This window comes from Microtus oregoni, unplaced genomic scaffold (genome assembly GCF_018167655.1).
Source record: "Microtus oregoni isolate MIOR12 unplaced genomic scaffold, Mior012 000098F_ref0000018, whole genome shotgun sequence".
Classification (NCBI taxonomy): domain Eukaryota; kingdom Metazoa; phylum Chordata; class Mammalia; order Rodentia; family Cricetidae; genus Microtus; species Microtus oregoni.
This window is the reverse complement of record NW_024544711.1, coordinates 2,851,132-3,108,209: the sequence shown is the minus strand read 5'-3', so window position 1 is coordinate 3,108,209 and position 257,078 is coordinate 2,851,132. Positions and strand designations below refer to the sequence as shown.

Here is a 257,078-nt window from a genome sequence, read left to right as displayed (position 1 = left end):
AGGCAGAGGTAGGTGAATCTCTGTGAGTTCGAGGCCAGTCTGGTCTACAAGAGCTAGTTCCAGGACAGCCTCTAAAGCTACAGAGAAACCCTGTCTCAAAAAAACAAAAAAAAATAATAATAATATTTAATTCAATTTATTTACTTATTTTTATTTTATTTGTATGAGTGTTTTGCCTGAATGTATATCTGTGCACTACTAATGTTCCAGGTGCCTATGGAGGACAAAAGACTGTATCAGAGTAGCTGGAACCAGAGTTAAAGATAGTTGCAAGCTGCCCTGTGGTTGTTGGGAATCGAACCCAGGTCCTCTGAAGAGCAACCAATGCTCTCAACTGCCAAGCCATCTCTCCATCCCCAAGAAAAATAAATAAATCTTCAAACCATCCCCCAAAGAAAATTCTCAATGGCCAGGCAGTAGTGACACGTGCCTTTAATCCCAGCACTCGGGAGGCAGAGACAGACAGATCTCTCAAGTTCAAGGCCAGCCTGGACCACAGAGTGAACTTCTGTACAGCCTGTGCAAAGAAACCCCAAAACCAAACAACAACAGTGCTCCACTGGATGATTCACAAGGACCATTATCCCTTTTTTATGGATGAGGTTATAACCACCCCATGTCTCTTCTGTAACTGGAGGTTTCTCGTCCCACTTGGTCCTGCAGCTGCTTTTAAACCACTTAGAGACTTAATATTAATTACAAACTATTTGGCCTTTTAGCTCGGGCTTATTATTAACTAGTCCTTACAATTTAAATTAACCCATATCTATTAGTCTACATTTTACTATAAGGCTTGTGAGTTGTTACCTCACATCTTGCTTCCCTGGTGGCTGTTGGCATCTCTTCGACTCTGCCTTCTTTTTCCCTTTATCTTTGCTTGGATTTCCTGCCTGGCTCTATTCTGTATGGTTATTGGCCAAATCACCTTTTTTATTAACCAATGGTAATAAAACATATACACAGTATATATAGAGAGACAACCCACATCACCCTTTTGTTTTGTTTTGTTTTTGTTTGTTTTCTGAGACAGGGTTTCTCTGTGTGTAACTCCAGCTGTCCCGGAACTCACTCTGTAGACCAGGTTGGCCTCGAACACACAGAGATCTGCTTGCCTCTGCCTCCTAAGCGCTGGGATTAAAGGTTTTCACCACCACTGGCCAGCTATTTTTTTAAGATAAAGTAATTTAACAAATTTTTAATGTCACCACTCTAAGTACTGGGTGAGGTGAAAATTTCTCAAAACTCAAAATTCAAATTGTGACCAACTAGGTGATGTATGCTATGATTCTAATTCTCTTCTCTAGGCTGGACTATAAGGGCACTTCACCTTACCCATCCCATGGACCTTCAGTTTGTCTCTTGAATGAGTGATATTTCCTCCACTTCCTGAGCTAAGGCACTGGTTGTTCCCTCTGCCTAGAGCTCCGCCCATTGCCTGCACTTTCCTAAACATCAACCTAAGGCCCCAACTCCAGACCAGATGTGGTTTCTAACACTCAGGAGGCGATGAAGAAGGTGTGCCATAAGTTTGAGGCCAGCCTGGACTACGTAGCGAGATCCTCAATAAACCCTCAACTCCAGCTCCATTGTCACATATTCCAGGCCATTAGGTCATTGCCCCCCTTACATATGGCATCATAACTGTTAACCATGGTATGGTGATTTAAAAGAGATGTCCCCATAGTCCTGTACCTTTAAATACTTAGTCCCCATTTGTGCTGTTAGGAGGCATGGCCTTGCTAGAGGAGATATGTCACTGGAAGCAGGCTTTGCACCATTTCTACTTTGCTCTCTCTGCTTGGTATCTGCAGCTTGAGATATCAGCTCTTGGGTTCCCTGCCACAAGCTTGCCCACTTCTCCATCATGCAAGTTTCTCCGCCATGATGATGATGGACTCTTACCGCTCTGAAACTGTAAGTCCCAAATAAACTATTTCTCCTATTGGAAGTTGATATGCTGGATAGTTTTATGTCACCTTGACACAACATACAGTCATCTAAGAGGAAGGAACCTCAACCAAGAAAAAGGCTCTGTAAGATCAGGCTGTAGACAAGCATGTAGAGCATCTTCTTAACTGGTGATTGATGGGGGACGGGGCCAACCCTGGGCTGGTAGTCCTGGAGTCTAGAAGAAAGCAGTCGTGAGCAAGTCGTGAGGAGCAAGCCAGTCAGCTTTTTAAAGATTTTATTAAGATTTTTAAGATTTTATTTATTATGTATACAGTGTTCTGCCTGCAGGCCAGAAGAGGGCACCAGATCTCATTACAGATGGTTGTGAGTCACCATGTGGGAATTAAACTCAGGACCTTTGGAAGAGCAGCCGGTAGTCTTAACTGCTGAGCTATCTCTCCAGCCTGGAACATTTGTTTTATGATACAAAGATATGTTTCAAGCCGGGCGGTGGTGGCACATGCCTGTAATCCCAGCACTCGGGAGGCAGAGGCAGGTGAATCTCTGGGAGTTCGAGGCCAGCCTGGTCTACAAGAGCTAGTTCCGGGACAGGCACCAAAGCTACAGAGAAACCCTGTCTTGAAAAACCAAAAAAAAAAAAAAAAAAAAAAAAAAAAGATATGTTTCATTCTTTTATGTTGCATTTGTTTAACTCTCAAAAAATGTGTCCCTGACACTTATCACAAAAAGAAACAATTGATAATATCTAGAAGACAGGGTAAACACTTTAGAAGAAGCAGTCTTATTTATAGGTAATCAAATTCAAAAATTAAATTAAAGTTAGATTGATTGTTTCCTGTCATTCACAATTTAAATGAATTTGTAACACTCAGCTTCCATACACTGCTTCTAAGGTAACCCGGACATAGGTTAGGCCCCACCTCCATGGCCTGTGGAACAATTCTGAACTAGCTATACACACGCAGTCTTTGCATCAACAAATTACAGCCATTAGTTCAGCCCAATTGGAGTCCACCTCCGCTTCTGAGATTACAAATAGATTTTTTTAATGTTGTTTTGGTTTTTTTTGTTTTTGTTTTTCGAGACACAGTTTCTCTGTGTAGCTTCAGAGCCTGTCCTGGAACTTGCACTGTAGACCAGGCTGGCCTCGAACTCACAGAGACCCACCTGCCTCTGCCTCCTGAGTGCTGGGATTAAAGGTGTGCGCCACCACCGCCCTGTAGATTCTTATAATTGCTCACTTATTTTGTCTCAGGACAGACCTTTTGGTCTTGTATCGTTAATTTGGGAGTCATCTTCTGAGAACTGAAAAATGTCCTACATGCCACACAAGATCTACACACTCTTGAGTTAACAAACAAAAAAGAGGGAGCTAGCCGGGCGGTGGTGGCGCACGCCTTTAATCCCAGCACTCGGGAGGCAGAGGCAGGCGGATCTCTGTGAGTTCGAGGCCAGCCTGGTCTACAAGAGCTAGTTCCAGGACAGGAACCAAAAGCTACGGAGAAACCCTGTCTCAAAAAATCAAAAAAAAAAAAAGGGGGGGGGGAGCTAGCACAGCCATATCTGATGGGAATGGCAAAAGTCATAAAGCCAGCACGGCTGCTTGACAAAATCCAGCAAAGCTGAGCCGCATGACGGCCGCCGTGCCACTTTTGATCTCTGCCTGATTCATACTTGGAAGACTTTTAATATTTGTACAATTTGGGGATATTGTATTGATGGAAATTTGCTTATGTATCATTTCTGACTTCTCCCAGGAGTATTGCTTCTAAATTACCCCAGGAAAGTCCTGAACACACTACTCCTTCAGCTTTTAGGGAGATAGCCTTATCTACTTGAAGGTCTTCCTTAGGTCTTGGAGGTTGTGACACACATGAAGACAGAGGTCTCTTTATGAGGCTATGAGACATTCTTGAAACATCTGTCCCTGTACTTACTCAGGAACAAGATAATCAAAACAAAGTAAACTTAAAGAGGTCAACAGGATTTGGTGGGCTAGAGAAGTTAGCCACAAAACAGATTAAAGACACTCAGGCAGTTATATGGCGTATACAACAACAAAGTCAGGTTAGCTGGAGTTACCTCTGCCCTACACAGAGACTTATATTGCTGAGCAAAGAAAGACACAGAAAGAAAGAGATATCAGGCTCTCCCTTTCTGGGAAAAGTTAGCACACGCAGAGCCACTGTGATGTCTTATGACCAAAGATCAAAAGATGCCAGGAATAGACATAGACATAAATTCTATGAAGATACATTATGTCAGTGGGGGGTGTCAATGGCAGTTTCAAAGAAAAAAAAAAAGCACTAAATGCTAGGATGATCTGGTGTTAGTATTTAGGCATCTGTACTGGCCTGCTCTCAGAGTCCTGACAGGATACATCCTCAACCGCAGCCACTAAGAGCACCTCCTGTGCACATTTGCTAATTCCCTTTTAAAAGGTGGGCCTTGCCCACCTCTCTCCCTCTCTCTCTCTATCTTTCTTTCTCTCTCTCCCCCCTCTCTGCCTCTCCTCTTCTGCCACTCCTGTCCACAGAAGCCAATCTCTCCCCTCCCCCCTTTCCCATTCCCTATCCCCCAATTTAAAAAAAACAAACCTACACATGCCTGGCAGTGGTGGCACACGCCTTTAGTCCTAGCACTCAGGAGGCAGAGACAGGCAGATCTCTGTGAGTTTGAGGCCAACCTGGTCTACAAGAGCTAGTTCCAGGACAGGCTCCAAAGCTACAGAGAAACCCTGTCTCGAAAAAACCACAAACAACAAAGAAACACCCTCCACCACATGAGTTCTGTCGCATGGCATTTCTTAAAATTACAACACTTCATCTAAATCATTTATTAAAGAACTTACCTACCAAGAAGGGCTGCAGCATCCCCAAACTGGACAGTGAGGGATGTTCCGCCTATGTAAGTCTATGTCACAGAGTTTGTATGAGAGCTGGAAGCTTACAGGCTGCGGCTAGTCTCCTTCAGTGTTTTAACAACTAAATACCTTTGTTAATGCCCAGAATCATTCAAGGCCCTGGCTTGGGTTCAGGGGAGGAAAAAAAAACATGACAAATCTGGTAAAGACAGACTATCAAGGCACTCTGAATTTCTTGGTCAAGACAAGAAAAAAGTGAGGACAGCTGGGGTGTCCTACAAGAAAGCCGCTTTAGAAGACACCTTGCTGCAGCTGACTGTGGTGACACATGGCTGTAATCCCAGGAGGCAGAGGCAAATGGATCTGTGTGAACTCCAGTTGGGTCTACACAGTGAGTTCTGGACCAGCAGAGTATAGTGAAACCATCTCAAAAATAGTAATAGTAATAAAATAGTAATAGTAAACCTTGCTTCCCAATTTGGGGTCTGTTGTACATGACAATGTGATTTGGCCAATGTGTCCACCAAATACTACATTTTGCTTTGTTCTGTTTTTAAACCAAGGTCTCTCTTCGTAGTCCTAGCTTTCCTGAAACTCTCTTAGTAGACCACGCCGGACTTGAACTCACAGAGATCTACTTGTCTTTGCCTCCTGAGTGCTGGGATTAAAGGTGTGCGCCATTAGCCTAGCTAGCTCTTTTTTTTAAAATTATTACCTGAACAACGGTGGCACATACCTTTAATCCCAGTAATTGGGAGACAGAGGCAGGCAGATCTCTGTAAGTTCAAGGACAGCCTGGTCTACAGAGTGAGTTTCAGAACAATCAAGGCTACACAGAGAACCCCTGTCTCAAAAAAAAAAAAAAAAAGCAAGAAAAGAAAAGAAAACTATTAAACAAGCCGGGCATGGCTCACACCTGCAACCCCAGCACTTGGGAAGCAGAGGCAGGAAGAAAATCATGAGTTCAAGGCTAGCCTGAGCTACGTACACAGTAAGTTCTGGGCCAGAATGGGCTACAAGAATGAGAGAATATGGGGAGAAAGAGAGAGAGGGAGAGTGGGAGGAGAATGAATTATTGAACAAGGGAATAAGATGGAGAGAAGGGAGGGTTGTTCTTCATGCTCTCAACCTTGAACTTTATTCTCCCTCTGGAATCCATAAATAAATTCACAATCTTCCACAAACGTCCCATCAGTCACACTCTTGAAGAAAGTCAAGGACTTGGATTTGAATGGTGGAAAATTGTTAGAAACTGAGACTAGGGGGAAATGGAGCTGAATCCCTGGGATTGGGCAGCAGAACACTGAGTAAGGCCCTGGTGTGGTTCATCCTTTTCCTGCATGTACCAGACTAGCCTGAGGCGCTTAGGTCATCCTCTTGGCACAGAGTGCCCTAATGCCACAAAGAATTCTTCCTGTTTTGGTTCCTCCCTGTAAAATACTTCATTGCAATATTTACTAGGAGTAGGAGGACTGTTAGGAGGAAGAAAAGAGGGGGAAGTGATTAGAGGTCACAGAGGAGGGGACTGGGTGACATCCCGAGATTACATAAATTCACAGGGGCTGTCAAAGAGAGCAAACAAGCGCGTGAAACTTGGAAACCAGAGAACACCGCTGTACAGGAAAGAGCCTGAAGCCGTTTTCAGAGCCGGCCTGGGCCATCGAAACTCTCAGAATCTATCGACCATGGTGAGTCAGATAGTCTTGGGGTGGAACCGGGCCCACCTGAGGAACCCCAAGAGTCTCCCTGACCACTGCTGTCTCCTCAGGAGCGTCAGCTTGGCTTGTTTCTGTTATTACTGACGCTGGCACACGCCTTCCCTGCCGCGCCAGAGCCCTGCGAGCTGGATGACGACGGCGTCCGCTGCGCCTGCAACTTCTCAGATCCGCAGCCGAACTGGTCCAGCGCTGTTCTGTGTATCGGGGCAATAGACGTGGAGTTCTACGGCGGCGGCCGCAGCCTGGAACATTTTCTAAAGCGTGTGGACACCGAAGCAAACCCGTCGAAGGACATCACAGATGTGCTCGAGTCCCTGCTGTGGGAACGGCTTACCTTGGGGAACGCGCGGGTTCCTGCTCCGATGCTATTCGGAGTCCTGCGTTTGCTCGGGTTTACCAACCTCAAGGAATTAACCCTCGAAAACCTCGAGGTAACCGGCACCGCGCTGCCGCCGCTCCTGGAAGCCTCTGGACCAGATCTCAACACTTTGCGCCTCAGCAACGTGTCGTGGGCGACAAGGGATGCCTGGCTCGCAGAACTGCAGCAGTGGCTAAAGCCAGGACTCAAGGTATTGCATATTGCCCAAGCAAACTCACTCAACTTTTCCTGCGAACAGGTCCGAGTCTTCCCCGCCCTTGCCACCTTAGACCTGTCCAATAACCCCGAATTGGGCGAGAGAGGACTGATCTCGGCTCTGTGTCGGAGCAAGTTTCCGGCCCTCAAAGTTTTAGCGCTGCGCAACGCCGGGATGGAGACGCCCAGCGGCGTGTGCTCTGCGCTGGCCGAGGCAAGTTTGCAGCTGGAAGAACTGGACCTTAGTCACAATTCACTGCGGGATACTGAAGGCGCCCCCGGGTGTGACTGGCCTAGCAAGCTAAACTCGCTCAATCTGTCTTACACTGAACTGGAGCAGGTACCTAAGGGACTGCCAGCCAAACTCAGCGTACTTGATCTCAGTTACAACAGGCTGTATAGGCAACCTAGGCCAGATGAGCTGCCCAAAGTAGTTCACCTGTCACTTACAGGAAATCCTTTTTTAAACTCTGAGCCCCACTCGGAGGGGTACAACTCTGGCATAGTCGTAGCCCCAGTGCGTTCATCCCTGGCAGTGGGTTTGTCGGCAACGTTGGCTGTTCTCCAAGGAGCCGGCCTTTTTGCCTAGTGCCAAAGGGAGAAAAAGAAATGAACATTTACATTGTCCTGGCTTCTGAGGGTCCTGGTCAGGTTGATCAGAACTTCTTGACCAACGAATCCTCTGTCTTACAGTTATTAAAATCTTAAACCACGATGTAAGGGAAGAAAGACAGTCTAGATGGCTCAATGGGTAAAGGCCACCAAGCTTGACACTTGATTTTGATCCTCAGGATCCACATGGAAGGAAAGACCTCTGTCCTGAAAGTTGTCCATCTGACCATTACACACGTGCTGTGACACAGTTGTGTGTGTGTGTGTGTATACACACGTGTGTATGTGTATGCATACATACATACATGCATGCTCACAAAATAAATATTTTTAAAATAACAATCTGCTGGTTTTGTGTGATTGGAATTTTGTTGTTGTTTGCTTGTCTGTTGAGACAGTTTGGCTATGTAGCCCTGTCTGGTCTCATGAGTCCACGTCATTCATTCCACGGGTCTTCACTGAGTATCCTCTTTTTTTTTTCTTTTCTTTTCTTTCTTTCTTTCTTTTTCTTTTTTTGTTTCTGGTTTTTTTTTTTTTTTTTTTTTTTTGGTTTTTCGAGACAGGTTGGTTTTTTGAGCCAGGGTTTCTCTGTGTAACAGTCCTGGCTGTCCTGGAACTCGCTCTGTAGACCAGGCTGACCTCAAACTCACAGAGATCTGCCTGCCTCTGCCTCCCGAGTGCTGGGGATTAAAGGCATGCGCCATCACCCCAGCGAGTATCTTCTACACATCAGGCTCAATGCAAGAGCAAAAAATCATTCTTAGACTTTCTCCACCTCCCTAGAAGTCCTACCTCCCCCCAAGAAAAGAACTGCAGGGTCGGAAGGAACAGAAAAGTGTTTGTTGGGGAATATTGTTTTCAGGTGTGTAACTGTTGTTTATGCTGCATGTGTTTAACTCTATGAAACTGTGGGGGGGTTGTTTGTTTTGGGGGGGTTTTTGGTTTGTTTTTGTTTGTTTGTTGGTTGTTGTTGTTTTGCCCATCTAAAACACCTGATGGTCCTAATAAAGAGCTGAACTGCCAATAGCTAAGCAGGAGCAAAGATAAGCGGGGCTGGCAGGCAGAGAGTATAAATAGAAGGAGAAAATAAGGAAGAGGAGGAACAAGAAGACAAGGAGGGGAGGACTTCAAGGGCCAGCCGCCCAGCCGCCCGGCCACCCAGCCAGCTGCCCGGCCGCCCGGCCGCCCGGCCAGCTAAGGAGTCAGAGTGAAAGTAAGATGTACAGAAGTAAGAAAAGGAAAAAGTCCAGAGGCAAAAGTTAGTCTGGGATAATTTAAGTTAAGAAAAAGCTGGCAAGAAACAAGCCAAGACCAGGCATTCATAACTAAGAATAAGCCTCCATGTGTGATTTATTTGGGAGATGGGTGGCAGGCCCCTCAAAAAGTCAAAAGAATAAAACATCACACAAGTGTTCTCAAGCTAGACCTGTGGGAAACAGTGAAGGCATAGCGAGGGCTTTCAGATCACAGGCACTAGGGTTAAAGGATAGTTGGATTAATTGTGATTTGACTGAGATTGACCCCCACAGCCTCATATATTTGAATACTTGATCCCCAGTCGTGAAACTGTGCTAAGGATTGGAGGTGTGCCCTTGTTGGAGGGGTAGGTTTTGAGGTTTCAAAAGCCTAAGCCATTCCCAGTTCTCTGCCTTGTGCTTTGAGATCAAGACAGGAGCCTCTGCCTGTTGGACCCTGGCAGTTGCCACACTCCGTACCATGGTAGTCATGGACTCTGAGCCTCTAAATTAGTGGGTCTCAATCTTCCTAATGCTGTGACCCTTTAATACGGTTTCTCATGCTGTGACGACCCCAACTATAAAAATAGTTTCGTTGCTACTCCATAACTGTAAATTTGCTACTGTTATGAATCACATTGTAAATATCTATGGTTCTGGTGGTCTTAGGAGACTCCTGGAAAGGGGTTGTTTGATCCTCAACTTTCAAGAGCCAATAATAAAACTCCCAACCATTTTCTTGTACTCTCCCTTTCTCTCCCACACCCCAGAGGGGAGGAACAGAGATGCCTCCTGGACTCCATAAACCTTGGTTTTGCAATTCCAGAGATCTTGTCCCTCATATAAATGTCTCCGACTTTCCCCATCTCAAACCCGCACCCAACAGTGGGGAACTGGGCACTGGAAGCAGGTCAGGAAGTCTGTCCTCCAGCCAGCACTCTGCTGCTCTGGCTATAAACAGGAGGATAACCCTCCAAACTGATTTGTTGGTTTGCAGACAGGATGGGACCTCATCCCTTAGGAATATTTAGCATCAGAGAATTGATCATCTCAAGACAGTTTCTTACATTTGAACAGTTTGATAACACTCCATCAGTATATGAAAATGAAACATAAACATACTATACTTTCACATAATTCCTAATCCAGTTAGACTGTCTGACGTAAAAGATAGTTGTAACTCAGGAGAGGAAAGAATCAACTCTATTTTCGAAAGAACTACAAAAAACTGAAACATTGACTCTGATTCTCTTTTTGTTTTTTGGGTTTGTTTTTTTGTTTTTGTTTTTTCCAGACAGGGTTTCTCTGTTGCTTTGGAGCCTGTCCTAAAACTAGCTCTTGTAGACCAGGCTGGCCTTGAACTCGCAGAGATCTGCATGCCTCTGCCTCCCAAGTGTTGGGATTAAAGGCGTGTGCCACCACCACCCAGCTGACTCTGATTCTTACTCTCACTTCTCCAGAAAGCACATCCCACATAGAAATGGCCACCATGTTCCAGGCTCAGAACCTATAAGAGTAGATGAGCAAAACTGCTCCCGCTAGTTAGAAATAGCTACAGACCATTGTAATGGAAGCTGGGAATACTTTCTCATTTAAGTCCCCATTCCATCGCGCTGCACCAAACCCTGGGAACTCAACAGGAATAAAGCAGAAGTTCCTTCTCTCACGGAGTTTGGATTCTGGTTGGTTCTGCTGTGGACTAAATAGCTGTGTCCCTTCAAAATGCACATGTTGCAGAGCCAGGGTCACAGTTTGGTTGGCAGAGTGGTTGGCTCGTACTCACCAAGCCCCGAGTTCAATAACTAGTACCACATAAATCCTAGAATCTCAACATTCAGAGGTGGAGGCAAAAGGAGAAGAAATTCAAGGTTGCCAGTAGTAGTGACGTACACCTTTGATCTCAGCAGAGGCAGGTGAATTTGGGGCCAGCCTGGTCTACAGAGATAGTACCAGGACAGCCAAGGCTGTACAGAGAAACCCTGTCTCAAAAAACAAAAAGCAAAAAAGTTAAAAGGTTATCCTTCGTTACAAAGTGAGCCTGGGGCTAGGCTAGAATACTTGAGATCATGGTAGGGTTTTATAAATTTTATTTATTTATTTATCTGTTTATTTATTCTATGTGCATTGGTGTTTTCCCTGCATCTTTGTCTGTGTGAAGGTCTCTCAGACCTTGGACTTACAGACAGTTGTGAACTGCAATGTAGGTGCTGAGAATTTAACCCAGGTCCTCTGGAAAAGCGGGCAAACACCAAAGCACATAAAATCAAAATAAAAAAAATATTTTTAAAAAAGAAAGAAATACTATTTAGTGTGTCTATCTTTGTGTATATGCTATTTGTATGCCATACCAGTGGAAGCCAGAAAAGAGTATAGAACCTCATGGAGCTGGAATTACAAGAGGCTGTAAGCCATCTAACATAGGAGCTTGGAATCAAACTTGGGTCCTTTGGAAGAACAGCAAGTGTTCTTAACCACTGAGCCATCTCTCCAGTTCCATCCAGGGTTTTTATAGAGTAATGACAGAAACTGGACCTAGCTGAAGAAATCTCTGTTAAGACTGGTTAATTTCTGGCCTGGAGAGATGGCTCAGAGGTTAATAGCATTGGCTGCTCTTACAGAGGTCCTGAGTTCAATCCCAGCAACCACAAGGAAGCTCATAACCATCTATAGTGAGATCTGGTGCACTCTTCCGGTGTGGTGTGCAGGAGTACATACAGGCAGAATGAATGAATGAATAAATAATCTTTAGAAAAAGAGTCGTTAATTTCTGTGATATCATAGGTCAAGCCAATGAGAAACCCACACTATATATGTTCCCCTGGCCCAGCCAGGAAGATGGTTGTGTGACTGTGCCCACCCAGTTAGGGGTGTTTGAAGCCTCTGTGTTCCTCTCCAGCTCAAGCTTTGGCTGAGTTGCCATCTGTCAGTTATTTAGCCAACCCTGCAGTTATCTCAACTGCTGGTAGTTACACTAAGCTGTCTTTGTGCTCACATTTACAGGCTCAGCCTGTAGTTTTACCATGGCAGGGAGCTAACATCTTCCGAGGGATGTGGCTGTAGTCTTCCTTGGTTATTTCATGTGTATGTAGCGCCTTAGCTATGGAGTGGCCACCTACGTGGAAGCTTCCTTACAATTTAGTCTGTTATAATTAGCTCTGTTAGGAGCAAGAATATATAATAGGGCAATAGTGCCTTCACTACGTCTGTCAAAAGCTTCAGGAGTGAGGTTAAGGGGTGTGGGAGGAGAACAAACTGCCCCAGATCCTTGTCTTCTTTCCTGTTGTTGTTTGTTTGTTTGTTTTTTGAAACAGGGTTTCTCTGTGTACCCTTGACTATCCTGAAATTCACTTTGTAGACCAGGCTAGCCTTGAACTCACAGAAATTCTCCTGCCTCTGACACCCACATGATGAGATCAAAGGCGGTCAGCACCACTGCCCGACTGATCCTTGTCCTTTTTATCCATCTAGTTTGACTATTATACACCCAGTGACAAGCTCTCTTATTCATCTTTATTAGACTCTAAACTCTGTTTTTACCCTTAATCTTCCTTTCAATTCCAGCATCTGTTCTCACTATAAGGCATGTGAGCCATTTGCCGCTTTCCCCATGCAGGATTTCCCCGCAGCCTACAGAGAGCTAGCTGATGGGAGGCCCCTATCAGTGGGGGCATAAAGTGGTCAAGCAACTGTGATAAACAACATAGCTCAATGAAGCTAGGAGCCTCCCTTACTCAGCTCTGAATACCCAGGCCCTGAAAGTGGTACCTATGTGAATCCCTGCGTCTATGTGAATCCCAGCAAGTGCTCCACCAATCTTTCCTGGAAGATTGATTGGATGAGAGGAATGGATGTAGGACTGGGTATTGCTAGCACAAAGACATAGAAGACAATGTGGAAATAACACATACTCTAAGGCCAATCAAGAAGAGTTTCCTAGGGGACTGGAGAGATGGCTCAGCGGTTAAGGGTATTGCTTGCTCTTCCAAAGGTCCTGAGTTCAATTCCCAGCACCCACATGGCAGCTCAAAACTGTCTGAAGGGGGCTGGAGAGGTGGCTCAGTGGTTAAGAGCATTGCCTGCTCTTCCAAAGGTTCTGAGTTCAATTCCCAGCAACCACATGGTGGCTCACAACCATCTGTAATGAGGTCTCGTGCCCTCTTCTGGCCTGCAGACATACACACAGACAGAATATTGTATACATAATAAATAAATAAATAAATATTTAAAAAAAAACTGTCTGAAGATCCAGTTGCAGGGCATCTGACACCTTTACACCAATGCATATAAAATAAAGTTAAATAGACCATAAAAAATATTTTTAAAAAAAAATCTTTTTTTTAACATAGTCAGATAGCCCTCAGACTGGATATCCTTCTGTTTCTACATCCTGGGTGCTAGGTATATGTCCTCACCCCCAGCAAGACATTATCTTATTACTAATTTTCTTTTTTTTTCTTTTTCCTCTTCTTTTTTCCTCTTCTCTTTCTCTCTCTCTCTCTCTCTCTCTCTCTCTCTTTTTCTTTTTTTGGTTTTTGAAGGCAAGATTTCTCTGTGTAGCCCTGGATGTCCTGGAACTCACTCTGTAGACCAGGCTGGCCTCAAACTCACAGAGATCCACCTGCCTCTGCCTCCCGAGTGATGGGGTTAAAGGTTTGCGCCACTACTGCCCTGCTAAGTTGCTAGCTTTCTAAGATGTGGTATTGTATATAGTAAGCGTGATATTGTGGCTTAATTTAGGAAAGAAAAGAAACAAGGTGGGGGAAGAAGTGCAAAGTCTTTTAATGAATATAGACCTAGGATACCAAGACAAATACTGACAAAACCAAAGGCAGCAAAGAGAAAAAAATTATACATCTTTATTGGATATATCCCTGGAATAAAAAGTTGTTAAATCTTTCTTTTTTCATGGTTTGTTTATTTTCTTTTGAGACAGACTCTCAAGTGGCCTGGAGTGGCCTTGAAGTCACCCTGACAGCTGGGGATGACACTGAACTTCTGGTCTTGTTGCCTCTGTTTCCCAAGTGCTGGCATTACAGGCATGCACCATGACACTCAGCTTGGCTTAACTTCTTCCAGCCGCTGTAACACCCCACATCAAAGGAAGAGATTTAAAAAAAATTATTTATTTATTATGTATACAATAGTCTGTCTATGTGTATGTCTGCAGGCCAGAAGAAAGCACCAAACTTCATTACAGATGGTTGTGAGTCACCATGTGGTTGCCAGGAATTGAACTCAGGACCTTTGGAAGAGCAGGCAATGCTCTTAACCACTGAGCCATCTCTCCAGCCCAAAGAAAGAGATTTTGTTCCTGTGATTATTTAAATAGATTCAAAAGAAAATTTTGACAAAATCTAACACCTTTCATAAAAATATTCAATAAAAGAAAAATCTAAGAAGTTTCCTCTCATGGTAATGAAGTGTACAGACAAAATGTCAGCTGAGACCATATTTGATGATGAAAACCAATATGTTTTTGCCCTAAAATCAACAACAAAAAGACATAAATTATCAAAGCCTCTGGTCAACAATTTACTAAAGGTACTGGCTGGTTTTGCATCAATTTGACACAAGCTATAGTTAACTAAGACGAAGGGACCTCAATTGAAAAAAGGCTTGCATAAAATCAGGCTACAGACCGGGTGGTAGTGGCACACGCCTTTAATTCCAGCACTTGGGTAGCAGAGGCAGTCAGATCTCTGTGAGTTTGAGGCTAGCCTGGTCTACAGAGTGAGTTCCAGGTTTCAGGACAGGCAGAGTTGCTACACAGAGAAACTCTGTCATGAAAAACAAAAAACAAAACAAAAAAAAGCAGGCTACAGGCTAGACTGTAGAGAATTGTCTTTATTGGTGATTGATGTGGAAAGGTCCAGGCTACTGTGAGTGGTGCCACTCCTGGGCTGGTGGTCCTGGGTTTTCTAAGAAAGCGGCTGAACAAGCTACAAGGAGCAAGTGAGTGAGCATCACTCCTCATGGCCTCTGTATCAGCTCCTGCCTCCAGGCTCCTGCCCTGCTTGAGTTCTTGTCTTGACTTCCTTCAGTGATGAGCAGTAATATGGAAGTGTAAGCCAAATAAACGCAAGTTACTTTTGGTCATGGTGTTTCATCATAGCAATAAGAAAGCCTAAGAAAAAAGGCTTTGCCAATATGAGGAATGCCTTTGCCACTTTCCCAGGGGTCCAAGTCTTTGTTATGGCTGTGCCCACATCAACAATGCACATTCACTCAGGACTTCACTCATGCAGAGCTTCCTCCAGTTTCCATAGACAGACCCAGGTCTAGATAAATGAACAGAAATTCAAGTAGGTCACATCGACAATGGGTACTTAGTCAAGCAGAAACTCTGAGGCAGATGTGAGTTGTCTGTCAGTCCCTTGACGCACACATCAGATAAGCACACGACAGATCCGTGGCATCCATCACCATTTTAGGGCTTGGTGTCTTCTATGTATCCAGGTAACGGTATTACACTTTTATTTTTTTTAAAGTCTGTGGGTGTTTTGCCTGTGTACCATGTGTGTGTCTGATATCCTGGAGCCATAAGAGGGCATTGGATTTCCTAGAACTGGAACCACAGATGACTACGAGCCACATTGTGGGTTGTAGGAACTAAACCAGGTCAGTGCTCTTAACAGATGCGTTGTCTTCATGGCCCAGGAGTTGCACTTGTATTTCAGTACAGAGTGTTGGAGAAGCTCTTCAGTTTGGTTTTCAGAAAAACATTTTTGAGACAGGCTTTTCCTGCATAGCCTTGGCTGTCCTAGAACTTGTTTTGTAGGCCAGGCTGGCCTCAGACTCACAGAGATCCACCTGCCTCTGCTTTCCAAGTGCTGGGACCATCGAGCTACCACTCCTGGCTTTGGTTTTTCCATTGTGATTTTATACGTCCACGGGCTTAAGTTACTTTGCTCCATTACAGGGTGGCACCCTTTGACGGGTAAGTTACCTACCGGTCTCTATGCCTCATGGGTCCCACTAGACGTCGTTGTTTATGTGCCCAAGGGGTGCAGAGTCATCTGCCTCTGATGTGCCCACAAAATGGAGTCAAATGCTGTTTGTATAGACAAAAAAAAAAAAAAAAAGAAACCCTACTGTGTTACGCAACACAAACCAACTTACCAACTTGGAACAGGGTGCAGCCTGATGTCAACATGAAAGAAGATTAGCGTTTGGAAAAAGAAGAACTAAGTTAGGAAACTCATACTTCCTAGTTTCAAATCCTGTTCTTTAAACAACGGTAATCAAGACAGTGTGATGATAGTGTAAGGTAGTGATAGACATCAATACAAAATAAACGAGAACTCAGGTAAGTCAATGTTCCTGTATACAATGATTGTGAAAATGCTGCTGATAGAATTAAACGGGAAACCACTATGGTCTCAACTAATGGTCCAGTGACGCTAGATTATCCCCTTGAGGATGGATGAGCTTGAGTCCTTACCTCAGACTTTACTGTAAGATCAATTCGGCTGGCATAGAGTCTACTCAGCAGAAACGGGGGCGGGGGAGGGCAGACAATTGTGAGAAGCCACGTGGAGGGGTACTGGGAAGTGAGCCGGGGCCCTCCGCAAGAGTGCAAGTGCTCATAACTGCTGAACTGTCTTTCAGGCTCCAAGTTTCCCCATTTGTTTTTGAGACGCGTTCTCTCCACGAACCTGGAGTTTACTGTGTCAGCGGGATTTAGTGGCCAGTAAGCCCTCAGCCCCCCTTGCCTCTGCTCCCCACCACCAGCGCCAAGGTTGTAGCTAGCTGCTGCTAAGCAGAGCTTTTACGTGGGTGGTGGGGATCTGAATCTGGGTCCTCACGCTTGTTCAGCCAACACTTTACTCATTAGTTATCTTCCCAGCCTGCTGTGTTTTTGGTTTTTTGAGGCAAAGCCGTGCTTTCCATGATGAATTATCGTGACCGGAACCTTTACCACATTGCTGACTAGAAGTTCTGAGAATATGCATCCTTGTGTTGTTGATAATCTTAGGGCAAAAACATCTAGTCTTTCATCATCAAATATGGTCTCAGCTGACATTTTTTCATACAGTTCATTACGATGAGAGGAAACTCTTAGATTTTTCTTTTGTTGAATGTTTTTTATGAAAGGTGTTGGATTTTGTCAACATTTTCTTTTGAATCTATTCAAATAATCATAGAAAAAGTCTCTTCCTTTGGTGTGGGGTATTACAGCAGCTGGAAGAAGTTAAACCAAGCTGAGTGTCGTGGCTCATGCCCGTAATCCCAGCACTTGGGAGGCAAAGGCAACAAGACCAGAAGTTCAGTGTCATCCCCAGCTGCCATAGTGACTTCAAGGCCACTCCAGGCCACTTGACAACCTGTCTCAAAACAGAATAAAGCATAAAAAAAAAAGAAGGATGGATCATGAGTCCTAGGCTGTCCTGAACTACATAGTAAGACTAGGTCTTAAAGACTAAAGAGAGTCAGCCGGGCGATGGTGGCACACGCCTTTAATCCCAGCACTCGGGAGGCAGAGGCAGGCGGATCTCTGTGAGTTCGAGACCAGCCTGGTCTACAGAGCTAGTTCCAGGACAGGCTCCAAAGCCACAAAGAAACCCTGTCTCGAAAAACCAAAAAAAAAAAAAAAAAAAAAAAAGACTAAAGAGAGTCTAGGAATATAATCCAGTTGGTGGAAACCTCGTCTGACATACAAAAAGCCCTAGATGTGATTCCCACCACCAAACAAACTGAGCACACACAAGTCTGTAATCTTTGTTTTGGAGGAATAGAGGAAGAAGGATTAGAATCCACGGTCATCCTCAGCTGCATAAAGAGGTTGAGGCTAGCTCAGGCAGCAGGAGAATTTCAAAATAAATAAACAAATAAAGAAAATGAGGAAGGTTATCGAGCACAAATCTGTATCCAAATGGTTCATATTTGTGGTGGCGCTTCATGAAGCAGGAAAGTAACTTCCGGCATCGTTTACCCAAGAGGGGGCCTGATTTATTCGGAGGTTTTGATCTCCCCTCTTCTCATCTAATAGTAGTCCAATCTAAAAGAAGTCTAGTCTGGAAGAGAACGGTCTAATCTAAGAGTTGTCTAATCTAAAGAAGTCCTAAACAAAGGCATCCTCTCTGTACACCGAGCACAGCGAACATAGTAAAGAGACAGAACGAGGAGCTTTTGTCCTAATCAACCTTTTTCAGGCATCTCATGCGGGAGAAGCCATTCTTCTGGACCTCCTGACTCAGAACAGCACACGAAGGAACACACAAAGTGGGTATCACTTTATGCCCACATCTTGCTTCCACCGCTCCTTTCAATGCCTGGCTGCTCCCAGAGAATGGTCTCAAAGCTGGTCATCAGGGCATCTCACATACTCACTTTGTTCTGAGTCAGAGACATGAGTGTGTTTCTTCACAAAAGAAAAACACAGAATATGGGACAAGGAGAGCTGTGTGTTCAGCTGAGCTTGGAGGTGTTAATTATTTTTTGTTTGTTTTTTTGAGACAGGGTTTCTCTGAGTGGCTTTGGAGTCTGTCTTGGAACTTGCTCTGTAGACCAGGCTGGCCTCAAACTCCAGACATCACTCACCTCTGCCTCCCAAATGCTGGGATTAAAGGCATTTAACTCCGGTTTGGAGGAGTTATTTATATCAGAAATCCAAAATACTGTAATATTGGTTGGACCTTTTTTTTAGAAGTCAGATAATCTTGAACAGGTTGAATACACAGTGTGTGAACAGAACGAGGTCTTGGTTAAAAAGGTTCAGTGGTTTGAAGCACTTGTTGCTCTTGAAGGGGACCTGGGTTCAATTCCCAGCACCCATATGGTGTCTCACAACCACCTGTAACTCCAGTTCCGGGGGATCTGTTCTGACCTGTGGTGAGCACCCGCTAAGCACCCGGGGACGGGTGTGTGTGTATGTGTGTGCACGTGCCTTCGCGTGCATATGTACATGGAGGCAAAACACACATAAAATAAAATGAGTAAGTCTGACTTTAAAATCAGGCAGAGGAAGACACTATTGATGATAACGTGCTATAGAGCAGTTGTAACAAGCGCAATCACTGTGCTTCACAACTTGGCTCTGACGAATAAGTGACCAAGATGTAGCGGTGTGTGGTGCCAATATCCTGGGTGAAGGGATGAGTCACATCCAGTCAGGACTGGATGGGACAGCACCGAGTTTCATCACGCAGTGGGGTGGGGTGGGGAGGGGGGATTGAGAACCTACGAATGATTTCTGGAATTTTCCATTTACTGTTTCCTGGCCACAGCTGACCTTAGGTGACTGAAGCTGTGGGCAAACAGAGACTGCTCTGTCTGATCTGTGAAGAGAAAGACCAAAGGGAGGAAAATAAGGAACTGTGATTTCCTGGGTAGGCTGCCGCCGTCCTCACCCTAGCGCGAGGAGCAGCAAAGGCTGTGTGATCAGTTATTAGAAAGATTTAGAAATTCCCAATCCAACTCGTGAGGAGTTGGGAAAATTTAAACTCGGGGTGGGAGGAGATCTCAGATGACAGAGTGCTCATCTTGCAACACAAGGTTCTAAGTCCTCGATTCCTGACACCCGCGTAAAAGCCAGGCATGATGCCACACAATTAAAACCCCAGTGCTGTGGGGGCAGAGACAGGCAGACCCGTAGGGTTCCCTGACCAACAAGAAAAAGCTAACTGGTGAGTTCCAAGCCAGTGAAAGACCCTGTCTCAAAGGTGGCAAACACATTCCTGACCCAGCGTTTCTACCCTCTGCCTCCATAGCTGTTGGCACAACCTGTACCTATGAGCACACATATACATACAATGTAAGAAGTGAAATTAGCCGGGCGGTGGTGGCACACACCTTTAATCCTAGCATTAGCACTAGGAGTGCAGAGGCAGGTGGATCTCTGTGAGTTCAAGGCCAACCTGGTCTACAAGAGCTAGTTCCAGGACAGCTAAGGCTGTTACACAGAGAAACCCTGCCTCAAAAAAAACCCAGCAACAACAAAACAAACAAACAAATGCAAAAAAGAAAAGAAAAAAGTGAAAGTATAAACAAATTAAAGAAATTAAAGCTAAATCTACAATCTCATGGCGGCCATCTGTTAATGACTAAAATGAGGGGGAAATGGGACCTGCTGTCATCTGGTGGTTTGAGCTTCAGTCTTCCGTCTCAGAGTCTCGCTGAAGGAACACACTGGTGAAGCTTCTGAAGGTGAGTTACTTAGATGCTGGCTGACCTAACAGCTGAGATCATTAGCCTGAGTCTGAAGAGAATAAAAAAAAAAAAGAATGGAAAACAAGGAGGGCCAAAGAAACCATTTTTTTAAAAATATTTATTTATTTATTATGTATACAATGTTCTGTCTGTGTGTATGTCTGCAGGCCAGAAGAGGGCACCAGACCTCATTACAGATGGTTGTGAGCCACCATGTGGTTGCTGGGAATTGAACTCAGGACCTTTGGAAGAGCAGGCAATGCTCTTAACCACTGAGCCACCTCTCCAGCCCCCCAAAGAAACCATTTTTAAACCGTTACTAATAAAATTAAATTGCCAGCTAATTGATGGGGACACACTCCTTAAATCCTTTATCCCAGCACTTCGGAGCCAGAGGAGGGTAGATCTCTGAGCTTGAGGCCAGCCTGGTCTACAGAGCGAGTTTCAGGACAGCCAGGGCTACACAGAGAAACCCTGTCTCAAAAAAAAAAAAAACCTAGGAAAAATAAAATAAAATAAAATGGAATTATCAGAAGCCCAGAAAGCCATAGAACAGGAGGGGGTCATTCTTCGTGACCTTAAGTCTGATGAGGTTAGATCCTTGCCTTTAGAGCAAATCAGTGTAGAATACAGTTAGTGAATTGATTAGGCAGAGAGAAGGGATAAGGTCGCTTCAGGATTAAGTGCAGGCGGCTGTCAGAGGAAGGAAAGGGGCGGAATCAAGACACCTGAAGCAGGGGCTTCTCAAAAAGGAGCGTCTTCCTCAGGCATCAGGACATTGGCTACGTAGATGACTTTGTGGCCTTTTAAGTTACATGGTTTAAATGATGTAATTTATAACAAGGTTTAAATAATAAGCAAAGTTTAAAGTTGGGGTGGAAAGGTGAAAAATATACAGGGTGGTCTGCCTCTCTCTCTCTCTCTCTCTCCCTCTCCCTCTCCCTCTCCCTCTCCCTCGCTTTTGGGACAGTTCTCATACAGCCTAGAAGTGTGTTCGATCTCAATCTACCAAAATGACAGTTTGGGTTCAGCTCAGACTGAACTCTGACCGGGGAAACTCTTGACAGTCCTCAGAAACCTTGTAAAGTGGGTTTCTGCTTGCCAGTAAAAGCTTTACTTTCTTACCTGGTCCCACCCTCTTCCCCGAACCTCTGGAGACATTGTCTAGTTTTTTATTAACTCAAATTCTGTTTTATTAACTCAAATCTAGTTCTTTATTAACTCACACAAGCCTCCAACAGATCGGAGCCCCACTTAAGATCCTAGGCTGTTCCAGCTAAACTGCCCTCCTCCCACCTCAGTAGAATCCCATAGAACCGACAGGACTTTGCCAACATTTCTGCTCCCCTCTCTCTGCCCTGGAGAAAGCCCTGGCAATCAGCAAGCTGTTCCTTTTTCCGCCTTTCCTCTCTGCTCCTCCCCGTTCCCTGACTCCCCAGATGCCTTGCTGTTCTCTCTTTTACCTATGATAGAAAAGAAAAAGAAAAAAGAAAAAACCTTCCCTAACTGTTGCATAGCCATTTTTGTGGTTTCTATACTGCCCCCTCAATTACACTGTGTCCCTGAGCCTGGCTTTGATCCCCTGGCTTCCACTTTCCAAGAGTTGGCTTAACAAACACAAACTACCAACACACCTGGCAAAGACAATTCAGGGATGTAAAGTGTTTATGGTGCTGGGGATCAAATCCAGGACCTTGAGCACACTAGGAAAACACTCTAGTACTGAGTGATAGCAACAGCCCTTGTTTGTCTTACGTTGAAGGATTTTTGCTTTTTTTAAAAACATTCATTTATTTTTGTTTTATGAGCATTGGTGTTTTGTCCGAATGTATGTCTGTGAGAAGGTGTTGGACTCTCGGAAACTAGAGTTACACACGGTTGTGAGCTGCCTTGTGGGTGCTGGGGATTGAACCCCAGGGCCTCTGAACCACTGAGCTGTCTCAAAGGTGTTCCTTTTATAAATTAGATTGTAGGATGTTTTATGAGACTCATTGTTAAGACTTAGAGAGAAGAACAATAACAAGTAAACCACAGACATTCTGGCTCTAAGTAAGTTTGTTATTTTTAACTTTCTTATTTGAGATGTTGCAATTATCCTGCCAATCAAAATATTCTAAAGAGACATTTATGCCCCTCCCTTTGGCTTTCAGGAACTGAACAAACTGGAATTCCCACCCCTCCCACCACCCCTCACCCAGGAATCTCCTGTTGGGAAAAGAGAAAGGCTGGAGCCTGATGCCAGCCAGAGGAGAAAAGAGAAAGTTCTCTTAGGGAGGGGGTTCACAAAGTTTTGGGTTTTGGTGATGGAGGAAGGTCATTGGCTAATAAAGGAACTGCCTTGGCCCATTTTATTGGTTAGAGGATAGGTGGGAGGAGTAAACAGAACAGAACGCTGGGAGGAACAGGAAGTGAGGTCAGACTCCACAGCTCTGCTCTCCGGAGCAGATGCCTCAGCGGAGATGCCATGCCCTGCTCCCTGGCAGACACACGGGATGAAGCTCCGACCCAGGATGGACATAGGCTAGAATCTTCCTGGTAAGCGCACCTTGGGGTGCCATACACAGATGATTGGAAATGGGCTAAATTAATATGTGAGAATTAGCCTAGAAGAGAATGGGCCAAGCAGTGTTTAAAAGAATACAGTGTCCGTGTAATTATTTCGGGGCATAAGCTAGCCGAGCAGGCAGCCAGGGTGCTGGGGACGCAGCCCCGCCTCCCTTATTACTACATTTCGGGGTTTTTTTGTTGGTTTGTTTTGTTTTGTTGTATTTTGGGACAGAGTTTCTCTGTGTCGCTTTGGCTGTCCTAGAACTTGCTCTGTAGAACAGACTGGCCTCAAACTCACAGAGATCTGCCTGCTTCTCCCAAGTGCTGGGATTAAAGGTGTGCACCACCATGCCTTTGACAGCTTGCTAGACCCCGTTTCAGGATGTACTGGAGCCCAGACAAAGGTGCATCAGTGCTAGGACCATCTGTACCTCGGGCACGACTGCTTAGGCAGCCTTTCCTTTTACCTTCTGTTTAAACCAAACCCCAGGTCAGAATGTCAAGATGGACTTGGTCGGTGATCAAGGACTTTTATTGGTTCCTCTCTCTAATGTGGCATCGTTGAATAAATATTCTGCCCTCTGCTTTTCACTATTATATGTCTGTCTGTCTGGCCTGCTGAGAATGGATGGCCATGCCCAGCCTGTTGGCACTGTCAAGGTCCTTGCTCTGTCCCTAAAGACTCTAGTAACAGTGGCTTTAGGAAAACATGCCCCATCTTGGTAGGGAACTTTAGCTTTGTCAGTTATGTTACATAATAAATATTGATTCTCAGCCAGCAGAAAATAAAAACTAAAATTCCAGGATAAGGAGCTTCTTTTCTTTCCCAAACCCAGCCCCTTATTGTTCCCCATCTTCCTTCCTGCCCCAAAAAGATCAGAACAGATGGAACAGGAGCTGCTTGTGCTGCTCTCTCAATGGGCTCTCTTCGCCTTTGTTTGGAAGAATTCAAGAAGCCTGACCTGAATCACCTGGGCTGGAAACAAAGCCCCAGAGTCCTCCAGTCCAACTCTCTCTGCTCACAGAGACACACACACACAGAGGATGACTATGGATGAGGACGGCAGCTAGGGAGTGGAAAAGAGACATTTGAGGGACTTTCTGATATTGGAGCCATATTCGTGATAGCACCCCCTTAGTGAAGCCCTGGTGGAGACCACAATTAAATCAAGACCATATACAAAGGTGGAATTAAAGGATGGAAGTAGACTGTTTAACAGATTGTATAAGAAACTTTTGTTTTCTCCTTTATCTGGGCAGCTTATGGGAATACATATTACATTAGAATGGGGAACACTTTCCTTGCCTCGCATATATAAACTAAAATGTGTTGCCATCATAACACAGGCTCAGGTTAGAGCTGCAAGAGTTGATGAAAGAAAGACCGAGGTGTGAGTGAAAACGTTGTCATCTGATGTGGTGGCTCACACCTTTGATCCTAGCACTTAGGGAGCAGAGGCAGGTCAGGCAGATCTTCATGAGTTTGAAGCCAGCCAGGTCTACACTGTGAGATGCTGCAGGACTGTCTCTGTCCTGTCAGCCAGTTCCCAAATAAGCACACAGAGACTTATTATTAATTATAAATGATCGAAAAAAAAAGCCGGGCGGTGGTGGCGCACGCCTTTAATCCCAGCACTCGGGAGGCAGAGGCAGGCGGATCTCTGTGAGTTCGAGACCAGCCTGGTCTACAAGAGCTAGTTCCAGGACAGGCTCCAAAACCACAGAGAAACCCTGTCTCGAAAAAACCAAAAAAAAAAAAATTATAAATGATCGACCAATAACTTAGGCTTGTTACTAGCTAGCTCTTACAACTTAAATTAACCCACACTTCTCCCCCCTACCACCTTTTTTCAGCATGGCATGTTCATCTCCTGCTTCCTCTGCATCTCGCTGGTGGCTCCAGCCTTCTTCATGCCCACCTTTGCTCAGTTTGGCTCTTCTGCCTAAACTCTTCTTGACAAGCTATGGATCAATCAATTCTTAATTAACAATGACAGCAACCCATCTTCACATGTACAAAAGGATTATTCCACAGCTGTGAGACTCAGGACAGTTAAGGCTACATAGAGACAGAGAAACCCTGTCTCAAACTCGAAAACAACAACAACAAAAAAAAACCTACAAACAAAACAAAACAGAACCAAAAACCTAAACCTCAAACAAACAAAAAGCCCTATGTTTTCCTGGATGTGATAATACACTCTTTTTTTAAAGATTAATTTTGTATGTATGTGTGTATATATGTTTGCCTGCATGTATGTCTGTGCACCATGTACATGCCTGGTGCCCTGCAGGATTCCCTGAAGCCATGTACATGCCTGGTGCCCTGCAGGATTCCCTGAAGCTGGGGTTGTGGCTGATTGTGATGGGGGCTAGGAACCAGAACTAGAGTCCTCTGCAAGAGCAGCAACAGCTTTTAACCCCTGAATCATCTTTCCAGTCCCCATGGCCCACGTCTTCAATTTCAACATTCAGGAGGCAGAGGCAGGCTAGTCTGGTCTACACAGTGAAACCTTGGCAAAGAGCAACAAAACCCACCAACATTTATGTTTCGGTTTGTATTTGTGATCTCAGCACTGAGGAGATTGAGTCACAAAGATTACAAGTTCAAGACCAGACCAGCCTGGCTCTGTAGTGAGTCAGTCTCTCTCTCTCTCTCTCTCTCTCTCTCTCTCTCTCTCTCTCTCTCTCTCTCTCTCTCTCTCTCTCAACAGGGTTTCCCTGTAGCTTTGGAGTCTGTCTTGGAACTAGCTCTTTAGACCAGGCGGGCCTCAAACTCACAAAGATCTGTCTGCCTCTGCCTCGCGAGTGCTGGGATTAAAGGCGTGTGCCACCAGGGCCTGGCTAGAGACCCTGTTTTAAGTGAAAGAAACAAATAAGTGAAATAGTTACATCTGAGCAGACTTTACCTGTGAGTAACATCTCTGTTAGCTAATGGCATTTGAGGAGTAATATACCCAGCTGGAGATGCTTCCCCTCCCTGCTACTGCAAAACAGAAGGAATATAACCCCTGCCCCCAGGCCGTATTAAATGGGTATGCTAAACAGGGACCAATAAGATTGCAGAAATCTACACAGTCTTTTAGTTTTGATGAGTATAAAACAGAAGCTGAAGTTGGGGTTGGAGAGTTGGTAAAGTGGTTAAGAACACTGGCTGCTCTTACAGGAGACTCAGGTTTACTTCCCAGCTCCCACATGGCAGCTCACAACTCTCTGCAATTCCAGTTCCAGGGGATTGAAACCCTCACACAGGCATACGTGCAGGCGAGACACCAATCACTGCTCATAAAATAAAAATAAATTATTAGAAAAAAAAAGAAATAGAAAGAAGCCTAGTAGGACAAGGCTCTAAAATTGGAAGTAAACTTCCCAACATGTTCACTTGAGGTGACAATTTAGGGACAAGGGATGAGTGGATGCAGAAAGACTGACAAGTGTAGAAACAGCCCCATGCCCTGGAGCAACCTCTTCCGGGCTGGGCAACACCTAGCACCTCCCTACCAGTGGGTAATTTAGTTCCAGTCACTTCCTGGTTGGAGAGAATGAACAAGGCTGAGAGAACCCTGGGCACAAACATCTGTTCTAAAAGCGATATTCAGGGGGAAACCCCTCTTTGTCATCTCTTGTTTTTGTCAGGTCTAAAGGAAATTCCAGTTCCCCAAACTCCAAAGGCAGTCCAAATAGCCAGAAATGAGCTCCAGCCGGGTTACAGGAGGATTTCTGGTGGATAAAAGCCAGCATTCCTCAGGAGCCATTTCCCTTACCTCCTGACAATGGAACACACGGCCCTCCAATGACCGTAACATGTAGCACCGATCAGCATAGTCATGGTCCATGCTGGCCTCCAGGCTCCCTCGGTCCCTACTCCGAGTGCTTGTTACACATTTCAAGGCCCCCGCAGTCTCACTGTTTGCTCTATTCTCTACACTCTGCTCTTCTCCCCTCTCGCAGACAGAGCACTGACCACGTTCAGTGTAAGCCCTTCTCTCGCTGCTCTGGGCTCCTCCCGATGTCCCTGGCTGTTTTCTCTCTTGTCTCTATAAAAACCCTTCCCTAGAGTGGCTCCCAGGAGCCCAAGGCGATGTCCCCAGTTAGTTCCTTGGGCAGTTGAGAATAGGGAACCTGAAATGACCCTATCCTATAGCAATACTGACAAATATCTTGCATATCACCATAGAACCTTCATCTGGTGTGGATGGAGATAGAGACAGAGACCCACACTGGAGCACTGGACTGAGCTCCCAAGGTCCCAATGAGGAGCAGAAGGAGGGAGAACATGAGCAAAGAAGTCGAGACCACGAGGGGTGCACCCACCCAATGAGACAGTGGAGCTGATCTATTGGGAGCTCACCAAGGCCAGCTGGACTGTGACTGAAAAAGCATGGGATAAAACCAGACTCTCTGAACATGGCGAACAATGAGGGCTGATGAGAAGCCAAGGACAATGGCACGGGGTTTTGGTCCTACTTAAGGTGCTGGCTTTGTGGGAGCCTAGCCAGTTTGGATGTTCACCTTCCTAGATATGGACGGAGGGGGGAGGACCTTGGACTTACCACAGGGCAGGGAACCCTGACTGCTCCTTGGACTGGAGAGGGAGGGGGAGAGGAGTGGGGGGAGGGGAAGAAGGGTGGGAGGAGGGGGAGGGAAATGGGAGGCTGGGAGGAGGCGGAAACTTGTTTTTTTTCCCTTTTCTCAATTAAAAAAAAATAAAAAAATAAAAAAAAATAAAAAACAACAACAAAAAAAAACCCTTCCCTAACCACACCGTAGAGCAGTCACACCATCAGTTTACACAGCATAACTGCATGTAAATATGTGTAAAATATATGGGATAGGCTGGGCGGTGGTGGCGCACGCCTTTAATCCCAGCACTCGGGAGGCAGAGGCAGGTGGACCTCTGTGAGTTTGAGGCCAGCCTAGTCTACAGAGCTAGTGCCAGGACAGGCTCCAAAACTACAGAGAAACCCTGTCTCGAAAAACCAAAAAAGAACAAACAACAAAAAGAAGCCCAGAAGGAACCCTTGCTAGTGCCTGCTCCTATCCTGCAGGGTGGTTCCTGGGATTTTACCTTCACTTTCAGTGAACCTGTACTTTCACTACTGCTCAGTATCTTGTCCAGTTTGATGTTGGAGACACAACGACACTGGACATTGCACCTTGGGACATCTTGAGAGCTCCTTTAGGTCACATTCTTCCACCGTTTTCGGAATAAAAAGTCATCAATAACTATTGTCCTTGTGACAGGGAGCCTACCGGAGGTGACCGCACAGACACCATTTACAGCCAATGGGAAGTCTGTATTTCAGCTGCCAGAACTGCACTCAGGTATTCAGGGACCTAAGAGCAGCCCCGAGCATTTTGAGCAAGAAGCTTTAAAAGGCAAAACCCATACCCTGTTATCTTGTTCTGCAGCTGCAGGGGAGGTTTTTGTTAAGCAGGTGGCTTAACAGAAACTAAGAGAAGTTAGTTGGGTTATCTTGACCTCAGATTCATAAATAGAGTTGGGTAATTTTCCACAGAATTCTCTACCAAGGAGATCAAACTCTAGTTAAATATGAAATGGCTTCAACAAAAATGGAAGACAGAGGAGTCTTCTGCACTGTCTTGCCCTGCCATGTCCTGACAGGAATAGACATTTATTTCAGCTGGGTTTTATACATTCAGTGCAAAAAAAGAAGAAAAAAAAACCCCACTAATTCTTTCGCTCAAAATACCAGCAAATGATTGAAACAAACAGTACTGTTTTTTTTTTGTTTGTTTGTTTTGTTTTATTTTTGATCAAGAAACAATTTTACAGCTCACAGTATCCAATAGCGGGCAAAGAGATAACTCTGATGTCTAAGGGACATTCCCTCTCAGGAAGAGGCAGCTTCTGCCTCTCTCCCCACTCCTCCACTTCCACCCCCCTTCTCTCCTTTTTCCTTCCCCTCCATACTCCCCTAATAAATGTCCAACTTTACTCTACATGATGTGCCTATCCGTCCCTCTCACCCACAGCCTATCCATTTGTCGCCGCCGGGGACCAGCCACCTTCCCTGCCGCGTGGTCTCTGGGACTGGATGCTGGAAAAAACAAAAACACCAAAAAACACCATTTGCTTAAGTAAAGAGAGAAAATACTGTTAACCGAAGAGCCATCTCTCTCTAGCCTCTATTATTAGTATTAATATTATTACTATTATTATTACTGGTGCTATGTGTTGGTACTGAGAATACACTTTACCACTGAGATATACTTCCAGTCCCTCTAACGAATTACTGACCCTGAAGTCAGTCGGAAGGATAGAAATCCTGGGAACTTACTTGTGGCTGGCATCTAAGTTAAAAGCAATCTGCTGGAAACTTTGCATTTAAACTTGTGAGCACTGTCACTAACTCCAGGTAGTCAGTGTCCGGATTACATTCAATTATAGGTCAGGCTGGCTTGCAAACATCTGTGATCCCAAACTTAGAAGGACAGAGTCAGGAAGTGAGTTCCAGGCGAACCAAAGCTTCAAATCAATAATATGTCTCAAAAAGCAACCGAAACAAAATAAAAAATTCAATTGTAGAACATTCATTTGGTGTCATAAAATTGGTGACTGGGGGAGGGAGAGATGGCCCGGTGGCTAAGATCATAAAATTGGTGACTGGGGGAGGGAGAGATGGCTCGGTGGCTAAGAGCATTTGCTGCTCTTGTGGAAGATCCGGGTTCTGCTCCCAGCACCCATGTGGTCACCCATATCTCTACTCCAGTCCCAGGAAATCTAATGCCCTCTGATGGCCCCTCAAAGGCACCAGAAACACACATGACATATATACATACATAAGGACTAAACACTCATGCACATAAAGATAAACAAATCTTTTTTAAAAAAGTTTCTGTTGGCTGTAGTAAGCACAGGGCTTTTACAAGTTCTGTGAGGGAGAACCATAGAAACACTGAGGTGTAACCAGGTGGGACAAGGGCAGCTCAGAGACCTTGTGCCTGAGTCTGCTGTCTGGAGTGAGTGCAGCCTTGTGGGAGAGGATGCACCCCCACTGTGAAATTCTGCTCCATTCCAAGCAGTTGGAGATAGAGGCCTGCATAGGACATTTTCAGCCATGGGAAGGAAAAAGGCATGGATCCATGCTACCACATGGGTAAACATGGACATTGGTATGGTACTTGAAAGAAACCAGACTCAAAAGATGATGGGGTGTATGATGTTGTCTATACCATGTCTAATCTAATCTGTAGAAATAAAAAGCAGATAAGGGGTCTAAGGTTTGAGGGTTGAGGTTGAGCTGGGTGCAATGGGATTAGGGAGCTGGTAGATTCCTTCATGTAATGGAGATGTTCAAGTTAACTGTGGTGAGATAGTTAACATATCTGAGAATATACTGATAGCCAGTGAACTAAACTTGATATGATAAATTGTAAGCTAGGCATAGTAGTGCATGCTTAAACTCAATCTCAGTGTTAGGGTGGAATATTGCAAATTCAAGGCCAGCCTGGGCTACATTCTGAGACTCTATTTACGAAGGATATGAAGAGGAATGGCTTCAGTGACTTGCTATGCAGGCATGAGTTTGGAGCCCTCGTACCCACATAAACAGCTGACCACAACAGCATATGCCTTTAAAAACCAAAGCTAGGGAGTCAGAGACACGACAGTCTCTGGGGCTTGCTGAACTCGTTAAATTCATGAGCTCGAGGTTCAGTAAGAGACCGGTTCAAAAGTAAATAAAGCCAGGTGTGGTGTCACATGCCTTTAATCTCAGTACTCAGAGGACATAGGCAGACTGATCAGTGAATCTGAGGCCAGCCTGGTCTATGTAGTGAGTTCTGAGCTAGCCAGTTCTGGGCTATACAGAGAGACTGTGGTAGTTTGAATGTGATTGACCCCCCCAAAGGCTCATATATTTGAATGCTGGTTTCCCAGTTGGTGGACTTGGAAGTGTGGCCTTGTTGAAGGAGGTGTGCCACTGGGAGGAGGCACCTTGCCTGCTCTCACCATGATAATGGACTAACCCTCAGAAACCATGTTTTGTTTTGTTTTATGAGTTGCCACGGTGGTATCTCTTCACAGCTGTAGAACACTAAGAGATCCTATCTCAAAATAAATGAAATAAATAAATAAATAGATGAGCCAGGCATGGTGGTTTATGTCTTTAATCCCAGTCCTCAGAAGGTAGAGTCAGGCAGATCTTTGTAAATTTAAGGCCAACCTGATCTACATAGTGAGTTCTGGGCCAGTCAAGGCTCAATTCAATGCTGTCTCTAAACAAACAGACAAACAAACATTTAAATAACTCTCTCTGGGGCAGCTTAAAAGAATGCACTATATATATAGTTTTTCAAAGCAGGGTTTCTCTGTAGCTTTGGAGCCTGTCCTGGAACTAGCTCTTGTAGACCAGGCTGGCCTCGAACTCACAGAGGTCCACCTGCCTCTGCCTCCCAAGTGTTGGGATTAAAGGTGTGCGCCACCACCACATGGCTAGGCTCATACATTTGAAGCACTTGCTCCCTGACCAGTGATGTTGTTTAGGGAGGTTATGAAATCTTTAGGAAGCAGAGCCTTGCTTGAGGAAGGATGCTGCTGGGGGTAAGATCTGAAGGATTAAAGCCTTGCGCCACTTCCAGTTCTCTATTTTTGTTTCCTGTATACGGAAGAAATGTGATCAGCCGGCTTCCCACTCATTTTTTTTTTCCGGGACAGGGTTTCTCTGTGTAGCCCTGGCTGTCCTAGAGCTCGCTTTGTAGAGCAGGCTGGCCTCGAACTTGCAGAGATCTGTCTGGATTAAAGGTGTATGCCACCACTGCGGGGCCTTCCCACTCTTGTAGCCATCCCATCCTCACCCGTCCCCCCCCCCCCCCGCCCCCGCCCCACCCCCAACATTATGGACCCTAGCCCTCTGCAATCATAAGCCAAATATCTTCTTTCAATTGTTTCTGGTCATGGTGTTTTATTACAGTAAGAGAGAAGAGAAAAGCTAATACAGTAACTAATACAAAAATAAATAAAAAGGGGGTGTGCCTGGGCCAGGCTGGGGGCCGCAGGCTGGCATTGATGCGGGCCCGCCATCCTTGGGACGCTTTTCTCATGATCCAGCGCCACAAGACCACCATCTTCACGGACGCCAAGGAGTCGAGTACCGTGTCCAAGCTGAAGCGCATCGTTGAGGGTATCCTCAAGCGGCCGCCGGATGAGCAGCGGCTGTACAGGGATGACCAGCTCCTTGACGAAGGAACAACTCTGGGCGAGTGTGGCTTCACTAGCCAGACAGCAGGGCCACAGGCCCCCACAGTGGGCCTGGCTTTCGAGAGGATGCTGCCTTTGAAGCACTGCGCATGGAGCCGTTCTCCAGCTCTCCAGGGCGTCCAGATGTGATGAAGCCGCAGGACTCTGGAGGCAGTGCCGATGAACAAGCTGTGCAGCGAGGCTGTGCAGCGAGGGCCCCAGGCCCACCCCCGCCCCAAGACCCATTCCCTCAGTAAAGAAGATTTGACTGTCAAATAAATAAATAAAAAAATGAAGAAGCAATCAAGGAAGACACCTGCCACCAGCTTCTGGCCTCCACACACTACCCCATACACATACACAGAGGAGGATAAGTTATATGTCATAATAATTTTATCGTCTCAAAAGGCTGATATTAACATAGATAATGACTATCTCTCAGATATACGCACAGTAACCTGGCACCGTAGCCGGGCCTGTAACCCGAGCGAGCGCTTGGGAGTGGCGGCAGCCGTAGGATCAGGTGTAGCAGGCGTTCCTGGAGGGCTCAGCAGCATCCGCCTCTCCTGACTGCTACCTTCGGTTTCCAGTATGCACATCTTATCTGAGAGTTTCCTGAAGGTTCAAAGCGTGCGCAAACCGTGGTAGTGGGAGGACTCAGAAAACAGAGATGTACTGTGGTTGGGGGATCCGTAGGCATTTGTCTCTTTGGGGAGCTTCCGAGAAGAGGTTTTGGTGTGCAGAAACTGACTTGCGAAGGTGTAAACCGTATAACCATAAAGAAGCCCTTTGCGAAGCTACAGTCACTCAGTTCACCAGAAACTGAATCCCCTGTTGGGGGGCTGTGAACCCAGACCCCGAATTTCCTGTAAACAAAACAGTTTGTTAGGCTTGCAGCTGCTCTGAACAACTTGTCTTTCCTGTGTTTGTAGCTGCTCTGAGCATGAGAACCCCAGGAGTTCCTGATGGCTGGCGGAGTGGTTTCTTGTGGGTTTGGCTGGGGTGTGGCTATCAGTTAAGGAAGCGTCTCTGGTACACAATAAAGGGGGCATTCTTGTTTCAAGGATGACCCGCGTCTCTGTCTGTGTGTCTTTGTGTGTTTAAATCTCCAGGCCCTTGCCTGGAATGGTCCTGTAGTGCAGGCTCCGCCGCACTGCAGGCGCAGTACTGTAGTACACTTAGTACTACAGTCGGTGCAATCCCCTGCATCCGCAAAGCCTAAAAATTATCCTAGGGTAACGCCTGTTCTTCCATGGACCCGCGTAAAACGAACACCCAACACAACAATCAGGAGTTCAGGGCCAGCCTCAGCTATATAGTGAGGCCAACCTGGGCTACATAAAACACCGTCCCCAAAAAAGAAAAAAATGAAAAATATATAGTGAAATAGTTATGAATCAGGGCATTAAAGAATCTTTTTTTAAAAGTGGGGAGAGGAACCAAAGGAATAAGAATGGCCAAAAGGGGCTGGAGAGATGGCTCAGAGGTTAAGAGCATTGCCTGCTCTTCCAAAGGTCCTGAGTTCAATTCCCAGCAACCACATGGTGGCTCACAACCATCTATAATGGGGTCTGGTGCCCTCTGCTGGCCTGCAGGCATGCACACAGACAGAATATTGTATACATAATAAATAAATAAATAAATATTTAAAAAAAAAAAGAATGGCCAAAAGTTGGTAAATGACGAAGCTGGCCACTTGAGGGTTCATTATACTTTTTTTCCCACCACTATGCTATGTCCTAACGTTTTCAGAAAGGGGGAGGGATAACCACCGAAGAGAAGCGAGTGTCACTTCCTCCGAGAGGTAACCTGTCCAGAGCCACTGGCCACCCCACCCACAGATGAGGGGCATGAATTATTAAGGGGAATTTGAGAGGCTCCATAGCCATGGAGTCTGGAAAGGTGGTGAGCACAGGGGCTGCTACGGGCCAGGCAGCTCTGTGCCCTCGAGGGGCTCACACTGTCTCTCTCATCCCACCCGCCACACTGATTGTGGTGGTAGAAGTGGAGCCGGGTCAAGGATCAGGTAAGAAGCTTTGGGGGTTTGAAGGTGTAGCTCAGTTGGTGCTTGCTTAGTGTACCTGCGTGTGTGAATCTGGGTTGGATTTACAGCGTAAACTAAGCGCTGTGGCTCTTCCCTGTAATCTCATTACTGGGAAGATGAGGCAGGAGGGTCAGAAGTTCAAGGTCATCCTTGGCTAAATAACAGTTCCAGGCCAGCCTGAACTACGTCAGGAAAACCTGTGTAAAAAAAGAAGAAGAAAGCACTGGGAACAGAGTTCAGTGGTAGAATACTTGCCTAGTATGAGAGGTCCCAAGTTTGATTCCCTAAACTATATTGAAAAGAAAAAAAGAAGGCCTGACGGAGGGCAGGGCGAGAGTCAGGGCTAAGCCAGCTCAGGCTGGAGGTTGGGGGCAAGGGCAAGACTAGGGAGCCCCAGAGCTCATCTTCTCTCAAGAAAACCTACATGAAGCCTACCCCTCCCAGGCCTCAAGGAGAACCAAGGCCCTACACTTGTATTGGAGGGATCCAAGAACCTTCGCCTTCTCCAGCCAGGCACTCTGGAGCCTCAGGTAGACGGTGTGGAATGAGGGGAGCAGAGGAAGCTGAAAATGCCGCTACTGACCCCGCTTGTGTCCGTAGGAACACCGCTTCGTCTTTGACAGAGTTCTGGGTCCTGGTGCTGCTCAGGTACAGGGTTCTGAGAAAGGGGCAGGAGGAGAAGGAAAGCTCGCAGGCCCCTGCATCCTGGGATTCTGACTGGTCCAGTCCTTTTGCTCAGAGCAGGCTGTAAGGGGTCCCCTGACACAGAGGGGCGTGCCTGTGTGTTCCTACAGGAAGCAGAGCAGGAGCTGTTGACACAAATTCAGCCTATGCTGTCCTCTGTGGGACAAGGATACGATACAGCCCTGCTGCTCCGGGGCCGGGAAACAGAGGCACCCCGGTTTGTGCCTCAGGTGAGGAGCCACCCTAACACAGGTATCCTGATGTTCAAATATGACTTGGGAAATCTGCCTGCTCACTCCAGCCGGACTAGGGACAGCTCAGGTCGCCTGTGCACCCTATGCACGTTTTACCAAGGCCACTTTATGCAGATGAGAAGTCAAGAAAGATGGAAAGCTGTGGCTCACACGAATGAGAGAATCGGGGAGAAGTGACACACAGATCAAATACCAGGACATCTAACTTCCCCGCTTATTGGTAATATCGCCAATATGACTTTAAAATCTTTACTCTGAAGGTTTCATCAGAAGACCTTCACATCAAAACAGCTGCCTCAGAACACCACAACCCTACCCAGCACCAGGAAGGCCTGCTGAAGAAGCCTGCTTCTTCGGTCTGTCGGCCTTCAGGGAAGGAGGGGGCTGTTCTGTTCTGTCCATCAAGTATCCAGGACCAGGGCCTGTGGCAGACTTCAGTTTCCGGAAGTGCTGAAGGACAGAAAGATGCCCTCTTTTTGTTTTTTGGTTTTTTTGTTTGTTTGCTTGTTTTTTGAGGCAGGGTTTCTCTGTAGCTTTGGAGCCTGGCCTGGAACTAGCTCTTGTAGACCAGGCTGGCCTTGAACTCACAGAGATCCGCCTGCCTCTGCCTCCCCAGTGCTGGGATTAAAGGCATGCGTCATCACTGATGCTGACTTGTTCTACTGAGCTCCTCTCTCTACTTTAGGTGCTGCAGATGCTCTTTGAGGAGGCTCTGCCTCTCTGCAGCTCTGGTCCTGTGCTTTGTGCTCTCAGCCTGGTGCAGGTGAGGTCACTGGGAGGGCGGAGCTGAGTGACACCACAGAAACTCCCTGAGGAGTGGAGAATGGGGAAATGGGGAGGGAGATGGGTCCAGCCCTACCTTGCTGCTCCAGCTGGGGTCTCCTTTTTTCTTTCTCTCTTTCCCTCTGTCTCTCTTTCTTTCTTTTCTTCTTATGTATAGTGTTCTCCCTGCATGTATCCTTGCAGGCCAGAAGAGGGCACCAAATCTCATTACGGATGGTTGCTGGGAATTGAACTTAGGTCCTCTGTAAGAGCAGCAAGTGCTCTTAACTTCTGAGCCATCTTTCCAGCCCCTCTGGAGTCATCTTTATATGCCAACTGTCAGTGGATGAATTTTTTGTTTGTTTTTCAAGACAGCGTTTGTCTGTGTAGCAGCTCTGGCTGTCCTGGAACTTACTCTGTAGATCAGGCTGGCCTCAAACTCACAGAGATCCACCTGCATCTGCCTCCCAAGTGCTGGGATTAAAGTGTGTGCCACCATTGCCTGGCTAATTTTTATCCTCACTTAGCCCTCAGGACCTACAGGAGAGAAAAGGCTTGTGACAATTGTCTTTGTGTGATCCCAGATTAGCCTCAGCGGGCAGACTCGGGACCTGCTCTCCCCATGTATGGAGGACCTGCCAGTACTGAATGTGGCTCCTCTGGGCTTGTAAGTGTTCAGGCCCTATGTGACAGGGGTGCTTCCCTTAAAGCCACAGTGAAACCTTCCAGATAAACTTTTGCTCAAGATAAGCTCAGAGATAGGGAGGTTTCTACTCTGCCATCCCAGGAGAATGAAGCCCTCAGCTTGGAGTCATGCATATTGGGCCTAGATGGACTCTCGGGATCTCTTCCCCACCCTCTTTCCTTTCTCACATCTAGACATCTTATTCCCTTCATATCAAATAGCTTCCAACTCTCGTGCCCACCCTCATGGCCTGAGTCAGCCCAGTATCACACCGAGTGGTTCCAAACACCTCACAGAGCAGATTTCCCATCTTTGAAATGGTCCCAACTAACTTGTTTCCCTTCCTGAGAAGACAATAGGAGAAAAAAACAAGGTTAGGGCCAGGCGGTGGTGGTGCACATCTTTAATCCCAGCACTTGAGAAACAGAAGCAGGCAGATCTCCGTGAGTTCAAGACCAGCCTGATCTACAGAGCAAGTTCCAGGAAATCCATGATTGTTGTTACACAGAGAAACCCTGTCACAAAAAACCAACCAACCAAACAAACAAATAAAAACCAACCAAGGTCGAGCAGTGGTGGCGCACGCCTTTATCCCAGCACTTGGGAGGCAGAGGCAGGTGGATCTCTGTGAGTTCGAGGCCAGCCTGGTCTACAAGAGCTAGTTCCAGGACAGGTTCCAAAGCTACAGAGAAACACTGTCTTAAAAAAAACAAAACAAAACAAAACAAAAACAACCAACCAAACAAAAACCTAAAAACCAAGGTTAGGAAGACGAGAGACACTTTGGAAAGTATAATGAGTTCCGAGCCTCTGGGATGATTCTTGAGTCCTTTAGACACTGTCATGGGCTTTGATAGAGAGATGCTAGAGGTTTTTTTTTTTTTTTTTTTTTTTTTTAAATATTTATTTATTTATTATGTATACAATGTTCTGTCTGTGTGTATGCCTGCAGGCCAGGAGAGGGCACCAGACCTCACCACAGACGGCTGTGAACCACCATGTGGTTTTGCATAGTATAGGGACTAATGGGCTGTGGTCAACTTCCCCTTCCTTCAGGGTGGTGAAAGATGCCAGAGAGGTGGAGGTGTCTGATGCCCGAGCTGCCTCTGAACTGTACCTGAAGGCTGCTAGGAGTGAAGGCAGGTGAGGATAAGACCCCTCCCCCGTCACCCCACCACACCCCATCCCTATACAGCCCTAGGTCTCATTCCCAAGCTGGCCATGTGCTCTGCAGGGCCTGCTCTCTACTCATTCTTACCATGTCCTGCCCGGGACCTGAGACCCAGCAAGTGTGTCGAGGTACTTTGAGGATCATGCAGCTTCCGGGAGATCCGTAAGTCTGAGGAGCTCTTGTGCTTGCGTTGGGAGATGAGATGAAGGCCTAAATAGGGATGTGAATCGAAATGTTCAAAACCAAGATTGGAAAATTCCCAAGTAGCCAGCACACCGTCAGGCCCCATGCACACCCTTCCCCTCAATGTTCAAAAATAATGAAAACTGGGGGCTGGAGAGATGGCTCAGTGGTGAAGAGAACTGGCTGCTCTTCCAGAGGTCCTGAGTTCAACTCCCACATGGTGGCTCATAACCATCTCTAGTGGGATCTGATGCCCTCTTCTGGCATAAAGGCGTGCCTGCACACACGTAAAATAAGTAAAAATAATGAAAACCTCAGGTTATCACAGCAAATAATCATTTCAGGCCAATTTGCAAACTGTGTAGGAATATTTCAAAACTCCTAAGTGTCTGAAAACAAACTAGAAATAAAAAGGGGGGATAACCTAAACTTCAGAGTATTCTAAGATTTCCTCTTTCTTGTATTGTGTAAGATTTTTTTCTAAAAAATTCATTTATTTTTATTCATGTGTCTGTGTGTGTTGCCTATATGTGCAGCGCATATGCCCAGTGCCTATGGAGCCCCTAGAACTGCAGTTATAGGCAGCTTGAACCACTTGATGTGGATACTGGGAGTTGAACCCATGTCCTCTGCAAGAGCAAGTCCTCTTAATCCCTGTCTGATGCTACTAAAAAGAGAGAATCGACTTAGTTAAGTGACTCTGGCCAGTGTTGGTTCTCCTCATCCACCACAGGGCATCGCCTTTCTTCCCTCCCTCTGGCAGAGACTGCCCCCTGCTGCGCGTGCTGGCTGGTGAGGCTGCTGGGGAGGAGGAGGGCTCTCTGCCCTGGATTGTGTCCTGGCTCCTGGAGGGAAACAGCTACAGTAGCCTCCTTCTTCGTCTGGAACCGCAAGGTGGTGAGGGTGGGGTGGGCTTCTTTGGAAAGCTCTGGGATTTGGTGGGCTTGCTTCATGTTATTGCTCAACCAGCCACAGCCCTATTGTAGCCCAGAGAGAGTGCTGGATTCTCTGGGAGGGCTAGCATTCAGAAAGACCCGGCTGCTCTTGATGTGTATATGTAGCCCAGGCTAGCTAAAACTCACCATTTTTCAGTCTTAACTTCCTGAGTACAGGGTTATAGCTGTTTGACACCATATCAGGATCTTTTTTGTTTTTCAAGACAGGATTTCTCTGTGTAGCTCTGGGTGTCCTGGAACTCGCTCTGTAGACCAGGCTGGCCTCGAACTCACAGAGATCCACATTCGTCTCTGTCTCCCCAGTGCTTGGATTAAAGGCCTGCTCCACACCATATTGAGGAACTTTTCTTTTTTTTAAAGATTTATTTACTTGGGCTGGAGAAATGGCTCAGTAGTTAAGAGCATTGCCTGCTCTTCCAAAGGTCCTGAGTTCAACTCCCAGCAACCACATGGTGGCTCACAACCATCTGTAATGAGGTCTGGTGCCCTCTTCTGGCCTACAGACATATACACAGGCAGAATATTGTACACATAATAAATAAATAAATATTAAAAAAAGATTTATTTACATATATACAATATTTTCCCTATATATATCCCTATAGGCCAGTAGAGGGCACCAGATCTCATTAAAGATGGCTGTGAGCCACCAAGTGGTTGTTGGGAATTGAACTCAGGACCTCTGGAAGAACAGTCAGTGCTCTTAACCTCTGAGCCATCTCTCCAACCCCCAGATTGAGGATCTTTATCAAGCATTTTAACACTTTTTCTCTTGACAGGGTTTCACTGTAGGCCAAGCTGGCCTTGAACTCGTGGCCTAATTACATTATATTAGGAAAGGACCCCTGAGGAGAAAACACTTTCCTACTGTAACAGACCCCGAAGGTTGAAGAATGAGGCCCTTGAAGCTGTAATACTAGAGATTTGCAGGAGGTTACAGTGGGGGGCACAGAGCAGACAGCAATGGGAAGGAAGCTGAGTATGGTGGCAGATACCTGCGATCCTAACACTCAGAGGACTGGGTCGGAGCGCTGCAAATTCAAGGCTAGAGTGAGTTCCACAAGCAGATGTTCTCACACAAAAGGCTGGGAAACACCACCACCATGGGATGGTTGGGGAACAGCTTAGTGGAAAACACTCACCTAGCGTGCTTACGGCCTGGAGCTGACTCCCAGCCTCTGAGGAAAAACAAAGAGTAAAAAATGTACAACCCTCTTCTCACAACCAACAAACATTCCTTTGGCCTGAAGTTCCCAGACCTCCTCTTGTCCCAAGATGGACGGAAGAAGATAAGTTGGAGCATTTCACACTCTTGAGATATCAATCAGAATATACAACTAACCTGTAGATAAACACCTGTCTGCAGGGAGGGCAGACATACAAGGAGGGGCTGGTGTGTGTTTATCTGCAGGTTGGTTTTATTTTCTGGTGAACAACACGGGCTTTACGTAGTAGATGGATTAGAGTTGCCATGGATACAAAGATAAATCCAAGAGCAGCCTGAGTACAGGGCCATCAAACAGAGTAAAAGTTAAACAGGAGTTACTAGATGATGATGGTGGTGGTGGTGATGGTGATGATGATGGTGGTGGTGATGGTGATGATGATGGTGGTGGTGATGGTGATGATGATAATGGTGGTGATGATGGTGGTGGTGATGGTGGTGGTGATGGTGGTGATGATGATGGTGGTGATGGTGGTGATGATGGTGGTGGTGATGGTGGTGATGGTGGTGGTGGTGGTGGTGATGATGATGGTGGTGATGGTGATGATGATAATGGTGGTGATGATGGTGACAATAGTGGTGGTAGTGATGATAATGGTGGTGGTGGTGATGGTGGTGGTGATGGTGGTGATGATGATGGTGGTGATGGTGATGATGATGGTGGTGATGATGGTGGTGGTGATGGTGGTGGTGATGATGATGGTGGTGATGATGATGGTGGGGTGATGGTGGTGATGGTGATGATGATAATGGTGGTGATGATGGTGGTGGTGATGGTGGTGGTGATGGTGGTGATGGTGGTGGTGATGATGATGGTGGTGATGATGATGGTGATGATGATAATGGTGGTGATGATGGTGGTGGTGATGGTGGTGGTAATGGTGGTGATGATGATGGTGGTGATGATGATGGTGGTGATGGTGATGATGATGATGGTGGTGATGGTGATGATGATAATGGTGGTGATGATGGTGGTGGTGATGGTGGTGGTGATGGTGGTGGTGATGGTGGTGATGATGATGGTGGTGATGATGGTGGTGGTGATGGTGGTGATGATGATGGTGGTGATGGTGGTGATGATGGTGGTGGTGATGATGATGGTGGTGATGGTGATGATGATAATGGTGGTGATGATGGTGGTGGTGATGCTGCTGCTACTGCTGAAGATGAAAATGATGGTGGTGGCAATGATGATGACTATGAAGATGATAATGATGATTTTGGACTTGAGATTGAACCTAGAACCCTAACACATGCCAGGCAAGTCTACCACTTGAGCTACGTCCCTAGTCTCTTGTGTTTTTTATTTTGAGATGGGCTCACTAAGTTGTGAAACCAAGCCTTGAACTTGCTATCCTGCCTCAGCCAATTGTAGTAGCTAAGGTGACAGTACTACACCACCAGACATGGCAAGGGTTGGGCATTTTGATAAACTGCCCTTGATAGAAATTTAGAGCGTTGCAGGCCGTGTGTTCTGTGGCACAGGAAGAGAGTAGTTTACTGTGTTGTCTCTTCCTAGATAGCTCCCTGAGTTTGCTCCAGGCTGCTCTGTTGGGGGCCTCAGGAAAGAGGGTACAGGCAAAAGAGGTGAGACCCACCCTGTGGAATCCAGTAGAGGAGATGAGGGCCCGTAGGGCCACCCTGAAGACTCTGCGTTTAGGGCTTCTCGGAGACACCTTGACAGATGCTGGGTTGAACCAAGTAGCACGGACACTCTGGGAGCTACAGGTAAGCAAGATGAGACCTGGGCACCTAGGTCAGAAGTGGCCAGTCCCCACTTGAGTGCTTGTCTCCTAGGTGGTAAAAGCCTGGGACCCAAGAAAGCATGCACCCAAAGGGGCTGGAGCTGAGGCTGCGGGGCTCCTAGAGCCACAGGTACATTTTCTCATCCAAACTCTTGAGGGCTCCATATATGTCTGCCTTCCTCTTTTTTGTTACAGAATATTCTACTTAGTTATTGATTCCCATATATTTATTGACTGTGCATCATATGTTGGGTACAGAGCCATGTTAGCCCTTGGATTTCCCTGCCCTGGTAGAGTTTAGTCTTAGGAGAAATGATTACACTGCTGTGCCCAATGCTCTGAAAGGCTTGGCCACACCTGACTCTATGAGGCATCAATAGAGCCTTGCAAAGAGAGGAAAGCAAGATTTCATAGGAAGTGACTCCCGATGGAGGTTTATAAAGATAGCCAAGAACATTCCAGACAGAGAGAACCATGCAGAAACAGAATCCAGCAGATCTTTGGGAAACTGCAAGCAATTTAATTTGCTGGAGATTGGAGACAGAGAGAGAGAGAGAGTCAGGAATGTATTGGGAATGGAGGCAGAGGCTGGGCCGCACAGGCTTGGGACATCTACTGAGATATTTGGATTGTCTCTTGAAGGTTAAAGGCGAGCCACTGAGCTACAGTGAGCAGGGAAGACATTTCGTTCCTTTCTCAGGTGAGCAAACTGAGGCTCAGAGAAGAAATGTGAGTAGCCCAGTGTTGCAGACAGTCTCACTCTAGGCCCTGGGATGGGATGCTGGAAGCCCTGTAGGGTCTAGCGGTTCTCAACCTCCTCATATCTTCCGATCATAAAATTATTTCCATTGCTCTTTTGTAACTGTAATTTTGCTACTGTTATGGATTGTAATGTAAACATCTGTGTTTCCCGATGTCTTAGACCCCTTTCACAGGGGTCGTTTGACTCTCTAAAGGGTGGAGACCCACAAGTTGAGAACCACTGCTTTAGACAAAGCTGTTCTTGTTCAAAAGGGGGCACTGTTTTCCAGAATTTGCTGTAGAATGGTTGAAACCAGTTTTTTCCTTCCTTCCTCTCCCATCCCTCCCCCGCCCCGCAAGTGTGTTACTGCCCTGAGCTTTGGTTACATGATATTATTCATCCCCTCTATAATTTGTGTTTGTGTGTTTGCGCGCGCGCACGCACACACACACACACACACACACACACACACACACACTTTGATGTGACTAATGACATTTTCCTCCAGAGGCAAGAAGAGAATTTCTAGGGTCTGGTTTCCACCAAAAACATCCTCTCAAGCACTCTGAGGAACAGGTAATAATAGCACTTCATGTACCCCAAAACTACGGGGAACCTGGGGGAATAAAGGGAGATGAACTGTGAGCTGATACTGGGAAGGAATACGGAGCTTGACAAGGGCTTAAAGGCTTCCTGGATCTCTTGGGGGGGATCATGGGAGGAGCTACTGTTCTGGGATGGACCATAGTGCTGGGACCCTTCTATGAGGACAGCACCAGCCGCAGGGGAAGGTCTCTCCCTCTACCCACAGCCTGCTGAGTCTCTGCCTAGTCTATGGACTCTCCCAGACCAGTTAGATCCAAGGGACAGCCCTGGCAATGGAGTTCTGTTGGAAAGGTTGGGGTCTGTGTTCCAAATGTATGCATATCTTGCTTTCTGACTAAGCCTCAAACGATGCCATTTAGGCCCATCAGGCCCCAGATGTGCCCCTACAGTTCTTTCTGGCCCAGGCTCGGAGACAGAGACTTCGAGAGGAACATCAGATTTGGATACAGGAAGAGCTGAAACATCTGGAACATCAGGAGGAAGTAGCCTGTAAACAGATCAAAGGCATAGTAGCAGAAGAGGTGAGGAGGGAGGGGAGGGCTATGGGGCATGTGGCTCTTGTACCTAGGCTAGGCACAGTAGCAAGGATCTAGACTAAACCGTAACAGACTGGTCCATATGCCTTATGGGACATAGGAGAAGCCACATTCAGAGCTGTTTGCTTTGATGGGCACAATGAGGTTCACTTTACCCAGGCTGGAGAGGAACAGAAGAGACTGGGCCTAAGTAGAACTCAGGAGAACTAGAGTCAGTGCAGGAATTCACTGTGTTCAGCTCCTTGAGGACAGTTCATGCTCATCACGAACGTGCTCAGTAAGCAACTGTTTAAGAAATAAAACATGGCTGGGTAGCGATGGTGTATGTCTTTAATCCCAGCACTCGGGAACAGAGGCGGGTGGATCTCTGTGAGTGTGAGGCCAGCCTGGTCTACAGAGTGAGTTCCAGGACAGTGTGTTATAAGAGAAACACTGTCTCAAAAAACAAACAAAGGAACAAACAAAAAAGAAATAAAATATGTACCCATGGAAACAGCTAACTTGGCTCACAGGAACTCACAGTCTGAATTAACAACCAGGGAGACTGCATGGGACCAACCTAGGCTGTCTACACATATGTGAGAGCTGTATAGCTTGGTCGACTTAAAGACTCCAGCAGTGGGAGCAGGAACTGTTCCTAATGCTTTGGCTGGCTCTTGGTAACCTATTGCTCATACTGATTGCCTTGCCCAGCCTGAATACAGGGGGAGTCTTACTGAAATGGATATGCCATGTTTTGTTGATACCCATGAGAGGCCTGCTCCTTTCTGAATAGAAACAGAGGAGTGGATTGAGGGGAGAGGGGCAGAGGAGAGGTAGAAGAGGGGAGGAAGGGGAAACTGTGGTTGGGATGTAAAATAAATAAAATTTTAAAATTGCTTTAAAAAATGTAGCCAAGTACAGTGATACAGGCCTCTCAGTATTCAGCAGGCACAGGCAGGAGGATTGTGAGTTCAAGGTCAGCCTGGACTATAAAAAAAGACCCTGCCTCATTTCCATCCTCCCCCTATAAAAAAATAAATAAAATAAATTTAAAAAACTGTGTATGTAGTGGGTGGAGACATATTCTCAGATAAGGCAAAAGTCTAAGTGAAGCGGAGGGAAAGAGCAGCCAAATTGGCTCTGGGTCCACAGATCTGTTCTGTCTGGCTAGAATCTAGCAAGTGTGTAGTCGGAGGCAAGGTTATAGACACAGCGTGTCCCATCTCTGGGTTTGGATCACCTGGTGAGGATGGGGACTGTTGAAGCATGTGCCGTTTCGGGGATGCCCCTCATTAGCCATGGGCATTCGGCCAATCCGATCCCTTCCCTGGTGCACTATTTGCAAAGCTGTAAAAGGGGAACTTCCTTATAAGACTGACCGGGACAAAATGAGATCATGTACCTGAACTTTTTTGGATAAAGCCTGACACAGGTTGCGCTTGCCAAAAGGTACAACTTTCTCCGCAGGCTTGTGACACGAGAGAGAGGCAGTGGAAGGAGCAGGCAGGGCTGAAACTTCAGGTGGAAGCCCTGCAGGCAGAGCGGGACGTGGCGGAGCAGGATCTGGTGGCCCTCTATGATTTGTATGTGCAGGCCACCCGAGCTCGGACATGCCACTTGCTGCAGGTCAGTGGAGACGGGGTGCAGGCCTTAAGTTGGTGGAAAGGCTGATGGACCAACAGGCATCTCTGACTCTGAACACAGGTATTTCGAGCCTGGCAGGGGCTGTGGGAAGAGAAGGCCATGGCCACAGAACACCGTCACCGCAGCCTGCTGGCTGGAGTCCTCCAAGACAACATTGACCTGGCCTTGAAGACCCAGGAACTCCAGGCAAGGAACCAGCAGCTTGAGCAGAGTGCAGCCAGGGCCGGTTGTGCTGGAGTCCTGTATGGAGAGGAGCCTGATCAGGAACACTATGGGGCGGCCTCCCTTTGTCCTCATTTATGAGGGCCCCAGAAGGGAGAGGAAGGTGGGGCATAGCCATCAAGATGGCCCTCATTACAGATAATCACCATCATCACTAATCCTGTCCCCTTGTACCAGTCTCTGCTAAGCACCCAATACCTATTCAGCTCCCCTGGCTTTGTAGCATTTGACCTTCATCTCAGAGCTAACCTGTCCTAGTAACTGCCAAGGACAGTCAGCTAAGTAGCAAGGGAAGAGTCCTCTTCCCCCTCTTCCTCCTGTCAAGGGATGGAACCCAGAGTCTCTGCATGCCAAGTATCTTCTCTACTTCTAAACTACAGATTTAACTCTGCAACTTTTTCTTTTCTTTTCTTTCATGAGACTGGGTCTCATGCAGTCCAGGCTGACCTGGAACTTGCTATATAACTAAGGATGACCTTGAATTATGGGCTCTCCTACCTCCAACTTCAGAGTGCTGGGATTACAGTATGGCACCAGGACAACAGAAGCAGTCTTGTTTTGAAAAGTTCACCCATTGTTCTAGGGAGCAGGGCCTGACAGTCCTCTGGCCAGGACTTCAAAGGACAGACAGCTACAGGTACTAGACGTGAAAGAATGAGAGGGTAAAAGTCAAAACAGTGGGCTGGAGAGATGGCTCAGAGGTTAAGAGCACTGACTGTTCTTCCAGAGGTCCTGAGTTCAATTCCCAGCAACCACATGGTGGCTCACAACCATCTGTAATGAGGTCTGGTGCCCTCTTCATGTCCAGCAAGCATACAGACAGAACACTGTATACATAATAAATAAATAAATTTAAATAAAAGAGTCAAAACAGTGGCTGGGTAGGGAGTCTAATGACCATAAACTCTGCACGATGGAGTCTGAGGTAGGACTGCTTTCCATCTGAGGACAGACACCTGGGCTGTAATTCACTCCAGGTCAGTCTCTACTATGACGTGAAACATGTGTGGCCTTAAGTGTTTTCTAGACTCATTTGTTCTTCTGAGCAGAGTATTTTTCAGTCCTAAGAATCTCTAAATGCCTCAGGGCTTGTGATTAAAAAAAAAGTGATTTTTGTTCTTTCAGTGCTGGGGATTGAACACAGGGCTTACACATGTAGGCAAGTGCTTGTCTTTTTGAACTACAATCTCAGCCCTTTGTTTTTTTTTTTTTTGAGACCAACTCTACTGTAGCCTAAGCTGGCCTTTCATAAATATATATATATATATATATATATATATATATATACATATATATATATATACATACATACATACATACATACATACACATATATATTTAGCCAGGCAGTGACAGCACATGCCAACACTCAGGAGGTACAGGCTGGCAGATCTCTGTGAGTTTGAGGCCAGCCTGTTCTACAGAGTGAGTTCCAGAACAGCCAGAGTTGCTACACAGAGAAACCCTGTCTCAAAAAACCAACAAAATATTTAATTATGTGTTCGTGGGTGGGTATATGAATGCCATGGAGGCCAGAGGTGTCAGATCCCCCTGAGATGGAGTTATGGGTGGCTGTGGCTGCCTGGAAATTGAACTTGGGTCCTCTACAAGAGCAGCGTGCAATCTTAACCGCTAAGCCAGGTCCACTTGCACTCCTGCTTCTGCCTCTGTCTCCAGAGGAGAGACACACGTTTGCATCACCACACCCTCAATGCTTCCTTTTCTGAGACTGAGTCTCCTCAAGCAGATCAGCCTGACCTTGAACCCAAGCTCTTCCTGCTCTACCTCCACCATAACTGGTCAAGACAGTCCAAGAACCACAGAGCTCCCAAAACAAACAATGCCACTGGCAACAGCTGGGAGATTTCTCTCCTACTCTAGACGTTAAGAAACTCAGGGAGCCCACCAAAATCCTAGCAAAATTCTTCAAAGACCTTGAAAGAACGGTACTCAACCTCATTTGGAAAAGCAAAAAAACCCAGGATAGCCAAAACAATCCTATGCAATAAAGAACTTGTGGAGGTATCACAATCCCTGACTTCAAACTCTACTATAGAACTACAGTACTGAAAACAGCCTAGTATTGGCAGAAGAACAGACAGGAGGACCAATGGAACCGAATAGAAGACCTGGATATCAATCCACACATCTTCAAACACCTGATCTTTGATAAAGAAGCAAAAAATATCAAACGGAAAAAATAAAGCATATTTAACAAGTGGTACTGGCATAACTGGATATCAACATGTAGAAGAATGAAAATAGACCCATATCTACCACCATGCACAAAACTCGTCCAAATGGATCAAAGACCTCAATATAAAGCCAGCCACATTGAACCTTAGAGAAGAGAAAGTGGGAAGTACACTTGAACGCATTGGCACAGGGAACCACTCCCTAAATAGAACCCCAGCAGCACAGACACTGAGAGAAACAATTAATAAATGGGACCTCCTGAAACGGAAGTTTCTGTAAAGCAAAGGACACGGTCAACAAGACAAAACGACAGCAGACAGAATGGGAAAAGATCTTCACTAACCCCACATCAGACAGAGGTCTGATCTCCAAAATATACAAAGAACTCAAGAAATTGGGACACCAAAAGATCACATAATCCAATAAAAAAATGGAGTACAGACCTAAACAGAGAACTCTCTACAGAGGAATCTAAAATGGCTGAAAGACACTTAAGGAAATGCTCAACATCCTTAGTCATCAGAGAAATGCAAATCAAAACAACTCTAAGATTCCATCTTACACCTGTAAGAATGGCCAAGATCAAAAACATTGATGACAACTTATGCTGGAGAGGTTGTGGGGTAAAGGGAACACTTCTGCACTGCTGATGGGAATGCAAGCTGGTACAATCCCTTTGAATGTCACTGTGGCGATTTCTCAGAAAATTAGGAAACAACCTTCCTCAAGACCCAGTAATACCACTTTTGGGTATATATTCAAAGGATGCTCAATTGTGCCACAAGGACACGTGCTCAACTATGTTCACAGCAGCTTTGTTTGTCATAGCCAGAACCTGGAAACAACCTAAATGCCCCTCGATCGAAGAATGGATAAGGAAAATGTGGTACATTTACACAATTGAGTACTACACAGCAGAAAAAATAACGACAGCTTGAATTTTGCAGGAAAATGGATGGAACTAGAAAACATTATTTTGAGGTAACCCAGACACAGAAAAACAATTATCACATGTACTCACTCATAGGTGGTTTTTAAGCATAAAGCAAAGAAAGCCAGCCTACAAACCACAATCCCAGAACAGCAATATGGACACTAAGAAAGACTTACATAGATATAAACTACATGGGAAGTAGAAAGAATAAAAAGACAAGATCTCCTGAGTAAATTGGGAGTACGGGGACTTTGGGGGAAGATTCAGGGAGGGAGGGGAGAGCCAGGGAGGGGAGCAGAGAAAAATGTAGAGCTCAATAAATATTAATAAAATTAAAACAAAAAACAAAAATCCCTCATGCAGGCACTCTACCACTGAGTTGCCTCAGTTAGATGGAAGTACTATCTGTGATGGCAACAAAACGAAGAGCAAGCTTTAAAAGAGTGTACACGTGCCGGGCGATGGTGGTGCACGCCTTTAATCCCAGCACTCAGGAGGCAGAGGCAGGCGGATCTCTGTGAGTTCGAGACCAGCCTGGTCTACAGAGCTAGTTCCAGGACAGGCTCCAAAGCCACAGAGATACCCTGTCTCGGAAAACCAAAAAAAAAAAAAAAAAAAAAAAAAAAAAAAAAAAAAAGTGTACATGTGTTGATATACCTCTAATTTCTGGCCAAAACTTTTGGATCCACATAAACAGTATGGTAAGCTTTGGGACAGGAAAGAGTTAAGTCTGAGAATAGAGAGCAAAGGCTGGGAGTGTAAATCAGCAAATAGTGTTTGCCTAGGGTGTTTTGAGGCTCCAGCTTCAACCTCTAGCATCATAAAGAAAAAGACCAAGCACAAACAAAAGAGAGAACATAAAGGGAGTGGCAGGTGTGTAGGACAAAGAAGAGAGGGAAGGGCCAAGAGAGCAATAGTGAAAGATTTTCTCCTCCATTCTCATAGTCATGCCTACAACCCAGCAAGCATCAATACAGCAGAGATGAGATTTGTCTTTACTGTGTATGAGAAGGTAGGAAAGGCATGTCACCAGAGATCTGAAGGCTCTAAGAGCTAGTTCCAGGACAGACTTCACATATGAATAGTGATATTTTTCTTCCCAGATAGAGCCTGGACTAAAATCGCAACAATTCTTGCTTCTTCCTGCCAAAGATCCCAGTGTTCACTACCTCATTAACTACCCCTCTTCCACAGGTGAACCGCTTATCGTCACTTGAGGCAATTTCCTGTTAGCGTTTCTTGAAACTCTTGGGAACACTGGACTGCTTGGATTACGAATTGGCACATTTTAGCCCATTTCATTTACTGCAGGTTTTCAAGTGAGAACTTTTCCCTACAGAGAAGGTAACTGAGACATAGGCTACCCTCAGGGAACTCACACCATAAAACGCAGAAAACAGAGAACAAGCACAACTGTGAGAGGCTGTAGGAAGAACCCTACACCCTCAACACTTTATTAAGACCTTATTGCTTAAGTAGTTAGACACTGATCAGCTATGAACGTTTTCTGTACCTGGTCCCTGGTTACTCTGCAGAGCCTTCCGTGGCTGTTGGGAGGTGGAATACCTCTAGGAGGGGGAACGAGTGGGAAAAACAGTACCTCCTAGGTGTCTTAGAGGTCAAGTGGGCTTCAGCGGGGCCCTTGAGTTAGCACAGGGGTCAGGAGTGTAGGTTTAAGCCAGGGCCCAGGGGCAACGTTTCCTGAGATGAACAAACCCCAGCCCCCTCTGACCTTTCCAGAATAATGGCTGGGAAAGAGGAGCAGCACTGTGGAGAGGGCAAACTAAGAATCCCTTATGTGGATACCATGCTGGGCCAGAGCAGCCAGCACCAAGCTTCAGGGCAGGGGTCTTCAGGAGTGACCACAGCAGGCAAGAAGAGCAAACTTAAGTAGCCATGTGCATGCAGGACGAGGCAGGGTTCCTCAAGGACAGGATGCCCGGGCTTGGGTTTGGAGCTCCCAGTTCTTTAGTATGAAGGAATATAGGGGTGTGGTTAGGCGCTTCCTTAACCAAGCCCACTCTTTATACCTCCTAGGGGTAACGCTCACCTCCCTGAACATCCAAAGGTCACAGCTACCTTAGTGTTTCTTACAAGGCACTTGTTACAGGGCTGCTGGGCAGGGTGTGGTGGTAAGATAGGAGGTGGTCTGGTGGTTGCATCTAATCTACACAGCCACAAGTGGGCGTGGGGGCGGCCAAGGCCTTAGGGGCTACTGTAGTACAAGCACACAGCCAGGCCAATGAGCAGCGTGGCCAGGAAGAAGATGGCTGTAAGCTGGAGCTGCAGCAGCACTGCTGAAAGCACAGCATTGACCACCAGGGAGCAGGACACGACGAAGAGGCGCGTGATGCTGCTGCCGTGCTTCATGACAGCAGACATGAGCAGTCCATTTACCGCCTGGTTCAGCACCACCAGCACTGCCCACCCAGAGAAACCCTCTAGGAAGCCCGGGCCGGGGCCACTGCCAGCATATAGCCCAAGGTTCAGGATCACCCCGAAAGTGTAGAGGAAGAGGTTCTGAAGAGCCAAGGGCAGCCGCTGTCGCTTCATGATCAGCTCTGTGTACACCGAGGACAAGCCGGAGATGAGGCAGTATAAGAGGAGGAGCAGAAGTCCCAGGGGAGTGATATGCAAGGGCATGGCATGGGATCCGGCTGCTGACGAAGGTCCAGGAAGGGTGCTCACGGGTTCCTGAAAGCCACCCGACGCATAGCAGGCTCCTGCAGCCATCAGCAGCAGCAGTGCCAACCCCTGCCGTGCAGAGAGGCGACGCCCAAGGCAGAGGCAGTACAACAGAGCTGTGCTTCCAATCTTGAGATTGCTCAGCACCTGGTAGGTGCTGGGGTCCATGTAACGCTGCAGATAGATCACCAGGTTGTTGTTGGCGCCATAGAGCAGGGCTGACAGGGCAAAAGGGGCAGCCTGGCGCCAGGGTGCTGTGCCCTGGGGCCATGTCTGCCAGCCCATCAGGAGGGAGAAGGCGCACAGCAGTAGTTTGGTCAGCTCAGTGAGCAACACAGCTGAGGAGGGCCGGAAGGGCACTCGGCCATCCACATGGCACAGGGCTAGGAATGGTGCATGGGCACCATACATGGCAGTGGACAGGAATAGCATCAGGGTCCAGCGAGCCCGTCTTGGACGGGCTAGGCCTGGCACACCCCCATCTTCTACACTCATGGCCTACACCAGACCCTGGGTGGCCTGTGTAGCTAGCAAGCGACAGAGGGACAGGGAGGCATCTGAAGGAAATCGAGTGCAGAATGGTGGTGCATCACCAGAGAGAATACTGAACGTCAGGGTCAGGTGCACGCTCCACAGTTAGGGCTTGAACCCATAGTTTTGGGGTTAGTCCCATGGAACTAGGGGGGGAAGGAGTGCAGGGTGCAGGCTGACCAAGCACTGTCCACTCTCCGCAGGAGGACAAACAAGGATGAAAGAGACAGGTCAGCTGGAGACAGCAAATGAACAATGGCAGGGGAAGCCAGACAGAGTGCCTGTGATAGAAAGGCCTCTACCTGCAGGCCCAACACGCCCATCCTGCCTTCCCCAAAGGGTCTAGTCGGGCCCCTTTCGTAGTGACCTAAAGTAGTTCTTCAGGGTCTTCTCCACGTTGGGTACAGCATATGACTGAGCTACATAGATGCCAGTGCAAGTCCCCACTGCGAAGCCCAATACTGCGGATGCCCTCAGTTTGGCTACCACATAGCCTGCCAGGAATCCCTTGAGGAACGGGGAGGACAAGAGCGAGCCATCCTGCAGGGAAAAACACAGAAGGAAATCAGGTGTGCTCTCCTCTTTAAGCTGGGCTTAGTTAGAGCATTCGACTGTTGCCCGTCTTCACTGCCGACAGCTACGCTCTTTTCTCCAAGGATATCTCAAAATTCTGGAGCCAGAAAAAGAATATCAGAGACCCAAGCACACAATACCAGACTCCGAGAGGGGTCTACCCAGAATGCCATTCACCTAGAATGCAAGAGAGGCTTCTGAGGAACCCGAGTCCTGCCTGTTCCTCCAGTTCCATTTCCCAGCATGGTCGCTGATGACACAAACTACCCTTCTCCTGCTTCATGTTCACCATGCTGCTCATCACCAAGGTTTGTCTGTGCTGTACCTGGAATGCCCCCACCCCAACCTCACCTATTGAACACCTATTTAAGATCTCAGCTTAAGTGCTATTTTTTCCCTCCCCTGCTGGTTTTGAGATAGGCTCTCTTGTGTGTAGCACTGGCTGGCCTACAATCCTCTATGTAGTCCAGGTTGGCCTTGAACTTGCCTGCACCACAATGCCCAGTTCCAGTTTTTTTTTCTCAGGGAGACTTTCATTGAGCCCTCAATGTCCATTCGCTAAACTAAAATTCTACGTGCTATTCAACATTCCCAAGAGCAACTGGGCCCTTACCTGGCTCACGCCACTGTGGACTTCATCCTCCACACGCTGCTGGAGGCGCTCCAGCTGGTTTTTGAGAAATGTCAGGTCCTTAAGCTTTGGCAGAGAATCCTAGGACAAGGGAGAGGCTGGCTCCAGCAGACTTGACCCAGTCCCATGCCCTGCTCAATTTTATCAGAAGCTAGGAACTAGGTGAGCTGTGGGAGGGATGATGGGAAGAACCAAATAAATCTCTTCCTACAACACCTTCCTGAGGCAGCAGTGATGAAGGAAGGCAGACACTGAAAAGCAAAACACTCCCGTGGGGGCCGGGTGGTGACAGATGGAACGTGCATGAGGAACTTATAATGACTTCCACAGAATCTCAGGGCAGAGGCACTTCTATTTAGCTTTAGGAAGGAAACACTATTGGCTGAAGTTCAAGCTTGCTGAAAATGGCCATTAGCCTGCTTTCGTTGCTGTGTCCCAGTACCTGACAGAGAAACTGGCAGGCTAGGAATAAATCTGTGGGTGATGCTGGGCTTCTGGACCAGCTGGGAATAAAATAACAGGTTGAAGCAGTTTCCCGTACAATTCGAGGCTAACCTGCTATCTGCTCAGGTCATTTCATACTGAATGAGAATACACGAATATGTGGCGAACATGTGTCAGCAGGAGGGTGGCTACAAGACTCGGTCTGGTGGCAAGTCCGTAGGAAGCAGGAAGCGTTTGAGTGAGGGCGGTGGTAAGGGTGGAATGGAAATGCTGTCTCTGTAAGGGAGACTTCAGGGGCGAGGAAACGGCCCGAATGAGCACTGCTACATAGTGAATATATTTGAATGTGTGCTCCGAATTAGGCACCGTGTCAGTCCCGGGAAGAGCAGCTTTTCGCCTAAAGCCCCCTACTGTTTAGGCAGTTGACAGGAACCCAGGGGAAAAACAAGAATTATCTCCGTCGTTTCTGCTCAAATCTATAAAGGTTAAGGAATTTGAAAACCACGCCGACCGAAGCACCCGTGGATTTCAACTCACCTTGTCATCCGCCATCTTCCCCGCCGAACTTGTTGCGCATGCGCAGCCCCGCCTCCGTGTGTCAGAGGTTACCTCCAACTCTACTGAGGGTAGAGGCACTTCCGGGGCATTTCGGTAAAAGGCGTGGCGTTTTTTCCCTATTACTCTAGGCTGTGCTCAGGCACGGCCACTGGATCCCTCCCGTCTGGTCCTGGGCCGTGTACGCGGGCGGGCAAAGGTCGGGACGTGATGATCTCATGCTCCACGCGATGATGTCATCCGCGCCCTGGTGCACACAGGACACGTTCTCGCCGGTCCTCCGCCGTCCGAGGAACTCCTAGTTGCCTACGGGTGCGGGGTTCATAGTGTCGGTGCACTTCGTAGGGCACACGCACCGAGACGCGCGAGGACTCGGCGACCCGGACGCCGCGGCGCCTGCAGCTCAGGCCCGCCTCTGCCCTTCCCCAAGGCCGGCCCAATCTCGCCCCGTTGGCCCGGCGGTCTCCGGCGCAGAGGCTGGGCTAGGGGGCCCTGCAGCTCCGGAGGTCGCCGTGGGCTAAGAGCGCAGGCTGTCATAGGCTATGTTGGGCAAGGATTATATGCTGGCCATCATTCTGGTCAACTGCGATGGTGCGCACCGAGGGTCCGGTTGGGAGGACCAAAAGCTGAGGGGATTATTAGGGGTAAAGGAAGGCTACCCGAAGCTTAAACATGGGGTGGAGGTGGGTGGCATCTCGGGAACGAGAACCAGGGGATAAGGAAACACTGATCCTTGCATGTGCTGTCTTTACGACTGGGGAGTTGACGTCTAAGTTTAGGGCTGTCTCCTCTGGGATGGAGCGAGGGTTATGACAGAATCGTTGGGAACTCACGAGTAATGTGGCCCCTTGATTTAACCCCTTGTTCCTATAGATGACTTGTGGGGGGACCAAAATCTGGAGGGGGAGACAGGATTACCCCCTGGCTGGAGAAAGATCCGTGATGCTGCAGGCACTTATTATTGGCATGTACCCAGCGGCAGCACTCAGTGGCAGCGCCCAACCTGGGAACTAGGAGGTGCAGAGGACCCAGGAACGGTAGGTGGAACGTGGGGGGGGGGGGGTGTCTGAGCTCATGTGTGCACCTAGGCCTGCTGCTACACTGACTAATCTCTATTCCATAGAGGACGGAGGGGATTTGGGAACTGCGACCCCCCAAGGGGAGATCCTTCTCCAGCCTGGACAGTTCATTGAACCGGAGGTAACAGGGGTGGCCCAGGCCAAATGAAAGCCTTGTGGTTATCGTGGCACTCAAAAGAATGAAGCTGGACCCACAGTTTCCTGTTTTGTTTTTTTTTTTGTTTTGTTTTATTTATTTTTTTTTTTTTTGAGACGGTCTCAGATTTCACTGTGTATGTAGCCATAACTGACCTGGAACTCACACAGTAGATACCGTGCCTGTCTTCACAATTTGCTTTTAAACTGTAGTTCTGGACTCTGGGGCTCTATTTGTGCTTGGCTTTTCCATGTTCTTGACGGTTGTGTATTTTGATTTTTGTCTGTTGCAAGTCCTTATCATTAGGTCTATGTTTTGTGTCCTCTGTCCTGACCCATCATGTTCTAGTGGACTCCATCCGTTCGCTTCAGTTTTTTGGGGGTGGGTGGGAGGATTCCTATTTTGTGTTCTACAGTCTCTTGTTCTAGTTTGAGGCTTTTGTCCACACTTTTAATTCATATCCGTATTTATTTTAGTTTATGCCTGTGTCTTGTGTACTGGGTTTCTTCAAATTTTGAACTGTACTTGGTTAACCATATTCTGGGGCCTGCTTTTTCTGGGTTTGCATTTGTGGTGCTATATTTTGGGTCTTGTCCCAGATTCTGTGCTGGATCAAGTAGGCTAGGTTTCACTATTGGCCCTAACGTAGGAATCCTAATCCTTTTACTGGCTGTCATTTGTTCCAGTAACTCTCTGACATGGTATGGTGAAGATTCCTATGTCCGGAGCCTGGAGCCAGGAGCTAAGGTAGTGATTGAAGCTGATGGCCAGTTTCAAGGGAAAGATCAGGGGTTGAATTATTCAATGAGTGGGTTGATTAAGTATAAAGAATAGGACGACCGGAGTTGATGTGGATGGGTCCTGTGTCACCCGTCATGCCACTCCACAGCTTGTCACTTCTTTTTCCCCATCTTGTCAGTGCTTTGCAGTCCGCTCTCTGGGCTGGGTAGAGGTGCCTGAGGAGGACCTGGCACCAGGGAAGAGTAGTATTGCTGTCAATAACTGTATCCAGCAGCTGGCCCAGACTCGCAACCGGAGCCAGCCCCATGATGGTGCCTGGGGTGAGGTGAGTTGTCTGATTTCTTCAGGGGTTCACCTTATGGCTCAGCGGAGGTAGGTTTTCCGTAAATTGCTTGTTTGCCATGTTAGCCACCTTCATCTGCCAACACTCTGTCCTTGGCAGGGCCAGAACATGTTGATGATCCTGAAGAAAGATGCCATGAGCCTGGTGAATCCCCTGGACCACAGTTTGATCCATTGTCAGCCTCTGGTTCACATCCGTGTCTGGGGTGTGGGCAGCTCCAAGGGCCGGTGAGGACTTCTGTGTTCCCCCGAGCAAGAATTGCATCACCCTTCCCCCTTGCAGGCTGCCATCCCCACTGATGCTGAACCCTTGGACACAGATCTCTGATGTGGACCCAGCATGACCTTCCCTGCCTGGTTCAGTCCTGGTTGGGGTGGGTGGGCCCATGGGCCCAGCACAGCAGGGACAGATGGGGGAGAGGCTGAGAGGCTGGGCTGATTTTATCCTGTGCTCCCACATGCTTCTGGAACAGTGACAGGTATGTGACAACTAGATACTCTGAGCCCTGTCCCTGGCTTCCCCATTCCAACTGTGCCATATCTTTAGCTTAACTTTAGAAGTTTCTTATAGGCACTTAGAAGCCCCTGGCCTAAATAGTCTTATCCCTGCCCTTGCTAGGGACTTTGCCTTTGTTGCGGGTGACAAAGACAGCTGTATGCTCAAGTGTCATGTGTTTCGCTGTGATGTGCCTGCAAAGGCCATTGCAAGTGCTCTACAGGGGCTCTGTGCACAGGTGAGGGCCAGTGGTGGCCAGGGAATATGGAGTTGGGTTAGGGTGGGCTTGGCTTTCTGTGTACCTCATGCTGGCTGTGCTGTATTTTAGATCTTGTCGGAGAGGGTAGGAGTCAGTGGAGAAGCTGCTTGCTGTTCCCCAGATCCTATTTCCCCTGAAGACTTACCAAGGCAAGGTATGGGGAAGGGCTCGCTGCATTGCAACATCAGGCTGCTTTAGTGAGAGATGGAGGTGGTACGGGGGTGGGGTTCCTGGTGAGTTGGCTTCTTCCTGGAGAGTCTAGATCCAAGAATCCAAAGCAGTGAATTGAAGGTGCATCTACAGGCTCTCCTTTACTAGCCTCAGCTCTAGCTTGAGTCCTGGCATATTCATTAGGGTGCGGAAGTGAGGCATGGGGAGGCATGGTGTAATCCTAGCACTTGGAAGGCAGAGATAGGAAGACTGTCACAAGTTCCAGGCCAGCCAGAGCTGGTTACATAGTAAAACTTACACATAGTGGTGTAGTCCACAGCAAGGGAAGGGGCAACTGAGTTTCTGTGCTAGATTGGTGCTTGATATGATATGTGTTTCAGTGGAGTTGCTGGATGCAGTGAGCCAGGCTGCTCAGAAATACGAGGCACTGTACATGGGGACCCTACCAGTCAACAAAGCCATGGGTAAGGACTAAGGGGACTGATGGCTCCGGTGTGTTAGGAAAGAGAGTATGGGTGAGGTGAGAGCTACATTGTATTGAGTCTTAGAGTTTTTGCATTACCTTATATAATTTGGGATATACCCATTCTTCCAACTCAGAATTCCAAGCTCAGCCCCAGCTCTTCTTTTCCCATCTTTCTGAATCCCAAGTTAATGAAAGGGTCCTAGAAACTCTCTGTACACCCTTTCTATCCAAGCCAGACAGCACAGTAGGCATGTCTCCTCAGGTATGGATGTGCTGAATGAGGCCATTGGTACCCTCACTGCCCGCGGGGACCAGAAAACCTGGGTTCCTGCTATGCTCAGTGTGTCTGACTCTCTGATGACTGCGCATTCCATTCAGGTACCGCGGGAGGGTGAAGTTTGGGGCTTTGGAGGGTAAGCAGGCATGTTGAGGTGGGGGTGTGTGTCTTTACTGGAAGTATTGGGTCTGGCAATTGCTTAACTATGTAGTGATTAGGCTTTGTGTGGGCAGGCAGAGGCTAGTGCAGAGGAAGAACCATTGTGGCAGTGCCCTGTGCGTCTTGTGACCTTTATTGGTGTTGGCCGTGATCCACACACCTTTGGCCTCATCGCTGACCTTGGTTGTCAGAGATTCCAGTGTGCAGCCTTCTGGTGCCAGCCTCATGCTGGGGGACTTTCTGAAGCTGTGCAAGCTGCCTGTATGGTGAGTTAGGGATGGAGTGGGAATAGGAGAGGTTTTCCTTGTAGCCACTCTGTATTATGGAATGGGTTCAAGATGGGCAGCTCCACTTAAATCACAACCCAGTGATCCCAGGGCCAAATTTGGTTCACAAGCATATCTGGCTCTTAATGCTGTTTTTGCTAAGTTTTGTGTTGGTTACCAACATTTAATAATCTAGGGCATTTTGTATAATAATTGCTATTTCTGATTTTTTTTTTTTTGGTTTTTCAAGACAGGGTTTCTGTGTGTCGCTTTGTTGCCTGCCCTGGAACTAGCTCTTGTAGTCCAGGCTGGCCTTGAACTCACAGAGATCCTCCTGCCTCTGCCTCTTGAGTGCTGGGATTAAAGGCGTGTGCCACCACCATCTGGCTTATTTCTGATTTCTTAAAGTATGGGGAATACTAATACCATGTACACACATATACAAACACTCATGGACACACTTTCCTTAAAAGTTTCAGCATGCAAGTGAAGGTGTGCTATACAAAGTGGGCACCATTACTGATTTTTTTTTGTTTGTTTTTCGAGACAGGGTTTCTCTGTGGTTTTGGAGCCTGTCCTGGAACTAGCTCTTGTAGACCAGGCTGGTCTCGAACTCACAGAGATCCGCCTGCCTCTGCCTCCCGAGTGCTGGGATTAAAGGCGTGTGCCACCACCGCCCGGCACCATTACTGATTTAATATACTTCTTGGTGTATGTGGGTGTTTGAATGAAGGATGCTTAAGCTACATTAATTCAGTTCACTTGTTCATTCAACAAATGAGTATCTACAGGGTCCAACCAATGTAATTAATCCTAAAAAGTCATTGCTATAGAAGGCATATATAGCCTTTGCCATCACAGAATGAAGCAGAAACACATCAGAAGCAAGTTACATTACCGCATGATGGAGATGCTTCCTCACCTGTAGGGGGAAAAGAAAAGACACCCAAAGAAGTGTGCCAGGTGAAGAGACAGGGCAGATATACCAGAGAAACTCAGGAATGGACGTGAGAGACGTGTTTAGTGGGTTAGAGTCCCTGAGAAATGTGGTGTGCGTGGCCTGCAAGAGGATGCAGTGATAGCACAACAAGAATGACAGAGCAGATCGTGAAAACCTTAGATTAGTCTGGGCCACTGAAGACAGTAAAGTGAGATCTGCAGATTTTACCCACTTACGCTGCAGTGCAGGTACACAAGAGGAGGTAGGAAGGCTGAGTAATTAGTATCTGCTTGGAGTAATTTAAATAACTAAGAGTTTGATTGGGACAGTTATTTTGGGGATGGGTTGGGTTTGTAGACTTTCTCTTCACTAGAGGGTCTGTTTTGCCAGATACTGTTACAGAACACTGAGAGATGGAGGATAGTCTCTTGTGGTAGGTGTAGTTAAGAGTGCAAGCTTTGACCAGGTGGTGGTGGCACACAACTTTAATCCCAGCACTTGGGAGGCAGAGACAGGAGGATGTTTGTGAGTTCGAGGCCAGCCTGGTCTACAAGAGCTAGTTCCAGGACATCAACCAAAGCTACACAGAGAAACCTTATCTCGGGGGGAAAAAAAGGAGTGTAAACTTTGGCTAGATAGTTGGTATTGCATGCCTTTTTAATCCCAGCACTCAAGAGGCAAGAGGCAGGTGAATCTCTGAGTTTTGAGGCCAGCCTGGTCTACAGAGTGAGTTCCAGGATAGCCAAGGCTGCAGAGAAACCATGTCTCATAAAAAACAAGATCAACCAACCAAAAAAACACAAAAAAATGCAAGCTTTGCAGCTTGACAGACTTACATTTGAATGCCAGATATAACATTTTCTGTTTGTGCGACCCTAGACCAGTGGTTCTCAATCTTCCTCATGCGACAGTCTTTTAATATAGTTCCTCATGTTGTGGTGACCCCCCCAACCATAAAGTGATTTTGTTGCTACTTCATAACTAATTTTGCTACTGCTATGAATCGTTATGTAAATATTATTTTAAATGTAAATAAAATCTGTTATGCAGGACATCTGGTATGTGATCCCCCACAGGTTGAGAACCACTGCCTTAGACAAGTCATTTATCTCTGAACCTTGGTATCTTCATTTGCAAGATGAGTAAAGCAACACCTCATGAATAACTTAGGTTAAATTAAATTATCACACAAAGCACGTAACATAGTGTCTAGCTTTCCTTAAGTACTCAGTAAATGTTGAGCTTTATGTTTTTGTTTTTGAGCTACATGGGAATGCTGGACAGAATTCTTGGCCAGTTACCTGCCTTACAGAAGCTTTCAGGTGTCCAAGGGCAGAAAACTGGATGTTCACATACTCCCCTTCTTCCTAGGTTCAATACCAGAAGTGTCTGGTGGCCTCAGCAGCTCGGGGTAAGGCCTGGAGTGTCCAGGCCCGTGCCCGCCTTCGGCTCAAGCGGACCAGTTCCATGGACTCCCCTGGTGGCCCCTTGCCTCCCCCACTACTCAAAGGAGGGGTTGGTGGTGCTGGGGCAGCTCCTCGAAAGCGGGGCGTCTTCTCATTTCTTGATGCCTTCAGGCTAAAACCTTCTCTTCTCCATATGTCCTAAACTGATCTTAGAGGGTTGGGGAAGGAGGCTTTACACTCCTCCAGTTCCCAGGGTTCTGTAGCCTCTCACCTTCCTGCCTATCCCCGATCCTTGCCTACCCTCTATTTATTACCAAGTTTCTTGTTAATATGGATGACTGAGAGGCCCTGCACTATAACTTAGGCCCCTGGCACCCTTTTCCTTGGGTCCTTTTGTTCCTTGCCCCTGTCCAACCCTGGACAATTGGCTCTACCTCAGCAACTTTATAGCAGAATCAGCGCAAATAAAAATCCCTCAGTGACCTCACTAGTTGTGAGTATATTAGACGTGGGATAAGGTTGGGGACCATCAGCTTGTGTGAGGTGGGTATGTATGCTTGGTGTTGTTGACTGCCTTTAGTCACACGGGGCATGGTGCATATTGGAAATGTGACTGCATTCATTCAGCAAACAATTTACGAGATTTTCTGTGCCAGATATTAAAGTAGGCCTATTAGGATTCCTTCTGAGACTTTCTGAGGTGAAACAACCAAATAGGTAAGCAGAAGATACCAGGAACTACCAGAGGGTTGTGGGAGCTCAGCTGAGACTTGTCCAAGGCATTTCAGAAGACTTCTGAAGAGTCGACATATTTGTGTATTGAAGAAGTTCTTCTTAGTGAGCCTAGAGAAAATAAAAATTGTGCAGGCAGTCTATTGATAAGCGAGCTTCCAGAGGTTGATGTGATTAGATCCAGCAGGTACTTCTGGTGAATTTGCGCCTGAGAGCAAACTAGGAGATGTTAGAAAAACCTACCTGTTTGGTGCTCCTTGACAAAGTCTCCATCCAGATCATCTTTTTTTGTTTGGTTTTTCGAGACAGCGTTTCTCTGTAGCTTTGGAGCCTGTCCTGGAACTAGCTCTTGTAGTAAACTAGCTCTTGTAGACCAGGCCAGCCTGCCTCTGCCACCGCCTGGCTCAGCCAGTTGTCTTTTAAGGAATTGGTGCCTGCTCTCTAGGCAGCCCCTCAAGTACCACCAGGCAACTAGCTGGACTGAGTGAGTAAGCTACCGCCCCGGAAATGACGCGCTGCCCCGCTGGCACTGGCGGCGCGGAAGTAGCGATGGCGGAGCTTTACGTGAAGCCGGGTGAGCAAGCTGGGTGGGCTGGCTGTGGGTACTCGGCCCGAACTCTGACTCCCCCTGACCCCAAAGTAACCTCCGTTGGGTGCCCGGTCACCTTTCACACACTTCCTTGCCTTCGCAGGCAACAAGGAACGCGGCTGGAACGACCCTCCGCAGTTCTCTTATGGGCTGCAGACTCAGACTGGTGGACCCAAACGCACGCCCCTTACTAAGAGGGTCGCGGCCCCGCAGGATGGATCCCCTAGAGGTGTGTAAGGGCCGTGGGCGGAATCCTGTACGGAAAGATGGTGTCCGTGATAAACCTGTCCCATCGACCTGTTTCCTCTCCCAAGGGAGAGGAGTGGGCTTGGGAGCCAGTAAGAGGCTCAGCGCAGGCGCTTTTCGAGCCTGTTTTTTCTGCTGCCCTGGTCAGTAAATGGTATGTTGGACAAAAGGACTACGCTCACTCAGACTGTTTTCAGATATTCCTTGCCCAGATCTCTTCCCACGATCCTACTATGATCTTTGTGTTATAAACTTCTCAGACTTTGTATTACTTACTCATTTGCTTAATTAGTATTTACTGAGTACTTGTCAAGCTAGAGCCAGGAACAGTTTGAGTGCAAACTAAAACATAGTGAACAAGCTAAAAGGTCTTGGTGGGGACTCTGCAGAGAAGCACGTTTCCAGGTAACCTGTCCTGGGGGCTATTTAAGTAAACACGGAAATGTGACTAAAAGGTGCAAAAGTATTTCAAGCACAATAAACAGGTAAGTGCAAACTCTCTGAGAGGAGAACAACTTTGCCAGGTTCAGAAACTGAAGTAGAGTGCTTCAAAAAAGATTTTTTTTTTTTTAAATGGAGTGTTGCAAGATAGGTTTGCAGGTGGTGGTATGCTATATTTGATAAGAAAAAGAAATTTAAGGGGTTTTGAAAGCAAACAGTAAAGTCCATCTGTACGTTCATCATGGGATGACAGAGTAAAGGCCAAGAAGTGATCATAATGGAGAAAAGAAATAGGCATAGGAGGGAAGCCTAAAGAAGGGCTGGACTACAAAGTACGAGTGGAGAGATGCCCTCCACTTACTCCAACAGGAGCAAGGACTTTTTGCGGAAGGAAGGTGGCCCCAACGGGTAGATTAAAAGGACCAGTGGAGAGTTCCTGAGCTGGGCATGGTGGTGTATGTCTATGGTCTCAGTATTCAGAAAGCCTAGGCAAGAGGAGTGCCACAAGTTTGATGCCCGCCTGTGCTAGAGTGTAACCCTGTCTCAAACAGCAAAAAAAAAAAAAATCCCACTTGATGGCTTTATCAGTGAAATAAGGCATGGCCAGAAATAGGAAAAGGAAGTATTTACAGAAAGTGAAGTTTACAGATGTGAAAATGCTTATTTTTTTTGGTTTCTTGAGACAGGGTTTCCCAGTAGCTATGGAGCCAGTCCTGGAGCTGTCTCTGTAAACCAAACTAGCCTCAAACTCAGAGATCTGCCTTCCTCTGCATTCTGAATGCTGGAATTAAAAGTTTGTGCCACCACTACCCTGCGAAAATGTTTTACTTTTTTTTTTATTGAGCTATACATTTTTCTCTACTCCCCTCCCGTCCTTCCCTTTCCCCTTCAAAAATGTTTATTTTTGAAGAGTAGAGAAATGCAGTTTTCTTTACCCTTTAAAAATCTGTCAGTGAAAAGTGTTCGATTATATGGGGGACTGGAGAAATGTCTCAGTGGTTAAGAGTACTTGCTGTCTAGAGGATTTGAGCTTGGTTCCCAACATGCTTTGGTTTAATCAATAAAATTGGGCAGTAAGAGGTAAGAGATGAAGAACTGTGTTCAGATTTCATAGTTGATTAAACATTGTGAACAAAGAGAAATGGGAATAAAATGATCATTGGAGGGTACTAAGCCTTGTTGCTTGATCCAGTTTGAACATTTCAGCCCCAACTTCAGAAACATCTGGACCACCTCCAGTGGGTCATCCACCTCCTTCAAGTAAGGCTTCAAGGCCTCCACCTATGGGGACTTGTCCTGCTACTGGTGTGGAACCCCCAACTTCCCCAGTCACTGAGTCTGAGGTTCCACTGGAAGATGTACTGCGACCTCTGGAACAGGCGTTGGAGGACTGCCGTGGCTACACAAAGGTAGGCCCTGGTACTTCCAGGAGTGGAAAGGACTTCTATCCAATGAAGTATGGTTCTTAAAAACAGCACTTCTGATGGGACCTTAAGGAATCTCTCAAAATTTTCCAGGGAAATGGACATCGATGTCAGAGGGATTCTCAGGACTTTTGAAGGACCATCTAGCAACAGAGGCTTTATGGGAATGAGTTGTATTTAACTCCTATTAGTGTTAATAAACCTATTTATTTTTGTAACTTGAGGCCATTCATAATGTACTCGGTTGTTTTTGTGCTGTCTGGGAGAGAAAGAGAAGCTTTGTATGAAGGTTTCTTCAGCCCTCTAGAGATAAAGGATTGAAGAAAGGGGATGCAGCGTGGTAGTACCACCTTTGGCCATGTTTTCCTTATTTGAACAGTAACCTTAAGATGAGTCTCTAAGGGGCTGAGGAGGCACTGAAAAGTTAAAATTCTTGTCATGTTTGTCTTTTGTCTTTGGAGGAGATCCATAGGTTTCATTTTATTTTTAGTGGGGGACTTCTATCCTTTGGGTAAAGGAATATGAACTCTAAAATGACCAAGAGTCAAACTCCTGAGCCAGAGAATTCACATAATGGCAGCACTGAGTTGGATCGGTTTCTGTCTCAGAAACAGGTGCATGACGATATCAGCCGACGCTTGGCACTGCTTCAGGAACAGTGGGCTGGAGGGAAGTTGTCAATACCTGTAAAGAAGAGGATGGTACTACTAGTGCAAGGTATGGGTGGGGTCATTTATCCTCCCATTGATGGCTGAACTGACAGGTGAAAAGGTTTTTACTTATTGGGAGGGAAGGAATGGAAAACATGAATATTACTTCCAAGTGCCAATATTACTTGCTCAAGCCCTGTCTCTCCTCAGAACTTTTACACCACCAGTGGGATGCAGCAGATGACATTCACCGCTCACTCATGGTTGACCATGTGACTGAGGTCAGTCAGTGGATGGTGGGAGTTAAAAGGTTAATTGCAGAAAAGAGGAGTCTGTCTTCAGAGGAGGCCAAAGAAGAGACATCTACAATGGCACCTGAGAACCAGACAGTACCAGGCTTCCAACAGTCTTCATAATCCTGGGGCCTCCCCAGACTCACTCAAATGATCTATGCCTCGGTGTGGAAGGCCTCTTCTCGCTTGGGTCCCATTACCACCAGGGAGACAATTGTGTTGGGCCTGACCAAAGATCCTACCTGGGCCACTTGCAAGATAACTTGTTACTCATAATATGTATATTTCAATAAAAATCTCAATGGTGGGAAGTGGGTAGGAAAGGTGAGCCATTCTGATGCCAGACTGGTTCTTTCTGGTGTCAGTTTCCCTGCTCCATGAATACTATTCCTTGTTCCATTCATCAAGAAGGGCCTTGCCGGGCATAGCCATATTGCTACCTGCTTTTCTCAAAATTAGACTGAAAAGCACATTTTTTTGTAACATAGCACAGTGTTGTTGGCTATTTTCATTTCAGCCTAAGAATAGACTCAAATAGCTAGAAACTTTCTGGTCAGTAGAGACCATGCCCTTTGCTGTATTCTTGGTGTATTGTTTTTACAATCAGTGATTGGGGTTGTTTCTGCTGTTTAAACTGAAGGAGAAAAAGACCAGATGCCTGCATTTCTTTTGGGTGTAGTAGCACACACTTATGGTCCTAATATTTGAGACTAGAGGCAGGAAGAGGAGTTCAAGGTTACCCTGCACTTATGTATTGAGTTTGAATCCACTTTAAGCTGTGTTGAGATTCTGTTTCAACAACAAAGATTAGATTACTGATATCTGAGGTCAAGATTATCTGGTTTACTAAACAGAGGCAAACAAAGGTTTACTAAATGAGGCAAACAAGGTGTTGCCTCATTTTTGTTTCAGTGTAAGCCCTAGTCCTTTTTGTTTTTGTTGAGACAGGGTTTCTCTGTGTAGCCACCAATAACCTGGAACTTGTTCTGTAAACCAGGCTGGCCTTGAACTCAGAGTTCTGTCTGCCTCTAAAATGCTGGGATTAAAGGTGTGTGCCACCATCACCAGGCTAGTCTTTTAGATTTATTTATGTATATGAGTGCTCTGTCCACATATATGCCTTCACACACAGAAGAGGGCATCAAATCCCATTATAGAAAGTTGTGAGATATTTTTGGTTGTTGGGACTTGAACTCAGGAGCAACCAGTGCTCTTAACTGCTGAGCTATTTCTCCAGCACCCTTCTCCCAATCTTTTCTAACACTTTTTTTTTTTAAAAAAAGAAATAGCTGGGACCAGAAATGTACTGGTGATTATGCTGAGAAGAAAGATGCAAGGTTTCCAGAATTGAACTGATTGGTACTTAAGAGATAGGAAGCAGAAGAAAAGGCAGGGGAGAAACTGAGGTGGGTGTTAGCTGAAACAGCATCTCTTCTAGGAGTGCACATTACAAATGGATGGGGGTTGGGGGCCCTCACTTCCTGGAAAGGCTCAGCTGTTGTGCTTTATGACCTAGCAACTCTAGCAGTTTTCTCTCACAGCCTGCCTCAAGCCCTAAATGCTGCAAGAAGGGGGCCATTGAGAGCTGGGAACAGACTTGGGCCTGCTGGGTCTCTCAGCTGTATAGCTGAGAGTTCAGCACTGAGAACACTGGAGTCATGGCATTTCGTTGAATGTTTACTAAGCAGCCAGAAGGTGACATATTCTGTTCCCCAGTGCCAGCTCTGAGGGCCAGGGTTTGGGAGGAATATGTATAAACCAGAGAAAGTTGAGGCCTTGGCAAGTGTCCACTACTATCCCTGGTCCAGCTGCCTCAGAACTAAAGGAAACCCAGAATCAACAAGTCTCTCTTCCAGACTAGATGAGGCCAGCTGCCCTTGAATACCCTAGCAGAGGTGGCGGCAACAGTGGCATGAGAGATCCGTAACTCCACACAGGTCATCTTGCACTGGATTACATGTCCATTTCAAATTGTTCGTCATCTAGGGAGAGAAGTCAAGAGAACAGTTACTCACTTAAGTGTTTGTAAGCCCAGTTAGCACAGGAACCCCTCTTGGAATTGAGCCCCAACTCTACTTTACAAAGGCATTTAATTGCTAGTCCTACTTACCGGTTGTCTCTTCCTCTGTCTGCTTCTGTTCCTTCAGCAGCTCCAGCCTGGAGGGTGGGACTGGGGGAATTGTGACCCCGGGAATCTGAGGGAGGCAGTAGGGAGGTGTCCGGGCAATGGGAGAATTCTTGCACTCCAGCAGGAACTTTCGGTCGTAGATGATCCTGGTGCCTGTGAAGGAATAAGAGCTGAAGTTAAGAACCAGGATCTTGAACACGTTACTGCCCAACTAGGATTCAGCTGGCAGGTCACACCACAAAAGACATGCCCAACCAAGTTCAGTCTAAGCAACATCAAGGCAAGTTGGGACATCTAGCTAGTCTGTAGGTACTCTGGGCTACGACAGTGGCGGTAGTCTTGAGAGGGAACACCACACTTGAAAACTCAGGTACTTTAGCCTGTTAGTCTACAGTTCATAGATCTTGTTGCTTTGGTATATATAGTGGGGCCAAACTGCCCAACCTTTCACCAAAAAGGTCTGAAACATTAAGAATTTCATCCAGCATAGCCTCCTGGGTTCTCACTTCTTGCAAAGGAGAGTTGCATTCCTTGGAAAACATGCCCCCTCACCCCCTAAGTCCCTTAGGGCTAGCCTCACCCATGAGAAAATGGCCAACAGTGTCCTGGAAGAGCCCTGCCCTATTCTTGCGGCTCCCTTCTGTTTCCACATGGCAGAAACCCGTTTGCCAGTGCAGCAGCTCATGACCCAGGGCTGCATTCACTACATAATACTCGCTTTCTGTTGTGGTCACCTTCTATTGCAGTGGTTCTCAACCTATTACTGGTCACAACCCCCTCACAGGGGTTGCCTAAGACCACCAGAAACTGCAGATGTTTACATTATGATTCATAACCGTACCAAAATTATAGTTATTAAGTAGCAATAAAAACAATTGTATGGCTGGGGAATCACCACAACATGAACTGTTATAAGCAGTTTAAAAAGCACTGCCTTTATTTATTTTTTTGGTAAACTATTTTTTCCTTCTACGTTATACCTTGGAGAACCCTGCAGAAGCAATTCCAAGGTCCACCCCACTCCACCCCCGACACTGCCCCACAGAGCACAAACCCCTGCCCTGCCCACTGACCTCCCGGGGTGGTGGCACATAGTGTACCTCCCGGCGTGGTGCTGTAGCTATCTGAGAGCCGGTCTCGACACCCTGGAATAGGGCAACTTCTAGAGGCAGACATAACGAGCAGCAGGAAGGCAACAGCGGGTGCCTTGAAAGCACGGGAAAACAGGTCTGAAGTGTAGGCAGTCTCAGCTGACCACGTGTGGCAGCAGGCAACACCACTAGGATACGTCACACCTGGGGTGGGCCATTGGCCAGTCACTCAGCCTGAGGGTTCCGCCCACTTGCCTAGGAGCTCTCAGGATCTGCTCTGACTTGAGAGTTTATTTGCTAATTATTCCTGGATGTCGGGAGGTACGGTTGTACCCATTTCTTCCAACAGTTTCAGACAGTAATGTACTTATTAATCAAGCTTTTTGATGGAAACATGCCCACAGATCTTGAGTGACTAGAGTTTGGATCCTTCAGCCCAGCTTTGTAGTGCCTTGTAGCATAACAGGAAATCATAGGCTTTTTGAATGTGACACCAGGTCTACTCAAAGTTCAGCAAACTAGGGGATGGGAACAGGGAAAGCTGTAGCCAACACATCATGAGTGCAGAGGTCAGCCCTTTGGACATAGCTAACTATGGACTTGGTGAGGAAGGCTTAGCCTGTTAGCTCTCTGGAAAGGAACAAAGATAGGTTTGACAGAGTGGACAGTATTGTTTTTATTATTATTATTATTTAAGACAGGATCTCACTGGCCTGACAGGATCTAGCTGGCCTGCAGTTGGTACATAGATCAGGCTGGCTTTTGATTTAAAGATCTACCTGCCGTTACCTCTGACCGTTGCTTAAAGGCATGCACCACCAAGCCTGGCTGAGCTTGATATGACAGACAATTCCTGCTAATGCAGAAGCTGCAGGTTTTCAAAATCACATTCCAGGTAGCAGGTGTATATATATTTTATTGTTCCCCAAAAGGTATTGGAGTCTCTTACAAAGTGGTACATGCCTCAGCAGACTGGGTAACTGTCTCGACAATTTCAACTTTTAAACAAAGTGAGAAAATAGCCTAATGGTTAAGAGTAGGGGCATGGAGTAGAGAGGATGGTGATTCTGAAAATGAGTCCATTGGGCAGTGGCAATGGAGACAGAAATGGAGGAAATTCAGATATACAGAACAACAAAGTATGGGCCAGTGAAATGGCTCATCAGATTACGGCACTAACAGCCAAGCCTGATGATCTAAGCTCCAACCTCATGAAATGGAAGAAAAGAACCAATTCCTGCAAGCAGTCCTCTAACCTCTTCATAGGCACAATGACATGTGTATGCCCCTCTCCCCAATAATTGTAATAAAAATTTAAAGGTGGAAGGTGAAGTGATCTGATCAAGGGCAGGCTGAGGAAAATGGAGGTAAGCTAGGGTAACTCCCAATCTCCTGCTTTGAGAATCTTGGGTAGCTGGAACTACAAAAGGGGAAACAAACAGGGGCATAGCTTATATTAAGTAATGAATACTGTGTGCAGAGTAACAAGACAGAGAGCACTATAAGGAGCTGTAACAACTGGTCTGGGGGCGGGGGACTGCCTACTTATTCAGAAATGAAACACAAGAGTATGGGAAGCTATAATCTGAGAAGGTGTAGTGCAAGAAGAGGTCTACATAGTAATATTTAATTTAAGTGATTCACCAAAACAAACTGAGAAAAAACAAGTAGAACTAAAGGGGCAGGCTATATGTGGTAGCACATTCTTTTAGTCCCAGTACTGGGAAGGCAGAAGCAGGCAGATCTTCAAGTTTGAGGCCACCCTGGTCTACATAGTGAGGCAACATAAAAATTATAGAGGCTAAAGATATAGCCCAGCTGGTAGAGTGCTTATGTAGCATGCCTGAGGTCCTGGGTTTGGTCCCTAGCATCGTCAAAATGAAAATGAAACCCAAACAAATTCTAGAGTTTTTTGAGAAAGGTGCATGTGAAGTGATGTCTTCCTTCTTTGAATCTCTACTATAAAACAGCAGCCAGTGTTATTCCTATAACATACAATGGGCTGGCAGGGCTAGAAAACTATAAAAAAAAGCCAGACTCCACACCCATACAACTGCATAACCTGGATAAAGCATCAGAAGTTTACATCACAGGTTTAACATTAATTACTATTTGATTCAGAAACAAAAACAACCAATCAAAATATCAAACCAAAAACTATGCCTAGGATTAACTACCAGAGATACAATTAAACCTATAAGGCAAATGCCAGGTCTCTGCCACTTAAGTAAACAGCTTTGAATTCCCAGCAGTACCACCAAAATAAAGTGAAACAAGTTGGATTTGGTGGCACACACCATTACTCCCAGGATTGGGGAGGCAGAGGCAGGTGGATCACGTATGTAAGTGAAAAGTTCTCACAGACAGGTTCGAAATCAGCTAACATGTTCATGATCTTGCCCTCTTATATCTTGAAGCCCAGGCTCATGTCTGCTATTATTATTTTGATATGAAGGATTTCTTATTTTGTTCAGATTGGTATTGAGCTCCTCGGCTCAAGTGATCCTTCTACCTTAGGAGGAACTTTCAGGCACAGGCCACTATGCTGGGCTTTATGACCTTTATGGGATGTGGTATTAACACACTTGAATTTGCACATTCATTTCCTAAAGTAGAGAGTGAACGTGAAAGATCTAGCCTGTGGTCAGTTGCCAGATCACTGTGGGTAAATGGAAAATGCAACATCATCACAGTCCTCACCCCAGGACAGGCTCCTCTAGGAAGATATGACCAGCTGTATTGTTTGGTACAAGTACTTCTTGCTAGTCACAGAACAAGATGTTCTGAAGCTGTTTTTCTACAGGTTTGTTTGTCTCTTCTCAGTTTACAATGTGGTCCAAAGGTCTTCAACACTAGGAAAGAATCAGGTATGAAGTTCAACCTTTGGGCCTTTTGTCGGGGAGGTATAAGTGGTGTTGAGATAAGCGTTTCATGGAGCTGAGGCTTGCATTAAAATCCTGATCCCCTACCTCTACTTTGTAAGTGCTGGGTGTCCAGGGGTGCACACCATGCTGGACTCTGATTAGCTTGAACTCATGCTTGTTCTCCTGCTTCTACAAGCCAACTCAAACCAAGGACAGACCTCTTGTGTAGTAGTGTTCCAGTTGGGAGGAGGAACAGAAACCATAAGGCTTGAGATTTCTTACCTCTGGTTAGAAGAGGTCACCATTGGCTGTCCAACTCTCTTCTTTGGTCTGGTTAGCTGAGGTGATGGAATTTCCCCCTTGAGAGCAGAGACTGAAGAAAGCACACTGGCCTATAAAAGGGCAAGTCAGCACACTGTAGCCACAACAGTTTTAAAGGATTCTAAAACATCAATAATTTTATTACACTGAACACTACTTGAAAGAAGTGAATCCAGAAACCTTGAAGATACAGTTTTATTCTTTGAAGAGCTTTTATTCTCATGGGATTTGACATGTGCCTTACTTCGCAGGATATTTCTTTAAAACTTAAGGGCTCACTATGAATGTGTAACATTTTCTTCTGTTTCCACTAATTTCCAAATCAATACTGGTCTCCAGAATAGAAGGCTTTTGATTCCAGTGATCAGAACCAAACCTCAGAACTGTAAACATTTTTTCCAGTATTCCCAAATCCATACATTTTCATTGACAAGAAAAAGAAGAAAATCTGTGTTATAACCACAAGACTCCTTTGGGTTAATTTAAGATTGATTTCATGTTCAGATGGGGATTGTGAGGCCCAGAAAAATGAGATAACTTGCCTAAAGTCACAGAGTTGTAAATGACAGAAATGAAAAAAGGACTTAGACCTTTGACTCTCACTCCACTGTACCCATACTGCCTCCCTCCATCCCTTGTATGTTTTGAAAATAATCAAGTTCTTACCTGAGCTAGGTTTTATCCAATGTTCAAGTTGGTAAAATAGCAGTAAAGTAATGTCAGGAAGAGGCAGGAAGAGGAAGAAGAGATTATAGCAAGTAAAATAGGGCTGGGATTAGGTTACCAAGATTCAAATAGAAAGGAGGGTGATGTTGACAAAAGGGAAGGGAGGAGGTCTCCCAGGGCTCCTCCTGCACACTTCTTCTTTCTTCCTAATTCTCTAGGGGGATTTTCTCCTTCCTTTCTCTTTATGGGTTCTAGTTTCTGACCTGAGACAGAATTTCTTCTGTTGTATTCAAGGTTTAGAAATAGATTTAAGGATCCCTAGATCATTCAAATACTTTACAAAAAATTAATGTAGAATAAAACTCACTTTTTTGTTCTACTGAGTAATTTACTTAAGGTTACCTTTCTCTATTTCATCAAGAGCAGCTTCATTCATTTCACTAATTTTAAGTGATTGTTTCTGTTATCGGTAAGAGGAAAGAACAAGATATGTAGGCAATCTAAAGGACTGTTCTGCCCTAGAGCGAGATGGCCTCGAGAAGATTTTATATGACCACTATAAAGTCAGTAAACTTCCCACCAGTAATACTTTCCAAATTCATCAAAAATAGAAAATAAGAAATGCGCTTAAGGAAGCTTTCTCATGTGTAAAATGATGTGGAAGACCAAAGAACTAAGTTATATCTTACATAGAACTAATAGCATATTTCTGACCGGGTGATGGCTTAGAACCCAGGCAAAGATTATTAAGAATTCTTAATTGCTTTTAGAGTAAGAATCATGCTTGCATGATTCTCTGCTCTTGGTTGTTGCTTGTGTGTGTTTGTGTGTGCATTCTCTTTTTGTTTTTTCTCAGTCACCAAAATGTTTTCTTTTAAATACTGTTTATAATGCTGGGATATTGAACTACATTAAAATACAACTGAGCCAGGTGGTGGCGGCGCACACCTTTAATCCCAGCACTTGGGAGGCAGAGGCAGGTAGATCTCTGTGAGTTCGAGGCCAGCACAGTCTACAGAGCAAGTTCCAGGACAGGCTCCAAAGCTACAAGAGAAACCCAGTCTCAAAAAACCAAAACCAACCAAACAAGCAAACAAAAAACCCACAACTGATGATACGTTTTAGTAGGAGAATTTCCTTCTCCATTGTACACAGTGTATGGTTTAGCCAACTTAGTTTAGTGTTTTTGTGATTGATTTGTTTAGCATATTGGCTTTTCATTTTTGAGTCCATGGGACTAAACACAGCATTAGTCACTGATTTATAAATATTACTCAGTTATTCATCAGTATAACTGATTAACTCTTCCACTTCTTATGTTCCAATTCAAAAATCAAGAAGCACAAAGGAACCCAAAGTGGATGATTTGGGTATCCCTAAATCTGTTCAATGGAAAGCCTTAGTAGTCATGATCCATAAAGAGCAAAACCTATCAAGTGGCCTATTTGCTAATGTCAGCTAACACAAACTGTAAAGGCTTAAAAACCCTCATCTTTAATAAGGTGGGAGACAGAAGAACAAGAAGTAGCTAATAAGTTTTAACAGTGCTTTTCATGGCTGTTTAAGAATGGACTCTACAGTGTTAAATGTGAAAAGCATGATACAAATAAATACAACATTAGCAATCTAATTTAATATGACTGTAGATTGGCTGGAATCTTCATGACCACTGAAAGGATCACACCCCACTTCTAAACACTGTTCATTTTTTTTTATTGAATATTCTGGTAAATATTTCACATTAATACAGGCTACATTAAGTAGAGCCACTATATGACAAGAAATTTACTCATATTTTTTAAAGTATGTAAACAATTATACATGTATTTACCACCCTAAAAAGTTGAAACATGTAATCATCTAATTCTCTTCTGCATACAAGTAGCATTCAGTATGTTTAGCCAAAAGCACTAGGTTCATCTTATCTCAAGTCAAAAATGGCTAAACTAACCAGAGAACATACTCAGGTGGGATAGGAAATCAATTTGTTCTTACACAATGGGCAATCAAATTTCCATTGCTAAAGCCTCAGAATATTTTAGTTAGGCACATTAAAAAAAAAAAAAACCCAAAAAACAAAATTAAAAACCCCAGAGTCCTTCCAAAGTCATAGGTTTCCCAAACAAGGCTAAAGAGTAAAGACCTTCTAACTTAGTTGACATATTTGAGATGCATGTTTCCAATATGAGGTGCCCACGTGCCAGGCCAAATCTGAAAAGGGGGAGGAAAAATTGGAATTTCCAATTAGGAATCTTTACATATTTGTGAAATGAATATATAAATTCAATGGCAATGCACTGTTTCTGCCTAGGAAGAACACACATATAAGAAATAGAATGTTTAGAATCATCATTTTGATAATGAAAAACTTAATCCAGATTAATAGTCATTACTCAGACCTTACATTTCCCATCAAATTCAGAGTCACATGACAAATCTGAAAAGTAGAAGAGATTTTAAGCCTGTTTTACCTGCTGAGCATCAGTGCATTCAGTTGAATTCTGGATAACTTTTATCATAGGGTTCCAAGCAGGATCTGAGTTGTGAAGTCCGTTGAACAGTGGGCCCCCTGGAACATCAGCAAGCTGAGGATGAGAGGATATAATGGTGCCTCCATACATGGAAATCGGCAGACCCTAAAATAGCAGAGAAAGAAGCCTTAATTATGAAATGACAGATAATGATTCCATTAATACCAGCTGAGACCTCTTTATAATTCTTTATTAAAATAACTTCAGAGGATTCTATTAGTATATCGTGGCACAGTATTGAGAAATCAAGTGTTTCATCTGCATTTGCAATATTTTTCAGTAAGAGAGGAGAAAAATAAAACAAAACAAAACCAAAACTAATCCAATTTGAAATTATTAGGAACTTCCCCACACTGGATGAAAATATAATATACTCAATTTGCTTAGTACAGTTTTACGTATAAGAAAAGAGTAGTTGGGTATGGAGGTGCATGCCTTTAAAGTTTTTTTGGATTTTCAAGACAGGGTTTCTCTGTAGCTTTTGGTTCCTGTCCTGGAACTAGCTCTTGTAGACCAGGCTGGCCTCGAACTCACAGAGATCCGCCTGCCTCTGCCTCCCAAGTGCTGGGATTAAAGGCGTGCGCCACCACCGCCCGGCACATGCCTTTAAATTAATCCTAAGCAAAGACAGGTGGATCTCTGTGAGTTGAGGAGAGCCTGGTCTACAAAATGAGTTCCAGGCCAGTCAGGATCACATGGTGTGACCCTATCTCAAAAAAAAAAAAAAAAAAAAAAAAAAAAAAAAAAAAAAAAGATAAGTATAATTCTGTATGAGCATTTACAGCTATAATCTGGCTATATGGAACCCAAGAAACTGTAAATGCACAAAAGAACAATGAATCCAATAGCCAGTTCTTTTTTTTAAAATTTATTATGTATATACAGTGTTTTGTCTGCATGTTTGCCTGCACACCAAAAGAGGGCAGCAGATCTCATTACAGATGGTTCTGAGCCACCATGTGGTCGCTGGGAATTGAACTCCGGACCTCTGGAAGAGTAATCAGTGCTCTTAACCTCTGAGCCACCTCTCCAGCCCCAATAGCCAGTTCTTTAGGGGATAAACACCTCTCTCAAATGTGTGGCCCAGAAAACAAAGCAGAACTCATATCTCTCAGTGTTTTAGAAGGACTGTAAGACAAGAGTACCCACTCTTAAAACTGAACAATAGATCTGACAGTCACAGAAGCAAAAGGGTAATTTCCTCATAAACTATTCCTTAACCAGTGACTGATGTGGGAGTGATTTCTTATTAATAAAGAAACTGCCTAGACCCATTTGATAGGCCAGCCCTTAGGTAGGCGGAGTAAACAGAACGGAATGCTGGGAGAAAGAAGCTGAGTCAGGGAGTCGCCATGATTCTCCCACTCCAGACAGACGCAGGTTAAGATCTTTCCTGGTAAGCCAGCTCGTGGGCTACACAGATTAATAGAAATGGGTTAGATCAATATGTAAGAGCTAGCCAATAAGAAACTGAAACTAATGGGTCAGGCAGTGTTTAAAAGAATACAGTTTCCGTGTAATTATTTCAGGTAAAGCTAGCCATGCGGGCGGCCGCGTGCCAGGGACGCAGCCCTGCTGCTCGTAACACAACAGAATGGCGCCCAACGTGGGGGTATGACTTCAGAATTTGGGTCTAAGGATATGATGCTTTGGAAAGGGTCTTCTTTTGTTTTCACAGAGGACCAGACCCTGTGGATTGCATCTATCCCGATATGGTATGATAGACCACGACCTCCCGAAAAGTTCCTGTGAACACCCTCAAAAAATTACTTCACTCAACTGGCAACTGAGATAAACCTGGCACACAGGTTACACCCTAAATGATCTGATTAACAGCGCCCCCATTCAGCAGGAAGCAGTTTGGAGAGAAAAAACTGCGCCCATGTTCCCAAAATATTGTTTATAAATGTTCTTTTACATTTAAAGGGGGAAATGATATAGGTATGAATAATTTGCATTAGTATGGATTTTAAGGTCAATTTTGTTATATGTATATGTATTTCTGATCTTGATTAAGGTATTGTGATTGTGTAGTTCATTTAAAAATGTAATGTATAATTAAGAAATATAGGTTAATGGTTAATCATCAATAATAGTCAAGCTTGTAGTCATGTTAGTTAGATTTTCTAGATATATAGAGATACATTTCAGTTAGATAGACATTCTTCATATCTTTCAAAGACTGCAGAATATGGCATTTAATGTTTTAATAACTTAGGACTTTTCATGACAATGAGACATATCTGCTCCTGGTGGCACCAATCTACTTTGAGAGGAAGATGGGCATCGAAGAGGATCCATATGGAGTTGGATAGCCATTTGGGCAAGAAACTGCTCTTGCCTGGACTGTTGCATAAACTGGACAAAGAGAACCCACAGAGAGAGGACTACTAAACTTGCCTAAAGGTGAGACGGTCTTTTGGGGTTCATGACTCATGAAAGAGTCTGCGAGACATTCTACAGGACACAGCAGATAGTGACTGGACTGTCTTTGAAATTTCCTGCTTCATGGAAATGTCTGCTGGATATTATGGGCCTGAAGGCTGAAGATGGATGCCCCAACCGTACAAAGGAACTTTGGGCGACTGTCCAGGCAGTGAGATGTCTCTGTCATTTCTAGAGTTTTCTTATTTCTTGTTTACTTAGGTAGTATTATATCCTTCTGGAGTCTTTGATGGAGTTGAAGAATGAATAGATAGTTATTGTTTTCCTTAGTTATGATAAAAGATAAAATAGATATAAATATTGTAACTGTAATTCTTGCTTGATAACTGTTTTGCTATATGTAATTTTACTATGTTAAAGTTAAAGCCTTTCTTTTTTGTTTAAACAGAAAAAGGGGAAATGATGTGGGAGTGATTTCTTATTAATAAAGAAACTGCCTAGACCCATTTGATAGGCCAGCCCTTAGGTAGGCGGAGTAAACAGAACGGAATGCTGGGAGAAAGAAGCTGAGTCAGGGAGTCGCCATGATTCTCCCACTCCAGACAGACGCAGGTTAAGATCTTTCCTGGTAAGCCAGCTCGTGGGCTACACAGATTAATAGAAATGGGTTAGATCAATATGTAAGAGCTAGCCAATAAGAAACTGAAACTAATGGGTCAGGCAGTGTTTAAAAGAATACAGTTTCCGTGTAATTATTTCAGGTAAAGCTAGCCATGCGGGCGGCCGCGTGCCAGGGACGCAGCCCTGCTGCTCGTAACACAACAAGTGACTACAATGGCTGGCAACATATCAAAATTACAATGATGCATGTTAACTCACTGTAGAAAAGCCCTCAAAGCCACTTACCATAGGCTGGTGAAAAATGTTAGAGGGAGCTACCATTCCAGAATCATCTCTCTCCATTGGCTGATGCTGGGAGAATGTGCTTGGGTCTGACAATTGTTGATGCATTGGATGGTTCCCTATCATAGACTGTGACCAACCTGATAAGCCTTCTGGAAAAAAAGAATTAAAAATAATGTTTAGTATTGGCTTAGATAAAACAATAAAATATTACCACTTTGTTACTTCTTATTTTATGAGACAGGGTTTCTCTGAGTAACAGTCCTGGCTGTCCTGGAACTCACTCTGTAGACTCTACTCAAAGAGAGATCCACCTATATATCAAAATAATTCTTCTCAAGAGTTCTTGCAACATTTACCACACCCTGGCAAGCCATAACTAATCAATCAAATAAAAAAAAAAATCAAGTTCCTAGAAAACCAGGTAAATGCCTCTGCATACTCCCCAACTCCTGATGTGAAAGAACTCAAACTATTCTGCACTGGAAGCCTTAAGACAGAAAGCAATTATGCTTTGGGTCATATTTCTTTTGAGAAAGGAACCTAGTCTAGTAGTTTAGGCTAGGCTGGAACTCACGTCAATATTCTTGCCTCAGCCTCTTGAACCACCAGGTCCAGCTGAAACTTTTACTTCTGATCAATTCTATGTATCATCTCAAATAACATTCTAGATTAGGATAGAAATGAATCCCTCATAGCTATAAATCCCTTTCTTTCACTGAATGTTAAGTATAGAAACTAAGGATTTTTTTTCTTTTACACTTCGGTCTGCTGTGTCTGTGTGTGCATGAAAAACAAAACCTTTTTGCTCTGTGCATTATCAGAGAGCCAACCCACGGCTTTCTGTGCAAGGTTAGCGCTCTACTTTAGGGCTGTATCAACACTCACTGGTCTGTGAGAGAAGGCCCCACTGTGCAAGAGCTCAGACTAGACCCTGAACTCCCTGTGTAACTCATGGTGATCTGAGATTGGTGATCCTCCTAAGGCTCTGAAGTGTTAGTATGTGTGTACCAATATAGAAATCTTTGAGGAATTCAATTTTGGGGGAAAATTATTTAATTTTATGTGTCTATGTGCATGCATGTATGTGTGTGTACTACCTACATGCAGGAGCCCACAAAGGTCTGAAGAGGTATCAGATGCCTTGGAATTACGTTACAGGCAGCTATGAGCTGCCATTTGGATGCTTAGAACTGAACCTAGGTCCTCTGCTAGAGCAACAAGTGCTCTTTATCAGAGTCCTCTCTCTAGCCCCTCTTCCCCTATCACTAGGAATTAAGTTTTAATGACAAACTCTTATAATATTCAGAATGTCTTGGCAGAAAGAGAGAAAGGTACCTGACATAGCATTGACACCAAATGACCAGATCCCACTGTGTCCAACAGGAGCAACAAAACTGGTCCCTACAGGAGCTTGTGCAACAGATCCTCCTTGCCGAATCCTGGCCAGCCTCTCTGTTCCAATAGGAGGAGGTATCTTTCGATCCTGACTGGCACTATTTCCTTTTGATTGTTGGCCCAGAGTTGGTGGTGCAGAAGTGGCTGAAAGAGGTGAAGATGATCCCGAAGAAACAGATGGAATAGGAGAGTCACCTGGTGGCAAAATATTTCTCTATTGTTTTATTACATATAAAAACTAAAGAAATATGAGAAACCTTGTAAAGATATATTCCAACAACATACGTTCTGTAAAGAAAAGTTCATTTAAAACGATAATTCAAGTGAAAATATTTTTATAACCACTGTTTAGAATACTTCTGCCTGAAGCTTGTAAGGCTTTTTCCAACTGAACTGGACAAAGCTAGAAAAGAATTTATCATTATACTAAATAATCCTCTGAAAACATAATTATATCCTACATTTACTAAGGCTATGTATTTCATGTATTTGTTAATTCTCTCCCATTTCTTTCTTTCTTTTTTTTCTTTTGGTTTTCCGAGACAGGGTTTCTCCATAGCTTTGGAGCCTGTCCCGGAACTAGCTCTTGTACACCAGACTGGCCTCACAGAGATCTGCCTACCTCTGCCTCCTGAGTGCTGGGATTAAAGGCGTGCACCACCACTGCCCAGCTAATTTTCTCCCATTTCTATAGCCGTCTTTTTCTATAGGAAGAGAAGTTAAATGTTAAAATCATTCTAGAATTTAAGTGATAACTTTGATTCTTCAGTGAACTTGTAATATGTGTAGTTTTCTTTGTCACAAAGACTAATGCAGATCAGGTGTTGTGGTGCACACCTTAAATTCCAACACTCGGGAGACAGAGGCAGGCAGATCTTTGTGAGTTTGAGGTGAGTCTGATCTAAATACTAAATTCAAGGACAGCCAGGGTTACATAGAGAAATCTTGTCTCAAAAAAATAAAGAAAATAAAAAGGTAATATGGACTATGTTAAAAAAAAAAAAGAGCTGTTGCTTAGTGGTAAATAACTTGCCTAGTTATGTGCAAGGGCCAGAGCTCAATTTCCAGAACAAGGCAGTGGGGGAAAATATCATATATTATGTGAGACCAAATAATTCACATGCTCTAAATATTGAAATAAGTAAAAATAAAGGTACATCTATAAAAGGTAATAAATACAACCCCAAAATGCAAAAATAAGTGTGAAACTATGTCAGAAGGATCACCTATAATTAGTTTCTTTTCAGAGTAATTTCACAACCCTGCTGTCCTTCACAGGGGCCTTTTGTAAACTACTATGTGTATCATGGATTCTTGATCCAAAGACCCAGAGGAAACATTTTAGTTTGATCACATACAAACCTCAGGTAGCTGCATATTTCTTATTTTACTAAAACCAGTACATAATGTACCCATAATCAAATGGCTTAATAGCTTATTCAAGATTTTTTTGCGAAGAGTTTCGCTAGGATTCCTACATGTGTTTGAGGCGCTTGTCCAAGGATGGGGAGAAAAGTGTTGTCTGTTGAAACTCGGAGTCCCGACAGGTGCTGGCCCTTGGAGGAAAACCCTTGTCCCTGGTATGCCAGAAAAACTTGTCAGAGGAGCAGCAGCAGACGGGGAGCTGCCTGATGGGTCAATGGATGGCAACCCTGAAATAAAACAGGTTCAAGATATCCAATTAGCTGAGACTTTAGAATGGAAAGCTGAAGGTTTACTTAATTTTTTTTAAGATAAAGAAGCATATGGCATATTTTTCATAAATTAAAGAAAAATGAACTCACATATATGACACTATATTGCCAAACCCAATCTTTTATAATCAGAAGAATATCACCCAGTATCTCTAACTAAATGAAAGTGAACTCAGTGTTTCAAAGTAGAAGTTCATCTGAAGTAATGTTCTAAATATATCTTCAAGCTTTTGTTACTGAATGGGACATGAAATAACATCATTTTGTGTATATCTAAGTGGTACTTGACCAATAATGTATGCATTCTCTTTTGAGGAAACTCTTTTAAGTAAAGCTAGTTACTTATAAAGCTATAGTAATTTCCAATGAAGATGAACAACAAAATTTACTAATGTTTCTTTATTCACAAAGAAAAAAAACCCAATAAAGTATTAATTTTAGTATTCTCATAAACAAAAACTGCAAATTATATAATAGCTTCTATTAGTTTGTATAAATTTAAATTTAGTACTTTCTTTAAATTTCACTGGTTTCTCTAGTGAGTGTATTAGGGAAATGAGACAAACTTCTAGAAAAAGATTATAGGTAGGTACTAATTTCCAGTCCAGAACAAGGAATTTTTGTCTTTAAGTTATTTATTGACTTATATATTCCAGGACAGAGTTTTTGTTTAGCCCAGGCTGTCCTGGCTCTGCAGACCAGGCTGGCCTCGAACTCACAGAGATATACCTGCCTCTGCCTCCAGACTGCTGGGATCAAATTCAGGTCCTTTTGTTTATACAGCATGTGCTTTACCAACTGAGCTATTTCTCTATCGCTCTTCTTATGCTTTTTAAATGGATTTGTGTATTATATACCAAAGCCATTTTCCTTAATGATGGGGAAATCAATTCTTTATTAGTATCTTTTTAAGATAATTTTTGATAACTTTTTATGTTGATAATTGTTATATACATAATAAATAAATATAAAAAAAAGAAAGGAAAGAAGGTACGAAGAAAAGAAAGGAAAAAAGAAATATGTACATGATAGTTTGGATAATAGTTTTGCAAGGTTATAGATATATTTGAAAAATAACAGCAATGTTTCTCTGAAAAGACAAGTAAATCTAATCATATCTGAAATAAAAGTTAAGGCTACAACATATCCAGAACAACATAAGCTAGTAGTGTACAACTATCAAAAGGGCACCATGGACTAAAGAGCAGTTTCCCAATTAGAACAGAATGTTAAGTGGCAGTAGTGTTTCCTTCCAATACTTTTTTCATTATGTGTTTGTGTGTATTTGTGTATGTGCACACGAATCCAAAAGAGGGCTTCAGATCTCATGGAGCTGGAGTTACAGGCAGCTGTGACGCACATGATGTGGGTGCTGGAAACTGAATTCAGATCTGGAAGAGGAGCTATTGCTCTTAACAGCTGACTCTCTCCAACTCCCAAGAGTTTTATTTTATTTATTATTATTATTACTACTACTACTACTACTGGTTTTTCGAGACAGGGTTTCTCTGTAGCTTTGAAGCCTGTCCTGGAACTAGCTCTTGTAGACCAGACTGGCCTTGAACTCACAGTGATCCACCTGCGGGCCTCTGCCTACAAAGTGCTGGAATTAAAGGCATGCACCACTGCCTGGCTTTATTTTCTTAAAAATAATTTATTCATTTTTATTTTATGTGCATTTTTTTTTTGCCTGCCATGTATGGCTGTGTGAGGGTGTCAGAGCGTGGAATTATAGATAGTTGTGAGCTGTCGTGTGAGTACTGGGAATTGAACCTGGGTCCTCTGGAAGAGCAGTCAGTACTCTTTTTTTTTTTGTTTGGAAATATTAATTTTTTTCTCTATTGTAATTGTGTTTTCCATTTTTTTTATTGAGAAAAAAAAATTCCTGCCTCCTCCCAGCCTCCCACTCCCTCCCCCTCCCCCTACTCCTCTCCCCCTCCCTCTCCAGTCTGAAGAGCAGTCAGGGTTCCCTGCCCTGTGGAAAGTCCAAAGTCCTCCCCACTCCATCCTGGTCTAGGAAGGAGAACATCCAAACTGGCTAGGCTCCCACAAAGCCAGCACATTAAGTAGGATCAAAACCCAGTGCCATTGTCCTTGGCTTCTCATCAGCCCTCATTGTTCGCCATATTCAGAGAGTCAGGTTTTATCCCATGCTTTTTCAGTCACAGTCCAGCTGGTCTTGGTGAGCTCCAAAAAGATCAGCCCCACTGTCTCCGTGGGTGGGTGCACCCCTTGTGGTCCTGACTTCTTTGCTCATGTTCTCCCTCCTTCTGTTCCTCATTGGGACTTTGGGAGCTCAGTCCAGTGCTCTTAACCGCTGAGTCATTTCTCCAGCCCGTTTTGTTTTTATGTATCTGATGTTTTGCCTTGCTTGCATGTTCCTTATCACTACTGTGGGTCACCAGACTTTTATTTCATTTTTAAAAATTAATTTTATTTATTTATGTGTATGGGTGTTCTGTCTGCGTGTATGTCCGTGCACCATATACATGCCTGGTACCTATGGAGGCCAGAAAGGGGTGCCAGATCCTCTGGGCCTGGAGTTATAGATAATTGTGAGCTATTGTGGGTGGTAGGAACTGAATCCTGGGTTCTCTGTAAGAGCAGCTAGTAGTGCTCTTAACTGCTCTCTCTAGTACCCACATTTTCATTTGAGACAGGATCTTGATATGTAGTTCAGGTTGGCCTAGAACTTGTGATTCTACTATCTCACTTCCTAAGTGTTGCAATTACAGGTGTATGCTACTAAACCTAATTCTCAAACGATGTTATTTTTTTTTTACCTTAAGTTTTGAAATAATTTCAGACATTAAAAAAATTTCTCATTTTTCAGTATAGTACAGACTGAACTGAAATTTTGTTCTTATTCTCTGTGAAATAGATTTCCTCTTTCAAATATCTCCAAGTCAAAACTGGCTGCCAATCCATCTACATATTTTTTTTTTATTGTATCAGTAGCTAATAGTTATTTTTTCCTTTGACAATTTCATACAAGTATCAAATGCATGATTACACTCCCTTTGACAATCACTTATTTCACTCCTAACCCAACCAACCCCACATCTTCTATACAAATCTTCTATACATATTCATTGGGTTTTATTTAATGTCCTACAAAATTTTACTAGGGCCATTTGCGTGACCCTGAGTTTGGAACTATCTGAGCCCGGTGGGTTCACCAGTGGGTATACAACTGGATGCTATGCCTACCCCTCTCTTAGAATCTGTTGGCTGCCAATAGAGAGCAGCAGGAGCTCTGAGAGCCCCTTCTCCACCACAGCAGCATCTAATTTCTAAGTCAAGAAGTCAAAGCCAGACAGTGGTTCATGCCTATGATCCCAGCACTCTGGTGATATAGGAACACTGCTATGAATTTAAGGCCAGTGTGGCTAGAGAAGAAGACCTTGTCTCCAACAAAAAAAAAAAAAAAAAAAAAAAATCTATTGAGTTAGCACATGACCAGAATCTCTTCCATAGCTGCACCTAATGATGTAAAAGATACTAAGCACATTAGTGTAATATAAAGTAATATGAATGATGGAGCAATGTGCAGTTCTAATGTTTTCAATCAGAAAAACAAATAATCATTATGATTTTAAAAAAATCTATAAATTTGGAATCCTTGAGGTATGCTATGGATCCTTTTTATTAATATAATGGACATCAACTTCCAAAAGACTGAACCAATACAAGGTATAATCTCCTTACTGTTAGGTACAGAAATACAAAAGAATGAAATAGCTTATTTTATGTGATTTACATACAATAAATGGCCGCTTTAAAGCATTTCTTTAAGGTTATGCAATATTAGGTGCAAAATAAGTACGTATTAGCTTAGAAGGTGAGTTATAACAGCCCCATATATTAAGTAACTACAATACTTAATGACTTACCAACTGGACTGGTAGAAACTCTCTGGGAAGGTGGTCTGAAGCCAGGTGCCTTAGAGTTGTCAGGGTGCACATTTTCCAAGTGTCCAAGTACAGAGTTACTCAGGAAAGCTGACTGAACAGTGAAAGAGGCATCTGCAGCAACTCTTGAGGGCAGTGGGCCATCTCCCCACCCTTGGTTAGCTGACACCTGGCTGCTATCAAAAAGACTACTGAAGTGATTAAAGAGTGTGGCTGGGCCAAATGGAGGTTGCAAAGACTTATTTGCTGGGTTTATGTGCATCTGAGAACCATTCATAATATTCACAGCTGATGAAAGCTGCACTGCAGCTGGTGGGCCTTGAGGTGGTGTTAAAGGAACAGGATTGGTAACAAAAATTGATTGGGGATCTTGGTGTATAGTTGCATTTGGTAGCACTGAGTAAAAAGAACCTCTGGGCTGCATTCGATGAGAAACTCGAGGTGTTGGTACAGTTAACTGAGGTAAATTACCAGTGTCCTGATTATCAGCAGTGGTCAATCTAGGTGATGCCAAAGTCAATGGAGCCGGTTCTGAGTTAGAGGCAAAAGGCATTGACATAGGATTTAAATCAGACACACTGGGTGGCTGTCCTTCCTCTTGTGTATTATTGGAGGGAGGAGAAGGACTACCGGATGGGTGAGTTTCTGGAGCTCCTGAGGTGTTGCTGGCAGAGCTATTACAACTGTTTGCAGTTGGTGTACATAGGTTTGTCAAAGGCTGGTCCTGTGTAGACACTTTCTCTTTGGGAGGTGGTATGGCAGAGAAAGACTCTATCTTTTGTGAAGAAAGTTGTACTTGAGGAGTAGTTGCAGGTATAAATGTGGTGGTAACTTGTCCACTAGTGGTAGATGTGGAGGAGACAGAAGGCAAGGAACTACTAGTGCTTGTCACAGAGGAAATCACTGTTGCTGGAGGGCTGGTCTTAGGCACACAAGCAAACAACTGCTTTCTGACTGATGAAGGAGTCCGAGTATTAGTCATACATAGCTGCTGACTGGCAGCAACCACAGAAGAGACAGTGATAGGACAACTGGCAGTAGCTAGTCCAGGAGATTCTGATGGTAAAACAGGTCCATTCTGGTTAGGTAGACGGGCTGTATTATTATGCTTTGGAGAACTATTTGTATTGCCAGGATTCACAGGTCTCACTGGGAATGGTCCCCAAGTGTTAGGTGAGGGTGAGAAGGTTCCTCCAAACTGTGCCATGGGTAAGCGAGGATGGCGAATCTGTTGCATAGTCTGAGCAGCCAGCAGAGCAAAATGAGGATGAGGGTAAGCTAAGGGAAGAGAAACTGGGAAAGGAGATCGCACATTTGTCGGCACATTCTTGCTAAGTTTATTAGTGGGCTGGAAGGTAGATAATGTTGCTGCCTGTGATGTTACAAGAGCTGGAGCACCCAAGGGAAATGCATTCTTGCTGGAAGTTGCTGCGGTGCCTACTCCAGGTGAGAAGTTTGTATGAATGGACTTGGTGCTGGCAGGTGTCCTGATATGGTTTTTAGGAATCAAGTCTTCTAGTTCCTTTGCAGGATCTTGAATAAGTGCATTGATAAGTTGAACTGCGTATCTTGTTGATTCTGTACCACCCCTGGAGAACAAATGAAATAAGGCCAACAATATGAAAAACAACACACCTTAGGTAATCTTTTTTTATAACAGAAATTTTTTTTACAATACATTTTGTTTTTTCCCTAGATAATCTTACGATTCAACTTTTCCACCTGGTGTTGACCCCAGGGCTCAATATATGTTAAGCAAGAAATTTACCATTGAGCTATATCCCAACTCTCAAATAAAATTCCTATCTACTAAAAGTATGCTTCTTATAAAATTTTGATTCAAAACTAGTAATATATCTGTCACTTTATAACAGTTACCTTATTGTAATCATTCTCTCTCCATTCTTATCTTTTTGTTTATCCACATCAATATGGGCACCAGTAACATCTTGTATTGCTGTAATGTTACATCCTCCTCTTCCCATTATTCTGGACACCACTGAGGCTGGAACAGATAATTTCTTTGACCTATAAAATGAAGACTGCCCATGAGTTTATGAAATGTAACATCTTTAAATAATAAATATTGAAATAAAAAGTTAAGATGTTTAAGTATATTGATGGAATTTTTTTAGAATATTCGTGATCCTTAATTAAATTCTTACTTTAGAAACTATTATTGTATTGAATTTAGTTGAGGAAAATTAAAAACTAAATTGCCATTTAAAACAAAAATCCTAAGTGGGACATGGTGGTGCATGCCTTTAGCCCTAGTACTTGGGGGACAGAAGTAGGGGGATCTCTGAGTATGAGGCTAGTCTGGTCTACTGTGAGTTCCAGGATAGCCAGAGATACTTATTAAGATTTTTTTCTCAAAACAAAACAAAACAAACAAACAAACAAACAAAAAAACCAAAACACACACACACACACCCAAAAGACAATGAACAAAGGGGTCAAGACCATGATGAGGAAACCCCAGAATCAACTGACCTGAGCTAGTGGGAGATCACTGACTCACCATACTGACAACTGGGGAACCTGCATAGAATTAGGCCCCCTGAATACAGGCAACAATGGTGTGGCTTGGGCAGTATATGGGGCCACTGGCAGTGGAACCAGGATCTAACTCTAATGCATGAACTGACTTTGTGGAGCCCATTCTCTATGGAGAGATACCTTGCTCAACCTAGACAAGGGGGGAGAGGGGGCTTGGTCTTACATCAACGAGGTGATGGGACAGACTCAGCTGACTTCCCAGGAGAGGCCTTACCCTCTGAAGATGGGGTGGGGAAGAAAACTGGGGGAGTGGGAGGAGAGGAGGGAGGAGGAATTGGGATTGGTATGGGAAGGAAGGAAGGAAGGAAGGAAGGAAGGAAGGAAGGAAGGAAGGGGAAGGCAGACAGACCAAAAATCCTATTTAGTTCACTCATAATGTAAGCATTCAAATCTGCTCAAAATAACACAAGTCAACTAATCTGCAATTAACATGCTTTCTCTTTCTAAATTCAGGGCTATATAGTGAAACTCTGTTTCAAAAACAAAACAAAATATACACTGAATAATATATGCTAGCTTGTAACTTTAAACAATAAATAGTTCATATTTAGCAATTTTAAAAGGTCTGAAATATGCATGTAAATTTTATATATTGTTTCTAATTTTGTTTTGGTATGTTCTGAGTTTAGTATGGTATTAGAGTTTGCAATGATGGTTACATTCAAATTATAAAATAGGTAACCATGTCATAAAAGATGGGGAATTTGAAGCCAGGTGTGTTGGTATACACCTGTAATTCTATCACTTGGGCAGCAGAGGCAGGTGGGTTAGGAATTTAAGGTTAGCCCTGGCTGTATATCAAATTTAAGGTCAGTATGGGTTGCATCAGATTCATACAAAAAACAAAAACAAAGTAAAATAAAAAGCCACTATGTTGGCTTACTTGGAAAGCGAAGGTGGGGTGGGGTAAGGGGTAGGGAGGGGCTGGGGCAAACAAGAAAGTAAATAAACTAACAGATGAGATTAATCCTACTTACCTTCTAACAACTTCTTTCCACCCTTCTTCTCTTTTCTGACCCCTTTTAGGACTAGTGAGATTCAGTTTCATGGTTGGAGAGCTTAATGGCAATGACTTGTAGCTTGCTGACAAGGAATTAGAATTCACTTCACCTTCAAGGCTGAGAAAAGGGAATTACGGAATTCAACAAAAGATATATTTAAGATAGACATTCAAGAGACTACATAGACAAAATTGTAATGAAATAATTTTTTAAACTTCAGACTAAGAATCTTATAAAATATCTACTAATCTTTACAATGAACACATGATTAAGAGGACAGAGATGATTTTAGTTTTGAAGACTAGAGACAAGAAGATAATATTGTAGATACTTTAATACAACTTGTACATAGATGACATACTGTGAAATTTTATGCCAGGCATGAAATAAAAGCAGTGAATATTGAGTTAACAAAATAGAAAAATTTACCATGTCTGAGTCTTGGAAGTGGCAGTAATTGTCTTTTCTTCTTGAGAATTGAGAACTGTGGGGCCCCTTCTGTCACTGGTGGAATTCACATCCACAGTGAAATTTAACTCTTGGCTTTTACCACCACTACTGCTCTCACTGTTGCAGTCTGTGCTATCTAAGTTATCTGAATCACTATTCCCGCCTGTACCACCACCTCTAGGTTCTCCATTTATTTTATTTTTATCTGCTTTTTGTTGTGCTAAAGATATATGGGGTTCAGGTAAAATTAAATGTGCTGTGGGAGGGGACTCTTTTGTCTTATTTTTCTTATTTTTCCGATTGGTGCTGGGGGTTGTCACTACATTGGCTCTTTTTTTCCCAAATACATTTGTGAACGTGGCAGACGTAGCAGAGATTCCAATTGTAGTGGTCGTGGTTGCACTCGGAGGCTCTATGGGAATTTCTTGCTCCACTGAAATTATTAAAAAAAAAAATCATCACAATAAGAGTCAAAGATCTCAAAACAAACTGTGACAGAATAATGCAATAATTCATAATAAACCAATCGATTAGGTTATATTTTCCTTTTCACTAAGAAATCCTTACTGTTGTTAGAATATTCTGATGTATAAGTTGGTGTAAAATACATATACCAGTAGTATTCTATATTTTAAAATGATTAATTTTATGTGCATTGGGTTTTTTTGTCTGCATGTATGTCTGTGTGAGGGTGTTGGATTCCGAAGAACTGGAATTAGACAGTTGTGAACTGACATGTGGGTGCTGGGAATTGAACTTGGGTACTCTGGAAGCATAACCAATGAGTGCTCTTAACCACTGAGCCATCTCTCCAGCTCTACTATTAGTATTATTACAACTGATAATACAAGTTCTACAAACTATTAAAAAAAAAAACCACATATACTTTGAATTTAGGAAAAATCTCGAATAGTATTGAGGAATTAGAATTCAAATAGAATACAATTAATTGCCTACTCCAAAAATTACCAGGTTGAACCATAAACATCTCAACTGACAAGTCTATCCTCCATGGTTTTAAACCTTAACCTTAGCTAAGAATTTACTAAGGAATTATTCTAATCAAGGAAGTTAGAGGTAGAAAAGAACCTGAAGGAAAACTGACAAACCTTTTACTGTACCCTTAAATATATACAAGGTTGACATAAATTACACACCACCTCTTTAAGTAAGTCATGCTTGCTTTCACCTTGTTTTCTTTTTTTTTTTTAATATTTATTTATTATGTACACAATATTCTGTCTGTGTGTATGTCTGCAGGCCAGAAGAGGGCACCAGATCTCATTATAGATGGTTGTGAGCCACCATGTGGTTGCCGGGAATTGAACTCAGGAACTTTGGAAGAGCAGGCTATGCTCCTAACCACTGAGCCATCTCTCCAGCCCCCTCACCTTGTTTTCTTTATTAGTTTGTACTGTAAAGCATTTAGTATAATTTGCTATAAAAGCCAACTATTAATTTCAGATTAAGTAATGAAACTCTTAAGAGTGACCCCCAAAAGGTTATTTAAATTTTATTTATTATTTTTGTTTATTTAGAAACAGGGTCTTTTTATGTAGCTTTGCCTGACCTTGAATTCATGGCAATTCTCCTGTCTCAGCATCCTTTGTGACAAGATTACAGGTTTAATCTACAATGCTAACAAAGGATAATTTTACATTTAATTCAGATGAGTCATTTTTTACCATCTTCATCATTGTCCTCTTCATCTTCACCCTCTGGTTGTTCTGAATTCTCTTTTGGTTTGTTCTCCTCATCTTCTTGTTTCCTTTTCTGCTCCTCTTTTTTCTTTTTTCTCTTTTCTTTTCTTTTCTCTCTTTTAGCAGCAAGAGCTTGCTTTCTGCTCTCTTCTCTTGACTGTGAATAAATTAATTTATAATAAATTTATTATTAATAAATTAATAAATTTATTATTATTATAAATTTATTATTAATAAATTATTATTAATTTAATAATGTAAAAACATTTATTATTTTTTTTAGATTTATTTTGTATATAGGTTTCTTTCCACCACTTGGCAGGTCTGGTGCCTGAGGAGATCAAAATCAGGCATGGGATCCTCTAGATCTGGAATTATGGATGGATAAAGCCACCAATGTGGGTGCTGGAGACTGAACCTGGGTTTTCCACAAGTGTAACAACACAAGTGTTCTTAACAGCTGAGTCATCTCTCCATCTGCAATAATGTGGTAATTTAAAATACTAAATAAATAACATTTTTGTTCTTTATTTCCCATGGATGCCAGTCTCAAACACATTTATAAAAGCAAAAAAGAAAAAAAACAAACAAAAACCAAATTGGGTGTCATCAAAATTAAATAATTTTTATGATTCAAATGATCAACAATGTGAAAAAACAACATATCATACCAAAAATACATATAATTTCTATGATAAGGAACATGTATACCTAAAATATACAGACATCTCTTATTACTCAATAATAATCAAATAACCTAATTGAAAAGTGAACTAACAAACAGGTGGTGGAGTACTTGCTGAACATGTGGTAGTGGTAGACAAGACATCAAGTAAGACTGAATGTGCTGGTATACACCATAATCCCAGAGCTCAGGAGGCTGCAGAAAAACAGCTGAAGAGTTCAGGGACAGCCTGGATAACACAGTGAGATCCTGCCTCTGAACTAAACTATTAAGTGAAAAATAAATTGTTTTTTACACTGAATTTTGAAATAAATAAAATCATATATTAACATATAAAAATTCTGTCAGTTATTCCTTAATATGGCTGTTGAAAATAATTGGGAAGGGCTGAAAAGATGGTTTAGTGCTTGAGTATATACTGCTCTATAGAGGTCACAAGGTTTGGTTTCCAGCACCCACAGTAGGACAGCTTACAGGTGTCTGTAACTCTAATTTTAGGGAGATCTGTTGACTTTGGGCACTGCACACATATAATTAAACAGGGTCGGGGGAGGATGATCTAAAATAGATTGTGGTGACTTATGAATGCGTAAGTCAATGAATATACTACACTGATTTGTATAAGCTTAAATGGGTAAATTCTGATATAAGAATTTAATCTTACCAGGTGGTGGTGGGGATGCCTTTAGTCCCAGCACTTAGGAGGCAGAGGCAGGCAGACCTCTGAGTTTGAGGCAAGTCTGGTCTACAGAGCGAGTTCCAGGACTGGCTCCATGGCTACTGAGAAACCCTTGTCTCAAAAAACCAAATCTCCCAAAAAGAATTTAATCTCATTAAAAATATAGAAAAATACAATTTTATGGCACATATTTGCCCAAAACACAACTATCATAATCTTTATAAAGGACTGACAAATTTCACTGAAAAAGTGCTGAGATTAAGCAGGGCACACGACTTTTATCCCAACACTTGGGAGGCAGAGGCAGGTGGATCTCTGTGAGTTCTAGGACAGCCAAGGCTACACAGAGAAACCCTTTCTTAAAAAACCAAAAGAAAAAAAAAAGTTGAGAAGAGACTAACATAAAATTAGAAATCGTTTCCCCGCCCACCCCCCAGAGGTGGTAGAGATTGTGAATCTAGCTTTTAATGACTGAGCCATCTTTTTTTTTTTAAATATTTATTTATTTATTATGTATACAATATTCTGTCTGTGTGTATGCCTGAAGGCCAGAAGAGGGCGCCAGACCTCTTTACAGATGGTTGTGAGCCACCATGTGGTTGCTGGGAATTGAACTCAGGACCTTTGGAAGAGCAGGCAATGCTCTTAACCACTGAGCCATCTCTCCAGCCCCCCTGAGCCATCTTTCTAACCTAAGTTTTCCTTGCTTTATGAAAAATTTAAAGCCCCATTTAGAACTCTTCATCACCTTTCGGTTTTGCTAACATCTGTGATTAACAAGAAAAAATAAGCTTTTACTTTCACAAGACAGTTAACAGTAACAGATGCTTAGCATTGTCTGGAATTAGAGAAAACATGTTACTTATATTTCTAGGAAAATTATGCAAAAAAGGCTCATCAGAAGAAAAATTATTTTTCAGCTAGGCTGGGCCTGGTGATATAGGCTTATAATTCCAGCTGTTTGATTGGATGAGTAGGACTGCAAGTTCAAGGCCTTCGTAAGCATGAAGTTAAGTATATGACTACCCTAGGAAACTTGATAAGATACTGTCTTGATTTTTTTTCCCCCTCAGAGATAATGTTTCTTTATGTCAGAGAACTTTCTGGCTGTCATAGAACTTTCTGTGTAGACCAGACTGGTCTTGAACTCACAGAGATCCACCTGCCTCTGGCTCTGGAATAATGTTGGAATTAAGGTGTGTGCCACCACCTCCTGGCCTGATCCTGTATTGAAATAAAAGCAAAAAGGTTGGTGATATAGCTTAGGAGTAGAGTGCTTGCCTACCATGCCTGAAGGTAGAATACTTCCTGGCACGTGCAAGGATCCAGGTTTAATCCCTAGCACCACAAACATACAATTAAATTAAAATGGAAACAACAAAAACAAAGAGCAACAAAACAAAATGAGCTGCATAGGTACATTCTTGCAATACCAGCGCTTGAGAGCCCAAGGTAAACATATTGCTATGAATTCATTTCTATCAGAGCCATAGTGAGTTCTGGTCCAGCCTTGCTTGGCTAAGAGTACGTTCCTGTCTCAGAACATGGATAAAAATAAAAAAATGTATATGATTCTTTCCCAGTCTGGCTTCTGTAATCAAGTACATGAAAATATTAAAATTAATTTCCTAATGACAAGACTTTTAAGGTTTTTTTTTGCTTTTGCTCATTATAATACAACAATGAATGACCTTGCACACATATCTTTTTATCTTAAATTTATTATTAGTAGTACAACAATTACAAGTATATCATAAGTGTGTATGTGTATACACAGTGTATCACGGGAGACAACATTGTAGAGTTGTTCTTCCACTTTTATTTGGGTGCCGGGGATAGAACCCTGGTTGTTAGTTTTGCAGCAAGTGCTTTTACTTATTGAGCCATCTTTGTGGCCATCCATACTCACACTTTTGATTATACGCCTCTTGTTGGATTTCTAAAAATGGATAATTGAGAATACATATCCTTCTCATTAATTTGTAGAAATCATACTACATGGTAATTCTTTGTGAATCTGTTCAAATACTTTTAGTCTCCCTTCTTTTTCTAGTTCCTCCCTTCCTTCATTTATTCATTCATTCATTTTCAAGAAATAATCTAACTATGTTGCTCTGTCTGGTCTGAAACTCTCAGAGGTCTGCCTGCTTCTGCCTCCCTAGTACTGTGATTAAAGCTGTGTAACACCATGCCTGGCCTTGATTGAACTGATATTTTAGCACAGGGTGTCTTGTAGTACCCAGGCTGGTCTTAAACAAATCATCTTACTTAATCCTCAGAGTGTTGGAATTATAGATATGTACTACCATACCCAGCTTTCACTATTTTTCACCTATTTATTGGAGATTTCTATTTCTTTTTGAGTAATAGTGTCAGAAATGCAAACTGGACTTTTAATTCTTAAAATCTTTTCCATTGTCTCACACATCCTGACAGTGCTGGGAACAAACCTAGGATTTCCCTTATCACCTAGACAAGTCACCTCTAACCCTTAAATACTCTAGTAGGAAATATAATAAGCTACTCTAATCCAAATCTTATAATAAATAAAGGATTGATTTTAGTGTTTTAGAATACTTCTCAGAGTAATGTTAAAACCACTTAACTTAGATAGTGATAGCATGTGACAAACAGACTTGACTAAAAATCTAGTTCCTCAATTACATGGTCCTGATATTTATTTTGATAGTTCAGAATATAAAAACTTTACAAAAAAAGTCTATTAATAATTACTTTTTAATCATATTATGTTAAAGACTACTATTCATACAGCCAATAAATTAATAAATCAAATAATAAATTTGTGGTTTTTTTTTTTTTTTTTTGGTTTTTCGAGACAGGGTTTCTCTGTAGCTTTGGTGCCCGTCCTGGAACTAGCTCTTGTAGACCAGGCTGGCCTCGAACTCCCAGAGATCCACCTGCCTCTGCCTCCTGAGTGCTGGGATTAAAGGCGTGCGCCACCACTGCCCGGCTCAAATAATAAATTTGATTTCTAACAGAATGCTCATTCTACTCACCTTTTCCAGATCGAGTTCCTTTAGGAGAATGCTTGCATTTTTATTTGCTTCTGCAGCCTGCTGGTCTTTGGCCTTCACAATTGTCTCAACACATTGGTGACACTTTTTCAGCAGTTCCTGCAGGCCAAAATACAATTATATAAGTGTAAAAATATTTAAAATAAGTAGAGTTGACTAGAAAGGTCCACAAGTTAAACCTTAAACAACTAAAAATTGGCTAAATCAAATTAAACTTTGAATTCAGTTCTATATCAATCTTTCATAAGAATGAAAGACCTTTAAATATTTTTTTTTTTCTTTTTGAGACAGCATCTCAGTCCAAACTAGCTTCCAACCCATTAAACTGTTAAGGCTGTCCTTGAACTTACATTGCTGAACCTCCTTCCTAGGAACCAAGTGTTGGAAATAATGGCAAGCAACTACTACGTGTGGCAAGTTTTTTGGTTTTTGTTTTTTTTTTAATTTAAAGAGCTATCACTCCTTATGCAGTTCTGGCTGCCCTCAAACTTCTAGCAATCCCCCTGCTTCTTTCTCTCAAGTACTGGGATTATAAGTGTGCATTACCATGTAAGACAAATGGTGGAAAACAATCCTTTTCTACACTATGAATATGTATTACTCTCAATGGTTAATAAAAAGCTGACAGGCCTATAGCTGGGCAGGAACTTAGGCAGGAAGGCTGAGAATGATGGGAAGGAGGGTAGAGTCAGGGGAGACGCCAGCCAGCAACCTGCCCAAAAGATAAGACATGCTGGAGGACAGGTAAAACCCCAAGCTATGTGGCAAATACATACATTAATAGAAATTTAAGTGTAAGGGTTAGCTAGTAATAAGCCTGAGCTATCAGCTGAGCATTTATAATTTATATTTGGCCTCTGAGTCAGTTATTTGGGACTAGGCAGTCAGGAAAGGAAAAGTCCGTTTACAGAAAAAGGCATCTTTTTTGCGGGAGGGAGTGAAGCGGGGACTTTTTGAGACAGGGCTACTCTGTGTAACAGCCCTGACTCTTTGGGAACCAGGATGTCCTTGATCTCCCAGAGATCTTCCTGTTTCTGCCTCCTCAGTGATGGGATTAAAGGCATAAGCCGCCAACACCCAGTAAGACCCACGTTTTAAACTTTAGATGACAAAAAGACTGTTTTTTGTTTGGTGATGGGGACTGAACTCATGGCTTTCTGCCAGCTAAGCATATACTCTTATCACTGAGTACATGCCCAGTGGAAACAAGTTCTTAATTATACTTCTTGGCATATAAGGCCAAAGAATGAAAATGTGTTTCAACAGCACAGTAAACTTACCTTATCTGTAATTGTTGCTATGTATCTCATGCATTCTATATCAGATGGAAATTGATTGACTTCCTTCACCAAATACTGAACAACTTTTACATGACCCTATAAAAAACATAACAAAAAAAAAAGACAAAATGATCCTTTGAAATTTTATCCACTTTTAACTTAATGTGAAAAATTAACACTTTAAAATAGTGTACTAAATTTATAATTAAAATTTTGAAAACATGGATATTGTTTAGTTCATAAACAGGAAAAGGTACGTATAATATATTCAAGAATATATGGTGGTATATGTCTTTAATTCCAGCAACTTTGAAGCCAGTCTGGTTTACATAATAAGTTTCAGGAGAGTCAGGGCTACATAAAGATAACTTATCTCCACTCCCCCCCCCCCCCCAAAAAAAAAGCAAGCAACCAAACAAGACATTAATTATTCCATTTCCCACAGAAAGCAGGAAAGTATTATTGAAAATATTATTTTATATAATAGACCTACTAATAAGGTAAAAATGGGCAATATGAAATGATATTATATAATGGGCACTAAGTCTTTAAACACCAATTTTCCAGGTTTCAAAGTATTATTTTGGTTTTATCTTAATAATAAACATGATGGTCTACAAAATTTTTCTGAGTTTTATGACTTGCACATAGATAAAATTCTTTTTCCCCAAGACAGGGTTTCTCTGTGTAGCCCTGGTTATCATGGAACTTGCTCTGTAGACCAGGCTAGCCTCAACTCAGAGATCCACTTGCCTCTGAGTGTTAGGATTAAAGGTGTGAGCTGCTTGGCTGATAAAACACTTTCTAAATGCCCTTATGAAGGCTCGAATAGGTAATAAAATTTAAGCACATCTACTTTATAGAACAAAGCATGCTAAGTTTCCCTTCCTATTAGGTCCAAAAATATCCTCAAGAATGTGAAAGCACTTTTTTTTTTTTTTTGGTTTTTTTCGAGACAGGGTTTCTCTGTAGTTTTGGAGCCTGTCCTGGAACTAGCTCTTGTAGACCAGGCTGGTCTTGAACTCACAGAGATCCGCCTGCCTCTGCCTCCCGAGTGCTGGGATTAAAGGCGTGCGCCACCACCGCCCGGCTAAGAATGTGAAAGCACTTGCCACAGAGGCTGACAACCTGAATGTGATTCCCCAGGATCCACATTGTAGGAGAAAACTGAATCCTATAGGTTGTTTTCTGACTTCCATTCCTACACTAACAGACAGACAGACACACACACACCCCAAACAAACGACAGCAAAAGTAATTCCCATATAAACAGGCTTCTTAACTATAACAACAACAAAAAGACATTAGTCTGTTTCTAGACAAGAAAATAGAAAGTAGTTGTACCTGGAATAACAAGTTAATTGAGCCGGGTGGCGGTAACGAAAGCCTTTAATCCTAGCACTCGGGAGGCGGAGGCAGGCGGATCTCTGTGAGTTCAAGGCCAACCTGGTCTGAAAGAGCTAGTTCCAGGACAAGCACCAAAACTACAGAGAAACCTTGTCTAAAAAAAAAAAAAAAAGAAAAAGAAAGAAAGAAAGAAAGAAAACAAAAGAAAAAATGGAAATAAATGCAAACAGATACCAGATGATCTAGGGTTAGAAAAACTGCCTTTCACCTTTATAGGGTATGAAGCACATAGTATATGAATTGATACAAAGTCATTAAGCTGTGTACAAGGTTTATGTTCTTTGCTCTAAACTAGGCTTTAATTTAAAAAGTTTGTTTTGTTTTGTTTTTGTTTTTCAAGATAGGGTCTGTCTGTGTAAGCCCTGGCTGTCCTGGAACTCGCTTTGTAGACCAAGTTGGCCTCCAACTCTTAGAGGCCTGCCTGTCTGTGCCTCCTCAGTGCTAGGATTAAATGTATGGGCCACCACTAAGCAAAAGACTGTTAAGTTTAAAAATATTAGAGGTGGAGAGATGGCTTAGTGTTTAAGAGTGTATACTGTTCTTCAGAGGACCCAACTGTGGTTCCCAGTATCTAGGATCTAAAGCCTCTGGCCTCCACTTGCATGACCATGCACATACCCGCACACAGATATGCACAACACATACACACAATTTTAAATAAATTGGGGGGCTGGAGAAATGGCTCAGTGGAAAAGAGTACTTGCTACTTTGGCAGAAGATGGGGTTTGTTTTTCTGCATGCACATGATGTTTTACAACCATCTGTTATTTTAGTTTCATTGGATACAATGTTCTCTAGCCTTCGTGCATACCAAACATGCATATGATGCACATATATGCATACAAACATTCTACATATAAGATAATCTTAAGCTGGGTATGGTGGCACATGCCTCTAAGTTCAGACCTTATGAGGCAGAGGCTCTGTCAGTTCAGTGGTCTACATTTTGAGTTCTGGGCTAGTCAGGGTTATATAGTAAGACTTGTCTTCAAGAAAACATATAACTAAAATAAATAAATAAACAAAATGAAACCTTAAAACTGGGAGTAAATAGTAGCAAAATGATAGTAATGTTTTTTAGCCCTCATGGGCATGTTTGAAGATGCAATTACAAACTAAATAAAATTTCAATTATAAAACTTTTCTCAAACTAGGTATTAGAGAAAAACTCTGAAAAGTCATTTAAAATAAGAAATAAGGAGAAATAGAATATTAGTCCAGGTTAAGAGTAAGGAAGTAAATTTCCAAAAAAGGGAAATAAAAAAGCCTAGTGCATTCTAGGTCATTGATAAAAACAATACAGTACATAAAAAGAGAAGAGCAACATAGACCACATGCGGTACTTTATTATTTGTCATCAATTTAAAGATGTAGGCACTTAAAAAAAAGCAGAAAATGAACACGCATATACACACACACACGATATGAATTATCCATTTTTCATAAAAGTTTATTCCGTTTCATTCAGAAACAACCATCTGTATATATCTATTGCTTTCCTTAAATTTCATGGTGTGTGTGTGCAAGCGTGCACATGTAGAGGTCAGAGCAGGATTCTGGGTGTTTAACTCTATTAATTTTTGCCTTATTGCCTTGAGAAAGGGTTTTTCTCTGAACCAGAAGCTAGCCATTCTGGCTAGGTTGTTCCTGATCCAAACAATGGAGTCCTAGGAAGGTGCAGCTATGCCTGGCTTTTAATTTGGGTGTTAGGCATTCCGACTGAGGTCCTCTTGCATGCAGAACAAGAATTCTTAGTCACTGAGCCATCTCCCCAGCCCCAAATTTCACGCTTCAGTAGTATGACATAATAAAAGTAAGTCAAGGGGCTGGAGAGATGGCTCAGTGGTTCAGAGCACTGGCTACTCTTCCAAAGGTCCCGAATTCAATTCCCAGCAACCACATGGTGGCTCACAGCCATCTGGAATGAGATCTGGTGCCCTCCTCTGGCGTGCGGGCATACAGGGAGGCAGAATGTTGTATACATAATAAATAAATAAAAAGTAAGTCAAGACACTAAATGAATCAACAACAAAGCTGATTATAGTGAAATAGCAAATAATTCTTAGGTTTAGCCACCAATATTGAAAAGACAGCAACATTTTTGTTTGTTTGAGATAAGAACTAATCTATCCCATGCTGGCCTTTAACTTACTTTTATAGCCAAGGCTGGACTGGAACTCTGAAGATACAGAATTCATCTCCTAAATGCTGGTATTATAGAGTGTGCCACCACACCTGGCACTAGTACTATTTGTTTGTTTTTGTTTTGTTTTTAAACACAGGATCTCACTCTATAGCCCTGGCTGGCCTGGATCTCATGTAGAACAGGTTGGCCTTTCATTCAGAGATTCTCCTGTCTTTGGTTTCCTGAGGATGGGATTAAGGCAGGAAACACCATGTCTAGCAATAATTAGTGACTTTGTTTGTTTGGGTTTTCAAAACAGGATTTCACTGTGTAGCCCTGACTGTCCTGGACTCACTCTATAGACCAAGCTGTCTGGAACTCACAGAGATCCACCTGCCTCTATCACTTTAGTGCTGGGTTTAAAGGCAAGCATCACCACTGCCTGGCAGCAGTGACTTTTATGTGTACATATTCTTAATTCCCCAGCATTAGTTTATATTTTGCACAAGGTTTCAACTTATAATTGTTTTAAAATTATTAAATTTTGTCTTTTCTGTATATGTCACATTACCTTGCGAAATGCTGACATAAGAGGTGTGATTTTTCGGTTGTCTGCTGCATCCACATCAGCACCTGCTTGCACTAGCAATTGTACTACATCAAAATGACCACCATTGGATGCCAGCCAAAGAGGTGTATTTCCCTTCTTGTTACGGACATCAATATGGGCTCCCCTATAAACAAAAAATATCCACAGTCTGTTTACTATAAGAGGTTGATACTCTATGGTTCTCTTTACCATATAACAATGTTTTTAAAATGTTGTTAAGGTTACTTTTAAAAACCCACAGACAGTGAAAGGAATCACTGGAGTTCTACATATATAAATAGAAATTTACACACCTGTTAATCAGGAGCTCACAAAATTTGTAGTGGCCTTTGTCAGCTGCTATTGTCAAAGCAGTGTCTCTTGAGGAAGGCACAGGAGGGGCATTGACATCTGCTCCTTTATCAAGGAGAACTCTTCCAACCTCTGCATATCCTCCAGAAGCTGCTTCCATCAAGGGAGTAAGACCAGTCTGTTTAAACCAGTAAAGAATGCAATGGAATTTAGTAATTTCTTTAAAAGACTAAACTAATTCATATTTAAGTACATTCTGATTTTCTCTCACAAAAGAACTAAATAACTTTCTGTTTTCAATTGTATTAAATTAGCTTTCTGATAGCTCATGTAATCCCAGCTCTTGGGAGGTAGAATCAGAAGGATCAGGATGAGGAGTTCAAGGTAATCCCTAGTATTGACCACATGAAATCCTGTCTCAACCAAAATAAATAAATACTTGAATAAATAAATCTTACTAAATAGCAAATGAGAATTGTTAGAATTAATGAGGCATGCCAGAGTACACTCACTTATAATCTTATGCAAGAAGGAAAGCAAAGCCATGTACGAAGATGCCTTAACTCAGCTCTTAGGATGCTGAGGCAGGAAGACTGGGTTTGAGGGAGCTAGAATTACAGAGTCAGTTTGCTCATTCTCTCACCCCTATCCCTTTGAAAGAGTCTTACTTATATAGACCAGTGCTCAAACATGAAGTCTTCCTGCCCCAGCTTCTATAATGTTGTAATCTTAAGACTATGCCACCATGCCTGTCCTGAGTTTTTATCAGACACTTTTCTTCAGTCAGGCATAGTGCCTGTAACTCCATGCACTCAGAAGGTAGAGTCGGGAGGTTAAGTTCAAGTCTAGCCTGGGTTACTGTCTCAAAAACAAAACACAACACAACAAAACAAAAACCCAAATCAAAATGGAAGAAAACAAACAAATAATAATCTCCAAACAGTATGCACTATTCTAGGGCTTTTAATAGGTGACTAGACCACAATTAATACTTGAAATTGAAAAGGAAAAGGCCAGCTTTTGGATGTCACATGACCACTGAACCCATAAAATCAACAGCAACAGTGGCTACCTACATAAGATTGATCCATCAACATTCCATCATGGATGGCAGAAGGGCTCATAAGGCTCCACCCCTCAGAGTTTATGGTTTCTGGAACAACCACTGGCAGGTAATGAGTCCTTGCTCAAGTAAATACCACCCATGTTCATGAAAATACAAATACACACACACACACACACACACACACACACACACACACACACACAAACGTAATGTGTTTTTTGAGACTTATTATGTATACAGGGCTCTTCCTGCATATATGTCTGCAGGCCAGAAGAGGGCACCAGATCTCATTACTGATGGTTGTGAGCCACCATGTGGTTGCTGGGAATTGAACTCAGGACCTATAGAAGAGCAATCAGTGCTCTTAACCTCTGAGCCATCTCTCCAGCCTGCCTATTTTCTTTTTAAACATTTTGTATTACATTTGTTATGTCTTTGTGTGTATGTTCCTGTGTACACAAGTGCTTACCAGGTCAATATGTAGAAGTCAGGATAACCTGATGTAGTTGGTTTTCTCCTTCCACTATGTGGATCTTAGGATGAAACTAAGGTGGCCAGGCTTGATATCCCATACCTTTACATACTGAGCCATCTCACCAGCACCCCACCATCACCACCACACACACATTACATTCATACACATAAATTTTTAAAAAAATAAAAAGGCTGGGAGTGGTAGTGCATGCCTTAACACTAGCATTCAGGAGGCAAATGCAGGAAGCCAGCTTTCTTTGTAGAAAGAGATCAAGTAGGACAGCTACATAAAAAGACCTTAATCTCAAACAAACAAACAAACCCAAACAAACCAAAAACAAAAAAAATATTAACTGTTAGAAATGAGACAGATGAAATTTCTAGATTTTTCCAATCTTAAATGACATAAGGTTTCAGTTGTCATCTCATTTAAAACCTAGTTTTTTAAGTACCTAATATTTCAAGGTTAAAAAAAGTCCAAGTATTGCTATTTCTAAATTCCAAATAGTCATGAATCTCTCAGAATTTATCACATTAAAACAGATTTTAGGTTTTTTTGTTGTTGTTGTTTAGAGTTTTTACCAGTAGTAATTATATATCTCATTAAAGTGATTTTTTAAAAATGTTAATAATGTGTATTATTGGCACTGTTTAATTCCCTAAATCTGCACTGGAGATAAGCGGAAATGCCATATATGTTTCCATAAAACTGAAACTGAAAAAATGGGCAAATTATAAAATTTCTTACCTTTGCCCTATGTTCAACATTGGCTTTGCGGTCCAAAAGCAAACTCACTACTTCTGCTCGGCCCTGGAAACAGGCCAGTGTGAGAGCTGTGTTCCGGTTGGTCTCTATTTGTGCATTAATATCTGAACCCATATCAAGCAGCAATTTCACTGCAGGAACATGTCCATTCATTGCAGCCAACATCAGAGGAGAAATACCTAGTTTACTCCCAGTCCTAAGAAAGAAATGTGCTCAGAAAATTAATATGATACCTTGTGTTTTTAACAAAGCATGACAGATGAAAATGTCAGTAAAGAAAGATTTCTAACATAGACGTAGAGATCTGTCTAAATCAAGAATGGCAAAATCTCATAATTTAAAACATAACTCTTAAGGGAAACTGCGAAAGGGATGCAATTTATGAGAGAAGAATTAAAAAAGAACACAATTCCTACTTAAGATGCTTAAGACTAAGGTTAAAAACTCAGCAATCTTAAATGATAAGATGAATGAACAGGTGATACCTTGAATTAATTTCTGCCCCAGCATTAAGCAAAATCTTAATAATATTCACGTATCCTCCAGATGCAGCCAGACTCAGTGGTGTATAATCAGACACATTCCTATGTTCTTTATTGGCTCCTCGGGCCAGCAGCAAATCTACTACCTACAAAGTAAAATATGGACAGATAAAACAAGTTTATACCTAGTGCTCAAGTTAAAAATGAAGGAAATACAAACAGAACCTGCAATTTTCTTGTCTAAATATTTGACATTTTAAATATATTTTATTAAGCCTTAAGTATTAAAATATCAGCACGAGATAAATGGATTCAATATCTTTTTTGGGGTGGTCATATTTGTTTTTGAGACAGGGTCTTGCTTATGTAGCCAAGGTTGACCTGAAACTTGCAGCAATTCTCCTGCCTCGGCCTCTAAAGTGCTAGGATTATACATATGCACCACCATGACCAGTTGAATTTCTTATCAAGAAGTTAAAAAACCGTGAGCCTGTGTGGTAGCTCATGCTTATAACCCCAGCTCTGGAGGGTGACTCAGAAGGATTGCCTCAATTTCAAGGCTACCTTCAGCTACATAAGAGACTGAGACACAAATAAATTCAGAGTGTTGTGCTCTGTGCAGTTGCATATACCTGTAAATCCCATGGTGTATGGTGAAAGCAGGAAATGAAGAAATGCCAGTCTTAACTATAATGAGTTGAGTGCCAACCTGGACTACATGAGACCCTGTCCTAAAAACCCATGGCCAGGCAGGGAAAAGAAATTCAGAGTTTCAAAATCCCAGCTGTAATGGAAACAAGATCTTTTTCACTTATTAATTAATGAACAATGGATTTGCATTTTATATGTGTTAGAATTGTACTTGACTGAATGCCAATAAATGTAGAAATAAAGACAATTCATATCTGTATTTATGAGTAAAAACATATTCCTTTAAAAACGAATGTGCAATTTCCATTATACTTAAATAAATGTATTTCAGTCCTCAGAAAATCTAAGGCAATGGTTCTCAACCTATGGGTCGTGACCCTTTTCAGAGATTTAGCAACCCTTACATAGGGGTCACATATCAAATATTCTGCATATTGTATCAGATACTTACAATTCTTAACAGTAGCAAAATTAGTTATGAAATAGCAACAAAAATTATTTTATGGTTGGTAGTCACAACATAAGAAACTGTATTAAATGGTTTCAGCATTAGGAAGGTTGGGAACCACTGGTCTACTGAACTTGTAAAACACACGTGTTTTATACATCATATGTGTTTCACATGTAGTTAAAATATTAATCATGGGGCTGGAGCAACAGCTTAGCAGTTAAGAAAACCTACTTTACTTGCAGAGGACCCAAGTTCCCAGCACCCAAATCAGGTAGCTCATAACCATCTATAACTTCAGCTTTTGGATCTTAAATCTTTGGGCTTCATAGGTGTGTGCATGCGCAAACACACAAGTTTGAAAAAAAATCTTGAAAAAGTAATAAGCATATATACATTAAAAACTATAAGCAAAATATTTACAAAAGAAAGCCAATGTTAACATACTTCCTGACGACCACCAGAACATGCCAAAGAAAGTGGAGTATCCTTAGTTCGTTCAGCTTGTGCCTCTATATCGCCACCTTTATCCAAAAGGATTTCAACAACTCCAACATGCCCCGCTGTTGCCGCCAGGATCAGTGGGGTAAAACCTAAATTAGAAAATAAAAACTTCTAACATATCTGTGGTTTTATTTACTTTAATGCCACTGTTTTCAATTTCCTTTTATTTTAACTTAAAAGACTTCAATTTAGATACTGATGAACAATTTAGCATTGAACTGTTCTAAACTCTAATTTGTTAATGATAAAAACACCTGGCAAAAGGAAATGCTAAATCAACAAAAACTATTAAAATCTATACTCACCTCAGGGTCTCACCACCTCAGGATTAAAGACAAAGGCATCCACTATTTGTGGCACACAAGGCAAGAGCTCAACCCTCCTACTCCATCACCTTCACTAGTAATTTATATTTTGGTTTTTAATTTTTAGAGAATTATTTGGTTCTATAGATGAATAAGCTTGAACACTGTCTATTTATTTTATTAGTAAAAATATAAGAACTACTTATTCATAGCGAAAATTCTGTAATTTTGTGTGCTTGTGTAAATACTTAGATTTTATTTGTGAGTGATATTTCCTACCTTTTTTATCTCTGTGTTCAATTTTAGCATCTCGTGCAATGAGAACAGATACAAGTTCTTCATGACCACCTGCACAGGCCAGTGTTAAAGCTGTGTCATGATTGCTTTCAGTCTAAAAAGGGAAAAAAAAATATTTATTCATATATTTTAAAGTTCTCAATAAAATTATCCTTTCCCTCATTAATGTACAATTTTTCCTTTCAAAATAAATTAGAACATGTGAAATAAATTTATACAGAATCTACTCACATGCGCATCAATGTCAACTGAAGGATACACAGGGGGCATGGGTGGGGAAACCATATTGCTTGAAGTCTGAGAACAGGATTCGGGTGTAGGACAGTCTGTGGTCTGAGAGGGATTATTTGAACCAGCAGGCACTCTGGTATTCACAGCTGGAAAAAAAATGTTTATATTGCTAAATTTCATTTAAATAAATAATACTGTTTGTACACAGAAAAACATGTAAAACAGAAATGTTCATGTGAGTAACATACTACAGTGAAATCACAAGCTTTGGAGTCAAAAGAAAGTATATTGAATAACTTTCTGAATTCATGCAATTTATTTAACTTATCTGAGCCTCAATTTATATGTTCAATTAGGATATGAGTAGTGCTCGCCTTGAAAGTTTCTAAAGTGTAAGTAAACACAGCCAGTTGTTGGTGGATATATAATAAATGGTGGCATTTTGCACTGCCAATAGGGAGTATATCATTTCTTAATTTAAGAGTTTGTAGCCAGGTATGGTGATCCATACTAGTAATTTTAGGACTCAGATGTCTGAGATAAGAGGATCACAAGTTCAAGGCCAGAGTGGGATACCCCTCAAAAACAAACAAAACAAAACAAAACAAAACAAAGAATGCTTATCTTAGCTTGTAAAAGTTTGACAAAAATATTCTGTAAATAATGAAAAGTAGCAGGTCAGGGCAACAAGTTAGATTATTTTTCACATAAACAGCAGGGGATGTATTTTTAAAAATTCAGCATTTAATTTTTTTTTTTTTTTTTGAGTCAAGGTCTCACTATGTAGCCCTGTCTTTCCTGGAATTCTCTATGTAGACCAAGTTGGCTTTAAGCTCAAAAATGCCTGCTGGGATTAAACGCAGACTACATAGAGAAACACTGTCTGGGGTGGTTGGAAGGAGATGTGCACCAGTTAGTTAAAATCAACTTCTAAAAGTCAAGTTATTTTTAAAATGAATACTAGAAATTTATATTAAAGATCACAAAATTTGGAGTTTGAAGTTTTGAATGGTAATACACTTCAGTAATTCTAGTACTTGGAGGTGGAGGCAGGAAGGCCAGCAGTTCAAAGTCATCCCCAGCTACACAGCAAATCCGAGGCCAGCCTGGATTTCATGAGATCTTGTCTCAGAAAAACAAAAACAAACCCAGAATGTGGTGTTTGAAAACAGAAAGTTGAAAATTATATCTTATGTCTCTTATATCTTTTGTTTCATGGAGGATGGAGTTCTGACTCAAAGAGTTAAGGACATCTTTAAAAGATACTAGTAGTTTCTGAGATAATGTATTTAAAGCACTTACTCATGCCTGGCACAAGGAAAGTGCTCAATAAATGTAAAACACGGCATTTTACAATACTTTCAGTACTATTATTCACTGTATTAGAAAATAAAAATATCACTGTTTAAGAAAGAAAAACTCAGAAAAAAAACCCCGCATAACCAATAGTACAGAAAAAAAAAATGAAGCTTTCACTATGGCAATACACTTATAACGGACTCAACTTAGTAACTGACTAGATCTTTTAATTTTCAAAGAGAGAGTCTCATGTGCCCTAGGTTGGTCCTGAACTACTGACCGTCCTGCTCCACCTTCCAAGAGTTGGGATTACTGGTATGTGCCAATCCTACTTTAATTTATTAGATTTAGCAAAATTTAAGATGTCTAGATTTGCTTCTGTGAACCATTCCTTTGCTTCCCACTGATATATAAAACAATCTTGGCAATATAAATCCCAACAACTTTATTCACCACAAAAGTAACTAGGAATGATTATAATATCATAAACTTTTGTTTCACCTAAAGAATATGTACACTGGACACAAAGCTTTAAACTTTTTGTCATTCAAAAATGAAAGAAGCGGATAATATTGTTATATCTCAAAATACCTGATACGTAAAAACACCCCCCCCCGGCATACTAGATTGATATTTAACACCTTACTGACAGATTTACAGTGGTGGGTCTTATAATTATTAACATATACCCTGGAAGAATTGTATTTCTTCTATTCATTTATTCATGTCATCTCTTTTTTTTAGTGGTTTTTTGAAAGCAAGGTATTTTAAATTTTTTAAAAAAGTATTTGACTAGGGTGGAAAGCTAGAATGTGATGTTATGAAAGACTCCTTTACAGAACTTACTTTAAAAACAAACAAAAAAGACCACTTCCTGTGTATTTAACAGTTCTATTACCCAAAACATGGATTATGTTTTATACATTTTTATACTACATTATCCTAGGATAGTTTCTCTGTAATAATGACAATCAGAACCATTCCATGGAAAGTGTCTTTAATAGGATTAATTACAAATGAAAGTTATAAAGGTTGTATTATAAGAACATTATACTTTAGAACCACAACATTTTCATAAGTTTTAAAACATTTCCTATCTCTGAACAAAATGTCTCTTAAAATGACAAAACCAGACAACTACAACAAAAAAAAATCAATATACAATTCAAATTAAAGTTTTACTCTGTTCAAAAGTAGGGCACTAGAACCAAGTAAAATATTTTAACCTGACTTTTTATGAAACCAAGAAAAATTTTGCATATGGTATGGAATAATAATAAATCTTAACATAAAAATGTTATTGCTATTGGTAGACAAAATATGTTGTAAAATTTTATCTCTTAGTGGACATGGTGCTACCCACCTGTAAATCCTAGCACTTGCGAGACAGAGGCTGGACTACATGAGACCCTGTCTCAAAAACAAATAGAAGTCCCAGGACTGGTAGTATAAGTTTAACCCAGCTGCTCCAAGGGCCAAGTCATAAGGATTACAAGTTCAAAGCCTGCCTGGCTATCGGGTGAACTTAAGGACACTGAGTGAGATCCTATTTTAAAATCAAAAAACAAACTGGGCTGAGGACATAGAGGACTTCCCTTACATTGGTGATGTCCTGATGCCCAGTACCTCAAAAAAATAAAACAAGAACTTTTTATTGCTATCATTTGGTATATATCATAGTAATGATAAAACAGTTTCATTTAAAACCTAAGCAGGGTGGTGGTGGCACACACCTTTACTCCCAGCACTCAAACAGGTGGAACTCAGAGATATACATGCCTCGGCTTTTGAGGGCGAGGCTATAGAGCTAGTACTAGGACAGCCAGGAAACTCTGTATTAAAAAACAAAGCAAAACTAAAGGTTAAAAATAAAATATTAACATTAGAGGTAGTATCTTATAAATCTCCTCAAAATAACAGGATTTCCAAATTCTTTTGTAAAAAGACTTATTTCTAATTATTGTATATATGTTATGTATGTGTTGTCACATGTATGTTCGGATACTCAAAGCCAGAATTTTGATCCCCTGGAACATAAGTGGTTGATCTTTTGTGTGTGTGTGTGTGTGTGTGTGTGTGTGTGTGTGTGCGCGCACGCGCGCGCGCGCATGTATCTGCGTGTAAGAGAAAGGATCACACTATGAAGCCCTGGCTAGCCTGGAACTCTTTATGTAGACATGGGTAGCCTTAAACTCACAGAATCATCTGCCTCTCTGCCTCTGTCTCCTGAATGCTGGGATTAAAGACATGTGCCACCATGCCTAACTCTTCTGGTGACTGTGAGCCACGTGACATGGGCACTGGGAACAGAAGTTGGGTCCTCTGGAAGGGCAGTACATGCTCTTAATCTCTGAGCCAATTCTTCAGGCCTAAAGTTTTGTTTTTAAACTTAATAATGATCACTGCAAGGGCACTTAGAGCAAATTACACTAGAATTATAATTTAAACAAATGTATCCAAGTACCAACAACCATACTGTATTAGACACAAAGCTGTATTAAAACTCACATACATATCAAATCTTAATATAGAAGTAAGAGCAACTGTTATTTAATAGGATTTAGAAGTTATAAGAAATAATAGAATTTTTAAGATAAAAGCAAAACTTTTAATCAAACTACATGCATATACATGACACTAACACTAAGGCTCTTTTCTTTGTTTTGTTTTTGCTTGTAAATAAAAGACAGGGTCTCATTATGTATCTCTAGGTTGCCTGGAACTCAGGGATCTGCGTGCCTCTGCCTCAAGAGTCTCCAAATTCAAGGCCTGTACCACCATGCCCAGCTTCAACTAGTGTTCTTAAATATGGCTGAACTGAGTGGATTTTGGCACTATGCACTTACTAGCAGTTCCCCGTATTATTCCTCTTGTAGAGCAGATTGATGTAGATTTATTAAAGAAAGGTAAGAAAGAACTCCTGAGTCTGGGAAATGTACAAGGGGGAGACTCTGTACTTCCCTTCTCTAAGCTTCACTTTCCTACGGAACTGAGGTAGGAGAATCTATTTTATTTTATTTTATTTTATTTATTTTTTTTTAAATTTATTTATTTATTAAGGATTTCTGCCTCGTCCCCAAGGAGAATCTATTTTATGGGAGGATTTAAAACAGCTTGTGAAGGTGCAAATGAAGTAACTACCACAAAGCTTGGCACATGGTAAATGTTCCATAGATGTAAATAAATTAATTTTTTTAACCAATCCTCTTTATATATTAATGGAATTTTTATTAAATGCTTTCTAAAATCGCTCAACAATGAAAACTATTTTGAATTTCTTTAAATTGCTCTAAATTTCTAGACTTAACTTTTTGTTTTGGTTTGGTTTTAATCTAAGCGTATTTTCCTTCCTTTCCTTTTTGTTTATCTGAGACAGGACTTGAATAGCCTGGACTGGCCTTGAACTTGACAAGTAGTGAGGATGGCTCTGAACTCCTGACCTTCTCTTCCTGCTTCCCAGGTGCTAGGATTACAGGTGTCAACAAACCCTGCCCAAGAAGGGATTTAAAAAAAAAAAAAATCAAGAAAATAGAAAAATGGCAATTAAAGCTAATGAAAACTGACAAAATACAAACATAAAATTAGAAATAACAGATCTAATAACTGCTTCCATGAACATATCATGTACAATTTCATTATTAATTTGATATACATTTTAACTTTTGAGATCATTTGTTATTATGGTAACTGCTAAAATCCTAAGGCTTTCAGAAGAAGATCTGAGGTACCATGTTTCTAATCAAAATTAGATATTCTGTTTAGGATTGTAGAGAGTATGACATATCAGTTACAGGCTGAGTAAGTAAATAAGTTATAACATTAGTTATGTATATAAACAATTTATTAATTTTCATGAAAATATTTAGGTAGAAAAGCAATAATGCGAAAACATTCTTAAAGAAGAAAATTAACATTTCCTTTAGAGGGATAGATATATACTTTGAAGAATATATATCAGTCTCTCTTTCAATAATGAAAATAAATTTAAATAGAATTAATTCTATTTAATTATGGCTTGATCCATAATCCTACTGATATCCTTAAATGTTTTACAACTATAGAGTTAGCTATTAAGTTTGTCTAATTTTTGTCACTATTAATTAGGAAAATTAGACTTGGGAAAAATAGTTTTAAGTGAGACATCATCATCTTGAAAAGAGAATACAATTATTACCGTGTATTTCAAAACATATAAACTTCATATATGGAACTTTTTATTTATCAATTTAAAACTTATTTACAATCTGATAAGTAGTTAATGTCTAATACATATTAAGTTTTATTATGTCAACATGTAACACTAAAAAAGATGTTTTCTGAGGTAATTTTTTAAAGTCTCATGTGAACTCTATACAAGGTCATTTCTATTTAAAAACACTTTAGTGAAATAAAAACTTTTAAGAAACACCTGTAATAATTAGCATAAAGTTAACTACAAGTTTCCTTTAGAGCTGTTTTGGCTAAAGTAAATTTAACATGAGAAGCTCTACAAGCCAAAAATATAAAAATTCAAATTAAAGAATAAAGATCCTAACTCCTTAAAATACCTCCTAGTATTTGAATTTTAAGAACACTAGATATTTCTCCTCTGCACAATACTATCTATTACATGGCAGAGGAGCCTCAAAGGCAAAATGATATCTATAACCAACTGAAGTAACACATATACCCAATAAAAATTCCTGATTTACTCTTATTCCACATTTTTAAAGATTCAGTAAAGATTAGGAAGACTAAAGGCTCACAAAAGAAGAAAGGAAACTGGGATAGTATAATTGGGGTAGGAAGGGGAGGAGAATATGACAAGAGGAAACAGACAACAATAAGGAAAAAAATGTTGCAATCAAGAGACAGAGGACTGGCCTGCCTTTGAATATCACTCCAGCTACATCTTAGTTCTTGGTCTTCATCCACTGTCAGCAGCCATTCTGGCTGCAATTCTGAACTGGGCTCTCATGGAGGTGATACATTCACCAGCCATCTTTAGGAAGGTAAATGATTAATTGCACTGTTTTCCCACTGCTGCAAGGACAATGAAAGGGAAAGTAAACTTGTGCACCTCATTTCATATCTAGTTGTAATTTTCCACACAACAATAAACAGAAACATACATTTTAAGATTATTAGCCTTTTTTCTTTCTATGTGTATGTGCATGAATGTGCATGTATGCAAGCACACTATAAAGTGTTCTGTATGCTTGTTCATCAAGAGTTTACACAAAAATTCCAATCTCAAAAACAAGTACAACAGTTTAAATGTACTTTAATCTTCTGAACACAAACTCTATACCATAGAGTGTACAGCTGTTCCCATTTAATTAGAGATAATTAAATTGGTCTAATAACAAAAAGTAGTGTCTCTTAAAATTCTCATGTCCAACCATGAAATTCACAGGCAAGAAAATTAAATAGGTAGCCTTACCTGCGTGCTTCTAAATTGTACAAAAGATTCTATTGAGTGCTCCTATGTAGGAAATAACAAACTGTCTTTGAAAGCAAATTTCTAAAGAATTATGGGAACCTTATTTATCTTTGAAGTGTGTTTGTTTTAAACAGAAAAGGGGAAAAACTCCCTTAATGTGTTAGTGCTACTGGGCTTAAATTCACTTCCATAATTCCTAAGGAATCCAGTAATTTTACAAAGACAGTTTTAAATAGAGAAATACAAAGTTTGTGTTTTTGAAGGGGCATTTAAAGAAGTTGAGCACACAGATAAAAGAGAAAAGTATTTTAGATATATTTCTTAACCCACCTGCTATCAGGTCATCAAGAGTGTCGGTAAGCGTCTGGGCTGGAGTTGCAACCATGAGTCCATCTGGCTCTTGTACTAACAGCCCCTGCTCATGTTCAGCAACAGCAATTTGAGGCTGTCCTATGATCTGCTGGTTACCTGATACTTTCTGAAGCACAAGAGAATTTGTCCCATTAGAACCTAAGTCACTGGAAAAGTTACATTGTGGAGATGATAGAGGCTGGACTGGGACAAAATCAATTTGTTCTGCTGATGGTGGAGATTGTTGCTCATCACCAATACCATGATCTTTAAATAAGATTGTATCAACCTGGGGTGATTCTGAAGAGTGATCCTCTGGGGGACTGCCATCTTCATCCCCTGCCAAGGAGACTCCTCTATGAGAGCACTGCTGGTGTGGAGACCCTGTGTCTCTCTGACCTTTGGTTTCCAAGTATTCTTTGGTAAACTGCTGCTGTGTTTTCATCTGCAACTGCCTTTCCACTTTCTGCAGTTCTTTCAGTATTTTCTTCTTCTTCTGGACTTGTTCTTCTCTGTTCTTTTTAAGTTCTTCTATCTTATCCTTGTTTAGAGGCTCACCTTGAATTAACTCCAATGACTTAAGCTGTGCTTTTTCAATAGCACTAATTCTTTGTCCCAGTTCATTCAGCTTGCCTTCAGTCTCTTCTACTATGCACTCCAAAGGCTGGTATGGGTGAAAAGGTGGCAGTAGGTCCTGATCTGCTACCTGCAGGGAACTGGACTTCTGCTTGGATGCACCTAAGCACATGAAAAACGTTTGAAAAAGTGCCATGCTAAAGAAAAAAAAGAAAGAAAGAAAAAGAAAAAAGAAAAAAAGAGAAAACAAAACAAAAAAACAACCAAAAACCAGAGTCCCAAAAATAAAAACACACACAAAAAACATTCCTCCCCTCTCCCAGACTTCCTTCCCCAAACCATTATAACTAATGCTATAGAAAGATTCAAAAGTCACACTAGTGAGGCAGATTAAACCTCAACTATCTCATCTGTTTTTGCACAGCATAAACTGAGATGTTATCAACTCAAACTTGAATTTAAAAAAATATACTTTTAAATGTAGGATGATTTTAGAAATTATGATGGGACAAAGAGAAAAGGAAGGAAAAAAAACCTCAGAATTTTGCTTATCAGGTTGGACTTTTTAAATCTAGCTGAGCATGTTAGCACTCAGAGGCAGAGGCAGGCAGAGGGATTCTCATGAGTTTCAGGGCAAGCTGGTCTACGTAAATTCTAGGTCACCCAAGGCTACACAGTGAGTAGTAAAGTTTATTCCAAGAGAACCAAATGGGGCAAATGTTTTTTAAGTTGGCAAAATAATTCTATTCTTACATTAAAATACAATGTGAAATAGTTTCTCAAGACATTATCTCTTTAGACAGGCATGGTAACCCATATGCCAATAAAGTCAACACTCAAAGGACAGGGTAGAAGAATCAAGTATTAAGGGTTATACTCAATTCATAGCTGAATGTGAGGCTAGCCTGAGCTACCTAGAACCTTGTTCTCAATAAACCAAATATGAGTCATTATAAAATTCTCCAATAAAAAGGCTAACATTGCTCTACCTAAACACTGTGTTAAACTTATACCACAAAGGATCTAATTTTAAATAAACCATTTAAATAATATCCATTTAAGAGAGAAACAATGAATGTTACTAATAGGGAGAAAAATCAGACATTCCATATAGGAATACTCATATTGATAACATTTTTTTAAAAAAAATTATTTAAGGTTATTAAATATATTTGTTCCTCCTTTATAACAAGTCTGCTGTAAAGTAATTATTAATAGCCTTAAAGGGGATAAATAAAAATTTTGAGGTGCTCCTTGATTTGTCTGAGCAAACTCAGGGATGAATTCTATTCAGGAAGAACTAGGACTACTTGGGGCGAGGGGACAAATAACTGATGCATCTACCAACACAGATGAACTTCAAAACACCGAGTTAAATAAGATTCCAGACACAAAGTTACATACTGTAAAATCTCACTTAACATAAAATTTATAGAGAAAAGACATATAAGACAGAAAAGAAAGTAGTGGCCCTGGGGTATGGCAATGAGAATAAAGTTCAAATGCAAACAGGTAACAGATCTTTTAGGGGCAGTTAAAGCTAAGTGGGAACTGTGTGGAGTAGTGAATGCCTGACTCCCAAAAAATGGGAGACTGAGGCAAGAGATGAGGACTTTGAGACCGACTGTCTAGCCAGACGGTGGTGGCGCACGCCTTTAATCCTAGTACTCGGGAGGTAGAGGCAGGTGGATGTCTGTGAATTCAAGGCCAGCCTAATCTACAAGAGCTAGTTCCAGGACAGGCTCCAAAGTTACAAAGAAACCCTGTCTAAAAAAAAAAAGTGGGGGGAGGCTGACTGTCTCAATGTCAAGAGTAACAATAATGAGGACCCCTCAAAACTTGATGGTGATGATTGTCACAGAACTTGGTAAATTTACCAAAACATACTGCATTTCATATTTTAATGAGTGAACTTGATAGTTAAAAACAATAAAGCAATTTTTAATTTTTAAAAAAATGTATTTACTTAATTTATGTGTATGGATGCTTTGCCTGCAAGTATGTCTGTGCATGCCTAGAACCCACAGAGGCCAAAAGAGGAGGGTCAGATCCATCAGGACTGCAGTTATCAGAGCTTGTAAGTAGCTATATGGGTACTGGATATCAAACCCAGTCCTCTGCAAGAGCAACATTGCTTTATACCACAAAGCCATCTCCCCAGTAAAGGCATTTTCTTTCTTTCTTTTTTTTTTTTTTAAAAAAAAGAACTGGGTAAAATAGACGATTCTTCTTCTGAATTGTAGTTAATACTAAAAATCATAGGTCATTTAATATCTGTTTTGTTCTTTTTGTGTAAGATTGAGTCTCAGTTGGCTGCCCTCAAATTCACATCCCAGGGTTTGAGTATCTTGAGTGCTGGAGGTCAAGTCAAGCATGCACTATCACATTCAAGGATTTTTTTTTTCTAACATTTGTTTGTTTGTTTAGGGAGAGGAAGAGAGGGAGAATGTGTGTGTGTGTTCATGTCACAGCATACTGTGGAGGTCAGAAAACAACTTGCAGACATCAGTTTTCTTCCTTCTACCGTACAGGATCCAGGGATCAAATTTAGGCCATCAGGCAAGGAGACAAATGCCTCTTTCCTGTGAGCCATTTTGCCAGCCCATACATAAGAAATTTTAAAAGAAAAAAAAAATCTTATACCAAAATTCATTCTCAAGTTTAAAAGACTTACAGAATAAAGGAAAATAAGAGCTCTTAGAGCTACATGCCAGGCCTGATGGCACACACCTATAATACCAGTTCCTTACCAAACTGAAGGAAGAGGATATGGAATTCAACACAATTGAGACTACATCTCCAAAAAATTAAATAAAAAACTTTAAGTAGTTCAAAAATATGCATTATGTTTTAATTTACTAAAAGGATCCAAGGTTTTTCCCCTTGGTCAGAAGACCAGTTTCAGTACCATACTGCAGTCACTTTCAGAGGCTTACTTACTCCTAATGCAAATTCAGCAATGCATGTCATATTTAATTTCATGTTTCTACTTAAGCAAAGTGGTAGGAAAAGACTATTCTTTCAGAGCCAAGATATTAGATTTGAGAGATAATTTGATTATTAGTTTCATAAGACTATAGGAGCCAAATGTTTTAACAGGAAAGAAAAAGGAGGCAAAACTACAACAAATAACAAGGTCTAAATCCACTAGCACAGCAAGTAAAAATTTCAGTTTCATAAAGAGATGTAATGACATAAGCAGAGTAAATGCAAAGGCTCAGCAAGATTGGATATTCCTTCAAACTTTCCTAATATAGTTGCAAGTGCACCAGGATTAAGGCTGCCCGCATTAAACATTCACAGGTAAGATGATCCAAAACAAGAAAAGAATGTTAAGCACAGAAAGATATACTAATGATATGCTCAACTGTATTAGAAATACTGCATGGAACTAAAAGAGACATTTCTTAGAACATACGTAGCATTATTTGGGGGCTGAAGAGGTTCTTCCAGAGAACCTGGGTTGAGTTCCCATCACCCATGTTGAGCAACTCACAACTGCCTGTAACTCTGGTTCCTGGCATCCAACATGTCTTCTGGTACTCATGGGCATTGCATATACATGGTACACATAAATACACTCAATCACACACATATACACATTAAATTTAAAAAAAATTAAATGTACACAATGGGCCAGCAAGATGACACAGTTGCAAGCCTAATAACAGGAGTTTGATCCCTAGGGCCTATTTGGTGGAAATAGAGAACCAACTCCCTCAAGTTGTCCTTTGATTTCCACACATCATGACATGTGTGCATGTGCACATACATAACAAAATGAAAACATAAAAATTAAAATGCATAAAAAGCAGTTTTCTTTCATATAGTCAATAGTTGAAATATCCAAAACTAGGGAGTTAAAACTGTTTAGACAAGAACACATCAAAGCACTAACACAATCTATAAACCAAGAGTGGTAAAAACAAAATGTCACCTGAAACTGTAGAAATACCAGTTAGTGGGTAAAAATTTGAAAAGGGCTTCATTTGATGAGAAAAATTTAACATGAAGTAAGTATTAAAAAACACAAGAAAACAAGATTTCCAATCCCTTCAAACATTAACCACTGTCAGATATGTATACATGTACATACACACATACAGGAATGTGTACATGGATATCATGGAGTTGACATACCAAGTACAATTTAGAAATAGAAATAGACACCATTTCTTTTTGTTTGGCTTCTGTCCTACACTTATTGTTTCCTCTAAGCTTTTTTCCCCCTAGTAACAAACCTAGGAAAAGTATGCACTCACTAGAAACTGTGATCTATAGCAGTTTAAAATCAGCTTTATTGCTGTATTTTGGGATTTTCTGTTGCTGGGGACTGGGCTGAGGGTTTTGTGCATGATAGGCAAACATTCTATCACTGAGTTACATTCCCAGACCTTTTCTTCTGTTGCAGTATTGGCAAGGGAATCCAGAGTCTTGTGCGTGGTAGATGCTTTACCACTGAGCCATGCCCACTCCACCACTGATGTACCTTCATTAACTTGTTTATTTCTATGGGCAATAGGTGTTTGAGGTATGCACTTGTGAAACATTTAGTCCTCTACTAAAATGAGCTTAACCTTATTATTTTCAAATCTGTACCAGTGAATTAGCACATTGTGTAATTTAAAAAAATGACCAAAAGAAAACATTTGTTATCTACAGTTTTAACACAGAAATCTCTTAACCAAGATGTCCAAAGATAGACCATCTATGTTACATGATAACAGATTTACCCAACCTATCTTTTTTTAATAAAAGCAGTTATATGTAAAAGCACATTGGTAAGTTTGGGAATGCATAAACTTACATAAACATATTTAAAAATTAGTAGAGATATTAGTAAAGTTTACAGAAGAAAATTCAATTTGAATTACAACATATGCAAATTTTTCTCTATAGTTTAATAATTTCTCATAAAAGCATGAGAGTTCATGACACTGACTCCAATAAACAACTCTGGAGGTGAGGCGGCACACATTTTCCCTTACACTTCTGTTTCTGGATCTCTCTAGACATCGTCAAAGTTTTAAAAGTACAACTTTTAACACTGCTCTTTTAAAGACAGAGTTTCACTGTGCAGCCCTGCCTGGCCTGTAATTCTCCATGTGGAACAGGTTGGCCACTAATTCAGAGACCCACCTATCTCTGCCTTCTAAGTGCTGGATTAAAAGCGTTTACCACCAACCCAGTCCTTTTGTTTATATTTTGAAAAGATCTTGCTTGTAGTATAGGCTAGTCTTGAACTGACAGTGATCCTCCTGCTTCAACTTCACCTGTGCTAGGATTAAAGAATGTGCTACAAGGCCAAGTTCATTACTATGTCCTGATTTTTTTTAAGTATATATTACATATTATTTTCTTTAATTAATATGTCAGTTTCATTTTTTTGAGACAATCCCATGAGCCAAACCTGGCTCTGAACTCCTTCCTCATCTTCATGCTTGCACTCAGGGATGTGTGCACATGTCTGTGTGTGTCCATGTATGTTGTTTCCCCCACATACACACCCCACTACACAAACATGGTATGATTTCATTAGTAAAGTACTTGCTTTGCAAGCATGGAGACTTTAATCTGGATCCCTAACACCCACATAAAAAGTCAGGTATAGCAGCCCACACCAGTAATCTCACCAATGGGGAGGAAGAGACAGGGCAATCACTGGGGCTGCTGGCCAGCTAGTCTAGTCAAATAGGTGAGTTCCAGGTTTATTGTTTGATCTTATCTCAAAAAAAAAAAAAGGTGGGGGAATGATACAGGAGGAAATCACAGAGAAAACTAGTGAGCATTTTATAAGAACGTATAAGAAAAGGACTGCGGACTTTGGACACATTAGGGAAATAATGGAAGGGAAAATAATACAAGAAAATAAAACAGAAGAGTTATAATGACAAAACTACTAGGAACTGAGTGTGATTAATTCAACACTACATTTGAAGTACTGAAAAGAGAAGTGACAAGTCAGAAGGAAGTGAGAATCAAGTACTATAAGTACTATAGCACTTTTCTGTAACTAAAGTCACAGAAAAGGAATTATTTCCCAAGAAGGTTTGAGGTACACAAAGATATATTGGGCTACCAGGGGTATATATTTCAGTAGTAGAGTGAGCACTGGGTGTGAGATCCTGGCTTCAGTACTAAGTACCACAAAGAAAAAGAAGAAAGCTAACAAAATCTAAACTTGCAGTATTAGAAATTGAATCCAGGGCTTTCTACATACTAAGCAACCCAGCAAAGTGTCCTCCGACCTTCCCATTTGTGCGATCACACACATATACACAAGATAAATACAATGTAATTTTAAAAACTTAATACATCTATGTTTTAAGTGGATTTTTATATCTAACCTATCCGTGTTCATTGTGTATTTTTAAATAATCAAATAGCTCATATCTATTTATTTATTTAAGGCAGACTCTAGTTATGCAGCCCTGGGTGGGCTGGAACTTGCTATGTTGACTAGGTTAGCCTCAAACTCAGAGATCTGCCTGTCCCCCAAGGGATGGAATAAAGTCTTGCGTCACCACACCCAACTCAAAAGACTTATACATTCTGAAAGATTTTATTTTAATATTTGTGTATGTGTGCCCACTGACAAAGAAGGCATTGGATCTTCTGGAATTGTAGTTAAAAGTAGTTGTGAGTTGCCCAACATAGGTCTTGGAATCAAATTCAGATTCTCTGGAAGAGTAGAAATCTTAACTGCTAAGCCACTTTCCAGCCTCCAAGTGATTTAAGAAAACAACAACAGAATTTACAGGGACAAAGATTCTACAATGAGTCTGATTTTTTTTAACTAAATGACAATGGAACTCAATATATTATAACAATACATTCCTTTATAATTGTTAGGTAGTTAAGACAAAGTGCCCAAGTGTTTAGATACAAATATTAACTATTGTCCTTCCTTAATAATTTAACAAAACAGAGGAGGGAGAGGAAAGGAAGGAGGGGGAACTGTGGTTGGTATGTAAAATGAATAAAATAAAATACTAAAAAATTAATTTAATAAAATGTGTTTAAAAGGTTAATTTTTATACCATTCAGTAAAAACAATAAAACAGAATCGAAGAAAGAAGTGGATCCCTAGTATATGATAATTTCTAAGCAAAATCGTGCTTATGAATATCAACATAAAGATCACCACCCAAGATTTTCTGTTGCTTACACATTAGCTCTAGATTTAAAATGCTCTATTTGCTCTCTGAACAATTTGTCTAGATTATTTTTTGGTTATTTTGTGGTTTTGTGTGAACGTTGAAAAATTATTTACTGTTAAATATTGAATTTCTGAGCCAGGCAGTGGTGGTGCATGCCATTAATCTCAGCACTTGGCAGGTGGATCTTTGTGAGTTCGAGGTCAGCCTGGTCTACAGAGCTAGTTCCAGGACAGCTAGAGCCATTAAACAGAGAAACCCTGTTTCAAAAAACAAACAAACAAACAAAAAAAAACCCCTGAATTTCTGAAGCCCAAATTCTTACAGTCCTTTATGGCGTTTAGTCATTCAAACACAAAAACAAACCAGGTACAGGGGCATGAACCTGTAATCCCAGTACTTAGGAGGAAGAGAGACATGAGGATGGTGGAATTATCCTAAAGGTAAAGGTGGTTGCTGCAAGCCTGGTGACCTGAGTGATCTCTAGAACCCAAGTAGAGCTGGAAGGAGAACCCATTCCATAAAGTTGTTCTCTGACTTTCACACATGCATTCCCACACACATCATGTGAAAATATGAACACATTAATAATTTTTTTAATCTGGAAAAAAAAACCCAGAGGTACTTTAAAATATTTTAGAAATGGGTGTTAGCTGGTTATTATGGTTAGATTACTTTAAAAATGTATGTTTCATTTGCTAAGATTAAAAATAGAAGGAAGACAGATATGGTGGCTACATTAACATATAAACATGTATCTAACTGTGACTTCAATCACTTTTTATTTCTTATACACTAAATAAGATATATTCATAAAAATTTTTACATTAAGTTTTTGGGCAGTGGGTATTGATGATAAAATCCAGGGCCTCATGTATGCTACATAAATGTTTCACTACTATGCGACAGTTCCAACTCTTTTTTTTTTTTCTTTTTGGTTTTTCGAGACAGGGTTTCTCTGTGGCTTTGGAGCCTGTCCTGGAACTAGCTCTGTAGACCAGGCTGGTCTCGAACTCACAGAGATCCGCCTGCCTCTGCCTCCCGAGTGCTGGGATTAAAGGAGTGCGCCACCATCGCCCGGCTAACAGTTCCAACTCTTATGTGGTTTTTAAAATCCTAGAAATTACTTCAGCAAACTCAGATTACAAAATATAATTATCAAGAGAAGATACTGTATATCTAGAGATAAAAAGATAGGAGAACAAAACCTTAGCAGCTTGAGTCCTTCAAACAGAGTGAATAATAATAATAATAATAATAATAATAATAATAATAATTTGGGTCTCAGGCCTACAATCCCAGCACTCAAAACACTGAGGCAAGAGGATTGCCATAAGCATGAGGGGAGCCTGGGCTACAAAGAGAATTCCAGGCCAGCCTGGGTTACAACGTAAAGTCCTGTCTTAAATGTCAAAAAAAAATTATTCCGGGCTGGAGAGATGGCTCAGAGGTTAAGAGCACTGGCTGCTCTTCCAGAGGTCCTGGGTTCAATTCCCAGCAACCACATGGTGGCTCACAACCATCTGTATTGAGATCTTGCGCCCTGCTCTGGCGTGCAGGCATACATCGAGGCAGAATGTTGTATACATAAATAAATAAATAAATCTTAAAAAAATATTTCATTAATAAAGTCATCTAGATTTTATTCATATACATTTTGATCTTCACAGACTGATAATCATTTGACCAGGTTCACCCACTGTATTCCTGCATTATAAAAGCAAAACTGCAATTCTTCAACCACTTTCTCATTGATTAAATTGATGCTGTAAATATTTACCAAGGTAGCCAGCACATATTTTTATTATTACACTACAGTTTGGCTAAAATATTGTCAAATAAAAGCTAGGTGTTATAGCACATGCTCCTATTTCTACAGTTTGGCTAAAATATTGTCAAATAAAAGCTAGGTGTTATAGCACATGCTCCTATTTCTGGCACTGAGGCAGAGGCCGAATGATACCACAAAATTAGGCCAGCTTAGTCCAAGTACTGAGTTCTAGGCCAGCCACAGCTAGGTAGCAAGAGCCTGTCTTGAAAACCAAAATAAGAACTGTCAGGTAGCTAAAAAAATGGTTTGACAAAATTTTCTGCTTTATGGGCTGGAGAGATGGCTCAGTGGCTAAGAGCTTTGCTTGTTATTCCAAAGGTCCTGAGTTCAATTCCCAGCAACCACATAGTGGCTCACAACCATCTGTAATGGGATTTGGTGCCCTCTCCTGGCCTGCAGTGATACATACAGGCAGAACACCATTACATAATAAAAATAAATTTAAAAAAAATTTCTGCTTTAATATAATATAAAGCTTAAATTATTTAAGTAATTTTATCAATGGAAAACTATATCAAGCAGCATGTTAACAGAAAAACAGTAAGTCATTTTTCTAGTATTTAGGACTTTCCTAAGCATCCACTAACAGTACTGACATTTGTTGAAGTTATATTTCTCAATCAGCTCACAGGTACATTATATCTATTAACCATTAAAGTATAATTTATTTAGTTGAAAAGGGAAAATAATTTAACAACTAACCTTTCTGTACTCCTAAGAGGGCAGGAGATGTCTCCTGGGAAGTTCTGTCAGGTTCCTGGGGAGGCACAACCATGGCAAGTGTGTGTACGGGTACACGTGGAACCTAAAACATCAACTCAGAAAAAAGTCATCTCAGATCATAGAAGAAAACAAAGGTTCATAAATAAAAAACATATATTGTTTTATGTCTTCTTCATATGCCAACAAGTTTGTTCTTTTCTATTTTAGATTTATTTTACGTATATGAGTATTTTGCCTGAGTGTATGTATGTGTACCACATGTGCTCTTGGAGGTCAGAAGGAGGCATGAGTTCCCCTGGAATTGGGGTTACAGATGGTTGTGACCCCATGTGGGTGCTGGGAACCAAGGCCTGGTCTTCTGCAAGAGTAACAAGTGCTTCTGACTGCTAAACCATCTCTCCCATCCCCTAACTTTATTTATTGAAACTTAACATTTTCTTCTTAAGCCTTCACCAAGGAATAATTTCTGAGAATACTGAATTTGAAGACTCAAGACAATATTTCAATGATTTAGGTTAATTAATATTAATGTTATTATCTCTTGCTGAAGTGAAAAGCATTGCAGCACCAATTATAGTTAGGAGTACAAACCACATACTCACTATATACTGGTCAATTTACTCTTGTTCAAATTCTATACAAGTAAAAGAGAAAATAAAATTCTAACATATTTACTGAACTGGAGTATACTAGGAACTTCCAAGATAACTTAATAATTAAGATTTCTGTTTTCATTAAACAAAAACTTTCAAAGAATACCTATATCAAAAAATATTCTATTTTACTCTACCTGAGATTCATCTTGTGAAGGAGAGGTAAGCTGAGACACATCTGTGGTGGGAACCAACAGAACATTATTTGGATAATCCAATAGATAAGAAACAACATTGGTATGGCCACCTTTTGCAGCTTCAATAAGCATTGTTGATCCATCCTAAGAAATAATTGATCATAGTTAACTTTTTATAAATTTATTCTTATAATCTGATAAAATTATCTAGTAAGACAAATAAAATAAAATGTAATAATTTTATTTTCAGGTTTTGAGACAGTCTTGCTATCTAGCCCCAAAATTACTTTGGGCTTAAGGCAATCCTGATGGCTCAGGCTTCTCAAATACTGTTACCACAGGCAGTTCAAATTATATTTAAGAGTAATAAATATTAAGCACTAAATGATCAAACATACCTCTAATAATAATTTATTATTTGGTGGTTTCTGTTTTTTGTTTTGAAACATGGTCTCAATATTTACCCCATGCTGTTTTTTTTGTTTTGTTTTGTTTTTTCAAGACAAGGTTTCTCTGTGGCTTTGGTGCCTGTCCTGGAACTAAAACTAGTTCTTGTGGACCAGGCTGGCCTCAAATTCACAGAGATCTGCCTGCCTCTGCCTTCCAAGTGCTAGGATTAAAGGTATGCACCACTGTCACTGCCCAGCCTCATGCAGGTTTTGAACTGACAATAATAGTACTGCTTCAGCATACCTGACAATCCTGTTACTATATACTACCATACTCAGCTAGTATATAGTTAAGTAAATACCTTGAGCTGGGTGTGGTGCTGCATGCCTTTAATTCCAGCACTTGTGAGGCAGAGGCAGGAGGATCTCTGTGAGCTTAAGACCAGTATACACTATGGTCTACAAATGAGCTCCAGAGATAGCAAGAATTATATACAGAAACCCTGTTTCAAAACAACAAAAAACAAAAACAAGCCGAGCAGTGGTGCACACGCCTTTAATCCCAGCACTCAGGGAGGCAGAGGCAAGAGGATCTCTGTGAGTTAGAGGCTAGCCTGATCTACAGAGTGAGTTCCAAGACAGCCAAAGATATACAGAGAACCCCCCTGTCTTGAAAAAAACAAAACAAACAAACAAAACAAAACAAAACACACACAAAAAAACACCCAACAACAAGCAAATGATGTGGGATTCCCCTCTGTATGCTGTGAATATCATCGGTAATAAAAAGCTGCTTTTGGCCAATGGCTTAACAGAATATAGCCAGGCTGGAAAAGATATAGAGAGAGAGTAGACAGAGTCCAGGAGAAGCCATGTAGCCACCGCAGGAGACAGATGTCGGATGGAACCTTACAATGAACAAAACCTTACCTGTAGGCCACAACCACCTGGTGATACACAGATTAATAGAAATGGGTTAATTTAAGATATAAGAGCCAGCTAGGAATACGTTAGAGTCATTGGCCAAGCACTGTTGCAATTAATATAGTTTCAGTGTGGTTATTTTGGATCTGGGCAGATGGAAAACAAACAAGCAGCCTTTGACTACAAACAAAAACAAAAAATGTAGAATACCTTGAGTCGATGAGTAGGGTCAGCTCCATGAGCCAATAGTAGTTCAACCACGGCCAAGTGGCCTCCTGCACATGCCAGTGATACTACTGTGTGATCATTATTGGCTGTAGCCCTATTCACATTGGCACCTTTAAGAAAAACAGTAATTTTAACAAAGGTGAAAAGCAAACCAGTCTACAATATCATTTAAAGATGATTCTCAATTATGATACAGATACAAAACAATGTATAAATCATAGGTGTATAGCTTGAAAATTTTCACAAAGTAAACACACCCGTGTAACTAGAACCTAGAACAAGAAATGGGACACTACCCACTATCCCTCCTGAGTGCTGGGATTAAAACCTGCATGCCCAGCTGAATGTTCTTGCAACATTAGATGATTTTTTAAAATTGTTTAACAATAAGTTCAGATAATGGCATTATTTAGCATTCCTACAAGCTAGAAAGGCAGCATTCAATGTGTTCCTATTCCTGGCAATTCTGATTATATGAGCAGGGTTGTTGCTGGGTATGACTAAGTTATCCACCTGCTTCATAGTCACAACCATTTAAACTTGCTTTACCTTTGCTAATAAGAAACTGAACTGTGCATAAATGACCAGCTCTTGCAGCCTTCATCAAAGGTGTTCTTCCACCTTCAGATTCATGTTCCTATTAAAGAAACAGAAAAATGAATCAACATTAACTAATTAAATATTTTAAGGATTCAGTACTAATGAAATGATAAACAATGAGGATTTAATACTTGTGAGCACTTACTCTACTTCAATTCTTTTAATGTATAGGTCCATTTAGTTACACAAGATAGCACAACCTATCATGGCCAAGTTCAACCTTGTATACCTAACAATATTCATTAAAGATAATAAAACTAATGAAGTTTGGTTCCCAATAACTTTACTTTTCTAATTACAATGAGATAAAAAAAGCATTTCTGGAGGGCTGGAGAGATGGCTAAGAGGTTAAGAGCACTGATTGTTCTTTCAAAGATCCTGAGTTCAACTCCCAGCACCCACATGATGACTCACAACCATCTGTAATGAGCTCTGGTGTCCTCTTCTGGCCCACAGGGATATATGCAGGCAGAACACTACACATAATAAGTAAATAAATCTTAAAAAAAAAAAGGTATTTTTCTTAACCATTCATGTGAACTGAAACAAGTCCCATAAAGTGATTAAAGGGATCCTGACCTTCTATTCAGAACCATTAAGAAATCTATCAAAGTATGGAAGGAGAAAACAGACTCTTAACAGTTATCCTGACCTCCACAAATGCTGTGGTATATATGCATACAAGCATGAGCACATGAACACACACACACACACACACACACACACACACAATTTAAAGGATTCCACCAAAAGATAGGAAGAGGCAGGCGGATTTCTCTGAGTTTGAGTCCAGCCTGGTCTGCAGAGTAAATCCTAGGATAGCCAAGGCTACAAAGAGAAACCCTGTCTTAAAAAACAATATAAGAACAACAACAAAACAAAGGAAAAAAAAGAAAAAGAAAAAAAACATTATAGTATTTAAAGGGGAACAAAAATAAACCAACAGACAGAATTTTTTAGAATAGAAACTAAACACTTGAATAGTCAAAGGCAAGATAAAATTTTAGCAGCAAGATCATCATTCTCTAGAAAGTTTGGTAGCTACATGAATGAATGATTAAACAGCCACTAACCAGGCCTTATATCAAATGGCACTGAAAGGAACTCGCTTATGTGGTTATTAGTCTTAGTTAGTATGGTTAATGTGCAAACTCCTACTGCATTCACTTACTCCTACTACATTCACTTAAGTACTCAAATTGTTGCTGATAACTTTGTTTCTATGAAGAGTTTTCTGACCTATCCTCCATGTTCATGTTTAAATTATACCCTGTACATAAATGTGAATTCTGCTAGTTCAGTTGACTTATTACTAAGAAAAGGTTGAAAAAGTAATGATGACAAGTTTTATTTCACTATTCTTTTAAATTAACTCAGAAAGTCACTTGGTTGTCATATAATCAATTTAAAAATAAGTACTTTGTCAACACAATAGAAAACTTTAATCTACATTATGAATTAAATGTAGCAACCAGAGCAATGTCTCAGCAGTTAAGAGAACTTGCTGCTCTTCCAGAGGACCCAAGTTCGATTCCCAGAACCCATGTGGGGAGTGGGCTCACAAGTTTCTCTAATTCCAGTAAGGAGATCTGATGCCCTCTACTGGCCTCCATGGGCTCCCAGTACAAAAGTGGTGCACAGACATCCCGAGCACACACACACACATATATATATATATATATATATATATATATATATATATATTACATAAAAACTAAAAAAAAAATAAGTGTGGATTATCATTTTATTGGAAAGTTTAAACTAGATTACAGCAAAAAGGAATTCCAATCCAAAAGGACTTCTTTCTTTTAAACTTTGAGAGATGGTCTACAGGTCTCAAAATTATAATTGTTCTGTCTCAGTCCTACAAGTAAACCCTACTATACCCGATAAAGAAGTGGCTATGAAGTCTGTATGTATTGTTCCTTAACTACTGATAAAAATTAAGTTTACTTTGACTTTTTATTTGTTACACATGTTGATTAGGTAATTTTTACTAACTCTAAGTTATGAGAGAATATAGATAATGCTAAATTAACCCTGTTTTAGAATGGATTTTGAATTTACATGTAGGCAACTAACATTTTTGGCAACTTATATTAATATATATATATACACACACACACACACACACACACACCAGGTGGTGGTGGCGGCACATGCCTTTAATTCCAGCACTCGGGAGGCAGAGGCAGGAGAGTCTCTATGAGTTTGAGGCCAGCCTAGTCTACAAGAGCAAGTTCCAGGACAGGCTCCAAAGGTACACCGAAAAAAATCCCTGTCTTGAAAAACCAAAAAAACAAAACCAAACCAAACCAAACCAAACAAAACAAAACACTTTAAACAGTCTTACAATCTTGACCATATTAATTTTATTATTGTTTGGCTTTGTTTTGAGATAGTAGTCTTAAACCGGCCTTGAATTCATTCTGAAGAACACAAACTAGCCTTGAATTCATAGCAGTCTCCTGCTTCAGTCCCCTAAAATACTGGGATTACAGGCATAAGCTCCCATGCCTTGTTTGAATATACTTTTGATACCATTAGTAGTCAGCACCTACATCTCTTAAAAAAAATTAACACAATTTGTAGCATTCATTGTGCCCACAACTTTAAACAATTTAAACTACAGCTCTTTCATTAAGGAAGATGGACAAAGCATATCACTGATATTTTTCCTTTTTATTGTCAAAAACATACATTTCCACTGCCACCTGACATTTCTTGCCATGCTTTTAATTAAAACTGAGCTTTATTTTCAATATTCCAGGTTAATTTTTAAATGGCAATACCCTAACAAGAGAAAAATTGTGTTACATTTTCCCCATTACTTCTACATGCATATATGTACACAATGTGTGTATATACGTATGAATGTATCTCTCTCTACACACACACACACTTTTTTTTTTTTTTTTGGAGACAGGGTCCCACTAAGCCTTGACTGTCCTGGAACTCACTATGTAGATCAGGCTAGTCTCAAACTCACAGAGATCCACTGCCTCTGCCTCCCCAGTGCTAGGACTTCCACAATGCCTGCCTAGGAAAATGTTCTTTTGAGTTGAGTCATTTACCAGGTAGATTTCTTCTACTTCATGTATATCTGCTTGTGATATTTAATCACGACGTTAATATCAGTAGATTGATTGTTCACTTAAGTTTGAGATTCACAAAAATTAACTTCATTTGTTCTCCTGCGAGAGTTCTTTAAATACCAAATACAAATAATACAAAGGAAATAAACTACTAGCAATGAAATCTCTTCAATGAGACATCATAATATTTTTAAATTGAAGAGAATATTTTCTTTGTCAGTCAGCAAAGTCCTTTGATTTCTTAGCTGGAATTCAAATATTCCAATTTCTAATTACCTATAATATCTATTCTATGTGGTAGCAAATTATAATCATAAAAGGCCACTATAATCTAATCCTTTGCTTGGAACTGTGTCCTTCAAAATAGTCTTCAAGTCCTCCTGCTTGTCCAGAGGAAAAGAGGACTTATGGATCCTATTCTAAAAATTAAAATCACATTTGACCACGAATACCTTGTAAAGACCTTGTCACTGCTACTTCAAGGCGCTGGGCTTTATTATTTGTTAGCTAAGAATTTTCAAGTAAAACAACCCTAATTAATAAAGACTATAATCTTATGAGCACAGGGCTTTTGTCTGAGACAACGTCTCTCAATGTAGTCCCAGCTGTCCTGAAACTACAAGGGTAGACAAGGCTGCCCTTGAAAACATAGGGATCCACCTGCCTCTGCCTCCAGAGAACCAGGATTAAAGGTGAGTGACACCACACCCTGATGATGAGTGGTTTTCTTTTCTTGAGACAAGATTATCACTAACTAGCCTTGGTTGGCTTGGAACTCACATGTAGAACTGATTTATCTGCCATACCAGGCTTGCGTATAGTACTTTTTTAAAGGACATGACAATGGTCTTCCAATAAAATGTTAATATAAATCTTATAAGGAAGTAATTATATTAAATTATAGGCACTCATGCCTTGGTCTCTAAAGAAAACTAAAGCTACAAGAAGGAGTAACATTTAAAAATATCTAACCAAGAATAATAAAGATGTGAAGAGATGCAGGAAAGGTCAAATGCTATTTTAAGATAATTAGTTATGTAGCTTTCCCTTCCCTTATGGGTTTAGTGCTTTTCAGTCAGTCACTGACTAGAGTGAATGGAGTCTCCATCAAACATAAGAAATATGGTTTGAAAAGGGAGTAACTCCAACCTCCTTAGTGATGTGTAAGGGGATACATGTTTCTACAATACAGATTTAATAAGAAAGTACTGAGATAATTATATGATTTAAAGCTGACTATCAAGTACCAATACTCAGTTTGTCTCCTTGTTCCCTCTTCTAATATTAGTGGATATTAATCTCCACTAATAGTAAATCCAGATCAAACAATAAGTACAGTGTCAAACACGGAACCTATTATGATGTTCTACAAAAACAGAAATGGAATAAAAATTTTATCTTCTATTTCAGTTCTTCAAATAACTTAAAAAGAACATTTACATAAAGGTTTAGGTATGGTTTGTACATGCCTATCATCTCAGCACTCCAGAAGGCAGGAGGATTGTCTTTAAAAACAACAACAAAAAAATACTCAAAAACTCCATGCTGGTCACAAGCTCTAAAAAGAGAGCAAATACTGCTATTTTACTAACTGGACATGTTGAGAATGGTCAAATTGCTCTCTAAATATTTATGCTGAGAGACTGGAGAGATAACTCAGTGGTTAAATGGAGTACCCACTCTTTCAGAGAGGACCATAGTTCTCTTCCCAGCACTCCAGTTCCAGGAGGTGACAGCCTCTTCTGGCTTCCAGAGGCACCTACACATACAGTATGCACATTAAAAAAAAAAAAAAAAAAAAAAAAACTTGTCGACAGATTAATGTTCTGCCAGCTCTTGTCAGAGAAGCTTCATTTTGCTATGGTTGGTGGTACGTCAAAGTGCTGAGAATAAGTGACTGTTGACTGTTCAGCCCTAAATGACATCAGTACCACCCTTCACCCAAGCCCAAGGCCCAGGGAATATCACAGAAGAGGGGTAAAAAGAATGTAAGAGTTGGAGGAAGGGGCAGAGTCTTATGGAATGCTGTCTTCTGGGGCATGACAAGACCATCACACTCATGAATTTAGAGCAGCTGTGCTTACCTGCATAAGACCTACACATGATTGAGTTGTCAACATTCCCTCACGGAAGGGGGAGGGGCGGTTAACAGTTGCTTGGGGGTAGGGCCTCACAAGGCCCCATCCACTTCTGAGGATCTAAAGGCAGTTAATGGTTGCTGGGGGAGGGAGAGACATTTTCTTCTGGTGTAATTACTGGTAAGTTACCCATACTCCCATAAATAACATCGCCTAAGCTCCTGTAATAATCCTAACTAAACTCACTAGGTCACAGAAAAAAACAACAAAATTCATAGAAACTGAAGAGAGGCTACCTAGAAAGAGAAAGAAAATTAGTAAAAAGTGGGAGGGGGATAAAAGAGGGTAATGAAAGGAGGGGTAAACATGATCAGATCAGATTATATATGTGTGAAAGTATCCTATTAAACTCATTATTATGTACAATGTATGCTAATAAAAATATCAGATAAGAAAATTTCAAAAAGACACATACTTAACATTGACCTGAGTTTATTTTCTGTGTTCAGTATTAATGCGAATAACCAAAGTATATTAGGTTATATAATATACAATAATATGGATATGAAAATAAAGTTCTATTCATTTAATATCTGACAAGAAGTGAAGAGCAGCCTCCATTTATGCTATGATGCTCTGCTCAAGTAAGCAAGACCAAGCAATTAAGAACTGAACACTCTGAAACTGTGAGTCAAATTAATTATTTGTAAATAACAATAGGTAACCTAAGGAATTATATTCCAAATCGAATACTGACATCAAAAAATATTTCTTTCTTACTTCTTTGACTTATTTAAGTAGTATGAAACTGTAAGAGAAAAAAAACTTGGGATGGATGATTTACCTTTTTTCACTTTGTTTTGCTAGGAAAGAACCCATAAACAGGGCAAGTGCTCTACAATTGAGCTAGTCCCTCAGCCCATGAATTGAAATCATAACACTAGATTATTTTTTATTGAAATAGACAAAGTATTAATTGTATATTTTTGGGATTAACAACTCTTATCTATTAAAACAGATAAATTCTGTAAAACATGTTGATAAACAGTCATAAACAAATTAAAAAATAATGTGCATTATGATGCATCTAATATATATGAGGATTTTAATTTTTAATAATGTATATGGTGGGGAGGTCTGTGCATGAGTGTAGGTGTTTGAGGAGGCCAGAAGAGGGTGTTGGATTCTTAGAGCTGAAGTTACAGGTGGCTGTGAACCACCCATCAAGAATACTGGGAACCAAACTTAGGTCCTCTGCAAGATCATTCCTCTAGACCCATATATAAAAAGATTTTAGAAGAAATGACTTATACCCTGAAAATTCATTTTTTTTCCAAGTATTTCATCTTAGGACCACATAACCCATCCATGCCAGCAGATAGGTAACTGAATTAGCATGATCTTTACAAATCATAGAAACAGATTCCTTCAGCCACTTACCTAAAATTAATTTGCTCTAAACACCTCATTAGAAAAGAAAAGTGGTAATGGCTAGCAAGATGGCTCAGTAGCTAAAAGCACTTGCTGCTGCTCTTGCACAGAACAGAGTTCAGTTCCTAGTACCCACACGGTAGCTCACAACTGTATGATACTCAAGTTCTAGGGGAACCAACACCCTCTTCTAGCCTCTGTGGACACTATATACATGCATACATAAAGGCAAAACAGCCATACACATAAAAACAAAAAGATCTTAGCTGGACAGTAGTGGTGTAAGCCTTTAATCCTAGCACACTCAGAAGGCAGAGGAAGGCAGATCTCTGTGAGGAAAAAGAGGAAAAAAAAAAAAGGAAAGGGAATTCAGGTATAGTGTCACATGCCTAAAATCTCAATACTTAGAAAACTGAGGCAGGAAGAACAGGTATTTGATGCCATCCTGGGCTACATAGTGAGACACCATAGGAAAAATAAAACCAAAAAGGTTGGGCGGGGGGGGGGGGGGAGGAGACAAGAGAGATATGAAGACAGCAGACTCGGAAAAATTTTGAGTCTTTAAGTGATTTTTTTTTTTTAAATAAAAACTAAGTTTTGGGCTGGAGGTGATGGCTTGGTGATTAAGAGCACATACTATTCTTTTTTTTTTTTTCTTATTTTCTTGGGGGGAGGGGCGGTTCAAGACAGGGTTTCTTTGTAGCTTTGAAGCCTGTCCTAGAACTAGCTCTTGTAGACCAGACTGGCCTTGAACTCACAGAGAACCACTTGCTTCTACCTCCCAAGAGCTGGGATTATAGGTGTGTACCACCACCGCCTGGCTGAGCACATACTATTCTTGCAGAGGACAGAAGTTCAGTTCCAGCACCCACACTAACAGTTCACAATTGCCTCTAACTCCAGCTCCAAAATAATCTGATATCTCTGGCCTCCATGGACACTGTGTGCATAACCCGCCTTCAGAACACACACATACACAATTTAAAATAAAATAATAAAAATACATCTTTAAGGAAAAAAAGAACCCAAGTTGTGTGTTTTGTTTTGTAATATGGTATCATGTTACCAAGGCTTTCCCTGAACTTGCCGTGTCCTCGAAGCTCTGATGCTCCTGCCTTAAGTTCCTGCTTTGAGGTGTGTGCACTGACACCTGGTTTATGCTGTGCTGGGGATCAAACTTGAAGCCTTAGGTATACTAGGCAGTCATTCTACAAACTGGACTAGATAACACACATACAGAGTCAAGGCAGGAGTATAGATGGAAGTTTCTGAGGACAGAAACCGCAGCCTTTGTAGACAGAAATTTCTGTCCCACCTGATCCTGCAGCTGTTCAGTTCCAAAGAATAACACAAAGGCTTATGTTAATTATAAACTGTTTGGCTGATTAGTGCAGGGTTATTGTTAACTAGCTCTTACAACTTAAATTAACCCATATTATCAGCGAGGCATTCTCATCTTGCTTCCTCTGCGTCTGGCTGGTGACTGCATCTGTCTGCCTTTTCTGTTCGCAGCTTTCTCCTAGTCTGGTTGCCCCACCTATACTTCCTGCCTGGCTACACTACACACTACACACACACACACACACACACACACACACAGAGTAGGTTGACAAGATGGCTTAACAGGTAAGTGCTTGTCACACAAACCTGACATTCTAGCTCAATCTCCAGATCCCATGACAGAAAACTAACTCCCAAAAGGTGTCTTCTGTGGCACTTACACATTTATTATGCAATAATAATTCAATTTTAAAAACATATTTATTAAAAAAAAATGAATGCTTGAGATGTGGTGATACCAGTCTATAATGCCAACTTGTGGGCAATTAAGAAAAGAGTCTGGGTCTATAAGATAGCATCACACCAACCAGAAAAACACAGCAAAACCATCTCAACAAACCAAAATAATAATGATTATCATTACAGTATTTAGAATTAGTAGAAATGGGGCCTGGAGAGATGGCTCTGAGGTTAAGAACACTGGCTGCTCTTCCAGAGTCCTGAGTTCAATTCCCAGCAACCACATGTTGGTTTGTAACCATCTATAGGAAGATCTGGTGCCCTCTTCTGGTGTGTAGGCATATATGCACACAGAACACTGTATACACAATAAATAATAAATCTTTTAGAATTAGTAGAAATGTATAATAGTATAGTAGTATAATATAATAGTATTACCATATTATACACCTACCTTACTAATTATTTTCCAACAATGTTACGGAAATAATTAAAAGGTAATTGTATTGGTTTATCAAAATAAGTGAAACTCCTAAAATTTACAGATTTCTAGCTATGGATGTCTCTCGGACATGCCAAGTATTATAACTAGTCATTGTATTATTTATAATTTTCCATAGTTCCCTCCCCCACTGAGAGGGTTTCTGTGTGGCCCTGGCTGTCCTGGAACTCATTATGTAGACTATGTTGGCCTCAAACTCATAGAGATCTGTCTGCCTCTGCCTCTCGAGTGCTGGGATTAAAGGCATACACCACTACTGCCTGGCTTATAATTTTCCATAGCTCTAAGCATATGAACTTGCCATTTAATTTGATATTATAAAAAGTCAAATAAAAAGGACAAGAAAAACAGAACATAGTAATGTTGTTAGGATGATGAACAGTATCAGCTTCTGTCATACTGCAGCCTTACACATGTCAGGCAGGCACTCTACCAGTCAACTATATCCTCAGAAGCAGCTTTGCTTTTAAATGTTTGTCATCAGAGAAAATGACACCCAAAGTTAATTGACAAGTTACTTTATTCTGTGAATATATCACTGAATTTTATGATAAATGCAATAAATAGCAGTTTTTAAAAAATATTTATTTATTTATTATATATACAATATTCTGGCTGTGTGTATGTATGTCTGTAGGCCAGAAGAGGGCACCTCATTACAGATGGTTGTGAGCCACCATGTGGTTGCCGGGAATTGAACTCAGGACCTTTGTAAGAGCAGGAAATGCTCTTAACCACTGAGTCATCTCTCCAGTCCCATAAATAGCAGTTTTAAAAGTATAAGGTTAAATGAGGGTAGGATGAGAAACTAATATCTAAGAAAAGAAACAGTATTTTCTATTAAACATTTTCAAATGGATTTACTATATCCAACAACTTACAGGTGACCAGAGGTTTGGCTTATTCAAATGAATCTGTGTGTGTATGCGTGCACACGCGAACACACACTCACACACATGCACACACAAGGTTTGAGGACAACTTTTGAGGTTGGTTATCTCTCTTTTTTATTTTTCTACCATGTAGGGTTCTGGTCATCAAACTCAAGTTGTCAAGTCATTGAGGCAAAGCCATACTACCAATTCTAATTTTATTCAAAATGTACAAACTATTGATGATTATCAATGTTTTTCTAAATGGTAGCTATGAGTAAATATTAGCATTAATGTAGAAATATTTGAAATTTAAAATAGCTTACTAAATGGGCCCCTGCTTGAAGTAAAACATCTGCAACATCTGTATGTCCATTTTCACAAGCATAGGTTAGAGCCGTGTCTCCTGTTGCTGTGGTAGCATGCACATTAGCACCTAGAAAAATAAAATAAAATCACACATTTACCCTGGAGTTGTGGAATTATATACAGCCCAATTTTACAATATGATGAAACTGAAGAATTCAAAATGTGAAAACACCACAAAAATACAGTTATGTACTCATATTTTCCCTTTTGGTCTCTTATTTCCTTTAACTAAACTTCACAAAAATGTGTTTTGCCTTACATCAAAGCAATAAAGCAAATCATTTTATAGAAGAAAAATTTGCCTGTATATCTGACAAAAGATACCTTAAGTACTAGATACAAAAACAAAAATTTAAACAGTAAATATTCATATTGCTATCAATATTGGTTTGTTTTCTGAAACAGTTCTATGAATATTATGGTACAAATCAAGTGAATAATTATTTGGTTAAGAATGGAAATTTTTCTTGTTGCTAAGAGAAAACATATGAATTATTTAAGTGAAATAAAAACCTTGTGGTTCTAAATTAGAAGTACAAACAATGAATTTATGACACAGTTTTTAAATGTTTAAGAAAATATGTATTTCCTAACCCTACCAACTAAAAAGTACTGGAGCCCAAAGAATCCTAAAAGTAAAGGCTGGTAAGATAGCTCTGCAGGCTAACAGTGCCACGCAAGTCTGACAACATGTTTGATCAGTGGAATCTACAAAGGTAGAAGAAGAAAATTGACTTCAACAAAGCTGTACTCTGATCTTCAAATGCATACTGTGGTATATTTGTGGCCACGCATTCACGCACATACACACAGACACATGCATGTATATGCACACAAATAGTAATTTTAAGAAACACTGAAGAGGCCGAGCAGTGGTAATGCACACCTTTAATCTTAGCACTTGGGAGGGAGAGGCAGGCCTCTGTGAGTTCACAGCCAGCCTTGTCTACAGATCAAGTTCCAGGACAGCCAGAGCTACACAGAGAAACCCTGTCTAGAAAAATGAAATTAAAATAAATAAATAAGTAAACCAAAGAATGGAACACTCCTTTCCCACGACTACACTAGGTACTTCTGAAAGATACTAGGGTTTCATCTCATTATTTCTGGAAATGTATAAATAAAAAGGGAGAAAAACAAAGCCAAACTTGATCTAATCATTGCTACATGAATTCCTACCAAATTCTGATTAAGGGTAGAATTCTTTTAACAGGAAATCCCAACTAATAAGCAAGAATGGAACAATATAGTTGTAGTATATCTCTACTTTGCAACCTCTCATGATCCAAGGGACCTAAACTATGATGATGGCAAATGAATGATACCATAAAAGAAAAAATAGAGGAAAAACCAGACACTAAAAAAACTAGATATTCATGAAAGAAATTATAAAAGTGTTACCAAAAAGGTCTTTCCAGTTTTAAAAATTCTACTTGAATACAACTGAGTTTCCCTCTAGAACTAACCATTAATTCATGAAAATATAAGAAAAATGAGCTGGGTAGTGGTGGCGTATGCCTTTAATTCCAGCACTCTGTAGACGCAGGCGATCTCTGTGAGTTTGAGGCCAGCCTGGTCTAGGGTGAGTTCAAGGGCAGCCAGGGCTGTTACACAGAGAAACCCTGTTTCGAAAAACCAACAACAATGATAAACCAGGTAAAATTATTTTAAACTAAAACAATGTTCAAAAATAATGAAAACTAGAAACTGTAAGGATGGCTAAGAGGGTTAAGAGCACTGGCTGCTCTTCCAGAGGTCCTGAGTTCAATTCGCAGAAACCACATGGTGGCTCACAACCACTTGTAATGAAATTTGGGGCCCTATTCTGGTGTGCAAACATACATGTAGGCAGAATATTGTATACATAATCAATAAAATCGAAAAAATTAAATGGGGAAAGTGGTAAGTATATACATGTAAAAAAAAAACTGGCCATGAATTAAAATTGGATGGGTAACAAACTGAACATGGTGGGGCACACCTGTGACCCCAACTTGGGAAGTGAAAGCAGAAAGGTGAAGAGCAACAGCAAGGTCAAGATCAGCCTGTCCTTTACAAGAGTCTGTCATAGAAAACAAAACTCACTCAAACCAAAGTCAAAAAAAAAATTGGCTGATGTTGGAATCATCATTCTAATTGGAGAGCTCTGAGAACTAATATCCTTCAAGTAGCAACAAGTGCCAAGTATGAGACAAATGCCTCAGTCAACCGAGATACAACAAAAAGTAATGCCAGGAGCTCTAGGCTTAATTACTGAATGCTAGCTAGGTTTAGCCTGGTAAGATTATGTAGGAACTGTGCATCAGTTAGTTTCAGAATTTAAAAAAAAAAAAATGTGTTTAAGCCAAGTATGCTTCCCAGAAGGCTGAGCTAAGAGCCAACAGAGATATATACTGAGACCCAAACTCAAATAAATAAACCAAACAATAATGTTTAATATTGTTTCTTTCTTTTCACACAGGATCTCACTTTACACAGGGTCTGCAACTTGCTGTGTAGACCAGGTTGGCTTTGAAATCAGAGACCTACCTACCTCAGCCTCCTGAGTGCTCAGATTAAAAGCATGCACCACCACATCCAACTAATTTTTTTTTACAGCACAATGACTAGAGGCATTAATAGAGACAATACAAAAGCCGAGTAAAATATCTAATATTCAGTAAGTTCTTTGGTTTTGTTTTGGGTTTGTGGTTCCATGATCTCATGAATCTCAACCATGCTCTTATGTTGCCAAGGATAGTCTTGAACTCCTGATTCCACCTATATAAAATTCTCTTTGTGTTGTTTAAGACAAGGTCTCACTATGTAGCTCTGGTTGGCCTAGAACTTAATCTATAAACCAGGCTGGATCCTCCTGCTTCTACCTTTCCAATGTGGAGATTACAGGCATGTGCTGCCATATCAGACTTCAGCTTTAAAACAATGAATCATACCTGGATAAAATGAGAAAGTCAATAATACTGTTAAAAGACAAAAATTTATCTCTATTTGAACCAATTTTTTTCTGGCATATCCTACAGACAACATATATTATCAAGTAATACTTATTGTTTTATATTACTTAACAAAGAATGAAGTGCAAATATTTGAAACAAGTACTTTGCCAACAAAATTATTTCCCACTTTTTTTGGGTCTATGTATGTGACTATGGTGTGCAATAGTGTACATATGTGTATGTACACATATATGTAGAACATATTTGCAAATGTTTGTAAAGGCCAAACAATGGCACTGGGTGTCTTCTTTGATTATTCTATTTACTGAGACAGAGTCTTTCACTGAATCTGAAGCTTGCCAGAGTCCACCTTGCTCTGCAGATTCCCTGTTTCCACTTCCCCATCCTTGAGGTTACATGGTGGCCTTGGGCCCACCCAGCTTTTACATAGGTGGTATGGGTGTCACCCTCATGCTTATATGGCAAGTGCTTTATCAGCAGAGCCATCACCACACCAATCCCTTTATTTTCTTTTTAAGGCAACTCAGAAATGTCAAAAAATGAACAGGTTTAAAATATCATGCCATAGCCATGACTATGCCAAAACAACTAAGCAGGAAGAATTAACTTTTCTTCCAAAAGAAAAGAATAGAGAGTTTATAAGAGCCCTTACAATTATAAGGAAATACTAGCAACAACAGTAAGAAGTTTATTAAAGACAAGGTTTAGAATATTATTGCTCAGGCTGGCTTCACACTGCTGGGCTGAGGTGATATTCTATCTTTAGCCTCCCTAGTATCTGAGACTATAGATGCACAATAAGCTAACAAACCCAGAGCTTAATGCATACTAATCAGTCCTCTAACACCAATCTACATCCTTAACTCTAATTTTATTGCTAATAGACAGTCAATATTTGTATATATTTACGGGGAACAATGTTAAGAACAGACTAAAATAATCAAATCATGTTAATTATTATCTATCACCTGACATACATTATTTCTTGGTGATAAAAACACCCAGTCTTTTGTATTAGAAGTTTTGAATTAGGAGATGAAGAGATGGCTTAGCAAGTGAAGCACTTTAGGCACAAGCCTAACAACCTGAGTTCAATTACTAAAATCCTCACTGGAAAAACACAATCAAGGCTGTCCTCTCACTTCCACAGGTGGCACACACATGACTGCATTTACATTCTCATATTCTCTCTCTATATATAAAATTTTTTAAAAATAAGACACTCCATTACTCTTAAACACCATTACCATTCTGTGAAGAAAGTAAGTCACTGAGCCTTGGCACTCTTTCACAACACTTCCTTTTTTGCTGTAGGTTCTTAATCCTCTTACATTATCCATAGACTCTGGTAGTCACCTCTGTACTCTGTATTTCTTAGTTCAATTGTTTTTAGATTTGACACATATAAATAGATTATTATTTGTATTTTTCTTTCTATGACAAAGGCATTTTTAAAGCCACATACCAGCAGCCAGCAAATATTTAACCAACTCCAGGTGTCCCTCTTGAGAAGCCTCCATGAGAGGTGTGGAGCAGCCAAGTTCTATATCAGCCCCTGCCTTAATCAGAAAATCTGCAACTTCAGAAAAGCCTCCACAGCAAGCCAAGGTAAGAGCAGTTTCCTGGGTTTCTTCTGTCTGGGCATTTATATTTGCACCTGAAAGCACAACAAAAGAACTAGCCAAAAGAGAATTATAATACAGTATTCAAATAAGATGATAATCACCTACCACCTCTGCTTAGGCTGTTCACTCTAGAGTACGGAGAATTTTCTAAGATTCAAAGTTCAAGGCCTACCTAGGCTACAGAAAATTTATTTTCTCATCAGTGCAAAAACAGTATCGATTTCAACTGATACACAAAACACACAAGGACATTAATCTTTAAAATGTACAATGGTTTTACCTTGTGCTAACAGCAGTGCCACCATCTCTTCATGCCCTTCCCGAGCAGCTTCCATCAAGGGCGTATATCCTTCATCATTAACTTCTTCAAGATTTGCTCCTCTTTCAATAAGCAGCGCTGCCAATTCAACATGTCCACCACAAGCAGCCAGAGTCAACGGAGACTCAAAGGAATCCGCAGGCATATTCACTTGAGCGCCACTGTCCAAAAGCAAACGTGCCACTTCTACATGCCCATCCTGAAGATGTTCAGAGATAAAACAAAGAACTTTGTAGTTTTATGTTTTGCTTTTTTAAAGTGGAAGGCAAATAAGGGTCTAAAGACAGATTAGCTGACATAGGCTAGATTACACACATTATTATCATGCCACCTGAACCTCACCTAACATCCATTAATACTATTTTTTAAACGTTTAAGGGGTTGGATAGATGGCTCCGTGGTTAAGAGCACTGACTGGGTTCAATTCCTAATAACCACATGGCAGCTCAAAAATGTCTGTAATTCCAGGATCCAATACACTCACACAGACATACATGCAGGCAAAACACGAATTAACATAAAATAAAATCTTAAAATAATTTAATAAATAAATAATTTAGTAAGTTAAATGTTTATCTTCATTTTCACAAAGTGCAAAATTTTCTAGAACAAATCCGACCAGATAACAAATAGTCACTTCCAAATAACTTTGAATTTTTATAGTTTTTGAAGTTCAGAAAAACTACTGAATTCAGTGAACAGTACCTCAAAAAGAATTACTGTTCATAAAACTACCGGCTCAAATATAACCATATTCTCAAATATAGAGGGTTTCTATTTTCAAATGTAGAAACTGTATTAGATCTTCCTTAGAAAGGAAAGCTTGATCAAAATAATAAACAAACAACACCCCCCCCCAAAAAAACCCCAACATAATGAACTGTGAAATCATTACCAATTGGGATTTTGTCACTTAGCTAAATCCCTATGGATTAGTATTGCTCTATCTTTGCTTCATAGCAACCTGTTATACCAAGGCAAAGAATATTTTAAAAACAAAGCTTATATTCGCACGTAAATTATTAGGGTCTTACATATGCTAAGCCCATATTTTAACCACTGAGCTCCTCTCTAGACCTCATTTTTTTTGTTTTGTTTTAAAGATTTATTTATTTATGTGTGCATTTGTATGCCAGTGAGTTTATGGGCACCATGTGCCAGGAGGCCAGAGGGCACTGAATCCTCTAAAGTTAGAATTACAGCAAGTTATGAGTCACCACATGGGTGCTGGGATCTGAGCTTAGGTCCTCTGTGTGAGCACTAAGCACTCTGTGGTTGTTTAGACGAGACCAGCCCCCACAGATTCGTATGTTTGAATGTCTAGGCCTTAGTGGGTGGAATGTTTGCATAGGATTAGGAATTGTGGCCTTGTTGGAGGAGGTGTGTCACTGGGGTTGGGCCCTGAGATTTCAAAAGCCCACACCAGACCAAGAGTTTTTACTGTCTCTCTCTCTGCCTGATGCCTATAGATCAGGATATAGCTCTTAGTCACTGCACTAGTACCATACATGCTAGTACATTCCTGCCATGATGATAACAGACAACCTTCTGAAACTATAAGCGAGCCCCCAATTAAATGCTTTCTTTTCTAAAAGTTACCTCGGTCATGGTGTCTCTTTACAGTAATAGAACAGAGACTTTGACACTTAACCTCTGAGTCATCTCTCCAGATTCTCAGTCCTCAGTTTTAAATTCTTAACTTCAAACATTATATTGGCTTTAATATGTGTTACAAGCATGTTATATCATTTTACATTTCAAAAATGATCACAATAACCCTAATAAGAATTAAATTTGGGTGACTGAAGAGATTGTTCCTGGACTAAGAGCACTGGATGCTCTTTCCAGTGCTGGGTTCAATTTTCAGCATCCACATGGCAGCTGACAACTGGCTGGCTATACATCCAGTTCCAGAGAATCCAGCACCCTCTTCTGGCTTCCTTTGGCAAGTCTCACACACACACAAACACACACGCACACACCACGGTACTAAAACCTTGAATTCAAAACTATGGATCGACATAATAGAAGGAATGAATACTGAAATTCAACATTTTAGATTTAGTTATTTTTAGAGTATATAGAATTTCCTTAGTTTATTTTTTATTATATTTTAATTTATTTTATACTGGGGAAGAGAGGAAGAAGGGGTTGTTGGGAGAGAAAAGAACAAGAATATATGTGCAGGTCAGAGGACAGAGCGCAACTTGTGGGGCTGGTTCTCTGTTTTCATCACGTGGGTCAAACTCAAATGTGTGGCAAGCACCATTATCTGCTGAGCTAGCTCATAGACCCTTGGCCAAATCTTAATTACTTTTAGCACAAATGCCAAAACTAGGGGACTTTATATTTAAGAACTGAAAAAAAAAAATAATCCTAGCATTCAGGAGACAGAGGAAAGTGAGTTGAGGCCAGCCTGGTCTACATATCAAGATCTAGGCCAGCCAGGGAACACAGTGAAACCCTGTCTCAAAAACAAAACACAACAACAAAGTCAAACAAAAAACTACCAAAACCAACGACAAAAACAAAACACAAAAAACAAACAAGAAAATAAAAATAAACCCAAAAACATTAAAGCATCAAAATCTCACAAATCAGAGCTAGAGATATAGATAAATGGCTCAGAGGTTTAGAGAATTTGCTACTCTACAGAGGTTCAAATCCCAGCATCCACATGGTGGCTCACAATCACACACAACTGCAGTTCCAGAAATCTGATACAATCTTCTGATCCTTGTTGGCACTGGGCATACATATATTACACAGAGATACATACCTGAAAAACATTCATACATGTAAAATAAATATATCTGGAGGAAAAGAAACACCTCACAAATTATCCATTCAATAAACAAACAGGCCAATGAACTGAGTATCTAGTTCTCAATAGAACCTTCCATCATGCTTTGGGGACCCAATTTAGGTTATTTAGCTTGTATATCAAGTTTTTCCTAGTTGAACCAACTCACTGGCCCGCTTTATAGGATTTTAATATGAGTAAAAATGTAGAGAGTGGGGCATGATAGCTTACAACCTGTAATCCCAGCACTCATGAAACAGAGACAGGGAGGATCATAGTAAGGTGTAGCTTCTGCTTCAGACCTATGTGGGCTAATGTGAAACCAATAAGAAAACAAAACAAAACAAAACAAAAAAACAGATATGCATATCAGAAATCTCAATGTTTAACATCTCAAAAATTAAGAGTTTTATTAATATATTTGGGCTGCAGATCAGCAGTTAAGAGCACTGGCTGCTCTTCCAAAAAACCCAGGTTTAATTCTCAAGACTCATACTCTAGTTCCAGAGGACCTGACAACTTTTTCTGAAATCCATGGGCACTATACACACACGGTGCACTGACATACATGCAGGAAATACACCTGTACATACTATTAAAAAAAAAAAAAAAAGAGCCATGTGGTGCCTTTAACCCAGTACTTGGGAGAGGTAGGCACGTCTCTGTAAGTTCAAGGCTAATATGGTCTACAAAGAGCTCCAGGACAGCAAGGGCTACACAGAGAAACCCTGTCTTGAGAAAAACAAAACAAAACCCTAAAAATGTTTCATTAAGATGACTAGTTATGCTAGGTGCATGCCTTTAATCCCAGCACCCAGGAAGCAGAGACAGGCAGATCTCTAAATTTGAGGCCCGCCTGGTCTACATAGAGATCCATGACAGGTACCAAAGTTATAGAGAAACCGTCACAAAAACAAAACAAGAAAGAAAGAAAGAAAGAAAGAAAGAGAGAAAGAGAGAAAGAGAGAAAAGAAAAAAAAAACCAAGCAGGGGAAAAAGATTACCCGTTGCTATCACCCTTTAAAAGTCCATATATTAAAGCATTACTAGTTTTTTTTTTTTAAACTTAAAATTCAGTGAAAAATACAAGCCAATGTTTAACAATTTTTAGTGAGACTGGACTCACTTGAAGTGGTTGCCATGTAAGAATAAGAACGTAAGTTTGGTCACCAGAACCCACAGTAAAACAACAACAACAAACAAAAAACAAAAACACAAATAAAACTCTAGGTTTGTTGGTACACAATAGTGAGGTGGAGATATTCAGATCACAGAAGCTCAAAGCAAACCTGCCTATTCTACTTAGGAGGCTCCAGGTCAGTAAGAGAGACCCTGCCTCTACAATTAAGACTGATGTTTGTTTGTCCTGTGGGTTTCGAAAGGCTTATGTACCTTCGTGCATGCATGTGCACGCACACACGCATACACACACACCAGAAACAACAGTAACGATAATAATTCTCACACAAATATATGGATTTTTTCCCACAAAATTTCAAGTGATCACAATTAAATTACCATGCAAGCCTCCATTAAGGCAGTATGCATCTCATCAGTTTTATGCTCTTGATCTGCACCAGCTTCAAGCAGAAATCGAACCATATCCAAATGGCCTTAAAAATAAGGTTAAAGAATTGACTATCAATTGAATGCATAAGTATTAAATTGAAGAGTTTTATTTTCACATGTCTATATATAATCTATGAAGCTTTCATTTGAATTTAATAAATTAATGACAGTTTTACAAAGCCAACTGAAAACAATTAAGTAGGCAGACTCTCAAAAAGGTCATACTACCTAAGTTTTAAAGACTGACTTTTTTTTTTTTCAAGATAGGGTTTCTCTGTGTAACAGTCTTGGCCGCCCTGGAATTTACTTTGTAGACCGGGCTGGCCTCAAAATCACAGAGATCCACCTGCCTCTGCCTCCCAAATGCTGGGTTTAAAGGCACACACCATCATCGCTTGGCTAAGATTGACCTTCTAAATCACTTATTTCTAGTTAAAATAATCTTACTTGTTCTTTGATTTTATTTACATAAACTATCAAAACACTGGAATCAAACAGAAAGTCAGGTAAAGTTTATTAGAACGTATTATCTAGAAAACCAGCTTTAAAATCACCATACCCACACTGTGACAATGAGCAGACACACAAAATCAACTCCATTTAAAACAATTGAAGACAGGTGATGGTGCACACCTTTAATCCCAGCACTCGAGAGGCAGAGGCAGGCGGATCTCTGTGAGTTCGAGGCCAGCCGGATCTACAAGATCTAGTTCTGGGACAAGCTCCAAAGCTACAGAGAAGCCCTGCCTCGAAAACCAAAAATATAAAAAAAAAAATTCCGAATGAAAAAACCTTAATAATTAATGAGAAAAATACTAATATTTCAGTGTTAAAATAGGTGGAGAATATAAAATGGTAATTCAAAAGATACATAAATGGATAGTAAACTGACAGAAATACTAAATGAGACACCATTATTTTAGCTACCAAAATGGGAAAGAGTAAAGAGAATGATAATGCCCGGTACTGGAGAGGCTGAAAGGTGGGTAAAGGGGTTCTCGGACAACCTAGTGGGGTCTGAGACACCTAGTAAACTAGTCCAACCTTTCTAGAAGGCAATTTGGACGCATGTATCAAAAGCCTTAAAAAGCATCCATACTCTTTGACCCAACAACTCCACTTCCAGAATTTATCCTAAGGAAATAATCAGAGACTAAGCAAAAATTTCTGCACAAGGATGTTATCACAGTGTTTTAAAATAACAGTAAAAAGCTGGGAACAATTAGTGTCCAACAATAGGAAATTATGGTGTATCCATTGAAATTATGGTGTATACATTTCATTTATTTGGCAGAGATTGTGAGTTCCCTACTCAACATCCATTCTTATTATTCTTGAAAAACAGGACTTAGATTTTAGCTAGAGAGCAACATGCCTAACTTTTAAGATTATTTTCCAGCCTTCCTTGTAGCAGAGGGGAGCCTTTGGAACTCAGTGAGAGTTACAAAGTGAAGCTTCTAGAAAGCCTTGTTAAAAGGAAGCTAGTAAATTGGAAGGTTGTTGCTACTTTGTTCTTACCCTCCTTATCCTAAAGTATGTACTGCTGGGCTCGAGCTGCCTCCTGGACTACAGATTAACATTAAGGACAGAAAACATACAGTAGGATGTACAGCAGAATAACACTCTTGGATCTTGATGACAAAAATGAATTACAATACTAACACAAGACAGTTTATGCTTAGGTTTCTCTTCTTTACAAATCACACTGTGTTTTGTGGTATTTGCAGGCAAACCAATCTAGAAAGTCTAACTGAAATAGTATATGATCATTAAAAAATACGTTACAAGAACATTTACTGAGATGAGTATATATTTATGATATACTACTAAATAAAATAAACAGACTGTAAAACTGATAAAACTATTTTATTTCACAAATATGTATATTTTTAAAAACTTATATAAAAATACGCTGGACAAATACTAAAATACTGTTTACATGCATTTTCCCCTTTAGATGGTAATTACAGGCCATTTAAATTTCTGTTTGTGCTACAAACATATTTTTCAGGTTTTCTACACCAACTGTGTATCAGTAGATCTGTGTATAATACTTCAATGTAAAAATCATATAAGCCGGGCGGTGGCGGCGCACGCCTTTAATCCCAGCACTCGGGAGGCAGAGGTAGGCGGATCTCTTTGAGTTCGAGGCCAGCCTGGTCTACAAGAGCTAGTTCCAGGACAGGAACCAAAGCTACAGAGAAACCCTGTCTCGAAAACCAAAAAAAAAAAAAAAAAAAAAAAAAATCATATAGAAAAAGGGTATTAAGTAATGGAAATCCTTAAATCTAAGTTGACATCATAGTTAAATGAATTAAAATAATAATAATAATAATATATATTAATATAGTACGGAAAGCACAGTTAATAATAGGCTTTCCAATATGTTTTGTAACATAAGCTTACACCATAAGAAAAAAAAAACAATATAAATTCAAATACTCAGGTAAAGAAGAAATATAGAAGTTAACCCAAATACTCAATACTCAAATATTTGAAGTTGTTATAAAAGCAATTATAAATATTCTGACATAAAAGGTACCTTTGTAGCAGGCAAGTGTCAGAGCACTTTCTTTGAACTCATTAGAATGAGTGTTGATGCCTGCACCGTGATCTAGAAGAACTCTGGCAACTTCCACGTGACCTGCACTGGCTGCTTCCATTAGGGGTGTGTGTCCATTTTCATTATGGTCTTCTATATTTGCACCTTCATTAAGTAGCACTTTTACAATGTCAATAAACCCTCCAGCACAGGCATAAGTAAGTGCAGTGTTCCCTAACAAAGAACAAAAAAAAAATACAAAATTAACAATAGATGTGTCACACTACTGTTCTAGTTATCTCTCTCCAATTCCTTGACATAAACCACAACTACGATTGCAAGTTATATGCTTTGTTTGTTGTTTTTTTAAGTGCAAGAGATTCAACCCATGGTCTCACACATGCTAGACAAACATGTTCTCCTTTCACCCCCATCCTGTTAGTCTTTCCACATGTTACCCACACTAGTCTGGAACTCACAATTCTCTTGCCTCAACTTCAGGAGTAGCTGGAACTACAAATGTAAAAAATCATCCCCATTTCAGTTTTTTTTTTTTACTGTCATCAATTTAAAGCATATCTTTATTTTCTGACAGAATTTCTTCAAAGCATAATACAAAATGCTACATATTTTAATTGTCTAGACAATATAAAAAGCATAGAAAAGGCAAATCTAAATGTCAAAAACAGAATAGTGGTTGCTTAAAGAACAGAACACAAATGGGTAGAGATCCTTTTCTTATTTATTTTAGATTTATTTATGAGTGTTTTGCCCACAGTCATGTATATGTATATATGTGCACCACATGTATGCCTGGTGCTTGAGGAGGTAAGAAGAGGGCATCAGATTCTCTGGCACTGGAATTATGGATAGTTTTGAACCTAAATGTGGGCGCTGAGACTGGAACCCTGGTTCTCTGTAGAGATCTTTTAATAGTGACAGAAGTAATCTAAAACTAGACTGCATAACCTCTAGAACTGCACACTTAAAACATGAATTCTACAGGATGAGTCATCTTAATAAAGCTGGTATTTTATTTTATGATGGAGGAAGGTCATTGATTAAAAAATAAAGAAACTGCCTTGGTCCATTTTATTGGTTAGATCATAGGTGGTTGGAGTAAACAGAACAGAATGCTGGGAGGAAGAGGAAGTGAGCTCAGAGACGCCATGCTCCCCTCTCCCGGGCAGACACATGAAGCTCAGACCCAGGATGGATGTAGGCTAGAATCTTTCCCGGTAAGACTGATGCTACACAGATTATTAGAGATGGGTTGATCGGGATATGAGAATTAGCCTGTAAGGGCTAGAGTTAATGGGCCAAGCAGTGTTTAAAAGAATACAGTTCGAAAAACCAAAAAAAAAAAAAAGAATACAGTTTGTGTGTTGTTATTTCTGGTGTAAAACTAGCCGTGTGGGAGCCGGGCGGGACGAAAAGCAGGCCCGCAGATCCTACTACAATTTTATCTTCTCCTGAGCCTCAAGACAGGGTTTCTCTTTAGCTTTGGAGCCTATCCTGGAACTAGTTCTTGTAGAACTGGCTGGTCTCAAATTTGCAGAGATCTGCCTGCCTCTGCCTTCCAAGTGCTGGGATTAAAAGCATACACCACCACCACCTGGCTGTCTGTTTTATTTTTGAGACAAAAGAAAATTAAAAAAAAGAAAAATTATCTTTAGTTATGAGTGTTATATGTGAGAGCAGGTGGGCATACATGTCTGTTGGTATGCATGCATGTAGAAGTAAGAACTCAAATTTTAGGAAGTGGTCTTCTCCGTTCAATCTTTATGTGGGTTTCAAGGATCAATCTGGGTCATCAGGCTTGACTAGCAAATGTTTTTACCAAGCTGAGTCATTGTATCGGCCTGGGAACTATATTTTTAATAATCACTAAATAATTCTGGCATACAGTAGAGGTACAGTCTATTGAACAAAATGAATAAATTTGGGGGCTGAAGAGATGGCTCACTGGTTAAAATCATAAGATTGTCTGGGTGGTAGCAGCGCACGCCTTTAATCCCAGCACTCAGGAGGCAGAGGCAGGTGGATCTCTTAAGTTGGAGCCCAGTCTGGTCTACAGAGTGAGTTTCAGAACTATACAGAAAAATCCTGTCTCAAAAAACAAAACCAAAGCCAGGCGATGGTAGTGCACGCCTTTAATCCCAGCACTCGGGCAGAGGCAGGCAGATCTCTGTGAGTTCAAGACCAGCCTGGTCTACAGAGCTAGTTCCAGGAGAGACTCCAAAGCCACAGAGAAACCCTGTCTTGAAAAACAAACAAACAAACAAACAAATAAACAAACAAAAAAACCCAAAAAACCAAAACCAAACCAAACATGAAATTGGAGTTTAGATCACCATACCCACATAAGCCAGACATCCTGCACATGCATTGGACACCAGCTCTGAGAGAGGTAGAGATAGGTTGCTGGCTGTTGGCTTAGTCAAGAAAACAAGAGTCCTAGAAAAGTAGGCAGTGACAGAGATGGATACCTGATGGCCTCTTCTGTCTTCCATGTGTGCATACAAGAGCATGCAAAATAAGTATATCAATTAATTAATTAAAAAGTAGCTTGATTAGGAATTTACTTATAGGAAGATGAATCAACTTCTTTTTGAAATTTTACATTTTTTCAATTAAATAGAAATTTTGAGTGGAAATGGGAGGGCAGGGGTGAAGTATTTTCATTAGTCATTTATAGAGTCCATTATATTAGTCATACTAAGAGTCCATTGGCACATACCTACTTGCTGATGGCCAGGCTTCTTTCTGAATCCCAGCACTCAGGAGGCAGAGGCAGGTAGATCTGAGTCTAAATTTTGAGTTCCAGGACAGCCAAGGCTACATAGTAAGGCCTTGTCTCAAAGCCCCTAACCTCAAATAAACAAAATAAAAATAAAATTCTAGCCGGGCGATGGCGGCGCACGCCTTTAATCCCAGCACTCGGGAGGCAGAGGCAGGCGGATCTCTGTGAGTTCGAGGCCAACCTGGCCTACAGAGCTAGTTCCAGGACAGGCTCCAAAGCCACAGAGAAACCCTGTCTCGAAAAACCAAAAAAAAAAAAAAAAAAAAAGTAAAAAAATAAAATTCTAAAATACTATTCAAAATTACTTTCCTTTGAATACTGTATAGCTTAGAACATTTAACATTTTATTTCTATCCACTGATTTTTTTAAAAACTTTTTAACAGATCAAATCAAAAGATAATTCACTGTATTGGATACACTTCCTCCAGACATCTATCTTCTATTAAAAGATTAATTTTTTATTATACATATATCAATGTGGATATGTACACATGTATGCAGGTGCTGGCAGAAGCAGAGGTGTTAGATCCTCCTGGAGCTAGAATTACAGATGGTTGAGAGCCGTCTGACATGGGGCTGGAAAATAATCTTGGGGAATAAGCAGTATTGGATCTTAAATGGCATACCATCTCTCCAGATCTGAGAAAAATATCTTACACTTATATTCACAACATAACCACAAGATAGGTATACATTCCTCTCATCTTAACACCTTCAAGAAAAAATACCATTTTTTTTTTTTAATTTAATGATACAGTTTGCCACTCTGTAGTCCATGCTGGCCTAGAACCCATAGTAATCCTTCTCTGGCTTCAGGCTCGGAAGTTCTGGGATTATAGATGTGTCACTAAACCTTGTTTGAAGGAAGCCCCCATATGCTCATTGTTTAAATACGTGGTCCCCCATTGGTGGAATGATTTGGAAAGTGTGGTCTTGTGGGAGGACATCTGTCACTGAGATGGTCTTTGAAGTCTTGTGCCATTTCCAGTCTTCTTTCTGCCTCCTGCTTAGGGATCAAGATGTGACCTGTCAGCTATTTCTGTCAGCATGCCCTTGCTCTGCCATCATGGATTCTAACCCTCTGAAGTTGCAAATTCAATTAAATGATTGCTTTTATAAGTTGCATAGGTCATAGTGTTTTATCACAGCACTAGAAACCCTAACTAATATAGAAGTTGGTACCAGAGAGTGGGTTATTGATGTGACAGACATGACCATGTGGGACATGACATGGGGAAGAATATAAAAGAGTTTGGGACTTTGGAATAGAAAAGCAGTTGAATGCTGTAAGCAGACCTTAATAGACCATTTCTAGCAGGACCTTGGGAGATAGTACTGAGAGATATGACTATGGAGGCCTAACTCAAGAGGTTTCAGAGAGAAACAATATTACCAGCTGGGCTAGAGACCATTCTTGTGATATTTTGGCAAAAAAATGAGACAGCCTTCTGCTCTTTTCCCGAAAATCTGCCTGAGGCTAAAATGACAAATAACAAAAAATTCTTTGTTGCAGATTTTGAAGATTATTGACTCTGTGCAAGGTTATTAGTAATCATTCTTATGTAGGACTACAATGAAAATGAGCAAGTGGGACAAAAATAAATAAAAGTTATACAGTTTGAAGAGAAAAAGAGCATGAAGAAATTTAATGTCAGAGTTAAGGTTTATGCTGAAATAGGTAAGGAGATGAAGGTGAGGCCTGATCCCTATAGAAATAAAGGGAAGACCCCCACCCAACTAAGCTCACAACTTATAAAAAGGCTTAAGAAATTTTCTGTTTGGGCTGGAGAGATGGCTCAGAGGTTAAGAGCATTGCCTACTCTTCCAAAGGTCCTGAGTTCAATTCCCAGCAACCACATGGTGGCTCACAACCATCTGTAATGAGGTCTGGTGCCCTCTTCTGGCCTGCACCACAGACAGAATATTGTATACATAATAAATAAATAAAAATAAATATTAAAAAAAAAAAGAAATTTTCTGTTCCTAGAAAGCAACAATGAACAAAAGCTACTGTAAATATGGATTAAGGGGATCAAGCTCCAGTCCAAGCAGGCAGCTGAACTTAGCAGTTTTGTCCATGTGGTGGGCCCGTGAGGCCATTTCATAAAGCTGTCAAGGCAACAGCTGGACTGCATTGGAGAACCCAAGATATTACAGGTACCAGAACTATAGGATGTCTGCCAGGGAAAGCTGCATACAGGGGATGGAACCAGCCTAGGAAAATGAAGTGTGTTGCAGGCTGCAAAGTAGGAAGGGAAGAACCATCTAAGTCCTTTGATCTCACACATGGAGCTACAGGATTTGGAGTTTGCTCTGCTGGTTTTCCATCTTGGTCTAGTATTTCTTCACTGTACCCCATGCCTCCCTTTTGTAATAGTAATGTATATTCTGTGCCATTGTATACTGAAAGTATGTAATTTTTTTCTGATTTTAAGGGGGGTTACAATTAAGAGATTGCCTTGAGCAGTAGTTTACAACCTTCCTAATGTTGTAACCCTGTAACACAGTTACTTATGTTTTGGTGACCCCACAACCATAAAATAATTTTCATTGCTACTTCATAAATCTAATTTTGTTACTGTTATGAATCATAATGTACTTAAGTATCTGTGTTTTCCAATGGTCTTTGGTCACCCCTGTGAAAGGTGATCTGACCCCGGACATGTCGTGACTCACTGGTTGAGAAACATTAGCCTTAAATCTCAGAAAAGACTTAAACTTTAAAACAGTATAGAAACTGTGAAAGACTATAAGGACTTTTAAAGGTGGACTAAATGTATTTTGCATTATGATATGGCCACAAGCCTATTGGGAGTCATGGAGTGAAATATAGTGGTTTGAATGAGAATGGCTTCCTTAGGTTTATATGACTAGATATGTAGCCCTCAGTTTGTGGAACTGTTTGGGAAGGATAAGCAGGTGTAATCTTGGAAGAAGCGTGTCACTAGGGACTAGCTTTATGGTTTCAAAAGATTTCTGCCATTCCAAGTGTGTTCTCTCTCTCTGCTTTCTACATGAAGATCAAGATGTGAGTGTTCCCTGCCGGACAGCAGTGGCACACGCCTCCCTAGCACTAGGGAGGCCCAGGCAGGTGAATCTCTGGGTTCAAGGCCAGCATGGTCTACACAGTAAGTTTCAGGACAGCCAGGACTGTTACAGAAAAACCCTGTCTCAAAAAACTGAAAACAAAAAAAAAGTCTTCTCACATCTATTCTTATGTCATGTCTTTGCTTCACTATGACAGACTCTAATGCTTTCAAACTATAAACCCAGTTAAATGCTTTCTTTTAGAAGTTATTTTGATCATGGTGTTTTGTCACAGCAACAGGAAAGTAACTAATTTATGATAACTAGTAACTAGTATCTGGTTTATGTGATGCTAGGAATCGAACTGAGGGTTTCACGCATGCTTGGTAAGTACCATACCAACTTATTTACATTCCCAGCTCCAGATCTAAATTTAAATCATACTTTTAATATATATCAGTAGATAGCCTATTAAAATTTTCTTTATGGCATTTTAAAAAAAGAAGAGGGAGAAGTTGGGGATGGGCAGCATTTTCTTATTAATAAATGTATTCAGCAGACCATAAATAAAAATCTGATACCATAAACACAAAGTCAAAGGAGCTATATAAGGAAAGGAACTACAGGAGATATAGCTCATAACTTTTTCTTTATATATTACATATCACTGGGACAAAAGAAATAATCTGTAGCAGAAAAACTATTCATCTTGACCAAATAGAACCTACATAGTTTGTTTTTGAGATAGTTTTAGTATTTATTTATTTGGTTTTTCGAGACAGAGTTTCTCTGTGGCTTTGGAGCCTGTCCTGGAACTAGCTCTGTAGACCAGGCTGGTCTCGAACTCACAGAGATCCACCTGCCTCTGCCTCCCAAGTGCTGGGATTAAAGGCGTGCGCCATCACCACCCGGCTGAGATAGTTTTATTATGCAGACTAGAACTGTACTGGAAGACCCTATATATCCAATATGTGTTTCAAACAAACAGCAATCCTCCTGCCTTAGGTTCCTAAGAGCTAAGATTTATACACAAGTGCCTCTTTATGCTTTAAGTTTATGTTAGATTTGCTGTTTTTGGAAACAGAACCTTGCTATCAACCCCAAAATATCCCCAAATTCAAGAAGCCCCCACTTTAGCCTCCTGAGTGCTAGAATTTCAGTAAGGTTGCACACTGACTTAAAGACTTTTCACCCAGGAATGATGGTACATGCTATAATCCCTAAACTCTAAAGGCTGAAAAGAGGATTTTTGAGTGTAAAGCCCTTCTGGTCTACACATTGAGACCATAACTCAACAATTACAACAAAGACTATTAAAGATATCAAAGTCAATATTATTTTCAGAAGGTTTCCATTCATTTCTCCCAATAATCTAATCTTTAAAAATTACATTTATTTGTTTTCTGTGTGTATGAGGTGGGATATGTGTATGCCATGACTCGAAAGTGAAATAAGAGGTCAACTTTCAAGAGCTGGTTCCCTCCTTCTGCCATCTGCACCCTGGAAACTCAACTGTGTTATTAGCCCAGGCAAGGGCCTTACCTGCTGTGCTACCTCACCTCACCAATGCTCTAGTAATCAAATTTACTTCTTCTTTTTTCACTTTATGTGCTGTATTGGTTTTTGTCTGTATGTATGTGTGAGAATATCAGATCCCCTGAGAAAGAATACAGATAGTTGTGAGGTGACATGTGGGTGCTGGGGACCGAACCCAGGTCCTCTGGAACAACAGCTGGTCCTCTTAACCTCTGAACCATCTCACCAGCCACTGCAGTAATCAAATTTTTATAATAAATTACATTTTCTTTCTTTTCCTTTTTTTTAAAAAATTTTTGCGACAGAGTTTTCCTATGTACCCTTGGCTGTCCTAGAATTCACTCTGTAGACCAGGCTGGCCTTAAACTCACAGAGATCCACCCGCCTCTGCCTGAGTGTGGGGATTAAAGGTGTGCACCACTACTGCCTGGCAGTCAGTTTATAATGTTAAAAAAAATATGTCAGTTTTTCCTTTATGTCAATTTCTACATACCCGTTGCTGACTGGGAGTTGACATCTGCATCATGAAGAAGTAATAATTTCACAATATCTAAATAACCTCCACTGGAAGCTGCCATCAGAGGAGTTATATCTCCTTTATTCCCTCTATCTTCAACATTAGCATGCATAGCTAGTAGTACCTTTAAAAACACACAAAGAAGTTGTTATTGCTTACTATTAATAATACTTACAGACAAAATATTCAGTTTGAGACGATAACCTTTTGAGATATGGATAAAAAGATAGGTAAAAATAATCACCTGTTAGGAAAATTCAATTTTTACTGGTCAAGATGACAGGTCAGATCATATATTTTCCCAATACTATTTGAGAGACAAGATCTCATGCATCTGAAGCTGGTCTTAAACTAAGTGGGCAGCCAAGTACAACCTTGAATCCCAAGCCCTCTTGTCTCCACAACCCAAACACTAGGGTTATAGGCATGCACTACCACTTCTACCTATTACATGTCAATTTTTTTTTTTAAAGAATTACTTATTTACTATACATACAGTGTTCTGCCTGCACACCAGGAGAGGGCACCAGATCTCATTACACATGGTTGTGAGACACCATGTGGTTGCTGGAAATTGAACTCAAGACGTCCGAAAGATAGCCAGTGCTCTTAACCTCTAAGCCATATCTCCAGTCCCCCATGCTAATCTTTAAATAAAGATCTCATTAGCCATCCTATTATATATGTCTGCTCTTGTAAAAGAATTTGTGCTATGCTTGAGATTATATAGAAAGAGAACAATAAAAATAGTTTATTTTTCAATATTGCTCCACGTAGAAGAAAAAAATTAGAACAGGATATCCTATCTGAATGGAGTAAATAAACTTCTACTTTCCTTTATAGTTATATTTTTATGTTTTTTATTGCTTTTTTTTTTTTTTTGAGACAGGGACTTACTACCTAGCTCAGCTGGTCTCGAACTTATCTGCTTGCACCAGTGCAGGTGAGCACCACCATCACATTAATTCTCTTTGTGTGAACAGGCACACAAGGATCACAGCACACAGGTGGAAGTCAGAGGACAACTTGCAGGAACTGAATCTCTCTCTTTCTTCACTACGTGGGCCCCAGTAATCAAACATAAAATCAGGCCTCCATCCCACCTGACCAGTTATATATTTTATTTTCTTTTTAAAATTATTTTGGGTGTATGTGTGTTTTGCCTGCCTGTATGTCTGTGCATCACATCCTTGCACAGTGCCTATAGAGCTCATAAGGCTCTGGAACTGGAGTTACAAATGATTGTGAGCTGCCATGTGGGTGCTGGGTCCTCTTGAAGAACAACCAGTGCTCTTAACCACTAAGCCACCTCTCAGACCCCAGTTACATACTATTTCTTTTCCTTTCCAAGAAAGGATTTCTTTGTGTAGCCTTGTCTGTCCTAGAACTCACTCTGTAAACCAGGCTAGCCTTGAACTCAGAGATCCACCTGCCTTTACTGCCTAAATCCTGGGATTAAAAGTGTGTGCCACTACTGCCTGGCTTATCAACCTTTTTTTGTTATTGTTGTTGTTTAGAACTGAGGATATGGTGCAGTGCAGTAGATAGTGTTCACCATGAAGACCTGAGGGAGGGCTGGAGTTCCAAGAACTTGAGAGGCAGAAACAGGAGATCTCCAGGGCAAGCAGGCTAGCTAGAGAAGCAAATTGGTAACTCCAGGTTCACCAGAGTAAAAGATCCTATCTCAGTGAATAAAGTGGAGAATGGTCAAGGAAGACACACCTAATATCATCTTCTGCCCTACACAGCCCCACACATATTCAAACATACACACACAACATATGTACACAAAAATTCCAAAAACAGAAGACCTCAAAATATGATTATTCAGTGATTCTTACTCAATAGGGTAAGCTTTGAATACATGATATAAAAATAAACTAGCTACACACACACAGACACACACACACAAAATGAATTGTGTATATTTCTAAGAGAAAGGGAAGGGAGGATCTGGCCTCTAATCATATTTTCTTTTATAAGTAATAAAAATAACTAAAATACCCAAGCCTCTCTATAATTTTAAACACTAATGATTATTTCGGGGCTGGGGATGTAGCTTAGGGATAAAGCACTTACCTCATATTCACGAGACCCTGATTTGATGATCCCCGGCACTACTAAAATGAATAAAGATTATTTCTGCTTACTTGTGCCAGTTCATAATATCCTGCTGAACAAGCCAAACACAGCAGGCTTTCTCCTTCTTCTGTATGTTCATTTACACTTCTGCCTTCATCTAGCAATTTGCGAACAGCATTTACATCTCCATCTGAACAAGCTTCTGCCAGACTGCGACTACAATCAAACATTATATGAAATTAATGGATGGAAAAGGACTCGTGATCCTATGATACAAAATTAAATCGAACATACACATATAAAAAATATACTAAGATAAACTAGCATGAGTATTTTATGTGCCAAGCATCCTATCCCTAACTGTAATTATATACATGCTTCAACTAGGTAAAAATAAGAATTTGAAAATAACTGTCATTTTTATTATTATTATAGATATATTTTTGAGTTATAGACAATTGTTAGCCACCATGTGTATCCTCTATAAGAGCAGCAAGTGCTCCTAACTGCTGAGCTATCTCTTCTGCTCTATTTTTATTGTTTTTTTTTTAAGTAGTATATACAGTAAGGGTTTCATTACCAGATTTTCCATACATGCTTTATTTCTGTTGATTCTCTTCTCTTCCTATACTGCTTTCCCAACAATCTTCTCCCAATAACAGCTGTTTTTAGTTTTCAAAATCTTCTTGGTAAAATTTTTATATCTGAAGTTGACTTCACAAAATAGCAATCCTCAAAGCTTACAGAATCAAAGCAACTAATAGAATCACTGTTGGTTGTTTTAGATCTAGAAGTAACTTGTGTTTGCTTACTGATATGGGCCTAATGTAATCCAGAAGGCCCCCAAACTCTATTACGTAATGCTAGGATTACACTCACACTTGACCAAACCTGGCTCTGCTACAGATTCTGACAGGCACAGAGGGATTGAAGGCCAGTAAGATGGTTGAGTGGGGAAAGGCAAGTGCTGTCAAGCCTGATAATCTGAGTTTCAAACCTTATTGGCCCTCAGGCTCTGAAACCTCAAGTTTACTAAGACATGAATGCTGATTTTTAAAATGCAACAATACTGGAGGTCCTAGAAGGATATTTGAGCAATATTTTTAAAAAGACAGGTCTTTCTACATAGCCCTGGTTGTCCTGGAACTCACTAAGTGGACCAGACTAGCCTAGAACTCAGAGATTCACCTGCTTCAGCTTCCCAAGTGCTGAGATTAAAGGCATGGGCTACTGGTGCCATTTTAGCAATTTAAGATTTTGAAAGTTATATATAAGCTTAATTTATCCAAAATCACATTTAGACAACAGATCATATAACAGCAGCAGTGAAAGCATCAGCACTAGTTCTGCAGTGGATTCCTTAGCAGAGAAAACAGTAGGATCTCAGGGTGAATTATTAGCTTTTTTTTTTACATTTATTTAAATATGTGTATGCGTGTGTACATGTATACGTTTACCTTTGTCACAGAACGAATTTATGGAGTTTATTTTCTCCCTCTAACATGTGTGTCCCAAGAATCAAACCCATATAATTATGCTTGGCAGTTAGACCTTTCACTACTTTTGTGCCATCTTTCTGGGCCAGAGATATTAATTTCAAATCCCAAAACATCAGCAAGAAAATAATTCTTCTGGTATAAGTCTCATAGTAGAACTATTCTTATCCAAAGAATATTCTTATCCAAAAAATAATCATTGTGAGGCTCGAGAGATGACTCAGTAGTTAAGAAAATTTGTTTTTCCTGCTGAGGACCTGGGTTCAGTTCACAGCCATCTGTAACTTCAATTACAAAGGCTCTGTCAATCTGACACTCTTCTTCACAAGCATCAGGCATACATGTGATGCAAATATACACATGCAGCATGTATTCTCACACATCAAGTAAAGTATTTTTAAAAATAATACTGTCATCATAAAATTAGAGTGTTAGCCAGTTAATTTACAGTAATCATAATCTACGAATGAATCCTAAGTTCTTGTAATTAAAATTAACATCACAGTTTTGGCCCTACTACTTGTGTTTGCTTTTTTTGTTTGTTTTTCTTTATCCACACAGGGTTTCTCTGTGTAGCTTTGAAGCCTGTCCTGGAACTTGCTCTGTAGACCAGGCTGGCTTTAAAACTCACAGAGATCCACCTGCCTCTGCCCCCCAGGAGCTGGGATGGAAGGTGTGGGCCACCACCAATTGGCTTCTGCTACTTGTGTTAACAAACACCATTGTAACAGACTGCATAAAAGTCACCCATAATGAGTCCCATTAACTGGTCTGTTGTTCTTTGAGACAAGGTTTCATTATTTTGTCTCTGGCTGTCCTTGAACTCATAGATCTGCTTGCCTCTGTTTCCTTAATGAGTCAGATTAAATGATTTTTTTTTGCAAAGATACTATTTTTTCCCTTTGTAAAAAAGACATCTTTTGAGGCATTAGGTGAACAAGCTTTTTAAAGGCTACTACCATACTGATCCACAAAGATATTTGTGTACATGAACCTATGGCTTAAAGTCTTACTGTGGTTAAAAAACAGTTGCTGTAAAATAACTTACTGATCCTGGCAGTGATGGGGCACATCTTTAATCCTAGCACTCAGGAGGCAGAGGCAGGGGATCTCTGTAAGTTTGAAGTCAACCTGGTCTACCGAGTATGTTCCAGGATGGCCAGGACTACACAGTAAAACCCTATCTCAAAAAACAAACAAACCAATAAATAAAACCAAATTCTTTCCTTCCTTCCTTCTTTTTTTTCTTTTTTGGTTTTTCAAGACCCGTTTCTCTGTAGCTTTAGGGCCTATCCTGGAACTAGCTCTTGTAGACCAGGCTGGCCTTGAACTCAGAGATCTGTCTCTGCACCCTCCCCCTCAAGTGCTGGGATTAAAGACAAGCACCACCACCACCCAGCTCCTTTTCCTTTCATTAAGACAGACTCATGCTAGTCTCGGCAGTTCTCAAACTAACTCACTATGTAACCCAGGCTGGCCTTGAATCCACACCAGTCATCTCATTTCTGTCTCACAAGTGCTGAGATTACAGGTATGCCAGCACACATAATTTAAATCCAGGAAACTACCTATATTGCCTATTAAAATGCAGATTTTGATCCAGGACATCAGGATTACAGTCCAGGCTTTCTCATACAGCTCAGGCCAAGTTCAACTTCATTATATAGCCATGGCTGGCCTTGAATTGTCAATGCTCCTGCCTCTACCTACAGAGTGCTAAGTATTACAAACATATGCCACCACACATAGCCTAAGACTGTACACTTCAAACAAGCTCTGATATATACTCATTCTCCACAGACCATATTTAAACAACCAGCAACTAGACTGTTAAGTAATCCATTTAATTTATAACTAATCAAGTAGTCAGGTTAGAATTACTGTAACCTTTAGAATGTGTAACTTATTTTGAAGTAGGAACTAGGTCTTATTCAGTTTAGATTTCTCATATACTAAAATACTGAATACCCACAAAAATGCTTAATAGTGAATGCAAATCTAAGTACAATGGCTCACACTTTTAACACCAGCATTCAAGGAAGCTGAGGCGGGACTGCTGAGAATTCAAGGGCTACCTGGGCTACAGAGTGAGATCTTGTCTCAAAAATAAAACCAGTACCCAGCAGTGATGTGGGATGCCCTTCTGTATGCTGTGAATATATTTTATAACAATTGGTTAATAAAAAAGCTGCTTTAGCCTATAGCAGGGCAGAATATAGTTAGGCAGAAAATCCAAGCAGAGAAACGGAGAAAGAAGGAGGAGTTGGGAAGATGCCAACAGTCACTGGGGAAGCAAGATGTGAGGTAACAAGCCATGAGCCTCATGGCAAAATATAGAATAATAGAATTGGGTTAATTTAAGTTATAAGAGTTAACTAAGTCTGAACTAATAGGCCAAACAGTTTGTAATCAATATTTAGCCTCAGAGTGAAAATTAGGGAACTGGCAGGTGTGAAAGAAACCTCCAGTTACACAGCAGGGTGAGGCATCTTTAATCCCAGCATTTAGGAGGCAGAGAAAGGTAAATCTCTGTGAGCTGAGTCTAGCCTGATCCACTTAGCATATTCCAGGATATGTAAAGCATTCCAGACTAGCCAGGGTTACTTAGTGAGACTTTGTTTCAAAAAACAAAACGAGCATTTTCTAGTCCATGCAGTGTTTTTGAGGGGAGAGGGGGTACATGTGTAGTGACCATACATACATGTAAATAGTCATACACGTAAGAATAAAAAAAAAATCACTTAACTCTAGCATTTAAAAGAGGCAGACAGATCTCTGAGTTCGAGGCTAGCTGATCTACAGTGAGTTCTAGGACAGCCAGGGCTATATAGAGAGATTCAGCTTCAAAAAAGTTTCATATAGTATGTACATATTCATGTATCAACCTAAAATGTAACATCTCCTCAAATACCCACTTGGCTCACATTTTTCCAAAAAAAACATTTAATACTAACTAGCAAAGTATCAAATACATACGTGTCCACTTGTCCTGTACTGTGTGTGTTCTCTGCTCTCATGCGGGTCAGTGCAGCAGCAGCTTCATCCAGTGCACAACTAACTGAAGATGTCAGTCTCCGGAGTACTTCAGGATCTGCAAAAGCTTTACCATCAGCAGTTGACAATTTGCCAATTCCTTAGTCAATGAGGCAATGCAGGGAAAGAAAAAGCAAAAATTGTTGAAATTATATTTTAAGCACCATTACACATGTCAAAGAAATGACATAGACACCATATATGAACCTGACAGTAAAAAAATAAGGTTGATGATTTTAGTTCTACCACTAACGTCAAGCCATACATATTAACTTTTCCTACACCTAATTCTGAATTTGACTTAATATGATCCTTATTGTACCAAATGAGTAATTCACTTGAAGAACTGTCAAAAAAAAAATCAATAAACTCTCTAGCATACGACACTTGCCCACTCTATTTTCAGTAACAATGTAATTTATAATAAACAATCCAACATTTTTTCCCCATTTTGGTCAAATCCACTTAACATCTTCTGGAGTAATGTTTTAAATTGAGTCTGACAGATACTATAAATGAAAAACCAAAATATGCAACACCCAATGAATTTATTTAATTTATAAATAGGTTTCAAAATTTCTTTTATATCCTTTGATATGAAATGTTAAAAGGCTGTTAACAATCTTTCTGAACCTCTAACAGTATACTGAGATTTTGGTTTTCATTACTGTTATTATTTTGTTTGCACGAGCATGTATGTATAGGAGAGTATGGTGTACGTATATATAGTGTATGTACATGTGTGTAGGTACACATGCTTTTGTGTATGCCAGAGGAGGGTATCACATGTCTTGCTTTAGTACTCTCCACATTGTCCTTCTAAATTCAGTCTCTCACTGAACTAGTAGCTAGGCTGACAACCAGCAAGCCCCAGGGAATCTCCTGTCTGCTTCCCCCATAGCACTGGAGTTACAAGCCTGCCACACCTGACTTTTTATGTAGTGTGGGATCCAAACTAATGCCCTCATACTTGCACAGCAAGCACTCTTATCCATGGAGACATCTATCCAACACCTCATATACATATACACACATACATATACATACATATATTTAATTAATTATTTTTTGGTATGGACTTGCTGTATGACCTAGGCTGGTCTTGAACTTCTGATCCTCTTGCCTTGAGTTTCCTGAGTACTGAGATCATCTGTGCTTACCGCATACCTGGTTAGTAGTACAAGGAAGCTAACTTATGAGCTTTAAGACTTTTTATTTTGAATTTTCAGTTTTTTAATAGTCTTCATTCCCCTGGCTTTTATATTGTCTAGGCTGGTCTCAAATGTAACGCACAGACGAAGCTGGCTCTGAACTCCTGATCCATCTGCCTCTAACCCACAACTGCTGGGATTATAGGTATATAACACAACGCCAGCTAACAGCTAATATAAAGTAAACATATGGCACTTAATGTATAGCTATCTTTTTTTTATTATTTTATTTATTTATTTGAGACAAGGTCTCTCTTTGTAGTCCTGGTTATTTCTTTATTTGGGCCTTCTTGAGGGAACAGGGTCTCTCTATGTGGTCCTGGCTGCCCTGGAACTCAATGTGTAGACCAGGTACCTAGTCTCAAACTCAAGAGATACACCAGACACTGCCTTTTGAGTACTGGGATTAAAGGCATGTACCACCAATGCCTGGCTTAGGTACTATTTTAAAAATAGAATATATGAGGAAATAATATGGCTAATCAAGTAAAAGCACCTGCTGCCAAGCATGATGACCCGAGTTTAACCTCAGTGACCCACAAGATAATAAGAGAAAATTAACTCCTGAAAGTTATCCTTTGACCACCAAACTCATGATGAGGCACAAGTACCCACATACATACATATGCACATAATAAAAAAGAAAAACAAACATAACAAAAATTAAATAAATAATAAATTTATTAACCTATTAATTTCTCTAAAAAAAATTTTGTTTTTGAGATAGGGCCCATGTAGTCAAGGCTGGCCTTCAATCGCTAATTCTTTTACCTTAGCCTCCCAGGTGCTAGAAGCACAGGTATGAGCCACCATACCTACCTAAACATACAGTCAAGAAAAAAAAAAAGAATTTCACTTTACAGGCCAGGATGGTCACAGATTTGTACTAATCTTTCTACTTCAGCCTCCCAAGTGACAGAATTGAAAGCATGCACTCCAAAAAGTTGGCTAGACTTCCTTCTTTTGTTTTGTTTTGTGAGAAAAGGTCTCACTATGGAGGCTAAACTGTTCTTGAATTTGAGGCCCTTCTTTAGCTTTGGTGTCCCAGGAGACAGGATTATAGACTTGTGCTACCATACCACACCCTGTTCTAGATTTCTGTATTTCAGAGACGATAAAAGGCTTTAATTGCAGGGCAATGGAAACTCTGCATAATAAATAATGAGTAGACTGTACATTATAAAATAATAAGCAGGGGCTCAGCAGTTAAACTCAGTGGCTGCTCTTCCAGAAGACCTGGGTTCAATCCTCAGCACCCACATGGCAGCTCACATCTGTCTATGATTCCATTCCAGGGCTTCTGACACCCTCACACAAAAAAAAAACATGCAGGCAAAAAACCACCAATGATCATAAAATTTAAGTAACAATAAGTTAAAAAATAAGTACATATTATTTTAAGAAAATATGTGTGCTTTGTTTCTTTTTTAAGTCTGTAACTTATAACTATGATCCATGTGTCTCAGCTTCCCTTACACATATGTACAACACCCAGTGAGAAAGCAGGTTTATCATATATCATTTCTGTGCATAGATATTTTAGTTTTTTTATGTATACTGAGAGACCCATGTGGGTGCTGGGAATTGAACTCAGGTCCTCTGGAAGAACAGCCAGTGCTCTTAACTGCTCAGACACCTCTCCAGCTCCTGAATCGTTTTTTCGAGACAAAATTTCATACTGCAGCTCCAGCTGGCTTGGAAATCACTATGTAGTCCAGGCTGTCCAGCAAAATAATAGATAGCCCTATACAGGGCAAGAATTATAGGTATAAGCTACCACATTACACCTATCACACATTTTCTTTGCTGGTACTTCAAAACTAGTAGTTTGGCATAGCCTGGTATATTTTAGTCTAAGTTTGTGCCTCATTTAAAAATAAAAACAGTGGTGGCTCAGAGGTTAAGAGTACTTGCTGTTCTTCTAGAGGCCCTGAGTTCAATTCCCAGCAACCACATGGTGGCTCACACCATCTACAATGAGATCTGGTGCCCTCTTCTGGCTTGCAGGCACAAGTGCAAGCAAAACACTGTATACATAATAAATAAATCTTTTTTAAAAAAGTATAAAAAAATAAAAATAGCTAAATTATAGAAATTTAGGTAATCAGTAATTAAAATGAATAAGTAAACAATATTAGAATTTCCTGAATAGGTTCAAATACAGTAAAAATTTTATAAACTACACTTAACTCCTATTTTTTATGCACCTGTTTTCCTTGATAACTAAATATCTTTATTAACTTAAAAAATTATTCATTCGGGGGCTGGAGAGATGGCTCAGTGGTTAAGAGCATTGCCTGCTCTTCCAAAGGTCCTGAGTTCAATTCCCAGCAACCACATGGTGGCTTACAACCATCTGTAAAGAGGTCTGGTGCTCTCTTCTGGCCTGCAGGCATACACACAGACAGAATATTGTATACATACATAATAAATAAATAAATATTTTTAAAAAAATTATTCACTGTATTCAAGTAAGAATTTTTAAAATACAGAATGTGAAATTTTTTAGGAAATAAGATAAACATTAGAGATAGTAAATTTGGTATGTCAAATATTCCTAAGATAATCTTGTATCAAATGTTAGAGAGATCTACACTTTTTGTTGTCATTGTTGTGAGACAGGGTCTCTCCATGTAGACCATGGTCCTACAGAGATCCTCCTGCCTCTGCTTCCCAAGTGCTAGGACTAAAGGCATGGGCTGCCATTCCTGCTAAGATCTACTTTTAAAGAGAAAATCAGTAGAGTACCCGCTGCTTCTAGCAATGCTTCCAGTCTCGCCTGGGTCTCGGGATCCACTGTGCGTAAATCTGCTCCTTCTGCTGTACTTGATAAGAATATCTCTGACGTTTTAAGGACTGGGTTATCCAAATCTTCTTGGTCCAAAATAAATGATTCAACCTGTTTATGAATTAAAGATCGAATAATGATGAAGCTGATGCCAATATGACTATAATAACTATAATCTAAGTCAGTATTATTTAAAATTTAAATATAACCAGATAATTATATAAACACAAGCTATGAGGACAGAACTGAGGGAGCATTTTCTGTTAATCTTCAAGCATGATGACAGGTATAACTCAGACATACTAATAAGTTTCTTGAAGAGCACTGTATCTTTATGTTCCTAGCACAGAGCATAAAACTCTATATACACATGTGTCTTTTATGAAGTATATGTGCATAACCTCTTAGAAAATTGTAAACAGAACTAGGTAGCAAAATAACAATCACATACAAACATACAGCTAAGCCTCCTATTGCAGACCTGCACTCCTAGCTGCTCAAGAAGCTGAGGCAAGAAGACCAAAGTACAAGACTTACCTAGACAACTGAGTAAGACCCTTGTCCTAAGTAAACAGAAAAAGGGCTGGGGGGAGGGGGAGTGAAAGGCAGTGGACGGCTGAAAGTAAAAGTACCTGCTGCCAAGCTTGATGATCTGAGTTTGACCACGGGAACCCACATTGTAGGAGAGAACTATATTCTGCAAGTTGTCCTCAGACCTCTACACTGACACCCATATGTAGACATACAAACATAGATAAACAAATAAATGTAAGTGGGAACTGGGTATTATCTTACATTAGAACACTTGCCTAACATGCAAAACTCTAGGCTCAATCTCGAATACTGAAAATAGAAATAGCATTACTAGGCCATTATAAGACAACTGTCCTCTTTTCTAAATAATTTATTTTGACTTTAAAAAAATGAGTTAGATTTAACCTACTGCTGGGTGTGGTGATACATGCCTAAGAATACATCATACCTAGCAGGCATCTGATTTATAATAGTATGAACAAAAATCAATTAAAAAATATACATGGAACTCTCCAATTTTTTTTTTAAATTTATTTATTATGTATACAATATTCTGTTTGCGTGTATGTCTCCAGGCCAGAAGAGGGCACCAGACCTCATTACAGATGGTTGTGAGCCACCATGTGGTTGCTGGGAATTGAACTCAGGACCTTTGGAAGAGCAGGCGATGCTCTTAACCACTGAGCCATCTCTCCAGCCCCCGTCCAATTTTAAATCAAGTTATTTCTAATTGAATTTTTAAAAACTGGGGGCACAGCTTTCTTGAAATCTATTAAAATTTATTTTTAATTATTTGTATATGTATGTGCCTGTAGGTATATATGTTAACATGAACACAGGTGTGCTCAGAAAACAAAGACAAAGAAATCATCAGATCATCAGAACTAGAATCAAAGGTGGTTTTGAGCTGCCTGCCATGGATGGCTGGGCATCTAGCTCAAGTCCTCTGCAAGACCAGTGTAACAACAGCCTTAGCCAATGAGCCATCTTATGAACCCACAATTAATATTAATATTTAAGTCTATTTCATTTTTTCTATCTACTGTCCTGTTTCCCATCTCATAAAGGTTAAAAAAATTGAAACTTTTATCATACTAATATGGTTTAAAACTAATAATGGTAAAATGCTAAAAATCTTTCAACAATAAGTATCTAGTTTTTATCTTACTCTTAACCTGTATTTCTAAACCCCCCCGCCCCCGTGGTGGTGGCATATGCCTCTAATCCCAGCACTGGGAAAGCAGAGGCGGGTGGATCTCTGTGACTTCAAGGTCAGTCTGGTCTACAGCTGAGTTCCAGGACAGTCAGAGTTGTTACACAGAGAAACTGTGTCTTGAAGCCCATGCCCCACCCCCAAAAAAAGACATTTTAGGATGGAGGTATAGCTCAATGGAAGAACACTTAGCATGCTGAAGGCCCTAGCCCTAGGTTCAAACCCCAGTACTGCTAGACAAAAAACAAAACAAAAAAAAAGACTTCAACATAAAACATATGCATTATTTTGATTATATACTATCCTAATATAGTCACACCATGCAAAGACAAGGAACATCCCCTAAGCTCTCAAATACAAGTAAAAAAATTGTATTGAGGGGCTAGAGAGATGGCTCAGCAGTTAAGAGCATTGCCTGCTCTTCTAAAGGTGCTGAGTTCAATTCCCAGTAACCACATGGTGGCTCACAACCATCTGGAATGAGGTCTGATGCCCTCTTCTGGCCTGCAGGCATACATGCAGATAGAATGTTGTATATATATTAAATAAATATTTTAAAAAATTGTATTGAGTAGACAGTTGAATATTAGCAACCACAAATTTCATTTTTGGTAATCTTTACAAAGCCAACACAAATTTTATTTTTGGTAGTCTTTACAAAAAGCCTTTACAGGCAAGGTGTGGTGGCACACCTGTTATCTCAGCACCTAGAAGGTAAAAGCAGGAGTCTGAGAATAGCCTTGGCTACACTAAGTTTGAGACCAAACCTGATGTTACCCTGTCTAAAGAAAAAGAAAATGAAAGAAAAGGAGTGGGGAGATCAAGATGACTCAGTGGGTAAATATGCTTGCCATACAAACCTGGCAACCCAAGTTCAGACCCTAAAATTCATGCAGCAGGATAAAAAACCAACTCCCACACTTTGTTATCTGACCTACACACACACACACCATATAAACTTTTTTAAAAACTCCTCACTTAAAGAGATTGAGGTAGGAAGATTATGAAGGTTGAAGTTAGTCAGCTATATAACACAACCTAGTCTCAAAAAAATTGGTTACAGCATGGTGCATACCTGTAGTTTCAGCTACTTGGGATGCTGATGTAGAATAAATGATCAATGAGATAAAGAGAAGCCTGGGCAACACAGCAAGAACCCATCTCAGAGAGAGAGAGAGAGAGAGAGAGAGAGAGAGAGACAGAGACAGACAGAGAGAAACAGTAGCTATATAAAAAGAAGCTCCTCAGCCTATTGGCTAAAATCAAGTACACAGCTGAGCATGGTGACACATGCCTTTAATTCTGGCATTCTAGAGACAGAGGCAGGCAAATCTTTTGAGATCAAGGCCAGCCTGGTTTACAGCCTGGTTTTTAATGAGTTTTAGGACAAATCGGGTTATGTAGAGAGGCTTTGTCTCAACTGAACCCCCTCGGCAAAAGAAAAGTATATAAACAAATTTTAAAACCCAAAGGTCTGAATCAGGTCAAATACTTACTTTTGCTGGATATAGGAGTACACATCTATATCCTAGTCAGAAGCTAAGGAAGAATATGTCAAGTTCAAGGCTAGCCTGGGCTGTGTTATAGAAATCCTGCCTCAAGGGACTGGAGAGAAGGCTCAGAGGTTAAGAGCACTGAATGTTCTTCTGGAGGTCCTGAGTTCAATTCTCAGCAACTACAAGATCGGTCACATCCATCTGAAATGAGATCTGGTGCCCTCTTCTGGCAGAAATGCATGCATGAACACTGTACACATAATAAATACATCTTCAAAAAAGAAAAGAAAAAACATAGCACTAACATTAACTGACTATATAAGTTTGTGTATGTTATATATTGTATTTGTTTCCTCATATGCACATTAAGAACCATAATTTTTCTTATATGGTACCTACAAGGTTGGTTTTTAGAATATATAAGGAAGCATTTTAGTACAGTGGAAATGAGACCTCAACATATCATAGTTATTACTATGATTCTGGAAGTCAAAGTAGTGAAAGTAAATATTCTAGAACATACAAAATCTTGGTGTTCAGAACTATAGCAATTTGGTATGGCTCAAATATAAAAAGCAAATGGAGATCAGTGAGGATTAGTCTGTAAAGATAACAAAAGCAAAATCCAAAATAATTGTGTATGCTATGAAAAATATTTTTTCTTTGAGAGGGGAATATTCAACAGCCTATGCTAGCAGCAATCCCCATTACCTCAGTCTCCACAGCTCTTGAACTACAGGTTAAAATGAATATTTTAGTAAAAGAGAATTTACTCTGATATCAGGGTAAAGATCTAGAAACTAAGACTAAAGGCAGACAGACAATTATAGTATAGATGAAAGATAGTTTCATTTACAGCAGAAGTGAGAATACAGAAAAAGGAATAAGATGTCTACAGTGAGAAGTAGAAGCAGTGTGAGCTATGACTTGGGTTAGGGCAATGAGTTACTACTATGACGTGGGATTTCCCTCTGTATGCTGTGATTACCATTAATGAATAAGGAAAACTGGCTTAGCCTGTTGAGAGCACAGAACTTAGGAGAAAACTAAGCTGAATGCTGGGAGAAAGAAGGGCGGAATCAGAGAGAGGCCACGGAGCCGCCAGAGATAGACGGGCTGAAACTTTGCTGGTAGGCCACAACCTTGCGGTGATATACAGATTAATAAAAATGGGTTAAATCAATATGTAAGAGTTAGCCAAAGAGCCGTCAGGGTTTTCTGCACTGTGGTAAGTCCTAGGTCCTCCCCTCTCCGTCCATATCTAGGAAGGTGAACATCCAAACTGGCTATGCTCCCACAAAGCCAGCACATTAAGCAGGATCAAAACCCCGTGCCATTGTCCTTTGCTTCTCATCAGCCCTCATTGTTCGCCATGTTCAGACTGGAGAGGGAGGGGGAAAGGAGTGGGGGGAGGGGAAGAAGGGTGGGAGGAGGGGGAGGGAAATGGGAGGCTGGGAGGAGGTGGAAACTTGTTGTTTTTTTTTCTCCTTTTCTCAATAAAAAAAAAAAGAGCCAATAAGAAGCTAGAGCTAATGGGTCAAGCAGTGATTTAATTAATAGTTTCTGTGTGATTATTTCAGGTCTAAGCTAGCTGGGCAGCCAGGAACCAACAAGCAAGGGCAATGCTACTTATAAAGATGATGAGGCTGAGTATGTAGCTCATTGCTAAAGCACCTGCTTAGGATGATGCCCAAAGCCAGGGATTTAATGTCCAGTATCACATGCACACACAAAAGGAGGAAGAAGGAACAGAATAGATAGAAGAAGGAAATGACTGTTTCAGTTTTAGAACTGGAGTCTGAGATATTTACAAAAAACAAGCAATAGATAGTTGGAAGGTCTCTTAAAGGAATCTGGGAATGATAGTACACAGCTGTAATCCCAGCACAGAGGTTAAGGAATGAGAGTGTGAGACTAGCCTGGGATACAAAGAAAGCACATGCACAGAAAAAATTTAAATAACTTAAATAATGGGGGTATCAGGCTGCTGATGTTTGTAGCTCAGTGTTAAAAAGTAATCAAGTCAAAGCTACATCAAAGACACTAAACAACAGGCCAAAGATATCAAGTAGTATCACCCCCAGATAAAAATTACTTAAGATAAAGAAAAGAGGGAAGCTACATGGATATCTTAAGGAGAATGTTCTCATTAGAGGGACCTGAAAATGGCAAAGGTAGAATATGCTGGTACAGTGTATAGGACATTAAGGGAGTGGCTTGGCAAGACAAAAGTACAAACTGCATTTGGCCATGCAAGTCTGTCAATCAGGGTTAAACTCCCTGAACCCAAGTGAAAAGCCAGACATGAGGCAGAGACAGAAGAATTACTCAGAAGCTCGTGGGACAACTAGCTTGCAGGACACAGTGCAGCAGCACAAACAAGAGACAGGGTACAAAGTGAGTGCTCACTCTGAAGTTTTCCTCTGTCCTCCACATGCATGTCATGGCATGCTCCTGCCCCCACCACAGAGTAAATAAGAGTTATAAGTAGTTGGACTTTTGTTAAAATATGAGCACAAGACAATAATCCATGATAACTGAGTAGGGATGCTTTTATTTTAGATTATTATCCTTGTAAGTTCACCTCTTTTTTAAAAAAATTATTTATTTTATGTATGAGTGTTCTACCTGCGTGTATGTCTGCACACCAGAAGAGGGCAGGGCATCAGATCCCACTATAAATGGCTTTGAGCTACCATGTGATTGCTGGGAATAAAGTTCAGGACTTCTGGAAGAGCAATCCATTCTCTTCTTTAAAAAAAAAAAATTCAATGGGAAAAGATCTTCACTAACCCCACATCAGATAGAGGTCGAGGTCTGATCTCCAAAATATACAAAGAACTCAAGAAACTGGACACCAAAAGATCACATAATCCAATAAAAAAAATGGAGTACAGACCTAAACAGAGAACTCTCAACAGAGGAATCTAAAATGGCTGAAAGAAACTTAAGGAAATGTTCAACATCCTTAGTCATCAGAGGAAAGCAAATCAAAACAACTCTGAGATTTCATCTTACACCTGTAAGAATGGCCAAGATCAAAAACACTGATGATAACTTAAGCTGAAGAGATTGTGGGGAAAAGGGAACACTTCTACATTGCTGGTGGGAATGCAAACTGGTACAACCCCTTTGGATGTCAGTGTGGCAATTTCTCAGAAAATTAGGAAACAACATTCCTCAAGACCCAATAATACCACTTTTGGGTATATATTCAAAAGATGCTCAATTGTGCCACAAGGACATGTGCTCAATTATGTTCGTAGCAGCTTTGTTTGTCATAGCCAGAACCTAGAAACAACCTAAATGTGGTACATTTACACAATGGAGTACTACACAACAGAAAAAAATGACAGCTTGAATTTTTCAGGAAAATGGGTGGAACTAGAAAACATTATTTTGAGTGAGGTGACCCAGACACAGAAAAACAATTATCACATGTACTCACTCATAGGTGGTTTTTAAGCATAAAGCAAAGAAAGCCAGCCTACAAACCACAATCCCAGAGAACTTAGACAGCAATATGGACACTAAGAAAGACTTACATAGATATAAACTACATGGGAAGTAGAAAGTATAAAAAGACAAGATCTCCTGAGTAAATTGGGAGCATGGGGACCTTAGGGGAGGGTTGAAGGGGGAGCAGGAGAAGCAGGGAGGGGAGCAGAGAAAAATGTAGAGCTCAATAAATATCAAAAAAAAAAAAATAAGTAGCTTCAGCAGCATTGACACCAGAGAGACCCATTAAGCGACAGGCCCGTAGGCCTGGGCATGGTGGCGCCTTTAATTCCAGCACTTGGAGATGCAGAGGCAGGTGGAGCTCTGAGTTCGAGGCCAGCCTGGTTTACAAAGCAAGTTCCAAGACAGTCAGAGCTATGAAAGAGAAACCCTGTCTTGAAAAACCACAGAGAGAGAGAGAGACAGAGAGAGAGAGAGACAGAGAGAGACACAGAGAGAGACACAGAGAGAGAGAGACAGAGAGAGAGACAGAGAGAGAGACAGAGAGAGAGAGACAGAGAGAGAGACAGACAGAGAGAGAGACAGACAGAGAGAGAGAGAGAGACAGAGAGACAGACACAGAGACAGAGACTGAGACTATGAGAGAGGCCATCTGTCAGCTGAGGGCAAGGCTAGCTTTAGGACCCTTGAAGGGCTGTGTGGTGGCTGCCTCTTGCCTTCCCTCCCTGAGATCATTTCCTCCCTGGCATCCTTGGCCAGGCCAGGTGCTGCTCCTCCTATATCTTGCCCTGGGGACGCTTGTTTCTTTGACTTTTGTTTTCCTAAAGATATCAGCCTAGTCTGCTGTTGGCTAGCACTGAGAAGACAGAGGCTGAAGACTTGCTGCAAACTCAAGGCTACCCAGTAGTAGTAGAGTTCCAGACTACCCAGGGCTACATAGCAAAACCCTGTCTTGGGTGAACAAGAATAAATAAAAGAGCTGGAGGTGTAATTCAGTTGGTTAAGGGCTTGCCTAATACGCATAAGGACGCCGGTCCCATCCCCAGTACCTTGTAAATCAAGCATGGTGGTACATACAGGCCAGGCTAAATTAGAATAAAATAATAAAAGGAAAAGCATCCCTTCCCACTCTGCATTCTTTGTGGTGAAATCCACATAACATAAAATTAACCATCTCAAGTCAGAGGAACGAGTAGTTTCTAGTATTTACACATTCAAACTATTGTGTGACCATCACCACTGCACACTGCAGAGCTGTCCTCTCATCCCAGAAGGAAACTATCCCCGGAGAAAACCCATGGCCCATCCCCCTCCCTGAGTCCCTAGAAGCTGTGACCCCTGCCCAGTCCCTGTGGATCTGCCTATTCTGGACATTACTTAAAAATAGAGTCCTATAGCGTGTTGTGAAAAAAAAAAATTTTTTTTCGAGACAGGGTTTCTCTGTAGCTTTGGAGCCTGTCCTGGAACTAGCTCTTGTAGACCAGGCTGACCTCGAACTCACAGAGATCTGCCTGCCTCTGCCTCAAGAGTGCTGGGATTAAACGTGTGTGACACCACAGCCCGGTGCAATCCATGCTCTTAACTACCAAGCCATCACTAGCCCATAGAAAAAAACCACTTAAACAAAAAAAAGAATTTCACTTCTGGTCATATATCCAAAAAATGGAAGGCAGTATCTAAACGAGATATTTGTTCACCTATGTTCACAGCAGCATTATTCACAACCATCCAAGGCTGGGCATGATAGCACGTCCCTGTCTGTAATTCCATTCCCAAGGCTGAAGGAATTCGAAGCTAGGCTGGGCATGGTGACTTTAATCCCAACACTAAGGAGACAGGAGGACCAATTTGAGGCTGGCCAGGTTTACATATGGAATTTCAGGACAGTTAGGACTAGAGAAAGATTCTGGGCTTATTTATTTACTTTTTTTTTAAAGAGTTCAAAACCAGCATGGGCTACAAAGCAAGACCCTGTGCCTCCTCCAAGACTAGAGAGCTGGGTGATTGTCCACACCTGTAGCTCCAGGAGGAGGAGCACAGGTTCAAAGTCATCCTAAACTACAATGGAAGAAAGGAACTGAGGGAAAAAGAGAAACGGGATAGACACCTGTAATCCCAGCATTTAAGGATTAAAGGCACAACAATTCTAAGTTATAGGCTAACCTAGACTGTATATGTGACACTGTCTCAAAAAGGGAGACAGGGACAACAAAGACGGCTATGCAGATAAAAACACTGCCACACAAACCTAACACCTGCATTGGATTCAGATCTCCAAATGGAAGGAGAGAACCAACTTCCAAAAGTTGTCCTCTGACCTTCACATTCAGGAATGGGTCATGGATTTCCTTCCTCATCCTTTCTTCCCTCTGATTTCTCACACATACAATTTTCTAAAAGAACATTAAAGAAATGAAAACAGGAATTCATTACTTGTCCTTTATTATATTTATGAACTACATGTTATATGTTTAAATATGCTTTTTTAAAAAAAAAACAACAAAAACAACTCTCATACTTCGTTTCACAATACGGTCTTCTTCCACTCACATTAACCGGTTCTACATTGCTATAAATTCATAGCGCATATAATTACATCCAATGCATTAATTTATATGCTGTCTTACTGCTTTACAGAACAATATTGTCCAAGATTGATACTCTTGAAGTAAAGAACAGTTACAGTAATTCCACATAGCCTCTTCATTTAATATTTCCAATGTCTCCAAAATTTACACACTAGAATACAAAGTTCTATTTCCTATTTTATCACTGGTATTTATATAATAAAACCCTTTCTGTCTTGAACACACTAAAAGTCCTCATAACAATTTTTGTATGTTTACTTTCATGAAAACGAAGTAAACTTTTTGAAAATATTTAAAGTAAATGTTATTTTAACCAATAAACTTATATTGAACTTTTCAGTATCTTCTATTTCTCTCTTGTTCAGGTTATGTGTAAGCCTTGAGATGCTATTAAAAGCAGTGCGTCACCTTGTTTACCTAAAGTTTGAATACAGAGTATTCATGACAAAATTGCCATCCCTGACAAGTGTGATGTCTATACCAGCGGTTCTCAAGCAAGAGTGATTTTGTTCCCAGAAGGCATCATATGATTGAAGAATTTGGGTCTATCTCAATTATGTGGTTTCTACTGGCATCTAGTGGATAGATACAGATGTTGCTAATGCATAGGAGAGACCTCACAACAAAGAATCTGGCCCAAAATGTCAGTATGCTACTAAAAAACTCTGCTCTGTATTATGTAATAAATAACTAAATAACTATAAAAGAAATTAACTAGCTCTTTTGCCAGTGGAAGAAAAAAAACCTCTCTATGATCTGTGGTTTTGACTTAACTACTGACCTAACTATCTAGCCTGTGCTTTTGAATCTAAAAGTAATTTTCAGGAAGAGAAAAAAATTCCTACAAAGCTTCTGCTATAATAACTTTCAGGTCCATATTCAGTATCTTTGTCCTTTTACAAAATTGTAAATATAGCACATGCTTTAAAAACTATCAATATGATATACAGTTATTAAAAGAAAAAGACTATTATTAGCTACCTTAAAGAATGTGAATTGAAGGGCTAGTTGAGGTGGGAAACTTTTACTTTCTATATTATCTTTTCTGTCTAGACTGCTGAATTGTTCTTCATGAAACTGTTTAGTTTATAATAATTTTAACCTTTTTTCCCTTTAATGGAGTTTGAACCCAGAGATAGATGTGCATTAGTCAAGAGTTCTACTCTACCACTGAGCTATACCTTAAGCCCCATAATAATTCCCCCTCCCCATAGTTTCTTTTTTCTTTCACTGTGTAGCCCTGGTTGGTCAGAAGCTCAATATATAGTATATAGACCAGGCTGACTTTGAACTCAGAAATCTGTCTGTCTGGTATTAAAGCTTATTTGTATGTACACCATTTTTATCATTTTAAAAGCTGCCACAAATTATTCAAATATATGCATACTCTTATGAGAGATAACTTAAAATATCAATCTAAAAAGTCCTTTCTTTAGGAATTTTTTCTTCGAACCTATTAAAAGGGCAGAGGTATCACTCTAAAATTTACATTCAAAAACTGGTTTGTAATTGGGCGTAATGATGCACGCCTTTGATCCCAACACTAGGAGGCAGAGGCAGAGGCAGAGGGGTCTCTGTGAGTCTGAGGCCAGCTCACATGGTGAGTGCCAGAACAGTCAAAGCTAAATAGTGAGACCTGTCTCAAAAAAACAAACAAACAAAAAATGGTTTGTGAGCTGGAAAGATGGTTGCTCTTCCAGAGGATCTAGGTTCAATTCCCAGAATCTATATGGTGGCTCAAAGCTGTCTGTAATAACTCCAGTCCCAAGGAGTTCCAATGTCTTCATCTGGCTTCTGTTGGGCATTGCACACAGATACATACAAACAAAACACTCATGAATGTAAAATAATGTTAAAAAAAAATAGGGGGCTGGAGAGATGGCTCAGTGGTTAAGAGCTCTTCCAAAGGTCCTGAGTTCAATTCCCAGCAACCACATGGTGGCTCACAACCATCTGTAAAGAGGTCTGGTGCCCTCTTCTGGCCTGCAGACATGCACACAGAATATTTTATACATAATAAATAAATAAACAAACAAACTGGTTTGTAAGAAGAGATAGCTTATTTAGTGGTTAAGAGCATGGACTACTCTTACAGAGGACTTGAATTCAGATCCTAGAATCCACAATTAGAACTGCCTTCCAGTTCTAGGGATTCTAAAAGAACCACAAATTTAGCATACAGGCACACATATACATATAAATAAAAGTAAATCTTTAAAAGATAATTTAAATTGACTTATATGGGTTTTGTTTGAGACAGGTTCTCATGTAGCTGTAGCTCAGGCTAGCTCTGCTATGAAACTGGGGTTGGCTCCTGATTCTTCTGACTCATTCTCCTAACTCACTGAATTTACCTAGCTCTAAGAAATTTTTAACCTGATCTCTATTATCAAATGCAAGTTCTGACTCCTCTAGTCAAGGATTTATGTGGAGAAGGAAGAGATTCAATAACCCTGAAGAAATACAAAACAGATATTCTCAATATTTAAAACCATACATAATAGTTAGATCTGGTGGCATTGACCTTTTAATACTGAGGCTGAAGCAGAAGTATTAAAAGTTTTAAGTCCAGTGTGGTGGCCTAGGCACTTGGGAATCCCAGCACTTGCAAAGCAGAGGTAGGTGGATCTCCTACCTCTGTTTTAGGACATTCAGGACAGCCGGGGCTTCACAGTGAGACGATCTCAAAAAAACAAAACAAACAAAAAACCAAGAGAGAAGAAAAGAAAAAACAACAACAACAAAAAACCCCAAAAAGTTTAATCCCTACTAAAGAGCAAGTTCAAAATTAGCCTGAGCAATTTAGTAAGCCCCTATCTCAAATCTTACAAAGAGATGCTAGGGGTGTAATTAGCGAATACTGCTAGCATATGCAAGGCCCTGGGTTTAATCCCCAGCGCCACTAAACAAATAACTAAATGATGGTATTCACTAAGATAATATAATTTTTGTATTTAAAAAAAAACGTATGGAGACTGGTGAGATGGCTCAGCAGTTGCAAACAAGCACATCTAGCCCAACCACCTCAGTTCAAACCCCAGAACTCATAATAGTAGAGAGAATTGACTTCCACAAAATGCCTACAACATCCAGAGGAATATTATTGCACACACATGCATTATGTATGCACACAGAATAATCGTAATAATAATAAATAAGATTAGGAGAAAAAAAGAAAAATTTACTAATAGTAATAGTCCTATCCCCTCCTCAAACTACAGGACCTTTCAATGTAACCAGCAAAGACAATACTGGGTCTTTTATTTCTCATTTCTTACATTCTGCCCCAAATGGGGAAGAAGACAATCTCCACTTCCAACTATGTAACAACTAATTAATTGTCTCTTAAATAATTTAGGAAATATGAAAATTAGGATTTTATTATTATTCATCAAATACTTCATAGGTTAGTAATTTTCTAAGAATATTATGTTATCCCTTTCAAAGCAACAAGATAGCTCATAAAAGAGAAAATAGAAAAGGTAAATAACTTACTTAAGCAAACAGTTCATTTCATTCACAAAAACAGACTATAGAACCTGCAACTTACTGCTGGTATGAAATATTTCAGGAATTTCTTTTCTGAAAGAAAAGAAAAACCACAAAAATAGCTTTTCTTTTCCACAGGCTAAGAATCTACATGTACATTGAACCCCACCCTATCTCCCCAAAAAAAGCTCTGTAAGCTCAGAGGATTACATTCCAAAGCTAAAGTTTTTTTTTTCTTTCTGTTGTTGATGTTGTTTTTAAAAGAAAACAAAAAGAAGGAAAGCCAGCCAGCCAATCAGACATAATGGAGGAACAGACAGAAGACTGCCTAGCACACACACAAGTCCAGCCTGGGTTACAATGTATAACCCTGCCCAAACAGAGAAAAAGATCTGAATATACACTCATACCCAAATTCATTTTGGGGGTGGCACAGAATATATAAGTAAACAGGAGAATAAGAATAGGTGTTCTGGCCAGGCATAGTGGCGCACACCTTTAATCCCAGCATTTGGGAAGCAGAGGCAGGTGGATCTCAGTGAGTTTGAGGCCAGTCTGGTCTACAAAGCGAGTTCCAGGACAGCCAGGGCTGTCAACAGAGAAACCCTGTCTTGAAAAACAAACAAACAAACAAAAAAAAACAAAAACAAAGAATAGGTGTTCTGAGGCTGAAAAGATGGCTCAGTGGTTAAGAGCACTGACTGCTCAGTTCAATTCCCAGCACCCACATGGTGGCTCAACAGCTGTAAATCCAGTTTCAGGGACATGACACCCTCTTCTGTACTCCTTGGGCATCAGGCACTCACGTGGTTCACACTATATAGGCAAAACACTATTACATATAAGACCAAATTTTATTTTTAAGTATGAAGCTAGGCATGGCAGCACATACACTCAATCCCAGTACTTGGAAGGCAGAAGCAGGCTGACCTCTATGAATTCAAGGCCAACCTGTCCAGGCCGGCCAGAGCTACACAATAAGACCCTGCCTCAAAAATATGAAACAGAGACAAAGGGAGAACCGACCTTACCTCAAAAATAAACAAAGTGGTGAAAATGTATAGATTTTACCCATAGCTTTAACACATTGTATGAAATGTGTGTTTGTATGTGTGTGTGACAGAAACAAACACTGAGACAGGAATTTGACTTGGAAGTTCACTAGCACTTTTTATCTGTGAAGAAATTTAAACACTATTCATTAAAAAGCAAATCAGTAACTTCTAATCTCATTCATACCAATTATGTCAAAGTGGCCCCCAAAATCAAGGAGACTACCTTCCTGTAACATTTAGAACAAAACCAACCTTTTCAGTCTTCCTTTCAAGTTACAAAGAAAAATGAAACAAAACTTTAGAATCTAAAGTTACTCACTGCGTTATTTCCTAGCTAAACATACATGTATTCTGAGTTTAGCTCAAGTTTGACTGAATGGATAAAGTCTTCCACAAATCCAAAATCAAGGGAGCTACAGACTCTCGCAATGATCAACTACCCAAGTAAAATTCTTCTCTCATCTTGACTTAGAATTTATTTCCCTACAGAGAAATTCAAAAATATGGATAGATAACATACATAGCTTTTTTCCCAAAGTAAAATGTTGAGTCCAAATAAACTCCTGTTTAGACCTAGAAACAACAGTGTTTAATTGTACTTTGCAGTAACTTCTTATTCTTCTCAAATGCACAAGCCAGGATTATGGTACACAGAAATTCCTGTACTTTAACACCAGGACCAGAGGTTAAAGTCACAAGGGATGAACCAGGCCTCACATAGGCCCAACAAAGAAATACTTGGCTAGGCATGGTGGTGCACACCTGTAATTCAGCACTGAGGAGATACAGGCACCGGCCCAGTCTACATACCAACTCACAGGCTAAATTAAAACATCCAATAAATCATAGTCAGAATTTAAAAAAGTAATAATTCTGGGCACTTAAAACATCACAGTACAGCACTCTCTTGACCACTGCCAAAAAAAAGAGTAACATACATGTATATGCATGCGATAAAGTGTGCAGACAGCTACAACTATGTGTTTGTCACCTTTTCCTCCGAGAGACCAAAGACAGTATCTACAATCCTAAGTTGCTCTCACCCGAAATGAGCACACGGGAATATACACATGTGCTAAAAGAAATGAAAGCTCGACTTATTTTCTTCACAACAAAAGATGTCTGTAGGATACCTCACCTTCTCCCAGGCTGAAAACCTCAGCGTTCGACTATCCAGCTATCCCAAAGCTCAAAGATGCCTTGAAACTTCCTTTTCCTGCCTAACTTCACAAAACGTCCAAGAGCCAGTCACGTGACTCCTTTTCAGCGTGAAAGCTGAGAACTTAATACTCACCTGCCCCAAACTACAGAGAAAAGAAGAAGCGCTCTACTTAAATGCACAGGCAAAGCACCAGGGAGGCAGAGGACCAGCAAGGAGGGCTCCCTGAGCTGCACGCGTCCGCCCGTCAGTTTCTCCGGCTCCCTCAGTACCAAGGGCAGGGACTCGGGCTCCAAAGACCCCGCCCTCCCCCATCTCCAACCCGGGGTGGGCGGGAGGCAGCGTGCGGAGTCCGGGTTCCCGCGCGAAGCTCGCCGAGCCAAGAACTCCCCTATTGTGGGTCGACAGGCGCTGACGGGAACCCGTCCCGCTCCAGACGCGCGCCGGAGAGCAAGCAAGAGCGCTCGCTAGGCCCGCGCCCGCTGCCACCGCCGTCGTACAGGCGACCGCTGTCAGCCAGCACTGCACCCGGGAGGCGGGAGAGCGGAGCCGCCGGCTGCCGGCCCAAAGAATCGCCCGGCTCCCGCACGCGATGTTAGAGACAAGGGTCCTGGAGCTATACCTCGGACACCTCGTCCTCGTCGCTCCCAGAGGCGCCGCCGCCGCCCGTCCTCAGCACGGCAGCCGCCAACTTGAAATCCAGCGCAGCGTCCCCTCCGCCCGTGCCGCCGCCGCCGCCGCCACCGACTCCCTGCGCGGGCCCAGCCTCCCCAAAGAGCCTCACGGTGCGGATTCCCAGCCCGACCCCTCCCGGCGGAGGAGGCTCCGAGGCCCCAGCTGGGGCGGATCGCGGAGCTACGGAGTCCAAATCCTCCTCGAAGGAGGTGCCGCCACCCCCGCTGTCCGTCAGCATGGTTCGCACGCGGAGCCGGGGACACCGCCGCCGCCGAATCACTCGCGGCCACCGCCGCGGCGATCCCAGGAAGGTGAGGAGCAGCAGGAGGAAGAAGCGTCTCCGTCTCCCCCCCCCCCCCCTCCCGTCCCAGCAGCGCCACTAACTTCTCACTGCCTAACCTGCTGCCTCCCGCCCCTGCGACTCATCACTGGTCGCGACTCCCAGGCGCCCGCGAACCATTGGCCACAGCAAGCTGTCGCTCACGCTCGCCGTCACGCGCTGCTAGCTGGCTCTCGGCCCCCAAGCTGCGTTGACCCGCGCAGGCCTAGGCGGTTGTGAACGCCCGCCTCCTCCGCCTCCCGCACCGACTTCCGGTCTTCGCCTCTGCCCATTGGCCGGCCTCCATGACTAGCGACTCACGACCTTAAAGCGGATTAGTCGGCCCGGCGGTCACTCAGGGGGAACCCTAACAATGGGGAACTCAATTGGTGCCAGGGACTGTCGATCATTTTGTCACGGGACGTCGCGTGGTACAATTGGCCTGTGGGGAGCTTGTTCGTCCCGCCCCCATCTGAGGTGACGGGAAAGGGCCGGGGAATTTCCATCGCTCGTTAAAAGGAGGGCTGAAGTGAAACCCCGCAAGAATGAACAAAATACGAAGTAAACCTAACCCTTGGCTCGGAGAGTCTTGTGCGTCCGCGGTGCAGGAGGCGTCGAGGTAACAAAGTAGCTCCCACCTGTCGCTCTCCCTCGGGCGCCGCGGCCGCGGCCGGAAGTAGCTGCGCGGGGATTGGCGGAAAGAAGCAGTCAGTCTCCGCGCAGCCCCGTCTTCCTGCCATTTCCCGGTTGGAGGCCCTCGACGTCAGTCACCGCGGCAGGCTCCGCCTCTGGGACTGGTGAGGCTACTTAACCCGTTGGCCTCCGGCTGCTGGGGAAAGAGCCGGGGACCGGGAGCTGCTCTCCGCGGGCCGAGCGGATTCTGCTCGGCGCCTCCCGCCCGTCCAAGCTGGAGCCTGCGCGCGGAGGTTAAGCAACCCGGGAGCCGCTCGGGACGACCGCCCCGAGGCTTCGGGGCCCGCCCGCGCGCGCGCGCGCCATGGGGTGGACGGGCTGCACAGCCTTCGGGCGGATGGCGGCCGCGGGCTGGACAGCTCCATCCCTCAGTCCCGGGAACTGTCCGGCGGAGGAAGGTGGAACGGTGCGCTGAATCCGACCGCAAGGCTGGACGCGGAGAGGAGGGCGTGCTCGCGGGCCATTTCTGGTCCGCGGCCGCCACTTATTTGTTTGATGTTACTCTCTGTAAAATGGGAACGTAGAGCACCCGCCCCACCGGTTATGAACTAAAGCGCACTGAGGTCAGCAGAGTGGCCAACTTATAGGAAGATTTGTTTTTCTTAGTCTGTCCTCTGTTTCTTCAGGAGCCCGCTGCCCATTCAGGGTTCTGCCAGCTAAACCACTTCTAACAAAATTTCTGACCAAGGAGGTCACCGGTCTCTAATGGTTTCCCTTCCTCTCCCTCTCAAATCCCCTTCCTCCCTTTATCAATTAAAAAAAAAAAAAGTTGAAAATGTTATAGTCCCTCAGTATTTAAAGTTAAAAATCACAAAGGAATTTGGTGAAGTTTGTATGACAAATGTTTTTTTACTCTGCTAATTACACAATACAATATCTGTACAATAGAATGACTATTCCATATAACTACAGCTCTGTGCTTTATTTATTGTACAGTTATGTCTGTACACATTAGCTGAAAAGAAGACTTGTCATCTTCTCCTTAAAGCTCTTATAAAGAATTCTATCTATCTCGATTTGCAATATTTAGTATTTCAGCCGGGCGGTGGTGGCGCACGCCTTTAATCCCAGCACTCGGGAGGCAGAGGCAGGCGGATCTCTGTGAGTTCGAGACCAACCTGGTCTACAGAGCTAGTTCCAGGACAGGCTCCAAAGCCACAGAGAAACCCTGTCTCGAAAAACAAAACAAAAAAAAATTAGTATTTCACACACCCCCATTATTATTTATTATTCTATAAAGAATATCAATGGGCTGGAGAGATGGTTGTGCTGTTAAAAGCCAAGCTCACCAAAACATCAAAAATACAGTGGGATTTTTTTTTTTCTGAGCATCATTAAGCATGCATGCTTGTAATACCAGCACTTGGTTCTGCCAAGCATTTTTTTTAACTTCTTAGACTTCATAATTGCTCATTTTGACATTTCTAGATAGTGAGTGGTAGAAAATGGGAGAAAACTTATTTTATGTAACTTTGGTTGGTTTTGGTTTTTCAAGACAAGATTTCTCTGGGTAATCTTGGCTGTCCTGGAACTCACTCTGTAGACCAGGCTAACCTGGAACTCAGAGAGCTCCCCTGGCCTCTACCTCCCAAGTGCTGTGATTAAAGGCATGCCCAGCTAACATATACAATTTTACTTAGCCTGCATCTTACACTGTTTTCAAGGCATGTGTAACTAGCTCACAACCCAAACTAAGCAACTAAGCAGAAAAGAAAAAAAAACTTAGCACTGCCCAACCCACCTCAAAGCTGGCTTATCCAGAATTGGTTTGGATACGTCCTTAGGCAAAAACAGGTATTGACTGGTGCAACATTACAAAGGAACTATTTGTCATTGCTACCATAGGTACAGAAAGAATTTCTGATGCAACTCAAATAAATACATTAGAGTATTTAAACAAAGTAATGAATCTTAAAGAGAGGAAACCAAAAGCTGGGTATTTTCAATTCCTCCATCCTTGTGAGAACTTCATACTTGTTGATTTGTGCCTAGCATCTAGCCCATAGAGCATGGTCAATATGATTGAGCAATAACCATTGTTTCCCCTAAACCTTTGCCTGACACACCTGTCAGTCAGTAGTTTATCACTATGGAACTCGAAGTCTCCTAGACTTTGGTGACTGCTGTGTGGTTCAGAACGACTGACTATTCCATATAACTACAGCTATGTGCTTTTATTTATTTTTTAAAATTTTCTTATGTGTATAACTGTTTGTCTACATGTATGTCTGTGTACCACATGTGTGTCTGGGACCCACAGAGGCCAGAAGAACTGGAATTACAGATGGCTGTGAGCTGCCATGTGGGTGCTAGGACTCAGACCCCAGTTCCTCTGCAAAAACAACCAGTGCTCTTAACCACCAAGCTATCTCTCCAGGCCTTTTGTGTGTGTGTGTGTGTGTGTGTGTGTGTGTGTGTGTGTGTGTGTGTGTTTGCATGTTCCACAGTGCTATTTTGTGGAGGTCAAAGAAGAACTTGCTGGAGTGGGTTTTCTCATTTCACCCTTACAGAGTTGCCAGGGATCTAACTCGGGTTTCCAGGCTTATGAGTAAGCGTATTTTTACTCAGTGAGCCATCTCACCTGCTCCTGATTTTTATTTTATGAAGTAGGGTCTTGCATAGCCCAAGCTGGCTGCAAACTTTCAACACAGAGGAGAGTTCCCTTGAATTCTCATCTTTCCTCTTTCATGTCCTGTGCCTGGCTGGATTTTTATTTTGTTTTGGTTGGTTTGTTTGTTTTTATTATGTAGCTGTGACTGACCTGGAACTCAATTTACCAGGCTGGCATCAAACTCACAGAGATCCTTCAAAGTAGTAGGAATAAAGGTCGTGCCACCTGGCATATTTGTTGTTATTGGCTAGAATTCTGTTGCCCAGACTAGCCACACATGTGTATATGTGTGTGTGTTTGTTGAGTTGGGTATACCTGTAATTCCACCATTCAGGAAACTGAGGCAGGAGAACTGAGAATTCAAGGCCAAATGGGCTACATGGCATGACCCTGTCACAGTCAAGCAGTATTTGTAAGAAGTGAGCATTGGAATAAAAACTATCCCAGAAAAAACTAACAAGGGTGCTTACTGTACTGTGTTTGTCCTCATGTGTTGTGTTTTGTGTTTTGAGGAGCTCACACAGGACTTCATGTATACTAGGTGAGGTCTACTCCTGATCTACATCCCCAGTAATATACGGTGTATTAATAATGCTTCCAAGTGTGCATTTCTATGTTACCCTCTTTCAGACAGGCAAAGAAAAAGGGGGCAAACTCTACAGCCTCAGAGGTTTTGTTTGTGGTTTTGGGGGTTGGGAGAGTGGACCAGGGTCTGACCTTTGCCTACTGAGTGCTGGGATGGCATATGCCACTATCTGAAAAGAAAGTGAATTCTTTAAACTTAATAGAAGTTTTTTTTTTTTCATTTTTTGATAAAGGGTTTCTCTGTATAGCCCTGGCTGTCTTTGAACTCACTTTGTAGACCAAGCTGACCTCGAACTTCTTCAGAAATCCACCTGCCTCTGCCTCCTGAATGCTTCAATTAAAGGCGTGTGCCTTCACTGCCCGGCTAATAGAAGAATTCTTAAAACTTAATAGAGGCTCATTCCTCATAATATGATGGGTTTTTTAAGATTTGTTTTTGTTTACCTGTTTAGGTATGTGCATTTCAGTGCAGGTAACCTCAGAGGAGAGTTACAGACCCTGTAAACCACTCAGTCTTGTGCTGGAAACTGAACTCTGGTCCTCTTCAAAAACCATAGGTGCTCTTATCCCCCAAGCCATCTCTTCAGTCCTACTGGGTTGTTGCTGTTGTTGTTGTTGGTATTCTTATTATTACTGTTGTTATTATTATTAGGAAAAAAAACAAGATACATTGAGCAAATTCTTCCCCAATTCAAATTATGCCCCTGAGTTTCTCACATTTGAAGAAATTGCAGAGGTCAGCATGTCTGAAAGCAATGGATAAAACTTGTCCCAGGGGGCTGGAGAGATGGCTCAATGGTTAAGAGCATTTCCTGTTCTTCCAAAGGTCCTGAGTTCAATTCCCGGCAACCACATGGTGGCTCACAACCATCTGTAATGAGGTCTGGTGCCCTCTTCTGGCCTGTAGACATACACACAGACAGAATATTGTATGCATAATAAATAAATAAATAAATAAATAAATAAATAAATAAATATTTTTTAAGAATTTGCCCCAGGAAAGCCATTTTCTTGATCATAGTGTCTCCCCCACCAGCTAAGTATATGAGTTTGACCAAAAAAAAAAAAAAAATCAGGGCCAGGCAGTGGTGGCGCACGCCTGTAATCCCAGCACTCGAGAGGCAGAGGCAGGCGGATCTCTGTGAGTTCGAGACCAGCCTGGTCTACAGAGCTAGTTCCAGGACAGGCTCCAAAACCACAGAGAAACCTTGTCTCGAAAAAACAAAAAAAAAAATCATAAATATGGGGACTTTGACTACATGTAGTTTTTAAGGTTTATTTTCATTATTTTTAGTTATGTACATCTAAGTAGGAGTACTTAGAAAGGTGTCGGATCTCCCTGGAGCTACAGGCAGTTGTGAGCCTCCTGATGTGAGTGCTTAGAATTGAACTCAGGTCCTCTGGAAGAACAGCAGCTGCTTTTAGCCATTGAGCCATCTTTCCTGCCCATACATGTAGTTCTTTCTCATGGAACCTGAATTTTCTCACAACAGTGAATCTCTGCATACCAGTCTATCATAGTTCATTCCATTCTATACAGAGAAGGCCAAAGTAAACCAATAAATTTGTTTCATTTTGATGAAGTCATAAAATCTTTATAATTCTGTTCTGAAGGTGAACTGGGGGAGGCAACTCAATGGATAAAGTACTTGATTGTAGAAACACAAGGACCTGAGTTCAGATCATAAAAACCAGGTATTGGGGCTGAATAAATGCTTTAGTGGTTGAGAACTTCTGTTGTTTCTACAGGGAAGGCTCAGCAGTTTAGAGCACTTGTTGCGCTTGCACAGGACCTGGGACCCATATGATGATTTACAACCATCCATAAGCAGGGCATGATGACACATGCCTTTAGTTCCAGGGAAGCAGAGGCAGGGGGATCTCTTGAGTTCAGGGCCAGCCTGGTCTGCAGAGCAAGTTCCAGAATAGCCAGGACTATACAGAGAAGCCCTGTCTCAAAACAAAAGCAAAAACAAAAACATAAAAAGCAAACAAAGAAGAAACAACAACCCATAAGTAATAATTCCAGTTCCAGGAGATCTGACCCCTTTTTCTGACCTTGAGCAGCAGGCACACATGTGGTGCATGTACATACAAACATACAGACAAAGAACTCATGCACATCAAGGAAATAAAAGTTTTTTTAAAAAAATAAATCCTTTTTTTCTTTTTTAAAATTTTAAATTTTATTTAAAATTTTTAAATTTTATTTTTATGTGCATTGGTGTTTTGCCTGTGTATATGTCTGTGTGAGATCATCAGATCTTGGAGTTACAGACAATTGTTAGCTGCCATGTGGGTACTGGGAATTGAACCTGGGTCCTCTGGTAAAACAATTGGTGCTCTTAACCACTGAGCCATGACCCTAAATCAAAGGTTTCTAGGTCAGGCATGGTATATCTTTAATCCTAGCACTTGGGAGGCAGAGGCAGGCAGATCTCTATGAGTTTGAGGCCAGTCTGGTCTGCATAGTGAGTTTCAGACCAAACAAGAGCTATATAGTGAGACCCTGTCTTGATATTGAGAGATAGAGAGAACAAGAGAATGACAATGCTTCTGTGGCTCTTGAGAGGACCCGAGTTTGGTTCTTGGCACTCACATCATGCAGCTCACTACCATCTGTAAGTCCAGCTCCCGGGGATACAACACCTTTCTCTCTAGCCCCCTTGGACACCTGCACACAAACTGATATACATCTAAGTAAGAATAAAATTTAGAAAGGGGTGTGGTGGTTTGAATAGGAATGGTCCACATAGACTCATGTGTCTAATACCTGGCTTTTGTGATCTGAACTCAGACCCTCATGTTTCTACAATCAAGTACTTTATCCACCAACTACCTCCCCAGTTCACCTTCAGAACAGAATTATAAAGATTTTATGACATCCTCAAAGTGAACAAATTTATTGGTTTACTTCGGCTTTCTTTGAATGCCTGGCCCATAGGGAGTGGCACTATTAGGAAGTGTGGCCTTGCTGGAGTAGGTGTGATCTTGTTGAAAGAAGTGTGTCACTGTGGGGGCAGGCTTACACCGAGTGTGACACACAGTCTTCTGCTGCTGCCTGTGGATCAAGATACAGAACTCTGAGCTCCTTCTCGAGCACCATGTCTGCCTGCATGACACCTGCCATGATAATAATGGACTAAGCCTCTGAACTGTAAGCTAGCCCAGTTAAATGATTTTCTTTGTAAGAATTGCCACAGTCATGATGGCAATAGAAATCCTAAGATAGGGGAATGGAGAGATGGCTCAGTGGTCAGGAGTATGAATTCCTCTTACAGAGGACTGGGGTTCAGTTCCTAGCACCATGTTGAGTTCCTCACAGCTTCCTGTAGCTCAAGCTTCAAGGGTTTGATATCCACTTCTGACTTCTGCATGCCCTGCATTCAGATGCACATACCCATATGCAGGCTCACACATACACATAGTTAAAAATAAAATCTTTTTAAAAGTGTGTCTGTAACCTCAGTGCTGGGATAGGGGTGTGCCAGAGACTAGATGTTAGATCTGGAGCTGGGATTACAGGCATTTGTGAGTTGCCTGACATGGGCATTGAGACATCTCTCCAGCTTCCCATCACCAATTTTTTTTTTTGTTTTGTTAATGAAACTCAGCATGGTAGTGCTCACCTCTAATCAATCTCAGCACTGGAGAAGTAAGGAGAGGTGGATCAAGAGATAAGGCAAACCTGGCAGTCAAGTTCAAGGCCAACCTAGGCTACAAAAGACCTTGCCTGAAAAGAACAAAGAAACCAACTAATGAAGCAGCATTACAAATGGTGGAACACACTTGTAATCTCCAAACTGGAGAGGTACAGGCAGAAGAATCACTGGATCTTGAGGTCAGCCTGGGCTACAGAGTGACTTCCAAACCATTCCAGGCTCTCAGGTGAGCCCCTGCATGTTGCACTATAGTTCCAGTCCCAGCACCACATGTTTAAACCAACCTGATCGACATACCAAGTTCCAGACGAGTGAGATCTTTAAATAAAAAAAATAAAATGGGTGTGGCTGTACATACCTTCATCCTAATACCATGGCTACAAAATGAGTTGGAGGCCTAGGCTGCATAAAACCCTATCTCAAAATAAAACAAAGTTTACATGTACCAGATACAGGTAGATTATGACCCTATGAATGATAAGTGTTAAGTTCTGGGGGGGGGGGGGGTGCGCGCGCGCACATGTATATATATAGAGAGAGAGGCCAGAAGAATGTGTCAGATTCCCTGGAGCTGGAGTTACAGGTGATTGTGAGCCACCTGATGTGGGTGCTGGGAACTGAATTTGGGTCTTTTCTAGAGCAGCAAGTGTTCTCAACAACTGAGCCATCTTGCCAGCCCCTCTTCGGTTCTGTCTTTTTTATGTGTGTGAGTGAATGGGTATGTTCATTGCCAGGGGTGTATGTGGCTGTGGCGGGGAAAGAACAGCTTGAGGGAGTAGATTCTCTCCTTTCACCTGTGACTCCAGCTAGAGGTTGAACTCAGGTCATCATAAAGCCTCTTTATCCACTGAGCCATCTTGCTGACCCAAGATGGTAAGTGGCTTTTATGTAGTTGTATTTTCTATTTCTAAATAACTATTTTAACTTTATGTGCATTGGTATGAAGGTGTCAGATCCCAGGAAAGTGGAGTTACAGACAGTTGTGCATTGCCATGTGGGTGCTGGGAACTGAACCAGGGTCCTCTGGAAGAGCAGTCAGTGCTCTTAACCATTGAGCCATCTCTCCAGCCCCTATTTAGTTGTATTTTCAACTTATCTGTAAGTACATTACTCTGGGTAATCAGAAGATTCAGTAAAGGTATTAAAGAAAAGATCACTATAGGAGGGCTGAGAATATAGCTCAGTTGGTACAGTACCAGCCTAGCATGCACAAGGTCCTGAGTTTGAACCCCAGCATCTCATCAAACCAGGTATGGTTGCAATGGTTGTAATCCTATTACTTGGAAGGGAAGGCAGGAACCAGAAGTTCAAGATCATTCTTGACTCCATAGCTTGTTCAAGGCTGTTCAAGGCCAGCCTGGGCTATATGAGACTCTTAAAAAATCACTATACATATAAAATGAAGAGTTAGTCAAATGGGATACTTGGCAGTGGGCAGGGGTACTTGTTTGTTTGTTTGTACTTCTTTTACTTGATTTTTTTGAGATATGGTTTCACTCTAGGCTTAAACTCAAGGGAATTCTCTTGCATTGACCTCCCAAGTGCTGAGATCTTAGATATGCACCACCATGCATTGGCTAGGAACAACCATTTTTCAGGTGAAGGTATAAATGACTGATTCATCCTTTAGGGGAACTTAACCCGTGCCAAATCTAGAATTCCTGAGAAGCTGCTAAAAAGAAACGCACACAGTCAGTATCTTTACAGTAACTAGAAACATGTTTCAAAAAGATACCAAATTGCAGAATGGAGACAAAGCGCTTCTTCCCTGTGAGCCCTTGGAGAGTATACTTTGGGTATTGCCTTCCCTGGAAGATGCATCTTTGCAATGAAAGATGAAAACTTGTAGCAGTTCTATGGCATTTCTCCCACATGGGTACATAGTAAAGGAAAAACCAAACATGGAACTGAGGATTGTGCATCAGCAACTGTACCGAAACGCAGCCCAATCTACATTTGTACATGCTCATTGGGAGAAAAGTTCTGAGTGCCTACAATCAATAGGAAGTCCAGATTTCCGCTTCTGCCTCAAATAGCCACTTTGTACCTTTCACATGTACTCTTATGTGCTACACACTACAGTTTAGGCAGCCACACCAGCTTTCTTTAGAAGCTCTCCTTAGCTAGTGCCATGTCCTGCTAGTCTTTAAAGTTCCCAGGTCAGTGGAAGCTTGGGTTCTCATGTATAAAGGCTTTGTTGATGAAGGAGCCATTGGACAACAACCCCAACACAAGAACCCACTCACTTCACAGGTTACTGTGGCCTGGCAGTTAGTCAGTCAGCACTTTTGAGTCAGAGAGACTCCTGGGAATCCTCTGGGAATTATGAATGATAGGATTTATAATCCTATCACTTTTTTAATACTTATTTTTGAGACAGGGCCTCTCTATGTATCCTTGACTGATCTAGAATTCACTATGTAAACCAGGTTGGCCTCAAACTCACAGATGTCTACCTGTTTCTGCCTCCCAAGTGCCGGCATCAAGGGTGTAGACCACCATACGTGGCTTTTGTTTTTGAGACAGGGTCTCATATACCCTAGATTGTTCTCAGACTCAACATATAGCTGAGGCTGGCCTTGAACTCACTAACTTCCTGCCTCCACTTCCCACGTACCAATAATACCAGTGTTGACAATCACACACAGCTCACACCTCTATGATGTTGTTGTTGTGTGTGTCTGCTGTGAAGGGCACTTTGTGGTAAGTGCTTTTACACTCTGAGCCATCTTGCCTTCTCTCATGTTTCCCTTTCTGATACAGTAGCTGGAGCACTGGGCATTAGTGTCGGTATCTCCTGGGAAAATCTCTAAGATAACATACAGGATCTTACATGTCACATTGTTTTCTGTGAGACTTAGACGTGCTTACCAAAGTGGGGAAGGTGCAGGCCCAGGACTCCAATTTGAAGAGCAATTTTAGCTTACAGGTGAGGCCTGAGTCATTCTGCAGGCTGATCTCTGAAACTCTTCTGGAGTGTTTGAACTTAACTCAGTTTGCCACACCCCTCACTCATCAAGGCAGGCCCATAAATCAGGAGACGCAGCAAGGCGTTTACCTGCAGGGCAAGGTGACAGTGCCACCTACCAGGTGTTCTTCATTAAAGAAATGGCACGTTGTCTCCTGTGGCCCCAAGAGCATGTGTACAGAAAGCCTGTTTGAACCATGAGTCTGGTAGAAGCTCCAGAAAAGTCAGGATTCCTTCTGGGACTTTTCATGTAGAAGCCTTTCTTAAACCCTGTGTTGTCAACAGTAGTGGCACCGGGGAAGAAAACAGCAATATTGGACTTTATGAGAGATTTAGATATAAAGGTTTGCTGATTAAAGAGAATGACTTCACTATTACAAAGTTCTATAGAAAACATGTCTGAGAAGAGAGCAGGCTTGCTGGTGACCTCTCAAAACTTCTGCTCGTAAGTTGGCAGTTTTTAATCAAGATTGAGCCACACTAGAGAGTCCACAGGAAACAGCAATACTGTCCTATACACCTAGCATTTCTTGTGAACGTTGGGAATTCTGGAGAATGACAAAAGAACTCAGAAATATTTCAAACAAAACTGGTTAGACCACTACTTGGAGCCTTGTAATCTCATGTCCAATAATTGGCCTCATAAGTTCTCTGGTGTCTTCTCATGTGCCACAAGCACTAGAGCAGAGGGATAGAGTCTTTAGTAAGGTCACTGTAAAGGTGACTATTTGAGAAAGAGATAGAGTGTGCGTGTGTGTGTGTGTGCAGGTGTGCCAATGGAAAGTCAGTTCTCTTCTATGGTATCGATCCATGGTCCCTCTTGTTTCTGCCATTGGGATTATTGATATGTGCTACCACATCCAATTTTTTATTTTATTTATTTTATTTTTTATTTTTCTTTTTAATGTAAGTTCTGGGGGTTGAACTCAGGACCTCAGGATTGCAAAGTGGTCCCATTTCACTGGTCCATGCTTGGTTTTTTTTTTTTTTTTTGTCATGGTAGTGGTCTTTTTTTTATTTTGTTTTGTTTGTTTGTTTTTAGATTTACTTTTATTTTATATATATTTTGCCTGCATGTACCATGTGTATTCAGTACCCACAGAGGCAAGACAAGGGCGTCAAATCCCTTGAAACAAAAGTTACAGATGCAAACTACACTGTGGGTGCTGGAGATCAAACCTACATCCTTTGGAAGAACAGCCAGTACTCTTTCTTTTCTTTTTCAGTTTTTCAAGACAGGGTTTCTCTGTGTAGCTTTGGAGCCTGGCCTGGAACTAGCTCTGTAGACAAGGCTGGGCTTGAATTCACAGAGATGCACCTGTCTCTACCTCCTGAATGCTGGAATTAAAGGCGTGTGCCTCCATCACCTGGCCAGCCAGTGCTCTTATACCCACCACCACCCCTGAGCCATCTCTCCAGCCCCACCCCAGAATTTTTTATGCATATGCCTTTCCTTTAGCAAGCCTATTTAATTCTGGGGGAGAGATATTGAAAAAAAATATATAAGCCAAGGTGTATGTGGATGTGTGTACATGAATATTCATTAAAACCTTATTTGTTCATTATTGAGAAAATGGTAAATAACTCGTGATAGAGCTAAAATATTGCCTGATTCTATATATACTTGCCTAAAAGAAAAAAAGAAATCACTAAGAAAATCTATGCTATTGTGCTAGAAAGGTCTCATGTGACCCAGGCTAGACTTGAAGTTCTAATCTACCACCTCCTATTTCAGTTTTTAAAAGACAGCACTTTACTTGTATATGCACGTTTGAATTTGTTTGTAAAACGTGACAGTTTTGTAGTCACTCAGTCATCACCCTAAAATATGTAGCCCAGGGGCACTGCAGAGGTGGCTCAGTGATTAAGAGCAATGCATGCTCTTTCAAAAGACCCAAGTTTGGTTTCCAGCACCCACATCACAACCACAATTAATACTATTTCCAGGGTATCCAATGCTCTCTTCTGGCCTCCAAGGGCATCCACATGTACACGGTATACCTGATGTACAAACACACATAAATAAAAATCTTTTTAAATTAGATTATTATTAAATAATAATATTAATAATATTGATACTGCACACCTTTAATCCCAGTATTCGGGATGCAGAGGCAGGTGGATTTCTGAGTTCAAGGCCAGCCTGATCTACAGAGCAAGTTCCAGGATAGCCAAGGTTACACAGCAAAATCTTGTCTTGGAGTGGAGGGTACTTAACCTGCTGGTACCTTAGCACAATTATTTAAAGCATTAGTACCAAATTTACCAGTATTCTATATTCTTCCTCATTAGGCTCTTAAAGGAGAAAGAAAAATAAATGTTACTAAGAATTTCCTGAGTTTAGAAATTTAGCTCATAACGCATACTTAACATGCACAAGCCTGGATTCCATCCCTGGCACTGTGAGGAGTAGGTATGGTGGCAAATGACTGTAGTCCTAGTCCTGGGGAGATGCAGGTAAGGATCAGAAGTTAAAGCCGACCTCTGCTTGAAAGGTCGGAATACGGATTCTCTGTCTGGCTGTCTCTCTCTCTCTCTCTCTCTCTCTCTCTCTCTCTCTCTCTCTCTCTGTGTGTGTGTGTGTGTGTGTGTGTGTGTGTGTGTGTCAAAAAAAAAAACGCAAAGGAACCAGGAGTGGTGGTGCACACCTTTAATCCCAGCACTTGGGAGACAGAGACAGACAGATCTTTGTGAGGCCAGCCTGGTCTACAAAGAGAGTTCCAGGATAACCAGAGCTGTTACACAGAGAAACCACATCTAGAAAAAAAAAAAAAAGGAAAAGGAACATTTGTTCAAAGAAGATACATAAATGGCTTAGAAGCATTAAAAGAGCTTCATCATCAAGTATCATGGAAATTAAAATGAAAACCACAATAAGATATCATTTAAGCTCACTAGCAATTAACAAGAAAGACAGATAATAGCTAGTCTATCACTGAGGGAAGTCAGTGCTGTGACTGAGAGTGGGAACCTAGAGGCAAGACCTGAAACAGATCACAGAGGAGTGTACTGCTTACTGGTGTGCTCCTGGCCTACTCAGCCTGCTTTCTGATACATCACAGGACTGCCCAGGGATGACACCATGCACGGTGACATCAGTCATTAATCAAGACAATACTCTCACACACTTGCCTACAGTCCAATCTTATGGAGGCATTTGCTCAATTAAGATTCCCTCTTATGGGGGTAGTGGAAGGGAAATGGGGGGATGGAAGGAGGCAGAAATTTTTAATAATAAAAAAAAGATTCCCTCTTCTTACCCTGGTGGTATGGCGGCGCACATCTTTAATTCCAGCACTTGGGAAGCAGAATCAGGTGAACCACCGAGTTCAAGGCCAGTCTGGTCTATAGAGTCAGTTCCAGGACAGTCAGGGCCACACAAAGACACCCTGCCTCAAATATATATATTCCCTCTTCCCCGATATGTCTTAAGTTTATATCATATTGACAAAACTTAACCAGCATATACAAGTACACTCTCAGATCCTTTTGCAAAGAAAAAGATCTCAAGTATTAAGAAGTATGAGGCACTGGACAAAAGGACAGAAAAACACAAAACTTAGTACTTAAAACCTCTAAGGAAATAAGAACCATAGAAGAGGCCGGGAATTCACATGGTAACCCTGGATTTTAATGCCCAAAAAAGTTTGAGAACGATTCTTCCACAGGTTCAGACTGGAGACAAGAGGTCTTAAATGGTTGATGTGAAGGGTTTCCCTGAACCTTAGGAGGCCCTAATAACTCTATATACAGCATAGGTCTTTCATCTAAAGATTTCAAACAGTGTTATAGGCATTAATTAATTTTTTGCAGCATACAGGACTAAAAAAATCCATGCTCTTGGCCCTGTTTTATTGACAGAAAATGGTAGCTTATGTCTAAGATCATTTGGCCTGGTTTGAATGGCTAAATATGATGTGGGGAGTGGAGGAAGTCCTAAGTGTGTGAAGTACTAAGTGAATGTGTGTTGTGACATAGACAGCCTCAGATTCAGAGGGAAATATCAAAGCCTTCTACCTGCCATCCTGGGGCGAGGCTCAGAGAAATGGCAAAGCCTTCCTAGTGGGTTCACTGTAGCTTTTTCCTCCCAGATATTTTATGGCCTGAAGACTGTTCCCCTACAGAGATTGCTGCTATGGAGATTAGCTAAACCCCTTGATCCAGATGTATTCCATGAACATTTGCCTCCTTATCTTCTTGTTTATCTGTATGTAGTAACCCTGCCTCCACATTCAACTCCGTATAATAAACACACTGATCTTCTGAGATGCTGCAGTTTCTCCATCAGGAAGCCCAGTCCACACAAACCCATCTTTTCTTGTGTTCTGTGTCTGTGTCTGCCTTTTCTTGATTCCCTAGCTGCCCCTAATCAGACTGGTTTATTCCTAGAGCTATGCAGTATGAAGCCAACACTGACCTCAAATATCTCTTCTAAAAACGTGATGTGTGTACACATGTGTGTACAAACACCTTAGTACATGCATGTGTGGGTTTTTGTTTTTTTGAGAAAGAGTTTTCACTGGCCTTGAACCAGTCTTCAGAGTCCAGAGCGCTCACTGTTACACCATGGAATCTACACTGGTACCAGTCTTCAATTGAGAGTTTGGAACCAATTTAGGCTATAACAATGTGACCTTGTCTTCACTCCCCCCCCCCCCAGGGTTTCTCTGGGTAACAGCCCTGGCTGTCTTAAAGCTTGCTTTGTAGACCAAGCAAGCTGGTCTCAAACTCAGAGATCCCTCCCCTTGCATCTGCCTCCTCAATGCTAAGATTAAAGACATGTGCCACCACACCCAGCTTATATGTATGTGTGTATGTAATGTACATATGTATGTATGTGTGTATGTATGAATATAATCTGAGGCTATATCTCTGTGGTAGACTGTTTGTCTAACATTCAAGTCTCAGTTCTGGAAATCTGCCTATATCCCTGTGATAGTGCCTAGTTTTTTTTTCTCACTAAAAACAAGCAAACAAACACCTTTCAAAGGCTAGCAAGGAGGCTGGAGATGTGACTCAGCAGTTAAGTTCACCTGCTTTCAGAGCTTCCAGAGGACCCTAACTCTATAACCAGCACCCATGTTGGTGGCTCACAACTGCCTGTAACTTCAGCTCCAGGGATTCTAACACTGTTTTCTGGCCTCTGCAGACACCACACACGTGCCACATCAACATACAAACATAAAGAAAAATTTTTAAAAGATGAAAGAAAAATAATAAATTTACATTTATTTGGTGATAGGTGGGCACATGTGTTCCACAACAGGTATTTAAAAATCAGAGGACAAATTTGGGGCATTGTTGTTTTCTTTCCACCATAAGGGATCAACTGCTCAGTGGCAAGCACAATTACCTGCTTAGCTTACAGCAGGGGTTTGATTTGGTTTTGGTTTTTAATGTGTATGGGTGCTTTGCCTGCAAGTATGTCTGTGCAGCACTGTGCCTGGTAACCTCCAGGGACAGAAGAAAGTGTCATTCCCTGGATGTGAAAGAGCAACCAATGGGCTGCCTTTTTTTTTTTTTTTTGTCTTGTTACATTTATTTAGTGTGTTTGTGCGTGTGTATGCCACAACATGAATGTGGGTATCAAAGGATTTGATTCTCTCGTTTTACCATGTGGGTCCAGTGGATTAAATTTGGGTATGGCAAGCATCTTGCTGGCCATTTTGAGGTCTTTGTTTTTTTTTTTTGTTTGTTTGGTTTGGTTTGGTTTTTGTATTGTTTGTTGATTTTTTAATTTATTTATTTTGGGATTTTTTGTTTTTGTTTTGAGACAGGATCTCTCTGTATAGTCATGGCTGTCCTGGAGCTTGCTATGTAAACCAAGCTGGCCTTGGGTGTAGGGATAGGTCCCGCCCTTTGGGGGGCGTGTTCGCCTCGGGCTAATGTCTGCCTATAAATTTGGCGAACGTGCTCCCAGCCGTCGCTTCTGCTTTCCTGGTCTCCGCAGGAACGGTGGTTCTGTAAGTCTATTTCTACATTAAAGCTATAGATATATATATTTTTACAATCTGTCTGCATTTGTTTACGCCGATACACTTGGGCTCACAGAAATCCTCCTGCCTCTGCCTTCCAAGTGCTTGGATAAAAGGCTTACACCACTACACTAGCAAAGATAAACCTCTTTATCACTTGCTAGAGAACAGCACCTGCACCTTTGGGGGAGGCCACACTCATCCCTGTGACAGTTTCCCATATCTTAATTGGAAATTATCTACCCAGCCAACCATCTTTGTTTCCATGAAAGAAAGCTGAGACTCAGGCAAGGCCCTTCATCAAGGACCCAAGAAGTCTATGACATCATCAGGATGAGAACCAGGTCTCTGAACTCCTGGGGTGCCCATTTAGGTCTGCTCCCCTGGCCCTGTCTAGGAGACCAGAGGCTGACCTGGCTTCCTAGGCAGCTCCTTCACCAATATGTCCAGCTCTAGCACCCAGACTCAGAGGTTGAAATGAGATCTAGAGAGGAGGTTTGGTGGCACCAGCCCTTTGTGAGGGGAGAGCTGTGTTTGAAACAGGGTTTTATACAGCCCAAGCTAGCCTTAAATGTACTATGTAGTTGAACTCAGAATTCTCCTGCCACTGCCTTCTGAGTTCCAGAATTACAGATGTGTACTTATGACCCAGTTTAAAATATCTTATTTTTAACCTAAAGGTGTTCTCTTCATTGCTACTCTCTTTGAAAAGGGCAGGAGTGTCGGGGGATCATATGTTCTCTAAGCAAGAGCTCTACCGTTGGGCTAATCCCCATCTCCTTCATTGTTATTAGTTGCTCTTCTTTGGTTTTGGTATTTTGAGGCAGTCTTGTTATGTAGCCAAGGCTAGCCATGAACCTACCCTATGGTCTAGGCTTACTTCAAACTTGTAATCCTCCCTCTTCAGCATCTCCAGTGCTGGGATTGTAGGCATACATTACCACACCTGACTCATTATTCTTTTTGTTTAATTATTCACAAAATGTTTTTCAAGATTTATTTTATGTGTATGAGTATTTTGCCTGTATGTATTTAAGGGCATTTTGTGCATGCTGGTGCTCAAGAAGGCTAGAAGAGGGCGCTGGATTCCCAGGATCTGGAGTTAGAATGGTTATAAGCTGCCATATGGAAGCTGGTCATAATACTCAGGTCCTCTGGAAGAACTGCAAGAGCTCTTAATTGCTGAGCCATCTCTCCAGTCCCTAAAAAACATATATATTCTTTAAATATTCTTAAGTTTATATACAAATGGTAGCTTTATTATGGTGTATTCATACTCTTAACCATTCTTTAATCCCACTTCTAGATATTTATACTACAGAAATTCTTGTACTTGCAGAAAATATTTGGTATACTCTTTCTTATTTTTTCAACTTAATAAAATTATTTGTCATATGCAGATATGGTGGTTTGAATGAGAACAGCCCATGGGCTCATCTATTTGAATACTTGGTCCCCAGTTGGTGGAGCTGTTTGGGAAGGATTAGGAGATGTGGCTTTATTGGAGCTAGTGTGTCACTGGAGGTGCCCTTGAGGTTTCAAAACACTGGACCCCTTCTGAATCTCTCTCTTCCTTGTGCTTGTAAAGAAGATGTGAGCTCTCAGCAACTGTTCCAGTGCCATGCCTGTCTGCTGACATGCTCCCCACTGTGACAGTCAGCAACTCTAACTCTCTGAAACTGGAAGCCCCAAATTAACTTTTTCTTTCCTAAATTGCTCTGGTCATGGTATTTTTATCACAGCAATAGAAAAGCAGCTAAGACAATAGGTAATAAAAATAATGATATAGATAAGTATATGGAGAAACTATTCAGTGGATATTAAGTAACAGGTATGTTGTAAAATGCCGTAGGATGATTCAATAAACATAATAAACATATTGTCCATCTGGGCAGTGGTGACACATGCCTTTAATCCCAACACTCAGGAGGCAGAGGCAGGCAGTTCTCAGTTCCAGGACAACCAAGGCTACACAGAGAAACCCTGTCTTGAAAAATCAAAAACAAAACAAAAAATTAACATATTAGTCATTAAAATAAATCTTTTTGTTTCGCTGGTTTTCACTTCTGCCTGTGTTTTCAAGACAAGGTTTCTCTGTGTACCAGCTCTGGATACCTGGAATTAACTCTGGCCACCCTGGTCTACAGAGTAGGTTAGCAGGGCCACAACAGAGAAACCCTGTCTCAAAAAACCAAAAATAAATAAATAAACAAATAAATAGGACTTGTGTTCAGATGCATTACTGTGTAAAGACTGAGTGACTGGAGCCTGTTTTGGTCCTTCTGGCTTTGTCTGTCTTCCCTAAACAGCAACAAACCAGCGGCTTCTGCTGCTTCCCACCCAAAGGTAACCTAGTCTTTGCCTGCTGCCTTTCAATCCTGCGTCACTCTTTCAGATCCCCAGCCAACAACATCTGGCCTTGAAGCCAAAGGTCACCAGTGCTCTGCCTTTCTGAATAAACACCTGTGAACTGGGAGAAGACAGTGATCCCAAAGCAGGTGTGCACAGGGGCACAGCAGGACAAGGAACAAGGATATGAAAAGCCTGGGAGATGTTGTTCTGACTTAGCCAGTGAATTGTCCTTTTGCTGTTTAGCCTCTCCTACACACCCCAAACATGCAGAACCAGACATGGTGGCATACATTTGTAAACTCAACACTCAGGATACAGCAGAAGGGTCACAAGTTAGAGGGCAGCCTATGTTATATAGTAATACCCTCTCAATTAAAAAAGAAAGAAAAAGTCCATTTCAAGTGATGGAGGTTCTTGGACAGGTAGAGGTTGGGAGAGGTGTCCTGTCATCCATAAGGAAAGTTCAGCTTCTCAGCTCATGCACATGGTGTGGCTTCTGCATAGGATATTTTCCCTCCATCTTATCCTGGCTCACTTCTAGTCATTCTCCAGATTTCAAATTATGGGCTACTTTCGACTAGAAACCTTTTCTTCCTCCTACCCCACCTCCGTGCAAGGGTTCTCTGCTCTCATGGCTTGTGCTTCTTTCCTTATTCAGCACTCCCCCACTAAAAGTTGCCCATGCTGCCGGGCAGTGGTGGCACATGCCTTTAGTCCCAGCACTCTGGAGGCAGAGGCAATGAATCTCTGTGAGTTCAAGGTCAGCCTGGTCTACAGAGTGAGTTCTAGGACAGGCTCCAATGCTACACAAAGAAACCCTGTGTCAAAAAAACAAAACAACAACAACAAAAGTTGTCCATGTTTTTGTCTCTCCCACTCCAGTTTAAGCTTCCTGAGATCAGGGGCTATGATTGTTTTGTCTATTCTATATTGATATAAATCAGAAGTGCTACATGGGTAAATAAAATGAAAGGCTAGAGAGCAAGGACTAGAGAACCCTCCACTTGTCTGGAGGATACACGGTTCTTGCCAGCCCTCAGGGAAGAGGCTCCTGGGCAAAGAAAGGCATAGCCTTTATTCTTCCCTCCTCCCTCTCAGTCTTATGTCCCGGGCATCTCAGTCGTTCCTCCTCTCTGGGATGTGTTTGAAATAAGCTTGACCTCCCTCTACTGGCAAAAATTCAGTACTGCCTCTGGGAATTCTTTCCTCTGGGGAAGTTCCTTCTATTTTCTCCACAATTCCAGAGTTCCCCAGGGACCGGAATATGAGTAGAAAGCAAGGATACCCATCCAGCAAACAGGAGGGTTCCAAGGTCTGATCTCACACCTTCCTCTCTCAATACCAGGAGCACTTTGTCCCACATTCTCACCTGTGTCCGTTTCCTGGGGTCTCCACATTCCTGCTAATTCACAGAGATGTTGATTTCTGGAGTCTTTGGCTGATACATCAATTCTGACTGTGGGGGAAAATTCAAAGATAGTTTGGGAACAGACCAAAAGAAAAATAAAAAAGCCTAAATAAGGGGCTCAGGAACTAGATAGGAATTCACATTCAAAACGAAACAAAGACCAGGGTTGAGAAGCTAGCTCAGGGAGCTGCATGCCTTTCTCTCTTTACCTCCATGGGCTCATAAACCAGAACTGCCTTTGGGGAAGATTTCCCTAAGCCCTTCATTCTGCCTGTATTATTACAGAGACAGAGGGAAGGACTGTGTTGAGGTCTTCAGGCTGAATGAGATACCAGACTTTAGAGACAGCTCTGACAACAGTCTCTCGACTCCTCCCCGTTCTCTTAGAAGGACTCGGCCTGGAGCTTACATCTTCATTGCCGTCTCTACTGAACAAGTGCTCTGGCTCCAGTCCACTCTCAGGGATGTTCTTCTCCTCCTCTGGCATGAGCTCATCCAGCCAGAGGAGTTCCAGTGGTGAAAAGACCCACTCCAGAGCTTTTCTGACTCCCACGAGGCCCAGTAACTGCAGAAACAGAAACAAGCCCCAGGGCTCTCTGCAACAGCCAGCCACTGGGACTAGCAGTCACGCTTCCTATTATTTCACTGAGTGAGATAATAACACAGTTCTATGAAGTAAACCCTTTCTGTTTGTTTGATAGTGTTTTGTTTTTGAGATAAAGTTTTATGTAGCTCAGGCTAGCCTTGAGCTCCTGATCCTCAACCTCTCAAGGGTTCATGTTGGGATCACAAGTGTGCATCATCCACCATCAGCTTTTTCTTCTCTTTTCTTTTCTTTTCTTTTTTTGACACATGTTCTCACTATGCAGCTCTAGTAGCTCTGACTGGCTTGGAACTTGCTATGTAGACTAGGCTGGCCTTGAACTTGTGGTGATCCCCCTGCCTCTGCCTCCTGAGAATTACAGGTGTTCACCATACATCCACTTTCATTTTTTTTTTTTTTTAAGACAGGATCTCACTTTGATCAGCCTCAGCCACCCAAGTACCGGGTTACAAGCAAAAACCTCTATACCCAGTTTGCAGTTTACTCCCACTGTACATAAAAGGCAACTGAAGCCCCAAGAGATAGTGACGCCCCTGAGGTCACACACCTGGTACATAGTAACCAGACTGATCCTATTGTAAGACTTGTGGCTCTTAACTTCCTCTTCTGTGCCTCACTGAGTAACAAGTGTCAGCATTGCCCTTGCAGGAGCTCAGTTATTTGCGGGGCCAGGGAGTTGTGGACAAGACCAAATTAGTTAGGGAAGTTGGTGAATCAAGAGTTCTAGGATTAGTTAATCCATAAGTATCCCCCAGCCATTTTCTTGGTCTTAAGATTTCCAACAGAAAGAGCCAGGGAAAGTAAGAGGAGTATTTTTTCAGCCACCCTCCAAGCTCAGAGTCTCTCAGAACTCCAGGTTACCATAAGTGGGAAGATAATGGCTGCAGGAGTAGACTTGATAATCCAAAGCAGACCCAGGCAGGCAAGCTGGATGGCCGTGAACAGGTGGACTCTGCTCAGAGGAACATGCCGCAAGAGCAGCATGTCTGGCTGATGTTTTGTTGGCATCAACAATAGCTGCACTCTCTTCATGAACTGGGAGAATGAGAGGAAAAGAAGGCAGGATGATGGGGTTAATTTGGAGGGTGCCACTGTTAGCTACAAGCCCTGCAAGGGGAAAGGAAGAAGGCTCCCGTGGCCTCTCCATCTGGAGCATGAGAGCAGAGTGCCTATGTCCAGGAGAAGGAGGATAATGGACATGAGTGAGATTGGCAAGTGTGGGGAGGAGGAGTGAGGTTGCTAGGTGATTGTAATGAGCTCACCTGGATGCTGCTGAGTGCTGCTACCCCCATGTAGAGGAAGATGCCGTAGAGCACAGGCATTGGGATGAACTAGTAGAAGTAGAGAGATAGCAAAGGAGCTTTTACCTTCCAGCCTCCCAGGTGCCCCACCTTAGGCCTTCAGACTGGAGCCTGCCAGGCCTTTCTTTTTCTTTCACATCCCACATACCTGATTCATTGAGTCTTTTCATGCCAATCACATGAGGTAGATTGTTATTAGTGTCTGCACTTACTGATGAGAAACTAGAGAGACGAAGTGACTTGCCCATACCTCTCCTCTCCTGCCTCTCCAATCTTTTTAATCCATCCAGTATTGCTGCCCTACAACTCTACATCCTTCCGCCCTGGCCTCCTGAATGCTGGGATCACACTGTACCACCATATCCAGGTTCCTCTTGTCTTACCATCACACGCCCCCTGCTCTCCATGCTCCATTCATATGCTGCTGTTTGCTCCTTACCCTTTCAAGACCTTTTCCTTTGCTATTCTTTCCTCCTAAAATGTTACTCATGCCCGGGCATGGTGACACACCTGTGATCCAGCACTTGGGAGGCAGAGGCAGGAAAATATATATAAATTCAAAGCCACCTTGGTCTATGTAGCAAGTTCCAGGATAGGCAGGGCTACACAGTGAAACCCTGTCTCAACCAACCAACCAACCAACCAACCAACCAACCAACCAACCAATCAATCAAATTCTCCTCTCTTGGACTTTACATCCACTCATGCTTCATCTCATTTCACTCTGGAAAGGTCTTTTCTGACTACTCAACCTGAAGTAGGCCTGGAACTGTGTAAAATTTAAAAAGATTTAGTTACTGCTATTACTATATGTGTTCGACAGCTTGCGTATGGAAGTCAAAGATGGACTTGTGGGGGTGGGTTTCTCCTTCTACCATGGTTTCCAGGGACTGCACTCAGGCCAGTCATCAGTCTTGCATGGCAGATGCTTTTGCCCACTGAACCATCTTGCCAGGCCTGCCCTAGCGCCCTTAATCACCTTACCCACTTTTATTTTTTTCACAGGAGTTATCATCTGAAGTCATCCTATTGCTTTAACTTTTAAAGATCTGTCCTCTATCACCAGACTCCGAGGAGGATGGAGACATATGTCATTGCCCCGGTATACCTCACCTCCAGTTCCTGGAACAGTGGCTGGTATACCATTTACGAGAGTCAACCTACTTAGCAAGTGGTTAATCCAGTCCATCTGGCTTTCCTACTTACTGCAGTACTCTTACCCAGCCTCCATGACCTTGGCCCTGCCTAACCTCCGGCTCTTGTCTTTCTGCCAGTGACTCTTGTCTGACATTTCCACACCCTCCTTGACTACTTTGCTACTCGGTTTGTTTACCTTTTCTTCTATAGCTAGCTAGTTATATTATATAGGGTGTGTGTGTGTGTGTGTGTGAAGTTTCTGGTAAAGTTTGGTTTCATATTCCTTTTTAGTTCTTCTCCTCCCCTCTCTTAGGCACCAAGTACAGTGGGGTACCCAGCACAAGTTTCATAAGCCTTGAGAAAGAGCAAATGGTTTTTTGCTTTGAAGTTTCTCTGGGATATGAATACACACATAGTCTTAGCTTGTTGGGAGACTGGAACAAGGACAGTTCTAGAACTCTGGGGATGATGGCATCCCCCTGTCCTACTCCACAGAACAGAAACCCTACTGGCAAAGAAATTAGGTACATTTTTTAAATCTTAATTTTTTAGATAAGGTCTCATGTAGACCAAGATGGTCTCAAACCTACTATATAAGTGAGACTAGCCTTGAACTTGAACTCCTGACCCTCTACCACCTAAGTGCCTGGTCTATTTTGGTTTCTTTTGTTGTTATTGCTATTACATTCTCTCTCTCTCTCTCTCTCTCTCTCTCTCTCTCTCTCTCTCTCTCTCTCTGTGTGTGTGTGTGTGTGTGTGTGTGTGTGTGTGTGTACAAGCATGGAGAACAGAGAAGAACATGTTGGAATCAGTTCTTTGCTTCCATCTTGTAGACCTAGGCCCAATATCAGATTCAGGCCTTCAGGTTTGTTAGCTAATACCTTTATTCATTGAGCCATCTCAGACACACACACACCACCGCCTTCACCACCACCACTTTTTTGTTTCTTCTGAGACAGGGTCTCACACTATTGCCCAAGCTGTTCTACAATTTATTGTATATGCAGACTAGCCTCAAAGTTGAAGCAAGCCTCCTGCCTCAACCTCTTGGCTCTGAGATTACAGGTATAATCCACCATGCTCTGGAAGTCTGGGTTTTTTAATCTGAGAAATTGGTGGGCAGTTACAAGTTACTTTACATCTTTAACCTTCAGGTTTCTCATTTGCAGAGTATGTGTGTCTCTCAGGGCTAGTTAACATGAAGATTATCGAAACCATGTGAGAAGAAAATGCAGTTCCTAAAACACTGAAGTATTCTAGCAGAGTCAGTTCTGTTGTTATTGCTGCACTGGCCCTCATCCTGGCCAAAATCATACCTTGAGCACAGGTGCCAGGAAGATGGAGACGCCTGTAAGGATGAACACCACCAAACCCGTCAGCCTCTGCTCCCTGTGGGGAGAAGGAAGAAGTGTGCTCCTGGAGGATCCAGGCTAGACCCCTTAACCAGGCCTAGTGCAGACCGGGCATCCAGAGAGGAGAGGAGGGAGTCCCTCTGTAGGTCACCTGGCAAAGGCCCCCTGCCCGCTGTCAGAACTGAAAGGAAAGACAAAGCACTCCAGCATGGGGCGTTGGGCCTCTCATCTGTCAGGTTCATTGTTCTGTTTTGTTTGGGTTTTTAAAAAATGCTCTATTACATTTTACTTATTTATACTGTGTATGTGCATGCATTACGTAAGTAGGTGCCTGTTTGGTGTATATGTGATGGTCAGAGGACAACTCGCAGGACTCAGTTCTTTCTTTTACCACCCAGGTCCCAGGAAGTCATGGGGTGTGACCGGAAGTGCCTTTACCCACCGAACTTCAGCAGCCCCCTGTGTCTTTTGTTTGTTTGTTTTGGTGGTTCTAGGAATTGAGCTAGGGCCTCATATGTACTTGGTGAGCACCACCACTGAATTCCATCCCCAGTTCCATAGTTTGTTTTTTATCGTGGTGGGAAATTAGCAGTTTCCACTGCCATAAAGAGTTGCATTTCATAATTTATGAAGTTAGTCAGTTTCATGCATTTCAGGTGGACTCTGTTTCCAATGGCCACACAGTTGTTTTTGTCATGGACTCTTTCGCGGTGTCAGTGGCAGGCTTCTACATTGAGTAAGGACTGTCAGGTGGCACCTCACCCTCCACGTCATCCTGACTACCTTCACCCTTACGTGTATAATGCTCTTCTTTCTGGGGCTGGGATTGCTGTTTGTTTGTTTGTTTGGTTGATTTGGTTTGGTTTGGTTTGGTTTTTCAAAACCAGATTTCTCTGTGTAGCTCTGACTGTCCTGGAACTCACTCTATAGACCAGGCTTGCCTCAAACAGAGATCTGCTTGCTTCTGCCTCCCAGTGTTTGGATTAAAGCTGTGTGCCACCACCACCTGTCTAATGCTCTTCTAGAGGCCCTCACCCATCTCAGAGGCACCAACTTGCCCGGCTACAGTTCTTACGGGGCTTAAACTCAGAACTCAGGCTGCCCAAATAACTCACATATCCCGTATGTGCCACGCCCCTCTCACTCCAGCCCACTGACTCTATTCTTTACCTGATGCCCAGGAAGTGAGGGGCTTCACCAGGGACACAGGCTCTGCTCTCTCTCCGAAGACTATCCATATGGGCCAGAGAGATGACAGTGGCTGAGACGTACCAGGGCAGCCCAAGTGCTGATGTGAGCAGCATCAAAACAGCTACACAGAAGAGGTCCAGGTGGAAGCCAGCTCCCTTCTGCAGGAAAAGTGGGTTGATTGGAAGCTAGAAGTGCCGTATGTACCTGACTCTGGAGTTTCTTTCTCTTGTCTAGGACCTGACCTGGCAGCCTTACCTGCAGTCTGTATTCTGCACGGTTGAGGATAACGGCTGTGATTTGCTGGTCCATGAAGATAAGGATAGACAGCAGCAGAGCAGGCAAGGCAGCTGCCACACTCAGCCACCAGGGGTTAGCTCCAAAAGGAGACACCAGCCAACCACGCCCAGGGAGTGTAGGCTGAGGGGACATTCCATGGACAGGTTGGAAAATGTCTCCGAGAACACCTCACCTGCACACCCTACTCCCACCTTGACACTCCACCTCCTCCTGCTCCAAGATCTTAAATTCTCGGTGGGAGCTCTCTCTCTCTCTCTCTCTCTCTCTCTCTCTCTCTCTCTCTCTCACACACACACACACACACACACACACACACACCTCCTTCCATGTATCCCAGCACCTTAAAAGAGAACAGAAAGAAGGGGCTAATCTGAATGGAGCCAAGGGCTCTGGACTTTGGTTCTCTCTGGAAGAAGAGTTGGTGAATATAACCTGCACACACTGCTTTGTTCTTATTCACAGCCTTTCTCCTTAGGTTCACACCCCACCCCCAAATCCAGAATGGGACAGCTCAGGTTCAGACCTGCCTTGGTCTGGGGCAGAGGTGGGGCAGGGTTAGGTGTGTCTGCGTCTGCTCTAATTATAAGCGTCTGTAGTGGGGAGGGGGCCCAGGTGATTGGTTGGGGTTCTGAACCCTAAAACTACCCCCATGAGAACCCCCTTGCTGTCCTGTCCTGGTGGGATCTAGGGGGAAAGGTTTCTATTGTCGAGGCAAAGTTTGGTACAGTACACTATCTGGCCTTACAGAAGGAGCTCCGGCTTTACAGAATCAGAGTTGGCATGAGGTGTGTAAAGAAGAGCAGGGTGTGTGGAAGTGGGCAGGGCCATGTCCATGGCAGGGAGAAGCCGGAACAGCATTTACTGAGTATGTGATCTGTGCCAAGCATTGTAGAAACTACACTATGATATGTAAATCCAAAACAGCCTATAGGAGAACAACTATCAATTATCCCATTTTTATAGACTAAAATTCTCAGAGGAGGTATGGTGATGCATGCCTGAAATCACAGCACAGAGGGTTTAAAAAGGAGGATCAAGAGTTCAAGGCCAGCCTCAGCTGTGTAGGGAATTTGAGGTCAATCTGAACTACAGGGGACTCTGTCTCCAAACAAACAAAGCTGCCTAGAGCCAGCTAGGAAGAGGCAGAAATGGAATTCAAACTCAAGCTGGCTGCTCAGATCCCATCCTCCAACACCTACCCTATGATAATAGCAACTGTATATGGCATTCTTCATTCCTTATGTGTCTGTTGAAATACCTCATTTTATAACTCAACGACTCTGTGAGACCATCATTTTTACTGTGTCTATCATGAATGAAGGAAACAGCTCAGAGGAAGAGAAGTATGGAATTTATGCATCTTATTACTCCAAAGTTGCTGGCCCCACCATCCCCCTCCTTCTGTCCAGCTCTCACCTTGAATTCTGTGGGCACCAAGAGCTTTGGTGTGGCTAGGCCCAGAAAAGCATCAAGGCCGCAGCCTAGCAGGATGGCCAGGACTGAGGAGAAGTCGCTGAACACCTTGCGCACCTGGCCATACAGTGGACAGTTTACTCTGGGCCTGCCATCCCATTTCTTCTTTAACCTTTCCCATTTGCAGACAGGATCCAGGGCCAGAACCAGACCTTTCCCACAGAAAGAGAAAATGGCACTCACCACAGAGGGGAAGAGGCGGCTATTCTTTACATGCTTGAGGGCCATGGCACAAAGGAAGGACGTAAAGAAGAGGAGAAGAGAGAAGAAGGCAATGTCTGGCACCGTGTGACAGCTGGGACCACGAGGGTAGCCTCCTTGCCGGATGCACTCAGTTGGAGACAGCAAGGATGCATTGACCAGGCCTAGGTGCTGCAGAGAGGAGTGGGGAGGTATTGGACAGTGGGCATTAGAGGAAGGGGAACCCACAGAGACATCAGGAACCCAGAATTGAGCATAGGCAAAATTCAAGTAACCAATGAAGCTTTCTTTCCTCTGTAGGTGGGAAGAGCTGAAGAGCTCTAACTCTTTTTCTTTCTTAGACCTTTCTAGGCGCAGGCACTCACCACACTTAAGACATCTGTGTCTTTGTGCTTTGTACTTGTCCACTCTGACGCATTTCCTGGGAAGCAGAGAATTGCAGTGTAAGCCTCTTTCCTTGAGAAGCTTTTCTCCACAGGATTCTAATTTGTCCTTCCACCTGAACTAGAAAGTTCTTGATTCTGACCATTCTGCTGATTCTGTTGCACTTAAGAGTGTTCTCAAGCTGCTACTCCGTACACTCACACCCCCGGATTCCCTACCATCTGGGCCTCTGGTGCTGAGCACAAAACTGAGCCACAACACTTACTCAAACATTGACCAAATGCATGAGCTCTCAGATCTGTGTGTACCGGAGCGAGAAGTGGTCTCATTCAGGACTAGTAGAATCAGATACAGATTAGAAAAGATACATTTTTAGCTAGATAGTTAATGGCTCGCGCTTATACTCTCAGCAGTTGAAGATGGAGGCAGGAGGATTGGGGTTCAAGGTCATCATTGCTTACATAGTCAGTTGGAGACTATACTGGGCTACGTGAGACCTTGTCTCACCCTGGAGACCTTCCCCACAAAGGACATCTTCCCCCATTCCTGATGCTACCTTCCATTTGGAGGGATCTATGCAAGTGTGACACCCCAAACCCCCCCCAGTTATCTGCTTTCACTCAGAATGTGATTTATTTGACTGGTGACTTTAGGAGGTGAGACAGGCATGCCTGGTCCCACCCTTTCCTCTCTTCTCTCAAGAGTGACTACCTGGTTGGTGTATTTAGCTCTGCTCCTCTGGTGGAACCAGTCCCCATCCAGTGCTGCCATTCTTAGATGGGTATGTCTGAAGACTTCCCTCTTAGGAAGCCCAAAAGCCCATGTCGGGGCTGTCAGAAATAAAACAGTCCTGGGATTTCCCTAGATTTATTTTGTAACTGATCCTGAACCAGAATGGAAACTTCTGGTTATTGGATAAGTACTCAGCCTTTCCTGAACTTAGTCCATTTCCCACCTCTTTCCTCACCTGGCCGAGGTACCAATTTCCCTCACCTCCTGGGCCTGGGAATTGACAGAAGCAACCCTGGGCAGGAGATCCTGGCCTTTGGATTGGATAGGCACGGATCAAGTTCAGCATTTTCCCCACAGCATCATAAATGAAGATGAGGCTGATAAGAGCACAGAATCCTTCCTCTGTGAATCGGGTGAAGTAGCGCACCAGCAAGCTGGCCTCTGTAGCCACCAGCACCAGGCAAAACGTGGCCACCCAGATGCCCACCCATAGGCGGAAGGGCAGGTAGTCCAGGCTGTGATCTCTGTGGGAGTGAGGACAGTCAGGGCTGACTGTTCCCCACCTAACCCAGGGCAGAGAAAGCCCTCACCCTCTCTTCACCCACCAACGGGCTAGAAAGGTGAGAGAGGTCTCCTACCTGCTAAAAGAAAAGAGCAGGCGCTCAAACACCAGCACTGGCCCCGTGCTGCTAAGGATGGTGAGGGGCTGGCCTGCCATCAGGCAGAAGGCAGCTCCAGCCACCGCTGTGCCCAGGAAACTCTCCAGCACTCCCTGGAAGTAGACATAGCTCTTCATAGGACTCTGGCATCCCAACACAGGAGACCAAGGTCCTGTGGAGTCCCAGCACCACTCAGTCCCAAGAGGTCAGACAGGTAGGACATCGGAGTTTATGCCAAACCCATCATACAAACCCACGCACCTGGGCACCTTCAGTGGCATCTCCCAGCAGACCCCCAAAAGTGATGGCGTTCGTTACTGTGGCCAGGTAAATGTAGAGCACAGCTGAGAAACACTGGGGGTGTAGGGCGTCCAAGAAATCGCTGGGGTACCAGCATGCCTTCCGGCGCACGTCCTGGACAAGACCCCCAAACAGCCTCCCACCCGTGGGTCGTCAGTGATCCAGATTTCCACACCCTGCACCTGCATCCTGCTTTTCTCTGTATCCAGGAGAGCCCCTCCCACATTGCCTGCACATTTCGATGCCCCTGTTACTCTTCCATAGGATCCCACCCCTTGTTCCCACACAGCTTTCCTCACCTGCCCGTCCTTTGTAACTCCGGGCTGGGTGCATGCTGGCCATGGTGGTGCCTGTCCCTTGCCTGGGCCGCACTCCCACGGGAGAGGCCGGTGACTTCCTGCAGTTCTGAGAGGGGTCTGGGCAGAAAGAGAACCCCAGATGCCCTGACATCTCCGGCCAACGTGAGATTTGACTTCAGAGTACGTGACGCCCCGCCCCCTGGAGGCTACTAAGGGCGCCCTCAGATTGTCCAGGAGAAGTTAGATGCAGGTCACAGTCTCCCTGTCTGAAATCCAAACTTAGCTGGGGAGCGCGGTAGACCCATAACCAAGGGAAAGGTCTGTGTGGAATTAGGACCCCGGGTACCTTTTGTGCTGAGAGGGTAGGCATTTGGGCGGGGGAATCCGGGCTGTCCGGTCCCACCGACCTGGGGGTAGAGTTGTCACCTCCTGTAGAAAGGCATCCAGGGCTGCCAGAAGGTCATGAAGATTGTTTGCCCGACGAACTGACCACTGGAATTGCTGCATTTAAGGTCACAGGGTGGACAGTAAATGCATTATTTGGACTCTTTCATGTGTTTGCACTTGTATTTTCTCAAAATCACACACAAGCTACAAGCAGAGAAATTCATAATTCACCCACAAGTGCATACATTTGTTCATTCATTCATTCTGTGCCTATTGTAATGCGGCTACATTGGTAGCTATGGAAAGGTCAGCCCCCATGTTACAAAACACAAAGCCACACTCTGCCTCACTGTTATTTCTTTTCTTTCTTTCCTTTTTTTTGTTTTTTGTTTTTTGTTTGGTTTGGTTTTGTTTTTTGGAGGCAGGGTTTCTCTATGAAGCTTTGGAGCCTGCCCTGGCACTAACTCTGTAGATCAAGCAGGTCTCGAGCTCACAGAGATCCGCCTGCCTCTGCCTCCCGAGTGCTGGGATTCTACCACCGCCCGGTCTCACTGTTATTTCTGATTAGAGTCTATACATATGCCCCACACACAGAGATATGCACACAGAGGAACACCTGCTCCACTCACCGGGTCACTGAGGAGGACAGCTGCTGCCCGACCCATCTCATGGTAGCTCCTTCCCAGGGTAGGAGGACCCAAAAGGAGACAGAAAAACCTGAAGAAGGAAAGGGGCCTCTAAGCTGCTTTCTCATGGGGCAGCACTGCCTGCTAAGAACAGCCTCTGACACTTAGCTCTGATTTCCCTACCTGCTCTAGTGCACACCAGCCCTGCAGAATGACCCCTGGGTAGCATTTCCTAGACACTCTTGGGGAGCTGGATCCAAAGACCCCACCCTCCTTCTGTGCCCTGGAGCCCTGAGTCTATCACCTCACCTGCTAGGCAGGATCACCTCTGTAAGAGGTTCCAGCACCACTGGATTCCGCAGTCTCACGAAGGCCCCTAGTGGCTGAGCCAGGAAGCCCAGCTCTCCTGCCAGCACTGCTGCTGCCTCTGCTCCTGGAGGCAGCTTCTGTTTCAAGGGGTTCTGGAGCTGGATTGCAGAGTGTGAGAGATCATTTAGGGAGGGAAACGCTGGCAGAAACTCAACTAAGGAGCCTGGTGGAGCGTGGATCTCTTAATTCCTGATCTCCCTCCCAGCCTTGCCCAAGGAAGGGCCACAAACCTTCATGGGTGTGTCCTCATCAAAAGAAGCATTTCTGAAAGCATTGGGCCCTGCAAAGCAGGAATGCATGGTGGTTAGGAGCACAAGCCTTAGGGGCAGGCCTACTCGGGGATACCTGTAATACAAGCCTTCCTAGTAACTGTCATCAGAAGATAGTGCATTCAAAGCTCCCGGCACAGTAGCTGCCACGGATACCCCTTTGGAGAGCCCTGACTGGTATGGCCCTGGTACTCCTACTCTTCCGCCTTCACCATTACCTGGTTTCCTTTTGCCCATGAATCTTGGCCTGAGGAATGAGCCAAGCCGAGGCCACTCCTGGCTCAAGAAACATAGATGATACCTGGGCTCCTCCTATCCCAGAGTCTTGATCCTAGGCCCAAAGAGGAACCTCTCACCTCTGCAGGGCCTGATGCCTGCGGTCTGAATGTGGTGCTGGGGTCTCTGCAGCAGCAAGGCTTGGAGCTGTCCTCTCAGTTCCGGGCTCAGTGACTCCCCACTGATCACTTGTTCTGCAGAAACAGGCATTAAGTTTAAACCCCCACTCAAGAGCTCTCTATCCCATCCCTGGTTCCCTTCCCTGCTTCTCATTCCTTGAGTCTTTCCTTCTAGAGTCTCAGGAAAAGCAAAGGCTGCTGAACCGCCCCTTCCCACATTGTTTTGAGACAAAGTCTCACTACATAAACTGGGCTGCCCAATTCTCAGTGGTCCTCCTGTCTTCTGCCTGCCAAGTGCTGAGACCTCCGCTGCTTTTCCATCACTATCTCTGTGATAGAAACAGCAGTCCCTAGGGTAGGATGGGGTGGGATAGGCTCTGGAAGATTCTAAGATTTGGGGGGAAATTCCCAGGGAATGGAATGTCTCCCAAGCCTACCCACAAGCTCCAGGAGGCTCTGAGCTTGGCAGTCCAGCAGAACAATACCCTCAGCCAAGAGGCTTCGAAGGTTCTGGAGGCTGGGTAGTGCCAGGGTAGGCACATGGGGGGCACTCCACCGGCCCGCATCTACTTCTAACTTTTCTTCAAACAGCATCCACCTGTGATAAAGGGAGAGCAAGTGTTGCTGGTAGACTCCCTCCCATGTCTAGGAGGGACATGGCAGGGCAGTGTGGCTGCCTTTGACCCAGTTGTGCAGACGGTCTCTCTCCCTGAGCAGTCAGTCACCCTTCACTGGGTCTCAGAGAACTCAGAACCATGTTGTAGAGGAATCTCGTGGAAAGAATACGAGGAGAACATCCTACTTTGCAGTGGGAAGGATGCTGTAGAACTAGCCAGGTTCCACTCACCTGCCTGTCTCCCTCCACTCCAGCGCCTGGGGCCAGCCCAACAGCTCGTTTAGTTGAATGAAGAGCAGAGGATCCTTGGATACCCCCGATTCCCCATTGTCTGTGTCTGAGGGACCACCAAGGCTGGGACCAGGGCCAAGGCCACTGTCCAGTTCCTCAGCAAGAACATTTTCATGAGCACTGGAATGTTCAAATTCCTCTTGCCCTGGCAGCTTCATCTTGAGGAGGCTTGCACAAAACCTTGTACTCTGTGCTGTGCTGTGCTGGGGCCCTCTGGCTGGCCCATTTATACTGCACCCCTTACCACAGCACAGCACAAGCAAAGCCAATCCTGTTGGCTCCAGAAAATACCAGCCATCTCCTCCTCTGCTTGTTTTCTGACCCTTGCTGGCCTAAGTGTTTGTAAGACTGACCTAGCCATTCCCAGACCTTTCAGAAACACCCCACCTGTGTATGTACATCAGGTCTGACCTCACTGTATTTTTTATAAATAAATAGGAGTAACTGATCCCCAGCCCAGGTTCTGTTGCCCCTGGCCATCCTGTATCAAATATTGACACTACAAATCCAGGACTGTTTAGGTGTCAACAATATAGCGCAGGGGCCACAGACACACATTTGGTCAAAGAAGGAACTTAATGAATAACTAGGTTTGTGGAATCTAGACAGGGCAAGTCAGACAGAAGATAGAGGGCTCTTAAGTGGGCTGACTTTGGAAAGTGGAGACAGGTCATGGAGAACACATGCCTGTGTTAAAATTCTTTTATCCAATGTCTGGAAACCCAATTTAGATATGTGCCCCTTTAACTCAGACCCTCGCTGAAGGAGGTAGAGGGGTGTGTATGTGTGTATGAGTTCCTGGAACCAAAGTTACAAAAAAACAATGTGGTCCTTAACCAAATTCTATTGATTCTACCTTCCAAATGTACCTAGAGTCCAGCCACATTTCCCAGCTCCAGCACTGCCGCTATGATCCAAGCCACTACCATCTCGCACCTGAATTATTTCGGTAGCCCACTAGCCTTTTGCAATAATCTCTTTGGCTTTGGCTCTTTCTCACTTCCCAAGGTCCATATTCCGAGCAGCAGGATTTTCTTTCTTTCTTTGTTTGAGACAGAGTCTCACTGTTTATCCCTGGCTGGCCTGGAATTTGTTACAAAGACTGAATTTGTTACAGAGACTAAGTTGGTCTTCTTGGACTCTCAGAGATCTGTCTGCCTCTGCCCCCTAACTGCTGGCCTTAAAGGTATGTGCCACCACCCCAAGCTAAGGATTCTTTTAAAAATATTTTTAGGGCTAGAGAGATGACTCATTGGTTAAGAACATTTGCTGCTCTTCCAGAGGACCCGGGTTTGATTCCCAACACCCACATGACAGCTTACAACAGTCAGTAACTCCAGCTCCATGGAATATGACACACTCTCTTCTGGTCTTCTCAGGTAAAAGGCACACAGATGATGAACAGAAATACATGGCAAAATACCCCCAACCCAAGACCCCCCCCCCTACTGCCCCTCCAGTCTTTCTAACCTGGACCTGTGGCACAGGCCTGTAATCCCAGTTGCTTGGGAGGCTGGAGCACTACACGAGGACAAACACACACACACACATTAATGAGCTGAGCCTCGAGTTCAACCCCTTCCGATTTATATATAAGTAAGGTCACTCCTTTCTCCAGCTGCAGGCCTACATAATGTACCTTTTTTAAAATTTTGGTTTTGGTTATTTATGCAAGGTTTCTCTGTGTAACCCTCGTTGTTCTGGAACTCTCTCTGTAGACCAGGCTGGCCTCAAACTTACAGAAATCCGCCTGCCTCTGCCTCCCGAGTGCTGGAATTAAAGGCATGCGCCACCACTGCTGTCTACACAATGTATCTTTAAAAATGTCTTCTCCAAGATGAAGTTCTGTGAATAAGAAAAAGGAAGAGATCAGCACACACTCTCCCTGAAGTCCTGAGTGCCTGAGGGGAAGGCTTCAGGCTGCCTAGGCAGCAGTATTAGTTGCATCTCTTGCTGCTGCTGGTGACAGCACCAACCCACCCTTCTGAATACATCTCCATCCTTCTTTTGCTGCCTTCTTTCTACCCTCCTCCCCTCCAGGCTCCAGCCCCTTTTCTGGGTAATGAAAAGTCTGGTTCTGCCCAAGAGACTTTGCTGTTCTTTACAAGGAATGTTTTCTCCCTGGGTCTTCACATGCCTGGATCCTTGCACGTAGGTCTCATCTCAAATATTACTTATTCAAGGAACCTTCCCTCTGGAGTCATTCTATGATATTTCTGTTTTGTTTCTCTTACTTAGCTGTTATCACTACTAGTAACCTTGTTTATTGTTTGTGGTTTATTGCCTGCCTCTCCACACACACACATACAGCTGTACAGCCCATGAAGCGGTATCTTACTTGATTTGGCCCTGAGCCTTGGGCAGCCTGGCACATAGTGTCTCTCAATAAATATTTGTCCGATGACCGCATAGAAAGGAAAGGGTTGGGTCAAGAATCGCGCTTCTTCTGGGAGCCACACGAGGGCGCTGCTCCCCATGGCCTGAATCGCAGGAGCCGCTCCCTAAGGCCGAGCGGTTATGTTTTTGTTTTTCTGTCAAGGCTTGGAAACGGCAAGATGGCAGGGAGGAGTATATGAATCTCTGCCTAGTCCTGGCCCAATGCAGACTGGCCCCGAGGGGTGGCATGAGGAGGGTGGAGGTACCTCTCAGGATGGGGAGGGGAAGGACAATCAGGTTCGTTTGACTGAGAATCTAAGCCCTCGTGGGAAATGGGATTCAGTCTCCATCCTCCAACCTCCCCAATGCTTCAGGAGGTTGGTCCAAGGCAGAGGAAGGATTCATGAAATCACTGAGGTGGTTTCAGTCCCCAGAGGAGCCGGAACTGGCTTAGGGGCTGAAAGGGGAGGGGAACCCCTGTGACCATTCCTTCAAGAATGTGTCCCAACCTTAGGGGGCAAGTGACTCAAGAAAGCTTGAGGGGATAGAATCATGGGTTTGGCATGAATAACCCCAAACCCACATAAACACTAGCCACCATAAATTCTGCCAAAGTTCAGGAAAGTCTGTCCTTGCCTATCTCTGGCCCAACACCGAGAGTTCCTTATAAATGCTGGGACCACCACACTCCTCTCCACGCTTCATTTCAACCTCTGAACCTGGGTGCTCAGAGCTGGGCGGATTGGAGAAGGAGCTGCCTAGGAAGCCAGGTCCGCTTGGAGGCCTCTGGTCTCCTAGACAGGGCCAGGAATGCTGTGTATAGGAACAGCCCTGAATGTGCACCCCGGAGTTCAATGACCTGGTTCTCATCCCGATGACATCATAGATAGACTTCAGGGAGACCTTGATGAAGGGCCTTGTCTATGAGTCTCAGCTTTATTTCATAGACACAAAGATGGTTGGTTGGGTAGATAATTCCCAAGATTCAAATCTTCCTGCAGTAGCATATGGGATGAGTGTGCCCGCCCACTCCCCAGATGAAGGTAAGCGGTAAAGAGATCCTTGCTGAACAAAACAGAGCCTGATGTGGTGGCACAGACATTTATCCCAGCTCTCTGGAGGCAGAGGCAGGTGGATCTCTGCCTCTGAGATTTTGAGACCAGCCTGGTCTACACAGAGAGCTCCAGGACAGCCAGGACTACACAGTGAGACCTTATATCAAAAAAACCAAATAGCTGGTCAGTGGTGGTGCACAACTTTAATCCCAGCACTCATAAGGCAGAGGCAAGCAGATCTCTGAGTTTGAGGCCAGATGGTCTACAGAGTGAACTCCAGGACAGCCAGGGCTACACAGAGAAATCCTCTCTTGAAAACAAACAAGAGAAACCAACTAAACAAACAACAAACCAAATAACAACAAACAACACACAAACCAAAACAGGAATTGTCTATACCTAGTAGTCGTGACAGCTAAACCCACTCTGCAAGAATCTGTACAAGAGATCTCATCAATAATTGTACTTAGAACAACACTTTAACAAAAGGTGTGGAGAGAGAGAGAGAGAGAGAGAGAGAATGTGTGTGTGGTAGGAGAATAACTATCAGAATTCTGATCTCTGCTGCCTGTGCATCTCAGGGACTGGACTCAGCTCCTCAGGCTGAGTGGCGAGCATCCTTCCCCACCAAACCATCTCACTGACACTCATGCATGTCTTTTTTGTCAGTAGTTTTTAACTCCTTCAAAATCTGGACTGGAATGTAGATTAGTTTGTAGAATATTTTCCTAGCATGTGTGAAGCCTGGGGTTCAGTTCTTACCATTGAATAAACAGGATGCGGTGGATGCCTGTGATCCCAGCTCTTGGGAGAGGGAAGCAGGAATTAGTTCAGAATTGTTCTCAGTGGCCAGCTTATGAGCTTATGAAACATGTGACCCTGTCTCAAAAAAAAAAAAAAGAAAAGAAATAGAAAAAAAGAAAGTTACTTTTTTATCCTTCATTTTTATAACATCTGCTGTTCACACAACTCCATTACTATCCTGAAATGATGTTCAAAGGCAATAACCTACGTGCACACTTAGTCTTCAAATGAAATCAATACCGGGAGGCAGGCACAATGGAACAACTTAAGTTCCAGATACTCAGAAGTAGAGGCAGAAGGAGTGCTTGAGCCCAGAAGTTCAAGGTCAGCCTGGACATCATAGCAGGATACACCCGATCTCAAAACAAAATCATTCAATATGTAAATCCTCAGTCTAGAAATATATATATATTTCATATATATATAAATATATATATTTCATATATATATATATATATATATATATATATATGCTTACCAGGAATATGATAGCTATAAATACTGACAGATGCAGGTATCACCAAAACAAGCATTCCATTCTAACTTCCTTCTAGGAAAAGCTCAAGGAAAACCTCTATATTTTATATAAATTTGAAATAGGTTTAAGCTCAAGTAGTCAGGTTTTCAGCCAGGAGGAACCCAGCAAGGCAGCTCAAAAGAAGCATGAAATGTAAAAAAAAATTTATTTGTTTTCCATTTTATGTATTTTAAGATTTATTTTATGAGTGCCCCCTACTCGTATTTCTGCTATGTGCGTGCAGTGCCCTTAAAAGCCAGAAGATGGCGTTAGATCCCCTGGTACTGGAATTATACAATTGGGGCAGCTATGTGAGATCTGGGAATTGAAACCAGGTCCTCTGGAAGAGCAGCCATCTCTCCAGCCCCTTCTTTTTGGTGTTTCGTTTTATTTCTCTGTTTGTTTTTATGGTTTTTGGTAATTTTTTAATGAATTCTTTGAAAATTTCATGCAGTTGTTTTGATCACATTGACTCTCCTCCCCCATACCCAACTCCTCCCTATAACCCAACTTCTTGTTCTGTTTCTCTGTCTTTGAACTCATCAAGTCCATTTGTGTTGACCGATTCCTCTGGGCATGGGGTCTGTCCTGACATGCCCGGTGTCACACCATTAAAGAAAACTGACTTTCCCTTCCTCAAAACCAATCACCAATGACTCCTAAGCTAGGGGTAAGATTTGGTGTCCACCTTCTCCCTCCATGCTGGGACATTTTTTCTGGCTTGAAATTGTACAGGTTTTGTGTGTTGTGTCACAATCACTGAGTTCATATAGGTATCTGCCCTATTATGTCTGGAAAACACGGCTGCCTTGAAGTCATTACCAGCTCTGGTTCTTACAGATACTTTTGTCCCCTTTTCTGTGCAGGTCCCTGAGCCTTGAGGGAGGAATATGCTCTAAACATCCCATTTAGGGCTGAGGCCTCTCGTTTTTTTTGTTTTTTTGTTTGTTTATTTAGACAGGTTTCACTATGTACTCTTGCGTGGCCTGGAATTCACTGCGTGGAAGAGGCTTGCTTTGAACTCAGCAGAGATCTGTCTGTCTTCCCCTTCCATGTGCTGGAATTGCAGGACAGCTGTGTATCACCACCTGGCTGGGCACAATCCTTAGCTATGCATCTCTGGCCCCTTTTTTGCTCAGATGTCTTAAAAATTACCTGATAACAAAAAACTCCCCACAAATTCCTAGAGTGTCCTTTAGGGGGCGGTATCTTTTCCTTCCTAAACCATTGTCTACTGTAGATGGCTGTTAAACTGTTAAATTGCTGCCCCGTAACTGCATACCAATGAGGAGCTGAACATGCATGTTTCCGGTACGGGGTATGGTGTGACTGCATTCCAAGGTTAAGCACTGGAAAAATTAACGACAGTGCTTAACTTATTCACCCGGAGCCCTGCATTTTCCTAAGCACTTCCGAGACTATCTGCTTCAATTCTCTCAAGAGCACCCTAAGTGGATGCTTTTGTCTATTTGTTTGTTTTTGATTTTTGGTTTTTGAGACAGGATTTCTTTGCGTAACCCCTGCCTGTCCTGGAACTCACTCTGTAGACCACACTGGCCTCAAACACAGAGATCTGCTGCCTCCGCCTCCTGATTAAAGGCATGCAGCACCACTAGCCTGGCCTTAACTTACCAGCAAAGAGATTAGTCACAGACGAAAGCTATAACGCCTGTAGATCAGTCACTACATAATCTGGGGATTGTCCCGGCAAGCCTTTGAAAGCACCGTGACAAAATAACGCAAGATGGATCTCCATGGCCAATGCCTGCACATGGCATGATTGCTTGAACCCCTCTCTTTTTTTTTAATATGAGGAATCTAAGGCTTGACAAAGGAGCTGGACTGTTTGAGGAAGGGGAAATCCTTTGCACCCTTCCTGCCAGCATAAAGTCGTCTGTGTTATGGAATGGCTGAAGGATAAAGTCACAGAAATGCAGTTGGAAATAGAAATGAATGGGAGAGAATAGGGAATATTATAAATGTCCTTTCCTGGCTGAGTGTTGTGGATTTCCAGATGTTTCTACCAAAGCTTCATCCTACCACTCCATCCCTATTCTTTATATTATTCAAATCCTGACCCCCCTCAGGAATCGGAGCATGGCCATTCCCAGGATGGAGTATTCACTACCAAATGCCTCAGGCCAGCATAAAAGGATGCAGGGGACCCCAAAGAAAGGCCAGAATTCAACATTCTAAAATTGCATGATGAGCTGACTCAGATAGGCTAAGAGAAACCAGGCAGAGACAGGGAATCGTGATCGTTCATCCTGGCCGTCTGAGTTTGGGTGACTCCAGCCTCATGGCTACCTGTTGCTAAAGCATCCCTAGTAGAAGGGCTCTTTAATCACTCTCCCCAACCCAAAAGAGATCTAGGGTTGCTTAGGACACAATCAAATCCTCTGCCCACAAGCTTTTGTGTGAACTCTGAGTCAGAACTGCTGTTCTTAGGATGAGGCTTCCAAATTTGTAGTTTTCTACCTCATTGTAACACATGGCCATCTCTAGCACATCATCTCCAAAGAAGGCTGGTCCAGGGCAGATCAGTGTTTTAGATTAGCTACTCTAGATTGTCAGAGAACTGTCTCAGCAAGCCTTCTGATAGCAGCACGACAAGAAAAAAATATAAAAATAAAAAAGCATGATGGATTTCCCTGGCCCTAGACATAGCACAATTATTTAAACCTTCATTTTTTTTCTTTCTTTTCTTTTTTCTTTTTCTTCTTTTTATATTTTTGGGGTAAGGTTTCTCTGTGTAACCGTCCTGGTTGTCTTGGAACTCACTCTGTAACTCAGAGATCTGCCTGCCTCTGCCCCTTCCAAGTGCTGGGATTAAAGGCAAGCACCACCATAGCCTAACAACACCTCGTTTTTTCAAGTGAGGAATCTAAGTCTTGAAGCAGGGCACAGGAAGTGTTGCGTGCATGGATATGTATCAAATCCCCACTCGGGAAGAAAAATGGAGAAGGGGAGGGTGAATTCGTTCATAGTAACCACTGTCATTAGCCACCTACCACCTAGTTTACGTCAGACATCATATTCTGTTTTATACATGTGATCTGATCTAGCCATCACAAGAGCCCTGTGATATCCATCACTATCATCGCCCTCAGCTTTAGATGTATAAACTGTATGAGAAGACACTGAATAACTTGCTGCAGGTTAGAAAGCTTAATAAGAGGGCTGGGAGGTGGCTCAGCAGGTGAGGTCCGCTGTCAAGCCTAAGGGCCTGAGTTTAATATCTGGGACCCACATGAGGGAAGGCAAGAAATGACTCCAGCAAGGATTTCAAGACCAATGAATAAAATAGAGCAAAAAAAAAATGCAAAATGAGCTGAGGGAAAAAAAAAAAAGCAAAAATGAGCACCAAACTTCAAACTGGAACTCAGAGTTGTGTGGTTCCTAGGTGTGTATCCATTTCACTGCTCCACTGCTCTCATTCAAACCCCCTTTCAGCCCAGTTACTGCACCCCAGGACTCCCTCAGTAAAGCTGATGATGCCCTTGTCTGCAGAGGCAGAGGGGAAGCCCCTGTCTTCTACCCTCTTGCTCAGCTATGGTGAAACTGAAGCTAGAAGCTCAAATCAAAGAGGGTTACGAGTTGGTCAGCCACAGTGATCCTAGCTGGGTGACCCTGAGCTGTTACTAACATCTTCGAGCTCTAATCCTTTAAGATGGGGGTGACGTCACTAGCATATCTGATGTCGGAGGACCAAGTAAGGCAACACAAGCTAAGCACTGAGCACAAGAATGTGTATCTCTACTCAGATACACATTCTGCCCCTGCCTCAGAGGTTTCAATTCCAACAGGTTTTGAAATCTTGACATTTCTGTCTTGGTCTCAAGTGCTGAGATTATAGGCATGTACCACCATATCTGCCTTTACCTTTTGTTTGTTTAGTTGGTTGTTTTTTATAGTGCAGGGCCTTGTACGTGCTTGGCATGTGCCCATCCATGGAGCTACATCCCCAACCTTGAGTCTAGGTCTTCTTTGTTTTGCTTTGTGTTTCAAGACATGGTCTCTCTGTGTAGCCCTGGCTGTCCTGGAACTCTCTCTGTAGACCAGGACCAAGCTAGTCTTGAACTCACATCCACCTGCCTCTGCCTCCCAAGTGTTTGGACTAAAGGTCTGTACCACCACTACGGCTGGGCTTTTAATATATTCCCTGGTGATTGTGATGCACAGTCAGGTTGAGGGGAATCCATGAACAAAGTATATATCCCAGCCACAGAGGGGAAGGGATCATGAGTGGTCCCTCTCCAAGAGCACCCCTCATGCCCGCCTCTCTCCAAGAGCACCCCTCATGCCCGCCTCTCTCCAAGAGCACCCCTCTTGCCCGCCTCTCTCCAAGAGCACCCCTCATGCCCGCCTCTCTCCAAGAGCACCTCTCATGCCCGCCTCTCTCCAAGAGCACCTCTCATGCCCGCCTCTCTCCAAGAGCACCCCTCATGCCCGCCCCACTCCAGTTTCGTGTAGCTGCTTTTCTCCCAGCTCCTCTACACTGGCATGCAAGAGTTCTCAAATCAAGGACTTACTGCTTTAGCAGTGAGTCAGCAGCCCTTGGAGTCCCAAGGAGCCTGCCTTTCTAGCTGCCTGGGAACCCAGCCTGGGCTGGGAAACAGGATGCCATGGTCTGCTCTAGATTAGTTCCCCTTTGACTCACTGGTAGTAAAAGGCTAGTCAGTCTCCAAGCCTCAGTTTGCTCACACTCAGTGGATAGTTAAAGAAAGCAAACTTGCCCATCAGAACTCTGCTTAGGATTGTGTCTCTGGTCCTTGACAACCAAAGCAGGAAAAGGGCCCTGGGTAAGAGGAAAAACGAACGTGGAACATTCTTGTATAACTCTGGTTTTCCATTCCTATCTCATTGAATTCTCACAATGACAGGGAATAAGACTCACTGTCTACTCTGACATCCCCCATGCCCTCCACTCTCTGACCTGGCCTTTGTCCCACTGTGATTTCCTATCACTGCGTCTCTGGTCTTCCCGCTACTCTCTGCATGCGTCAAGCTTGTTTCTGTAGCCTACGCTTGGCACTGCTGACGCGACTTGGAGTGCTCTGTCACAGACACAGGCCTGTCTACTTATTGCTTTTTCAGATAAGATTTTGCAAATCCATCACCAGATCTAAGGTGTGAGTACGGGCACCAGAGCCCATCTTCTGGCACAGCATTTGAATGCTCATCTTAGCACTCTTTCACTCCCCAGCATCTGAAAGGTGTTCCATGAATGCTTATGGACTAAGCCATATGAGGCCATCCCGGGATGAATTATGATTGAGATGTTCCTCATATAGTCCAGACTGGACTAAAATTCAACGTATAATTGAGGATGACCTTGAACTAACTCCAGATCCTCTTCCCTCCACCTTACGGGTGCTGGGGTCACAGGTATGTATCTCTGTGCCCAGGGATTTGCTTTTGTTGTTGTTGGTGTTGTTGTTGGTGTTGGTGGTGTTAGTGGTGGTGGTTTTTCTTATTTGCCCCTTTTGAGGAGCTGAAGATCAAACCCAGGGCTTTGCACATGCTAGGTAAATTCTCTACCACTGAGTTGCATGTCCATTCTGTAGTTTGTTTTATTTTGCTCAGTCTTCTGGTCCCAGGCTGTCTGCACTTCTGGGAAGGGAAGTGACTATCCCAAGTCCATTTCAGAGGTCTTTCGTCTTCTGTTCTCCAGGCCCTTCCTTGTAAAACCTGACACACAGATCTGGATAGGGTGAGGCTCCTGGGTGTGATGAAAGCCTGGAGTTGCCCTGGTGAGGTTGAGCTGACGTGGGGGTGAGGCGGAAGGACCTAACATAGGAAGGAAGAAGCAGGCTAGGACAGGAGAGCAGGGTGTGAGGTGGGAGGGGGAAGGGGAGTGACTTGGTCATATGTCAGGAAATAGTTCCCTCCACCCTTCCCTGGGGAGAACCCTGACCCCTTGATGGCTTCAGTTTTAAGAAGGCAGTCAGACACCTGCTGGAGGAGGGGAAGGTGTGGCTGGGGTGGTGGCCATCTGCCGAGGTCCTGGACCCGATACCGAGCACCCAGAGGAAACCAAGGTGGCTTTTTGCCAAATAGGTGAGAAGTAAGCTTCCGTCTGAGACCCATTTGTCTACGCCTGGTCAGACTGGGTGTCTAGGGAAGGGAGGGAAAAGGGTGTCTAAGGAAAAGAAGTAACCAAGGTGAAGTGTCCAGTGGTGACAACAGCAGTTTACCCAGAGCTTGTCCCATTTCTGCCTTATGTGTGCTTCCTCCTCAGCCCTCAGAAAGCTCTCTACAACGCTGCCCTCGTTAGTGTGACTACCGTCATTTCCATTCAGGATATGTAGAGACCAGGGCTCAGTAGAATCAAGTATCAGGGGCTAGAGACACGGCTCAGCAGTCAAGACCACTGGATGCTCCTCCAGAGAACCCAGGTTGGATTAACTATGTCCACACAGGGTCTCACAGCCATCTGTAACTCCAGTCCCAGGGGATCTGATATCCTTTTCTGACCTCTGTGGGCACCAGGCAGGTATGTTGTACACAGACGTGTATGTGGGCAAATACCCATACGCATTAAATAAAACAAAATATCTTCCTCCCTACGATATAAACTCCATTATCTTATCCAAGGTCACACATAAGTAGCAATCTAAGTCTGTAGACACAGCAGTGCACTGTGGAAACCTAGACCCGGAATGTATGGGGAAAATTAAGAGGGGACGAGCCAGACTGACCCCTGCAAAGGCGGGGGTGGAGTGGGGATAAAGAATGGGATAGACAGTGTATAAATAGCAGGCCTGTTTTTATCCCTACACATGGCTGAATCAGGCAAGTGCTCCGTCTGGCACAATTTGAGGGCTCTGAATGCCAACCCAGCCCTGTGTCAAACTCCCTACCCAGCACGTCCCCGGGAGCTGAAATACTTACTGAGGGAATCATTATTTGAGTCAGGACATTGACTCCGGACGACCCCCTTCCCCGTAAATACATCAGTTGAAAGAGAAACATCAATCTGGCAGGGGTTGCACATACTCATCTAGGTTAGCCGCTTGGGTCCTTTGAGAGTAGAGCTTATGTTTGAGAGAGTGGTCTTAATATCTAAGAAAGAGTATGAAGCTTGTCCCATAATCTGTGTCTTTCTGATCGCAAAAACCTGGGAATTATGTTGCATAGCTCAGAAATCCTAAAGTAGACTATGTCCCCTGGGGGAAAGCAGTGGAAGCCACTCCTAACTTCCTTTGCTGTTGCTGGATTGGCATCAAATGACCACAACTTCAGATCTGGTCACTTTGCCCTCAGGAGACTAGCTGGCATTCGTATATCTATTTTTTAAACGATAAACGAAATATTATTTACTGCTGGCTGTGTCGGTAGGCTTCTGAAAGCAGATATCTAGTATGGAACAGGGATTTGTCAAAAGATGCAGGGACGCAGGCCGGGAACAGCTCTCAGCTCAGCTTTCACTAGGCTGCAGCACGCCCGGCGTTGGAGGAAAGGTAAGATCCTGGCTTCGCCACCTGCTGGTCATTCGCCCTACACCCACACTCCGGCCACGGCTGCTCTGGCCTGGTCCCAAAAATGTGAGCGCCTCCGGGTCCTCCCGCCGAGACTGCCTAGACCGGGGCAGCGCCTGCGGCCCGGCCCGGCCTGGCGCGGGAGGGGGAGAGGAGGGGGCGGGGCCGGGTGGGGCGGGGCTTCCACTGCTTTTCCAGGAGCCTTATTCCCGGCCGCGCGCTGCCAGAGAGCGCTCAGTCGGCCCCGGGAGCTGCACGCGGTACGTGACTGGTCGGCCTGACGGGCGTACAAGGGCTGGGCGGACGAGCGGACCGACTCCGAACAGACAGACTTACCGCGGCCGCAGGGCACCTCGGCAGGATCGCACCCAGAAGCGGGCAGACCTTGCCCGGTGGAATCTCGCTGCCCTCCGCCGCCTGGCCCCGGTGCAGGCGTCCAGCTGCCGCTGCATCCAAAGTGATCGCTGCCTCGCCGTCTCCGCCAGGCTCCGGACCATGAAGCTGCTGCCGTCGGTGATGCTGAAGCTCTTTCTGGCCGCAGGTAAGAGGGCAGCTGATGTCTCCGAGGTAGGGAGTGGGGTGGGGGCACCGTGCGGGGGACACGTGGGAAGGTCGATGCGTTGCCTCCCACCTCCTCCCCTAGCGGACCACTTGGTGGGGCCCGTGCGCCCTAGAGAGCGGGCGTGGACCTCGATTGCTTGGTGGTGCGGGGTCTAGGCGGTGGGACTGATGTGGCCTCCTCTCTTCCCTTGCCCAGTGTTGTCCGCATTGGTGACCGGTGAGAGTCTGGAGCGGCTTCGGAGAGGTCTGGCGGCAGCAACCAGCAACCCCGACTCTCCCACTGGATCCACAGACCAGCTGCTACCCACGGGAGACGGTCGTGCTCAGGAAGTCCAGGACTTAGTAGAGACAGATCCGGATCTTTTCAAAGGTGGGTATGGAGGTAGCCTAACCTTAGATGCTGTTTGCAGCTGAAGAATGCACAGGCCTGAGATTTATTCAGTTGCCCCCACCCACCCCTTGAGGGGATGTTCAAGGTAAAGCTCCTGGACTGATTGGAGTTGGGGTTTCTGCAATATAGTGCTATCTTTGGTCTCATATGGTGTGGGCTCTTACTTCTGTATACTTTGGAGCAAACTGAAAGAGGCAGGTTGTCAGTCGGAGGTAAGCTAGATGCTAGAAGAAAGGCATGGCTGAGATGCTTTTTCTAGAGTTTCTTATTTTTAGGGGCGGGGTGTTTCAGGACAGGGCTTCTCTGTGTAGCTTGGCTGTCCTGGAACTTGCTTGGTGTATCAGGCTGGCCACAAACTCAAAGAGATCTGCCTGCCTCTGTCTTCAGTGCGCTGAGATAAAAGACATGCACTCACCACTCCCCTGTGCTTCGCTAGACTATCTATGCAAAAAAGGGGGGAGGGTGTGCAAGTCCTGTCTAAAGTATGTTTATATATGTGGTGATTCTATATAAAAAGAGATACTAGGTGAGAGCCTGGAAAGTGTGTAGTGTTAGTCTCCTTCCACCTTTCTCCAGGTTAGGAAAGACAGGGCAGCGAGGAACTCTTGGCTTAGGTGAACGAGGCTAGTAGCCCTGCAGCTGGCAATGAAGGGTGAGTGCTGGGCCTCTAGGAGGCTGTCTTGAAATGCTGTAGATCTGAAACTTGTAGACTTCCTGCCCACTGGAATCTCTAAGGAGACTCCCAGAGGAAAGAGTTATGTGTGATTCTGTAGCCTGGATCTGTGACTGAACACAGGGACTGGGCAGAGTCCAGAACCCAGTGGCCACTTACAGTGATTCTCAGAGGTGGAGCCAGCCCTGAGCCCTGTGGCCCCGGAATGACTATATTTGGTCAGAAGGAGACACACCTGTTCAGCCCACCTGCTGCTCCGCCTCCTTGCTCCCTCCTCGCCCAAGGTTTCCTGAGGTGCTTGCTCTGCTTTGCCCAAGTCAAGATTCTGCTCCAAAACTGAGGCCGGGGTCCCACATTTCATCCTCTCTACAGTGGACCCTTGGGGTCACCCATGTCCTCAACAGTCTGGATTCTCCTGGCTCTCTCTTAGGCTGGGTAGGGCTGGGCTGGGCAGTGACTCACCCCCCACCCACATGGCTGCTCCTCATACCTCTGCCAACCTGACTCACTGCTCCCTCTCCTCGGCAGGAGCCTAACTTGTCAATCTTCTTATTCTCTCTGCTTGCTTTGGGTCCTCCTGCTCTGCTTTCCCTGGAGACCCAATAACTGGCTTTCTCTGGCCATTTACATCACTCTCTGAACTCTAAAGGAGCCTGGAACAGGACTAGAGACCCCAGTTCTGACCGCAATCCTGCACTGCCCCGGGACAAGTCCCTGCCTTCTGGGGATGCTATGGTTTTCATCTTGAAAGTGCCCTGGCATTGTTGAAGTCTCATTTGTCTTGAGGATTCTGTGTCCCTAGTCTTAACTTAATCATGTTCCCCTTTCTGCCAGACACAAGCTGTAGCTGTGAACAGCGAGCACCTTGTAACTGTGGGGTTCAGGGATGGGACAGGCTGGCACCAGAGTCCTGGGCTAATGGCAGGTTCCAGGTGGATGTGAGGTGGTTCTCCCCCAGTCCCTACAGTATGGAAAGAAGAGGGGGATATCATAGTCCAGTTCCTTCTGCATGGTTTCTTGTACATATTGTAACCTCCCTCCCTATCCCAGGTATAAATAGGACATTTGGGAATAAATCTAAATAGATATTTGAAAAAGGTCTTTTAAATCAGGGATGGCCCATTTGCTGTTTCAGAGCTAGGTCTGCACCAAACATTCCCTGATGTGAATGGGAGCTCCTGTGAAGGGCTATAAAGTTTTAGACGCTCCTATTTCAGAAGCTTTATACCCCCAAACAACCAAGTTCCTTACCCCAAAGCCATCTTTGCCTGTGACACTATCTTCCTGCAAGTGGGTCACGGAGTACGGTGTCAGGAAATGAGGCTGACTGAAGGCTAAAATAGAACCAAGTAGATGTGGGGGAGTCGCAGATGGGGTAGAAGGTGGGCAGGACGCGAGCGCGAGGCCGGTAGCTTTGCTCAGTGAACCACAGTTTCTCTGGCTTTCTTAGAATGAGGCTCTTCTTCCTTGGAACCCAACCCAACTTCTGTTTCCTCCCAAAGCTTCCTCTTTCTGGTAGTTCTTAAAGAGTTTTCCCAGGTCTCTGACTCTAGGTGGGATCAAATAGCGTGTACACCCTCATTGCTTGGGGGGGTACCCGTCTGTAATTTCCGTGTTTCAGACACTGGGATGGGAGGGATGGGGGGGTTGAGGTCAGCCTGGCTTAGATCTGAAGATACTTTTTCCAAAGGACACAGTTGAGAGGCTTAACTGGGTACCTTTCTTCCTGCAGTTGCTTTCTCCTCCAAGCCTCAAGCTCTAGTCACGCCAAGCAAAGAAAAGAACGGGAAAAAAAAGAAGAAAGGCAAGGGATTAGGAAAGAAGAGAGACCCATGTCTTAGGAAATACAAGGACTTCTGCATCCACGGGGAATGCAAATACGTAAAGGACCTCCGGGCTCCATCATGCAAGTAAGTGGTCCCAGAACCAATCTCATCAGCTCTGTCGGCCACAGGCTCTCTTTGTCACTGTTCCTTGAATTCATAATTTCACCCAGCTTCTTTTCAACCTCTGAGAGGAAGTTCAAAGGAAGGGACACATTTTTAGTCAGCGGAAGTCCCCGCTACCACCAAAGAGGATGCAATTTCCTGTGGCATGGGTTTGTGACGCTCCCCAATCCTTCAGGACATTTCCTCGTGCACACCCATAACTGAGCGCGTGTCCAGGAGAGCTGACACTGGTGAAGGAGGGCCTTCGTTCTGGCCTTGGACCCTTCTCGGGGAAGGAAAGCCAATAGGAAACATGGCTGAGTCGGTTCCTAGAAGGAGTGGAGCTGATGTAGGTGCCTGAAGTCACATGCTGTGCAGGCGTGTGTACTCAAGTGCATGCGAGCATGCAAATGAGTAGATGCGGGCTGATACTAATGCGTGGCAGGACTACAAGACAGGAACTGTCGTGTAGAATGAGTTGAAACCCCTACTCTTTACTTTTTCACCCAGACGGGACAGAAGGATGTGGGAGACACAGAGGATATTGATCTTGTCTAGAAGAATGGGCTAGAGAAGGTTTTCTTTGTGCAGGATTCACAGGAACCTAACTCGGTTTGCAGGAGTGTGGGTGGAGGGGTCGTGGGATCATTGTTCTCTCATAGGCCAAACCCAGCAAGCGGCCACCTTGGCAGCCCCTCAGGGATTATACCTGCTCTCTGGCAGGTATAATGTCACCACTCTGCCTGAGGCCAGTACCCCACATCAGACCACTTTCCATATCTTCCCTGTCAAGTGAGACACAGACTCTTGGAGCCCTGTGACCCTTCCTAGGAGACCCTGGACGGTCCAGGATGCTGTTGTGTGTACTCTGTGGCCCATTCTGTATGGCACCTCTTCCACCTGTGACTGGCATGGGTCCTTTGGCTTTGAAAGCATCCTTGTCCCATCTAACCCTACACAGCAGATCTGTCCTGTATTTAGCAGTTGGTAGACAGACCCATTGCTTCCCACCTTCCCAGTCAGTGTGTCCCTTCCTGTGACAACCCTGGGCGAGAGCTGAGTGTCTTGGAGAGGCAGGATCTCTGTCTGCTCCTTCCCAGTGTCCTGGAACAGGACAGGAAATGTTTGTCTTACACATGCGAGATGGCATCATTAGCTCAGGGAGGAGAAAGTGACTCTGAGGGCAGTCGAGATGGACTAGAGCCAGGGGTCTGTCTAGCCACACTGGCTCAGGCTGTTTGTGCTCCAGGGTGGTTTGGCAAATAGATGTGCAGGGCTTCCATTGATCAGTCGAGAAGCAGGACTCCCCTGACCTTCTAAGCTCAGAAAACCCAAAAAAGCTTGTGTAAGGCCACCTTCCCAGTGGCTCTAGGGATAGTGATGGTAATCATATTGGTATTGTTTCTTCGAGGTCTTCATTGTTTGCCTTTACATCTAGTTCAGCCCAGCAGGCATGATGAGCACTCATGTGGTGCCGTACACTGTCGGAAGGGATGAAAACAGATGGTCTCTTGGGGTTTCCAAAAGCCTCCTTTTCTGGGAGGGAAGGCAAAACTTTCTCTCTCTACTTGAAAAATGAGGAAGCCACAGAGAGTGAGTAGGAAGTTATTTGCATGAGATCAACATCTAAATAAATCCATGGGAAGAAGATAGGGTCTCACTCCTATCCCAGCATGCTTTTCATGCTCCCAGGCCTCACTGGGTGTTGGCTTTCCTCCTCTGTCCCTGTCCTTGTGGAGTTGAACAGGATTTTATGGAGGGCAGCTGTTGTCCTAGAACACCCATTAGGATTTTACTAGTCTCAGGGCGCAGCAAGTGACCAGAAGACTTTCTGTCAGCTTCCTAGGTACACTTTATAGGGTGGGTTCTCTGACAACAGAGATCCTGGTTTGGGGCAATGTGACATCTGTGCACCTACATCTGTGTCCCTTTTTGTGGCTTCTCCTCTACTTTAGACCCAGACACTGCCAGCAAGGGTGTGTCCTGGCTGCTGTGGTGAACTTGAGGCTAGCTGGCTTCCTAAACCAGCCTCTGACAGCCACCACTAACAGGAAAACCCTTCTGTGTCACCAGCCAAAAGTTTCCCTCAAAGAGCAGTTTTCTTGGATTTCTGACTGGCTGTTGACCCAGAGATTGGCTGCAAAGTTTCCTGTAGCTGGAGGAAACCTGGGGGTAGTTGGTTCGGGAAGGACTGAGCTAGAAGAGAGACAGACCTGGAGCTGCCCTGTCCCTACTGCTCGCATTCAGAGGCCCCCTTCTCTTGACGTCATCTGGCTTGAACATCCCATTCCTTGAGATGCAGCCTTTCCCCTCTGCTTTGATTCTATAATAACTACCGAAGTGGGGCCTGGGCTGGTCGTGATGCTCCAGCGAGGTAGGCTTTTATTACCTCTGGTTTCGATACGAGGAAACTAGAGTTTAGGAAAGTAGTGTGACTTACCCAAGATCACCTGGGTAGAAATAGAAGAACCGGTCTGGAACTCATTTATCATGCTCTCCTCTATCAAATGATGCTTCCTCCAACGTCAGGGGTAGCTGTGGAAATATGCTAGACTGTGTTGACGAGATCTCTGCACCCCGGAAGGATCTCCTCTTCTAAAGTGGGTCACAGACAGAGAGAGGAGAAACGGGTCCTAGTTTGAAGAATGTGTGTGTGTTGGCTTGGGGCAAGACACATGATCTTGCCCTGCATCCAGGGATATGTGGAATGTACTCAGCCTGCCTCCTCCCCTGGGGAAGCCAGGCTTTGAAGGGAGGGAGAAGTGGGGTAATATTAGCACATTTGCATTATTATCCTTTTGACTCAGGACAGAGGTGGTAGAAGGATTATATAACTGAATTGCAGGACTCTGAGGCCAAGTTTTATTTCTATCATCTGAGTAACTACCTGTGGGGGTTTGAACGATGGTTTGGAAGTGCAAAACAGAATGAGCTTCAGCTTCCTTCCCCAGGAATAGCGTAGTTGCTGAACTCATCCAGACTGCTAGGTTTAATCTAGGCTCTACTACTCACTAACTCTGTAACTTTGGCATGTTATTTAGCAGAGGGTAAGCCCTGGCTCCTTCAGCTTGAAAATGGGGATCACAGCTTCTGCTTCACAGGTGGTTTGACCTTAAATGTCCAATGAAATCAAAGGCCCTGAGTTCAGGCCCCAGCACTAAAGATGAAATAATATAATCCCTGTGGAGCAGTTAGTGCAGATGCTTGGTCACGGCCGGCCTTTATTACTTTCTATTTATTCATAAAGCTGTGGATAATCAACAATGACAGCAATATGGCCAGTGGACAGGTCCGACAGCCCAGGACCTACCAGATAGGTTTTCTTAGGCTACCTGGTCCCTCGCAGTGAGAGTGCATAGAATCATAGTGGCTTCTGATGTTGGCCTTGCTGCTTCCTAGTTATGAGACTTGACCCATTACTTAATTTCGTTGACCCCTTATCTCTGTGAACACATGATTTTCCAGGGACACTCCCAGGAGCTTCCTTTAGGTCCTGGCAGGGTAGGGATGTATTTTCCCCACTCTGACTCAAGGGTTAGACACGCTGAAAAGGCTAGGTAAAGAAGATATTCTGTCCTTTGTTGGCCTGACCTGTCTTTATGCTGCTCCATACCCAGGAGTAGGTGTAAATAGTCCTGAGTGCTACCCAGCCCCACCCCTCCCAGGGCCCTGCCATCGGGAAAGAGAGCTACATCCAGGCTCCGAGGCTCCAGGTGCACAACCTCCTCCAGGGAGATGCAGTTCATAGTAGAGGGCCACTGGGTACTTGGTGCCTCCTTCAGCAACTGCTGGCCTAAGATCCCCAGCTGGTGGGTGAGCAATTGTGGAGGGAGCTGGCCAAGTTAGAGTCCATGCCCATGCTGCTGCCCTGCTGCATGACCTTGGGAAGCGATGCCACCTTTCTGTAGCACGGGCTCCCACCGACATCAAAGGATCTCAGGGGTGCTCAAAAGGAAGGGGTGTGAACGTGTTTCTTCAGCAGTCTTCCTACGAGCTTCAAGGAAATGCTTTGTGTTCCAAGCGGCGGCTGTCACGTGATGTGTTTCTTGAGCGAGAAGAGCCAAGGGATTGTTTCTGACATTCTTTCAGGCTGCGACAGGGTGGCTGGGCAGGAAGATGTTATCTCAGTCTGCTTGTTTTGTCCTGTGATGGAGGAGGCCCGAGAGTCCAGCGTCCAGCGTTCAGAGGCCAAAGGCTGTAGCTTAGCTCCCAGGTTGGGAGCTAGGAGTTAAATGAAGGAAACGAGAAAAACGATTCCTGGCACAGGGACAGGGCCTATTAATAGACTGAGCAGCGGCGGGGAGGGACTGCATGTTGGATGCATCGATGGGCAAGGCTGGGTTTATTTCTGGGTCAGAATGTAGAAGGGCCTCTCTAGAGGGAGTGATGCCGAATCCCCTCAACTCAGTCCATCAGCCCTGATGCTCAAGTCCTCTTAAGTGGCTTAAGCAAAACACCTTAGTACAAATGTAATAGATTAGACCCATGTGGAATACATCTAAACGGAGACCGCCAGCTCCTCCCTCGCCTTTTCCCCGCCTGAAGCGGGACTTGAGGAGTAGTGGGGTGGAGCGAGAGGAAGAGAGGGTGCATACACCCTTAACTCTGTCTTCGTCTTGTTATTCTAGGTGCCACCCAGGTTACCATGGAGAGAGGTGTCATGGGCTGACCCTACCGGTGGAGAATCGCTTAATAACGTATGACCACACTACAGTCTTGGCTGTGGTGGCTGTGGTGCTGTCGTCTGTCTGTCTGCTTGTCATAGTGGGACTTCTCATGTTTAGGTGAGTGTTTGGGGACCGTGAAGGCTAGTTCTGCAAATCGCTCACTTCTCTCTCCTCCTAGGACTTAGGCCTACAGCCTCTTCTCATACCCTTCGGCTTGTTACTATATATTTTTGAGAAACTATTTTGTCTGACACAGTGTGAAGCCGGTGGGTAGAGCCCAAGGTACCTATTGCCAGGCCATACAGGTTCCGTTCCTCTGTTCCTCACGGGGTTCATTTCCTAACTCTGTGGCCTGGTGACTCACCCATGGAGACACATCTTAAATATTTCTTTCTCCTGGCATTAGGGTGTGGTTTGGTAGTAAAGGCAAGGATAATATTATTGATGATAATCTTTCAGGGATTATACTCTGTGAGGATATTTGGATAACCAAATAATATTAAAATAAAGAAAGCCAGGGAAGACAGGTGTGTAGCTGCTATGAGGCCAGCCTGGGCTATATAGGAAATGCTAGACCAGTCTGGGTTATGAGGTGCCATCTCTAAAAGCATGCATAGATATTTACATAAATATAGAAATGTTGTGTTGGTAGAGACAGGAATCCCCTGGGAAAGCTAGGTTTTGGCTAAAGACCAATGAGTTGCCATACCCTCTGCTTTTTCAAGAAATGGAGAGGCATCATGGGAGTTCCTTTTGAGGGCTGGCTGTGGGACCTGAACTTTGTCATCTGCTCACTGCCCTTTATCTTCCTCAGGTACCATAGGCGAGGAGGTTATGATGTGGAAAATGAAGAGAAAGTGAAGCTGGGCATGACTAATTCCCACTGAGAAGGACCTGTGCTCAAGGTAACGGTCCACTCTTTTCCCTGGGCAGCACAGAGAGGCCAAGGCGTGGGTGGGTCTTGGGGAGGTTTCAGTGAGTGCTGAATCCTTTTGATTGGGGGTTGCAGGAGGCAGGTTACTGCTGTGGAGGAGTCCGAGTTGTGATGCAGAATGGTCTTCAGAGACTTGGTGAGGCATCTCCAGTTAGGTTACAAGGTTGCAGTGCCCTCAGCTCCCCTTCCGAATGCTCTTTGCATCTCATAAGGTTGGACCCAGCTTTAAATACCTCCCTCCTGTGTTTCAGGAACCTTCAGAGGACGGCTACCTCTGAGACAGGGGTTCATTACAAGTTCTGCAGAGGAGAAAGACTTCACAAGCAGCCGCGAAGACTTCTTCATTCCCAGTTGCTACCCTGACTGGGCCTCCCAAAATTGCTCTGCAAAAATATCAGAGCCTCCAAGTGCCAAACAGATGGTGCCCACTGGGATCCCGATCAGAACAGTGGAAGCAGGAGAGCCCTCCAGGCCTTTCTGACTCTCCCTCACCGAACCCACTGGCTTGTTTAAATACTTAGCTTCTGGATTAAAGTGCCAGCTAGACTTCATATGCTCCAGGATTTTTGACTGAAAAAAGGAGAGGAAGGAGGAATGATTTATGGACTGGAAGAAAGCGACAGAATTGAGAAGCTGTATGTTCAAGTAGCCCCAAGGGATCTGCTGTTTGGACCCTCCAGCACGCTGGATTTGATGAGCTAACTGTGAAATACCACAAGCCCAAGAACTCTGAATTTTGGGACTTCTACCCAGAGGGGAAAAATAACAACTATTTTTTTTCGTTATTTGTTTGTAAAATGCCTCTTAAATTATATATTTATTTTATTCTATGTATGTTAATTTATTTAGTTTTTAACAATCTAACAATAATATTTCAAGTGCCTAGACTGTTACTTTGGCAATGTCCTGGCCCACCTCTTTGCAGCTCTACCATCTGGCTCAGTGTGCCACGCTCCCGTGTGCTCTGCAACCCATCTGTCGTAATTTATTGTCTGTCTACATTTCAGAAGATATCCCAGGAGCAGAGTATCCGGGGGGTTGTGTACGGTCAGAGTGCAGGAATTGATTTGGGCAGAGCCACTCTGTGAGTTGGACTTCCGTCTTGCCTTTTGTCTACTGTTCGTGTTTTGCAAGCCCACGGTGCTGACGTCAATGTGTAATAGATATTGGTGTTTACCTGTGTCCTCACAGAAGATGTTGGGCGTCCAGGCCTTCAGTTTCCTGGTCCCTTTTCCTCCATCACCCTTTCCGATCCCCAATTGTGTCAAGTCATTTCCCTTCCTTCTGCCATTCTGGTGCTAGTCCATGCAGAAGCTGGTAGGGCAGAGGACAGTTTGGAGAAGGTATTAGGAAAGAAAAAGGCTGAGGAGGAGCAGGGAATGTTGGAGTTGGCTATTCTAGGTAATTGATCACCTATCAGTTGCTACAGAGAGCGTTGGTGGTAGGGAAGGTTTTGGGTAAGAAAACTATACAGTCTCACCAAAACTGTAATACTGTTATGGTCCCCATGGAAGTTTCTGGTGCCATTTATGAACTGTTACAACTTATATTTCCAAAACCTCGTTCATATTTATACTTTGTGATCCAAATAAAGATAACCCTTACTCCATGGTCTGCTTAATTTTGTTGTTGTTGTTGTTTTGTACAGGGTATCACTGTGGAGTCCTGTCTATCTGCCTTGGATCTCTCCAAGTAGACCAGGCTCGCCTTGAACTCAGATCTGTCTGCCTTTGCCTCCCGAGTGCTTGCACCACTGCACTGGGCTTGCTTGTTTTGTTCTTATGTGTGTGAAAATCAGACGTTGACTTTGGGTATCTTTCATGTTTGTTCTCCTTTATTATTTATTCGTTTGTTTGTTTTTTTTTTCTCAGACAAAACCTTACTACATAGCCCTGGCTGGCTTAGAACTCAGAAATCTACCTGTCTCTGTCTCCTTCGTGATGAGTTTAAAGGCATGTAGGCCTTTAACGCCTAGCTTGCTCTTCGTTTTTTTGAGACAAGAGTCTCTCACTGGACCCGGAGCTCATCAATTCATTTCGGCTAGGCTAGTGGGTCAATGAGCTTCAGGAATTCTCCTGCGTCTGCCTCTCCTGCCAAGGGTCTGGGATTACAGACACACACCAGTGTATTGGTTTGTATAAGGACCCTGGGGATACAAACTAAGATCCTTGTGTTTGCATATTAAACACTTTACTGACGGAACCATTTCCCCCCTTCTCTAGTCTGCTTGTTTTAACTGGGGATTTGTTTAACATGGGAGTTGTCTAAGCTGTCTCAGTGTCGGGAATATTTATGACTTCTGTTCTCACTCTGTAACCTCCAGGATGGGGGTACTATTGTTATCTCATTTTTCTAAAAGAGGAAACTGAGTCTCGGGTTGTAGAACTTGCCCAAGACTACACTGTGAGCTGGGACTAGTTACTGTGTTCTAATGCTTACTACTTCTCACACAGAAAGGCTAGAACTTTGGTATAGGACGTTTGGCTGGCTGGACTTACATGTGTTTAATTGTCAGGTCCTAGACTCGGGATTTAATTGTGTACCATACATGCAAGCATCTGTCACTCCTGGAAAGAACAAGATGTTTTTGGTTCTGCTCTCATGCCCCACAGCCAATCCACCAGCAGCTTTTGTCTGCTATGCTTTTTGAATGTATGTATGTAACTGTCCCTATCATCACCCAGTCCAACACTGCATCCCCTCAGTCCTAAACTCTGGGAGGCCTCCTGCCTTCCTAGTTCCACCTCGTTTCTTCACCGGAATGATCTTTTATTTAAAACATAACTCAGGACTGGGAGTGGTAGCTCTGTGGTAGAACCCATGCTTTGCAGACAAGAAGTCCAAGGTTTGAATCCCCACATATGACCCACACATAAACAGATCTTGTCTACTCTGCAGGCCTTCCCTGATCAACCCATCACACACAGAACATTCTTCAACGTACCATCCTCTCCTTAGAGGGATTTATGTTCCTCCATCGTTCTCAAGCACAACTGACACATTCCCGTTTGCTTATAGTCGATCTGCCCCCACTAAACTGTTAGCCCAATGATGTGTGTTTATCGTCCTAATAAAACTGAGATGTAGGCGTTCGGGGTTTTTACATTCATACACTATTGTTAGGAAAACTAAACTCCAAGACCATCAAGGGAGCAGAGTCAATCTACCATTGGCCTGAAAGGTTTAGAGAGGTGCCTCTCTCAGGGAGGGTGGGTTGAACAACAGGGTAAAAGTGAAATTAAGGGTCCATCATGACTTTCTGGGTGCTAGGACTACAAGTGGGAACCACTGTACCTGGCCCAAACAGGGATCACGAACATACACTGAATATCTTTTTTAAACTCTTAGTCACCAACCAGTGTGATGGTTTATACTGACTGTCACTTGGCAGGTGGCTCATGGCTTGGTGGATCTGTGAGTTTGAGGCCAGCCTGGTCTACAGAGCTAGTTCCAGGACAGCCAGGGTCACACAGAGAAACCCTGTCTTGTGTGTGTGTGGAGGCATTAGCCTGGGCTACATACACTCTGTCTCAAAACAAATGAAAACAAAAAAGCAGGGCTGGGGGTGGTGGTCTGTAGCTTGGGGGTAAAGGGCTTTCCTGGCATGTACAAGGACCTGGATCTCCAGTACAAAAGACAAAACCAAAATCCCACAAAACACCCCTTTTAGTATCTGATGATGAAATGAATAAACAAACTGGCAGATTTTAACAATAAAGGGCTGAGCAGTGGAGTGGATAAGTCTTACAGCGTTGGTGACAGAAGGAGCCAGACCTAAGGGAGGACTTTCTGTGTGGATCCAATTACATAGAAAGTAAAAAAAGCCTGGACCAGCGAGATGGCTCAGCCAAGCCTGATGACCCGAGTCTGGTCCCCGAGACACACAGCTGACTCCCCAAGTTGTTCCTCTGACCACCATACATACACAGGTCCTGCTCCCTTATAACAATAATTCATGGTACTAAAAATAAAACAATTTATAGTGAAAGAAATCAGGAAAGAGATACTGGTTGGGAAATAGTCACAGGGAAGACGAAGTTGCTCTATGATCTACTGCCTGGATTCCCAGGACTGTTCTCTCTGAGAAAATCCACTGAATATGACTTGCACATTTTTCTCTGTGTTATACTTCACTAAAGAGATTCATTTTTAATGCATTATTATTTGTGTGGGAGTGAACGCACATGTATGAAGGCCAGGGGACAGCTCTAGCGAGTCAAATCTCTCTGATCTTTTTTTTTTTTTTTCAAGACAGGGTTTCTCTGTAGCTTTGGAGCCTGTCCTAGAACTAGCTCTTGTAGACCAGGTTGGCCTCAAACTCACAAAGATCTACCTGCCTCTGCCTCCTGAGTGCTGGGATTAAAGGCCTGCGCCGCCACCGCCCGGCTTCTCTCTAGTCTTTAAGTGAGTTCCGGTGATCAAACTCATCTCTAAGCTTGGTCCAAGCACTTGGGAAATAAAGTCATGAGGATCAGAAGTTTATGGCATTACTTAACTCTAAAGAAAGTTTGAGGTCATCCTGGGTTACGTGAAACCCTATCACAAAGAACAAAAAACATAAACAAGCTTGGATAAAGGCCACTTCATCTTGCCTTCTATCCAGTTCTGTGTAGGACCCTTGCCTGCCTCTGGTAATCACAGAGACTGGTAAAGACTGCATAACCGGAGAGATGGCTTCTTTGGCTCTCCGTGGTGCTCTTTTCCCTGGCTCCAAGCTTCTGGTCTCAAGCTCTTCCACTGGCCAGGGCTGGACTTTCTGAGTATGCTTTGGTTTTGAGCTTATGTTTCCTGCAGGGCAGGGACTTCCAGCCTCTCTGCTTCCTCTCCTCCTGCCCCTGTTGCTGATGGGAGTTCTACTTTACAGTCTTCTGGCCTTCTCTGTGATTGACACCATGGTCCCAGGGAGCTGAACTTGCAGTCACTTCCCAGCCATCAGCCATCAGGAAAAACTGGTGCTCTGAGCCTTAAAGAATATCTCCTTTTACTCACCAGGCTTTTCATCCAAATACCTTTGAGAGTTTTTTGTTTGTTTTTTTCAGGATAGGCTTTCTTTGTGTAGACTAGGCTGACCTCGAACTCAGAGATCTGCCCTGCCTCTGTCTCCCAAGTACTGAGATTAAACGTATGTGCCACCACGATCATTCACAGGTTAACAGTATCTGGGTCTATTGGATGCTCGTGCTCACTACCATCAGGGCACTGGCTGACCTACCACAGTCTGGAAATTAGGTGCTTCTTGTGGCATAGGTGAGAAAATCGAGGCTGAGAGAAGTTAGATGACACTCTTATAATTAAGGGATAAAGTCAGGGTACTGAGAAACTTAATTCTCAAGTCTGAGTTCTAACTCGTAAGTGATATTCCTGAACTCTTCAGGTTGGACTGTTATCTATCTATCTATCTATCTATCTATCTATCTATCTATCTATCTATCTCTATCTCTGTCTCTAACAGGGTCTTTCTATGTAGCCTGTCTGTCCTTGAACTCAAAGAGATCCTCCTGTCTCAGCCTCCCGAGTTCTGGGATCAAAGGTGTGTGCCACCACTGCCCAGTCTTGGTTTTCTATTTATCCAGAAATTATGCAGCAAAAGGAATCATTTGAAAAATATCCAGAGGCAGGCCTGATGATGCACGCCTGCAATCCCAGGCCTGATGATGCACGCCTGCAATCCCAGGCCTGATGATGCACGCCTGCAATCCCAGGCCTGATGATGCACGCCTGCAATCCCAGGCCTGATGATGCACGCCTGCAATCCCAGGCCTGATGATGCACGCCTGCAATCCCAGGCCTGATGATGCACGCCTGCAATCCCAGGCCTGATGATGCATGCCTGCAATCCCAGTCAAGAGGATTAAGAATTCAAGATCATTCTCAGCTACATAGTGAGTTTTCTTTGTTGAGACAGGGTCCTGGAGCTCACCATGTAGCCCAGGCTGGCCTCAAATTCTTTGACCTGTCCAAGGTCCTAATTTATGGCACATCTAGGAATGAAACTCAGGCCCCAGCTGGTCCTCTGCCCTTTCCTTAAAGCTAAATGATGCTTTTCCAGCTGCTGTCTTACACTCAATGTCAAAGGGACCCTCGTAAATACTGGGGACTTGAGCAGCCCTGGGACAGTAATTCTGTCCAAATATGTCACTTCAACTCGACTGGTTTGAAGTGTTTCCCTTTGTCAACACTTCCTGCAAGCCAAGCTCCTGCTGGTGCACACTGATTCCTGAGACTGGCTGGGCCTTCCGAGGGTGACATTCTTTGCTGGTGTAACTCACGTTAACCCCATTCATTCAGCAAATATTTGTGGAGGCCTCCCTGACACTTTCCAAATGAGATCTCTGCTCTGAAGGGGAAGGCATCTAGATACGGTGGTGGGAGGGTACATTTTGGAGCAAGGATATTCATTTATCCATAAAAAGTGGGGGTATTTACAATCTCACTCATGAACATCGACGCAAAAATCCTCAACAAAATACTGGCAAACCATATCCAAGAACACATCCGAAAAATTATTCATTATGATCAACTAGGCTTCATTCCAGAGATGCAGGGCTGGTTCAACATACGAAAATCTATCAATGTAATCCAGCATATAAATAAACTGAAAGAAAAAAACCATATGATCATTTCATTAGATGCTGAAAAAGCATTTGACAAAATTCAACATCCCTTTGTGATAAAAGTATTGGAGAGATTAAGGATACAAGGGTCATACCTAAATATAATAAAAGCTATATACAGCAAGCCGACAGCTAACATCAAATTAAATGGAGAGAAACTCAAAGCCATCCCGCTAAACTCAGGAACACGACAAGGCTGTCCACTCTCGCCATACCTCTTCAATATAGTGCTTGAAGTTCTAGCAATAACAATAAGACAACATAATGGGATCAAGGGGATTCGAATTGGAAAGGATGAAGTTAAACTTTCGTTATTTGCAGATGATATGATAGTGTACATAAGTGACCCCCAAAACTCCACCAAAAAACTTTTACAGCTGATAAACAGCTTTAGTAATGTGGCAGGATACAAGATCAACTCCAAAAAATCAGTCGCCCTCTTATACACAAAGGATATGGAAGCAGAGAGGGAAATCAGAGAAGCTTCACCATTCACGATAGCCACAAACAGCATAAAATATCTTGGGGTAAATCTAACCAAGGAAGTGAAAGATCTATTTGACAAGAACTTTAAGGCATTGAAAAAAGAAATTGAAGAGGATACCAGAAAATGGATGGACCTCCCTTGCTCTTGGATTGGGAGGATCAACATAGTAAAAATGGCAATTCTACCAAAGGCAATTTATAGATTCAATGCAATCCCCATCAAGATCCCATCAAAATTCTTCACAGATCTGGAGAGGACAATAATCAACTTTATATGGAAAAACAAAAAACCCAGGATAGCCAAAACAATCCTATACAATAAAGGATCTTCTGGAGGCATTACCATCCCTGACTTCAAACTCTATTACAGAGCTACAGTAATGAAAACAGTGTGGTACTGGCATAAAAACCAGTCGACCAATGGAATCATATAGAAGACCCGGATTTTAACCCACAAACCTATGAACACCTCATTTTCGATAAAGGAGCTAAAAGTATACAATGGAAGAAAGAAAGCATCTTCAACAAATGGTGCTGGCACAACTGGATGTCAACCTGTAGAAGAATGAAAATAGACCCATATCTATCACCATGCACAAAACTCAAGTCCAAATGGATTAAAGACCTCAATATCAGCCCGAACACACTGAACCTGATAGAAGAGAAAGTGGGAAGTACCCTACAACAGATGGGCACAGGAGATCGCTTCCTATGTATAACCCCAGCAGCACAGACATTAAGGACAACATTGAATAAATGGGACCTACTAAAACTGAGAAGCTTCTGTAAAGCAAAGGACACTGTCACTAAGACAAAAAGGCAACCTACTGACTGGGAGAAGATCTTCACCAACCCCGCAACAGACAAAGGTCTGATCTCCAAAATATATAGAGAACTCAAGAAACTAGACTTTAAAATGCTAATTAACCCAATTAAAAAATGGGGCACTGAACTGAACAGAGAATTCTCAACAGAAGAAGTTCAAATGGCCAAAAGACACTTAAGGTCATGCTCAACTTCCTTAGCAATCAGGGAAATGCAAATCAAAACAACTTTGAGATATCATCTTACACCTGTCAGAATGGCTAAAGTCAAAAACACCAAAGATAGCCTGTGCTGGAGAGGCTGTGGAGGAAGGGGTACCCTCATCCATTGCTGGTGGGAATGCAATCTTGTGCAACCACTGTGGAAATCAGTGTTTCGGTTTCTCAGGAAATTCGGGATCAACCTACCCCTGGACCCAGCAATACCACTCTTGGGAATATACCCAAGAGATGCCCTATCATATGACAAAAGCATTTGTTCAACTATGTTCATAGCAGTATTATTTGTAATAGCCAGAATCTGAAAACAACCTAGATGCCCTTCAATGGAAGAATGGATGAAGAAAGTATGGAATATATACACATTAGAGTACTACGCTGCGGTAAAAAACAATGACTTCTCGAATTTTGCATGCAAATGGATGGAAATAGAAAACACTATCCTGAGTGAGGTATCCTAGACCCAAAAAGATGAACATGGGATGTACTCACTCATAATTGGTTTCTAGCCATAAATAAGGGTCACGGAGTCTACAATTGGTGAACCTAAAGAAACTAAATAAGAAGGTGAACCCAAGGAAAAACATATAGTTATCCTCTTGGCTATGGGAAGTAGACAAAATTGCCGGGGAGAAAATTGGGATCTTGGGGGTGGGGTGGGATGGGGGTAAGGGGAGATGGGGAGAGAAAAGTTAGAAGGGAAGGAGGGGGGGAACTTGCGGAAACAGGAGGATTGGGATAAAGGAAGGTTGGACAGGGGAGCACGGAACCACAATTCTTAGTTAAGGGAGCCACTTTAGGGTTGGCAAGAGACTTGACCCTAGAGTGGCTCCCAGGAGCCCATGGAGATGTCCCCAGTTAGTCCCTTGGGCAGCTGAGGATAGGCAACCTGAAATGACCCTATCCTATAGCAATACTGACAAATATCTTGCATACCACCATAGAACCTTCATCTGGTGATGGATGGAAATAGAGACAGAGACCCACACTGGAGCACTGGTCTGAGCTCCCAAGGTCCCAATGAGGAGCAGAAGGAGGGAGAAGATGAGCAAGGAAGTTGGGACCACGAGGGGCGCACCCACCCACTGAGACAAGGGGGCTGATCTAGTGGGAGCTCACCAAGGCCAGCTGGACTGTGACTGAAAAAGCATGGGATAAAACCGGACTCTTTGAACATGGCAAACAATGAGGGCTGATGAGAAGCCAAGAACAATGGCACGGGGTTTTGACCCTACTTCATGTTCTGGCTTTGTGGGAGCCTAGCCAGTTTGGTTGTTCACCTTCCTAGACATGGACGGAGGGGGGCGGACCTTGGACTTTCCACAGGGCAGGGAACCCTGACTGCTCTATGGACTGGAGAGGGAGGGGGAGAGGAGTTTGGGGGAGGGGGAGAAGGGTGGGAGGAGGGGGAGGGAAATGGGAGGCTGGGAGGAGGCGGATACTTTTTTTTTCTTTTCTCAATAAAAAAAAGAGTGCTGTAAAAAAAAATAAATAAAAATAAATTTAAATTAAAAAAAGTGGGGGCATTTAAAGAATATCAGGCTCTAGTTTTGTCCCTGGAGAATCAATCACTTGTCAGTGAATAACACTGACATGGGGGCCGACAATATGTGCAGAAAGAAATAGAATCATTTCAGAAACTAGTAATTTTGGAATAAGTTATACTCCTGGCTGGGACAAGATTTAATTCATATAGGGTGGGGCTCAGGAAGGGTTCTCGGAGAAGACAGCATCTGGCCTGAGACAGGTGGGGAGCAGGTACGTGAAGGTCTTGAGTTAAAAACAGGCTTAAGGGAAAGCATGGGTTTTGTATGTGCACGAGGCAGAAATGGGCGCCTGCAGCTGCAGCAGTCACTGGAGCTGAAGAGCAGAGCAAGGCCAGGGCACACGGAGCCTCCACCCCAGACTGCGGTAAACAGCTTGGGGGCCAAGGAGTACTTTGACCCAGGGAATGATGTGATTTGATTTGTGTTTTAGAAAAGAGACCGTTCTGCAGGGAATGGGCTCTATGGACGCAAGTGTTAGAAGCAGGAGTTGGTAAGTTAGGGAGAAATAAGAAGTTAGGAGACTACTCTACCAGACTGGAGAATAAACAGTGATGGCCAGGATAGGGATGGTAGCTGAGGAGGTGGTAAGGAGTTTTCAGATGCAGGTAGAGTTTGGAGGAAGCCCTGCTAAGCTATTCTGATGGACTAGGGTGGATGCGGGGCCTGCGACTCCTGATCTTCCTCTACCACTTCCCCAGTTCAAAAATTGCAGGTGTCCATCGGTTCGTCCAGCTCACACCCTGGTCTTTGTGTGGCATGCTCTCTAGAAGATTTTATTTGATCCTCACACGAACCAGGACAGGAGTAGTTTTAGCCCCAGATTCGTGACTGACAGCCCTGGGTTCTGCAGGGGTGAAGTAATCACACTTGATTGCTATTAGCTAATGTAATTTTGCCAGATGCTGACCTTGTCCAGGGGGCACAGCCTCTTCAAGGGCCATGACTCATCCTGGCACTATTCTCCACGGAGAAGAGGACAAGGCTGTACCATCATTTCCTCTTTGCTGTGGTGAGGTGCTTGACCCAGGCCAAGACTCTAGAAGATGGGAACAAAGCAGGTTAGTTGCTTAGAGGCCAACCTCAATCAAGGGCAGAAGAAGAACTTAGAATCACCCCATCCCGTGATTGGTGTCTCTATGGTCAGGCCACCACTGAATTAATATAGTGTGGTGGTTGCTTGCCAGTTGGCTTCTCTTTTTGAACTTTTTCAAATTGCACACTTTCTTCTTGATTGCTGCTTTGACTGATGGATTAGCTCATTGACACCCACACAAAAGTGAAAGAGGCCAACTGCCCTCTCCTTTTCAAAGACTCTCCCCTCCCCTCTCCTTCCTCCCCTCCCTTTCTCTCTTTATTTTTCCCTCCCAGCATTTTGCCCATTACTAACCAGCAGGGAATCTCAGGAAAAGGTCTCCTTTCAGGGCTGGAGAGCTGTAGCTAGTGGGTCAGAGTCTGTGTGGGAGGTTGCCCAAAGACATATGTTGTGGGTGTAGGAACCAGACAGACAGGAGGAATTAAATCACCCCTTCCCTGAACCCTTATTTCTTCACCCAACCTATAACTCACTGCATTGATTTCTTTATAATGAGGGCCTAGTTTCGTTTTAACTCTCGCCCAGTGTTGACAGAGAGCAGACTTTCCTGGGTACACGACAGAAGGAAAAGCAGCCGATCCATTTTCCCTGTTTGGCTCTAGTACGGTACAATTTAAATTTAAAGCTACATACACTATGTAGCTACTCCAGGTGAGACGAACAGGCAGGGATAGTTTGGGAACCTGGGACAGGAGGCTGCTTGATTTGGGTTATGCTCACCACCTCTTATCTTTTTTTTTTTCTCCCAAGACAGGGTTTCTCTGTGTAGCCTTGGCTGTCCTGAAACTCACTCTGTAGACCAGGCTGGCCTCGAACTCACAGAGAGCTTCCTGGCTCTGTCTCTGCCTCCTGAGTGCTGGGATTAAAGGAGTGCGCCACCATCACCCGACTTACCCCCTCTTCTAATAAGGCACTTGGTAATCTAACTCCTTTACCTGCACCATAAGCAAATACATCCCTCTGTGAACAGTGCGCCCAGCAGCCCCAAGCCCCCACCTGGATTAAGCTATATATACATATACTACTATTTGAACAATGGCATAACTTTTCTCTACCCTAAATGACCGTGAAATGTTGACAGTTTCTATTCAAATGTTACACCCTGGGACAGAGGAGAGGGGGCATCTGATCTGAACTGGTGCATGCTCATGACGCGAAACTGTTACTCGAGTGAACTTTTAGGAAGGACCTCCTATTTGCCATCTCAGGCCCATGCATAATGAGGTGTGTGGATAATCAAAGTCAGCTGAGTTGTACGAAGGGATGTGCACAGTAGAAAAATAATTCTATGCGCTAACTGATAAAAACAGAGAACCACCCTCACCACAGCCTTTATAACTGTTTGAGTTAGTTTTCTATTGCTGTGATAAAGAGCATGACCGAAAGCAGCGTGTGGAAGGAAGGGTTTATTTAGCATACGTATCCCAAGCCACAATCCACTGAAGGAAGCCAAGGCAGGAACCCAAGGCAGAAGAGTCCAGGAGGAGTGCTTGCTCCTCATGCCTTGCTCATCCTACTTCCTTCTACAACCCAGGACCATGGGCCCAGATGCGGCAGCGCCCGCAATGGGCTTTCCCCTCCCACATCAATTATTAATCTAGAAAATTCTTTGCCAACTTGCCTACGGTCCAATTTGATGGAGGCATTTTCTCAATTGGAGTTTTTCTTCCCAGATCAGAGCTTGTGTCAAGTTGATAAAAACTGATCATGACAGTAACCAGCCACCCCCCTCCTCTTGAACCCTATAAAAGAAAGCCCCAGACGATAATTGGAGTCCTTGAATATCTTCTCTCATGTGGCCTGCTGTGCACTTGCGGTGTGTTCTGATCTTCTTGATAAGGCTTATTTATTTTATGTGTCTATGTGAGTGCACGTATATATGTGTACTACATGCATGCCTGTGTCCACACAGACCAGAAGAGAGCATCGGATCCCCTGGAATGGGAGTTACAGATGGTTGTGAGGTACTGTGTGGTTGCTGGGAACAGAATCTGAGTCTTTTGTAAGAGCAACCAGCTTCAGCTGTGGGGTTTTGTTGTTTTTAAGACAGGGTTTCTATGTATAACAGCTCTGGCTGTCTGGGAACTCCCTTTATAGACCAGGCTAGCCTGGAACTCACAGAGATCTGCCTGCCTCTGCCTCCTGGGTGATAAGGTTAAATGTGTGCACCGCCAGCACCACCCAGCTTGTATTTTCTATTGCTTTGCTTTACACAGAGTTTTTTTTTTTCCTGCTGTTGGCAAATCTGTATGGACTTTTATTTCAAACCCTGAGTAAGGAGTCAAGAACCTGGAAATAACCCTGACCATCCACTAGTAATAAAGACCTGACTTTTTTTTGTTGTTGTTTTCTGAGCCAGGGGAGTTGGGAGGGAAAGAACTAGGAAGCAGTACGCTCAAAAACCAGGGAGGACTAATCAAATCAACATAGGGATGTGTGCTGATGAAGTCTGACTCAAATTCAACACTGCAGACCAACTGCTCTTCCAGGTGAGCGTCTGGACACAAGGAGAAAGCATGCCACCCACAGGTGAGCCGGTCATTCTGTTTGTTCCCATGTCACAGAGGAGAAACTGGTGCTCTTCCCGCAGTAACTGTGCTGCCCCTCTTGCATGCCTCTCGTCCCACTGTGCCCCGTCATTCCCTGTTTGCTCATTCGCTTCTCCCACTGTGAGCCCTTGGAGGCTGTGCTGCTGAGTTTTATGTCACTTGACACAAGCTAGAGTCATCTGAGAGGAGGGAACCTCGATTGAGAAAATGCTCCCATAAGATCAGGCTGCAGGCAAGCCTGTAGGGCAATTTCCTTAACCACTGACTGATAGTGAGGCCACGCCTGGGAAGGTAGTCCTGGGTTCTATTTAAAAAAAAGATCAGGCTGAATAAGCCTTGGAGAGCAAGCCAGTAAGCAGCACCCTTCCACGGCCTCTGCACCAGCCCCTGCCTCCAGATTTCTGCCCTGCTTGAGTTCCTACCCTGACTTCCTTCAGTGATGAACAGTGATGTGGACACATAAGCCCAATAAATCCTTTTCCTTCACAGGCTGCTTCCGGCCGTGGTGTCTTCTCACAGTTTAGAGACCCTAAGACAGAGGCCACGGAGCCTGTCCTTTCGCAGTCTGCTCTCCAGCACATCACAGACACTGGCTAAACTTTTGATTCATACACAAGTGAGTGACTAGGTGAATGACTAAATGTATAAACGAATTAGTGAAGATGAAGTCGAACTCAGCTTCTAGCTGAGTGTGCTGTGATATCAGTACTGGAAACACTGCCAGTTCAAGCCAGTCTGGGCTGCATAGTGAGTTAGAGGTCAGCCTGAGCTACGTAGAGAGATGATATCTCAACAATTAGAAGTAAGATATCTCCGGAGGTGAGTGCAATTGCCACAAAGCCTGAGGTTGTGAGTTCAATCCTCAGGATCCACACAGTGGAAAGAGAGAACAAACTCGTGAAAGTCTTCTAACTTCTACGGCATGGCAGCACCCACACCTTACACAATGATGAATGTAATATATATATGATAGATAGGTAGATAGATGGGGGGAGAGAGAGAGTGAGAGATTGTATGTTCATGTTCTGGGTCAGATAAAATGGGGTTAAAATTGAGACCGTGCTATTTATTACTTGTACATAATCTTAGGCATGCTATGTAGCGTCCTTCCTTTCTTTCTTTCTTTCTTTCTTTCTTTCTTTCTTTCTTTCTTATTTTTCGAGACAGGTTCTCACTGTGTATGCCTTCCGGCTCTCTACATAGACCAAGTTGGCCTCAAACTCAGATCTGCCTGCCTCTGCCTTCCGCGTGCTGAGAGCAAAGGCGTGCGCCACCGTGCCCTTTCAGCTTGGTGGTTCTCAGTGTTTCTGAGATTCCGGTGCACAGAAGGGTTTGCCTCAGCACCTGGATGGACTCAGCGAGTACTCACGCGTCACAGCTATCACTCTCCTTTGTCATTCTCTCCCTCGTGCTGGGTCTTGTTTGTACTTCCTCTTCCGGATCCACAGCCCAGCTCAGTTCTTTCTGGACTCAAGCCTCGCCTAAAGGGCTGCTCCGGTAGGTGCAAGCTGGGGTCAGGCCATGTGGGCATGGATACAGCCTGGGCTTTGCTGAGAGGAAGTTGACAGTAGCTTGTTTAATGCCAGACAAGCAGGTCAGCTGGCACCCCCACTGTTTCAGGCCTTCTTTGCTGGCAGTGTCCTTAGGAAAACAGAAACAGTGCTGCATTTAAGGTGCCCGGATGACAGCCACATCAAATATGTGACCTTTTCCTAGGAAGCCTGGTTTCCATGGTGATCAAGGCCGCACTCTCTTTTCTCAAGTCATGCTCTGTGGCTCTTAGGCTGCCATGGAATGTGATGGCAGTGGCCCGGCAGCTGGGTGGGGACATCTGCCCAAGGGCTGCCCCCTCCAACATCCCCAGGGTGGAGGAGGGGCAGAGCTGCCCCAGACTGCCCGATACCCACAGTAGCTTTTCGGCTGGGAAGGGCAGGCACGCTAGCACTGACACCCCCTTCAGCCTCGTCCTGCATACACACACGCTGAATGGCTCAGGGCCAACTGGATGTCAGGCTGAGCAGAAAGAAGGGGTGTCTTTCTGTGCTCCCCATGTCAGTCAAGAGGCGTTGACCCCTTCTGTCTCATCTTGGCAGACTGGGCAGAGTGAGCGCTTGCCTCCAGGGCCTTGGCAGAGAGCGTGCTCAAGTAGCCTCTGAAGCTGCCAGAACAGGAGCTGAAAGGCCAGTGCATCTGCCAAAGCTTGCTAGCTTCTTTTTTTCTTTGAGCTATGCGATCGGAGGCGCTGAGGAATGCGAGGCAACTAGCTTTCCTGCCTCTGGCCTCCCTCCTCCCAGGGCCCGTGCTCCCCCAACTCCCAGGTTGGAGTCACATCAGAAAAATGTAGGGGAAGAAAGAAATCCCCCAATGTGTCATGAAATTACATTTCCGCCTGGTGCCCAGAAACAAGAACAGTAGGTGGAGGGCCAGGCTGTCACGCGGCCTAGCCAGCCAGAGGTGGCTGGTTTACTGTACCGCTTCCTGGGGGCAAACCGCCTGCTCCTTGGGAGCTTTCGTCATGAATATGTGGGCATGAGGCAGGCATGGTGGAACAGGCCTATACTCCCAGTACTCAGGAGGTGAACGCAGGAGATGGAGTTCAAGGTCACCCTCTGATATTTAACAGGCTTGAGACTTTAGACTTAAAAAAAAAATGGGGGCAAGTCACCTTGACTGACACAGCAGAGAAACAGAAATTACCACTCACCGTCACCAAGAACACTGATTTCCCAAGGGGCACTAGCATGACAACTTTTTTTTCTGTAGGGTTTTGTTTGCTTTCTGTTTGTTTGCCTTTAATTAAAGCCACACTGTGCATCCCTGGCTGGTCGGCCTCAAACTCACTATATAGATGAACCTGGCTTCAGTTCAGAGAAATCTGCCTGATTCTGCCTCCAAGTGCTGGAATGAAAGCAAGCACCAGCATGCCTGGCTAGCTCTCGCGATAACTTTAAACCGTTGGATGCTGTTCTAGTGCATTGCCATCTAATAGGTGGTCTCTGTTGGTGTTTTTGTATGATTATTTTGTTTGCTTGTTTGTCTTGGTGTTTTGAGACAAAGGCTCCTCTTTGTAGCCCTGGCTGTCCTGGAACTCTTATCTGTAGACCATGCTGGCCTCAAACTCACAGAGATCCACCTGCCTCTGCCTCCCAAGTGCTAGGATTAAAGCTGTGCGCCACTACCGCCCAGTAGGCAGTCTCTGATTCCTGCTAAGACACGTCCAGCACCCAGACACTGTCTTTTAACAGGAAAGACATGAGTCACAGCCACCAAGAGAGTTGGAATGAGCAGCGGTCAGAGGGCAGGGCTCTGAGAAAGTGAAACTGAAATTGAGACTGGGCTGCGATCAAGATAAGAGGAAGGTTGTGTAGTTCTGGGCAGAGGACGTGAACCAGGCACCGAAAGGAGCCTGGTGTAACACACGCGGGGTCAGAAGAACTGCAGTAGGAGACAGGAGCATGCAGGGCCTTCAAGGCTGTGCCAAAGAGCCTGGGTGGATGGACAGCGTGATGGGAGCTGGCCTAGGACATTTAAGTGACTATGGGAAGGGGTTGGTGTGAGCAGATCCACTCTGGGGAAGATGATTCAGGCTGCAGTGCTGGAGGAGAGAAGCCTATGAACTTAAGATACACGGAGGGCAAGAGACAGGGAAGGAGAGTCAAGAATGACCTTCAGTTTGAGGCTTGCATGCCTGGGTAGAAAGTGGTGCCATCTACGGAGAGGGGGCTACAGTAGGGAAGAGACTGAGGCTGGGGCCTGAGCCACACAGCAAGGGCAGCTTTGGCCACTGTAAGTCAGAAGTGATGACTGCCCTGTAGGTTGGGATGTCCAGTGCACAGCTGTCGGGTTGTGAACAGTAAACCCAGAGCCTGGGGGGAGGCTTCTGGGCTGGCGAGGGGTTATCAGCCTGCAGAATAAGGTAGGGGGTAATTCAGATAATACCAGCAATTCTCAGAGAACTTCCAGCTGCAGAGGCCCATCATGAAATTTTCTCAGTCAGGCAATCTCTAAAAAATGTGCTTCTGCCAGGTGCGGTGGTGCACACCTTTAATCCCAGCACTTGGGAGCCAGAGGCAGGTGGATCTCTGTGAGTTAGAGGTCAGCCTGGTCTCCAGAGCGAGTTCCAGGACAGTCAGAGCTACATAATAGAGAGACCTTATCTCAAAACAAAGCAAAAGAAAACCCAATAAAATAAGATTAAAAAGTTTGTTACAAGTAGGATGCTCTATTCCAAGGAGAGATTCAGGGACCCAGGTCCTTCCACCTGATATCTCTGCCATTTCTGTCTCCACAGCTTAAAGTGTTGCCAGATAAGGAAAGAGTGTGGACAATGCGCCAAAGGTCACACCTTCACACAAAGGCAATGAGAAACTGCAGTTATCTGGGTGACCCTGAGAAAGAGGACGTGGCTTTGCCAGCTCCTTCGCTCTGGCACAGGAAGGCACAGGGATCCCTGAGCTCTGGCTTGCTCTTCCTCATTTCCATACTTGGCAGGAAGAAGTAAAGACAAATCCCTCTTCTCCTTCCTCTTTCTCTGCTTGCTCGAAGTCTAAGAAGGGGAGGGAAGGTCCCAAACCATTCCAATGCCCTCTGGAAGTGCTGCAGCCCCTCAAGATGGGATGAGGCCTCTGAGCTGGCTGTGTTGACCGTGTTATGGGCCAACCTTTGCTCCTCTGTCACTGCCTTGCCATTCATGCTCACGGCGCTTCCCTGCTTCCCAGCTAGTATCTGCTATGTGTTGGGCAAAATCCGGGGTGGTGGTGGCGCACACCTTTAATTCCAACACTCAGGAGGCAGAGGCAGGAGGATCTCTGTGAGTTCGAACTACAAGAGCTAGTTCCAGGACAGGCTCCAAAGCTACAGAGAAACCCTGTATCAGAAAAAGAAGAAGAGGAGGAGGAGGAGGAGGAGGAGGAGGAGGAAAAAAGAGGAGGAGGAGGAAAGAGGAGGAGGAGGAGGAGGAAGAAGAAGAAGAAGAAGAAGAAGAAGAAGAAGAAGAAGAAGAAGCATCTATGTCTTATCTTACCTATGACTGTTTCTGTAGTATTCAGATCAGTGCCTACCATGCTGGAGGATTTTAGAAAAAAAATAGTCAGATAAATGGATGGTTGAATGAAGGCCATTATGGGAGTGCACACCTGTAAAGGGTACAATTCAGAGGTAAGAACAGTACAAGGAGTCTGACTGACGGCACGATGACTTCAGGAGGCCAACAGAGTCTTCCCGTGTGCAGACTTTAAGCATAGAGCTCCAGGTGACAGGGTGGAAGAGCATATCCAAAGGCCAAGTAGGAAAGAATACAGGGTGAGCTGGGTGTGGTGGCACACGTCTGCCTCCCAGCACTCGGGAGGCTGAGAAGAGATGGCTGTGAATTTGAGCCATCCTGGGCTACACAGAGAGCCCCTGCCTGTATGAAAAAGGACAGGAACAGAGAAAGCTCAGAGTGCTGGTGCTCAGAGGGGCTGGGGAGAGGCTGCTGTCCACATCTGCTCCTTCCCTGGCTTCTTTCACAGCAGTCAGTAGATTAGGTTACTGTTCAGGAGGAAACACTTGTCCCTGTGATTCACATCTCATGTCTCAGTAACATCTGAACCGGGCCAGAATTATAGATTCTTCTATCTGATTCTACTTTCTATGTAGAGACTTTCTTTTTTAAATCTTTTTTTTCTAAGCAGGTGGTACTAAAGTTTGCCGTGGGTTCATGCCTACAGTCCCAACATTTGAGAGGCTGAGGCAAGGGGATTGCCAAGTTTGAGAGTTTGAGGCCAGCCTGGGCTGCAGTGTGAGAGTGTGTCAAAAACAAGCAAGTAAGTAAAGTAGGGAGACTGTGGGGACAGTTCAGTCACTCGCCTTGCAACTGTGAAGGCCTGAAATCAAAACCCCACAACAAATGAGAACACTGGTTCAGTTCCCAGCACCCATATCGTGTGGCTCACAATGGCCTGCAACTCAAGCTCCAGGGACGGGATACCCTCTTGTGGTCTCCATGGTGGGCAGTCAAATGTTATACACATAAATAAAATATAAAATAAACCTGTTGTTGTTGTTTTGTTTTGTTTTTCAAGACAGTGTTTCCCTATGTAACAGCCCTGGCTGTCCTGGAACTTTATTTGTAGACCAGGCTGGCCTCGAACTCACAGAGATTCACCTGCCTCTGCCTCCCCAGTGGTGGGATTAACGGAGTGTGCCATCACTGCCCAGCAATGAAATAAATCTTTAAGGATGGGTACAGTGGAGCACACCTTTAATTCTAGTACTTGGAAAGCAAAAGCAGGTGATCTCTGAGTTTAATGCTAGCCTGGTCTACACAATGAGTTCCAGGAGAGTAAGGGCCACATAGTGAGACCATACACACACACACACACACACACACACACACACACACACACACACGTATGTGTGTACACACACAAGGGAGAGAGAGTTGGGAGAGAGAGAGAGAGAGAGAGAGAGAGAGAGAGAGAGAGAGAAGGCAGCCAGGTGTGGTGGCTCACACCTGTAAATCCCAGGCCTGGGAGCTAGAGATAGGAAGACCTCTGGGGCTCAACAGCCGGTCTACTTAGCCTAATTGATGAGCTCCAGGCCAGTAAGAGATACAGTGTCAGGTGGTCCTGAGGATGACACCTGAGGTTGTCTTCCCACGTGCACATACACACATGCATGACAAAGAAGAGAGTAGGGTGTAGTGACACACACCTGTA

At 42.8% G+C, this 257,078-nt stretch overlaps 9 protein-coding genes and 1 pseudogene across 22 annotated transcripts; 6 read left to right on the top strand and 4 right to left on the bottom strand.

Annotated features, from left to right (window-relative positions):
- The first annotated feature begins 6,269 nt into the window (after nucleotides 1–6,269).
- On the top strand, nucleotides 6,270–8,020 carry LOC121442926 (monocyte differentiation antigen CD14-like). Its single transcript, XM_041644556.1, has 2 exons — nucleotides 6,270–6,462; nucleotides 6,543–8,020. The coding sequence occupies exons 1-2, from the start codon at nucleotides 6,460–6,462 to the stop codon at nucleotides 7,653–7,655; spliced, it is 1,116 nt and encodes a 371-aa protein (XP_041500490.1). The 5' UTR covers nucleotides 6,270–6,459; the 3' UTR covers nucleotides 7,656–8,020.
- A 23,619-nt stretch (nucleotides 8,021–31,639) lies between these two features.
- On the top strand, nucleotides 31,640–34,605 carry LOC121442956 (annotated as a pseudogene).
- Nucleotides 34,606–34,684: 79 nt separating this feature from the next.
- On the top strand, nucleotides 34,685–45,476 carry LOC121443046. The gene is made up of 12 exons (XM_041644734.1): nucleotides 34,685–34,768; nucleotides 35,478–35,555; nucleotides 36,139–36,221; nucleotides 37,296–37,382; nucleotides 38,357–38,487; nucleotides 41,294–41,502; nucleotides 41,572–41,649; nucleotides 42,162–42,219; nucleotides 42,770–42,837; nucleotides 43,227–43,388; nucleotides 44,853–45,011; nucleotides 45,090–45,476. Exons 1-12 carry the CDS (start codon nucleotides 34,685–34,687, stop codon nucleotides 45,330–45,332), a joined length of 1,440 nt encoding a protein of 479 aa, XP_041500668.1. The 3' UTR covers nucleotides 45,333–45,476.
- A 4,307-nt stretch (nucleotides 45,477–49,783) lies between these two features.
- Nucleotides 49,784–51,943, bottom strand: LOC121442936 (probable UDP-sugar transporter protein SLC35A4). The gene has a single exon (XM_041644577.1). The coding sequence runs from the start codon at nucleotides 51,559–51,561 to the stop codon at nucleotides 50,587–50,589; it is 975 nt and encodes a 324-aa protein (XP_041500511.1). The 5' UTR covers nucleotides 51,562–51,943; the 3' UTR covers nucleotides 49,784–50,586.
- On the bottom strand, nucleotides 51,940–53,799 carry LOC121442938 (SLC35A4 upstream open reading frame protein). The gene is made up of 3 exons (XM_041644580.1): nucleotides 53,783–53,799; nucleotides 52,784–52,882; nucleotides 51,940–52,137 (listed from the first exon to the last, which is right to left on the bottom strand). Exons 1-3 carry the CDS (start codon nucleotides 53,795–53,797, stop codon nucleotides 51,940–51,942), a joined length of 312 nt encoding a protein of 103 aa, XP_041500514.1. The 5' UTR covers nucleotides 53,798–53,799.
- LOC121442935 (amyloid-beta A4 precursor protein-binding family B member 3) lies at nucleotides 53,799–61,656 on the top strand. The gene is made up of 13 exons (XM_041644576.1): nucleotides 53,799–54,391; nucleotides 54,674–54,837; nucleotides 54,924–55,000; nucleotides 55,702–55,762; nucleotides 55,935–56,081; nucleotides 56,199–56,326; nucleotides 56,572–56,577; nucleotides 56,718–56,832; nucleotides 56,923–57,007; nucleotides 57,405–57,488; nucleotides 57,753–57,868; nucleotides 58,001–58,192; nucleotides 60,504–61,656. Exons 1-13 carry the CDS (start codon nucleotides 54,343–54,345, stop codon nucleotides 60,738–60,740), a joined length of 1,461 nt encoding a protein of 486 aa, XP_041500510.1. The 5' UTR covers nucleotides 53,799–54,342; the 3' UTR covers nucleotides 60,741–61,656.
- Nucleotides 61,657–61,673: 17 nt separating this feature from the next.
- On the top strand, nucleotides 61,674–65,400 carry LOC121442937 (steroid receptor RNA activator 1). 2 transcript variants are annotated; one of them, XM_041644579.1, is made up of 5 exons: nucleotides 61,674–61,844; nucleotides 61,963–62,088; nucleotides 63,753–63,955; nucleotides 64,579–64,584; nucleotides 64,831–65,400. In XM_041644579.1, exons 1-5 carry the CDS (start codon nucleotides 61,778–61,780, stop codon nucleotides 64,894–64,896), a joined length of 468 nt encoding a protein of 155 aa, XP_041500513.1. In that variant the 5' UTR covers nucleotides 61,674–61,777; the 3' UTR covers nucleotides 64,897–65,400. The 2 variants fall into 2 exon arrangements, with proteins under 2 accessions (XP_041500513.1, XP_041500512.1); XM_041644578.1 differs by having other exon boundaries at nucleotides 64,579–64,687.
- Nucleotides 65,401–66,577: 1,177 nt separating this feature from the next.
- On the bottom strand, nucleotides 66,578–182,473 carry LOC121442933 (ankyrin repeat and KH domain-containing protein 1-like). 10 transcript variants are annotated; one of them, XM_041644564.1, is made up of 37 exons: nucleotides 182,153–182,473; nucleotides 166,498–166,648; nucleotides 162,482–162,638; nucleotides 158,078–158,225; nucleotides 155,904–156,051; nucleotides 148,044–148,277; nucleotides 145,451–145,545; nucleotides 141,091–141,328; nucleotides 140,651–140,842; nucleotides 136,186–136,295; nucleotides 126,091–126,178; nucleotides 125,524–125,651; nucleotides 124,001–124,144; nucleotides 123,190–123,292; nucleotides 112,903–113,661; nucleotides 108,884–108,982; nucleotides 105,852–105,997; nucleotides 105,603–105,714; nucleotides 104,962–105,107; nucleotides 103,419–103,561; nucleotides 102,916–103,129; nucleotides 100,630–100,805; nucleotides 100,298–100,460; nucleotides 96,195–96,290; nucleotides 94,897–95,013; nucleotides 90,501–90,672; nucleotides 88,795–89,248; nucleotides 88,342–88,482; nucleotides 86,684–86,833; nucleotides 84,788–86,394; nucleotides 80,679–80,852; nucleotides 79,141–79,395; nucleotides 77,806–77,954; nucleotides 74,455–74,619; nucleotides 71,279–71,388; nucleotides 67,024–67,194; nucleotides 66,578–66,895 (listed from the first exon to the last, which is right to left on the bottom strand). In XM_041644564.1, exons 1-37 carry the CDS (start codon nucleotides 182,441–182,443, stop codon nucleotides 66,892–66,894), a joined length of 7,950 nt encoding a protein of 2,649 aa, XP_041500498.1. In that variant the 5' UTR covers nucleotides 182,444–182,473; the 3' UTR covers nucleotides 66,578–66,891. The 10 variants fall into 10 exon arrangements, with proteins under 10 accessions (XP_041500498.1, XP_041500500.1, XP_041500499.1 ...); XM_041644566.1 differs by having other exon boundaries at nucleotides 79,141–79,344; XM_041644565.1 differs by having other exon boundaries at nucleotides 123,190–123,244.
- A 20,299-nt stretch (nucleotides 182,474–202,772) lies between these two features.
- On the bottom strand, nucleotides 202,773–215,819 carry LOC121443012 (anion exchange protein 4). Of its 4 annotated transcripts, none has more exons than XM_041644684.1 (21): nucleotides 215,602–215,819; nucleotides 215,192–215,352; nucleotides 214,716–214,829; nucleotides 214,321–214,370; nucleotides 214,031–214,188; nucleotides 213,725–213,812; nucleotides 213,046–213,209; nucleotides 212,709–212,825; nucleotides 212,371–212,545; nucleotides 212,089–212,222; nucleotides 211,712–211,974; nucleotides 210,696–210,755; nucleotides 210,317–210,498; nucleotides 210,077–210,190; nucleotides 208,619–208,780; nucleotides 208,343–208,521; nucleotides 207,137–207,209; nucleotides 204,645–204,713; nucleotides 204,244–204,417; nucleotides 203,188–203,343; nucleotides 202,773–202,826 (listed from the first exon to the last, which is right to left on the bottom strand). In XM_041644684.1, the coding sequence occupies exons 1-21, from the start codon at nucleotides 215,817–215,819 to the stop codon at nucleotides 202,773–202,775; spliced, it is 2,865 nt and encodes a 954-aa protein (XP_041500618.1). The 4 variants fall into 4 exon arrangements, with proteins under 4 accessions (XP_041500618.1, XP_041500620.1, XP_041500619.1 ...); XM_041644686.1 differs by having other exon boundaries at nucleotides 208,445–208,521; XM_041644685.1 differs by lacking the exon at nucleotides 204,645–204,713.
- Nucleotides 215,820–228,096: 12,277 nt separating this feature from the next.
- LOC121442923 (proheparin-binding EGF-like growth factor) lies at nucleotides 228,097–238,657 on the top strand. The gene is made up of 6 exons (XM_041644553.1): nucleotides 228,097–228,435; nucleotides 228,652–228,825; nucleotides 231,252–231,429; nucleotides 236,076–236,231; nucleotides 236,929–237,019; nucleotides 237,300–238,657. The coding sequence occupies exons 1-5, from the start codon at nucleotides 228,390–228,392 to the stop codon at nucleotides 236,999–237,001; spliced, it is 627 nt and encodes a 208-aa protein (XP_041500487.1). The 5' UTR covers nucleotides 228,097–228,389; the 3' UTR covers nucleotides 237,002–237,019; nucleotides 237,300–238,657.
- Nucleotides 238,658–257,078: the final 18,421 nt, after the last annotated feature.

Bases quoted from the DNA above. Each gene is read 5' to 3' on its own strand.
- LOC121442938 (XM_041644580.1), bottom strand. The intron at 52,138-52,783 runs GTAAGGGCCCAG...TTTTCCCTGCAG, and splicing joins TCCACAGTGGCGTGAGCCAG to GATGGCTCGCTCTTGTCCTC.
- LOC121442937 (XM_041644578.1), top strand. From the start codon at position 61,778: ATGACGCGCTGCCCCGCTGGCACTGGCGGCGCGGAAGTAGCGATGGCG. The intron at 63,956-64,578 runs GTAGGCCCTGGT...TTTCTGTCTCAG, and splicing joins ACTGCCGTGGCTACACAAAG to AAACAGGTGCATGACGATAT. The intron at 64,688-64,830 runs GTATGGGTGGGG...GTCTCTCCTCAG, and splicing joins GATGGTACTACTAGTGCAAG to AACTTTTACACCACCAGTGG.
- LOC121442936 (XM_041644577.1), bottom strand. From the start codon at position 51,561: ATGAGTGTAGAAGATGGGGGTGTGCCAGGCCTAGCCCGTCCAAGACGG.
- LOC121443012 (XM_041644684.1), bottom strand. From the start codon at position 215,819: ATGAAGCTGCCAGGGCAAGAGGAATTTGAACATTCCAGTGCTCATGAA. The intron at 213,210-213,724 runs GTGAGTGGAGCA...CCTTAAATGCAG, and splicing joins CTGTCCTCCTCAGTGACCCG to CAATTCCAGTGGTCAGTTCG. The intron at 212,826-213,045 runs GTCCTAATTCCA...CTTTCTGCCCAG, and splicing joins CAGCACAAAAGGTACCCGGG to ACCCCTCTCAGAACTGCAGG.
- LOC121442933 (XM_041644564.1), bottom strand. From the start codon at position 182,443: ATGCTGACGGACAGCGGGGGTGGCGGCACCTCCTTCGAGGAGGATTTG. The intron at 105,998-108,883 runs GTGTGTGCCACC...TTTTTTTTCCAG, and splicing joins TTTGAGTGCTGGGAGTAAAG to CTGTGAATACCAGAGTGCCT. The intron at 74,620-77,805 runs GTAAGTGGCTTT...CTGCTATTTTAG, and splicing joins ACATTTTTCACCAGCCTATG to GGTCTGCCGATTTCCATGTA.
- LOC121442923 (XM_041644553.1), top strand. From the start codon at position 228,390: ATGAAGCTGCTGCCGTCGGTGATGCTGAAGCTCTTTCTGGCCGCAG. The intron at 231,430-236,075 runs GTAAGTGGTCCC...TTGTTATTCTAG, and splicing joins CTCCGGGCTCCATCATGCAA to GTGCCACCCAGGTTACCATG. The intron at 236,232-236,928 runs GTGAGTGTTTGG...TATCTTCCTCAG, and splicing joins GTGGGACTTCTCATGTTTAG to GTACCATAGGCGAGGAGGTT.
- LOC121443046 (XM_041644734.1), top strand. From the start codon at position 34,685: ATGCTGTCCTCTGTGGGACAAGGATACGATACAGCCCTGCTGCTCCGG. The intron at 42,838-43,226 runs GTAATAATAGCA...GATGCCATTTAG, and splicing joins TCAAGCACTCTGAGGAACAG to GCCCATCAGGCCCCAGATGT. The intron at 45,012-45,089 runs GTCAGTGGAGAC...CTCTGAACACAG, and splicing joins GGACATGCCACTTGCTGCAG to GTATTTCGAGCCTGGCAGGG.
- LOC121442935 (XM_041644576.1), top strand. From the start codon at position 54,343: ATGTTGGGCAAGGATTATATGCTGGCCATCATTCTGGTCAACTGCGAT. The intron at 55,763-55,934 runs GTAGTGATTGAA...CCATCTTGTCAG, and splicing joins GCCTGGAGCCAGGAGCTAAG to TGCTTTGCAGTCCGCTCTCT. The intron at 57,489-57,752 runs GTAAGGACTAAG...ATGTCTCCTCAG, and splicing joins ACCAGTCAACAAAGCCATGG to GTATGGATGTGCTGAATGAG.